Source organism: Dromaius novaehollandiae, chromosome 25, assembly GCF_036370855.1.
Source record: "Dromaius novaehollandiae isolate bDroNov1 chromosome 25, bDroNov1.hap1, whole genome shotgun sequence".
NCBI classification, from domain to species: Eukaryota; Metazoa; Chordata; class Aves; order Casuariiformes; family Dromaiidae; genus Dromaius; species Dromaius novaehollandiae.
Window position 1 is genome coordinate 5,815,220 of NC_088122.1, and position 224,291 is coordinate 6,039,510.

A 224,291-nucleotide genomic window follows, 5' to 3' on the forward strand; every position below is an offset into this window, starting at 1 on the left:
ATTTCCTTAGGAAACAAGACAAAACGTGGAAGAGGTAGGAAAAGAACGCTGAGGACAAGAAGTCACAGATATGCCTGGAATACATCCCTGAGAACTATCTTTGGCTACTGTTTCATAAAGCAAATGAATCACGAGGCTCATCTGCCTTGTAGATGTGGCACATCCTGCAGAATTCAGCACTAAGGTACAGCAGCGGGTGTGCAGGGAGAAAGCAAGGTCAAGAAACTGGGGGCACGCATGAGCCCAGTGGTCAGTACTGGAAACTTGAACATGAATTTTACACTTTCCTAGTTTACACTTTCTCCCTCTGCCTCCACACAGCACCATGTGTACCCTGGAGCTAGGCGTTCGACAGCTCTTTGAGCGCTCAAAATCCAGACCTAGATCCTGAGTCCTTGGAGTGAGCCCAGGTCAGAGTGCAGAGAGCAGACACTGTGTGGCTCGTAAAGTGAGGAGGCTGAGGAACGGAGTAAAGTAGGTCTTAATGTCCTTAAAGAAGCTACCGCTCATTGAGCCTAAGCTAGTTTTAAGCTCAATGTAGCTATAGCAGCAGAACCTGCTCAAGATGCCGGGCTGCCCTGCACTGAGCTTTGTGCTACGTTGCTGGCAGTCCCAGGGCGGCTGGGTTAAAGTACTTCAGCTATATCTAACCTACTCCACACTCACTGCCACTGCTGCAGTGCAGACTTTCCTGAAGGCTAAGCAGTAGGAAGGAAGGATGGACAAGGAAAGTGGCCATGCAGGTACCCTGAGGAATACATACACTATTTGCAGTATGTGCACAAGTAAAACGGGAACAAAATGCTTTAAAAGCCTTTAGGGGCTGAGCCAGAAGGTATGAGATAATATTAAACAAACAAAATTCTGGCACATCCCTGTGACCTGGAATAGTTAAACCTAATGTTGACACAGTGCTAGAAATATCTCGGTGTGGATGCTCCTTGAATGCCTGGAGAAGGGGTAGGATATCCTGCAGGAAGCACCATACAGAAGGAGAACACCACCTTGCCCAACCTAAGAGCAGGCTTCCAAAAAAAGACTAGAGGCAACTAGTTTGCAGATGCTTCCTAATGCATCTCACTGTACAACTTTTTGGTGAGGGAGCAATTCCCACAGCCCAGCAGACACATTTGAAGCCTGAGGGAGGTGAGCGAGCTGGAAGAGTTATCCTTGCTGTGTGCACTTCCAAAGGCCAGCTGCGATTGCTAAGCAGCTCCCCAGACTGGAGAGCCATCCTGCTCCAGCAGGAGCTTCAGCGCAAGCGACGCAGATGTCAGAGCCTGTTCAGACAGCACAGCACCGAGTGAATTATGTTAAGTAATGACCAAAGCAAGTAGCTCTGTCTTTGGTACATGAGGGGCATCAGGATGCTTCTGGGTTTGTGCACAACAGTATAAAGTATCAACAAACATGACTCTGAATCCCTGTCCCCAGGTATCGCTCACCTGCAAGCCCTCCCTGATATTTCCCCATAAAGGGAACCTGCCAGACAGAACATGTTATGTATCGCCCCTTGTGCCCTGGGTACTTTACACTTCTCAGTCTCCTGGCTCCTTCGTATACGGGTGGAGATCAGTTCCTCCATGTCCAGGAGATCTCTGAAGCAGCAATGTGGCTTTTACTGTTTTTTGGAAAGTCCAGTCCATTTTGCTCTGTATCTGCGGCTCATCAGTGATGCTACACACTCCGCATCAGCACGGATCCAAAAGGCCATAGTCCTTAGTAATATCTTCCTCTATTATTTGTGAATGCTGCAAATACGTCAGGCACTGAAACTCAAGTGAAACCATCAGTGCCAGCTCTTCAGTTCAGCCTCTTAGACCTGGAGAGTGTTGTCAATGAGTACATCCAACTGTGAGTCCAACACTGCCAGTCATGATTTACCTTGATTAATGTATGCAGCCATATGTTAACTAAGATGCTCACTTGCATTTTAAGCTGGCTAAATAATTTTAAAAATCATTAAAAAAAATCTAAAATGTTGAAATGCTTTCTATTCAGTTTATTGACAATTCTGGTAAAAATAATCTTTTTTATTTTAGAAATAATTCAAAATAAGGAAATGTATTGGTCAACTCAGCTAAGGGTGAGAGAATATTTTATAAAGGTAAATTCCAAATATCGAAAGCTCATTTCTGAAAAAATGCCTTATTTATTATGTCAGTGTAAATATATAGCCTTTTTATCACTTTACTGTTTCTCGCTCCAGACAGTCGGGGTAAGAAGGCCTATGAAGTTGTTTCCATCAATAGTTATAAATGTCAAACAAGACCCATTTAAGAGGATGAAGGTGGGGAAAAAAAAAAGAAACAAAAGAAGGAAAGGGAATTAAAATGATTGCCACACCAAGCAGCTGTAGTTGTAGTGTGGAGCCACTATTGTATTACATGGTGTGGCTACCATCACCACCATCTTAGCCTCTTCCTGCCTTTTGTCCTTTCACACTTCAGTTTGGTGTGTGAGCAGGGTGAAACTGGGACTTACTCACATAGTGACCACAGGACCTGGCAGGTCTCCTATGGCAAGTGCAGCATCATGGCCAACACAGGGTGTCAAATGCAACTGTGCTGTAGTGATGCAACCCAGTCCTATAAACCCCCTATCATTTACGCAAAACAGAGAAAATTACTTCCCGCTTTGAAGCATAAGACATTTCCCTCTCTCCCCCTCCCTCCTTCCAAACCCCTCATGTCTTTAAGGTCTTGCGTTGGCCTCCCAGAGCAGGCCAGTCTTCTGCGATGTCAGTGGGAGTCCAAGCTGCCCTCCTCCCAGCTGCTGAGGGCTTTGGTCTTAATCCGGAGTTTGTGAGGCAGAGCAGAATAGCTTCGGCCCTTTGGGCGATCTTCTGAAGGGCAGGGAAGGCTGTATAGGGGTAGGGGAGAAATTTTGGGCACTTGTTGCTCATCATCTTCATCTGAGACAGTTCTGGTGCTTTCTTTGCTCATCTCAGTGAGGCTGGGGGAAGCGGACAAAAAGCAGGTGCTGTCTGACAAGGGGAAGTGGTAGGCATATTTGCCTGGGCAGTGGTAATTGAGGAAAGGAGAGCAAACTGTGGATCTGAAGGCTGAATCAAGCCTCTTTGACTGGTGAAGGCTAAAGTCACACTGGGTGCCCACGAGAGCCTGCTGTGAGTCAGGGCTGAGGATATTTCTGGATGGGTCAAAGCTTTTGCATGAAAAGTCAGCTGGCTCCAGCACCTCTGGCACAAAGCTGTTTGTCCTGAAGAAGCAGGAATCCCTAGCAAAGGGCTCTGCCTCGGGAAATAGGGGGACAGCTTTGTGTCCTCTGAAATAAATTCCCAGCAAGTCCTGGACAGAGCAGCCCTGATGGGTGCTGGTGTCTGGGCTGATGAGCCCAAAACGCAATTTCAGGGACAGCAGCTCTGTCCTGAGGATGGCATTCTCCTCACTGAGAGCAGTCAGCTGGCTCTCCATGGCAAAATCATTGAGACGCCTCTTCTCCCGTGAGCGCTTGGCTGCCTCGTTGTTCTTGCGCCTCTTCTCCCAGTACATGTTGTCCTTCTTCTCATCTGGCATGAACTCCCGCTTGCGCCGGGAGGGCCCACGCACCTTGCTGTGGAGAAACTTCGCCTTGCTGTGCTGAAGCCCAAGCTCACTGATGGTGCTCAGTGGTGCCATGAAGTTTTCCATGGTCGCCAATGCACCCCGTGTTCTGCCAGTGGGAACCTTGGATGGTAGAATTAAAATACAGAACTATTACCACTAAAGGTCCTATTAATTAGTAACAACTAAAGGTCCTATTAATTAGTAACAATGAATAAATTAATACAGCCATATCATTGTTTTATCTGTGTTGCATTCACATTCAACACTAAGTCAAGTACTATACAAGCAAGTAATCTGAGGATGGCTTCCCTCAGTTATTTCTAGTGTTTTTAAGTCATAGTTTCAAAATACTGTCAGCATATCAGTGTACTTCCATCTCACCAGTGTCTGCAAAATGAGTCATGGGATGCCCCAAAAATGTGTATGATTGAGCAGGGAAAGGAAAGATACTTTTGCTGGATCAATAAAGAAACAAACACTTTGCCTAAGTGAATTCAATCGGGAAGACAAAAATTGCTCTTGCAAACTACTTAATCTCCACTGATCTCAAACTGCCTTACAAAGGAAATAATCCCTATATTACAGATAAGGCAGGCACAGGGAGGAGAACTGATTTACCTCAGTCACATGCCTTAGCAGCTGAAGCAGGAACACAGACCTACTGCATCCCTGCTCAGTCCCATTTTCTCTCAGAACCCCAGGTCTCAGTCTGGTAAGCTGGTTTATGACGACTATGATTTTGAGCAGATGAGGATGAACTCTATGAAAGTGCTGTCTAGAAGTTTGCAAGTAATTGCATGGTACGTGCATGGCATCTTTGTGGCACTAAGTACCAGCACACCTAGAACAGAACTATCCATCTGAAGATAATGACCATGGTACATTCCTGACTTTGGGGAAAACATAGCAGGGAAGACCAGTGAGACAGTCTAAGCTGTGAATTACATTAATATAGAGATCACAGGACTACTGCAAGCCGTTATCATGGCAGACATCCCTATATAAGCTATGAGTTTCTTGTAGCACTGGCATCTTCCAGGAAAACCAAATAAGGCTTCCGGCCTTCAGGCAGTCTGAGAGGGATTGCTCTGATTAAGCATCAATGTCTATAATGTAAGCACCTTGTCTGCTCAGCTCAGACCTGCTTTAAACCTCACTGAGACCTACTCGGAATTTAGTATGGAATATATCTCAACCTGAAGTAGCTACTTACATTTGGTCAGCTGAACTCTCTGGACTATTGTCTATTGACTGTAAGAGAGCCCAGAGAGACTAATTCTGCTTTAGACACATACCTTGAGGGCACCTGAGGTAAGGTAAGAAGAATCACATCTTTTGAGTCTAACTTAAGTTTTGGGAAACTACTTCGCAGAGTCAAGGGGAGGCAGTTTGTTACGACAGCTTTACAGGACGGGTAGGGAAGGAGCAGAGGAAGGATCCAATTCAGAAATGCTCCGTTTAGATACTGCTCAGAAGCTGGGGCCCTAGCCCAAAATAGCAAAGAAGAGCATGATTGTTTCACTTGGACTGGTAATTAATGCACTGAAGTTTGGGTATTTGCCACATTTCCATCCCCACAGCCCTTACACAAGGCTTTTCATTTTAGCCTCATGACTACGGGACTGTCGAGACCCACAGGACCAAAGCACAAATAATGTTTGAGGTGCCCTCCACACTGCCTTGTGGGTTGCAATACATTTCACTAGCCCTGCAATACACTCATGGCAGTGCTCTGCCAGGCCAAGTAGCTAGAATAATAATAGTACCTGTTTATAGAATTGCAAAGTGCTTTTCTGAGTCATGGGCAGAACATCAGCAAGGTTCCTGACAGAGGTGGTCAGAGCGCTGTGGGGAAGAAGGCTGGTTGACATTTTCAGCTGAAAGCATCCCCCTTTTCCCAAGAAAAAAATTTCTGTCTGAAAATTGCCAAAACTCGTGGAGGAAAAAAATCAACACAACACTCAAAAGCCTAGCCTTTTTCAGTTTTTAGCCAGAAACATTCAGTTTCGGCATTTTGGACTTTCAAACAAAGACCTAGTTAGGAATCAAATTAAATGGCCATATTCAGAGCCTCAGGTGAAGTGAGAAGTCCAATTACTTTAGAAACTCTGGACAGCCTTTCTGAAAATCAACACAGCTAATGATCAGCACAACTAATAGCCCACATTCTTGCTAAATCAATTAATTATGAGTTACATGATTTGCTCTTTTCTTGCTGACTGATAACCAGCTACAAGGAAATGGCAATACATAATTCAAAGCCATTCATCTCTCAAAGCCTGATATCTCTTTAGGCAGGCACTGTACATCCTCCTGCACACAGAAGGGCACAAGTTCAATGAAGGACCTACAGTAATAGAAATGATAGATAGCAGTGTTTGGGCACTCCACTTGCTTTTCGCAAGCATTCACACCAACACTAGTGAAAAGAGCTCACACATCTATGGAAAACATAATTCCTAAACATTGTCTGGCTGTGATTTATTTCTGTATATTTTTTTTGAAAATTTCTGGTGTTTTTCCCTTTTCCATTTTTCATGTAGAAGACCACATTTGAACAGTCTGGTTTTCCAGGAGTGATTAGTCATTTCTCAGGAATCCAACTTCAGAAATCATACAAAAGACAAAATTTTGAAAGCAAAGCACTCTCTTCACTTTCTTGCATAGTGCTTTATGAAAATCATACCACTTTTTACAGTATCTCAAGCTGGCACCCAACAAAGGAGGCATTAAAAATCACCAGTGGATTCCGAAAAATCAGGTAAGGCACAAAGCCTTTCCTATTTGATTAAATATTGTGTTGCCTGCAGGCAAAGTATCTGCTGTTTATTTTTACAGATTTGGAGACCTTCAGTATTAGGAGGTTGTTATCAGTGGTGATTTTTGCACAGTGCAAACCTGCAAAATAGACAAAGCCACATCTCCTTGCTATCAGAATTTGCTCAGAATGACCAGAATTCTGTTCTAATTTAAATCAGGACAAGTACTGTGAAAGTGTTCTCTGTCCAAATTACTGTGATTTTGTAATTAATTACATTTACAATGTATTTATTTTAATTTAACCAGAACTCCTTGAGCTCTTTAGCAGTGTGCAAAGGTTCTGAGGGTAACTAAAGACCAAAACAAAAGAATCTCCTTTAGCATTAATATGTTTGGGGTAATTCTGCAGTTTTCGATCAAAATTACTTCTGATCTCAAAGCATCAAAGGGAGAATATCACTGAGGATGCCTGTGGTTTCTGACAGCGTCAAGATGCAGAAATATGCTATTGTTTCAGAGTTTAATCACTTACCAGGAATTTTTCAGGTTAGTTTTTGACGTGACTTCTTTGTTGAATGAGTCAAAGATCAACAGGTGGCTCTTTCACTGTGTAAACTCATCATTCGCACTGGGGAAAGTAGTTTGTTTTCTCCTTGTCCTTCTCTTGCTCCGGTGCCTGTCATAAGGGGATCCTATAAGAGGAAGCTTAAGGTTACTGTAACCAACACTCATCATCCAAAATATCTGTGAAACATTGGAAATAAAATGGACCCAGAGTAAGTATTTGTGAGACAAGACATAAAAAATCGCAACCAACCTGGACTCTTCCTTCCAGCATACTCCCCAAGGTGGGAGTATCCTTAGGACCCCGCATCAGGAGTGCCAGGATTGAAGCAGACGGGATGTGAAATCATGCGAAGGGAGAGCTGATGCCAGGGAAGAGGTAGGAGTCAGACCAGACAGAGGGCACAGTAACACTTATTTGGAGGTGAGAAAGATCTGGGGTAGGTGGTGGGAGAAGTAGGAGGCAGGGGAAGTACTAATCGGAGGCAGGATCTGGCCTTTTAAGGGCAAGGGATGAAGTTTTAGCTAGCAAAATCATTGTTTGAAGCCACAGAGCCTAAACTGTACCTGTTATTTATATCTGCAGCCACAAAGTCTCAAATATACCCACATGACATTCGTCTTGGGAGGCTCTCCATGAGTGCAGACTATAGCAATTCAAGAGCACAAGTGGAAACATTAATATTAGTAAATACAGTAGAACTATTTTGGTCAAGTGCATTATGCAACAAACATTTCCTAAGGTGTCTTGGTACTTGCTGTTTCTGCTGCTATAAATGTGGAAGACAATCACTAGTGAGATTCTGCCATGTATAAGTCTTGCCAGAACATCAGCCATTCACTGTTTTATCTGCATCCTGACTGGAAGGGAAGGCATCAAAAATGTTGTAAAATAATGATAGCCCTTCATTTTCCACCTCTGATTTGCACTGCTGCTGTTAGTTCTGTTCACACACAGCATCTTTCTCTAGCCATGCCTATCTGGAGATGGAGCTTTTCCACCCTCTTTCTGTCTGCTCAGACAGATAGGAAAGCTGTGTTTTTACATAACCACTGCACTGTCTTACCATTAAGTACACAAAAACATGAATAAAACAGTATCCTTACTACTTCTACAATACATCTAATTAGTTATGCCACTGTCCAAGGATAGAAAAGTTGATGAACCCAGCAAAGATTTAACTCCAGGCTTAAATATCTCAATTATCCCTTCAGTCTGTATGGGACCTTTTGGTCCACTGCGCGGGACACTCATGGTTGTGAAGGACTGACTATGCGACGTCTCAGTTTAATGCGTACGCTAAAGCATTTACACCTCTGTGAAAATGAGGGTGTATTTTATTGAGGTTTTCCTACATATACTCTACTTGGTCATAAGATCCTCATTTCCGATAAAACTGCCTTCCTTCCACTAATAGAAGGCCACATTAGGGCTCAGGCTTTAGAGGTGTGGTTCAGACCCATGTCCCCTTCTTCCTCTTATCTCCTCGCTGAGCAGCAGATCAGAGCAAACTCCGATTAATTTTACTTTCCAGCAGATTGTACAAGGCTCTCCAGCAAAAACTTACATCTAACAGGAACTGACTCACTGCAGATCTACAAGATGATATACGCTTTTTAAAAACAAAGTATACTGCCTCATAAAACAGCTGGTGAATCTCACTTTTCTGTGATCAAAAGTCAAGACCTTACCTCTCAAATTACTTCATTCTTTTTCCCAAAGCTGTAATAAAATTAGAATAGGTCCAGTGAAGGGCAACGCAGAAGAGTCATAGATATAAAACTACTTCTGTACAAAGAAATGATCACTCAATATTTCTCAAGAACAAAGAACATGCACTGGAATTCTCTGTATTTCACAGTAACAAAAGGAAGAACATCTTCACACGACATATAATTAAAATCTGTAATTTGTTGCCTCAGGATACTGTAATCACCAAAAGTAAAAGTGGGATCACAAAAGGATTACACAAATTAATGGCACACAGGTTGACCAACGACTATTAAACAAGATGAACAAGATGTAATTGCAGATTGCCATAAACAGAAAAGAATTATTTCATAGACACCCTGTCTCTTACAAACCGCTGCTGACTGTCCTACTGGAGGCTATTGTCATAGAAAAAAAATATCAGTCCAGGTAGAAGTTTGAGCTGACTCAATATGACAGTTCTTATATCCTAAAATACTGGTTGAATTTGGGTATTAAATAAATTTCCAGTGAGTGGGTTATAGAGGCTGTAGAACTGAACCACAGTTGTGGTCTCATCTTTTCTTTGAATTAGAACAGAGGATGAACAGAATTACATACAAGGTTCAATCATTTTAATATAATGAATACTTTATTTTATTCTTTTCAATCTACTAATTTTTAATGTATGAATCTAGATTTTACTACTACTCAGTATGACTTCACTTTGCATAAGTTGCAAACTTTTTCTTAAATCTTCGCATTTCCGTTTATTTCCCCCTACTTATATCACAAATTCATATCTGCAACCACTGATAACATTTCTATGCTTGAAATCTCCATTAAAAAAAAAGGAGCTGAGAGGGGTGTTCTTAGTCAAGAACAAGAATCAAAAGCCAAGCATAAATCTACATATATCTACATTAAATAGGAAGAATCAATGTAATTTAGAAGTCCCTCATTGCATATAGTGACTTAGTAAATCTTCTCCATGTTAGAGATTTCCTTTCTATATCCTGAAGTGTAAATCTACTTTTTACAAAAAAGAAACCTAGCACAGGGTAGTCTAAAATGATTTGATTTGTTGTAATATTGACGTCCTTTCCCATGACATGCACACATTTAAGCACATAGTGTATACTTGATTTTAAGTATACCTTTATACAAACAACTTCACTTTAGTGAAACTGGGAACAGAATTTGGGATTTAAAAGTTCAAATAGGCACAAACTTTGCCCAAGCTACTCTTGCCTTATGTCGGTATAAATCAGATGATAGTTGTCTATTTTTTCACTTTATACCAGCTGCGATTAAATCAGAACTGAGTTGTTAATCTCAAGTCACTCTGGTACATCAGTATCTAACCCACAGGAGTTATTCAGAATTTGCACTGATAAAATGAGATAACAGGCCCCAGGGAGCATGGCATGATTTACAAGAGAAACCGCTGAAAACTTCTGCCAGGAACACCATGCTGTACACACACTGCATTGTAAGTATGACATTAGTAAATACTGTTTCATGCTTCTCTGCTGCTTGTTAACTTTAGTAATAAGAAAAAAACGGTCTGTGGTTAGGTAGTATCTCACAATACTCTCTAAATACGCTGCCCATATAAGATGAAAGGATACCATTCTAATTACTCATGTTCCTGAATATTTCACATTCATACTAACGCAGCAGTTAATAGGTGCTATTGAGGAATAAGTATTATTCAATTTTCATGTTTCAGTGGGAGATAGCATGGTCTATTGAGTAAAGCAGACAGAAAAGGGGAAAACAGATCACAGCCTCATTATGTGCATTCCTGACCTCCAAGACAACTATTTGTATGGTTGCTACTAATGGAAGAATCGTTCTTGTTGGCAAAGCTTAAAACTCAGATTCAAAGCAAAATTGACTCAGAAACAACTAGAATATGCCAAAAAGTCACAAAATTGCTGTGCATCTATTTCGCAAACACACAAACGATTGTTGGCTCACAACACCAAATGTTGCTGCAAGTCTGTCAATGTATTGCAATGCCTTTACAGACAGATTTTCAAAACTGAGCACTTTCACCATCAGGCCAGGTTTTTTTTAAAATCTAGCTCCACTGAAGGTTTGCACTCAATTAACCATTTGTTTGAAAATCTGACTCTAGTAAGGATTCTCTGGTGTGGGCAGCTTTTGAAACCCGGCCCCAGCCACAGATGCTAAACTCCTGAAAATCAAACTCTTCTCTATAGATTTGGAGTCCAAACAATATTTCGAACTTTTGGGGATACTAAAATTCTAGGCTCACAGAGATTAAATCATTGCTTCTGGAGCTTAATTTCAAAAGGTTGCTTTACAGGAGCTTGGTAGAATTATAATTTTGTATTTTGGTCTTGAGGTGTGAGCCTTCGACCCATACAAACCTATCCAAACCTACTGAACTACCTGCCACAGAACTGTTTGCAGCTTAAGCTTTCTCAGTTCCTCAGTACTTGTGGCCAAAGGCTGTACCACTAAAGCTGCATTGCTTATTGTAACTAGCCTCAAAACTAGCTCGGGTATGACTCTGCTTGGAACAACCAGACCTCTAAATTTTGCTGTGGATCTACAAAGAACCACAAGACTGGAGGTGTACTAAAAAACTCTTAAAACCTCAAAAATTACAGATGATTCTTTCTTTGCAAACTAGAGTTTTGCAGCTCATGGTCTGCAAATCCCCACGTGCTGATGCAGAATAATCAGTACTTCATAGCATTTGCTCCATGCAACTTACCCCTGTGCCCAAGAAACCTGCCCCTTTCAGAACAAAGGCTCAACATAAGACAGCCCACAAATGCACTTTTTTGTCTCTAGGAAAGGATTTTAATGAAAGTCCTTTTTCCCCCCTGCTTTATTCCATACTTTGAGTGGAAAATATTGATTTTTCAGTAGATCATACTTGGCTGGGATAGCTTAGTTGAATTCTGAAATACTGGGTCCTGAAACTCAAATGTTTCAGCAGAAAACACAAAGCAATGAAATTTTTAGATATTTGTTGGCTCATTTTTACTGATTTTTTTAATGATTACTGAAATTTTCCTTGGAAAGCAGACTGCTTGAAAAATGGGCTGGAGACAACTCTATGAGTATGGTTTTAGATATTTTTTACCTGGATATTTTTAATCGTGTTGTTCTTCCAATTTCAGCACCTACAAGGTGGCCCCTGCTCTGGGAACAAACAAAGCTCGAATAACTGAACTGTGCCCTTTTAAAGTCCCTTCTCTCTTGCCATTTCTGTGCTGTACAATGCAGTGTAGTGCAGAGATACCTGAGCTACTTCACTTAGACACAAAATTGCTGAGACAGACTGGAATTCCCCCAAGCTAATTCATGACACCCTCGACAAGCTCAATTAGGCTACTGCTTCTACCAACACAGCTACTTTACCGAGAGCATGCTCCAGCACTATCGTAGCACAGAGCACTGTGTTTCGTAAAGCTGTAACACTAAGCACAAGATAAACAGGCTGGAGTTAAAAGGATTTAGGACAAGAAGGCAAACTTGCAACTGTGTTTTGAATATTTATGGATTGTGAGAGCATATCAGCACTCGAGGCTGCTCCACTCCCCATCTGAGGAAGCAAAACTATGCCTGCAAATAAGGGCAACCTAAGGATTTGCAGGACCAGACTTCAAACTGTATCAGATTTTTGTCACGTGGTTTATAGAAAAACCATAAATAACACACAAAAATATTATTGTACGCAGCACCATAGATGAGAGATATGAACCTGCTAACTCTTGTGTGTGCATTCACGTACTATAAGTGTCCACATTTGGCCTTCTGTGCTAACAGGAACTGGCAAAGTGTGGCTGTATTTGCCATGGTGTAATTCAGGAGCAAGTCCATGCACATCATTAGCCCTTCACTCACACGATTAATGGGAGAACAGAATTAGCCCAGAAGCTAATACGGTTGGCTACTGTCAAACAAGCAAACGCCCGCTCGTCGTGTGCCACTCTGGGTAGATGCAGACCTGAAGATACCGTCCGCCTCTCTCTGCCTACCCAGAAGGATGGAAAATTCCATCTGCTTCATACTGAAGCTGACAAAAACTGCTGTCACAATAGTTTCTTTAAAAGTGAAGATCAATTCACGGAGATAAGCTCATAATTACCTGAAGGTTATCCCAGATGTTACAGTGACGCCTCATTGTGAGGAAGAAATGAGACGCTGTCGCCACCCAAAAGTAAGCTCCTTCCTCGTCATAGAGCAAGAATGTCATTGCAGCTGTGACGTCCATGAGGCTTAGGTACATGTTTAAAATTAAGCAGAAGGGAAGAGCTTTTTCTGAGGTGAGACCAGCAATGCTGACTTCAGCAGGGCTGTCTCTGATTGTAGCAAGTTGGTGGCTTTCAGTCTTGGAGATCGGAAGTCAAGAACCAACAGGAAGGAATTTGACGTATTTCTAATCTTTCCTAGACGCAATCACTGGCAATTACTAAGTCTCAGGGAGACATGAAATTGCTATTTTAAAAACCGAGTGGAATCATTTGCAAATGAGAGAATCCCCCACTCTCTACAAGCTGCAAAGATCCCATTGTCAGAGAATCAGTTTAAGAGGAAAAGCAGAACAAAGCCTGCTAAAAACAAGGACTCCCCCACACCTTTTCTAAACTACATTCTCCACCAAACTCCAGCCAATAGGAAAGAAACCTTCTCCCACAGCTGATCTTCCTAATTCCTGTCTTCATCTTTTCTAGTACCTGTTTCAAAACGCGCAATCCAGATATCAAGACCTGCCTGATCCCTGATACTCCTGCTCCTTGTGCAATTACACCAACAGTTATAAAATACTCCTGATTTAGAAAACCATGTAAGGCCCTCTGTCTGCTGCTGACCCACAGAGACACAGGCAGCCAGTAGAGCTCCATGGAGTTTTGCTAACCCAGAAGTGCTGCCATGCAGATTCCAACCATAAAAAGTGATTTTGCTTTAAGTGGGCAAACCAAAGGCGAACTCTCCCAGTCCTTCCCTGCTCCTAGCTGCAGCACAAGCACTGCCAGCATGCAGGATTGATCACAGCATCCTGTTGTTGAACTTACTGCAAATCCTAAATGAAACTCTTCTCATTGTTTGCCCTTATGTTTCCAAGAGAGAAACCAATGCTTATAAAATAGAAGCCATTTTCCCTAAGATATATAGAACTAAGTAGCGGATCAGGAGTGGAGCATATCCATGAGCACAAATTTCTGTGCATGGTGCCTTTCTCATTATTTTCTGGCAGGAGTGCTCCCATCCTTGTGTTCTTTTGCAGGAGTCTTGTCAAAGCAACTGATGCTCTCTGAAAGCTTTTTTTTCTCTTTTTAAAGGAAATAAGCCATCCGTAATGGCTCATCTTGAAGCCTCCTGGGCCTCCTCCCCTCATAAGTGCGTGTAAAGGGCAGCCACTACAGAGCATGATCACATCTATCATTCATTAATTGTTAATATCAAGATTTTCTTTCGGCGGTTTCCCTTTCACTCCGTTATCACAGGAAATAAATGAAACTTTTGAAGATTTTGCAAGGCAGAGTCATGCATTGGCCTCTTTCTGCCTAAGTTTCTATAATACACAGAATGGGTGACAAACCCACTTGTACTAAAGATGAAACTCCTCATTTTGGTCCCAAATCATTGAGTTTCTCTGGCTCCAAAGCAACTGAGTGCTTATCAGTGCTTTATCAGATTCATAATACATACTTCTGGGTGACCGAAGTGAAAATGTTCGTGTAAACTCACATAGTCCAATCCTAGAAATAATTTTCCCAGCCTAAAACCGGTTGCTGCCGTTTCTTTTTAAATCATTGGAAGAGAAAACAAGGGTCTAAATTAGGACTTGGGTTTTAACTGAAACCACAGTGGAGTCAAATCTGTCATCTCCACTAACGCTGCACGATTTATTCCAGATTTCTGCCAGAGCTGCCGAAATCAGAAGACAGTCTATAATGATTTTTACAGAAATCAGCACTAGAAAGTGAACAATCTCCTCCATCCCTTGGGTTATTCCTTGCAATATTAATACACATGGTACAATTTCACTAGATATAAGCAGTGGGAATTTTACTTTAAATTGCTTGACCGCACAAGAAAAGAGAGAAAGATCTCCCTCCTTCTCAAAACGCAAAGCCAAATTCAGCTCAGACTTACTGCACAAGCTGGAAAAAGGAGGGAGCTGTGGCCTTTGCCCAGATTTCAGCCAGACACACTTCAGTTTACTCACCACAGCCTTTTCTTCTTGCCAGGAGCTCTTTCTTTCTCAAAGATCTCCAGGAGTATGGGAGCAGTCACTCCCCCAACACTGACATTTGGGGAACGCTTCACCCCCCACAGTCACCTCAGCCACATTAACGGTGGAACATGGTGGCTCAGTAACAACCCACGTCAGAAAAATCACCTAGCCAGGAAGTGGAGAAGACTACCGCAGCCAGGGGAAACTGTGAGAGAAAATCCAAGGAGAAAGGGTAAACAGCACAAACTGGATTGTGCTCTGAAGGCTTGTATTTCAGTGCAAAAATCAGGCCAGGAACCACAATGAGGAGGCCAGGTCCTCGGGTCCTTCCTTGCGGATGGACTGATGTTTATGGTCATTCACATGAAAAATGCTGAAAGTTGCTGATTAATATGACTTTTATAACATTTGGTGTTTTCTTGAAAGCCACTGCAAGATGAAGTAATTTCATTAGGTAGGAATCTCAGCTTTCAGTTACAGGAAAACGTGTTTAACTCTTGGAGGTGCAGACAAAGGACTAAAATTGTAACACCCTAAAGTCTCAAAAACACGGAGACTCATAGAAAGCTTTCCTTCAATAAAAAATAACAAAGACAAAACCTCTTCACATTCTGATTTTACCTCTCAATATCACTTGATTTTAGGCAATGAATTCTGAAGTTCCTAAAAACGTGTTGCAAAAAAGGCATGCTTTTAAGTTAGAGCTGGAATGTTTTCTTAGAACAGCTCATGATTTGGAGTCTCTTTATTACGGGACGGCTCTCCAGACACACCTCAAAGGATGCATGAGTTTAAAAAGTGGTCTTTTTAAATGAGGCCTGTTAAGTTTGTCAGCGAGAAATGTCAGCACTTAGATGCATTAGTCTTTTCTGAAATACTGCCCAGTCTCTGCAAATTATTCCACTAACACAGGCGCGGAAGTCTTCCTACTGCTAATTATTGTAATATTTTTTCTGATAAGCAGGCACGGTAGACTTGTGATAACTGGCATGTAATAACTGTCTTCCTTACACAACTTTTGAGTATACTCATCGCCTGCCTTCAGTACACTATAAACAGTCTAGACTACTGAGATAGATCTACCCTATAATATAATGGGCAGAAAAGAGCAATTTCTGCCTACTCAGTTATTTACTGTCACATTCCCTTTAAACCTTGAACAATCAAAAGCAATGCTGGCTACTAATCAGTTTTGATATTATCTGTTAAACATATTTAAAAATAATCCTGTTTAAAATGTCCACACCTCATATATGGAGTGGTTTTGAACTGTGGATACTTGAAAGTTTCAGCTACAATTACATAAAAAGACCAGTATCCTTCATTCAAAGCTTCCTTTCCCCCCCACCTCCCCAGCCCAACCAGAAAGAATGCAACAAGCTGAAAATTTGCACTTTATACAGCTTCATCCTATATACTCAATAATACACTCATTTTTGCATGGTACATTAGCAAACATGGTAGGGAAAATTTTTGAGATAAAGGCCACATAGACTTGGGGTGCAAAATATGCTCTCAGCCATTACCATTACCTTTCAGTACGGGATGCAAGCTTGCTTCCCAGGTCTGACCTTTATAGGTGTCAGCATACAGAGCAAAAGAAACCATTTTGCTGGGAATGCTATAAGTACACAAAATTGTGTTCTTCAGACTGAAGTCGCAGTGTTGATCTCACTACACTGTCTACACGACTATTGTCCCTCTCTCTAGTTACTTATATACCTGAATTCCCTCTTCAAATGCAAGACTGCAGCTCATATTGAAAGGTCCCACAACAGAGCTGCATGCGGAGCTCTTTCCATGGCTGAACTGAACACCTGAAAACCTGTTTCTATGGGGTGAAGAGGAAGCATTTTGTTTTCATCTGATATGAAATGTTTCAAGATGACCAATTGCTTTTCGCTCTTAAAGAAATGATGAATTTCAACATGAACACACCATCTTGAAGTGAAAACTCACAACATTTTGTTTTGGTAAATTCAAAGTAGAACTCGTTTAGAAGGTTTTTGAGTTTTCCTAAAAACAGCTCCCATTTCTTTAGTGAAATTATTTTCTAGTGAAACAGAACAGTTTGAGAATCATTAATATGCCATTGTTTTTTCAAATGTAGATTGTTTCAAAGAATTCACCCAGTTGTAATTTGTGAGGTCTAAAAATATCCAAGGGCAGATTTTCTCTCCTGCCTTTGTAATTATTATTACATTGTCAAACAATAAGGATGCACATTGTCGTATAGAATATGTTAATTTAAATTTGCAAAAATAAGGAGTTACATCTGCAGAACCAGTGGCTTCTGCTAGGCCAGTCTGCTTCCTAATATCTGTAATGACAAAAAATATAACTTGCAAGAGCAATTAAAGCATTTTTACTCCCTTTTTCAGAAATGACCTATGAAATGCAGGAGCTAAATTTTCAATGAGAGGAAAAGGGACATAGGACTGTAGTGGTAACAATCTCAGTTTACAACCTATTTTTTAAAATTATTTAGAGGTACAGGCATCTAAATCTCACAGGAAATTAATGAGCCTTCTGAACTGGGTGAACTGGGAGGGTGAATTGTGATATGGTTCAAGAAATCCCAGAGCCAAGTAGAAATGGAGGTGAGCCCAGTCTGTGCAGACTTTGCTGGAGTACAAGGTGCAAGAATCGGCAGGAGAAAGGGATAGACGTTATCAAAAGTATAAGAGGCAACAGCATGAATTATAAAAGAAAAGAAGAAAACATTAGAACCAGTGCTTTTAAATCCCTTCGTAAATCTAGTCAAAGTGCCCTGTTGAACTCTTAAACCCAAGGAGATTTTGGAAATGGGACTTTTAGGGAAGAAAAGCATCTTTTCACTTTTTGGCTAAGTAAGTACATGCCAGTGTCAGCAAAAGTCAGTAAATGGGAGAGGAGACATAGTTCTTCCCCCAGTTTTTCATTTATTTATTTCATGACAGAAGTTTTCAGAAAAGAAATTCACTATAAAACTTGGAAAAGAGTTTATAGCGTGCATTTGATAGTAATTTATTATTACTGTGTGCCTGCTAGCAATAGCGAGATTCTGTAGCTTGAACTGCATTTTCTGTTGCTTATATAAATAACCAAGCAATTACAAACAGCAGATTGAGATTTGGCAGATTTGCAACATACAGATAGATATGCATCTCTGTCATATATGCGTGTCACCAGTTTTTTTCAACAAATATACACTGTTTCATTAAGTTGCATTTTAAATCTACAATCTTACCGCTTATGTAAAAGGGGAAATTTGGTTAATTCCACAGAATTCAGAACAGCAGTTTCGTTTTCTTTTGCGTATCAGCTTTTCTCTCTGGAGTTTTCTCTACTATATATTACTTATGACGACTGTAAACCATACCAAGAATATTTGTTCTAACATTAGGCAAATAGCAAAGAAAGGTCTATTGCTATCAAAACTAACTGAAAGATATTACGGGTCTGAGTCTGCCGTGACTTTTTTGTGATAAGGGATATACAAGGTGCCCCAGTGTTGGCACCCAGCAGAGGGATGGGATGGCTGAATCAACTGCTCTAAGATAGTAGGACATTTCTTCAGGAGTACTTCTAAAGGCCTATTGACAATATGTTCCCAATCCTCTTGCCGTTTAGTTAATGGTAAACAAAGATAACAAGAAGCTCTGGGGACACTTTTGCCTGCAGGAGAGGAACTGTAGTGTTTTGCAGTTCACTGAGAGCCAGTAGGAATAGTGGTTTCAAGGTACAACCTTTGGCTTTATACTTACAGACATAAGACAGCAAGCATTCAAGCCCTGGATGAAGATTCCTGAGTGATTTTGAAGTGCTTCTAACCCCAAAGGCTGCCGCTGGAGGTTTCTGAACAGTCTATGTTCATGACTACGATAGGTATCATGCCCTGTAATTAATCTAATTAAAATATTTTATGTTTTACTTTCTTCACTGTGAAATTCATTGTTTTGCTGCAGCAATAAAGAGAGAGCATGGATCCTGGGCAGAAGAAGATGGATTAAATAATCCTGTTGTCCCATGAAAATTTCATGACAGTTGTCAGCCTTAGATCTCAAAAGCAAAACTGCCTCACCACGAGCTTCAGAAATAACACACAATTTACACCTCCCTCCAAGTAGAATAAATGTATATTACCTGACACCTGCCTTTATATAAATCCCCTGAGTGCCTTCACAATAATGTTCTTTCTTTCTCTCTCAAATTTGTTTCAGAGGGGGAAGTCTGAGGGAGAGGGGAAAATGACAGCAACTCCTCCCCTGTCTTTGAAATGAGATGCAAAGGCTTTTTCAAAGCAAGAGAGGAAAAGACTTGTCCCCAGAAGCTTTGTGAACTGAAGAAACACATTATACGCTCAGCAACGACAGAAAGAAACAAACAGTGCTACATGGTGCTGGCAATTTGTGACAAGCTTGCAATGCCTGGATCATTTAAAATTTGTATCCCCCGTATCAATGTTTCTAATGTCATAAGGGACATGGTGAAGGACATCTACATCAGCATCTGCCCCGTACAGAGTAAGCAAAGAGAAATACAACTTTCAAGTGTTCTGTTTTCATGTTGTCTTTGAAATAAAGGATGAGGTTTTCAGAATAGGGTTTGCAGCTGGGGCCTCAAGCATTTTGAAAAACTGGCCAGAAGTGTCATAGGAGGATTTTAGACGGAGGAGAAGAGGATGAGGAGAGAGGGAGAGGGAAGCAAAAGGTTTTAAGCACATACAAACCAGCTAGAAAAAAAAAGGGTTGTGCTTTCAGTGCAGGATCTCTAGCATAGGAAATTCACAGCAGAATTTGTCCCGGTTATATCACAGAGTGGAGCAAATGCTGTTATCATACAGGGACCTCTGTGACAGGAGCTTTTGCTTGGCCTAGACAAACATTCACGCTGTAATAACCACTGGTGTAACGGAGGCTGCCTGCCTATCCCTGCCTCGCAGTCTCAGCAAGCCAGGCTTAAACAGGGGCACGCAAACAGCTCCCTCAGCCCAGAGCTGGGTCCGTCTGCGAGGGTAAGAGCCGCTGGCAGGAAGCCCCCCATGAGGAAGCCACATTTCTATGAGGCTGCTCTGCGGAGATACGGCAGGCTCCTCTCTTTGGAGCTGCAAATCCAGCACCTTAAAATCGTTCCATTATTATCATGCTCTGCTGCTGTGCTGGCTGCTCCCAGAGAGATGCCAGGTGATGCTCTAGCAACAACAGAAACCATGCCTGCTGCAGGAAATAAATTCTTCCTTAGTCCCACAGCCAGCCGCGCGTGAGCACATGAATGATGGCGCTGCCGGCACGAGGAGGAGAGTGAGCCACAACCAGCAAAGTAGGGCAAGAGCAGGCACTGAGAAAGTCCCACTGCTACAAACACAGCAGAAACATGCAGCAAAATCAAAAAACGCAGCCACCTCCATCCATCCGCACTACGGGTGGGAAGACAAATTAAGGGGGTGAGACAGGAGGCAGTGCAAGATGGTGAGGGTGTGCGCACACACGTATGTGCACAGGCAGGTGTCTGTGTGCCGGGAGGTGTGGCGGGGAGCAGGGCTAGATGTCAGGAATTTAGGGAAAGAGGTAAATCCAGGGACAGACAGAAGTGGGAAGCATAATGTCCATAGAGAGATTACATATCAGAGAGTGAGGAAGGAAGGAGAAAAAGAAAGAAAGAATGGAAGGGAAAACGCAGAAGAAAAAAATAACAGGAATTTTTGCTTCGAAACTCTCCCACGTTCCAGGAAAGCTGGTAGGGGCAAGGGATGAGCACAGAAACAGTTTCCTGGCAGTGCTTTTGCTGCTGCTGAGCCCCACAACCCCCCCCCCCCCAAAAAAAAAGCCCCTATGCCATTAATTCCCTGACACCAAGCTGGCAGAGACTTACCTTTGGGGACTGACCCAAGCCCCGGGAGTCAGCAGGTATCAGCTCCTTGCCCCAGAGCCACCGGGCAAGGGCCAGCAGGGGAAGGTGAGCTCCTCTTCTGCCCGACACTGCCACTCCGCCGGCTCCGTCCCGCCCTGAGAAACATGTCAGTGGGTCAGTGAGGACTTTTTCTTGGTCGCTTTTTTAAAATTTTTTTCTTGACACCCCCCCCCCCGCCTTTTCTTTTTTCTTTTTTTGCATAACCAGATCTTAGGAAAGCAGGAGTCATGCTGTGATTACGTAAGAGCCGGTGACAGGGCAGGCAGCGTTGCTAGAGGGTCAGGTGGGTCGCACCGGCGACGCTGCTGCTTTCTAGCTTTCTCAGAGCTTCCCGTTAGCGTTTACCCTGAAAACAGCCGGCAGCCGAGGCGGCGGGGGGTGGGCGGCCTCCCTGTCGAGCCTCAAGTTTAAAAACCTGGTGTCGGTTTTGAGTCACTCAGAAACCAAAGCGATGCGTGCCTTATATAAATACGGCGGGAGGGAGAAAGAGAAACAGCAAGAGGTGTAAACGATATGGCAGAAGGAGAGCTGAATGAGGGTGGTCGGCAACAGAGGAGATATATATATATAGGGGGAAGGCAAGCATAGCAATGTTCCTGGTAGATGCAGTGACATAAATCACAAATAGGTCCAGAGAGCCCAAATGAATTAAGTTTCCCACTGCGTGGAGGCACCTCCGGGCCATTCCCAGCGGAGCTCCAGCTCTGCCGCCTCCCTGCCAGCCACCTCACATCTCCTCACCTTTATCTGCCTTCTCACAGCTCCAGTGATTTGTCACCCACCCCTGTGGTGATCACTGCTGGCCTGGGGTGCCAGATGATGGAGAAAGGGCTCGGGCCCTCCTCCTCGCCTGCCTGCCACAGCGCTCCCATGGCAGCCATCTTAGGCCTCAGGGCTCTCTGGGTGTAGCGAAACTCCTGTGGCGGCCATCTTAGGCCTCGGGGCTCTCCAGGTGTCCGGGCTTAGTGGAGGCCTCAGCGAAATGCTTGCCCCCCCGGGGCAGGCCTGCTTGCTGCCCCACCACTGCCGTGCTGGATGTGGAGACCTGTGCCTGACTGCCAGCCGCCTCCATCGGTCGCTGCTGCACGTGGAGGCCCAGCCCAGCAGGCTGCATGGGCCCATCCTGCTGCTCTTTGGGAGCAGCCGGGGGGGGAGGATTTGCCCCTAAATCCCCAGTCTACATAAAACCGGCTGCCCGGAGGCTCTCTCTGCATGTCACACAGACATTGTACCTGGTGCTGTCTCCTGCCCCATCTACCTGCAAGATAACATGCTCCCTTGCAGCTGTTTTTGGCAGAAATACTCTCTTCAGCTCCTGGCCGTTTCTCATGCAGAAGTAGCTGTGCTCATGAGGTATGTGAAAGGTCTTAATACACTTTTTTTTTTTTTTTTTTTTTTAAGCAGACTGGAATATCTATGGCTTTCTTCCTTCACATAGGAGCAAACTCTTGGCGTTTACTTTCCTATTAAAATAGCATCTCACTGGCCTGTTGTAGGAAGTTGCTGTGGAGCCACCTCCCGCAAAAGCCGCGTAGCACGTGGTTTGCTTATGGCCCGGCGACAGGCTAAAATCCCCATCTCCTGAGCCCCTGAACCAGTGCCTTTACTGTGAACTGGTGCTGCCTGTTGTACACCCAGAGATGTGCTGGAGGTCAGCATGGCAGTGGGATTTTGTTCTAGTCCTGGATTTCACATCTAGGCAGAGCTTCAGCAAGTCACTTTGTTTCTCCGTGCCTCGGTTTCCCTGTTAAACATGAATGTTAATGATGGAAAGGAGGAATCGTTATCTGTGAGGCTTATCTGTGTTTCTGGTTCCTCATCTGTAAAGTGGAAGACGACAATGCTTTGGTTCATTTTAAATTCCTCTAAGGCCTGTTCTATGAGACCTAGGAACCATTCCCTCTCTAATTGCTGGAACAAGTTACTAAGTTTCTTTCAGGAACTCTGGAGAAAACATGCAAAAACAGTTATCTAGGGGCAGTAGCGCTTCTAATACACCTGCAAGTCAGGGTAATGTTAGAGATTTGCTCTTTCCCAGGAGATGTGGTGTTGACTTCTTAACTCCTTCCATGGCTCTCTTTCACGTCATTGTTTTGGATATGTTTCATCCTTGTTGAGTGAAGTATTAACACACAGTAAAATGCTGTGCTAAAGCCACAGTTAATCAGTTCATTCTAATCAATTAGGTTCTCCCTCTGAATTCTTGAACATAGCTGGTTAGAGCATCCTTCAGTGATGGTTCTGCTCCTGTTTTAGGCAGCTGCTGTATCTCCATGCTCTAAATCCTTACAGCCTGCAGGAGATTTGCTCATAGGTTATAATGTAGAATGAATGAGCCTCTCCCCTTGATGAGGAAGTCCAGGAACAAAACAGATGAGAGTTTCCCATAGGATCCAGGCTCAGAAGAGCAGATAGACATGAGCTGTTTTGCAGCAATTGGCTTTGGATGAGGGCTTGCCCTGTAATGCATATCACAATGATACTGAAGACGATGATGTAGGTCTGAGACTTCAGCCAAGTCAATGGTATTGCTCTATAGATTTAAATTCCTAAACACCTAAGTGAGGATAAACGTTATTCTGATGGCAAATTTTATAGTACAGATAATTTCTGTTGCTACACTCTGTCTGCCGTGGCAGTGATGAGATCTTATATGTGTTTCTGCAGTCTGTTGTAATACAGTGATGAAACTCCATTGATACAACTAAGCATCACTTAGCTAGACATGCTTAAAACTTGTAGTGTGTACCCCGAGGACAGAAAAACAAAGGAATAGCTCTGCTGAGTAGTTGGTGATGTCCAGAAAGCCAGACATCACCTTTCTGGTGCATTGAGCCCTTACCTGTTTGTAAACCTGTCTGGACCCTGTGCCACCTGGTGGACACCAAAGATGAAACACCAAGCTGTGCTGGAGTGAAATACTTATTTGCTAAACAGCACAAGTTACTGCCCTGGGTCCCAGATGTTCAAACCACACAGTTCTGATCCTTTGAGAGACAGTGTAAGTGCAGTTAGCTGGCTGAACCTCCTGGCTGGATGGGTACAAATGGGATTGAAGACATGCTGGTATGATCTTCTAAAAGTAACATAGGGTGGAGAAGAAGGTAGAATGCCATCATTGTGAGTGATCTGCAAGTAGGTCCAAAAATTCACCAGAGTATAGCTTGTTTGTCTTTTTTTAATTGATATGAAGTAAAACTTGCAAAAGCATTGCAGTAACTTAGGGGCCCAGGTCTTAGTCTTCTGGGTAAGATACTTCAAAATCTCCCTGGGTGTTTACCTGTATTTTATTTTTTAACTGAATTTCCTTGAGACTTCAGTAGTAAAGTTTCAGCCCCAGGGACACAGTCACTTGTAAATTTTATCTCTAAAGTGGCCATTAAAGTGTGCTTGGTAAAGATGACTTAAATCCTTTTTTTTGTTTGTTTGTTTGTTTGTTTTTTGTTCCCCCCCCTGGTTTTGACAAGATTAGTGTGAACAAGGGAGAGAATGAATCCTGCTCCCAGGCTGGCCCTGGAAATGGGCTGAGCTGCAGGGGTCACTCCTCTCCCTCGCTGCTAAAGTATCCCCTTGCTCTCAGTGGAACCAGGGTACTACTGAACTTGTTTGACTTTGTATATGCATAAAGGGAAGGTTTCTACATACCAACTTATCCTCTAGATTTCCTTTATAGACAGTGGAGAGAAACAGGCTTTGTTAGGGTGTGAGTCATCTGATCTATTTTATCTTGAGAAGAAAAGAAAACATGTCTTAGTGTCTTTTTCTCCACTGGGCATAAACAGAGTCTAAGATGATGAGTCCAGTTGATAGCTACAGTGTAGTCATCCCAGTTTAAGAGGGAGAATACCTGCTGTAAGCCTAGGGCTAGGAGCACCAGCCAGAAACAGCATATCTTTTCTTAGCAGGCTGTTGTGGAGACAGAGACCCTCATAGGCAATAAACATTAGGGGAGCTACCCTAGGGACATTTTACAAAGTCAGTTTTCAAAATCGCTTTCAAGCACCTGCTGTCACCCCTAGCTCTCCTGGGTAAAGGGACTGGTAACATCATAAAGTGGATCATGTAGTGCTCAGCTACAGCTCAGTTGCAGGACTTAGAGGGCTGTTTCGATATGTATTGAAAATATCCCCATGAATTCTGTGAATTCTCTATGCTATTTAGCTAGAACATGACATTGTAATCTCTACCCAGTGTCTCAGCAGATTTCCCTGGAACAGGAAATTAAACCCAGAAGTTGTGGCATTCGTGAAGAACTAAGCTGCAGGGTCTGAAGGTGTAGACTTCATTCATTGTCATTCTGTTATCATTCACAAAACTCTTTTTGCCCAAATCCTTTAAATGAAAGTGATCAGCCTTCACAGGTTTTTTTTCAACACCATCTTAGCATGTCTTCAGAAGTGTGTATTCTTCTGAAAAAAACATGAACATGAGGTGTGATCACAGGAGATAAGTGATCATCTCCAATTAGTTTTTTGCATTTCAGCAATGCACCAACGCTGCCTTAAATCGGTGGCAGTATCTGCTGCATGCTTTCAGCTCAGATGTGAACTAGCGTTGGTGCTGAATGCTTCCTCATGCACAGCTGTATATGTAACCTATATCATGTTGCTTCTATTGAACGTAGCAATTGCAGATGGACATTACTGTGCTTTTCCCAAGGCAATATCCCATTCATAAGTGGGTTTTCATGAAATATCCTGAGGAACTTCTGTCATGAGAAATTGGTGCCCTCTCATTTTCATTGTCCTCTGTGGGCTGGGTCCTCTGGGCAGGCTTCATTCTTCGTTGTGCAATGTGATGTGGTGGTGGTGGTTCAACGAGAAAACACCACAGGAACTGTAAACCTGCCAGGGAACTATGCCAAAAGGAGAACAAGAGCATGAAGCATCGGAACCAGAACTTGTTAATGAGCAATGACCATTGAATGTGGCTTCAGCTTAAAGCAGAGTGGAACTGAAAATTAATACTTCAGTCTGGCTTGGCACACCAAAATATATTAATTTTAACCATGTCCAGAAACATTTTGGTTCATTTTTTCCACTGGGAAATAATGCTATGGGACTTTTTGTCTGGCAAGATAGAAATTTTCCATCAGAAAACACTTGTTTATCTCTGAAGAAGAAGATTCTAACATAAAGATCCTTATAGTCTCTAGAAGGGTGTGAATCAAAATGACACGTGTTGTAAGTAGATTATCAATTATAAAAAGAGACATGAATAAAAAACATTTTTTAAGGAAATGCATGATGGACAATGATTAGCCCATCACATCTGGTTATAGGAGCGGGGAACATTTCTCCAGCTGATTGCCTACATTTCAAATTTTCTTGCATAACAGAGAACAGATAATTTCATCCTATGGCTCTTGTGTCAGTCTGTTGTGCACTGTGAGCATGAAAAGAACTGTGTGGAGTGTTTTGTTCAAACCATTTTTTTTGTTCAGACTATTTTTTTTTACAGAAATATGGATTTTCATCAAGTAGGAGGTTCCATAGCAAATATCAATTTTCATAATAGAATCTTGGAAACTTCTCATTTCTTCTGCCTCTCCCCACAGTTTTTCAGCATGGACAATCAAGACATTTCAGTCAAAAAATATCCTCAAGTAATTTTTAATTTTCAGATGTGCAGTTTTAGGAATGCCTCCAAAGGCTGAGAAGAGAAACTTCTCAAAAAAAGCCCAAGCCTTCTTCTGTTGTCAAAATCATTGCCAGGAACAGAAAATTTATGAAGAGCTCTAAATATAATCATGGGCCCACCAGACTTCTCGCTGCAAGGATGGCATCTTCCCAGCCTCCTTGGGAGCTCTTTTCTGGCTCCCAGACATGCAATTCCACTCTGTGTCCCTTATTATCTCAAGGTAGAGCTGAACACGCCTAGTGCTGCTACCAGAATAGCAGGAAACCGGCAAATGTCATGTTAAGTCTCACCTTTCCTGGTGAGATGCTGTATCTGAACCTCATCTTCAAAACCTCACCTCACCCTTGTACCCACATGAGCAACCACAGAGTGTTCCTCCTTTGCTCTCAAAGACTGTGGGCTTCCCTCCCTTTTGGCTTCTTTACACTCTTCCCCTGAACCCCAGCAAACAAATCACTGTGCTCTACTATCATCTTTATTCCAGCTGAGCTGGGCTTTATACATCCTTTTACTGACTTAAAGAGGAATTGCTTGTATGCTGGCAGCAGGGAGGGAGAGGGAGTAGAAAATCCCTCAGTGGCATTTTTGGAGGGATAGCTGCCTTTGGCTGTCATTCATCCCAGCTACCAAGGAGAAGAATAGACCCTATCTGCAGTTCTTGATACTGTTTTGCCACTTACTGCAAGGGCTTGATAACAAAACACTACATGGTTTAGTCTAAACAAAGCAAAAACCTTCATATTGAAGTAAGATGTGGAACCTGCTGCCACGTTAGAAAAAGAAACTCAGCCAGAACTGGAGAGGGACCATTGGTGATCTGGATTTGGACTGCAAGGATAACATTTATTCTCTATTCTGATCTTGGAGGTATTTGGCATTGGGGTGGACTTTGCTTCCATCTCTGCACATTTGAGCAAAGATTTTGGCAGGCCTCTTCCCTGGGAAGCAGTTGGCTTCAGGGGCTGGAGAGCTCTCTCCAGTCCCCTCTGTCTTGCTTAAGCCATTGTCTAAGAACTGGCAACAGTCGGCTGGCATTAAAATACATTGACATCTGTAGTGTCAGGGCTGTCACTTGGGCCAGGATGTGTCACTGTTTAACCAGTATTTCATTGTTGCATTAAGGGATAATGCTATTCAAACAGCACATGATAAAATGGTGGCAGTACAACAGGCATGTGGTTTCCTGACTATAGAGCAGGCAACTCTCGGAGTGAGGCAGAGCAGAGGGAGGATTTTTCACTGGATTATTCACTGGATTATTCATATCCACAGGAGACCCAAAGGCCTCTTTGCTATTTCCCAGAAGAGAGGATTTTGTAGGCTTGGTGACATGAGAATGAAGGTGCCCAGAAAGGGACTGCTGGGAGAGGAGCTGAAACTAATTCATGTGGGAGCTATGTGTTAAACTCCAGCATAACCAGGAAGCCCTCTTCCTCTTCCTCTTCTCTTATCAAATTCTTCTTCTATCTTCCCCTTACCTGTCCCCACCTTCTTGGCTTCCACAGAGAGAAACTATGTTTTCTGCTCAGCAGAGCAGAATTACGCCATATTCCAGTAATGACCTAAGGCTGAACAGAGAATCCACTCCTTTTGTGATGGGGCTGTACAGATACCTACTGAGAGAAAGTCCCATTCTCAAACAGTTTATTTAAGAGGAGATATTTAAATGTGCGTTTCAGATTCAGTTGTCTTGGGAGCCTGGGCCTGAAGTTTCCTTTATGGTTCTGGAATTCTCCCCACTGGAGTCAAAGCACGAAGTTAAGAGCATCCCATGTAAATAAGTTTGCACTTCTCTGCTAGCATGCTCCATTACCAAGGTTTATGCATGTGTGTGCTCAGGCTGACAAGGAATATGAAATTCATTGCCTGCTTTATGCACTGACTGCCCAGTGAAATGGGAACCATCAAAACGGTTGCATGGAGAATGGTGAAAGAGTCTAAGCATGAGATTTTGATGATAAACATCCAAACGTCATCGTAATTGGCACTTCTTAATAAGGACAGATGAAGGCAGATGTTCTTTGCACTGTCTTTATATGTGTAGGGTCACAGCACCTCAGAACTGCAGGAATCAGCCCAAACAAGAACAAGGCAGGAAAAAGAAACTCAGACAGAGGAGGCAGTTATGCAGGGTCACATACTGGGACTGAGAAAGCTGGGAAATAAACCAGTCTTTGACTCCAATCCTCTCTGATATCAAAGGCTAGATTTTTAAAGGAAACCAACTGCCAAAATGAAAATCATAAACTTTTTGTTTATAACAAACAAAACTTGTGAGCAGGAGTGCAGAGCTGTTCTGCGAACCTTTTTCCTCTGATACCAGTTGAGAGCCTTGCTGTTTTGAAAATTGGCCCTATCTGTATAGGACGTAGCATATAAAAAGCTGGCCCTGAACTCTTCCAAAAAGACAGCTATATGGGAGAAAGGATGTTCAGGTACAAAGCTGGCATGTAATAAGTTCTGTTTGCACCACAGATATATTACATGATCTAAATCAACTTAGTCTCTATTTGACTTAGTTTCCCTTCTTATTATTGTTTGTTCTATCTCGTTTCCCAGAATTGCTATGTTTTGTCATACTGATAGAAAAAACAATACAAATAAAAACAATAAGTTAATAAACAATAAGTCTGATTGTTCTATTCCTTGAGAAATATCATTCTCTTAGACATATGTTTGAGCACATACACAATGCAGTACTGAAGTCTGTAAAAGAATCTGGGTGAATAGAAGGAATTTTTAATGGTTATTTGTGGATTTTAAAATGAAAATAGAATAAAAACCGTTTCCAATCAGTGATATATGATAGTTCACCTAAAACTTTCCTGCACTTCTCTTTTGTATAGACTATAGTAATTCTTTCTTATTTTTCTACACTGCTGGGATGGTAGTGATACAATATAGAGGCCAAACTCTCCTGTTTGCAGCATAAAAGAATTAAGAATTATCTTGCATTTGGATCAAAGCTACTCATTTCTCACAATGTGAGTCAAAAAAGGATACTTTATTCAAACAGCATTTAAACAAAAGAATTATTGTTTTGTATATTATGTGGATCAGGTTCAGTTTCAGTTTAGGTTGTTTCTGTAAGTGTCTTGTTACATATTTAAAGCTACTTAATATTATTTTAGCAACTTTGTGTGATAGATGTCAAAACCTTTTACTAGTACTAAATTAAGCCTTAGTAGCTCTGTGCATGGTCTGTCAAATCACTGTGCATAAAACTACTTTTTCCATTACGTTGTTTCTTGTAATAAGTAACAGCCCCAAATACTTTTTCCTCTTTACACAGTGTAGATCAGTATTGTGCTATAGTCCGAAAGGCCTGGGAAGATGTCTGGGAGGGACATGAGGGGGCATGAGTGGTTATCCACCCCATCCTTCTGCTTTATGGCAGGATGAACTCTGCTTTATGGCAGGATGAACTCTAGCTTAAGTGTTCCCAGTAGATACATGTCTAATCTCATCTTCAGGATCTCCGATGAGGGAGATTCCACTGTCTACGCAATCAACCTATTCCACTGCTTCACTATGCTCACTATTAAAAAGTTTTTCTAGTATCTAGCCTGAATCTTCCTTGCAGCATTTTAAGCCTACTGCTTCTCACCCACTGGATACAGAGTCTGTAATTGCAGTAAGGCATGTGATCCCTTTGACCAATGTGTCACTTAAGGAGGAAGAGAGGCCCTGTTGCTTCTCCGTTTATCTCCCTTCAGGCAGCATCTGTGTTAGGAGAGATGCTGAGGACAGTCCCCAGAATGAGAAGCCTCTATGCAGCCCCCCCTGCATGCTGTTTCCAGCCTCAGGTCTTAGGATAGAGGTAAGATCAGTTTCTGCGGCACAGTCACTCTTAGCTTTTCTATTCACACTTTGAAAATGTCTGCTAATTGCGGTGCCAAGTGAACAGCGATGTTGGAGGAGGAGGGCCTGAAAGAGAACTGCCATTTCCTTCCATATGGACCACTGAACAGACTTTCTCAGCCTTGGTGATTGCAGTGGGTGGCAACCCTTATGGCATCCTCCTAAGCTATTTGCAAATTTTCTTTAAAAACATCGGTAAAGCATTGTGTTCTGAGCTCCGTGAATCTAGAGTTTCCTGCGCAAGCCCACCAGGCTGGGAGCACAGCCACCACTCTTAGCCCTGTCTGAGATTACATTGTCCCAGGCTCTTAATATTCTGTCACAAAAAGCCTGCCTTGCCATACGCTTTCTGTACCTGAGCCCATGTAATTCTTTTCTGCTCCAGTTTACTAATTTCTCTGACCCTTTTTCCATCTTTGCTCCTTTTCTGCAGCTCCTCACAGGGTAAGTCTATATGTTAATTTTTTGAATATGCCATTTGCTTTCCCTTCCTTAACAGCACTCGAAACATTAAAAAAGGCTGTTCTAAAAACCAAGTCTTAGGCCCCTGCACAGTCTCCTCCTTCTGATTCTTTGCTCCATAACATTTGGGAAAATGGATGCTCGACTAAACAAACTACTGTCCTTATTCACTATCTATCTTCCTGTGTCTATTTTTTAATCAGTTTTCAGTCCACATAACACTTTTTCCATCCTCGATTCTCTTCCTATCAGTTGAAGTACAAACACATGAAACATCCTGCTTTCCCCTTTTCCACTGATTGTATGATATGGTTTATCTTTTTTTAATCATTGTGATTTTTTTCCATATCATTAGTTTTATTATGCTTTGTTTAGGCATTTGAATATCTACTAGTTAAATCTTATATTAAGGTGGCTGTAGCAAGTAAGTATATTTTGTGATTCCCTTATTTATTGCCCCCAAGATATTGAGTTCTTTTTTGAAGTTATACCTTGCATGAGCACAAAAAAAAAAAAAAAATCACTTTATCTTTCTTATCACAGCATCAGTGAAATATAAGCACCTTCCTAGAAGTGGGCCTGAGATGCAGTGGTTAACCTTTACACAGAATGCTTGTATACATGTCAGAAAGCAGGTTGGTGTAAATTATAATCTAATTGAACAGTTGTGGTGGTATGAATACTACACTTACCTCTGGCCTCAGATTTCATCATGGACTGATTTTGTAATCTTTGTTTTAAACTAGAAGTTAAGCCACTTTGCTTATTATTCTTTCCCCTTAGAGGAGAAAGCAACAATGCAGCTTTCCAGTCCTGAATTTAGAGCCCATCCTTGCCAAGATTTCCTACATATGTACTTCCTCGCTGTGCTTCTTATTTGCAAATAAAACCATTACTTTCAGTGAGTGTCCTTATGGTAGAATATGTTATGTTAAAACTTCGAGTGAGTATGGCATTGCCATGTAGCAGTGAGGCAAATTCAGGAAGGTTTAGGTTAAGCGTGTGTATTGCTGGAAAGTATAGCTTTGGAGAACAAAAAAAGGCGAAGAGCCTGAAAGGCAGAGAGAGAGATGTCCACATACTTCTCCATGCCTAGACAGTATTTCCTACTGACTTTAGGTCCAGGGTTCTTGGACCGTTTGTCATTTCTGCCTGTTTCCCAAAATTCACTGATATGTGGCCAAAGTCAAATTCTTGTTTCTCCAAGATGATGCTGTAGATCTGGCGTGGGAAGGGAGCTGGTTCTCCCTTGCCTGTTACACCACATCCCCATTTACACCATGCCAAAGGATGTGGCAACCACTACAACTCTGACAAGACTGTGCTTTACACCCACAGTATACTCACTTGCCCAGGGAGTAAATGAATTGATTTGGATGGAAATTTTCCTACAGAAGAGTTTTCCATCTGAAAATGATGATTAGACTGAATTGAAATGTTCCGTGGAAAGGTTTTGATTTTGTCGAAGCTTTCAGTGGAAACAAAGCAAGCACTGGCCAGGGTGTCTGACTGGTGAGTCTGCCTCAATTCCTGCCAGCTCATCCATCTGCCTACATGTCCCTGGACTTTCTGGCTCTGTGGCTACAAGATTTCCCAGCTGATGGAGTCTCAAAGGCCAATATACCAGTGAGGTACCCAACTTTCAAGGACTCTGACCTCTCATGGCACTGCGGGGGCAGCTCTGGGACTGCACACTGTCTGTCTGCCAGAGTTGGACATTTTATTTTGAAAACCTCTTCTGATTCCATCCTTATGATTTTTTCACATTTTTCATCCCACTGAAAATGCCCATGTTTTCTTTTGCCTTTCAATTCAGAATTATTATTATTATTATTATTGTCAGTAGCACATGTTTTTTTTACTAGAAGATGGTGTCCATTCAGCTTTATTGGTCATATGACTTCCAGCTCCAGAATCAAGCTCTGAAAAAAGAGGGGATGCTTTGTTCCCCATTTCACCCTGCCTGCTGACAGCTGCCTCCTACAATATGTCCCCTAATGCTTTGCCTAGTTGCAATTATTCTGAGTGAGCATCAGTGCATTTCTTTCCCAAACAGATCTCACCATTCTTAAGTAATCCCTCAATTCAGCCTTAATCTGTTTTCTCAGTCACTGGCTGTTACATATCACATGCAGGTAATTTTTCATGTGTCTGCAAGGTCTTGTCGCAGCTACTCCCATTCTTCCTTGCCACATATCGCCACATATAACATTAACATTTTTGTGGGCAGTTATGAGCCTTTTGCCACCTGTTAAGTTACATAGACACAAAATTGGTTTGAAAGCTGTCATGCTTTCAACAGAAGACAGACGCTATGAGAACAGTAGTACTCTATAGCATCTCTCGTCAGAAGTATATTAGAAACACATTTTATTTTCCTTACTGTTTAGGTGGCTATTATTATGCTCAAGGAATCAAAGAGAACTGACTTCTGCGGAGATACAGGAGTGAATGGCAGACTTGAGAAGAAAACTCAAAGACTCCAGCTCTGTTATATCTCTGACTGACGTAAAAATAGAAATTAACATTAAATGTTAACATTGAGCTGTGGTGCAATGTAGATTCATCAGCCCTTAACAGTGGGGATCAACCTTCAAGATGCTACAGCTACCTGTCTACATCTATGACTACCCCATGCTTTTAAATCAGGGTCTTAACCAGCATGTGCGTGGTGCCAAATGTGTGGTGTTCAGCACTTCGAAGCATCAGAATCCCAACATGTATATGAGCTGGGATGCAGAAGGCAGGGTCTGCTAGCAAACAGCAAAATGACAAATGAGAATACTTTATGTAGCAATCTGGGCAAATAAATTAAAGCTTCATTTAAATCCCATATGTGAGAATGAGCCGAAGAGAAATCAAGAAGTTGTAAAGTGAAACGGACTGTTTTCTTTACCTTTCACCCCAGGAAAGGTTTTTCAGCCTGTTAGTATTAGGCTGAAATGAACAAGCATGCATATTTTTAATTATTATTTTTAAATAACTCACCTGCTGTCCAAAGTGAGGTGAAAAGAGCAGCACAGCCAATGAGAAGGGATTGCTGAGAAGAGAGTGTAGCTTCTGTGGTTTGCGTTTCAGAAATATTTCATGTTTCCTTGTGATTTGCAAAATGATACTTTTTTTAATAACGTGGGTGATAAGAATAGCATGTGGCTCTATCTAAAATGCAAATCCAATCTTTTAAATAGTTTCCCCTTAAGGAAATAAACATTATTCTGTCCTGGCCAACTGTCGTAGGTATTGCTATATAGAATATATGGTTGGTCTGTTACCTTTGCTATATATGTGTATTGCTGTAGTAATTAGAAATGCATTGTGCTAGAAAGAGAGCAGGAACTGGGAGACAGACCATGGCCAGAAAAGCTTAGAGTTTAAATAGACATGACAGACAACAGTGAGTAAGAACCCAAAAGTGGAAGTGACTTGCCCAAGGATACTCAGCAGATCAGTGGCCAAGTTGAACCTGAATTCAGGTCTTCTACCTACCTCCTGGGCCACTGGCTCAGCTCATATTTTCCCTTCAGGGTGATCATGGCTGCTGACCTCTATGCTTTGGTCACTTCTGTCCCTCCTGCCTAACCAGCTCTGTGCTTCTGCTGCTGTTGTGAGTGGAAGTTATGACATGCACAAGGATGTTGATTCTCATCCTTGTGGGAAGAAATATTCCCATCTCACCACAGTGCTGAGAAGTCTTCCCAACACAGGAGCCCTCTTTTGCTCCCCTCTGCCGTGTGCCATCTACCAGCTTCTTCCTGCAGGTCGCAGGTCCTGAGCAGACCAGAGCAGAGAAGAGCAGCCATGCCTGGCTCTGGTCTCACGTTGAGAGGTGACAACCAGCAGCCCCTCTGCTGAGCCAAAGCCACACTGCTCCTCTCCACTTCTGCAGGATTGTAAGCACTGGACTTAGCTCAGAGAGGTGCTGGTAGCTGCTTTACAGATGGGAACCCTTGTGCACCTGGACTCCAATCTAAGCTAGGAAGCTGCACCCAGCACTTGAGAGAGAGGTTATGAGTAACTTTGTCACTTGCCACTTTGTCCATTCTGCACGTCAGAGGTACTGCAGCTGCTGCAGCAAGCTAGCTAGCTCTCCCCTGTCCAAAATGGATCTAGCACCCAAGCTTACAGCTTTAACAGTGAGGGCAACAACCACAAGCCAAGTACTACATTGCTGTAGCCTTGGCTTTCCCTCCTGAGCCACACCAAGCTCACCATTATTTCTGAATCTGCAAATGATATATTTCTTTTTTGATGCAAGACATGGTTGGGTTCCCAGCAACAAAAATCCACAGCCTTCAGACAGAGTATGTGAGACCACCTGCTGCCTTCTGTCTGGGACAGTTTGAATTAAAATAGCTCTGCAGACAAGCGCATGCGTGTACAAGCTCTAGGAAGAGCACAGCCCTGCTCTGAATGATGGGAGTATTTGGGACAAAACAACAACTTTGATTAGTTTATTAGAAGAAAGCTGTGAGTAATAGCAGTAGTTCAGCTGCTGGGCCCGCAATGGGTGGTTTCGTTCTGGAGAAGCAGCTGCTGCGCAGCCCTGCACGAGATGCAGTCCCTTGCGTGGCGAGGTGCTCAAGCACTCTGCCGGAGGGCAAGACCTTGCAGGGAATGTGCTTAGGCTTTGATGTGAAACAGAAATCAAATATAGAGAACGCTGCAGCCCGTTCAGGCCAGAACGCAAGGTTGCTTCAGTCACAGCAGGGCTCGCAGCAGCTCTGCCAGTGGGAGGAAACTGCTTGAGTTTATCAGCCAGTGCCATCTCCTTTCCCAGAGACTGTTGATGTGACTGGCCTTTGCACAGCAGGCATGGGCTTCAGCCGCTCTCTGAGCTGAGCTGGATTGAAGGCTTGGCCCACATGGTGCTCCCACAAGTTGGGGAAGGGGAGAGCTAAAAGGAGGGGGGAGCATGTGATGAAGATGGAGGCAGACAGAGAAAGATGAGAGCAGTGTATCCACTTTGGTAACATCCTCCACTTTGGCACTGCGATATGGACCTACAAAGAGTGTCCATATGAGCCTGTATTTTACCCTCTTTCAAAATTTCTGACAATATCCAATTAAGAAAAAAAGACTGAAATGAATCAAATGCCATTTTAGTTTTTAGTGTTTCTTTCTGGAGCTGTATGTTCTCTTGTTGCCCAGACAATGTAGCTGACAGCCCACTACCCCAGCCATGCTACTGAAGAAGAAAAAGTCCTTTTTCAACAACAGCAACAACAAATTATTTGGTTACTTAATAGACTAATTTAATAGTAAAATTTATTTACCAGATAAGTTGCTTGCTTAACCTTTCAGCAGCTTATTACTTGGGACTGAAATTTCTCTGCTTGGTGAGAGGCTATTTCGCCCCGTCGCAGAGCACTAGTCTACAAGTGGAAGCACTAGGTGGAGATCACAGATGAGGAAATAGGGAGGATGGGACTTCAGTGGACCTCAGATCAACAGTCACATTTCTTGGTACCATCAAGTCCTCAAGGCTTTGGGACAGGCTCCTGAAACTACCTTCTTACCAGAGCAGAAGCCTTGAAGAAGCTGTGTGAGCTGCAGTGGAAACATCAGCCACGTGTAGCCTTGTTTGCCTGTGAAAGTTGAATAGAGCTACACCTTACATTGACCAAAGCTGATTGTTTAAGGCCACAAAAAACTGCATAGAGAATTAGTTGTCGAAACCACCTGTCACTGCATGCTCTGTTTGCTGGCAGCTAGGGACAAAAATAGCCTCTCTTCATGACATGGTGTGTGTATGAGAGCAGATGACTCTCTCTGCGCTTACTTTCTCGCCGCACAGCCTGAATCTGTGCGTGCTTCAGCTGGTCAGGCAGGCAGAGCCTCAGCGCCTATCTTCAGCACCCCTGCTGTGTGTTTGGGCCAGCCACTTCTTGGTCTTCCTCAGTTACATCTTTTAGGGAATTTTAATTACCCTTATAATGTGCTTTTTCAGTCAGTGGCTGTTAATTGCTGTACAAATAAAATGCTTTGACAGATTTCAATATAGCTTTCATGCAGGCTGTAAGTAGTCCTGGGCTCCAAATCCTAGCTGAGCTCTTTGCCCCCCCTCACCTAGCTCACCTAGCCTGTTCCTTACTCAGCCCAATAAGCTGAATGGGCTCTTGCTGTTGTTTGAGTTTGCCAGGTAATGAATGGCCAGGACAAGACATAAGTTACCTTCAAATGCTGACATGAAGGAAGGGACTCAGGGGCTAATGTGAAAGCAGAACTGATGTCCAAATTCTGTGCCTATTATGTTTCACACCATATGCATGCTCCTATCCTCAGATGGGATCTCATGCAGTTAGAAGAGATGAGCAGTGCTAAATTTCCTACCACTTGCCAATGGTCTTTCAGCCAATACCAGCACCTGCCTTGCTCTCCAAGATTCCTGTTACTGATCAAAAAACTACTTGTGAAGATACACACACACTTTGCTCTGCCAGCACCCAGTTTCTATCTGAGGGGCAAAACCAAGGTGATATTTAAAAAATTAGAGAAAAAAAGACAGAAAAGCCCTTTTGGCTCACTTCAAGTCTCACCTGCCCTAGCAGATTTCTTGGTGGCAAAATAAGTAATTTCTTCCTGCTGTGAGAAGACAGATTCTTTTCCTTAGGACTTGGATGCTCATTGTTAGTACTAAAATAGACAGGCAGCCTGATCAGTTGCATTCCTCTTGCCAGTGAAAAGCATCTAGATTTGCATCTTTCTGTGCCTTCTTGCATGCCCTTTTTTTCTTCATGAGCAACTGGTAAAAGCCACTACAATGAGACATTGCTGAGTGAGTATATCGATGTATGTAATGGCATTCTTTGTGCTGGAGGCTGGGGCATCATTTGGCTTGTTCAGCTTCTCTGAACCATTAAAATCCTTTGAACCTTCGGAAAAGGCATCATCTAGAGATCAAAGTGTGACAACAGACAAAGGTGGACAGGGCTTTGCCTCCAGGCCTCTGTTTAAACACTGATGAGTCATATCCTTTCCCTTGTCTCACTTCCCTCTGCTGTAATTAGAAACAAACCCATCTTGCCCTCATGTCAGGGAAGGAAAGAAAGGGACAGTGTGGGGAGCACTATTTCACCTGATTTTTATGAAGAAATCGGACTTTGATATGGATTTTGTTAAGGCAGAACCAAAGTCATTCTGTAACTTCACAGTTGCCAGACATTTCCTAACAAAAAGGGTTATGAAGAGAGGGTCTGTACAAAATAAGCCTGTACCCTGCCCTTGCCGTGTCTCCAAGTTGTCAACAGCTGGAACCATCCAGCAGGATCTTGAAAATGCAAAAATGCCGTTTCCCTTGACCCTAACTGCTGCTTCTGAGCGACTCAGGCACTGGAGCAGGTCTGAGTGCTGTAATAGCTAATCTCTTTCGTGGTCCCATCCTCAGCAAGGGCTGCACAGGGACAGCTACCCATGGAGCTTTCCAGTGTTCTTCCCTCTCCTCACCTGCCCAGTGCTCCTAGTTCTGCTTTTTGTGCTGCTTAGAAATACGTAAGGCTGCTTTGTGAGGGCTGTGGAAGACCTAGAAAGCAGCCCAAAGAGAATAGTTTAACTGCTGGGCAGGCTGGTGGGTCAGAGAACAGCCCAGCTGCAAAGCAGGGGCTCCTATGGCAGCGTTGAGCTTTGCCCTGGGGAAATTCATCCCTCATTGTGTGGGACACAGTGCACCACCGGGGCACGAGCAGCACTTCTTGGAAGGGGAAAATATCCAGTGCTGGTGTTGAAAATATGCTTTTGTGTTTGTTCAGTATATTACTTGCAGATATGATACAAAGGTCAATGAGCACAGAGCTGGGTTAGTCACGTAGTTAACGTGCTGCTGAACGAAGTGAGAATGCCTAGATAGCTGGAAGAGATAGAAAGGTGAGTATGTGCTTGTGATATGACAGCGCAATTGCATGTACTGGTGATAAGGTAGACTTATTGGTGATAAGATAGGTTGGAATGTGATAGATCTGCATTGGTGATATGATAGATTGTTACATAGTGTTGATCAGACATGATCACTGATACTTTATCATATCTCACAGTATCGCTGTAGCTACTTAGTTAAAAGATGTAGTTCATCCTTGCCCTTGCACTGGATGGAGAATGCAAGAATTGTAAGCGCTTTAAAGATTCAGGTAGAAAAAGGGAAAAGAGGGGAGGGAAGAAGAGAGGGAGAGGGGCATCAAAAAAGAAAGAGAGAATGTGAGGGAGTTTATGGGAGGGCAGAATCAGCCACATAACACTGAACTCTGAGTCCGTGCTGACTGCAGCTTGTGCCTTTCTCTTATCAGTGACACAGCTCTTGTTCAAACAGCCAGTGGCTCTGTCATCAGTCGGCGAAAAGACTGAGAGGTACAGAAGAGTGTTTCTGGACCTGCTGGCAGGGGGTGAGGAGGGAAGACAGAGACAGATACACCCATGTCATAGATGGGAAGAAGAGAGGCCGTCCCAGACTGTGGGACCTGGAGATGCATCTTACTGGGTAGGCTGAGCCCCTTCTGACCCATAGCGAGTGCAGGTTGGGGATGCCCAGGAGGGAGGCAGTGCCTGAAGTCAAAGGAGATTCCCTTTGAGAGTGACTGTCAGGCCCTTTACGTACCAAAGGCATCCCGGCAAAAACACGAGTCGCAAAGTCCTCTGACTTCAGGTCTTGCTTGTCTCACTCATTTTGTGATGCTGCAAGTCCTGACATTTTGTGATGCTCTTGGAGTAGCCAGAAAAACATCCACACTCCAGATGGCTCTCCAGAGGAGCAGCCTCTGCTCTCCACTCGTCTGGTGAGATCTTGAGGGATTTACATCCTATCTGTCGCCTCACTGACTGTGTGCACACATGCTCGCTCGTTATTGTTTCCAGCAACTAAATCAGAAGCTCCTCCATGGACACAAGTTCTCTGATGTATTCCCTGTGTCCTCTCCCACATTTGAAAAAATACCACCAACCAGTTAGCTGAAAATTTAATATCATTTCACGCCAGAAGATGGGTTTGTTTAGAAAAAAAGTGAAAACAAAATGTTTTGGCTGTGCTTTTCAAACAAAAAGTGCATAGAACCACCTCTTTTCCAGCAAAATAAGCTGTTTTTCTCCGTGAGGAAAACATGACATGGAGATAATTTTTTCCTCTTTCTGCTGTTAACTCACTGCACAAACATGAACAAGCGACTTTCTCCTTTGATGCGTCTGTTTTCCCATCTATCGGTAGGGGCAATATGTCCATAGTTCTCAAGCATGCTGGATCGGCTAATGGGCTTGCGAGAGAAAATGCTTTGGTGTGTAAATACTTGCTGTCACCGGAGGCCGCAGTCTAAGCAAGGAGAGAGGAACGCTTACTTACGTTTTCCATTGGGCCTAGATTCTCTGACTGCTTAAACAGGGCACTTGTTTGTGTACCCGAGAGGGTAATTCAGGCCTCATGCCTGAATGTCTCCCAGGAACTGTTACGTTCAGATCAAACCCACCTCCCATTAAGGTTTTAGATAAGGGCTGTGGCCTTGCTTGGTCTGTAGCTGTTTATTTTACCTCCAGGACAAGGTACACTGTGTGAGCTACTGTGTGGCTTTCAGATGCCGGAAGATGGTGAGAGATAAGTTTCCCTTTTCACTGTATCTAGGGGCTCTGATCTTTTGCTTCCTCTACTTCCCCAGCCTTCACACCCACTCTCTGCAACAGTGCAGACCACAGTTGTCCTCCCACCCCACGGGTAGTCCACTGCACCCGGGGCAGGGGAGGGCTTGCAGTTTCTGAGTCTCTTCTGGGAGAAGGTGGAGGGAGGTTTTTGGAGGGCAGCTTTGCTCTTACTGACCAGAAATTACTTTGACTGCAGTTGTGTCCCAAGAGAGGGGCTTGTTCTGCAGTGTTACGAGCAACTCAGGAAGGACAATTCCCACCATAAACCCTCTACTCTCTCTATATTGTTCATCCAAGGTGCTCAAAAACATTTGCGCATGCTGATGGGACAAAGTCTGCAGAGCACACACTGAGTTCCAATGGGGAATCAGTATTGTGGTCCTCCTCCGGTGATGGGGTAACTGGGGCACAGATCAAATGGCCCTGCTAAATAGTGACAGCGCTAGTAAAACATCCCTAGGTGCCATAATATGACTCTTGGACACTGGTGGCACTTGCTCTGCCTCTCTGCCTGTGTCCCCACACTACCATGCTGTCCACTCCCAAAGGGGGATGCCGCCACAGTACCAGCGAGGTTACTAGTAGAGTTTGGTGTATAGCTACAGTGTCTGAAAAAGGGGCTGTGGTTACACAGCATTTCTCACCCTGCTAGACTAGTCACCCCAGTTAGGGTGAGGGGGCAGGAAGTGTCAATTTTGCTACGTACAGTGCTAGAATGAAATGAAAAGGGAGGCACTTTTTTTTTTTCCTGTTTTCGTTGCTTCCATGCAAGGCTTCAAGGATTAACTGCTCCATTACACCCTGAAGCATCCTCAAAGGGTCTCATTTTTGCAACATGCTGATGGCCATCCTTTCAGAAATCAAAGTTCTTTGAAGGGAACTTAAGGTGGGTAGCCCAAAACATTAGCTGCTCTTGTAGTAAAAGCCTCCATAGGTAGGTTTCCACAGTGGACTCAGCTGAGCTGCTTTACCCCCATCCTAGGCAGCAGTGTTTGCCATTAGCTGCAGGAGAGCTCCAGTTCCAGAGGGAGGTCAGTCCAAGGGTGACTTGGTGACTCCGGAGGGGTGTGGAAACCATCAAGGAGGGAAACCCTAGCTTAAGAGGGGGGGAACTACAATAATTTCTATTCAGTTTAAAGCAGTTGCAAACATCTGTGGTCATTCAATAGTCTAAGCCACATGTATGATAAAAAAAGAATAGAATAGTTTATTTATAGGGTGGTTGATTTTCAGGCTTTGAAAGCAAAATGCTCATTTGAATAGTACAGAGGGGCCAGTGGGGATCCAGGACATGAGCAATGAATGGTTCCTGGCCCAAAGGTTTCGTTGTTTCAGAAGCCATAACCAGCCTGGAGGGCAGTGGCAGTGCAGGGGTGATGTACACTGTGCCCTGTGCTGCACAGGCACACATGTAGTGCCCGGGGTGCAAGTGCTGCAGCTGGCAGAATGGGAGAAGGACAAAGCGGTGGCATGCTGAAGCTCTTCCCCAGCATTCCTCCCCATCTCTGCTGGCAGCGAGCAACATGCCAGCTCCTTTCTGCCCTAGAGTGGAGGGGAAGGGGATGTGGTGGCTCCTTCTCCTGTGTCCCACCATGTGCAAACCTCACCCGAAACGTGTAGTTGGTAGTTTCCTGGGAAATAATTGTTTTTTAAGGGATCTGGAGAAATCCAGATTTGCTGGAGCTGACACAGTTCATCCTTGGCAAGCCTGGTAGGCATTAAGCACTGAGGTCCTGGGATGAGGTTTTGGAGGTGGGTAAGAAGGAACTACAATGCTGTTCTGCAGTGTCCCATGCGTGGGTCAGGCTAGGGATGTAAATCAGTGCTGACTCTTTGTATGTGGAGACATGAGTTATGGCTGAGTTCCCGTGTCCGTTGTGGCAGACTCAAGTTCTTATTTCTGGGACTACTTGAGCAACAAAACTGGCATAAGAGATTAAAGCAGAAATTTGCAAAGAGTCTTTCCAGGTCCCATTCAAGAAGTCCAGCGGAGTACATGTTGAGGGGCAGTGAAGAAAGCTCAGTTAAGAGCTGCTTTTGACTTGTCCTCTGTCTCTGACCCATTTTCTGTCTTGGCAGAAATACTGTAGTAGTAGGAGCGGATTGTGTTTTCCACAGAAAGAAACCCTGGACGTTCTTCCCATCTGCAAGGAAAAAAAGGAACAAATAGAGGCAGCAGAAAGGACAAAAGTGGGCTGGGACCTGAGGGAGAAGATACCAAGCACAGATGAGCCTAGGAGAAAACAGCTGCTGAGTTGTATCAGGGCTCAAATGAGGAGCTGAGACTTTTTCTGGGATGGAGAGGGGCAAAGGTAGAGAGGCTCTGACATCTCCCAGGGTTGCTGCAGGCAAAAGGAGGGGAATGATATTAAAGAAATAAGTGTGTCATTCATCAGGACTGGTGAATGAGACCAGGGCAGGAAATACCATTAGCTATATATTGCAACCCAATGGACCTGCCGCTCAGCAGGAAGATGAGCTGGGGAAAGCCCTACCTGTAGATCCAGCACTGCTGCATGAGGGCGTACATCTCTGCTGGGCAGTCCATGGGGCAGTCCATGCGCTTGCCTTGCTCTATGAAACTGATGACCTCAGGACCTTTCATTTTCTAGGGGAGGATCAAGGGGGAAAACGTTTTAGTGGACATTGGAGTGGCAAGAGGGTCAGAGGAGGCAGATTATACTGGCCTTCTAAGAGATATTGAGCTGGGCATAGGGTAGTGCTTTGCGGTTGTGCGCAGCACACCCTGTACAGGCATACTGTGTTTTTAACCCAGACACCAAGCAGTGGTGTCTCACATTGTGGCCAGCTCAGCCCACCACCCCCTCCCAAGCCTGAGCAGAGCAGTGGCTGAGTGACAGACTTTTCAGCTCAGCAAGTAGAAGGATCGAATAAAAGATCTGCTTTGATTCATACCCATATGAATTTTGCTTTTTGTTTGTTTTTTTTCTGTTTCTTCTCCCTGAAATGAACACAAAGCCACAGCATCCAAGCAGTCTAATTAGCTCCTTTCATAAAACAGAAGTGAGCTGGTTTCCTTTCACCTCTGTCCAACAGTGGTCAGAGGACCCACTCAAGGAGCAAGAAATAGCAGTTTCAATGCCTGTCAGCCCATTTGAGAGTGGGAGTCTGCAGTATGGCATCCATCTGTGGTGGATTGCTCTAACTCCTGAGCCATGGGCCAAAGTGAAACTGGTTTTCCTCACTCTGCTCCGCTGCTCTTCTTCTCCACACAAACTGTGACAGATCTACTGAGGCAGTGAGCATGAGGATGACTCCAAGGCCGCTGACCACTAAATGTCAATATGGCATTTCCCAAATATCTGTTAGGCTGGTGGCTGTGCTGAGCAGGGGCAGCTGAATTCCTTCAGATGCAGGAAGACTGGGTAAATGTCACAAGCAACCAGTTGCTGGGCAGAGGCAGAGACTTTGGTTCTCCTTGCTGCTCTTATGGATCTACAAGCGTGTTTTTTCCTCAGACTATGCCAGAAATTCAGCCTGAGTTCACTATCAGTAAGATGAAAAACTCAGTAAGCTACTCCCCATCCCAGTCTGTATTGCTAGTTGCTGACCACCTTGTTTTCGCTCTGAATAAATATACTTCCTAGGGTTCATGGCCCAGATACTGTTTGTATTGCTCCATCTGCCAGTGACCCCACTAGACTGACACATGTCAAGGCACTATGGGGCCATGGGCTGTGTTTTCGCCGCACATAAGAGACAGGCACCAAGTTGGGCAGGGTGATTAACTTGCAGAAGGCTGTTGCACAGCTTAGATCTCACATCCAGTTGTGCCTTACCTTATACGGTTTCTGCCCATAACTGAAGGCCTCCCACATGGTCACACCGTAACTCCATACGTCACTCTTGCTGGAGAACTTGTGATAGAGGATGCACTCCGGGGCATACCATTTCAAGGGCCACTTTCCCGCTGTCCTGGCCTGTTTGCAAAGCAAGGAAGAATGTTTTTATCCTGAGACAGATGGTGACACAACAGTGTGCTCTGTTAAGATCTGCTTTGCTAAATGCTTGAATCAAATGCGATCACTTGGTACCGAGTGAGAATAACAGGCGAAAATCAATACAAAGGACTAATAACCAGAGCCTTATAATGAAATAACTTGCGTGTCAGACAGGGGCTGGGTCTCAGTCCAACCTGAGCTGTTGTATTTCTTCTAAAGGACTGAACACTAAATCTGGACTGTTTGAATCTGGACCTGAATCCAGACTGGGCATTACATATGTCACAATTTCAAAGCTGAGATACTAGGTAAGGGCCCTGCCTGTAACTCGCTGTAAGGAAGTGGATCTCCAGGTGAATATGGTGGGGGGATAAAATCCTCTCTGGTATCAGAGAGAAGGGGATCTGCATGTCTGTTGGAATGGATGAGAACAGAAGTACCCTAAATGAATTTCTACGCGTGTCCCAGATGAAGCATCCTTTTCTCCAACTGCCAGTGAACATTTCTGGGATGCTGGGACACATTTTGTGGCTCTTGGCTTCAGAACTTGATCCAAATGGCAGCCTTCCCCCATAAGTGCAGGGCCGTATTTAGCTGGAGCCCCTCCTGCCCTCAGTGTGCAGCTCAGGGCCAGCAGAGCAGCCGGCAGAGCCACTGCAGCGCTGACCTGCCTCCTGCACAGCTGCTTTGAGGCATTCCTGGCTCCTGGGCATTGCAGCTTCAGCCCACTGAAGTTAGAAACAGGCCTGCATGCATTACAGGTGAGCACTGAGAACAGGAGCTCTTCTGGGAGCAGAGCTGGCTGGAGCTCTGCCAGCAGGAAAACCCCCTGCCCAGAGCCCAGAGCATGCTGTCTTACGCAGCTCCAGCTTGGCAATCCCTGGGTGAAGGGTGCCCTCCTGTGGTACCCACACCTCTCCTCCAGCACCCAGAGTCCCGCCCAGGGAGCAGCCCGGTCCTGCATAATGTGCACACTACCAGTAGGATCAACCCTGACTCATTCAGAATTGCCTTTTCTTCTCAGCTCTCTGCTCTCACTCCTCTCTGGTCAACTCTCCCATGTCATTCCGGTGCATTGCACCCCCCTCACTGCCTCTGTGGCTGTTTTAATTTCCGCCTTGCCTCCTTGTTCTGCTGAAGTTTTGCAAAGCCCCTTTTAATGTCAGAACAATGAGGATGGCGAGAGTATGATGCAGTCATGCAGAGGGGCTCCTGGGAATAGCCCAGACCCCCTATCCCTGGGGGTCTCAGCCCCAAGCCAGCAGGGCTCCCTCTCTTGGATCCTTTGCTGTGCTTACACTTACCTTGTAATAGCTGTCATCAGCACCAAGAGCCTTGGAGAGTCCAAAATCACTGATCTTGGCATAATGCTGGTTGACCAACAGGACATTTCTGGCTGCCAGGTCCCTGTGGACAAAGTTTTTTTCCTCCAAGTACTTCATGCCCATGGATACTTGATGCATCAGCTCCACAACATTGCTGACTGCAGTCTCATCTCTGGGGAGGACAGAAGGACAATGCAGTAATAAAACTGTTGGCAGCAAGGACCTGTCATTACTCTACACACCACGGTCCCCTCTGAGCTTTCTCGCTGCAAGAGAGAATGAATAGCAGAAGCAACAGTCTGTGTTACCTCACATGAAAAGAAATCTCCTTTTGCTGTTATTAGCCTCCCCTCACCTACAAAGCCAGGCTCCCTCGACAGCAGAGAATATGATGAGAAGTGCAAAGAATCAGCCAGTCACATTTTTTTCAGTACTCACTTCTTGGAAGCCAAAAACTTGTTGAGCGGCCCTCCAGAAGCCATCTCCATCACAAGCATCAGAGACTCTGCCTCGCAGACCCCAATCATGCGGACAATATAGGGGTTGTCCAGCTGGTGCATGATCTGGGCTTCCTTCATCATTTCATCCTTCACTGTTTTCTCATTGTTGCTCTTCAGCACCTTGATGGCCACATCGATCTGCTTCCTGCACAGGGGGCAAGAGGAACACACATGGGATGAATTGAGCAGCACGTATCACAGCCTGGAATGGAAACTGCCTCTCTGTGATACTGTTTGATCTCTCAGCTGCAATCTCATTAGTCTGTGTTGGTGGAGACATGCACCTACCAGTTATCCCAGACCTACTAGAAGACTAAAGAAAAGAAGGAACACCCAGATAAATAAGGAAATCATATCTCCTCACCCTTATTGGTGTAGGCTAGTATTTGCCATCTGTAGATATCAAGGCAGGTCACACACTAAGATCAGCATCATGCTTGCCATTTTACAAGGGGGAAACTGAAGTACAAAGTGGAGAAAGGCCATCCTTGTGGTCTCACAGAAAGCTACTGATAGAGCCAAGTATCACACATCTCAGTCTTTCTCCTTTGCCTAATGTGGATCAAGATGACCTCAGAAGCATGGACTTGCTCTTCTGAGCCCAGCAAATGCCTCCAGACATGGCAGTCTGATGCCATGAAACATGCAGTGCAGGTTACACCCTGAATGCCCTGAGGTTGTCACTGAAAGTCAGTGGAAAGCCACTGTTGACTTTCCAATGTCTCTTTTATGCATCTGCCCCATTATCACTCTGGAGTCTGTCTAGCTAGGAACAGGATGTCTGGGGACACCTCTAAGTTCAGCCTGAAACACCCTCTTCCTCTGCATCCTTCAGGGCAGCACTCACTTTCTCATTTTGTAAACTCCTTTCTTGACGCAGCCAAAGTTTCCTGCCCCCAGTTCCACTTCATCGATCATCAGGTGGTCCCTCTTCAGGAAGAGTTTCTTATCCTTCAGTTCCTCAGGGTCACTATAGGGGCTCTCATAAACGCTGGTGTCCATTGGTAGCAGGCGTGACTTTCCTACACCTTCTCAAAAGATAGAGTTATTTATAGCTGTAAGTGATATACCCTTCCCCATCCCTCTCCCTCTCACTAATTGAGAAGGTCTTCTCCAGTCTCTTGACCTATTCTCATTCATGCTCCAGCATTCAAGCCTCCCTCCTGGGCATCTCCCTTCCTTTTGCAGCCTGTGGCCTCTCCTATTTACAGCTGGGGGATTCAGAATGGAGAGAGTGTATGAGCACTCCCGCTCCACATGTCCTGGCCCTGCAGGAGCGGAGCACGTGCATGACTTCACTCCACTGAAATGTGGTTGAACACACTGTGTACTTAATTGGGTTTGTAGGCAGGATGAAAGGTGGGGAATGGGACAGGGCTCGATTTACATTGTGCTGGGTGCCTCCAAACAGTCTAGCAATATTCCTGCCTCAGCATCCTGGGAAACAAATGGGATGCTCCTGGGTGCCTTTGTAGGAAAAAAAGCTTTGTCACACAGCTCTTTGGGCAGAAGGTGATATGAATGTCAATCAGTCCCCACAGCGTCTGCGGCATCCCCATGTCCTGCCTTACAGCTTGGCTGATGGTGCCCACCCCTAACCTGTACTGTTAGAAGGCTTTCAGAGATGCTCACCTATAGGCTCTGGTGTGTATCCATCTGCATTGAGAGTCCCAAGCTGTCTCTGGAAAAGAAAGGAGGATTAAATGTGTAGTGCAGCCAATGCAATACAAGGGAAATGACTGTTTCAGCTTGCAATGGGGAAGCAAAGGGACTGGGACCCTCTGTAGCCAAACATAGTCCCAGCTGGTGACTTCCTTTAATTGCCTTTGCGAACCCTGAGGCAGGCATAAGACATCAGGGTGGTACTGAGCTGATTTTTCCCTTCTAGGCCTGGCTGGCATATACCCACACTGCAGCTCCATAGCAAGGATCTGACCTGGGAGGGATTCACTGCTGTGAACTGAGTACACCATCGGCGTTCTGTAACTTGGTCTACAGACAGTGCAGAGTGAAGTGGTGAGTGGTGTGTATTTAGCCAGGCATTGAGGGCATGCACACATGTCTGCATTTGCTCTGTTCCCCCTCTGCTTTCCCCATCCCAAAGTCTCCTGCAGCAGCTGGGGTCATCCTGGGCCAAGTTTCTGCAGCTCATTTTGAGATCGTGAACAAAGGGAAGCCAGGGGACAACTCAGCTTGCAGATGGCACACCTGCCTGCCCATCCACAGTTGGTACAGATTCATCCAGCACAGCTTTGAACTTCAGTGCTGCTTGCAGCAGAGTTGCCACAACATGGGAGCCCATCACAGACCGTGAAAGCTCTCTGAGAAGATGGGTAAATGCTCAGGGCTTGATTTAGCCTTTGCTCTGCTCTGGGATGGGCTGCTTGTTGAGCCCAAACTAGCTAGTTTCAACACTGCTTTGCACTCAAGAGTGGTGACTGTGTGCAGACATACCCAGAGGCTAGAGACACAGAGGGAGCACAAAGACCCAGCTGGCAGCCAGTGGCCAGCAGCAAGGCTGAGAGTTCCCAGAATCCAACCAAGTCTTCCTAGCTTCTGCCTGGCAAGGAGGGCAGGGAGGAGAGGGGTCCCTGAGGACAGGCCTACATGTTGCAAGGAGCACAATATGAATGGAAACCATTTTCAGCTCTGGTGGTAGCTGTGCCCAGCTATTCCTCATCCCCATCCAAGCTGGAAAGAGGACAACGTTGCAGCTGTCCTTAATATATTCCACTCAAGTTATTGCCTTTTAGAGAAGGGCAGAATTTGGTCAGCAAGCTTGAAATGTAATAACATTAAACCACTGAGATACCAGTAAAAAGAACCCTCCCCAAAACTTACACTCACGGAGGGGTGGGTTGGTGGAACTGGTGCTGCAGAAGCTGTGAATCAGGAGAGAGACATTGTTGTTAGCTGTTTGCCTATGCCCCAAGTAGAATCAGAGCATTAGTCCTTGAAAGACTATGTGGACACTGGGGTCTGATTCTCAACCACAAAAACGCCCTTTTTCACCACTTTAGCCATAAAAGGTGTGGAATTGTGCATGGATATGGACATTATTCCCAGACTGGCCTTCAGCAGAGGTGCAGGCATACTGGAGGGCCCTGTATTCTCTGATGGTCGAAAAGCAGGGGCTGGCTGAGGCCTTGGGGTCCCATACGCAGTCTCTGAAGGGAGATCTGTGACACTTGGGCGAGGACCAAAGTAACGCATGGTTTTGGGTGTTTAGCTTGAGAGACCCAGCAGGAGCCAGACTTGTGGGAATCTTTGGTTCCTGCTGTCCAAGATGCGGCTCATTTTTAGAAGCCATGTGTCTACAGCATTGATTCCCAGCTCTTCTGCTGTGTTTTGGCCATCCTAAGCCAGGTCTCGAGAGTGGCCATTTTCAAAAGTCACCATTAAGTGATGATTTGCCCAGGCTGTCAGAAGAACAGAGACCCCACCATGCCTGCTGATTGTGGAGCCTTCACTGTCAGATTTGAGCAAGAAGATCAGACACAGTGAAGGAAATTTGTGTTGCTGCAGCTCAAATTGACCTCACTCAGGCATTAAACCAAGGTCACGGATGTCGCTCACAAATGTCAACTCACCTGGCATATTGGGGTTGGAGCAGCTTTCCCTCAGGTAGAATATCAGTCCATCTGGTTTGAGTTTTAAGTACTCCACCAGCTGGAAAAGGAATCACAGGAAAAGGAGATTACTGAAAGGAGAAAACCATCTCTTTTTTGCAAGCAACATTTGTGGCTTATGGCAATGTTTTCTATCAGCTTTATGGCAGACAGGACCTCAAATATTCCCTTCTCTCCTCTCCTATCTGTTCGCACAGAGCTCTGCTAGAACAAGTGTTTACATGCCTCGATATCTGCCAGAGCTGGGAAGAACTTGGGATGTTAGATAAAAACCGAAGAAGGACAAAAGAAAAATCCCCAATAGTAGAGCTAGTTAGGATATTTTCAGTGCAATTTCATTGTTGATGCATACAGAAAGGTTTTAAAGACATGTTGTGTTCAATAAACCCTGAGAGAGAAGCCTTTTACTTTCCTGGAGGAATCCCAGGGCTAGCTCTGTGGATCCAGGGCAGTTTTTCATTGCAGCTCCCTCTGATTCAAGCACAGCAGGGACTTGACTCTGGCTGGAGACTACCACACCAGCCCCTAGGCACCAGACTGCAGTCTTTTTCTTCCCCTCCCATGTGCTCTCAGATTTCATATGAAATTGGATGCCTGGTGCTGTTCCATTATCAAAAACATGCCCCAAAGTCTGTTTTCATTCAAATTCAGAGTGAAAAGAGTCCTGGGAGTTTACAAAATTCAGCAGAACAGAGTTATCACCCTCTAGACAGCCCTGCCCAGGAGGACACGCTGGTGCACATTCTCCGTAACAGCTCCAAGAGAGAAAGGACCGTGGTGCGTGCCACAGGGGAGACTCCAGCTGTGGAGAGCAGGTCTGGAGGGGCACGTGATTCATAAACTGTTCCAGGAGCTGCTGGACCATGTGTACTGGCTGTAGGGCTCTGCTTGTACAAGGGCTTTGAACCCTTGGCTGTGGGAGTCAGCTGGGGTTGCTGAGGCTGACACTGCCAAATCACATTCCCCAAAAACCCTGCCTCATCACTTCCTGGGGTGTTGAGACTGCTGGGGAATTACAGCCATCTTCTGCCTCTTCCCCGAAGCCCCTGACCCTCTGGAATGACAGGATGTGTCTTATGGGACTTGGATCTTCAGTCTTGTAAAGATTTTGGCAGTTGGCTCAAGACTTTTGGCCTCCCCTTGGTCTATGCACAGAGGTCAGTCACTTGAAAAATGAAGTTGCAATCCACAGACAACAGTTTTGCAGATCCAGAAGCCGTGTGGGGGATGCACGAGGGACAGATTGGGATAAACAATTTCATCAAGACTTGCTGCAGGCAGAAGTCCAAGGTTACATGGGACCATGCTGCAGCTGCATGTGTGATATATGCTGATGGGCTGCAGGTGTAATCATTATGACCATCTCAAGTATCCTGGCTTAAAGCTAGGAATGGAGAGCATTGATCCTCTTGTTTCCTTGGAAAGACACCAGGCTAGTGTTAGGCCTGAAGGCAGTGGTAAGATTAGCGCTATTTCGGAGCAGCTATGATATGCTAGACGTAGATCTACATAGCTAGGAGTGCATGTTGTTGCACAGAAATGCATGCAATGAGGTGAACTGATATATAGCCAGATCCAGGGGATATAAGGGTTTTCTAGAAGGAGCTAAACTGTACATGTATGTTCTTAAAGTCTTTAAAGCTTCAGATAGCCTTTCCTGTCCCCCAAGGCATGGGCAGCTGTATTGAAGGAAAAATGCCTTCGCCTTATTAGGACACCAGTGGGGTCACCATCCCACAGTACGTTACCTGCCAGAGTGTGTCAAACTTGGTTCCCTCAGGGATGGAGTATTTGCCGGACTTGTCCTGGTCTATACGATAGTGATACACGGTTTTGCCATAGACAAGGGAGAGAGCATAGGTGCCGTTTTCCTTCCTTTCTCTCAGCCTGGTAGGAAGGAGAATTATTAAAAGCAATTCTAGCATTTTCCTCCAAGTTACTGTGGCTGCAGAGTGGCAAGTCACTGGGTGGGCACTTGCTAAGGTGTCCCTGGACCTCACTGTTAGAATTGCCACCTTCCTGATGCTCCTCTGCCTAGATTGAGGATGAACACCATTCACCTACATACTCTTGCCCCCTCCCTCATCCTCTCCAGCTAATTCTTTCTTTCCCTAACTCGTTCAAGAGATAATTAAATTAAGGGCTGTCTCACCTCTTCAAAGATACATGCATAGAGTCCCTACTCTAGCAGAGAAAATGCTTTCTCCTGTGTTTGCCTGGCCATACAGTCTCCCCATTTCAGTGTGAAATGTCTTCTTCCACTGAACACTATATTTCCTATCAACCTGTGCATTAACAAGCATACTTAATACAAACATCTAAACATGAGAAACATATAAAGCTCAAGACTGGCTCTTCTGGGAGGCCAGACACTCTTTGTTGATAATAGGTTTGGGGTGTTGGACCCTCTCTTTGAAAGATGTGTAACCACAATCCGACAATATCCAGCTAAGCCTCTTCTCAAGAACTGTCACGTGAAAGAAAACTAGAGGGCAGTGGAGGTGAGGACATGGTAGCGAGCACAGGGATCATGGAATCTCCCAAGGTTTTGCATACTCACAGGAATTTCCCATCAGGTTGTGCTCCAGAGTAAAGCCTCCGTTCAGCTTCATCCCGGGTGATGTTACCATGATACCAGGGCATCCTCTCATGGGCAGTGGTGGCGATGAGTTTCTCCACCTGCGGAGCCTGACTTATAATGGCCTGTTCGAGTGCATCCCCCTGGAAGAAGGTGAGAAATGGGACCCTCTGCAGCTCTGCTGTGATTGTTGCATGGCTTCAATATGATTTATTTTGCATCCTCTTTGACAGATGTCACAGGAAACTTAGGAGATCTCGTAATTGAACTGCCTGTGACTTTAATCATGCCGATAGCAATAGTGCCTTGAATTCTATTCTGCTGAAAAACAGAATTACTCGCTTAGCTAAACTGATCTCATCTCTTGAATGCATCTGCAGACCATCGACTTGCCAGTGAGGGAAGAGAAAAATCATCATATTCATATGGGGGATCTCAACATCATGATCGAGGGGCGTCTTTCAGTCTTGCATTTGTGGGAGAGGAGGACCCCATTCTGATGCCTCTGCCCTCCTGGCTGCTCTCTGTCCTCATACACTAGAACCTGTCAAGAGCAGTGCAATCTGGAAATCACGTGGGATACCCAAAATTAATTTTACTAGCCCCATACATCTTATAAACAGTTGCATTTTTTCGTCTGCCAGTAGATGGCAATGTCCCTTACATTATCTACCAGTGTTCACAAATCTGCTTCCACGGAGACAACCTATAGAAGATCTCATCTTGTCAACAACCTTTGGTCTAAAATAGGTCAAATTTAGAGATCTTTCCCAGAGAGGATCCATAAGGAGCCTGCATGAGCCATCTTTCTGAAAGGGACACAGACATGACTGAGTAGTAGCTACTGTTGAGGTGACAGTCGCTAGAAGGAAATTAACTATGTGGCTGCCAATGTGACTATTTACAGAGTTTGTCTGTATCATCATATATTACAGTGTACAACCAAGTATGGGAATTTCTGTAGCTATTTTTAAATCTAAATGTCAGGGCTGATCCAGTACCTCAGTCTCATAGTCAAAACCTCCACTGACTTCAGACAGTAAGGAAAACCTGAGCAAGAGTTTGAACCTGTTTTCTTGGTACCTCCAACACGACATTACAGAGGCACAGACGCCTTATGTGGAGAACAGTCGTCTAACTACAGCGCGTGTCCAGTGAGCTGCAGAGGAGCAAGTGGCACAAGGGGAAATGCCCTTGCAAAGTCTGCCGTGAACTCTAATGCCCTGCGGAGCAGACACAGCACTAATTGTTAAGAGAAAGAATCTGAAGGCTTAGGAGGATGTTTAGACCTGTTTCTGAAGGCAAAACTGAAAAAAATGAGAGATTTAAGACTTCTCTAAATGTCAGCAGCCTCTGGGAAGAAGGACCTTGCTCTAGCAATAAAAAGACCATGATTTAGTATAAGAGGAGGAAAACAGAGAGAGGAGATCAGAGTGGCAAGCTGCAGTAAGCTCCCAGGGAGTACTCCTTGCACAGTCCCACAGCAGCATTGGCAATGGCCAGTACCTCTAGTTTCCATGTCTGCCGGACATATTCGCGCACCATATTGTCCCTCATGCTGTCAAAGACACCAGGCTGGGGCTCGATACCGCTGGGACGATTGCAAGGCTTGCGGAGGGTACAGCAGAGCCCGTCGGCATCCTTCGAGTAGAACTCGCAGAGCTCCTCCGGCCCACAGTGCGCCTTGCCCCCTGCGATGGCGTAGGTACCATTCATCTGGCGCTCGATGGAGTAGTGATAAAACTGCAGGTTGCAGACCATAGAGAGGACGTACCCCCCTAGACTGCGCAGGCACTGTCGCAGCAGGAACAGGCCATCCGACATGCCGGCCAGCTTGAGGTATTCCTCAGCTTCTGACCTGGCAATGCTGCCGTAGTAAAAGGGCAGGTGAGCTGCAGCATCGGGCATCTCTGCACGCTTACTGGGACTGTTTGGGTCAGCTCACACGCTGCGGGTGCTGGACCTGGGAGAGAGAAGCAAAGTTTTTCCCTGAAAGGTACTATTGCAGAGACATTCAAATGAACGTTTCTGGAATTCAAATATTTGCGTTCAAATATCACACAGAGGGACGCAAAGGGTGCATGCATATTCTTGGCCAGAGAATCCCGCATAGAGATTCCTGTATCAGGCCCTGAACTGAGCCAGAAAGCATATTCAGAAAGCCACCTGACATTGATTTAAAGATTTCAAGCAATAAGGAATCCACCAAGCCTCACAGTGAATTGTTCCAATGGTTAATTACCTTCACTATTAAAAATGTGCTTCTTACATCTATTCTGAAGTTCTTTAGCTTCGATTTCCTACCATTTTCTCTCTAGCCGTGCTCACAATAAAAGGAAATTCTTTTCTCCTCTGAATAATTAGTTTTGCCATGATAGCCTACTAAGGCCAAATCTTAGATGGATTAAGATTAGGATGTTAGGCAGACATTAAATGTCTGAAAAACATTTAAATACACAATTGCACCAAACACAACAGGAGTTAAAGGATAAACCCAATTGCTTCTAGGCAGACATTAACCACTACCTGACAGGAATAAGGAAAAACCTTCCTCTAATTGTCTCTTGATAAATTTTATGGATTTTCTTCCACAATACCTGACTCTGTCTGGTTTATGAGTTTCGCCAATACTCTCATCCCATTTATGAGTTTGGCCAGTGCTCTCATTCCTATTTGTACGTCCCACATATATTCCGGAGAAAGCCGGAGCTCAATCGGCCATCAGTCATTGCAAAGTGAGTTACATCCCGCTATCTCTGCCAAGCTGAAATGTGTAAATGTTACTGGAGTCCCTAGATTCACAACAGCCTGAAAACAGAAAGGAACCTACCACCTTGCTGCTGCAGCGCCAGTTCTCAGTAGGAATCCAATGAGAGATGACACTGTTGACTGAGTCATTGCAGAGTCCCTTCTGCCAAAGAGCTATAGGTTTTGTATCAAATCATCTAAAATCCCACCCACAAACTGAAGCTAATTTCCGGTGATTAATGGAAACATTACCAGATTTGGAGGGTCTCATTTGTTTTCTGGAGCCTGATCTTTGATTATATCATTGCGCAGATGTTGATCCCAATAAGAGCTGAGTATTTGTCTCCTTTTGCATTTCCCGCAAACGCGTCAGCCACATTCAAAGTAAAGAAAATCCAGATCTGTGGCCAGTTCTCTGTGTATTTGCCCTGATTCTTCCCAATGTAACCTTCATTTCTGAGCACAGTGGAAAAAGCCGCTGCCCAATCGACTGGTCTCGCTGCACTATTTCAGAACTGGCCTGTTCTCTCGGGATACAGGCTGGACCTGTCACTTGGCTGAGAGTCAGGACTGCTTTGTGTTATAAGCCAGCTTGCCTTAGTCTGCTAAGTAGCATTAAAAATAGGGCTACCGCCTGTTAGCCTCTGGGCCCACTGGCGTTAGGAAAAGGTTGACTGGATACGTGCTGGGTATCGGTAGAGAGGGGATAGGGTTTAAGAGGAAATTGCTCAGGAGAAACCATCCAGCTGCACATACTCTGCTCTGCCTAGAGTACAGCAGCGAAGACCTGTGAGGAGCTGGACTTAAAGCAATCATGCTCTTTTCTACCTATTTCTTTGTTGTCTTCATTAAGCCCAGAAATGGCCTTGTGATGAGAACAGGAAGGGAAAGCAGACTCAGTGGAGGAGACATTTTACTAAAGCAGGAAACCACAACAGGAAGCCGTCAGTGGTGTTTGCAACTTGGGTACAGGACTAGAGTGAACTGTTTCAGGTGCGGTACAAATAACCCTGAATTGTGAAGCCCCTTAAATCAAATTCATGAGGCATCAAATGAGGCAGAGTGGGGGCTTGGCAGACCTGCCAGGCTGGAACACAGACGGCAAATGAGAACACCCTGTGTCTCAGACACTGGCTGGAGCTGTGGTTGGAACCAAAGCCAGCATCTTAACAATATCCTCTGTGCTCCTTTCGTAATGCTCCAGGCATCAAAAAAAACAGACTTTGGGCAGATGCATCCCTCAGGTTCAGCTTTTGAGACGGGAGGACTGTCAGGTCTAGCAGGCCTCAGCCCAATCCCTGGTCCCTGGACGGGGCACATCCCAGGGAAGTGGGTTGAAGGACGTAAAGGGCGAAGATTTCAGCTCCTGATTTTGAGTGCAGAGTCAGGCTCATGAGTCAAGCTCCCAAGCAAAGGAAGAGGAAGTGCTGAGTGGGCACTGAAGGGTGGAAGGCTTTCTGCCTCCTTATATGCTACTAATTTCCACTAGCTACCTGGGTGAAACAGTGTTTAGGTGTAAGGACAGTGTACCCAAATGCATTGTTTCCCTTTTCTGGAAAGCCCAGGACGAAAACACCACAACAAATGGAACATGTCTGAAAAACCATGCAGTCAGGTGAAAATAAGATGGCAGAAAGACATTGGCCATCACTGAGAGCTTCCACAAAGTTTCCGGTTGCTTGACAGGTGGTTATGTTTCAAACAGACTGGTTGTCTTCTCCAAGAACAGTGAGGAAACCCTCATAGAGGTAAGAGACTGAACCCAGGGATCAGAAGGTTGGCTCAGGTCATGCCACCAATTTCATGCAAAGCCTCAGTGCCACAAATGAACCCTATTCGCTGCTCGTGAAGAAATTTCTGAAGTTCCCTGCCACGAGGGAAAGTCATCTCCTGAAGCCTGAGAGCAGGTCTGTGCCCTAGAACGTGATGATTTATAGCACTTTTAATGCTCTAACTTAAAAAAAAAATAGTCTGTCCTATTGCAACTGTGGCTGTTTATGTTGCCAATATCCCAGCCCAGGGTCTTCTGGGCATAGCTAAGCTCTTACTCCAAACTATAACTTGTGGAATTAAATTCTGTTCCTGTTCTGTGTGGACCTGAACAACCCTGATACAAGCTGAACAGACTCACACACACACACCTCATACAACTTTGTTTTTCCTCACTGTAAAATGTAGACAAGAGTGAGAACTGACCTCATGGATGGCTTTTATGAACATAAGCTAGAGTCTGTAAGAAGCTGTTCAAGGGGCCCTCTGCTACCATTAATTTCAAATAGATCTGATTTTTCCAGCACCTGCTAAATCTCTGTCCCTTGGTCTGCAGCAACAAGAATAGCCTGAGCCTGCAAAATCAGGGCATCTGCGATAGTGGCCACATTTGCGAGTTGGTGTTACGATGCACTGAAGAAAAGCGATGCCCATGTAAAAAGCACAGTTGGAACCACACACCATGACACATAGGAAAGCCAGGCAGGAAGCTATTGAGATGTCAGTCAATTAGAACTATATATAGCTGGCCACTTGCTTTTATTTAGATCAGACAAGAACTGTCAGGAACTGGTGTGATTTTGTAATTTTTCCTACAGCAAATCCACTTTGTGCTGCACCCGTGGCAACCCCTGAGAGCCAGCAGGCTGCACCAATGAAGCAGGAGGAAGCACTGGCAAATTTTAGCATCCTCCTAATACTCTTATTTTCTGTATCATTTGCATGGTAGCCACAAGCCCTCCTTGTGCCGCCCTGGCTGCCTGGACTGTCCCTTTAAGGTAGCTGGGGGCCAGCCTGCCCCGCTGGAAGAGTAACTGCTTCCCTGGGGGAGAGAAGTAAATGCAGCAGGGGAGGGCTGGAAGCTGGGAATCCTGGGATGGGAAACTGCAGTGGATAAAAGGGGCCCTGAAGGGTGCATAGGTGTTGGAGGAGGTGGTGGAAGGAGCTGCTGGCTGAGGTTTGTGCTGGCAGTGTAGGAGCAGTTCTTCACAAGGGTGGGGGGGATGCAAGTGGAGCTGGCGAAGGTAAAATCTGTTGTGTGCTGATAGCATTGCTGAAAGGGCAGGTTGGGCTGTGCTGTGGGAGCTGGGTGTGCTGACCTCCCCTGGGAGTTGTTCCTGCTGTGCCTCCAGGTGTGGGGGGCTGTGGCTGCCTGCCTGGATGGTGCCCCCGGGGGTGTGGGGGGGGCTGCCTGGGTGGTGGTGGTGGGGCTGGGGGCTTTAGGGCTGCAGGTGGATCCCCTGGCTATGGCAGAAGTAGTTTGGGGTTAGTGCAGGGCAGTGAGCACTGGGAAGGTTGGATAAGGCCCTGGGGGGCTGGTGCCCAGGCTGGTGCCTGTGTGGGTGCTGCCAGCTCAGTGCTTGGCTGCAGGAGGGTGACCCCCCCCTCCCCCAGGGCCTGGCCTGGGGGTGCTGGTGGTGGGCATGGGAGCAGCTTAGGGGTCTGGGGTGCCTGGTGGACAGGCAGTGCTGCTTGGGTGATGGTGGTAGCCTTGCAGGAAGGAAAGACACCTTTGAGTGCTTCATGCCTGGCCTGCTGCCTAGCCCCATTGCAGCAGCTGGGGGAAGAATAAATGTGTCTAACTGTGCTGTGTACAGCTCTGTCCCTTCAGAGCTTTGGTAAAGCATCTTGCCCAAGGTTATCTCAAACTCTTGTTACTTGCTGGACTCTCTAGGCACAGGCTGTTAGGGTTCTCCAGGTGCCTGTGGAGGGGCAGCTGGCTTGAGAGGAGGCTGAGTTGGAAGAGGGAAAAGTGGTGGGAAAGGGGGGTGCAGACAGGGTTTTGAAGTGGGGACAATGGTGGGTGCAGGCAGGGATGGCAGAAAACAGCAGATAGAACTGCAGTGAGACAAAGCTGGGGCAGTGGAGGCAGCTACTGATTGAGGCTTGTTCCCTTGGTCCTGGTGGAGACACAGTGGTAATGGGCATAAGCCAGGCTGCTGCCAGGGATCTTTCAGCTTACGTGGGGTTGCAGAGTAGAAGTTATCCCCCAAGCCCTCCCTAACTGCAGCTTGGTCAGTCCCCAAGCCACAGCCTCTGTGGTCTGGTGTCCACAACCGCAGTGGACATGTCCCACAAGGCCTCGCTTGCTACCCCTGGTGCCGAGGCTAACTGCTGACATCCTTAGCTCTCAGGCTGTTTGGTTGAGGGTATCAGTCAGGTATGCTGTGGCTCAAGTTTGTGCTGGGGCCTGTAAGTGTCTGCTGCGACTTCTCCTTCCAGAGTCACAACTCCTGGATTCCCTTCTGATGTTTGTGGCTTGGTCTGAGAACTCAACTCAGAGCGGAGAGCCTGGCTGAAAGTGTGAAGGGCTGAAAGATGTCTAAAGTGCAGAATGATTTCCCTTGCTAGGAGAAGCTGGCAACGGGCAGGAGGGTGAACTGTGAAGGGCCGATTCCTGGAGCTTCGGCCACAGGCAATCCAGCATTACAGGTGTCTGACAAAACTTCTGCCTCTGGTGTTGCTGTGATCAGCGTGGTGGACACCACAATACCAAAGCTGAGAGATTTGGTCTTTGTGGTATAGGTGTCCCTTTCCCCAGGGCACAGTTTGGGGATGAGATTTTACTGTTTAGAAATCTGCAAAGTAATTTCAGGCTATTCAAAAGGAGGGGAGGATGTGGTCCAAATGAACCTGAGTGCTTGTTGTGGATGAATTACTTTAGGGGTGCATTCATTTTTTTTTTTTTAAGGCTCATAACAAAAGGCTTTATGTGATTTTGATCGAAATAATTATTTTAAAGAAAAAATTAAAAAGCTTACTTTGGATTGGCTTGATCACACTCCAATTGCTCTTGGTTAGTGCTTGATTTCTATTTCAGCAGTCCACAGCAGCTATTCCCAAGGCTTCCTCATGAGCCCATACCTACTTACGTTCCTGGCTACAGCTGCTTTCTTAACCTCCCTGCTGACTGCTTATTAAAACCTCAACTACCCAACCACTTATTAACACTAGCTATGTGCGAGTGGGAGTTTATGAAAGTGTGAGCCCATTTAAGTTTGTTTGTACCCATAAGCAGTGTGCCTTCTGTTTGTATTTGAGAATAATGATCTTTTGTGCTTGTCGGTGAGTATTACTGACTCAGTTTTACCTGAAATGGTTGTGTTTACAGAAACCTCACAGGAAAAACACCCCACTTCTGCTAGACTCCTGTGCTCTGATTTCCACTAAGGACCTTGTCTGTTTCTACTGTGATTGAAGCAAGCAGGTAAGTCCAAGCTGCCCATGGATCTCTGGCCATGTGCAAAGATCTTACACATACCTCTTCCCCTTTAGAGTGGCACATGAGATCAATTTGGTCCCCATAATAATCGATAGCATTTTCCTTCAAAAAGGACTAAATTTAACAGTAGTGTTTCCTGGTCCCAGAAAGGGGCCTGGTGTGTGTACTCCTGTGATGCACTCAGTGCAATGGTGCCTAGCAATAATAGGACTGTCCTGAGCATAGAGGCTTTGAAAAGGGCTGGTACTATGGAGATCAGTAACTTTCTTCTATCCCCTTTCAAATCTCTGGCCAAGACCTGGTGCCAGCTAAGTCATAGTGTTCCTGGAGATGGAAATAGGGGATGGTTCTGCTCAAATGCTTGTAGCTTTGGTCTTAAGGAACCAGTATGATAGAAGCAGTTAATGCTGCCTCAGTGATGTAACTAATGGCTCGGTGGCTTCCTGTGCCTCCTCTCACCCTGGATCTGGGCTAGCCAGGCTGCCTTAAGTCCCCTCAGCTCTTTAATTTGCTTGTTCCCAAGGGCCAGTGTTCTCAGTGCTCTTGCTTGCATTTGGTGTCTGTGAAGTCTGTGTAGGAGCATGTTGCTCACATCTCTTCCCACAGAGCCAGCCTGACATGTCCATCTGCTCCCAGAGGCTCAGGAATTGCTGTCTGCCACCTCTGCTCATATCTTGCAGCTCTCAGCTCATTCCTTCTCTCAGCTCTGCTTTGACTTGGCCCCTCCAAACCTGCCCAAAGGGTGAGGTTGCTCATCGTTCTCAGAAGGGGAGAAATTGTGCATAGAGCATGGAAAATTGATGACACGCTTGTTTGGTGCAGTCAGATGGCAATAAAGGCCTGAGCTCATTCATATCCTGCTGGGGACTTGTTTTCCTTCTGTGGTTATTTGTCAAATGCTAATGAGCGGAAGCAATTTACTCCTATAGCTTTGAACGCAGGAGACCAGGAGGGGGCTGGGGAGGGAGAAGGCCACCTGCATGGGGGCCTTGTGGGTATAACTATCTGCCTGTCTCATTCAAGCTGTTGCTGTAACAGCCAGGACTGCCTTGTTCCCGGAAAGCAGTTTCCTGGTGTTACCCTGCTATTTCTGAGCTCTTTACTGATGGTTGAGAATCTACGATGCAGCCACCTTGGGGACAGCATGAGGCAGGGCTTGGTGCTTCCCAGCAGGAGACTAGGGCAGATACTGCTGCATGACATAGTGGGGGCTGGGGGGAGAAATCAGACAGGTAGACTGCAATCCCCTGAGCCAAAACATTGCAGTAGAAAGTACTGATGGGTCTCTAGTGGACCCATGCAGACAGTGCTTCTGCATTAACGTGGATGACTTCTTGCACATGTGAACTTTTTCCTGTTCTACATGTGGTCATGCCATCCATGCATCATGTGTCCTTTCTAGCAGAGTACACCTGTCTGAGTAAAACCTTGTTATCTAGTTGTGCTCTGCTCAGGGAGTGGGGATGGAAAGACAGGAGTGCATGCAGACCTCAGTGCCCTCCTTGGTGTCTCGGGAGCACAGCATAGAGCAATGCAGGTGGCTAGTCTTAGCAGTCTAATTTGCACTGGGCAATGACTGGCCACAGAGCTGACTCTAAATGCTTTTCCAATTAGTTCTTAACCAAAGGAAGTTTTGGCTAAATACTTGGCTCTTTCTCTAAAGGAAAATATACTGGTTCTTTAAATAGTGCTCCTTTTCCATGAAAAGATCCCTAAGCAAGAGTGTATCCTAGAGAGGAGCCTGGCAGCCCCTGATAGATTGGAATGTAAAGAATCATATTCATCCTAAAAATGATGCATGCAATGAGGGGCACAGAAGGCTCTAACTGAATGCAGTGCTTTGTTTAAACTCAATCTGACATTTAATATTTCAGAAACACCCAGTGATCTGGATGGGCCCTGACTCACGAGTCCTGGAGTGACAGAGCTTTGCCCTCAGCTTCCCAGAGGCTGAGTTAGAGCAGGATTTGAAACCCGAGTTTGAGTCCTCATTGATTTAGTGAACTCCTGCTGCTGATTTAGTTGCAGCCTCTCCCCTGCCAAATGTCCCTGGCTAGCAGCTTCCCTTTTGGGGTGACTTTGGAATAGATGGAGTGCTGGGGTCTATGGGCAGGAGTGATGCTGCCTTGTAGTGAAGTGAGAAAGCCATTGTGTTGCCCCAGCATGAGAGGTCCTGAGGTAGCTTGTGCTCAGCTGTAGCATGTTGATTTGATTTGCAAAGCTGATGGCTAAACTTCTACAGAAACACCCTGCTGATCCCTTGTACAGCCACTGAAAACACTTCCGGCTCTGGACCTGTTGGTCTGGAACAGCTTTTAATTAGGGCTCTAATTCTGGTGCACAGAAAGCTTCCTGCTTGGTATCCACGAGTGCTCTTGAGGTCTGCTAAATCTGCTATGGGTCACTGCCTCTAAAGAGATGATGCCAAGATGCATATTCTAGGGACAAGTGGGCACAAAACCAGGTGCCTGCATTTACCTGCCACCCAAGCAGAGCTTGGAGTTGACTGTTAACCAAAGAGTTGGTGCTTCAGCAGGATCACGTGTCTTGCAGCATAGAAGGTGGATTCATAGGGCCCATGAAAGAAGACTGCAGTCAGGTGTGTATACATCAGGGGAGAAGAGCTCTGTTGCTTTCTGCTACCAGGCCTCCCTTGATTTCCTTGTAAAGGGCTTTTGCTGAAATAAGAGCCTAGCACCCAGCATCGTGGTCCCTGAGACTAACTACTTCCAGCGTGGAGCACTTGGAGAGCAGCAGGCTGAAGAAAGTCTAAGTGAGACAGATGGGTGATGCAGTGCCCACAGGGCTAGCCTAGAGTTAGAACTCAATCCTACTCCTAGTAGCTCAGCCCTACCTCACTCACCAGGCTGCAGTGGTGGTGACACAGAAGGCTTTTGAGCCACATCCGTATGTGAATGCAGGGCCATGATAGAACTAACTGTAAATAAGTCTTTCATGTTCTGCACTGGCTTGAGTCTTTCTGGTGGTGCTCAGCAGGTGCCTTGCTCAGCAGATTTCAGTTCTGCTAAGGAGATTAGATGCTGTTTTGAACAAAGACTTTCTCACCTCTGCCACTCTTGCTGCTCTGGGCGGTGGAGTGGTTGACAGAACTGTATTTCCGACCACAAAATGACCCAGTCCAGAAGCTTGTGGTGTTTCTACATGATAGAAACATCTGTATTTTTTTAGCATTTGTCATTTAAAAATAAATGTAATAGCTGAGCTTAGGGCTTAACAGCATTTGTCTTTAATACCTAGAGACTCCCTAGAAGAGCACAGCCATCTTGTGTGCTGCACATGAGTGCAATCTTTGTCCTGAAAAGCTTGAGTAGAAAAGGCAGGGTAAGAAGAATAGAGAGGGGCAAACTGAGGAGAGGAGGGTTGTTGAATCCATAGTTGCAGCCAGATCAGATCAGCTGTACAACTCAAAAGAAGACTTGTTCCTTGGCTCCTGGGGTACTGGGCTCTGCAGCCACTGTGTTAGAATGCCTTTCTAAAGGGGGAGTTGATTTTTGTACTGAAGTGCAAAAAAATCCTCTGTAAATATATAAATGGCACTGGGGCTTGGCAGTCCACTCTCACTTCACAAAATGCTTTTAGCTGAACCACATGTCTACTAGTGCAGCAAGCTTCAGTGTTCAAAGGGATGGTGTTTAAAAAAAAAAAAAAAAAGTGGTGCTTTTCACACCTGTGGGCCATCCTTGTAAAGGAAAGAACTGATCTGGGCATCTGGTACCCTGCTTGGTATGGTGTTGGGTTATTGGGTATGCTGGGAGAGGCAGGGAGGGAGGGTGAACTGTCTGGAGATAACATGGGTGGGCTCATGCATCTGCTGGCTGACCTTTAAGTCAAGAGTTGCTCTCAAATGCTTCAAATCAGTTAAAACCTGCTGATTTCAGTGGAAATGGATTGCATCTGACATGCTGGTTTCAGTCCTTTAATCATGCTGCCTTAATTCAGTTTCAAGCGGAAACAGTGTGTCTCGATCCACATTCTCTGCCCTCTGAGCATGTCTTCTCCTCTGGTCATATGCTTTGGTCATTGGGCTGTTTCACATGGTAGATGCTGTCAGATACCAGCAAGCCGTTAGTCTTCTGTATTCTGCAATACAGCCTGGCTTCTTGTGGCTACTACTATATTAGGTGCATTTTTTAAGTATTCTTAGTTTGGATAATATCTCTACTCAGATGTGACACTTCATACTCTTATTCTGTTCTATAGTTTGAGACTATTTCACAGAGTAAGAGTCCTGGGAGGATGGCTGCTGGGAATATAGGGAAGAAAGCAATCGCCACCATGAGCTGGTACCAAGCTAGGTCTTATCACTGCTGCCTCAGTACTGTGTGTGTGTTTGTCTGAATTTCAGCCCAGTCAGAGGCTTCCACCTGCTCTGAACTCACCCCCAAGCAGAAATCTCTCTCCAGTGGCTATGTTCAATTATGGAGAAGTCAAGTCAAGTGTATGTAACACTTCATATGCATGGATCCAGTTTTGCTCTCAGAGCATCACAGAAGCAAACTTTAGACGTGGTTCAGCCTCATCTTCCATCATAGCTACCCCTGGTATGAGACACTGCTGCTGCTGTGCTCCACAGTGCTGACAGTAGTGCCCTAAAGGAGACTACCTTCTCTAAGCACTGCCAGGGGGGATTTAGGTGGGCAAAGTATAAATATCCAACTCAGAATTTAGCTAGAATACAAAAGCCAACTTCTGTGCTTGTAATAAGTGCTGCAGGCTTTCTAATGGCCATGAATCATCAGGGTTTCTCAATCTCATTTTGAAAGTCCAGGTAAAGTGGGCTAGCAGCAGATCCAGACATGACAAAATGAATGTTTTGGGCATCTGGTGTTTGCCACTGACCTTGCAGCTATAGCCTTTGCTTTTATGAACACCTATTGCTGTAAGTGGAGTGAGTGAAAGATGTTGCCAGGTGGGGAAAAGGCCACCAGAGCAGTGGGTGCACTCATTGCTCTTCAAATATATAAAGATGAGCTGTGTTTACATGTGACAGATCAAAACAAAATTGCTCTAGCCTTCAAAAAAATATATCACCCGTGTGGTGTGGTTCCAATGACAAACAGTGCCAGTGATCCCAGCACCTTGATACTTTTGAGGTTACTTATTTCAGTTAGCATTTTGATACCGTAGAAGAGCCATAAACCCAGCACAAATTCAGGATAGAGCAATAAAAGTGATGAAGTGCCTGATGGGACTGATTAATGAGTATGCTTAGGAACTGAGGTTGCCCCTGGTATGTTCCCCAAGCATGACTGGCAGGGGGGGAAGTGTGAGAGCAATCTACAAGTATCTGAAGAGTGTGATCATCTTTCAGAGAGGAAAAGCTATCCTGCGTGCTCTGCTAAGATGGGAGGATAAAAGGAGATATTAATTTGTGGAAAGTAAGTCTGGTTATCAAGAAACATTTCCTAATAACAAGATACATCAACATGTGGAACAGTGTCTCCAGGGGAAGTAGTGGAAGTCATTGCTAGTCATTTAAGACTGCATCAGAAAGTGTGCTGTAGGGAACAATCCCCTATTGGCAGGAAGAAGCTGGGATGAGTAATAAGACTTTCCCATATCTAATTTCTGCAATTCTATGAGTTCCATTTAAGGAAAATAATACTTTTAATTTCTCTCTGGCCAATGTAATTTCCAGTTCAGTCAGTGCTCCATGGAAAACTGAAAAACACTGAATGTAGAAACATTTTGCTTCCAGCGTTGACACCTTTGGTGGTCTTTTGCTGGACATCAGTTTGAAATGAGAATGAAGTTCTCTACTTGCACACAGCCTGGGAGTTGCAAGGAGAGCAGCAAATACTCTCTTGTACTACTTTCTTGTAACATGGCTCAGCTGTCATCTGTGTGACTGACAAAGGTGGGAAAAATAGCTCATTCTCCATGATGTGGCAAGCTGTTAGCTTTTGTCCTTTCTACACTGTCAATGGGAGGTGGCATTAATCAATGTCTGCCCATGCTCAGTCACTTCTGCCCATGTTACCATGAGAAAAATGTGCCATTGCCATCTCTTCAGGTTTGCTGGGTACGAAAATTACTTTGAACTAAGCTTGCAGCTGAACATCTAGTTGCAAGCACCCATCCCCTTTCTCTGTTGGACACAAGATACTGAAACGAACAGCAAAGAGTTAATGCTGTCATCCAGAAAATCCTCTGGTCACTGCTAGCTTCTGCTTTACTCTCCTGCAGTTTCCCCTTGTCAGCTAAACATGCTGACTGCTTCTATTGTGGGATGCCAATAACCCATCAGAACAAATTCTCCAAGGAAGGACATCACGGTCCAAGGAAAAGGGCTTTGTGCTACAAAGCCCTCTAGGTTGCTGGATTGCATCCAGCCATAGTGGGGACGGGTTGGATGTTCCTGTCTGGCAGTCGTTTGGGCACTGTTAGTAGAACTGTTGTTCTCTCAGCCTGCTTCATAGGTGGGGTGGGTCTCTGCGGCAACATTTAGTTGCAAATAGGCTTTTTTTTCGGCAGTCTCAGCAAACAGTGAGTGGAAATGCTTTCAGGTCCTGGGGAAGCCTGTTCACTGGCAGCTGTGCAGGGCATGTCCTGCCCTGCGTGGGCCCGGACTTCACAGCTGAATTCTCAGAAGTGCCCTATGCTGTTTAACCCTGCCCTCATAATGTGATTTCAGAGAGCCGCAGGCAGCGTTGAATGCCCCTGAAAACTCTGCTGTTCCTCTGGCATCTACTGCTGCAGTTGTTCTCTGTTGTGGAGGAGCTAACAGGCAGCTTGATAGAGCTGCTGGAAAGTCCCTGAAGGGCCGTGAACGATGAGAAAAGAGGATGAAGGGTGTTTGTGCAGGGTGAAAATGGGGAAGTAAAAAGCAGAGAAAGACAAAGTCAGCGTCTTACTAATCCAGACAATGTGCCGCGTGTCCCTGTAGCTTAACCCAGTTATAGACTAGAGCTAGACATGTGAACAATGATCTTTAGCGAATCACGAGTAAGAAAGATTACGTATGAAAAATCTGTACGGGTATAAGTATATGTGTAAAACCTCAATAAAGGGTCTTCTGATTCACCCGCATCAGGAGTCCATGCCTTAACTCTCCATCACTCTGTGACTATAACGCCTTTCTCTAGACTCGTCTGCTCCTGCATCGAAATTATATTCCTCTGGGCAGTATCTGCTGGATCTTTTCACTGCTCAGTACCAGTACAAAGCTAGTGTTTTGGCTGGCGACCTGTCTTGCCATTTTTTGGACTGTGGCAGGACCTGTTGTGACATCCCTCTATCCTGTATAGCTCTTCATGATGAACGCGACAGGACCTAGAACTCCTGATGTAAGATTTGAGGAGGGAGCTTCATCCACTGCTTTAAAGAAATGTATATAGTCTGACATCTTTCCCTAGGACTGTATTTAATGAAGTAAGGCTCTGGTTGTGAAACAAGTAATGGTTATGATGGATGCACCTACCTCTGCCATCTAGCTCTGTGTGTGGAAGATTATAATCTCTTCAGATAAGAAATGAGGGGCAAGCCATATGTGTATGCTTATACCCTTAATCTTCAGGATCTTGGTTTCCCTGCACAAATATGAGTGTAAGAAGGTCATGATATATATATATATATATTTTAAAACTTGCTATTTTTCCACTCACCCTGCAGATCTCAAACAACTTTTTTTAGATTCCAGTGTGACCTCCTGGAGAGCTGCACAATGGGAGTCTTTTAAGGCGATGAAGAAGATGCAGGTAGGAACAGGACAGCAGATGGGCAAAGAAAGTGATTAATCTGTTCTTTAATTGACCTGACCTATCATTCATAACTTTGTTTACTTAATCTCTCAGCAGAAGGCTATTTAGAAGCTTTTGGAAGCCCAAATTCATTGTTTCCTTTTTAAAGACTTGAAGTGATCGCAATATTCACCTGGCTTCACTGTTCTGCTTTTATTGGCCAAAAAAATCAAAGGAGATGGAACCTCGGCAAAAAACAATTGTATTAGACATCTCAGATACAGAAAGACTGTCTCTGGAGTTTGAGCTCGAGATTTGAGCCAATGACTGATAGGTGAAGAGCCTATCGTGCTCCAGCCTTGTCTGTATAATCTGCTTTTCTATTAAATTAATTGTTGACAGGCAGCAACAGTTCTAGGTGCTTGGGGAGAGATATTTTTTAATCAAGTAATAGCTTAGACAAATCCTCATAAAATATTAAGATTTTGAGTTGATGTTCACTAATACTGCCAGCTGCTTGAACACTTGTACTTAGTAGGTAACGTAACCCCACAAATGGAAGCTCAGTTTTACTGCTCAGTTGCTTTTGCTCTGCAGCTTTGTAGCTTTGCTCATCCCAAATGCTGCCTGACTTGGGACTGTTCCAGCAGCCCCTGGAAGAAGCCAGCACGTCCCATTGAATTCATCGCGCTGCAGTGCTCGTGGAATTCTCTGAGCAGCCCTGCCAAGACTCGCTGCGGATGAACTGGAAGGCACAATGTTCTGCTTTGGGCTTTTTAACTCTTGCAATAGAGGATTTTTCTCAGTGTGTTTGGGAAGGCTTTAAAATTATGCTTGTCAGCTTTAACCTTTCAATGCTCTCAGCTGGAAAACCTGGAAGGTATTGAAGAGCTTCCCTTGAGAGCTAAGATCTTTTCCTGTCCATTCACAGGTTTCACCCTAGGTTTTGCCCAGGGCAATGAGAACTTCAAGTCTCGAAAATGTGCCTTTGTTGGATGCTGAATGTGCTTTGCATTGGTGTACCAGTGTTCAGTTCTTCTATTTTTCTAAGCGGCTGAGGGATGAAATTTATGATCTCTCCCCAACAGATGGGAAACTGAGGCAGGCAGAGAGGGGTTCTCATGCCACAGTAACGCAGTGGGCTGGAGTTCTCCCAAGTCACACTCTAACTGTCACATTATGCTGCCTATCACTGCAAGTACAGTGCACGTCTAGATGAACTAGGATAGACCGTGGAAGAATGTCATTCATTTATGCATGCTTTATTGGGGCCAATGAAGCTCAGAACTGAAACATTTTGTGTTGTTTTAAGATCCCATAGAATTTTTTGAAAAATACCACATCATCTGAAGCCTCTTACCCCATTTACTGTGCCAGACCCCCTAAATCTGTATTTGAGTTCTTTACTTCAATAGCTGTGTCTTGTCCCCCCACAGAGCGTAGTGGTTACTTTCTGAAGCACTTTAGGATCCTTCACAATAAAGAGCTATGTAGATATTCCAAGGTACAAGTGACAGGTCCTGCCTGAAGATTCAAATTGTATAGCATTCATACTGTGTGACTTCTGTGCAACTATCCCTGCTAAATTAATTCTGTCGTCAGCTGGGAAAAATCATAAATCCTTCTTGCATCTCTTCAGGTCCAAACTAGCTACACAGTTCCTAATAGCTTCAGTCCCATGAGGGTATTTTTATGCACACTCGGGAATAATGTCAAAGCACCACATTGCTGTAAAGGATTCCTGTGTTCTGATGCACCAGTCCTGAAGTAGGTACAGTGTGAATCGACTACTGAGCTTGTGCAGGATCCAACTAATAGTGGACACAGAAAAGTGTTTAGCAGTTCTGATTGCCTTTAACACCTACTACCCCAAAGGGGGTGAGAGAAGTCTGCATGCTCACAGCTCTGTTAGGAAGGATGTGTTTGTATTGCACAGGGTAGCAATCTTTGAAGAAGCTTGGTTACTAGAAATGTTATTAACTGCATTAGCATTGCACTGTGTGTAACCGCAGATGTTTCCAGTTCCCCAAGTTAGCTCAGGTATCTCTGTGCTGTTCTATGAACGCACCATAGCACAGAGGCAGTCGATCAACAGCACTCAATAAATCGGGCACCCCAATCCTCTTGGATGTCCAAAGGCTGTTACACAGGCTGCTTGAAGAGCTTTTGGTCCCACGTGACTTATGAAACTAGGTCTCTGGCTAAGTATCCCTGCTATAAATTGGGACAGGATGGCAATTAGGTACTCAGTTCTTCTCAACGGTTAGTGTAAGTTTGTCATGCTTCTCTAGGCTCTTTTGAAATGCTCCGTTAGGTGCTGAATTTAAGGCCCCTACACTTACTCTTTGGTGCTTGGTACTTGCTAAAGTAGCCATAGGGAAGCAGAGGATGATTCTTATGTTGCCAAAGGCATGTTTAACATACCAGGACACATCTTCCTAGAGTTGTAGAAAAGGGCCTGAGCATCAATAAATAATACTTGCTGTCTGATTTGAGCTGTGGTCAGCTAAGGAGTGATGATGATGAGCATTGCTCTGGAAAAGACCTGACAGCTCCTGGCTCTATTAAGGCTATAAACTTGGCAAATGAAGTAGAAAAAGAGCACAGAACCTAACAGTCATCTGTGACTTGACAGCAAAGGTTGAGCATCAGTTGTTCTCTTTGGAGTCTTAAAAGTCAAAAGATGAATGAGCTTGAAACCTAACCTGTAACCAAGAGAAGAATTCTGCAAGATCAGCTAATCTAAAAACACAGGGAGCAGCAGGTTTAAAATATTGTCCTGATAATAAGTAAGGCAGGGTTTAGGCCTTGATTTATCTTCATCAAGGTGGGAGTTCAAATTTTGCTTTATCACTTATTACTGTTGCTCAGGATTCCTTTGACCATCATCTCCAAACAGAATCAGATTAATTCTTTACCTTAAGACCTCACAAAATATGCTAGTAAACTTCAGACCGCACAGGATTAAGAAATAGTTGCGAGAAATTTCTGTTTTGAAGAGGAAAACTAATACTATTGGGGGCAGGGGAAACGGAGGACGTGGGCTTCACCAGCTCAGATGTTTTTGCAAAGGCTTATTGGCTCTGCACTGTGAGTATGCATTTGCATGTGACCAGCATGCATTTGGGCAGAGCATGTGACTTGTAAGTGGTAATGGAAGTTTACATTCACAATCTGTCATTTCCTATGTGAAAAAGTCATCTTTGAGTGTTGAAATGTGCCACTAACAAGCAGCTTGCTACCTCTGTTTATCAAGTAGAAAACTGATGCACAGAGAAATAGTGGGCAGATTTGCACAGGCCATTGCTGTTATCTTTAATAATGGTAAAGGCTTTTTGATGTTCCATTGACTTAAATAAGAATTTGAGAATTGGTGTTCCTAAGATCTTAGCTCATGCTTTATCCTTCCTGCCTTCCCCAGAGTTGCCACAGCTTTCTTTCCTGGCTCCGTATGTGGTCTATAGAAAGCACCCCATGTTCCCGCTAGCTCCCATTACCCGTTTTGCCTTCTGGGCTTTTTCCAGCTTGGCCCACCCATCTCTGCTGTGTCCATTCAAATCCAAACCCTTCAGGGCCCTCACTGGAGCCTCTGGGGATTATTATGAGATTAAGTTAGCATAAGTCTGTGATCAAAACTATGTTTAAAAATGCATATTGCTGCACTGGTGAAGGAGAGAATGAACAAGTATTATACGTTGAAATTCCTAACCTAGTCTGTGAGATACAATCCATCTAATGTTGTCATGTGGCTTAGCAATGATTGCTGGGAAAGCAGGTGCTAGACAAAGTATGTGGAGCTTTACATTACTTGATAGCAGTCATGTATATATATATATTTCCAACTCTCCAGATTCATTTTCTGCCTTGCCCTTTGATAGTGCCTGCCCTATTAACAACCACTTCATGCATCTTTTTCTGTTCCTGGTGAAGTTGCTCAACTTGGATCCACAAAACCATTAGAGGTGAAAAATAGGTCTATCTTGGTGGCCTCCTTTACCCTTGGTATCTGTGCTTTTGTGCTGCTGGTCCCACCTGCTCAGGGTTATGTAAGTCAAAGCTTGTCTTAACTAACGTATAGTTGCCTTTTCTGACCGCATCTGCTTTCTCAGATTTTCACTGCTTAAGCAGAGTTTTACACAGCAGATTCAGTGGGCTTAGATCACATGATCGCCTGATGTTTCAGAGGTTTTCTGTTCCTTGCAAAAGCCAGTTGCCTTATACGCAGTACGGACTGCAGCATAATGCTTGTTATTTAAGGGTTAAAATTCTCCTTGGGAAGCCCTCTTTCTGGTTTAGGTCTCAGTGGGAAACAACTTTTACAAAGAAGCCATTAAATGCATATGCATTTCCATGCGGATGCTAAACACTACTGTGGCATAAGCTGTGCTTAGGAAATTGTTTTCTCAGAAGCATCAACAAGTGTTACAGGAACTTGGGCCCCTCCTCTGCTCAAGAGGAAAAAGGATGATGAATGGTTCAAGACACAAAAATCATAAATAGACCAGAAGTATAACCTCTTAGAGCAGTTTGTTCATCTCCCTGCCAGTGAAGGAGCCTTCTGCCTGATCCCTTCTCCAGTTCCTTCTCCAGTTCTGCCCATGTGATGGGGTTTCCCCCGCATCCCTGCCACGTTTATTCCACAGTCTAACAGATATGACCATTAGGAAATGTTTTCTGAGGCTTAATCTCAACTTTCCTTTGTTCCAGTTTATTCCATAACACCATGGACTGTGTTGAATTGATGGGACTTGGAACTGTGCCTGTTTTCACAGAAAAATGCAGAGCAATAACAGATGAGATGACAAAGAAATTAAGAGAAGTGAGTGGGAATTTGCCGAAGGCCTGTTTTTCAGTATAGTTGCTGTTGTATTTATCAGTATGGAATCTCTAAAGCCCCTCTCCTCACTTATTTGGTGCCTTATTCAATAGATGCCAGGGATCCTAAGCACACAAGTCTTCCCAGATTGCCACCTAGGCATTTAGGTAGTGCTCAGTTGAATTTAAAGGGAAGCTTCTAAGGGAGACCATTTTTAACATGGTGTCCAGATGTAAAGGAAAGAGAATGGCTGGCTCTGACTACTGGACTACTGGCTATTGATTCAGTTTCTTCCAACTTGTGCAACTCCTCACAAATCAGAAAAGAAAGCATGATCCCTCTGTTACTATACTTTTTTTTTTCTTCTCCTGAAATGATGGAGTAGTTGGTAGAAGAGCTAGAGCAGTTGCACGGTGAATTAAATTGGGCCTATTAATGCTGACGTTTCACAGGTTTCCCCCACTACTGCCAGTAAAATCTCGATGCTGCCAGAGCGTACAGAAAGATATGAGACAAGGAACAAAGCAGCCATGTCGCGTAACAGCTACTGAATATACTGACAGCCAAAGAAGTGTCTTACCTGGCTTTGCAGATGTGGGCAATGTCTTGTTAGAGCTTCGTTACATCAGTTGTGAAGAAAGGAAGGATCGAAGGAAGGGAAGAATGTCCTTCAGCAAACAAGAAAACGTGTTGATTTCGGAAGACAGGAGGGGAACAGGCCACACCATCCAGTGAGCTGTCTGGCATTCGGTAACCTCCGCTTACTGGTTCTTTGAAATGTGACCTGTTTCCTTCTTGCACAGGAAAGGAAAGAAGAGAAAATAAAAGCTGTGTAGCTCTGAAGAGTGAGAGAGTTCTGACAACCTTCTCAATGCCAGGGCATAACAGTCTCTTATGGGAGTAAACAAACTCGATGGAGGAAGTGAAGAGCTGTCATTATTTAAACAAATGTTGTACTGGGGAAAGATGTTGCTTGGAGAGCAGTGAAGATCTCATCTTGCCTGTGGAACAGATGTCCATGGGGAAGTGAGTGCTTTTGCAGAAGTAAATGTCTACCATGCCATAGTGTGCCCCTTGGAAGTCGCAAGGGGATAAGGAGTCTCTTTGCATTTTCAGCATCCAATTTAGAGGCTACAAGAGAAAGGCCCTTGGTCTGGGGCTTCTTTGTGACAGCTCGTGATGGTCAGGACTTAAACTCAGTAACCCAAGAAGCCTCTTCTAGTGTTTTTTGTTTGGTTGGTTGGCTTTTTTTTGTTTTGTTTTTTTCTTCTATTCTGCTCTCTAGCTCTTAGTGCAGAAGTGGCCTTACTAAGAGCTGGGCCATGAATTGCCCAGCTCCAAAATGACACTGCTTGGGATTGGAATGCTTTCAGCTATTCCTCAAGGACAGATCTCCCTTTTCCAGAAGGAAGAAGTGTGCATTTCCTAACTAGCCATGGTAAACCTCTCATTACCATTTGTCAGCTCATTAGCTTTGAAGAGATGGGTAACGGGTCAGTGTTCAGTGCCAGCTCTCAGTGACTGAGAAGAAAGGCTACAGCATCATGAGCATCCTACATACTGCAAAGTGCCAGACAAAGACTGTCCCAGCAAGATGGATGGGGAATCCCAATGTGTCTGTCCCATGCGGAAGATTCTTTGCAGCAGAAGACTCTGCCATATGGGAAGTTAGGACCAGGGCTGTGATGATGGCAAGTTGAGTTTGCTGATAATCCAGATTTTTATGGAGTAAAAAATGCTGTAGTAGAGTTACATATGCAAAATATGGGCTATCCTTGAATATTACTCAACTGTAAGGCATTTTATTGCTGAATCCTCTTTGGAGTCCTGTGTTTATGCTTTGTACATGTGGCAGTACAAGATATTTATGAAGAAATGTTTCAAACAAAGCAAGATTCTGATATAGAAGATATGAGTCACCTAGGCAGTTTACAAGTGTGAAAAACGAAGCAACCTGAGCCAGCTAACCTCACAGGGTGAGCAGAGAACTCTTCTTGGTGAGCCTGCAGCAAGGCTCACCTGCACTTTTGGCCTTTGTCCAGAGTCCCCACTAAGTTTAAGGCAAAATACGGTGATCTTGGCAATTGTTCTTTTCTGGCTGTGCTCTCAAAGCTACCGGCAGCTCTTTCAAGCTGGAGATACAAGTTTGGGAGACACCAAACTCATTTTATCTAACACCTGGGACTAATTAAAAATCTGTTTCTTAATGTTGAGCAATTAGTTTGCATGTCTCTCCACTAGTGGAAAATCAAAAACATTTGTTTACAGCTGGTTTCCCTCACAGGTTCTCAGCAGCCTGCAATATCTGGGCTACAAACAGAGCAGTTTGTTACAGTGGTAGCTAAAAGGCCAAAGGGAGTGTTGTTGTGTTAGGTATTGTACAAACAAAAAGGATTAGTCCATGGTGAAGTAGTTAGTCCCAACATGGACTTGGGGCCGGGCTGTGCTGTACAGCTGGAACTGGGAAGTTTGCCCAAGCCTTGCAGTTTAGACATACCAACAGCCTTTTTATTTTATGTACAAAATGATTATACAAAATGACTCCTTCAGGCCTCAACACCATTCCTTCTGTGCTTTAATGGCACCAAAGGTTCTGCAATCTTACAAGCCTTGAAATGAGCCCTGGCCTCTGTGTGTCCTGCAAACTGCTGTTGCGTGCTGCTCCTGGGCATCCTGAGTGCATTTGGGCATTTACGAGCATGGCCAAGAAGCGAAGGCTGTCATGTTTGCCTGGAAGCATTGCTCTTTGCTGTATTTACTCAAGGCCCGATGAGGTTCAGCGCGGCATCCCTGTAGGGGTTTCGGCAGCCGGGTGCTGCAGCCTGGATTTTGCAGATGCTGTGCGCTGGGGAGCCGAGTGTGCAGCCTCTGCTCCAAGCAGCCACATGAGGGTGCAGTGTCACCAGACTGCTGAGCCTGCGCTGGCCTTGGGGACTTGGGGCTCCCGCTCCAGCACCCCACGTGAGTGAGGAGGCAGGGGAGCTAGAGAGAGGATTTCAAGGCTCTCCTGTAAATGCGTCCTCCTCTCCTTATCCCAGAAGGAGAGGGAGCGAGAGTGGCTCTAGTTGGCACTTCTCTGATCTTGGAGAGAGAGAGGCCCAGACTGGACTAAGACCTTATTTCTGAGCTAAGGAATTTGCTTGGCCTGGTACTATGATGGGAGAGGCCTTAGAGCAAAGCTGTGCTCTGGTACAGGGTTAGGGAGGCTTCAGCACCAGGCATATGTACAAGGACACAAAATCTGATCCTGTTTGTCAAGAGTCTGTAGCAGTATATTTGCCATCCAGGATAGATCGCAGCATCTGGTGCGAGGAGACTCTGCTACAGGAAAGAGCAAGTAGCCCTGGGGAGGGAGAGAGAGAGCCCATGGCTGCTCACTTCTGAGCAGGAAACATGGTATTGCAACCTTGCTCCCTTTTAATTGCATGCAGTGTCTTTGAGGGCAAGCTTCTGCAGAAAAAACTCAGTTGAAAGCCCCTCATCTGGCACTGGGCCACACTTTGGGCAATTAGTTTTTGCACGGCCAGAAGCGGCACTGCTCAATTAAAGCCCAAATATGTTGTTTAGTTGCTCTTTTATGTACGCTTTGAGGGCTTGGACAATGGCTAACACAGCCTGAAGAGGAAGGAAACCACTCTTTCCAACCAGACAGGGAACCAGCCAAAAATCTAGCCCAGTCTCCTTGAACTCCATTTTCAAAAAGAGATGTAGGCCATGCCCATGATGAAGAGCAGTCCTGGCCTGATGTTTACTCTTCTTGCATTTTCTGTCCACCTTGGGATAGGAGCTTTCAGGGCGCGTGGCATCGGGATGCCCTAGCTGCGGACTGGTGCTGCACCAGGATTGAGCCCAGGGCTGGGCACATGTGCAGTCAGGCCTCTCTTTCCGGGATTAAAGGATGTTTCCCTTTGCTGTTGCTGTCTTGAGGCTGTTAGGACCGGTGCACCAGCTACTAGGCAATACCAAATACTCAGAATCCAATATTCAGAATTTGGCAGTACCAAATACTCAAATACTGGAGGCTCAGGGAATCCCGGAGCTGCAGAGCACTGGCAGGTGGGACATTGTCTTCCTCCTCCTCAGGCATCTTGGCCACTGTCAAAGGTAGTAGGACTCTGGGCTAGTTGGACTCTTGGTTTCAGTCACTGCAGCTGCGCTTATGTTCTTGTGGGTAAAGGCAGGCGCTGGAATATGACTCCTTTCTCAGGCATCTCCTGCTCAGATCATGCTCTGCCCCATCAGAGAAGTGGAGCTCAGAGGGGTTCAGTAAGTAAGTGTTTGTGCGAATTAATGAAAGGAAATCCATTATGTGAAACGATACAGCCTTTGGTTCAGAGTTAGTCTTGCACTTCGTTTATTGTTAGCCAGGAGGATATACTGTGAAAAGAACCACAGGTTCCTTGTCTTCTTAATCCTGTTCCTTAGGCATCCCATGGCCAGCATCCGCCTAGGACGTAGGGCTGGCCAGACCTTCGATTCCTCCCGTGGCCTGTCCTGTGTTCCGTTCCCATCCAACAGCCAAATGGCTGTGAAGACCTGTACTGGATGGTGCCAGGGCCATCCAGAAGAGCCTTGGCAGCACAGGTCTGTCCTTTAGGGCCAGATCCTGTGGATTTGGCACTGCACATACCTAGAATGGGCCACAGAGCAGGGCATGCAGAGGGGTCTCGTATTCAGGGAGTTTGGTCTACGACTTAGCTTACCTCTTCCTGTGCTGCATTGCACTGCTTACCCTTCAGTCGATTCTTCTTATGCTAAAAGGGTCCTTGGGGGCAGTTTTGGGGCTCCCCTGTTGGCAGAGATGGGCTCAGAGTGGAGTTCTGGTGCCTGAAACCGCACTTCTTTAATGCGTCTGTCCAATGTGGCCTTCCCCAGGGCCACCTCTATATCCACAGGGAATCAGCTCAGTGCATGGCAGCTTGGAAGGGGCCTTTTCTATAATATTTGCAGCATTACCATGTAATTCTCTCATCACCAAGGTTTACATATTCAGCTTTCTAATCTCAAAGACGACTCAGACGGAAGAAGGAAATGAGCTCCTGCCCTTTATTGTTGCATATTGTTTTATGTGTCCTGAGAGAGAGCTTTGTTTTTAAACATGAAGTATTTTATTATTTGCGATGTTTATTCTTTACTTTGGAAATGTATTGTCCTCTGTGGGACACTCCATGGTGGCAGCAGAACAAGAGGAATTATCGTGTCCTGGGAGCCAACAGGGATAAAATGATGTAATTGGGAAGGGAAGGAACTTTTTCAAACGTTAGCAAACTCTTGAAGGCTTTTTTAAATTCAATGCCAAAGCCTAACACTCCTATAGAGTAAAATTGTCCTTGTTAAGGTCATTTCATCAGGCTTGCACTGGCTTTTTTAAAGGATTTTCAAAGCTGCAGTTACAGTGAAGGATGGGAATTTTGTTTGTTTTGAAAAAAAACAGAAGTCCTGGCTTGCTTTCTCAGTTCTGTCTCCTGTGTGCCACCGTCAGCTGGATCTTTTTTGCTTTATCACTTTTATTGGGATATTTTATTGGCCAAGGAACAGGCCTCCAGCCATTGCGCTTGGTGCTCTGCGAACACGGCCCAAGCAGACAGGGCCAGCCGGGGAAGGATATTGCCCGTTTCTTTGCAGAACGTCTTAGCTGATTAGTTTTATACTGTTGCAGGAAAGACCTGCCTTCTGCACTGATGTCAGCAGTCAGGGCGGGACTTTTACAGCCCTGTGGGTTTGGGATTTTTTCTTTTTTTTTTTTGGATAATCCTGGCAAAATTCCTTAGCAAAGGTTCTTTTTTTTTTTTTTTTTTTTTTTTTTTTTGAGCAGCCCCTATACATGCTGCCTCCGAGCCGCTCTCTTATTACTGCTCACTTCCTGAAGGGAGACTTTTTAGCAGAGCCTCTAACTCTAGCACTGCCTGAGTCTGACAGAAGAAGGTTATTGAAGAAGGCGACATAAACCCTCAGCCTGGAAACTTTCTGACACAAGCAAGACTGAGAAGGAGAGAGAAGCTTTTGGCTGCTGTTGGGAAGAAAAAAAAAAGAAAAAAAGGAAAGAAGCTCAAAGAATTAAAAGGGGAAAAAGAAGAAAGAGGGGAAAACGCTAGAAAAGGTAAAACACTCTTTAAAATAATTTTTCCAGAGAAAAGCTCTTTGAGGTTGGAATGGGGTGGTCTGGGGTGGAGGTTATGTGAATGTTCTTTGAAATCAGAACCGTCTCACTGGAGAAGGAATGAGCCTGAAGAATATTGCACGCTGGAAAAACATTTATGAGAATGAAAACCATGTTCACCCTTCTCCAACATTCAGAGTTTCCATAAAAACTCCGGGTTGTGTTTCAAAGTGTCTGCAGACAGCAGGAGTCAGGCATCTGCACTCGCGCGCTCTCCGTCTCTCTCGCCTCCCCCTTTCCCTGCACCACTCTACTTTTTTTATTGCATTAAGCCATCTGATCGCATGTTTGCTGCTCTAAAGGAGGGTTCTCTCGTGCAGACCTGCTGTGGGTGAAACGCTTAATTACAGAAAGCAAAAGCTATAATCCCTGTTGGGGAATTATACGTTCCTTGCTGTCCTCATTCCTGAGAATAAACACATATTGCATTCCCTCTCCCGCTTTCGCTGTCTCTCTCCATCTCCAGGAGCTGCCAATGCCTCTTTCCCTCCCGTACGATGTGGTCAGAGGATTATAAACTGTCTGCCCTGAAAAAGCTGCAATGTCATTAACTTCATCTGCCTCACCAGGCATTTGGCCCCGTTGCACTAGCCATATATTTTGCTGCTTTGATTATATTTTAAAGGGTTTTTGTTTTTGTTTTTTTTTAAATCCCTCAGAACATGTTATTTTAAACATCAAAGTAAATATTAGTGATGGTGAAATGCCAGAAGATTATCTCATTAGAGCTGAAGGAGCTGTACTATAAATAGAAAGGAGTTTATAAAATAACCTTGGCAAATATCTTCCAGAGGGGAAGAATCAAATCAAGAGGGAAGTACAAAGCCGCACTGGTCTGAGCTGCACTTCGGGGCAGGTACCTTGCTTTGGCGCCAGCCACGGCTGTGCGGTAAAATTTAAATTTTCAAACTGGGGCGAGCTTTCGGAGGCTTTTCTCGTCAAGCGTAGACATGGATGGAAATCTCCAGGGGCTCTTTCTTTTCCCTATTTCAGTCCATGCCAATGCCCCTATCAGCTGGAGATGGCTAAGCCACTTCAGAGAGATCTGTTTCCTATTCTGTTTATTAGTGTTGTTAGCAGAGCTCGCACGGTGACAGCGCGCGATCGCATGCGCGATGGGTGGTAGCAGGACGATTCTTGCCGTTTGGTTTTGGTCTCCTTTCCACCAGATGGTAGAAGGGGAAATGCCTTGTTGGGCGGCCTGGGTGCTTCCCCAGCCCCCGTCGGAGTGCTCCCTTTGCTCACCAGAGCTGTGCCTGGACTAGTTTTAAATGCTGCAGTCAGTGAGGCCTTCTCCATCTCTTGGGAGCTTGCTCCACTGTTGCGAAGTTTCTCCATATATGGAACGTGCCATGTGGGTTGCTCCATCCTTCCCTTCCCATTGTTCTTGGTTAGACCCATGGGCAGCACCCTCTCGTTTCCTTCTCCTGCTTTGACGCTTAAAACCTCCAGCACTCATAGGTGCTTCTCCGGTTGTACCCCCGAGCAGCTGCTTGGTTGGTAGACGGTGGAATGACAAAGGTGGTGCAATCTCATCTTGTAAATCCTGCTTTTCGCTGATAAGACAGTGGGGCAGAACTGTTTCATTTGGCAGAGGAACACCCCGGTAAGCTGTGAATGATTGATAAGTTGAAGTGTGACACTAAGGGAAGATATTGCCTGCTTCGACATGAACAGTTTCCGCTACTCATGTGAGGGACCTCTCCTTTTAAGTACAACCTGCAAATCTGCAACACGAGAGTCTCTGTTATTGCTGGTGATTCAGGACCACCTAGAGACTGTTTCTGAGAGGAATAGGTGTGCTTATAACATGTAGCCCTGGTGCAGAGACAGTATGTGCTGCTACCTAGATGAGCAGCCCTATGGAGGGCTTTCCGGTGACTTCAGCATATGCTGCACCAGGCCCATGCAGGGGAGGATTCTCTCCAAGCACTTATCAAAAGCTTATCAGAAACCCCCAACTCCGAAAACCACTTTTCTTGCCAAGTTTCCAGCAATTAGTTCATTCTAAAACAGAAACACTGCAGGATGTATTTGTCACGTCCTGTCCTGCCCTAGATCTAGAGTTAACACAAGTGAACTTAGAACAAACAGAATTTGAAACAAATTTCTTGAGTTTTTAAAAAAACAGTTCACTAGTGTTTTGGATGATGTGTCAGCTCAGATATGCTGAAGATACGTAAGTCAAAAAAATGTTGCCTTGACCCCACAACCATAGGAAATGTTTGCAGGGCAAGTAATTGCAAATGTTTCCTGGGAATTTCTAAGTCAGTCAGATCTGAGGTGAAGCTATTATGGAGTGCGAAACATGGAAAACCACCAGCCTGTATATAGACTCATTTTGCAGCACTGAAAGATTATTTTAAAGGGATGCCATCAAGGCAAATATTCCCTTCTTGCTTACTCTAAGTGCCTTACATTGTCTACAACCAGTTCAAGAATCAGGAGATTCTCCCATGAGATAACACGGCCAAAATATTTTAGATCCATATGACTTCAGGGAAACTATGTCAGTGGCACATGTTAAGGGCAGGGTCTACATCCAGCTTACTCCATTGCTGCTACTCTCTTACCTTCTGGATCCACCCACCCTGGGAAAAAAGATGTTTGTGATATGCCGTGCCTGTGTATTCAGCATCTTTGATCTTTCAGCATCATTTATGATCCCAGCCCAGCAATTATCATTGTTGTGTTTCCACTCTTCCATTTGAGCTCCATTTTTAAAGAGAAGGTGATTTCAAACAAATCTATTCCTATGCAATTCTGCAAGTGCTGAACTCGGACAATCATAAATCTTGGTTCTAGCCTTAGCTGAACTTATGAGTGAAATACTGGTCTCCCGCTGTGGGAGTTTTGCCACTGACTTCAACAGGACCAAGATTTTACCCAGAAGTGGCTTGCTTCAGTCAAAACCACAGTGAAAATAACTAGCTCAGTCCTATCTGGATTAGCAGCTCTTTATTCCTCAGCCATGAACTAAGGCAGCTCCTCTGTGGCTGAGCACGGATAAATGTACTTGGTGGCCTTTTGGTTGCAGCTTCCTCATTAGGAAGCCGCACATGCTTGTGAGAGGCAGAGTATTTTCTCTTGCACCCTGCCGTACCCGTCAAATCCAAACCATCTGGGCCATATGTTTCCTTGGATAGAGAACCTGCAGGGAAGGGAAAAGGCCCCCTGAACTCTCAGCACAGCCAGTCTCTTGGAGCTCACTTAAGGGAGCCAGGGACTGGAGAGGATCTGCCGATCATCCACATCTCTGAGGGCTGGAGAGAATCCATAGCCTGATAGTTCAGTCCCAGTGGCATCTGCAAGAAGTGTGTTCCTCTGTGGAAATGTGTCTTGGGGTGCATGGGAGCTCTCTGTCACATGGCCTTGCATGAAGGGGGCCCCAGAATGATCGCATGGTGCAGGGGCATCCATGCTCTTGCACAGACTTTCTGCTTAAGTATAGTCAAATCACTCATTCTCCCTTTGCCTTGGTTTTCTCTGCTGTAGAATGAAGCTAGTAGTATTTACCGATGCACAGGAACACTTTGAGAAGACAGGGAAGGTTGAGATTTGCTGGGATGTGAGGACAACAGCAGCTATTGAGTTCCTGGAGATAAGCTAGGCTGTATGTTTGCATTATTGTATGCTTTAGCGACCTATAAGACTGGGTGCTGTATGTACATTTGTAGTCTTTGTCCTATGGCACTGAAAACACATAGGCCAAGTAGGCAGCAAGACAGGTAGAGCAGATCAGTAAAAGCTACGTCTCCGGCCAGCTGGTGCTCCTCGCACTACGTTCCCTTTCTCTGTGTCTCCATGATGCAATAGCTTCTCTGAAAGAACATATTTCTTCTGCTTTTCTGGAAGGATACCTTGGTCCAGACTCATTTTACTGCTTCAGGGCCCCACTCCACAGTTAACTGCATTTACTCCAAGCCACATCTGCATGTGATCCTGTGAGATAGCCTGAGTTTTGGAATCTAAACCAGATCTAATGTCAAAGTTAACCCTGTTCTGAAAAAGGGAATTGGACCAGAGATCTGAAGATCCTTCCAACCTCAATTATTCTTTGATTCAATATGGCAAGACTAAATGGGGTGCAGGAGACAGGCGATGCTGTAGCTTGCACTCCTTCCACTGTCCAGCACTGTGCTATTGCTGCACGCAGCGTTAGATGCTGCTGTGCCGTGGGGGTGCTATGGCCTGGTGGTTCACTGCAGGTCCCGTGGTGCCTCTCACAGCTGCTCCAGGTGACAGGAGTTGCCTGTAACGCTCTTTTCCCTGGGGGGGCTGCACACTGCTGGAGGTGCTCCTTGGGGAGCTTGGTAGAGCTCACTTTTTTCTCTAGCTTCAGCAAATAAGCCCGTGCTGTACCATGGATGTACGTGGTGCGGCAGGTGATGGGACAGGCTGCAGTGAGGTCTCTGCCCTCTAGCAGAGAAGATTTACGAGGGTGGAAAGCTCTCACACAAACATGGAGATGACAGATATAAAAGCAACATTTGTGCGTGGAGCATCCAGATGTATCGATGGTACATGATAGCATGCAGGTAACGCATGCAGAGGGCATGTGGGTAACACATGCAGACATGCCTGCAGGTAGCGTGTATCCTCGTACGGAGGTAGCATCTGCCCACGTGGATTGCACAGCCAAGCACACAGAGCTGCAGGCCTGGTCAACATGCATGTGGACAGCATGTGCGTACTTACATGTGTGGCACATGGGGGTAGTTGATGGGAGCACAGTGCCGTAGGTGAGATGCACTTTCTTTCACTGACTGGTTAGTTGTCTTTTTAATTCTGCTGTTTTGTCCATGGCTGAAGCCAGCAAGGAGAGCGGTGGCAGGGGGCCAGCAAGTCTGGGTCACATGGAACTGCTCCAAACCATTGCATAAGTCCTGTCTGACAGTGGACCTGCATGAGAACTGGTGGAGTCATCTCCTTAAAGCAAAAGAAGTCCTAGGCTAGGAGCTTTCTGTGTTGCTCTGTAGCCTTCTCACCTCTAGCTGAAGTTGCCTGGTTGAACAGGTAGGCATGGGTGCAGCCCTGGGGCTTGCACTGCTCTTCGCCCCCTCTCGATCACCCCTCCCCAATAGTGGCATGACTTGGCCCTTCTCAAACACTTTCCTGTCAAGGACCTCTGAGCTTTTTACCACACCTGGGGAAATGAAATGACCCCAGCTTTACAGATAGGGCCAAATCCTTATGTAACAGAGAGATAGTATTTCCAGGAAGCAAAGCAGCCAGTTTCAGAAAGGAATCAGTGCTCCCAGCTCCCCACTGTCATACCCTTGCTTTCTAATGGGTCCATTTTGCTCCTTTGCTGGTGAAAGTAAAGATCCCACTGGATTTTGGAGAGAGCAAGTGGGTAATTCCTCACTAAGCTTGCACTGTATAAAATTGAGTGTAAAACAATTCTCATGTTTAAAAAAAAAAAATATATACTCCCGCACAGTCCTGGAGTGAGCCCAAAACCCTCTGAAGCTTGTACAAAGGGATCGAGGGTGTGCCCAGCCAGAGCACTGGAGGGCCCCGCATGGAGCTCAGCAGCGAGACCCAACCAAGGCAGCGGGCTAGTACAAAGGCAGAGGGTGTTCCCTGGCTCACCCAGAGCTGGGTACCAGGGCGCTAGCAGGGAGACATGACACCCGCGCTCAAATCCCTCTTTTCTCAGATTCAGACTGGTAGCTCCAGTCTGGATTTCCCACGTTGCTGGTGAGCGCCTTTGTACTGGATTTTAACACTGCTAAACCAGTATCTCCAGAGATGGGTGTCTCCAGAGGTCCTTTCATCTGCCCTTAGGAGGTTTTTCATCCCATCCTACAAGTCAGGTAGGCTGAAGTGAAGTGAGGTGGGTCCCTTCTTAGCCTGGTGGACATCCAGCTAGAAAGGGGAAGACAAAAGCTCTTGTCCTTCCTCCAGGGTGGAACTGATACCAGGAAAAAATGGGTAAATGGCGAGGGGGTCCTAAATGACTGCTGTAGAGCAGTGTAAGAAGTGAAACAGGGTAAGAAGTTCTCATGGCTGGAAGTTGCTGCTGTCTGGTGAATTGTGGTAACTAACTGCATCTTTGTTTCTAATTGCTTGTCATGCCCCAAAAGACGCCTGGCCCAGAGCATCAAGGCTCACTACGATTCAAGTTCTTGTTTTCAGTCCCGCAGATCTGAGACGTTAACCTATTTTTCCCATTTCTCAGCTGATGCTCCTCACAGCGAGCTGCTGGTTAGCTAGTGCTGATTTTTGTTTTTAACCCATAACTCCATTCTAGAGCTGAGAAATGACCTCCCAGTGGAAGTCCTGTCCTAGCTGGCAAACAGACTGCAAAAAACCTCCTGTCATCTGCAAACGAGCATGTTTTCAACTTAACAGTCTCTCCACATATTTTGCAGGGAGTGTCGGGACTCTCTCTTGCTCTAAGCCAGGCGAGCTGCTGGGGTCACAACGCTCGCCGCCTGCCTGGCCTCTCACCCACTGCTGGAGGCCACGTTGCACGGCGGAGGGGGAGTATTGCTGTTTACTGTGTCCTGGGGAACGTGAAGGGACCTGCAGAGAGCTGAGGTGATGACTCCACATGCACGAAACGCCCACCGCCCAAGGGGAACATAATGGGCCAACGGCCCCCGGCCTGGGAGCAAACACACAGCTGTATTTGCAATCCAGCACCGAGAGGGAGGAACCTGACTGTTTTGATAGTTCTGGGTGTGAGGAGTCTAAGGAGATAAAAAACAAGAGGGGCGGAAATGGTGAGAGATGATTTGGGAGAAGTTTAAAGGGAAAGGAGGAAGGTTTGTCTTCAGCGGCTTTCCCTCATCCAGCTCTTTCCTCTTGCTCCTCGTGACCCCGCTATAGTGGGAAGGAGACCTGCTGGTTTGTTACATGGCCCTTCCTCCTCTTCAGCTCCTCTCACCCTATTTCTCTTCCCTTCCTGGCCACTTGTGGTGAGGAGAGGCCAGGAAAATGCAGCGGAGCAGAACTAGTTGGTATCAGAGCAGCTCGACAGAGCAGAGGGAGAAGAAGGTGACGTTCTCTTTGACCGTGAAGTGTAAGCAGGTCTCAGCCATGCCTAGCTGAAAGGACTGAGGCTCTGATTTTTTGCTGCAGTAGTGGTTGCCAGAAACGTTGCCCTTTCCTCTCAGCCATACCAAGAAGCTTGCTAAACTAGGCATGCAAATACACTGTGGTGAAAGTTAACATTTGATGGGCTTAGTTGAAAGTGCAAGAAAGAGGTTAATTTTCCTTGAAGACACTGTGTTTCAGTATGTGTTTTTTCTATATCTGGACAGAGCTATTTGGCCATGTGTTTTCTTATGCCAGAAAGGTTGATCCGGGTCAGCTGGGCTGGGTTTCTCTTAGCTGCTGTCAGATATGTGGAGGAGACATCTGTGTCTGCACTAACTGCCCATGCTCTGCTCGCCGGGGTGGACACAGGGCCCCCGTGGCAGGTTCAGCTCATGCCAAAGCAGACCTCTAAAATATGCCATTGAATTGTCCCCTTGAATCACCTGTTTCTTTCCAACGTGCATAAAGGGAACCAGATGACTGGGTTGCATGTGTGTCCACTTGTGGCTGCGTGCAGTCACAGGAGGGGGATCCTGATCATCCTTGTGAAGGGCCATCCCGGACCACAGTGTCTGAAATGGCCAAGGCGATCAGCTGTCCTCCCTCATGTGCTGCCTCCAGGCTTTGGGCTTCTCCTTTAGACACATGTGGAGCGGAGGGAGGCTGCTTGCTAGGCAGAAATCAAAGACCTTCGCCACAGGACAGGGGAGACAAAGTTAAAGTAATAATCCCAATACAGGGTTTTGCCAATGGGAGAGGGACCTTGAGGGCAGGTTCCTCACTGTGATATGGTTTTCTCCAGTAGATTAGGATTGCTGTGAAATTGGCGGTGAGCGGTGGATAAAAGGCTTTCTCTGGAGACACAGGCAGGGCTTCCTTCAGCCGCTGCCTAGCAAAGCTCACAAGAGCTTTTGCTTTCAAGACTTTCCAGTCCCCAATTAAACAATTTCCTCAGCCTTCGCACTTTATCTGAGCAACCTCTGTCCACATTTGCTCTTGCGAGAATGTGGAAATCAGACAGACAGTCCAGGTGCTCCTGTTTCTCTGTCCCAGAGCATGTTCAGCCCTGCAGACTGGGTAGCAGACAGTTGCATGGTAATTTGCGGTTGTTGAGTTTAAACTGTGTCCTTTGAGCAGAATGGCTGAAGTAGGCTGAAACTGGGACAGATGGAGAGACCTTAGAGACCACGCGGAGTTATCCTTCTGCCTTGCTGCAGTATTTGTGCCTGCATCTGAGAAGCAGGTTTCAGCCAAGGGTTTCCAGCCAAAACTCTTAGGCCTCCATGAACAACAGCACTAGCAGGTGAAAAAATGGTGGGTATTCTTCAGAAAACATGGTGATTTTAGGCTCAGCCTCTGTGAGCTACAGGCACTGCAAGTTTTGCTGTGTGGCCATGTCCTTAATACACAGCTGTGATAACGGAGGTAATAACTGTGCATTTTGAGCAGAGCAATGAGTCCATGTGAGTCGTGGGTAAGCCTGAGAAATCTTCGTGTGAAGAATCTCTGCTGCTGCAAAGTGCTTCACTGTGGTACTGTCATAGCCAGTGTAGTGTGTATCCAAGCGTCTTACCGTCTTCAACGTATTTAGCCTGGTCCCCTAAACAAGGCCTGTAGAACAAGTATGTTTGCAGTTATCCCCCCCCCCCCCAATAACTTTTGAATTTGTTGGCTGATTTCAGATTGCATTGGACAGAAATCCTTACGATGCAGAGATTGTACATGCTGTGTGCCGTGACTGTGTAGTTGCCCTTACTGCAGGAGGTCTCCAGTGGAGCTCAGCTGTGTTATTGGAGGCAGGCAGGAGGTCATTAGGGATGAAGGCTGGCCAAGCTGCAGGACGTGGGCACTGCGTGTTCCTATGGAGAGTCCCATGCAGTTAGGAAGTGCCATCAGCCCCATCTTGCAGGAGGCCAGAAGAAAGGCTAGATCCACAACAGCACTGGATTTCGGGGGGCTGTAGGTGCCTAGGGATCTGTGCAGCTTGAGCTCAACCAACTTGCCCAAGGAGATGCAAGATGTAGATAGCCGGAGCAAGGTCTCATAAATCCCAGGCCAGTTCCTGACCCAGTAGACCATCCTTCCTCTTAATGCTGTGCCCCTGTTGTCATTGCAACAACCATGATGACAGTGTAGGAGCAGGCCAGTTATTTTCATTCATTCATTAACCAGTTTGCTGATAGAAGCAGCCAGCAATGCTCTTCTCCGTGGAAGTGCTGCTGCCGGCACTTTCTGCTCCCGGCACTTTCTGCTCCCACTGTTCGCAGTGGCTGACGCTGCACATTGGGAAGCTCTGTCAGTGGAAGGGCTGGGGGCTGGGAGGGGGGTGGATCACAAGTATTTCCTCCCACCAGGGCATGCTGGAAGCAGCAGTCTGTGTTTGTATTTATTTCTCTCTCAAAAAGGGAAAAGGACACCTGAGCTCATAATTTGCAAAAGTTGGATGAGAAACCTGGAACCCGCAAGGCCCTGCATCTTTAAAAGCATTTAAGTTCCTCTTCTCTGCACTAGGAGGCACCTTGAACCTTCCTCTTGGCCCCGATTGGGGCCCATCTGCTTCCTATTACCTTCCCATAAAGCTGCCTCACCAGCCAAAAAGCCAGGCTTTCAGGGAATTCTGTCTGCAGACCCGATGTTGAAATTAGTAACAGTTGTCATCTGTTTTTTTCTTCTTTTCTTTTCTTTTCTTTTCTTTTCTTTTCTTTTCTTTTCTTTTCTTTTCTTTTCTTTTCTTTTCTTTTCTTTTCTTTTCTTTTCTTTTCTTCATTCCTGCGCGAGCATCAGAACGCCCCTACTTGAGCCTTTCTGAGGTTGGAAAAGGTGACCTCAAATCCAGCCGCAGGTTCTAGCTCGCCCCTTCCCCACGGCTCTCCAGGAGTCGGGATCGCTGCTGCCTCGGTTGCTCCTGCAGAGCGGGGGATCCAGAGAGCCTCCTTGTCCTGCTGCTCAGCCCACGAGTTCACACAGTGAAAGCCACCTTGGCACGCGGAGCAGGGAGTGTTAGCAGCTCGCGGGCGGCGCCTGCCAAGTACAATGAATTCCTAGGAAAGCAGCAAATCGGAACCGGCCCAAGTGAGGCAGGCACGAGACCTGGAGAGGTCACCCCGTACCCTGGGCCTCCTCACTGCCGGAGACCGCCCGCCTTCCAAGGTCCCAATGTCCCGCCAGCCCCCGCGTACGGGTCGTGGGGTCCTTGCGCTAGTGCGTGCCTGCGAATTCTTGCCGTTCCGCAAGCAGAATTTGAAAACTGAGGTTATGGAAAAGTTTATCCATATTCAAGAAACCGGGAAGCCCATGTTCTTCCAGCTTCCCTCCTCTCTCTTCCGCGTTGCGGGTCTCTCTGTTGCATGATAAGGGCTCGCTGGGTCTCAGAAGTTGGACGCTGTTGGAAAGGGGAGATATTTTCGTTGCCATGTACAGGGAGGAATCAAAGCCGGGGCCCTTCCCCCTGCGCAGTTTACGGGAACTTTGCAGCTGTAATTCCTACCATGTGGTGCTGCAAACATACCTCCTTCCCCCAGGGCCAGGGGCTGTGGGCTCCCCGTGCCTGCAGCTCCCCGCTGGCGCTCGGTGCCTCTGGATGCCCAGGAGCCGGGGCCAAAAGGTGAGGGGCAAGAGCAGGCGGAGGGGAGAAGAAGCCACGAGTCGTGGCTGCTGCAGCTCGGGGTCGTGGAGACGCGGAGGAATGGCAGGAAATAGCATCTTTGAGGAAGCTGGTTCAACAGCTGAAAAACAAGAAAAATTAGTCGTGTAGAGCCCAGGAGAAAAAAATCCTTCAGCTGAGCGGCTTTCTGTCCACAAGCCTTGGAGCCGTGACAGCGTTTAAAAGCTGGAATCTCGAGCTTTAATAGATTCCGAAAAATGCTGACTTAGGAGAGCGTTGCAGCACGCCGGGCTTTTGTTTCGCCTGCTCCCTTTTCCAGTTTGCTTCGCGCAGCCCTGAAGGGGCGGCGATGGAGCAGCTCGCGGCTCCCGCTGCCGTTTGGCTGTGCCGCGCCGCTGCCCTAGCTGCGCTCTCCCTGCACCGCGGCCCCGGGGGCGATTCAGCCAAGGAGAAGCGTCACTAAGCACCTGGGGCCTTTGGGTCCCGGGCTGCTGAGCTCGGTATCCTCGCACTGCGGCAGAGCAGGGCAGGAGGAGTCCCGCTGACGCTTTTGCCTCCTTCAGTTTATCTGTGGTTGGGGAGCGGAGTGGCCAAGGTGAGGTTTGGATGGTTCTTCTCCAGGGAGGCGCTGGGTTCTCCCAGCTGCTGGTCGCCTGCGCTTAACCTTTAAAATACAGCACTTTGAATCGTGAGCTAAAGACACACAGTTAATCCTCCTGGTGTTTCTGTGCAGTAGGGGAACATCATTAACTTGTTTAGATTAATTAATTACTTGGGTAGAAAACATCTTCCTGGTCTCTGATTGTACCTCACCTACAAGACATGCAGTCCGGCCTGTGATAAGCGTTCCTCCATGCCCCCACCACAAAAATAACTCTAACTGCAGAGTAAAGATGGGAAAATAGAAGTAGAAATATATTATGGCCTACTCTGAGGTCATGAGGGGAATGGGCCCGTGGCAGAACTGAGGAGGAATAAGCTCTCCTGCCCTGCAATCTAGCGATTAGTTAGTCTGCTTTTTGAAACACACACAAGAAGAGCGAAGCAATGGTCAATAACATTATTCCAAACGTTTTGTTACTGGGTTGAGGCCACACATGGTCTATTGCTGATGACACCTTTGCAGAGATCACTGGCGTCTCATTCCCACGTGACTCTCCCAGTGAGCTCTGAAGCATCCCCTTATCGTGTCCCCTGCAGTGCTCAGACTCAGAGTGCTCTCTGCATGCAGCAGAGCTGTGCAAGCACTAGCTGTGTCACTGGTTTGAAATCAAACTTTAATACGAATGCGTCTGTGACCGTTCTACACTGCCTTTGAGGGCATGTTTGCATTTCGTTGCGGGGATGCTCTTGAGCAGAACATCACTGTCGAGATAGTTGGAATTCTCCATGCGGTGGTTAGATATGTGCCGTATTAGTTGTGTACATCATCTAATTGCTGGATAGACACAAAAACCACAGGCTTTATGCAATTTTCCAGTACTATGTGAATTTTGTATAATTGCTTCAGACTGAGTGGAAATCATCTGCAAGCCAAAAATCTTTCACTGAAGCAATTAGGGAATCATTTTAAATAACAAATGCAATTGGAATCCCACGATCTATTGGTAGATAGAGCTGTGGGTAAGGGTAAGTCCATTGAATGGGTCCTTTGTTTTGAATCACTTTTTTAGGTTTGGCCAATCCACTTGGAGAGAAAGTGCCTTCTCTCGCCATAGTGATAACCATGAAAGTCTATGTGAAAGCTGAGGAAACTGGAATACAGAGGAATTTCAGACTGCCCCTCACTACCACTCTGTTAACGCTTTTATTTCTTATTCTTCTTTCTAAGAGATCAGGTAACTGTTTGGTCTGGCCCTCCTCGTGGGCATTGTCAGCAGGACAAAGGGTTCCCATTTACTCTGAGCCTCCTTTCCTGCAGCAGTGTAAGTTATAGAGCAGCCTTTGAAGGCACTTCACACCGGCGGAGCGGTGCAGGGGCTGTGCTGCAAGCAGAATTTGTGCCCGGGAGAGCACTGCTGGTGTCCGAGATCTCTCTAGCACAGTAGCACTCTCTTCTCAGGGCCTGGGCACAGCACGATGCTAATGTGGCTTTCAGGTGCTGCAGCTTGACTTGATTAATTGCATTTGCACTTCCTTCTGTCCTTCCTTCCCCTTCCAATTGATTACTTCCCATCTCTCTTATGCTCACTCTTCCTTTCTTTAGCTTCTGGCTTTCCTTGCTCTTTCCCCCTCATTTTTATCCTTTGCACCTTCTATTCCACCATTTTTGTTTCCCCTCTCTACTGCTCACTTGTCCCCCACCCTCTCTTCCACAGGGGTGATGCCACCAAGAGCCGTTGATTCGAATTAGCCCATGTTGACATTATTAGGCCAGCCCAGGCACAGCGCGTTACCCGGACACCATCGGCCTCACTGCTTGGGGGAGAGCACGGAGCGGCTGAGGATGCCTGCGAAGCAACCGAGGACTCCCGTCTCTACATAAGCGGTGGCTGAAAGAGAGACATGTTGGGACAGCGCCTTTTCAGCTGGTACAATACTCCCTGCACTGAGACAAGCGTCGCTAACTATGGCAATAGCTTGGAGACTTCTCACGTGGACTGTCATCTTCACCACGGCTGTGCGCAGCTTCCCTGGTTACACCTTCCAGTCTCAAGGTAGGGACTGCCGTGGGGAGGGGAGGAGAGCTGGCACCATCGGCCTCTGCTGGCAGAATCCCAATGCTGGCCCCGGGGGAAGTATTAGGGTGAGACTGCGTTTGGGCCGTAGGTGGAGATACCCTGAACTCTGCTGTGCTCAGAACTGCAGCAGAAGTCCCGCTGCTGATTTTGCAGGTGTGACACACGCCCCTTGGCCTGCGATGTGTTGTGCTCTGAGATGTTATGTTCATTCGCTTCTTGCAGGACTTAGGATTCAAAGCTGCAGGGTCTGGATAACGTGAGAGTCACATAACAGGCTTAGGGAACAGAAGGAGGTGTGACAGCAACAGGGGAAGCTCCCCTTCCACTTGGGTGGAGTGGAGCATCCTTGCATGAATAGAGGCTTTGTTGCGGAGAGGGATGTGTATGTGCAGCAAGCTGGTGTGCTTGCGAGCAGCTCTCTGTGCATGCAGGGATGGAGGTCTCTGCTGGAGCATACAAACATCCAGGTACAGCTATGAGCAGACGTGCTGCTGGAGAAGCAGTGTGTGTGCACGCATTTCTGTAAGTGCTGCTATTAATATGTGTTGAAATCTCTTTGGGCATAAGTGTTTTGTACCTGTTTATGTGTGTGTGTTTCTGTTGTGCATGTGTTTAAATACAGAACTACACATGCATTATCACAATGAGAGCAGGAATGGGGGTCTCATGCACATTAGCAGCTTTGTACATGATTTTATTCCATGGAGTGACTGGAAAGTGAGATGGGCTGACTCAGCCAGCCTAGAGTGAAAATTCAACATTGACAGGTAATACAGAATGGTTAAATTGCTTAATACTCATTTGTTTCTGTGACCATTTCTTAAGAGGCAATATGAATGCTAGCATTAGGCACCAAAGGTAGGAGAGGTAAAAAGGAAGAGCTCCTAAGTTAGATGCTTATCTGTAAATGGCGTTAATACCTCAGCAGTGTACTTACACAAACATAATGCTGAAATACCTTATGTGCCTGGGTTGATTGCAGCAGGGCCAAAGTCAATGGTGTACTCAGCCCGCTGCATAGCACATCATCATCAGGCTGTTGTTATGTTGGCTGCGGGTGGTCTTGTCAGGTAGAATTGAAAAGAGGGACAAAGGCAGTCCCACGCTACATGCTGTCCTGGGTCTGAGCACCATATCATTGCTAAATTTGGAATATCATTGCATTGCAGCTTGTGCAGGGTGAAAGAAGAGGCAATCAAATTACAGAGCTGTGTGCTATGCATGCACGGTGCAGCATGCAACATTACACAGGCAGATTAAAGAAAATCTGAAACAAACACAGTTTCTGGCCCTTTTAGCCAATGACTCTGGCAATTCCTGTTGTGAATGTTCTGGGCCTCCTGCGTCTGTCACCTCACACCTCCCTCCATCTGCACCACCGCACTCACAGCGCTAGCGCCACGCTAATGAGAGCTTCACTGCCAAATCACCTCCGTCCGGACTCTCAGTGGCTAAACCCCCCCTTCGCTCCCAAGTCCCTGCTCTGTGTGCTAATACAGCTCAGTTTAAACCCACGGGCTCATTGTGAGTGTAGTTGGTATAGCCTCATTTGCACTTCCCTGAGCAGAGCAATGGGCAAGGGTCAGCTTGTGATGCTGGCGGGAGCACGGCGCCGTGGGCGAGCGCAGGCAGTAGCCAAGCCAGGAATAGAAGCTTATCCCCTCTCCAGTCCCAGCCCCGTGCCCAGTGCCTTGGATCAGGCTGCCCCATGGGCCCCTCTTACTGTCAGAGCCCTTTTTTAGGCTCCTGAACGGTTGGCTCCATGCTATTAATAACGCTCAACACTTTGCTTCGCCACGTTGCTGAGATAATAAGTACATAATCCTCACAACGCCCTTTCAAGAGGGTGAAATACTGTTATCTCCACTTATCAGTTGGAGGCATGAAGAAATAAAGGCCAGTGTTTTCAACAAGCCACTGATTTCAGTGGAAGGGACTTGCCCAGGTGGTCCAGTGAGTTAGCAATGGAGCAGGATTCATGTGCCCCATGTGCAGAACTCCAAATCAGTGTATTTATTTTATGGAGGAAAAAAATTAATGCATGTTACTCATAAGCTGTAGGTATCCATATGGCTGACAGCAGCCCGAAGTTGAAGGCCTCTACGAGTCAGCAAAGCTGTAACAAGCTTCAGAGGCCAAATAACACGTGTCAACTATGCAGTTTTTAACAGTGCATGTAATTACAGATGAAACAATTAATCAAGGACTCAGTAACCATCTTCCCTTGTTGAATGCTTTTTAATCAACAGGAAATTTTCTTCTAGTGCTTTAGTTTAACCACAGTGATAGAGCGTATGTTTCATGATATACTGAGCATTAAATGAGGATAACCTCACTGGTCCCCTCTCACCTGTAACTCTATGGAAGAAGCACTGAGGCTGCCACAAGGCCAGGGCAGCCTGAAGCCGGGGATCCCATAGCATTTTCCCCAGACGTCCCCTGTGGGTTGTGTGTCTGTGCTGCAGCTGAGGCTCCTCTCCGCTCTGGTGATAAGACCAGAGCAAATCTCTGCTTCCTTTTCATCCTTTAATCAGCTCTGTAATGACCAAGGTGACGAGGAGAGCACACAAGGTGAGGAAACAAAAACCTCCCCCTTCCCTCTCTGGCTTTCACCTTCCTTCTCTTCTTCTCTGTGCTCCTGCTCTGTCTTGTGCCTGCTCTGCCCTTTTCCTTCCTGTGCCTCCTGTGCTATTCCTTCCCCTGCTGATGTGTTTGCCCTGCTGATGTGTTTGCCCTTTACACGAGAAGGTTAGAGGACGAGCTACATCACTCCTCACACCCTGTCCTTCCTGCATTCCCAGCTTTCTCCAGTCTCCTCTCCCAGGAAGATCTGCTGCTCGCTGGATGCCCAGCAGACCACACAGCCATGGGCAGCTCCGTTTTCCTACCAAAGGGCTTTTTATAGCATCTCATTGAAGCAGTTTGACAGCTCTCTGGAAACACTAGGCTTCTTATCACTGGTGCAAACCCTTCTGATACAGCGAAAGCAATATTGCATATTTTAAGCCAGGGTCTATTAATATAGCAAGTGGCTGAGAGGACAGAGGGAACATGATGGATTTTCAGGAAGGAAGGAAGGGCCAAATAGTGCCATTCTTGATGCTGGGTGCTCCTGGTGTACTCTGTAATATGGGGAGCAGGACCGAGGCAAGGATGAGGAGCTGAGAGAGAAGGGAACATCTCTAATGCTGTTGGGTGGACGTGAAGTGAGAGCAGGCCATGTGAGTACACAGGGTCAGGGAGCAAAAGAGATGTCTGTACCCTAGTGCTAGAGGAGAGGAAGGAGCCAGCTGTAATGCTAGAAGAGGACACTGGGTTCTTCCTTGGGTTGAAAGTCTCTCTCCATTGTTTTTTTCTATTTGTGATGTCTCCATAGCGAAGCATCCCTTCTTAAGACATTCATGCAATGCTGGGCACTGTTCTTATCTTTTTCCTCCTATGCCTCAGTTTCCTGAGTGACATCCCTAAGGTTGCGGAGGGAGCCTGCACTACAGCAAAAGCTAGTTCTCACACACAATCTGAACCCCAGACCCCAGACACTTTCTCTTCCACTGAAAGTACATTGCAGGTCAGGACTAGAGACAGCAGTACAGCGTCCCAGGCACTTCTTTAGCCACTGGGTGCATAAACCTGCTTCCTAGTCACTATTTTGTAAGCTCGCATGGACTGCAGAAAGAGAAAAAGAAAAACAAAAAACTTCCGATGGCAAGTTTTTCCAAGCCTGAGGTCATTGCTTAAGTGCAAATAGTCACGCTTGTTTGCCCGTCTGCATCACACAAGAGGCAGTGTGATGTGGGAGAAGCTAAAGCACAGGAAGTTTTTTTTTAAAAAAAACTAATAATTACTTCTGGCTCATCGAGCCAAGGGATAGGTGCCAGAGGTGCTTATGGTTTGGAAGGTTGGGAGCTAATCCCTAAACCCAGCTGGTGGGAAGGACTGTCCCATTAGTGGTGGCCAAGGAAACCACTCTGTCAGGATCCCACACTGGAAAACACACTAGAGGAAAAGGAAACTTTCCAGTGCTGCCATGTGGTAAGAGTGTAATTTGGAGTCCAAATTTATGATGGCTGGGAAGGCTTTGAAGATGGGTGCTGTGGAGCCAGGCAAAATGCAGCCACCCCAGAGCAGCCTGGCCTCTCCCTGCTTGCTTAGGAAACAACAAGAAATAGGATGCAGAAACACAGTAAGACCCCTCCAGCATGAAAAGAAGGCGGATCCTCTCCCACTCCATAAGCAGACCTCCAGCCATCAGGGGAGAAGAAGAAAACTCTTTGATGGGGGGGTGGGGAGGGCTATCCTGTCTAATGCATGATTTTTTACATCTTCTGCTAAAGCCTTCATTACTGAAGGCTGTCTGAATCAACCTGACCTCAGATCAGATCCAGTCTGGCAATCCCTGTGACATTTGTTTAGAAAATGGGAAATTTCTGTAGAGGTTGCAGAGAGCCAATTTCTTTGACAGCTGTAGGTGTTGTGTTACCAGGCAAGTGCAGTCAGACATTTTGGACGGTGACGTTGTCAGAGCACATTTCCTAAGTGGTACGAGATGGGCTCAAAAGCTCAAGTGTCTCAAGAGGAGGTGCTAAGCCAAGTTGATATGTTAAAGAGCACCAGGCTGGGGAGCTGGAAAGGCAGAATGGTCTAGCGGATAGAGACCTGGCTGGGGAATCAGGATGCCTGACTTCTTTTCTTGCTGTCTTTTTGGGCACAGCTGGGGAATTCTGGTTTCCCCCTTTGTCTCTTTTATGTTGATTGCAAGATTGTCGTAGCAAGGATATTGTCGTGGTTTATCTTTGAGGGATGACTGGTGCCTAATGCATTAATGCAGCTGTGATCTGGGAGGCTCGTACGGTACTGTTACTATGTGAATTATCAAAAGGCCGTGAATTAGCAGGTCCACCTGGCAATCACCTGCAGTGGAAGAAGAGATTAGCCTCCATAGGCCAAAGGCCTTCATGAATACCCCAAGAGGCTTGCTCAGTGTCACGCAGCCTGGACAGAGCAGGGAGTCCAGGCATCGTGTCCCTTTTGTGCCATAATTTCAGGGGCCTCCATCCTTCTGCCCATCTTTTTTTATTAGGAGATGTCTGTTGTAAGCAGGCACAAGTGCACTCAGTCTGTTCTTCAAGCTGGAGGGAAACCACACAGCTGCTCTGGTGTGACACAGAACAGGTAAGTCCTACAAGGTGACAAGGGGATAAGCTGAGAGCTGATGCCCTGTTAATGCAGTTAAATGTGCTTTCATGTGGAGCGTCAATGACATGAATGTGTCTGCCCACAGTATGGCCACTGAATTAAAGAATTCCCCTTGTGTCAGAACAGTGTTCATCCGCCTTGCACTAGCTGTGACCTTAGGTAACATTCAGATGCAGCCAGCTCTGCGTGAGGTTATTGGGTATTTTGCTCTGACTCTCTTTGCAGAACATCATTTTTCCTGTGTTTGCTTTTCTTCCCCAGAGGAGTTCCTCTCCAGCCTCGATCACTATGAAATTGCGTTCCCCATCCAAGTGGACCAAAACGGCGACTTCCTCACCTTTGACATGAGAAGCCAGCTGAAGCAACGCCCTCGGCGCAGTCTGGGCTCCCTGCCCTATGAGCCATCCGAGCAACAGGTCTTCTACAAGGTCTCTGCTCATCGAACACAGTTCCTCCTCAACTTGACACTGCACTCCAACCTGCTGGCTGAGCACTTCACTGTCGAATACTGGAAACGAGATGGTGTGGACTGGCAACATGATTTCCATGAAGACTGCCACTATGCAGGCCACTTGCAAGATCAGTACCGGAACTCAAAGGTCGCCATCAGCAACTGCAATGGACTGGTGAGGCTCCATATTTTGCCCAGCTGAGGGCAATACTGACAACTAGAGCTGCCCGTAGAACAGAGCAGATTGCAGCTTATTCTACCCTCGCTAGAGAAATGTAACCTAATCTGGGTCCCAGCAGGCAGTCTTCCAGGGTGATGGGATAGGCATGGGGTTGGTGTCAAGCTAGAGTATTGCGCACTGATATCAAAAGTCACCTGAGCGTGACGATGGCCATATCCCTTCATTACATCTGTAGGGGTTCCTGATTCATGTTTGGATTGCAGTCCAGTTCCTGCTGAAGTCAGTGGGCATCTTTCCACTGGTTTTACCCAGAATGGGAAGAGCAAGGCAGTAGACCACATTTGGATTATTCTGGCTCTCAGAACTCTCCAGTCTGTTTCCAACAGCAACAGCAAGCAATACGTATTGCATGTATTAGTGAGGAAGAAGTGCAGAAGGGCAGGAATTTTGCAGCACAACTGAGACTGTCAAAAGTGCATTCAAATCCTAATTGCAGATACATTCCTGGGGTTCCCATTTACTTGTATTCAGATTTTGGGAGCTGAAAACATGACATCTGGTGAAAGACTGAAATAATCAGTGTTCTTCAATGTAAAAAAGAGAACACCAAGAGGGGACAAGGTGGCATTCCTCACATACAGCAAGACTGCTGTAAAAAGGGAGGGAATAATCTGTTTTACCTGCTCTTAACAACTAGGATAAGATATCATGGTCTTAATTATCAGCAAGAAAGCTTGATGGTAGACATCAACGGTAAGGATAACTAAGCTCTGGACTAGATAGTGTGCAGAGTGCTTGGCCCCTCCATAACTGAAGATCTTTAAGAACAGGCCAGACAAATGCCTGTCAAGACTACTCCAGGTATGATTCATTAGCTCTTTCAGCACTGGGAGTAGACTAAGGACTTCCATCCATGTTTTTCTATGATATTTTGATATTGCCAACTCATAAAGCAGCTTTCATGACCTGCCAGATGGAGGATGGAGCAAACATACCTTTTCAGTGAATCCCAGGGATGGCAGCTCCCTTGGAAGGGTAACATGTAGAAGAAAACTCTATAGGCCAGATTTATATTTATGCTAAGGCTCCACCTCTTAACAGTATTCTGGCAGTGTAGAAGAGCTTCCAAATGGGAATGAGCTCACATTTGATTTATTGCTAAATTACATTGCCAGAACAGTGCTGTGGGTTATTAACAGAAATGAGAATCTCACTCATTATATTGGAGATTCTTGTGTTTGTGTCTCACAGCTAGACATTGGAGGCTGTGTAAACCCTTGGTTCCCTAGTCAGCCCTTTGTTTAGATGTGGGAACTCTGCTGAAGTCTTGGAAAAATTACTGATGTTCACAAAAGAAGAACTGAAGGGTGAGTTGGATGTTGCTGGCTCAGAAAGGATCTGACATTAGCCTACCTCCCCACTTCACAGTGGGCAGCAAATCCAGGGCAAGCGATGGCCAGGCAGCACTTGCACTGGGATAATTTAGTCCACAGACTGTGTTTAGTGCTGGAGAGATACCAGGGGTTGTCTGGGGGGAAAATGCAGCCAGGCTCAAAGAGGTACAGAAGGTTGTGCAACAACCTCTCCTTTTCCTGACCTTCATCCTTCTGCCCTGGAGAGCTACAGGCATCATCAGCAGGGGGGATCTTCTGGGTTAAGGAGGAAGACAGGGTCAGGAACTTGCCACAGCACACTCTCCTCCAGGTAGGCATGAAGTCTGCTTAGGGGGGACAAGTAGGGGCAGAAGAGGGCCTCCGGTCCCTGCGGTCTTAGAGGATGTGAGGTACAGGTGGATGCTGACAAGTGCCAATAGGGCGCTGCACGTGCTGACCCATGTTTGCCAGAGCTAAGCTCACTGATGGTGCAAAGGGACTTGCGTGTTATGTGTTGTGAAATGGCCACAAGCAGGTATCAGGTGCTGTTTATGGGGGATTGCTGTGCACTGAGGAGGAGGAGAAGGGAAGAATGTGTCTGCAAAAGCATCCGACGCAAGGTGTGAAAATGGGTAACAAAACCCAAACCATCCTCCCTTTCTTGAACTTCCCCACATCCCTATACATCTTCTGCAAGGCATAACTGTAATCCCTTTTGCTTTCAAGCACTTGCAACATGTAATTCACACCTTACGGCACCCTGGTTTTAGACTGCTGATATCTGGGCACATTCCCATTGACTCATCTTTCTGGCCATATGCACACCGTCATATGCACATATGCATATACGCACATCACACGCTTGCTGTGCCCTCCACGTGCTCCTGCACAGCCACCCCAGCATGCAGGCATCCAAATCTGAGTGCGGATGGGCAGACAGTGTACGTCAACGCACACATCTCCCTGTGGCAGAGGGCTTCCCCGCACAAGCCACACGGTGCTACACTTCAGTTCGAACAGGATAAAAGTCGCTGAGGCTTAAGTTGTCGGAAGCAAAGGGCAAAATGGTCCATGTTCCAAAACACGCAGAGCCGTGAGCTGCCAGCAAGGCAAGGCCGCCAGCAGGGCTGAACACAAAGCAGCTGGAGCCTGCAGGAAGCAGCCCTAGGAGCTCTGCCTCGGCCTTACAGGGAACTGAAAATCCTGTATTAAACAAAGCCAGGTTTCAGCCCACCGGCTGTATGAGATTCCAAAGACTGGTGTTCTACCATCAGAAAATTTGCAATTAGGGGAAAACAACTTTGGGAAAAAAATGTCACTCTTTTCCCTCTTGAGTCAGAGCTCATAAAATGATAGTTTGAAGGCCAGGTTTACAACCCTGTTTGTCCGTGCTGAAATGTTGCTTTCATCTGAATTGCCCTCCTGAAATCATCGGAACATTAAATGCTCAGAGCTAGGCAGATGGCCCTGCTGCTGATGCTAATATCAAGCTGTTTGTGTGTGTTTAAGAGGAGGTAGAAGAGCTGAGTTGCAGTATGTGGCCATGCTTTCCTAAGTGTGGTTATAAGCTAATAGGATAAGCCATCCTTGCTCTGCAGATGACCTGAGTGAATCATAGACAGGATATCCAGTTTAGCTCCCCCACAAACCACAGAGATGTCTCCAAGGGCTTCTTGCCGCCCCCTTTCAACAGGCATGTGTCATGTCCATGACCCAGACCTCTATGCTCAGGTCTTTGGGGTAAGTGATGAGGGAGTTTTTAGACTCCTGCGATGGCAGGTCTTCACTACCAAAGGTTGTTGGGCAGATGGTGGAGTCTCCTGCTTCTAACGTGCTGTTCAGGGACTCCACGTATAAGTTTTTGGGCAGTTAAGAATAGTTTTTCTCTTGCAGTACATGGTTTTCAGGCAGGACATGCTCTCCTCTCCTGTTACTCTGCCCTAAGCCGGCGGTGACCTCCTTCTCCCCGTCCCACAAAGCCGGCAGCCAGCTGGCTTCACCGGCCGACACTCGGCTTTCCGTCGAAGTCCTCGCCAGGCTAACCTCACAGTACCTCACTTGTGTTTGAAAAGGTGGAGCAGAGCCAAGAGCAACAGAGCTTGGTGCAGAAGGAAATCCCCCGGCACTCTGTGGAGATGGGGACTTCGCTGTGCACACACTGCCCTGATTCAGCTTTCACAGCGGTGAAGGGAGAGACGGAGAGACCTATTGCAGAGGCAGCCTCCACCCAAAGAAGGGTCTCCCCCACTTGCCTGGCAATAATACTGTTACATAGTTGGGCCTTTCCTTGCAAGGACCTCGAGATGCCTTACAGAGACCTGCTTCCCCCCAGCCCCTACCTGACAGATCGGGGCTCCTATCCCTATTGCATAGAGGGGAACTGGTGAAGTGTTATGATATCCAAAGGATAAGCGATGGCAGAGCTCATGACAGGACCTAGATGTCTTTACACCCAGAACTACGCGTGAGCACGGAGAGTGGAAGGACAGGCTGGCAACATGGGTCTTGAATCTGGGACACTTCCTGGTCTGCCTGAGAGATGTCAGGCATGTTTCTGTGCCCTGGTTGCTCATTGATGAAGTTCAGGCAGTAGCACGCCCCTGTTTCTTGGAGTTACGTGAGACCAAATACAATAAGAGAGTTGTTAGAGCAATGGAGCTTCTGCTTATGTACCGTTGAGTTGGAAGAAGCTTTTTAGGTTGCCAGTTCTAGGCCCAGAGCTGAGATTTGTTCAGTCAAAGAATAAAACTAGGGAAAACAAAAAAGCTTACTAGCTAAATCGACTGCTAATGGATCAGAAACGTAAAAAGGGGCAATGTTGCCTATTGGGCACAACACTGGCTTCAGGCTATAGTGAAAGATTTTGGCCCCTGTTGGCTGCTTCATTGCAAATCAGACTTCAGAATTTGAAGATTCAGTGTGATTCTCAGAAGCCTCTGAATATCTGTACTGCTCTGCATCTCTGTGCCTCAGTTTCCCAGCTGGTGGTAATGGTCCTGAGGTCCTTTAAATGTTCTTTGGTGAGGCTGAAGAGCATAGGAAGTAGACCTCACTGTTGGGTAGTGCTGATGTTTGAAGGCATGATATTTAAGATCTCAAAGACAACTCAGTTAGATTGATGTGTGTGTGGAATAGGAAAAAAACTCATAATTTTGCAAGGAGAGACTGTGATTTTCAAAGGACTTCAATGAACACAGCTGCCCCAAGAGCAGCTGGCTCAGTTTGGTCTGGTCCATGGGTTCATGTGATGCAGTGTTTGTGCATAGATGAAGGATTTCTGCATGTTCTCAGAAAGTATTTGTCGGTCCCCAGAAGTTCAGCGGTTAATCATCAGACAGTCCGTTATGGGAAGCCACCACTATGTCACCCATTTCTCTCCCTTCCTTTTTTTCCCCCTTCCACCTCTTTCCTTTCACAGCATGGGGTGATAGTCGCAGATGAGGAAGAATATTTCATTGAACCGCTGAGCCCAGGAGCCAACGTCAGCACAGGGAATGAGGGCAAGGGCAGCCCCCACGTCGTGTACAAGCGATCATCTCTCCAGTACCCACACATGGATGCAGCCTGCGGCGTGCTAGGTATCTGCACCTACCAACACAACCTCAATCCATCCCAGTGCAGGGTGGGAAAGTCCCTATAGACCAGCCTTTGGAGCTCCACGCTGCCCTCTATGGCAAGAAACCAAATTTTTCTCCTGCACTTAAGAAAGTTTTATTTATGTATTTCCTTTTACGCACATTAAGCATTTATGGTAGCCTGGTCTGTGGGAATCTCTTGTACTCTGCTTCACAGCAGGGCCTTTAGATTTTTCAGTAGAGGGTGGAATAGAAGAGAAAAAAAATGCGTCTCATTGTTCTTAAGAAAATCCTCCCAGATTTGGCCAGTTTACAAGATACTGAGAAACTGTGGTTCACATATGCTCAACAGAGCGTTGTGTTTGGGTTTCAGTCTCCAAACTTCTATCCACATTGAGCATACTTCTGCTGCTGCAAGAGACCCAAGTGGAAGGATGTCTCATAGGATGGGCTGTGGGATCCAGTTAGTCATAGTGGGCTAAATGGGAGACATTTATACAGGGTGATGACTGTGCATCTACCCTCACCTCTACACCTCTGACTTCCTAAAGGATTCAAACAGGTCTGCCCTTGTTCTTTTCCCACATAAGCCTGTGCTCTTCTCCTCCTTGCTAGCAGTCAGTCCGTGTCCCAGAGCACGGGGGAGATCCCTGGCCTTCGGGAATATATGAAGTTTCTCCATCCACCCAAAATGTTGCGCATATGCAGGACACTGTTTCCTCTCTTCAGAGGCTCCTCTTGGTTCTCTAAAGAAAGATGAAGGGAGATGCTGTTCCCGCAGAGGGGCCAGCTGGCCTTTTATGGATTAGAGTCAGAGGATGCAGAAGGAAGGCTGCTCCCTGTTGCTCCCAGCAGGTTTGTGTGTCACTTCAGGATATTAATCCGTTGTCCCTGTGGTGACACTTGACCAGATGAGGACTCACTGCCAGAAGGGACAGAGCCTCTGGAAACATCAGGGCACGGCCCACATGGTGTGAGGGGACCAGTGTCTCTCAGAGCCTGCCCGTGCATCAGGACACAACCTGCATTTCCCTGGCCCTGCTCCTCCCATCACAGCTCCCAAAGTCACGTTACATGAGGCTGCCAGCAGACTCCCCTTCTGCTGACTCTCTGCCACATTCCCCGGCTTCCAGACGAAAGTTAGCCTGTTCCCAATTGTTTCTTGGAAAGCAAAGACCATGGAGTAGGAGCCACAGGCCAAATACAGTTCAGAACAACCACAGCGCAACTGGCCTCAGCAAAGACACCCCCTCCCATCGCCCCACAGTCTTAACCTGTCCTGACCTGCCCAAGGCAGCCTGGCCTCTGAGCACCCAACACTGAGCTCCCTCTGATCAGCCCGAGGGGCCAGTGCCAAATCTAGCAGGTAGGCTGCAGGGACATCTATATTCAGCCCATCGCCCTCACTAGGTATCTGATGATCCCTGCATCAGAGCAGAGGAGAAAGATTCAAGCTGCTCTCTCAACAGGACAGTATCAGCGGTTGTGACTCCCCAGACAGCTCTCCTTCCCTGGGGTAGTCTCCAGGCAGTCTCTGCAGGATTACAAGTCGGGATGGAGGCTTTGATGCCCGAGCTGATGGCCCCACTGGATGCATCTCTACAGTCGGGTCGGTAGCACATGAAGCCTGGAGCAAAGTCCTACAAACCCGCTGCTGCTGCTTTGGAGGCTGCAGCCATTACTGCGGAGGAAAAGCCAAGTCCTAAATTCAGGTCCTGGCAGGAAAAGGAAAGAGGAAATGATCTGCAATGGCTTTATTTTCAGATTATGTCTGTGTAGTTTCTAAACCTACGCAGCTATTCCCTGTGACAGAGACGAGGGCAAGGCTTTGTAGCACAGAAGCAAACGCACAGTGAAGGTGGCTCCAGGCTGAGGCAGCAGGATGGATGTGCTCCTCCGTGCTCAAGTGTCTAGGGAAGAGGCCAGGCTGGATAGGGATGGGCAGGAGTTTGGAGAGCAGAGGTCTCACCATGGGAGATGGCGCTGGGAGCTGGACAAGCAGGGGAGCTGTGGGGCAGCTGGGATGGCAGGTTGGCTCTGGGAGGGGGTAGAGCCATGTGGGGGAAGCTCAAGGACTGGGATGGGGGTGGGGGGCGTGACAGGACCAAGGAGGTTTTAACTGAGTGAAGCTGGCACTAAGAGCAGGCCCATGACAGTGGGCACATTTGCTAGGTCCGTGTGTGGTGCATAGAGACTTGCAATAGCCTTTCCTTCTCTGTGCTGAAACCAAGCTAATATTGTCAACCTCTCACCTCCATGTACTGCTGAAATGCTGCTGGAGGGCAACACAAAAATCTCTTTTCATCCCCAGATGAGAAGCCCTGGAAGGGAAGACACTGGTGGCTGCGAACGCTGAAGCCCTCCCCTCTGAAGCCATCAGGCAACCACAGCCAGCGAGGCCAGCTGCCCCTGAAGAGATCTGTCAGCACTGAGCGCTACGTGGAGACCCTGGTGGTAGCCGACAAAATGATGGTGGGGTACCATGGGCGACGGGACATAGAGCAGTACATCCTGGCCATCATGAATATTGTAAGTGTTATAACCATATCACAAACCTTTGGGGGACCTCAGGGCTCACACGCCTAGCAGCAGAGAGGAAACAGGAATAAATCCTATTCTTAACCCTAGATGTCAGAGTTTGGCATAGGCTGCTACGTGCTTTTCCTGCAAGAAAAGTGAGATGGAAGGGACACAGTGGGGAAGTCATATCTGTTCCAGGATTGCCATGGCTTCTCCCTGTCCCTAGAGCAAGTTGTCTGGGGCAACAACCTGACATGCTGCCGCTGTTTAGGAGCAGTCATATTCTGCGGAGCCCACAGGGACTCTCTCATGTGTAGGAGGGGGCACCTATTTAGGAAAGTTAAACTCTGCGCATCTGACCATGCTGCAGGCCAGATCTGGACTGGGAGAACAAAGCCCTTTCTTTGAACAGCATCTCTCATCTCAAATTAGCATTGCAAATAGGGCCAGCCAAACTGAGAAGCACATGGGAAAACACAAGGGCAGTGAGCTCTCACACACTGGAGCTGATCAGCTGGAGGGATGGGAAGGAATATCCCCCATTCTTCCCTGCAGTGCTGCCTAGTTCTCCGAGTTACTGCAGAGGAACCTCCTCTGCAGCATCAGGTTTGGGTCATTGCTGGAGGCAGGATACCAGGCTAGATGCATTTAACAGCCTGAGCTGGCCGTGCTAAATCCTCCTGTGAGGTGAGACAGGCTTGGAAGTTGTCCATCAAACCTATGAAAGCCCCTCTGTGATGGTTCTTTGTCCTGTCCTCTGCAGGATCTCTTTTCATGGCTTGCTCTGTTTGCATTTCTAAAGCAGATGCCAGCTTTTTAAAACAATACAGGTTTTAACCATTTCATCTGATGTAAAATGCCCATCCTGTGGCAGTAGATTTCTGAGAGACATTGTGTCATTCCCTGCTGATAGGCAGTCAGGAAAGCTTTGTCCCCTTGGCTGTGTAATGCCAGAACCACAGGGCTTCCTCACCAGAGCTCCAGGCAAGGAGCAGGTGCTGCAGCGTTTGGGCTTCACTACTAGAATCACTCCAGAAGGAGACACCAAGGTTTGAACAATGTTTAGGAGGTTCTGCAGTCCGGTGTGGAGTCCTATACCCATTTCTGCTTCCTGACCAGCTTGTGTTCCGACCCCACAACCCACACTGATGAAGCAGGCCTGTTTCCATCTGGCGGGCTGCCTGACACGTGCCTGCTCACCGGCCGATTGCACCATCACCCAGCCAGCGAGCTCATTTTTAAGACTCGTCTTTTCTTGTTTCTTGGAGGTCAGGTTGCCAAACTTTTCCAGGACTCGAGTCTGGGCAATATTGTCAATATCCTAGTGACCCGACTGATTCTTCTCACCGAGGATCAGGTAAGGCGGGCTTTGCCAAGCCAGCTTCCATCACAGTGCTGCCCTTCCTTTGTGGAACTGTGTGCTCCTCCTGGATGTGACCTGGGGAGGTCCCTCCAGTGCAGGCCATTGCAATCTGCTGGGCATACCACACATTCTCAAAGGGGGCTGGTCACGGTAGTTTCAGGACCTCTGGGAGTATGAGGAGTGTTTCTAAGAGATCTATGATAGGGTGGCTCTAGGGAATTTTAAGTAGCTTTAGTCCTCCCAAAGTCTTGCTTCCCACTGCCTCCATGCAATGTGAGGGGCATCTGAATGTGTCAGTGCCCGGCTAGTCTGGGAAGGGACAGTGCCTTCATATCAGAGCTTCTTTGGGAACATGTTGTTATATTGCTTCCATTCCAGCCCACCCTGGAGATTAACCATCATGCTGGGAAATCCCTGGACAGTTTCTGCAAGTGGCAGAAATCCATCGTGAACAGGAATGGCAATGGGAACGCTATCCCCGAGAACGGCATAGCCAACCATGACACTGCTGTACTGATCACTAGGTAAGGCTGAACCCTGGTTCAGCATTGTCCTCCCAGGGGGTGTCCTCACTACAGCTACACCGCCACCTCTACCCCAACAGTACATCCACGGCTTACCTGCACTTTCCCATGCGCTCCCTCGTGAACTGGCCTGGCAGCAGCTGTCACTCAGGCTGGCCATATGCCAGTTACCTTGCAGTGATGCAGATCATTGCAGTTCAAATAGTGATTGTCCTCTGGTGTCCTCCCTCCATCTTTGCTGGGCTCTCAAGACTGACAAGGAGCTTATTTGCAGCTGCAGCTATTTGTGTCCTGCTGAAAGGCAGAGCCATGTCTGCCCCCTCTGTGAAAGATGGGGAAGAGGGTAGAAGTGTGATCCGTGCATCATGACAGTGACATAGTGCCTTGAGCCAGCATGGGATTTGGCTCGCCTCCTCTTAGGTGCCTACGTGTAGGGCTGAGCTCTCTCTTTGGGTAGCTGGTGGAAATTGCTTCATCCCATCTCCCTTAGGACGAGGAGAACTGTACCCTGTACCTCTCTCCATTCCCGTAATAACAGTCTAGGTCAGTAGCTGAAACTAGATGATGAATTAGACATGCAGAGTTGGGTGAAGGGGCCTGAACCTTGGCACGTAGGACAAATAACCCTTATGAGAATAGATGGATGCTTGAGCCTGGAATGACAGAGAGCAGAAGGGAACAGCTGGAAGAACAGAAGGATGGTCAGAAGGACAGGGAATACAAAAGGGACAGCTGGGACAGTGGAAGGATCAAAGGGATGGCTGGAAGGATAGGGGATACGGAAGGGATAGCTGAAAGGATGGAGGATGCGGAAGGGGTGGCTGGAAGGACAGAAGGTGCTGAAAGGCAGCTCTGGGAGGTGCTGCCCCAGCTGCACCCTGCCTCTCTCCGATCAGCACGGGCCCTCTGGCACCTGCACAAACACAGCTTCGGCAGGGGCAAAGAGGCACAAGAAGTCGTCAGTGGCAAAAGCAAGCTTTGTCTGTGCCTTTTTTTTCCTCTGGAGGGATGGAAGAAAGTCATAAAATGAAAGCGAGAGAGAGGGGAGCCTCCAAGCGGGAGCCGATTTCTTTGGCTTCCCCGCGCGCTGCGCTCCCGCTCCAGTTCCCTGCAGCCGCAGGAGCCGCACGCAGCCTGGCTCATGTCAGGGAGCTTGTGAAATTTTTACAGTGCTGGAGGAGGAGCGAGCAAAAGGCCCTCTCGGCCCCGGCTTCACCCTTCCAGGATTGCAGCGTCTGCTTTTCCTCCCCTTGCTCCGCACGTGTGGGACACGGACGCTGACTCCGAATTCTTCGGCCTCCCACCAGATGTTTGAACTAACCCTAAGCGACTCGCTGGTCCTGCCTTGCTGAGGCCAAGTCCCGCGCCAGCCCTTGGACAGGCCAAGTGTATCCGGCCCTGTCTCTAATAAATTCCCCGTCTCCTGATAACATCTTGCTGAGCTGTGGGCTTTTTTCTCTTGCGGAGACGTGTCAAATCAGAACCTCAGAAGGGTTTAACGGAATCCGCTCGAAACAAAGCAACAAATGTTTTTCACTCGCTCGGTTTCCTGTCGGGGGTGAGAGGTTTGGACACTTCCAGCGAGCAGGAGAGGCCAAAGGGACAGGAGCCATTACCAGGAACATTTTACACTTAACCCATCGTGTGCTATCAGCTTGTTTGCTCTCTGGTTTTGCACCTGTGGGGCCAACGGGACGAGCAGCATCAGACGGGGCGACTCGCAGCGCAGGTGGCCTTGCTGGCGTCCGCAACAGCCGGCATCCTTGGGGCTGAGCCCCGTTCCCGCACAGGTTGAAAGCGCACTTTGCAGCCCAGCTTCAGCACCCGCAACAGCTCTGAGATGCCCCAGGCCCACTTACAACTGACCCCCCCTCCTGCAGATGCCATGTGGATTCAAGTATTAACCTTGCCCCTTTCAGCCGGGGGTTCCCACCTCGGTTGCAAGACCCAAATGTTTGGTACGGGCTATGAACTGGGCAGGACCTGGAGAAGATAAGTAAATGGAGGCAGGGAGGGCACATGGCTATTATCATCTCCACAGTTAAAATACAATATTCACTCTCTGGCCCAAACCAGTCTCCAGCACTGTTCTGGAGCTGCTGCTGCATCCCGTGGCATGGTGCTGCGTTTCAGTTTGGATGAGATTTGCTTTGTTGTCGTCATTAAGCTTCAACTTGTACACAGCTATAGATGTGCAAATGATTGGTTCCTTGATGCAGAGGTTGAAAGTTGAGGCAAGGAAGGGGGGGATGCAGAGGTTGAAAGTTGAGGCAAGGAAGGGGGGGAAATGCCATTTTGAATCAACTTATATTGAATTTGTTTGGAAAATTCTCAGTGAAGAAACTGAAAAAAAAAATTGTAGAAAATCAATTTAGCATTTTAATACAACCAGAGTGAATTTGGACATGAAACATACTTTCAAACCAAAATGGTTTGTTTCCTTTTTTTTAAATTTTTTTCCAAATTACTTTTTTGGTAGATATAATTTGCTGCAATGGACCTGAATTTACAGATGTCTTTAGCCAGCCTCTATGCCTGTGTCTCCCTGTGCTCCCCTACCTGTAACGTGGGCCTAGCAGTGGTTTGGGCCTCAGGTTCATGGTGCTGTGCGCTTGCACAGAGCCTGGCCCTGTCCTCATCAACACTGAGTTGCTGGGGCAGATCCCCTAGTCCCAACATCTCCCAGTAGAGCAGTGGATGGCTCATGGGAGTGAGCCTGACTCTAGTGAGCAGAACAGGACTGTCTACCGAATGGCTTCAAGGCTGGAATAGCATTGTCCCTTCCCCTGCTGACTTACTGCATTTCATCAAAATCAAACCTCTGATCCCTTCCAGCATTGGTTTGTGGTTAAGGACCTAATATGCAGGAATAGTTGTCAAAAATCCGCAGTGAATCTCAACCTGGGGAAAGTGAATGTCCTAAAACATGTGTCAGAAACTTATCTTACCTTTTAGAGGCCTTTACTTTTCATTCCAGAAATGTCACATGAAGCATGTATGCTGTTTGAAGTGTTTTGTATATGGTCATGTCGGTAACGTTGAGATGAATTTGTGAAAGGTTTTGGAGTCACCAAAATTGTAAGCATTGTTCCTAATACTGCCTCCTGCCTCTCTTCACTTGCAGATACGATATTTGCATCTACAAGAATAAACCATGTGGCACCCTAGGTAAGTAGAATTTTGCTCCAAGAATCTGTTGCAATGACAAAAGCTGTCTCTTAGGTAGCACGTCTCACCAGCACATCTTCAGGAGCTTGGCAAAGAAGGGTTGCACCATCCTCATTTCCTAACGAGCAGACTGAGGGGAAGCGGCTTGCCTAATGCTACCGAGAACACCAGCAGCAGAGCCAGAAACAGGCCCTGAGTTTCCAGCCCGCTAGACTGTATAGCCTCCTTACTTCTGTAAACACTAAAAGCAGCAATCCAGAGGACGGATGGACTTTGGAACACTTCGCTGTTATATCCCTGGGTCAGATCCAGCGTGATGATTAAGAACCATTCGCATTTAAGGCTGGTCCATAGCCTAGTGGAGTATTCCTGGCTTAGTGGAGAGAAATAAGACTTTTTTGTGATGACTGTAAAGGGAGTTCTTTATTTAAACTGCTAGACACAGACAGACCCTGCAGCTCTCTCTGGCTGTAGCTCCCAATTTGTCTTGCCCTGGTCTAGACTAAGCAGTCAGGAAGGGATTATTGCTGTGAATCACTTCAGTTAAAAAGAAGAAGTTGGTGGATCTCTGACCTGATGAGGCTGCAGATGAGGTGCCTGGGAGGGAGGCTGAGGCTGGATGGGTCGTAGCAGATGGATTCCTTCTTTTAATGGAGACTGTTCGCTTCCCTGACACTGTGGAGCAGAGCACAGCCAGCCCACATCTGTGTTAGTGGGACACTATATGTGCAGAGGGTCTGGGGAACCAGCTGCCATGATCCAAGGGTATTTCTGTGTTCTTCAACCCTCCAGATGGAGTCGGGTTGGATTCCAGACTGTGGTGGCTGCATGTCAGCCAGGACCAAATGCAGTCAGGTTGGATCCCGGATTGTTTAGTTACCAGGCTGCTCTGGCAAGTTTTAGACGCCCAAGCCCTTGCATTAGCCGATCCCAAGTCCCAGCCAAAACAGACCCCTGGCTGCCCCTCAAGCAGTGCCAGTGTGGTTACAAGGCCTACCCCACACCTGCATACACAGTCTGGAGTTTGGATGTGAAATTTGTTTGATTTTGACCTGTCCTTAGCATTTCCAGGCTTGTCATGTTGCAAAGTCAGTTGATTTGCAGTATTGAGAGATCATGTGCCCACTGCCCATAAACCCCAAGGTCCATCCCAAAGCCCAGTGCAGCCAGTGGGAAGAAAGATGTCGTTAACAGCAGGCTGTGCTCAGTGCTGGTGAAGCGTGAAGCACATTGTTTAGTCCCCAAATGCAACCCGTGTCCCCTACAGATGCTCTGTGCTGGCCCTATGTGACAGCTCTATCTGGCTTCCCTAGGCCTGGCCCCAGTGGGCGGGATGTGCGAACGAGAACGAAGCTGCAGCATCAACGAGGACATTGGCCTGGCTACGGCCTTCACCATTGCCCATGAGATTGGCCACACGTGAGTACTATACCTGAAGAGTTCCCGTGGGTGGCCACCACAAGGGACGGGCTCCTCTAGGTTTGTTTGTGCTAGCAGTAGCTATAAAATTCTTCTTACAGATGAATCCTCCTGCTCAAGAGATTTAGAAATTTCATCTGTGGTCCATCCAGCCAAGTCAGCCCACAGCAACATCCCTTAAGAACCCAGATCTTTACCATGCCAGATCACACCCACATGGCTCGAAAGTCCCTTTCTGACATGCTGGGTGTTGACATGTTGACATACTGTTGGACCACCCTGCCCTTTGTCCTGCCCCTAGTACTACCCAGTACTCAGCACCACCAGAAGGGACTTTTTCCCCAGAGACACTTGGGTCTGCCTCTGCAGACTTAGTGAGGATCAGTTCTCAGGAGCTCAGGAAGACTTGTTTGTCCCGATGGGGTCCGTCCTTCTGAGGTGCCTAGATCTGATGTTCTCCTTATGTCAGCACACAGTGTCCTTGCACGTCAGGCCCTTAGGTGTCATAATTTAGAGATGTGCCCTGACTGGACTCCTTGCCAGGCCTCTTCCTTTCATCCAGACTGCACCCAGTCTGCAGTAGTTTCTACTTCTCTGTGAATGCACTAGTCCCCTCCATCAGATTTGCACCTCCTTCTAGTTTGCTAGGCTTTCTCTGGGAGGCTGTCCAGTCACCAGGATCCTGTTTTCTGGCTTTTCAGCTCATCCACGCCAGTGCAAAAGGTAGGTCAAAAATGCAGCAGTTGACCATGTTTCTATTACCATGGTAATGTTTTCTAGGTTTGGCATGAATCATGATGGGGTCGGCAACAGCTGTGGCTCCCGTGGGCAAGAAACAGCCAAGCTCATGGCTGCTCACATCACCATGAAGACTAACCCATTTGTATGGTCCACATGCAGCAGGGATTATATCACCAGCTTCCTCGAGTAAGGAATCCTTCTCGCCTTGCCCTTCCTTCTATCTCACAAACAGTACACATCTCCAACCTCTCACAGTCACTTCTGAGAAGTGGGTAAAGCCAAAGAAAAGCCCCAAAGCACAGCCCATGCACCTTCTGTCTTGCCTCCCAGCACTTCATCCTGTCCCGACCAGGCATATGCTTTCCTTCCTCCCTCTAGACTTTCCTGTGGTTTGCTTGTCTGCCTAAAGATACTTACTCTACCTACCCTGCAGCTATGAGACCTTTATTTAGGTTCATCTCTTCCAGAAACTTCACAAATAAATAAATAGCTTCTGAAGGCATTTGGACATTTCTGAAGTTTTGCCAGGAATCACAGGGAAGGGTTGATATGGTAGGGAAGGAGGATCTGGAGACAAGACTCTGGATCTGCATGGTGTAGGCAGCTTCCCCACATTCTGAGGAGGAGAGTTTTCAGGTGTGAAAAAGCAACTTAGGAGAGTTTTTTTTCCAAATATATATTTAGGATTTGGGAGAACAGATTTAGGGTTCTAAGCCCCAGAGTTTTGACATCGTCACCTTACCTGGGTCACACCTCTGCAGCCCAAGAGAGCTCCTTGTCCAGAGTTCAAGCAGTCCGCAAGGTTTCTATTGAAAAAACAAGCAGTCAGGATCAATTTTAGTGAGGCTTTTGGTAGGACACAGCACTACCTAACAGAAAGACTGGATAGATCTTGGATAAGAATTGGAAAAAAGCAAGTGTGTAAGGTCATTATGGCAGGAGCAGTCTCAGGAAGGTCTGAGTAGCAGAACTTAACTGACAAGGATCAAAACTGAGACACTGCTGTTGTAACGTGAAAGCAAACGTTTCTGATGGGCTCTGGAATATCCCTCCACCTCAGAAAGTTTGGTTGGAACAACGTGGCTTATCGTGAAATTCCAGATCTAGCAGCTCATGTTTGGCCACAGCAAAATCTGTCCCTCTCGGCCTTTGACCCCTGGACTCACAACACAGCAAAGCACATTCCATGTACAACGCCGGAAAAATGCAGCAGCAGAGGCTCTCTTGTCCTCAGGTAACCCTGAGAGGTCTCAGCTGGGCTGGCGGAGGATGGCGAGTTTATGTCAGTCTGCTCTGTAATTTGTTCTCACCACCCCCACATGAGAACATGGGCCTAAGAGCTTCCTCCATGCCAGTGCTGTGATGTGTGCAAGACCTTGGGACATGGGGCCAGGGGAGCGGTGACAGGGGCATTAATTTAAGGAGAACTTATAGCAGCGAGGAAAGGGGAGGGAAAGATGTATTTCTTCCAAAATTTGGATGTTCCTACAAAGGTCTGGCAGGCAGAAGGACAGTGCGTGGAGAGCGGGGGGCCCTCCACACTCAGCACCTCCGGCCGCTCTCAATCATAACTCTGCGGCCGTATGGTGTGCGGGCAGCCGCCCCACCTACTCGTGGCCTGTGCTAGCAGTGCAGGGGTCCTGGGTTCAGGCCTGCCTGCGTGCTGCCACGCACTGTCTGCTGGACCTGGGACCCTGTAAGGAGAGCCAGGGATTGGCAACAGCCTGCAAAACCTTCAGATTAAAACTTCTAGAATTACCTAGGAATGAGCATGTGCTTAAAGTGTTTCCCAGGATCCATCCCTGAGGACATTAAAGCTCTGAGGACATAGATTGAAAGAATTTAGAGCATTTTCTCAGCACTGATTATGCCTAGAAATATACTTACCAAAGAGGCTGATAGAATTATCTCCAAAAGCAGCCCACCTTGTGAGAGCTTAGCCCCAGGCTGAGACCAGTTTGCTTGCTGCTGTTTCTCAACCATCACATTTCCCTACAAACCTTTCCCAGCTCTGATTCTCATCTCTTGCTCCCTGCTCCAGCTCCGGGATGGGATTATGCCTGAACAATGCTCCTCCCAAGCAAGACTTTGTCTACCCAACAGTGGCTCCAGGACAGGCCTACGATGCAGATGAGCAGTGCCGCTTCCAGTACGGAGTTAAATCTCGCCAGTGTAAATACGGGGTAGAGAGCCTTCCTGCTTTACTATCGGTTTCAAGGGGGTGGAGTACTGGGGCTGTACAGGGCAAAGGGCCGTGGGGCCATTCCTCTGCTGCCCACATTGCTTTGCTGTCCTGCTTGAAAAGAAGGGCACTTGCGCATTCCCTGTGAGCTTTGCCTTGCTTCCCTGTGTGAGGACAGAGGAGGTCATCTCATATCTGCAAAGGCTGACCTCAGCTCAGTTTCTGTCACATTAGTCCGATGGGAAGAGTTCTCTTGCCTCACCTGATACTTTAGCTGCTGCTGGACAACAAGGGTTGTAGCTGAAAGCCAAGCTGCAGTCCCCTCATAGAGACTCCTGTGTCAGTAGAGGTTAGTTCACAGAATATTTTTCATAATCCTTACTAGAAGTTATTGTACAAATCACTGCACGCATAAAATTAGAAAGAGAACCTTCTCAGTGAGAAGTCTTCCCAGGTGAGGCAGGCAGATGTATTGTGGATGTGTCTTGGCTGAGGCTGCCCACCTAAGGTGCCCCTACCGTCACGTGCTGACATCCCCTGATACTTGAATCCTGGAAACCACTGAAAGGAAAGGCTGTTTCAGGAGAAAAGAGTCTTCCTGGACCTCAGCCCGACCTTTTGGTGTGTTTAACATACTGAACGTTGCCAACTATAGGAGCAAAACAGTGAGTGGGAAGTGTGTGCACTTGAGGGCTAACTACGTAAAGCATCTACTTTCCCAAGAGAAAGCAGAAAATCCAGCAATGAGATACACTGGCATCTGTGTTGTCTGACAGACACACGTGTGTGTATATCCACCCTAGTCCAAGCCCTGGAAAGCTGTGGAAGAAGGAAACGCATCAGGTCAGGTTTTGGTTTCTGTTGCAGCCATGTAAATCCAAGCCCACCAGTGGCATTGAAGTGATCTGATATTAATCAGTTTATCACCGTGCATCTTCATCTAGTTAGTTTGGCTAAGAAATAGAAAATGAGATTTTTTTTTTCCTCCTCTTGGTCTCACGAGCTCATCGGTGATCAAACAGGAAAGCTTGGCTCTCCCAGGTCCAGTGCTGTCTTATGACATGGACCCAGGGCCCCAGATACTAGGCCCCACTTTGAAAAGTGCCCCAGAGCCGGCTGGGATTAGGGCAGATGCAGTCTCACGTTGTGCCTAGAACAGCAGCAGCAGCAGGAAAGATCTGAGTCAGAATGAAGTGGTTGTGTTATCTGATGTCATATACTACCGACCTTGCGGTTAGTGTCTCTCCTAATCTGAACCAGAGGCAGTGGAATGGAAACTTTCCACGTTTACATGCCTGTTTCCCAGCTAATTTTTAACTTAGGCAGACACTTCCCACATACATACAAGGATCACAGGAGTACAAGATGTCCTTGTGATGACCCTTCTAGCCCAGCCTGTCTTGCGTGTAGTTTGGGAGAGCCACGAAGGGCATAAGGGCTCGTGTTTTGTGCATGTAAACTTCTGTGAATGTGCACATCCATCCATTCATCCTCTGCCCATATAAACAAACTCCAGGGCAATGGCACAAACATGGGAACTTCCTTTTCTTTTCTGGTCTCTTCCATTTCCATGCCAACACAGAGCAGATTATGAACAGATATGATGAAGGCAGAATGAACAGATGTAACAGGTTGAAGCTGGGAAGTCCTTTTTCTGGTAAACACCAGCTCATGCTTACCAATAGTCAAATTGGCTCTATAAGAGCAGAATGGAGGGATAGGTGCCTTTTTTAAGTTGGGAGAGACTTTATGCTTTCACTGGTTAAAACCAGTTTTAGCTGGGCTTTGGAGAAGGAGTTGGGAACCTAAATGCCTTTGCATCTTGGAGGAGGCCAGTTGCAGAGCAGAGGCGCTTGGTGCCAACTCTGCAGCATTTCCCTGAAGCGGAGTCAGCCAGTGGCACGCTGCTGTTGCAGTCCAGGAGCGGAGGGGAGCACGCAGGTCCTGAGCTCGTGTTTTCGCCCCTCTTGGTACCTGCAGAGAGGATTCCCAGTCGTTGAGTCAGTTCGTCTTGCCTGGGTATCGGTTACTGTTTAGAGCACGGCCGTTGGCGGGGCTGAGGAATTCCTTACTGAAAGGCTAAAACAAGTCTGGAAGGAATGATGAACAGGCTGTTACCTGACTGAAGGCAGGCGGCCCGTGGGAGCTGTGTGTTGTCAGGTCCTGCTGCCTTAGGGGCAGGCCGGAAGCCAGGAGGTTGCTGCCTTGGCCGGTGTCGGCACTCGAGCATGCCAGGTCCTTCAGGCCGTGTCACGGCATCAGCGTGCACCACCAGCACATTGATGGCCCTGGCGTGCTGGAGGTGTGTTAGAAGTGGCTGTGGCTATTTGGACTCCCATCTTGCGTCTCAGTTTCCTCCACTGACAATACGAACCTGTTTCTTTTTAATACTTTCAAATATAATTTAAGTCATGGCAAGTCATTTTCTGAGAAACAGGAAGTTTTTCATAAGCTCGTTTCAGTAACTAGAGGAGCGTGATGATGACCTGGCAAGAAACAGCTCTGCTTTTTAGCTGTTGCTTTGCAGTTTGCAGGTGTTGAGATCTGGACTGGCTGATGCAGTAGCAGAGCAGGTTCCAAGGGTCAGGGCTTTCTGATTTAGCAGCTGTGATGAATTTGCAGAGTCTCTGTCATGGAGCTAACTTTTGGGTGGGCTTTAAATTGACTGGTAGAGGAGATGAAACAGCTGAGGGACACTTTTGTTTGCAGGAGCTGTGAGAGATTGGGATGGATTGGAGCTCAGGGTCTGCAGCTCAGACAGCTTCCTGGAAAGGCTGGAGTCCACAGTCCGGTTTCGTTCACTGGGTCAAACTGCACCCAGGAGCCAGTACAGGCAGAGGGCAAAAGTGCCCACCTCTGGAGCTGCTTAAGGGCTAGTTCAGTTTTTGGCATTATTTAGATTATACTAAAAGCAGCTCTATAACTACCAGCAGGACTGTGCCCTTCAGGACTGTTATGCTGGCAGAAGGTTACCGAAACACAAGCTAGCCTAACCATGACCTGCAGTGTGTTCCTGTAATAGGAGATGGCAAATCTGACATTAACCATTTATGCCATATTTATACTCCAAGGGAGTGCCAGCTTTTCTCAGAGACCAGACGGATCTGGACTCAAGTGGCATAGACATGTTAATGGTAGGCATTGGGGACTGGCCCTTGTGTTCAGCCTCCACAGCTAAGACCCAAAAAAGGAAACATTCCTCAGCCTGTAACCCTGGGAAGAAGGGTCGGAGCAGAGCACAGCAGGATTAACTTGGGACTTACTGGGATGTCCGAGGAGATGAGCTGTGTGTGACGCAAACACTAAGTTTAGATGCATGGGGTAGCTGGGGAGCCAATTCTGGCACCTTTGCTTGTTGACACTTGGAAATCTCGGAAAACCCTGTCCCCAGGAAACATGCTTGGGCTAAGTCTGGAGAGTGGGTGCTCTGTCATGGCCTTGGGGTGATTGCTGCTGGGAACACCTTGCAAGATTTCTTCTCCTTTTTTTTTTTTTTTCCCCTACGCTGATAACACTTCTGTTATAGTGTTTCAACCCAGCTGGTGCTTTTCAAGCACACCAGTGTGCTGCTACCCCAGTCCTAGCAGCCCCTAGCATGAGTGAATCCTAATCTTGGCTCCTTTTCTTTGTCTCTTTTTTCTTCCCTCCCCCTCTCTCCCCCAACATCTCTCTCTTTGCAGGAAGTCTGCAGTGAGTTATGGTGTCTGAGTAAAAGCAACCGCTGCATAACCAACAGCATCCCTGCTGCTGAGGGGACCATATGCCAAACCAATACCATTGAAAAGGGGGTAAGGAAGCCCAGGGAACCATAATGTGTTGACAATGGGGGCTGAATCCCTCTTCCAGTGATAACCAAGATTATTGTTCATGCTGGGGAGGGTGGAGTAGATTTAAGAGCACTAGCCACCCCATCCTCCTCCCTGCCTCCTGGATCTCGGTGCTGGGAGGAGCTGGGACCAGCTCAGAGAGGGAGGCTGGGACTCACTAAGGAGCCCAAGGGCCCCACGTTGTATTGAATTATAGTCCCTGCTCCAGTGAGCTTCTTGGTCTCACTTAGGAGGTCTAGTAATACAATGCCAAGCAATGGCTAATGCACTAGACAAGCATTTTGTCCTTAGGTCTGCTGAAGTCCTTTCGGTGTCCTGAGAAAACGGGTTTGACGTTTTGCTGGTTTCCCCAGAAACTGTGTTTTGCCAGTTTCCCCAGGAGGGAAAATGTTTTTGTAACATACTTTCAGATCTACTTATGAAAAACTGCCTAGAAAAGTTAGGTGTTACAAAACATTAATTTTTCATGCTCACCTGAAACAGGAAGGTAGGATTTTTCATGACCATGACTCATTTTGAAAGTGAATTTTGACTTGACAGTTGCTCACATCTCTGCGTTTGCCACACCTTCTACAGCTATTTGCACCAACACAAAGCAAGTGTGAAACACTTAAAACCAAGTGACTCATACTCCCTTTGCAAGCTGTGAATAATAATCGGGACAGTGGAGAATCAGGGCTGGGACATTCAGCATAAAATGGACATGTGTTTTTCCACTAGAGGAAAAATAATTCCCAAGAGGTTCAAGAGTAAATTCAAATCCTTAAGAAGCTGGGAAAGCTCATGTGCAGGAAAGAGGGTGGCTTTGACAAATGCATTATTTTTTGCAGTCATCTTAGCTCTGCTGGAAGTTAGACTGAAAAGGATTAAACAGCTCCTGGGACTGAACTTCCCTGCTGCTTGGGAATCGCCATATACAGTGGGATTTTTTCTACTGGTGATCTTTCCTCCTGGCTGTTCCCACTTTTAAATGTCTGTTTTCCTCCCACTTACTAGTTGTCCTTTGAACTAGGAGTCTTCAAATATCAAAAGAAAAGTGAAGTGACAGTAGTCACAGCCCCCAAGGCTCATTAGAGCTATTCCTAGTTAAGATGTTACCTCATTTTGAATCCCCAGTTACTTTTCTGTGCCTCAATATATCCTTTGGCATTAATTAAGGCCTCAGAAGGGGTTTGATATCCTTGATTGATATCCTTGGGTGAAAGAACATGCACCTTTGTATTAAGTTTCTGGATCTTCACCAGCTAGAGTTCGTGGTTGGTGGTCTGTAGGATATATGCTCTCTGCGCTCAGCTGCCAGGTGAGTCCTCAGACTTCAGCAGTTTGCTAGAGCTGCTCTTTGAGGTCTGCCCTGGCTTTCCCCTTTTCAGCTGGGGAAAGCAGTGGGAGGGGTTAGGTCATAGAAACTATTTGAGCTATGCAAGATTAGAGGAGAGATAGGATGAGTTTCTGTGCTCTGCCATGCGACCTGGAGAGCAGCGAGCAGGGAGAGAGAAGACTGAGCTGAGCTCTCTTGGTTGGAGGCTGTTGACCACATCCCAGACCCTCTGGTCATTTTTCTCTCCCAAATTCTCCTGTTTTTTTTTTTCTTTTTCGGCTGTTCCCCTGACGCCATTATGGCTTCACCTGTGTTACTCCAACAAGCCACAGTGGCTGACTTCAAGAGCCAGCTCTGGGGGTAGTTTCTCTTGTCCTTGGGGTGCCCCACGCCAGCCCAGCTGCTCAGACAGCAGGTTCATGGTCTTGCTGGTTCCTTCCCTGCCAAGTGTGTGTTTTGTCTTGTTTTTCTTTTCTCTCTTTCTTTCTGTTTTTTTTTTTTTTCCATTATCAAGCGCTTGTTACACAGGCTTGTTACACAGTCGGCACAGTGACTGTGTGGATGGCCTTTGGTTACTCATCCTCTGCCTCCTCACGTGCCCTTGAGTCATATCTGATGAGGCAGCTGACGCGCATGTTCACGCTGTCTGCAGGGGAGCAATCCTGGGTCTGCTCTGGCTCCTGCAACTCCTGGCAGCCAGAGCGCAATGGCAGCTCTGATTCTGGATGCTCTTAGGAGCCCCACGTGTGTGGCGGGGGGTTGCAGATGCTGGGCAGACTCCCGGGTCCTGCCTGCAGAAGCAGCAGTGTCAGTCCATTGGGTCTGGAGCTGCTGGAAGCTGGGACACCAGAAGGGCCATTCTTCCCTGCGTGGGATCCCACCTTTTGAAACCTCCTGGTACACAAGGTGGTTGTTAGCTAAGTATCTTGGAGGTTCGTGGTACATCTTCCCCTGCCAGCTGTGCTGTCCACAGAAAGCCTGGCTCAAAAGGAGCCAGGAGAAGCCATGCCAGCAGCTCCGGGGTGGGTGATCAGCTCCTGAAAGGAGCACACAGTGGTTCCTTCCTTCCTGGGATTATCTGAACCCCCAGGGCACGATGTCTGGCACTGTGCCCAGAGGAACTGCAGAGGGTCTGGCAGTGTCCTGCTCCTTGCAACGTTTGTGACTCCAGGGGGTGCAGGACACTTTTCAGGTCCCAAGGAAATATTTCATAGACACATTTGCATGAGCCTCCCTGGTAACCCTGAGTGCGCAGCATGTACAAATGGTGATGACTGTGATTCAGAAGAGGGGATACCAGGGGAGCAGGTGAATGCCCTCCACGATGGGGAACTTTGCTCCAAGGCTAGTGCAGCTTAGATTTTAGACTTCGCAGCCAGAGCCCAGCCATGCACCTCCATCTTCAGTCCCTGGGGAAACATGGAGCTGCTCAGCAGCTCAGCCTGGTCTCTGGTGGCCACAACCACCTCCACCTGGGTCAGGTAGTGACCCAGCAACCGCTCACTACCTGGTGGATCCTGACAGGATCAAGTCAGCTCCCAGTCCTGAACTTTTTCCCATGTCTGACCCAGGCCAGGGAGCTCCCTGAGAGCAGGAGATCATGTACTCAGGGTCTTTGAAGCTCTGTCTTTCCCCAGTGGTGCTACAAGAGGGAATGTGTGCCTTTTGGCACCCGACCGGAGGGTGTGGACGGTGCCTGGGGAGCCTGGTCGTCATGGGGAGAGTGCAGCAGGACATGCGGAGGAGGTGTATCGTCATCCATTCGCCACTGCGACAGCCCGCGGTAGGTGTATGTGCACACAGCCACCTCGTTGTGGCACTGTCCTGTCCTGGCTGCGTGGCATCGCTGTTCAGATCGGTGGTGAAGGTGTCAGACAGCTGCTTCAGCAACACTGCGGTCACTCCCTGGAGGGATCTGGGGAGAGCTGAGTTCACTGGGTCTCAGCTTCTGCATTCACATCACAAGTCTCCCCATGTGCTTTTTTCAAAGCCAACTTGGCACCGTTACATTTGGTGCAGGCGCTGCAGTGAACATGGACAGACCCAAAGCCTCTTGGACGGTCCCACCATACGCAGTTTGTAGTCGAGTGCATGAGGTCTCCTATGAGGCTGCACTTGTGAACTAAGCCCCTCCAGGCAGGATCTGTCCTTGCAGCAGAGCAGGGCTGGGAAAAGTCACTGTGTTCCTGTGGGTTTGGGGCAGCTGCCAGCAACAAGTGTGGTTCAGAGCCCTGAGCTGTTTCTTCCATCTCGTTCCCGATTAAACAGGCCCACGATCGGAGGGAAGTACTGCCTGGGAGAGCGGAAGCGCTACCGATCCTGTAACACCGATGTAAGTACCACCAGCTGCAGGGTGTTGCATGGGGCTCCCAGGACAGTGCTGGGGGCTGGGTGCAGGCAAGTCACGCTGTGCCGGGAGCAATCCCGCAGTGAGGGGAGCCGAGCAGGACTGCACACGCTTGCACTGGCTGCGAGCTGGGTTGGAGAGCGGGTGGGTGGTATGTACCTGCGGGGCTTCAACATCAAGAAGGGGCCCACAAAGATAACAAGGAGAGATCAGAGGCTTCCAGCACTGCCACAACAGCGACTGCATCTTGCATGCCGCGAGGACAGGCCCGGTCAGGTGAGGGAGGCTCACTGCAAATGCTGCTCTAGCACCCACTTCCCAAGGCTGCGGGTTAGGCCTCATGGGGAGCCTACAACTACACTTCAGTGAAGCTATGCTCAGAGCGTGGAGAACAACTAAGCTTTGGCCCTAGAAAATGATATTGTTAATGTCCGCAGGCTGGTAGTGAAGAAAATAGATGCCTTCCTCTTGCTTCCCCTGGGCTTCGTGCCTGGCTTTTCATGTTCCTTGCTTACACAATTGCTTGCAAGAACAAGCGTTGCATCTGTAGACAGACCGACTGGGCCCCAGTGGCTCCTGCCGTTGGTCTTCAAATAGTGTTAAGCTTTGCAAGAATGCTCCAGCTGTCAGAGATGAAGTCCATGTCCTTGAAGGGCTGGTTTTGGTCGCAGTTGAGAGCCCTGTAGCAACTGCTGCCCTCTTAGCAGATAAGCCAGACTCTCTGCTGCTCACTGACCTCCTCGCTCTGTCCCTGCAGGACTGCCCTCCTGGTTCCCAGGACTTCCGAGAGCTGCAGTGTGCCGAATTCGATAATGTCCCCTTCCGAGGGAAGTACTACACCTGGAAGACATACCGGGGAGGTGAGTGATGCAGGATGGTTTGGTGCTCCTCAGAGCATCTCTTGGCTTCAAGTACTCAAGCAGGCAGAGCTGGAGCAGTCTTAGGGCTTTGGTTGCCCCCACTGTGCAGGGGCCGCTCTCGTGGTTCTTACCAGCCTTATGTCTACACGCTCTGGCGAGCTCTTAGTCACCATCTCAGGCCTTGCAGACTGGCCACTCTGTACTGCAGCACCCGAGTCCCTGTGCCACGCTGCCTCACCTTTGCATGACTGTGGATAAGGGCTCCCTCCACAGACAGCCATCTCCCAGCACTGAGACACGACTGGCCTGTCATGCCCTTGTCCTGGGTCACGTAACTGTACAATTGCTCTTTAACTCCTTTGCTCTGCCAAAACCAATTCCAGCAACATTGGTGCTGTTTAGATTCTTTCCTTGAGTCTGATTGTTTCCTTAATTATACAGTGAACAAACACGAAGGCAGACAAGAAAAAGGAGTTGTGAAAGCAATGCAAACTACCACTCTGTTTCATCCAGCACTCTGTCCTTGCCAGGGTCCTGTATCTGATGCGGCAGAAAGAAAGGGCAGCTCTCCCTGCCCGGGCGGGTTAAGATTTCAGCTCCTGCACAAGCGGGAAGGGATCTGAACTACTGGATCTTGCAAAAAGCAGTGCCCCTCTCTTCCCTGAGGTCAGTCCTAGCGTGTCCTGCAGAAGTGTCTAGCTAAGCAGAGGGGGCGGGAGGAGGTCTCCATGGCAGAAATCTCTTAATAATGAGAAAGAACAGTGCGTCTCCTTCATGTAGTTAATGAACTTGACTGGGGAAATCCTTCGCAGCTGTGTAAATAAGCACACCTCCCAGCGGGGCTCCTGCAGCCAGAGCAGATGTGCTGAGGCTGCAGGGGATGGATCAATAAAAACGTAATAAAATCACAAAGCAATAAGTCACACAAAGACCCCAATGGATTCCGAGGTGGAAAATAGCCCCACAAGTGGGATCTGCCCTAGCTCAGACCTCTCCCTTTTCCCCACTGAGAGACGGGCATGGCCCCATGCTCCAAGTGCAGGCCTGAGCCCAGTGAACGGCTGGCCAGTTACACATGGGTCCCTGTGTTTCAGTCTGGCCTTGACACTGATTTTTGCTTTGACTCTCAAAAGAGTCCTTTCCTCTCTTTCTGCTTCTGCTTCCTCTTCCATGAAATTAGGTGACAAAACTTGTCTTCCTCCCAGAAGGCTGTGTGCTGTGGTATATTCATGTTTTGAAGGGATCAGGGCATTCTCTGTCTCAGAAGCTCTCCAGGTTGGCTTTGGATAATGGTGGTGTTATTTAGCAGTTATACCTTTTTTATACAGAGTCAAAGGGTATCATAGTATTCCTCTGTAGTGATACAGGTAAGAAAACTGAGGCGTAAGCAGGGAAGTGATTTGTCCATGTTGACAAAAACAGAGGTGAGCTGGAACCTGCATCTCCTCAGCCTGGTCTGGAAGCCAAACTAGGAGAACTCCTGTCTCCCACCTTTCAAAAAACTGTGTGCTGAAACCCGCCTGTCTACGACCCATCAACTAGTGACTCCTGCCAGGTTTAGCAGCAGCCTCTCTTCAGGGCCTGGACCGTCCCAGCTGGACTCTCAGATCAGTTGGGACCATGGTGGCATTAGGGTATCATCACTGTTTTCCGCTCTATGAATTTCTTTGCCCAGGTCTGACCAATCTGGCAGGACCTTGGCACCACGGGTACTCGCCTCTTTAGTTGCCAGTGGGATTCTGTGAATTCGGTATCATCTAGGTGTCAGAGGCACATCTGGGGAGGCAGCAGTGATCGTCCCTTGCACGTCCACCTCTGCCATGCTGTAGACCAGATGTTCCTGGGGAATGGCCGTTCCCTCGTGGCTCTCTGAGCATCTTTCTTCTCTTGTCTTCCATTCACTGCAGGTGGTTTTCTCTCGGGACCCATGTTCTTCCTCTCCAGACCTTGTGCTAGCAGGCATGCCAGCCTCAGCAGCCATTAGTCCTGTCCCCCTAATCCCAAGTGTCAGTGAAGCAATGAGGGCTGCAGTTGTCTCCCTCACTTGCTCCTGGCTGCTTGTGTGAGTCTCCTCCCTTGGTCACCAGAGAGCTGCTGGGGCAGCAGGCATCCGTTCCTTCCTTCCCTCCAGTACAAGCAGCCTCCCAGGATCCAGATGTATTGGCAGCCTTATCCCCAGGCAGTCTTCCTTCTAGCTGGTAGTGACTCTGCTCTTCAGGTTGCTTTTGGACATGTGTCTCCCCTCCAGGACAGGTTTGCCATCGTGGCTCTCAGCACTTCCAGCCGAGGATGAGCTGCTCTTCCTCCTTCCCCCTCACCCTGTAGCTTGGCAATAGCCTTTAGAAGAGCTTCTGTGTCAGCCGTGAGCCTCTTTCTCTGCTGAGCTCAGCCGTTGCGTTTGTCATTGCACTGTCAAGCCACACCCTTGCCGAAAGGCATGCTGGTGTGAGTGACGGGGAGCCTGCACTCTTCACCCATCAGACACTACCCCGCAGCCACTACACGTGCTGGACAGGGCGATGCCCATGTCACAAAGCTCCCATGCGCTGAAGACAGCAAGGATCCCTGTGGCTTGGATGGGGAAGGGCACAGATCCCACGGAGAATTTGGGAAGGGAAGGAGCAATCCACTGAAAGCCTGGCCCCAGCCGCCGGGTCACTGGCAAGTGGAGGTTGGGTTTTGCATGGGGCCGGTACGGCGTGTTTTCCTGGCACTGATTTATAACGGTCCTGGAGCCCAGACCCCAGGAGCGCAAGATACACAGCCCTGGCGAGAAGCGCTGAGCTCAGCCTTTCAGAGTTTAACAGTCAGCAGATACCTCGTGGAATGCGGCTTTAATTGTTTGTTTATTTTGTTTTATTCGCTTAGTTATTCATTTTGCTCTTGGCGGATGCAAGAGCCAAGGGAGAGTGGAATGGCTCACGGGGCTGAGAGCGCGATGGGGAGGAGCAGGGGCTCGCAGAAAACAGGAGATTGCTCATCATAAATTGTAATGCGTTTTAATTCCTCTATGGGCCAGGGCAGGCAGGAGGAACAAAATCCGTTCTCTGAGGCATGGTGGAGTGGGTGAATGCAGTACCCGCAGCAGACCTTGCTGTTATTGACTTTGGACTGGCCAGCCCAAAGCAAAAGAACACACGTTTCTCGGTGAGCGTGATAAATGGCCTGTGGATTCACCTCTTTGGGGGCATGGCTTTAGGATTTGCAGTGTTTGTGGCAGACCCTGTGTTGCTCAGGGCTTTGTGCTGCTTCTCTGCTGCTCGTTTTCCAGCTGCCTGGGGACGGGTAATGCTCACTGGGAAGTAGGCAGACTGAGAGGGTCCCACTCGGTTGGTGGAAGCAGCTGCTTCTCCTGTGGCAGACTCACCTTTGCACATGTGAAAACATGTGCTGCAGAGCCTGTCCTGCCCATCCGTTGCCAAACGCATGGCTAGGCTTGAGCTGAGCATCCCGTTCACGCTGTACAGACGTTGGTAATGCTGGTCTGCAGGCAGCAATGAGCAGGCGTGGGAGGATGCAGAGCACTGCTGCTGTCCCAAAGGCACAGCTCCCACCAAAGTGTTCACACTCTGCTTCTCTGGGAGAAGAGACTGTTGGTCCCTGGCTGCTTATGAAGATCTGGTCCTCAATTTCCATATGCAGGAAGCTCGAAGCATTTTGTGACATTCCAAAGGATCTTTCAAGGCTCCTCACAGTCACCTTCTTCTTGTTGCTGTGGTCATGAGAAACCACCAAGTATTACCTCTCATGGAAATAAGCAGTTTTCACTGGTCTAGGCACCGATACAGGATGAGTCAGTGAGTTGTCTTTAGAAAGATGCCACTTTAAGAAATAACTTTGCAACAGACCTCATGGGTGAAGCTCAGTGCTGAGGTTGAGTTTTGCAGTGAGGGCCCTGCTGCCTGCGGTTGACCCTTTTTCTCTTCTCCGAGGAGTCGTTAGGAATAAGTTTGAGAAATGAGTCGCTTGCCCTTGCCACCCCCAGCCTCTCTCCCAAGGCAGCCTGGGAGCCTTCCTGAGCTGGTGCTGCACTGTCCAGCGCCAACACATGAAGAAACCATGGTTCTTACTTGAAACCACTGTGAAATGAGAAGTTGTGGCCTCTTGGGTTTCCCACGTCCCCAGCAATACCTGCCTTCATGCTTTCCATGGGAAAAGGCACCCAAAAGCTCCCCCTTGACACCTCTAGCAGGACTGGTGGGACACGACAGTGCTTTTCTACTGTGGCATTTCCCAGAGTTACCCTCTGTTACTAAGATCCCTGTTATTTTAGTTTATGGAAAAGTTGCCAAGGATTTCAGCCTTCCACAGCTTGATTATATACCTATTTCTGTATCTATAGCCATAATGAGGAAGCGGACATCAGTGTAGGGTTATCCCTCGCTCACTCTCTTTCTCCCCTCACTCTCTCCTCTTCCTCCTTCACTCTCCCTCCTTTAGTCTTAAACCTTTTCTTTTAAGGGCAAAAATCTTTCCCACCTGCAAGCCTTTCTTAAATCCCTTCCCAAACAGCTGGCCAAGGACAAGTCCAGTAAACGGCCTTCAGCTTGCTGAGAAGTTTCTCAGGCCTGGGCTGTCATGGGCTTTGGATGGGAGCAGGTTGCAGGGATAGGAACATCCCTGGGGATGTCCAGTGAGGTCTGGGATTTGCAGGGAGCAACTGCTGCATGACGAGCAGTGATGGTGATGGGCACTGAATTTCCCTGGGGTTCTTCACCACCACTCGTCTTCAAAGAGGGTTAAATTGTTGTGGATTTAAGCGTGCGTGTGCACACGCACACACAGCTCCTTCTGAGCTCCAGCATGATGAGGAAGTCACTGCGAACATCCCCTGCTCAGTGATGCAGCAAGTGCTTCCACTCAGCACCATTTTTGCAGCACTGTAGCAAAATCAGGGCACTTAAGGCAAAGGAAGGAATTTAGCCTCATGCCGCCAATCCCTGATCTTTTCTTTTTTTTCTTTCTTTTTTTTTTTTTTCTCCTGCTTGTTATGTTTTTCATTCCAGTTTTCCCTGCTGGCTCCTCTTGCGAGGCCGTAACGATTACACTCTGGGCTGCTTGCTGCTGGAGGAGGCTGGGCTGGCAGCCGGCTGGGCACGGGGCAGCAGCAGTGGGGAGCAATAATAGAAAAGAGGATCCTGCAGCAAATTAGGAGCTGCTAAAATGGAGACGGGACTGTATGAGGGGTTAGCTGCTTCCTGGGGAACTGGAACAAGGTGTCTGCCGCGCCTGTCTCAGCTCTCCTGTAGGGCAGCAGGAGACAGGGAAGGGGACTAGGGAGTGTTTGCGTAACAGCTTAAAGAAACATTTGAGAGTCCTAAAATGAAAGCCCAAGTTTCTGGCTGTTTCTCAGCTCTGCTTTTGTTGCATAATCTGCCCTGCACGCAAACGATGGCAGGAAAGAGAGCGCTGCCTTTGAGAAGAGCTGAACAGAGAGGGAGAGTCAGGGGCCAGGCTGGGGCCAGAGGATCCCGTGTGACGGATGGAGCGTGGGGTTGGGAAGGGATGGCTTGGGAAGGGGCAGCACGAGCCGCTCTCCGAGCAGGAATGGCGGTCATGTTTGCGGTGTATGCGGTTGCCAAGGGACCCGGTGGCACGGTCTGCGAGCTGCAAGGTCCTGCAGCTTTGACGTAAAACTTCCCAGTGTCGCAATCCCCTAAGGTGACTCCTATTTTCTTGCCTTCTTGTTGACGGTTTCCATCCAAGGTCATCCTGGGCAGCATGGGGGCCAGGTTGCCATCCTCCAGGCTCGGGTGTGTCGTGGCAGACAGCTCCGAGGTTTCGGTGTCCCACCTGAGATGTACCTGACCCATGTCCCTTTGTGGTCCTGGTGGCCCCCATCAGGCAGGATGGGAACCCAGAGCGAAAGGATCCGGGCGGTCACTGAACCTGCTGCAGGGAGGCAGTTGGCTCTCAAGAAGGAGCATTGATTAACCTCCTTCTCCAGGAGCTTGCCCAGGCCTCCTGCTCGACAGCATGCCTCCAAGCAGCTGAATTCCCCTTGTGGGTCTCCTCCTGTTCCTCCCTCCCCCAGCTTTGCTCTTCCTTCCCCTAGCTGCAGTCGGGGGCTTCCAGGCACAGCTGGCCACCGCTCCCCTCCAGCTGCCCCTTTGATGTGCTCTAACGACTTGCAGCTTTGGCAGATTTCGGTTGCTGGCAGCCCACAGGCTGCTAGGTGCTTCCCAGCGCTGGCAGGCGGCTCACCACTGTTGCTGGTGCCTGCAGGAATGAACCGCCGCACCTTGGGGATGTTTCTCTGCCAGGGACCCGCAGGCTGTTGGGCCTCCTTGGGATACTCAGCAAATACAGTGAGTGCTGCGATATGGACCAGCACTTGATAAAGTCTGATGGCAGGAGAGAGGAAACTACTCTGCCCAAATCTTCCATAACAGGTCCAACCTTTGGGGTTACCTTGGACAAGTCACTTAATAGCTTGCTGCCTCAGTTTCCCTGTCTGTAAATGAGGGTATTGACTGCCTTTGCAGAGTGCTGAGTGATCCAGGAGTGACCAACACCAGATGTTGTTTCCTTCCTTCATCACGTGATGCCCGTGTTTTCTGGCTGTGCAGCAGGGACAGTGTCTCACATGTTTGGCATCGTGTCTGGTTCCTGGGTCTCTGTCTCGGTGCCCATCACTAGGGACAGTGTCTGGGCACCTCCATGGATCCCTTTGCTCGGTGGGGGCAACCTCGTTGGCACCTGGAGCCGCCCAGCTGGGTCAGGCCTGGGAGAGAAGCCTTGGGAGGCTGAGGGGAAGGCAGCCGTTATCAAGGTTGAGCTGGCTGCATCCTTCTCCTCTCTCCTTGGTCACTTCACTTAAACCTCTGCTTCTTTCCTAGGGGGTGTGAAAGCCTGTTCCCTCAATTGCTTGGCCGAGGGCTTCAACTTTTACACGGAGAGAGCTGCAGCTGTGGTGGACGGGACGCCGTGCCGGCAGGACTCCAATGACATCTGCGTCAACGGGGAGTGCAAGGTACTGCCGGCTGCCGGGGAGCCAGGACAGGCTCAGGGCCGGGAGGTGAGGGCAACCTCTGGCTCCAGGGTAGGGGAATGCTGCCTGCCACGTGGCCGTGGGCATCCCTCTCCCGCAGCCTCAGCTCTCCCCGGGCACCCAGGTCACCTGCGGGAGCGTGTGTCCACGCTGGGGCTCGTGCCCGTCCACTCCAGGCGCCAAGCCCTGCGCTGGCCTGCATTAAGCAATGGGTCTCTGCCTTTACAGCCCACGCACTTCCAGGCACTTGATATTTCCTTCTCCCAGACCCTTTGAAATGGGATCTGGAGGGCTGTAAAAGTTTAATTATAACAGAGAAGAGCTGTGGGAACGGCGAATTTCCCCAGCAGGCAGGCTCCCTCTCCGGCTTTGTCTGTCTGCCTTCCTGTGTCTCTGGGATCTCTTTGTGCATCTCTGTGGGTCTGAATATCCAGGGAAACAAAGAGGCGATTGCAACATAGGTGGGCACCGCTGCTTAGCCTTCCCCCAGCTAACATGCTGCAATAGCAGCGGGGCAGAGTGCCAGAGGCTTCGTACGGGCTCGCAACCAGGGCACGGGCCCTCGGGACACCCAGCTCTTCTTGGGCAGCTGCAACTCCATCAGCTCAGCACAGGCGGCAGGAAGGCTTCGGCCTGCACTGTCTTCGGTGCCACCTCACTGGGTCCGTCCAGTAGTGAGGCAATAGCACTGTGCGACATCGAGTGCTGTCCCAGGGCCTGTCTGGAGCGTGGCCAGGACTCAAAGCACTGCTGGTGTCCAAGCGGGGAGAGTTTTGGCCCTGCTAATAACCAGCACTGGATGCAACCTCCCTCCACTGTCACCGTCTTCCTTGTCCTGCAGTCTCTGGGTTTCTGCTTGTGCCTCACAGGCTTGGTGGCCTTGGTGAGACCTCCAAGAGCCTGTTTTTGAACAGGGATGGCAGAAAGCTGGGGCTGGGAGGAGGTGCCCTTGCTGAGCCCTCCCTGCTATAAGGTGCAATAGAGAAGGAGGGAAATGGAGCCCGAAGAAGTCTTCTGTTCCTCAGAACATTGCCGGTCAAGTGGGTGGAGGACAAGGCACCCCACCAAGATGGCTAATTCCCTCCTGCTCCTTCCTCTAGCACGTGGGCTGTGACCGTGTCCTGGGCTCTGACTCGAAGGAGGACAAGTGTCGCGTGTGCGGGGGAGATGGCAGCACCTGTGAGACCATTGAGGGCATCTTCAACCAGTCCCTGCCAGAGGGAGGTATGGAGTGGCCGGCTCAGCAGTCATTCCTCACCCTCAGGTCCCCCTTGCCTGGCCCTGCTGGGCCCTGGGGCACCTCAGGGATTCAGCCTGCTCCTGGGGACACGGCACATGGGACAAATAGGGAAGTATCCCAGAGGAACATCACAAAGGGTCAGATCAGGCTGGAAGGAGGGAGTAAATCACTCCTGTCCTCTGCCCACGTCCCCAACACTGAGCGCTGAGCTCCATCCCATGTCCCCAGCTCGTGCTCCCCTCGAGCTGCACTTTGGCTCACGCCTTGCAGTCCCACACCAGGTCCCTGCCGCTCTGGGACCTGCAGCCAGGCACAATGCCGGGCTGGGGGCCCCGGGGCAGTGCCTAGCCCAGGGGCGCTCCGTGGGGCTGCGGAGGTGCCTCCAGAACTCCAGGCTCTGCAACACCCTCCCCGCACAGCCAGTCCCGTTGCATGAGCCGGCACTCTGAGGCCAAGCCTGCGTGCAAACCTGTCCTGACACCAGCTGCCCCCTCACCTGAATGGGCGGCACAAGTGTGTAGGCTGTAACATTTTTCCCATTTAACTGCAGTAAATCTCTAAACCACCATTTCTGCAGGGCTCATGCCTCGTTTAGTGTTTCAACACTTGTGTAAGGTGGTGGCACACACCCCCGCTTGGGACTCGGAGGCTGAGCATCTCTGCTCACCTTCCCTCTGGGTTTCGCAGGGTACGAAGAGGTGATCCAGATTCCCAAGGGCTCTGTCCACATCGACATCCAGGAGCTGAACCTCTCTGTCAACTATCTAGGTGAGGAGGGGCTGGGTGGCACTGAAATCCCAGCCAGAAACCTGTTGGCCTGCCAAAGCCCTTTTTATTGCAGTAGCAGGGTGTGGGGAAAGCCCAGCATGGAAAATCTCTCGCTGCAGCAGAGGATGGGGCTGGTGGTCCAGGCAGGGGAAGGTTGCAGCAGATTAAAAAAAGACCTGCTCACATTTTGCTTGGGCTCAATTAGCCAGCCAGGCTCTAGCTCATTGTTTTTCTAATGGCCTTTCCCCCCCACTCTTGTCTTTTCTTTCTGTCCTCCAAGCCCTTGGCAGTGATCGGATGGGTGGGGAGGGGAGCTCCTTGCCAGTCCGCTGCCGGCTGCCTCCGTGGCAGCTCCCCGGGAGCAGGAGCCCACCTGGATGCCAGAGCTGGTGGGAGGTCACGATGGGGCTCTTCCCATAGTGTCCCTCCAGGCCAGCTCCCTTTACAGGGTTCAGGGATGCTTGCATCCCTCCCTGCCTGGCTTAGGTAAATTGGGGACTCCCTGTGCTCATCCGAGCTGAATTTGTGTGCACTGCAGACACAGCCCAAGCTCTTATCTCTATCCACTGCCAGCACCAGTCCCCCAAGATGTGTCCCTCCACCCCAGGTGGGAGGCAAGGGAGCGTCCTCCATCCTCATCAATACGAAACGTCCTCCCCACCCCAAAGCATCAGGTCAGTGAGGTTGTCAGGAGAAGCGAGTGCAACAAGTGATGTGTATCTCAGCAGAAGGGTCTGTGGGAGAGAGCCGGGAGAGCGTGGGAATGTGAGCCCGAGCGAGCGAGCCGATCTCCCTCTAGCGACTCACTTCGGCAACCACAGCAGCCAGCACAGGCTCCTGGGCACCAGCATCTTTCCTCAGCCTCAGCAGCCAAGAGCTGGTTTGTACGGCTGGATTTGACCCTGGCTTTGTGGCTACAGCTGGTCACATTGCCAGACGTGCCCGTCACCATGCCGGGGAGCTGGCACAGCTGGCAAGCTCTCCCTGCACCGTCATTCGTCCGCAGTGCAGGGACTGAGAGCCTGAGACCAAGGAGACAGGCACATTAGTCCCATCTCTGCTAAAGACTTTCTGTGTGGCCTTGACACAGGCATTTATTTTTATTTGCCCCACCTCTTCCCTCCCTGTAAAATGAGGCTGATGGTATTTACCCTCTGTTGTGACAATGCTCTGAGACTGATAGATGAAAAGTGCTGGGCCAAAGCTAGATATAGGCACGCTTAGCCTTTCTGCTAACCACTTTTTCCCTTGTCCCTCCAGCACTGAAGGGGGAGAACGGTGAATATTACATCAATGGGAAACTCTCCATCGACCCTCCGAGGCGCTTCGATATTGCGGGCACGACATTTCACTACAGGAGATCCCCAGATGAGCCTGAATCGCTGGAGGCTTTGGGGCCCACCAACATCACACTCATTGTCATGGTTGGTAACAGCACTTTCCCTTGTACCCCTACCAGGCCTTGTCCAGGCTAAAGAGACTTTGCAGCAACCACTTGGGAATTACTGCTAATCTGCCTCTGTTGTTGCTGTCTAAGGTAAAAGGGACATAGCAATCAGAGTTAAATTTGGCTAAGTTCTCAGATCTCCCTCCCTAGATCTGCCAGGCTTTGGAATAAGATTGATCTGTAAGTGCATAGGATCTTGTTGTCTGATTACGTCTCTGTTGTCTTTGTGGCTGCACCATGGTCACCACTGGTGGTTGCCATGTCAAGCTGGAAGGGCTCCGACACCATCCGGGTAGTCACAACTGTCCTGGACTTTGATGACATTGATGCATTAGTTGTGCCTTTCTCCACAGGTCCTTGTGCGGACAGAGCTACAGGGGATTCGGTACAAGTTCAACGCACCCATCAGCAGGGATGCCTCGAACCAGTACTCCTGGCACTACACGCCGTGGACCAAATGCTCAGCGCTATGTGCAGGGGGTAAGTGGTTTAATCACGTGTCGGCTGGGAGAGGACACATCTATGTGCAGCTCTGTGACTCCCAAGCACAATGTCTGGGCCATAAAAGACAGCACACAGCCACTGGCACCTGCTTTGCTCTTGGGTCTCTATATATTCCCACCCTACATTCAGCCACTGGCAACCTGGTGTCAGTCAGTCTGGTCTTGTGGACTGTGTCTTAATAAACAAACTGGATGCTGTTCTTTGGCTAGACTGCAGGCACAAGTGGTAAAGATGACGAAGGGTGGCACGGTATGCTTGAAATTCATTGACTTGGGTGATGCAGGGCAGATTAGCTGATCATAACAGCCCCTCTGGCCTTCAGATCTGCATGTCTGTGAATTGAAGCACCTTAGATGTTTCCCTGAGTCCCTTGGGCTAGTTCCTGAGGGGACAGAAGCAAGATTTTGTGTGCCATGTCTGATGTCTCTGGAAATCCTGGCTGCAAGTGGCTGAACAAGTATACAGAAGACAGAGGCAATTTCCAGAGCAAGGTGTAATAATGTTTCCTACTTAAACCTGGGGACCCCAATTTGACCTTGTGCGCTAGGCCTCAGCAAAGGGAGTGCCAGAGAATGATGTTTTCATCTCTTCTTCCAGCTGTGGCCCCCAGCTTTGTCCAGAAAGTGTCACAAGGCAAAGATTAGAACAGATTTATTCCAGGGTGACATCCCAGCAATCCTTTGATCCCACCCCCCTCTACAAACCCTGCAGGGTCCTGCCCTGGCTAACCAGCTTTCATCCCATCCAGCCAACTCTGGAGATGTTAGAGGCAGAGTAAGCTTTGGTTATGAATAGAAATGCTTGGCAGTGTGCAGTGACAAGTGGCTGCTCTGTTACGTTGCCCATGCGAGAGCGGAGCCATGGGATGGCACACCTGCAGCCTGGCTCGGCGCTAGCCTCAGGCTTGCTCTCTCTCTCTCTCTCCTTGCCTCTTTTTCTCGGCAGGCAGCCAAATCCAGTCTGTCATATGCAAGAAACTCTCCGACAGCTCAACTGTCTTCAACCATTTCTGTAGCCCTGAAACCAAAATGCCAGAGCGGCAGAGGCCATGCAACACCGAACCATGCCCCCCAGCGTGAGTACCATGGCTTGGAGGAGGCAGAGGGAGGGCTGGTGGAAAAGCCAGTATGCAAGAGGATGATGGGAATAATATTTGACACAAATCCTGGAGATGAGTGAAGTTTTCCCATCTTTTTCCCCTTCCCAAGTCAGAGTCCTCTGCCACAGTCCCCAGGGTGGGGTGACACTAACTGTCTGGGACAGCTCTGCAGAGATGTGCAGAGCACAGGAGTGTGTCAGCCAAGGAACATCTCTGCAGGGTGACATCTTCCCTGTCATTGTGTTCCTTGTAGAAAGGAGCCCACCACATTTGGCCCTTCTGGTCCTGAGCTGATACTCAGCACTGTCCTTTAGAAACTCTCCCTGCTCCTCCCTTGATTGGTCAGTGGTCCAAGTAGAGCTGCCTGGGAGGCTGTGGCCAGGTCAGGAATAGGGCTGCGTGCCCTCAGGGGCAACCACGGACCAGCCTGCACATTGCAAGCTTTGTTGTTCTCCCTGTCCCCAGCTGGGTGATCGGGAACTGGTCTGAATGCAGCCGAAGCTGCAATGAGGGTGTCCGCACGCGGAGTGTCTTCTGCAAGCGTAAGATCTCTACCACCGAGGAGAAGACCTTGGATGACGCCTCCTGCCCCCAGCCACGGCCCAAGATGCTTGAGCCTTGCAACAACCAGACGTGCCCCCCGGAGTGGGTCGCCCTGGACTGGTCAGAGGTGAGCGCTCATCTCTGTCCTTGGCTCTCTGATGACATCTCTGATGCCATCTCTGATGGCTCCCTTAGGAGCACAGAGCGCTTGTGGTGGGTGCTGCCCGTGGAGAGCATAACTTGGGCAATTATCCTCTTGTAGGTAAGGAGATGGGCTAGATGGGACCACTGATGGGGCGAGCCCGTGATGCCTGTCTCTGTTCTTCGCTGCGCATCCTGACCGAGCGTCTCCTCTCTTTGCAGTGCACCCCCAGCTGTGGGCCAGGTTTCCGCCACCGCATTGTGCTCTGCAAGAGTGGTGACCACAGCACGACGCTGCCCACCTCCCAGTGCCCCGAAGGCTCCAAGCCCCCGACCAGCATGAGGTGCAACCTGCGGCGCTGTCCACCCCCGCGCTGGGTGGCCGGCGAGTGGGGAGAGGTACTCTCTCTTCTTTCTGTGGGGTTATTGCGGGAGAGGAATACCTCCCACCCCCAAAATCCCAGCGCACCTGAGCCTTTTACCTGTAAGCTGCCTGGCCCTTGGCAGCATGGTCATCACTCTGCCAGTGTGACACAGGGCTGTCCCTACAGCTCCCTGCCCTGGCAGCTGTCAGCCTGCTGGAGGGATGCCCAGACCTGCATTTGCAGCATGGTGCCGTAAATATCTGATAATACCCTGCTGGCGATAAGCTCACTGCTCCTGCCATGTGCCCAGGAGAAGCTAAGCTCTCCAGCCAGCTCCATGCTGCCAGGCACCCTCTGCTCTGCTCTGCATATGCAAAAGGCAAAAACAGGGTCAAAAAAAAGAGCATCCGAGCGTGGCTGATAGAATCCATGGGGGTAAAGGGGCCAGGTGTCTTCTCCGCATGGTATTTAGGTCTTTACTTCCTCTCTGTAAGCCTCCCTGGCATCTCCATGCTCATTCTGGACCAGTTCCCTTAGATCTGTGTCTTCAGACCTCTCTGATAGCTGGCAAGGAGGGTTGTCCTGCCAGGGGGATGCATCTGGATGGGGTCTCGACCCTCTCAGTCACAGCCTGGTGACCGTACAACCTGCCAGCAGAGATGGATGGAGGCAAACGCAGCCCTGGGGAGGGCCATGCAGCAGCTCAGATCCTGGGGCATGGGCAGCCCTTGCTGGGTGGGCAAGCAGAGCAGGCACATGTTTGCCTTCAGCAGACTGAGCCCTTAGGGTGCCGGTTCCTGAGCCTATGGGCTCTGCAATAGGTCGGCTGGTGGGGCAGGGGTGCCATCTCAGGACAGCAGGTCGGAGGGGGACAGTGGGGACATGGTGGTAGAGAAGGAGGCGGCTGGCCACAGTCCGTGCGCACACAGTGTGCAGCCATAAGGACACCTGGCAGTCACCGCGAGCTTGGCCATCCCTGCCTGGCCTCCCCATGCCAGCGGCTGTGCCGGTGCGTGATGCTGCTCATACCAGTGCTGCTCACGCCAACCGTCAGCGCTGCTCCGGTCAGCTCTGCTCGGCGGTGGGCTGGCTGCAAGTGGGGCCATCCCAGCGCTGGCAGCCGTGCATCCCGGCCCCCAGAGCTGCACAGAGGCTCTGGTCCTCCCGCCGCGGCCCAACACGGTGTCCGCAGCAGGGCAGGAGGGACAATCACATCAAGCACGCTTTGCACCTCCTAAGGGCTGCCCATGCCCTGCTCCCCGCGGGTTGTTAAAGGTTTAGCAGTCGTTACAGCCCCGTGTTGTGCTGTCCCCCGGCAGTGCTCCGCGCAGTGCGGCCTCGGCCAGCAAAGACGATCCGTCCAGTGCCTGGCTCACACCGGGCAGCCGTCCAGCGACTGCGTGGAGACCCTGCAGCCATCCGGCATGCAGCAGTGCGAGACCAAGTGTGAATCAGGACCTACGGACAACCCTGAAGGTGAGGGATTGTGGCAAACAGTCTCCAGGAACTGGGCACCGGGGAGAAAAACTTGAGTTTGCAGAGAGCTGAGCTGAGGCGACTCCCTCCCCTGGGTGCTCAGAGAGGCTCCGCACCCCAGACAAGGTGCGGCAGGGCACTAACCTGGCAGGGCTCTAACCCTGTTTCCCTCTGTCACCTGTGCAGAGTGCAAGGATGTGAACAAGGTGGCCTACTGCCCGCTCGTCCTGAAGTTCAAGTTCTGCAGCCGGACCTACTTCCGACAGATGTGCTGTAAAACATGCCAGGGGCACTAGGAACAGAGCGAAGTGACCCCCGTGGGAAAACTGGAAGGCAAAAGCTACGCCGGAGGGCAGCCGAGCCGTGCCCTTCCTCTCCGCCCCTGGGAATCTCCCCTGGATCCAACACAGACATTGGTCGTGCTTCCGGTGGGAGCCGGCGTCACCCCACCCTGTCCCCCAAGGACACGCACCCTTCCCTCCCGAGCACCCCAATGGCAGGATCCCAGTTAAACCACTGCCGGCCGCTCCAGAGACCGCCACGGCCAAGCACGAGAGGAGCCGGTCACCACGGCGGGAGAGGGAGAAGCTGGGCAGAGCGCGGCAACAAGGACATTACTTGAAATTCTGACATTGTTATTTATTTAGTAGCGGACCTAGGTCCTGCAGGTGCCAGCCGACGGCCACCGAGACGGTACCATTAGCCCCGCTCCTGCCTCGCCCTGCTTGGTGCCCACATCCCGAAGGCATCGCGGGGCATTGCAGGCCATCGTGGGGTGTCTCCAAGGAGGCTGAGCGTGCTGCCTGCCGCTGCATTTCCCTGGGGGACATCCCGGGGGACACAGGGAGGATCTCGGCCGCGGCAGGTGACGAGCGTGGCTTGGTGCTGTCAGCTTCTGTGTGATGGACGGAGAAGAGCCAGCGGGGGAGCGGGGTGGGAGCAGGAATCTTGTTTTCTGCATTTGCATCCTGCCGCCTTGGGACCTGCAGCAGGTGATGGAGAACAGGCCACGCGGTGAGCAGAGCGGCAACACCAGTTTCACCGGGAGAGGGGGCTAGTCAAACTCTGAATTTACTTTGATTTGAGTTTTCCCCAATTTTTCCTATGATCATTTTTGTTACAGAGCCATCTCAAAGCGTGAGCTGAGGTCAGGGCCAGGGCACGTAGGGGTTGTATGGTCACTTAGTGGGAGTTGGAGATGTTCCAGTCTGCAGGAAACAAAGCAAGGGAGGATGCAAGACGAGAACCATCTGGGTCACAGCGTCCCCATTGCCCAGCCATGAACTAGGACCCAGGTCCCTGCAGGGCCCTCCCCAGGGAGCAAGATGGCCCCCAAAGGTGCTTTGCCCCCAGGGGCAGCCTCGCTGCGGGCTGCTGTGGCCTCGGGGTGCCAGTCCGGGTGCCACCCCGCTCCTCTGCCCCTAGGAGACTCCAGTGATGGGAAAAGAGCAGGCTTGAAATTCCTCCAGGTCACCTCCCTTCAGGCAAAATCTGGGCTATCGCGTGAATCCCTCCACGTGGCCCATGGGAGCAAAGGGACCTGAGTTTTCAATGTACAAAGCATGTGCTTTTTATTATTATTATTATTATTATTGTTATTATTATTTTCAGGCCTTTCTGCATCACAAAGATGGAAAAGCTCATCCGAGCCCCCCAGTTCTGTTCCCCTCGCGGGTCATCCTTAGGGTGAAGGGATGAGGTTGGCCCTCTTTCCCCGAGCAAACCCCTCTGCCCTGCTGGCCCCCATGTCTTAACTACCCGGGTGCATTTTTCCCTGCTCATCAGTCAATCGCCGCTTCTCTGGTGCTCAACAAATCCTGACTGGCTGACGAGCGGGAGTTAATTTGTCTTCCTTCTCGGTGCAATGCTCCGTTCTGGCATTTTGGGGAGGGGGGGATGTTTTCACCTTTTTATATAGATATATATAATGAAAAATGTTTAAAGTACTAACTCTGAGGAGGAGCAACGTAACGGCATGATTTATAATAAAGGAGTAGCTACGATCCCGGGCGCATGTTCTGGTCCCAGTGTCGTTTCTCCCTGGCAGCTGGTCCCTGACATTGGTCATGCACCCATGCTCCAAGGACCAGCACGTCGTGGCCATCAGCCCCAGCCCACGCCAAGATGCTCCTTGTGCTCACCTTGAAAGAGGGGTTTGGGCAGCTGGGGAGGGCTTTCCCTCTGCCCCCAGGGACTGGAATGGGTTGGAGACATCTCCTGCCAGGGGTGCAAGGCAGGACACCGAGTTGTGGAGAGGGTGATGAGCCATCTCACAGCTTGTTTGAGGCAGAAACTCACAAAGTTGGCGTTGCCTGCTGAAAGACCAGCTTCTTCCAAAAAGTGCCCCTCCCTGTTGTACTTCTATTTCCTGAGCCTTTGGTTTGCCTTTTTTCACTTTCAACCGCCCAAACGAGAAGCTTTTATTTTAAACAAGAAACAAGAGGGTCTGAAAGCGCCATGGCACAAGGAGCATGAGTGTTGCCAGCACCACCTTCGCCTCCATGGGGCTGCGAGACTCCGTTGTCGGGTAGTGGGAGCCACTGCGTCCACACCAAGCATCACCCCGAGGCGAGAGGCCAGCGTTGGTGGCGTATGGGCGATTGCTCTCCTCCAGATAGCCTTGCATCCCATCCACCGGTGGGTCACCATTGCTCCTGCACCACCGGTTTTTCCTGAATTCATACGGCTTGGAAATTTCCCCTGCGCTGACCCAGCTGTCCGAGCAGAGGAGGAGAAGTTGGGAAGACTTCTCCAAAAGCTGAGCTTTGGGGGCTCAGGGCAAGCACGGGTTCAACATTGGTGCTGTGCAGGTAAATCCAGCCACAGCATCAGATCCGTCCGAAGCCTTTCGTTCCCCACTCTCCCAGGGAGGCCTCGGCACCCCATCCAAACTAAGCAGCTGATTTTGCCGAACACCTGGAGGATTTGCAGGTGTTCAGCATCTCCAGTCAAGACGTCCAAAACTCCTGGCTCGGACACTGCGCAATCACAAGCTTCGTTCTAAAGAGAACAAGTAGGATTCTCAAAAAACTTCTTGGCGTTTTGTTCCGGTAATATATTTTGGAGGCTTTTAATTCTATCGTGTCCTTGGGTTCTGCTCACATCCAATTTCAGTCTTTTTCCACCCCAATTGCGAGGCTGAAATGTTGCTTCTTAGAAAGAAAGAGCAACCTGGAGGCCTTTCTGAAGTCTCTTCAGTCCAGGAATTGGGGCACTGCGAGATGCACTGAGCAGCCTGATAATATCTCATGAGCAGTAACGCTTTTCTTTGCTTACCGCCCGCATTCAGATTGTGGCGCATCGCCCCAGGTAGAATATTTTCTCAGCCAAGTGCTTGCACGCCGCACTATGCTTTCCGCCTTTGGCGTTGCAAAATGGTTCGATAGAAACGCTCGTGAGCGCTTTTTCCACCCAGCTCCCAGCCCACGGCTCGGTAACCCTTTGCCACTCATATTGCAAACGCTCCCCGAGTTGCCACCCGTTGAGCTGAAATGGCTCCAGCTGAGTTGGTTTAGCAAGCGTGGCCCCGGCTGCAGCATGTGCCCAGGCACGGGGCGCCCGCATGCTTCCCCACACCAAGGGCCAGGCTGGCGTAAAGACACTGGAAAAGAGTTGGAAAAAGCAGCGACCGATAAAGCATCTTGCTCCTAAAAGCAAAGCCTCCCCCCAGCACCCATCTGCCACCCCGAGAAACATCAAGCTGGCACCCTGGGGTGGGGGAAAGGGTTTTGCAGAGGCTTGGAGCATCCCTTCCCGACAAAACCAAAGAGCCCCAGTGCTACCTGCGTCCGCAGGATGGTAACCTCGGAGCCTGTGGCACCCGTCTGCGGCCGAGGTGGGGAACGCAGGGCAGGGCCACCCCGAAAGCTCCCCCCGACAGAGGAAAGCAGCCCTCGATCTCCCCACCCCCCCGCCAGAGCAGCTCAGTGCTAAATGAGGAAGTGGGAGGAGGAAAAAAAAAATTAGTTGCAATTTGTAGTTGCAGCAGAAACACAAAGCGAAGTGCCCGGGGATGGACCCGGGCCCCTGGTGACAGGAGCCCCCCGGTCCCAGGGCAGGACGCGCGGGACGGCCCGGCTTCGGCGACACCATGGTGAGTGCAGCAGGGCACAGCCGGGTCCCCCTGCGCCCCGGGGTGGCTGCGTGCCCGGGGGCTGCCACCCGGTTTTCTCTGCAACCCTGGGACGCTGTCTGCCCCGGCCCCGCTCTTGCAGCCCACATTGGCTCCGGCCACCCTGTCCCTGCCGCGGTCCCCGTGCCGCCGCCAGCGCCTGCAGGTGCAAGGAGCAGGCGAGAGCCACCGGGGCTGCCGGGGTAGCCGGCTCGTCCCGACGACGGCAAGGTGCCGGCAGCGCTGCTCCCGCTCCAGGCAGCAGGCGCCTTGCAGGGTCGGGCTGGGGCTGAGCGAGGCGTTGGGGTAGGGCCATGGGGAGCAGCTGGGGCTGGGGGCTGGGTGCTGCCCGCGGGGTGGCCCGGCTGCATCGGCTGCATCGGCTGCATCAGCTGCATCGGCCGCCGGGAGCCCGTTTGTACCGTGCGCGGGGTCCGAGTGGGGCCGGGGCTGCCTGCGGCAGGGCCTGGGGGCTCAGGGCGACGAGGCTGGTGGGAAGGTGCTCTTGCTTTCGCCATCAATGCGGTCCCCAGCGAGGGAGAACCCATTTGTTCCTGCCAACTCAACTTCCCGAGAAACACTTTTGGTTTCAGCACTTCCCGGCCGTGGTGGGAGCGGGGAGTCGGCCGGGTCCAGCCGGCGGCGATGCCTTCCCGGCAGTCGCCCCTTGCCGAACAGCTTTGCCGCAGCATGCGGGGAGGTGACAGCAGCCAGGTGCCAGTTTCCATCCTCAAACTGGGCTCATGGCAGGACCCGTGACCCAGCAAGGGCTGAGCAGGGACCGCAGCCCGCTCCGGGCGCAGGGGATGGGGCTGCTGCAAGGGCAGCGGCACTGTCCGGAGCTGGAAGTGGCTCTGGAGGAAGGAGAAGAGGAAGATGAAGACTCTTGAAATGGGCTGGCTACAGGCTAACAGGGGTGGAAGAAGCTAGGGCCGAGCCGGGGAGGCTGGAAAGGCCCAAGGGGCACCGCGGGCAGGGTGGAGCGGGAGTCCCCGCGGGCACTGGGACACTCTGGGACGGGCAGGGGGGAGAGGAAGGACCAGAGGTGAAAGAGAAATAGTTAAGGGGAAAAAATGGGGCTTTTGTTTTCCCCTCCCGCGATGGAGAACCAAGGGATCCTGGCAGCACGGTGGGGAGATGCTCAGGCTGGAAGTGAGATGGGTGCACAGGGCGGCCGCATCCCCAGCTCACGGCTCTGCTCCGGCTGCATTTGCAGCCCTCATCTTCCCACCCAGCAGGGAAGGGGGACCCCGACGAGGGGGAACCGGAGCCACCGGCCCCTCCCCGCCGCTGCGTCAGGGCCAGCCGCGTTGCCGCCCCGGGGGAGGATGCGCCAGCGCAGCCACCCCGCCGCAGCACCGTCTCTCTCCCCGCTGCGAGACACGAACGCCTTCCTCTTCCCGCTGTCATCCGAGGCCTGAAGACACTTTGCAGCTTCCCCCAAGGGACCGTACGAGCCCGTCCGCTGCCTTGCAGCAACCCCCCTGCACCCCTCGGGGCTCCTCTTGCCGGGCTTATCCCGTTTCTCCCGGGAAAGCAGCCAGATTCCCGAATCCCTGCTGGGGTTTGGCTCCAGGGCAGCTCTTTCCATCCCCGTGAGTGCTGCTCGGCTCTGCGACCTCGTGGGTTTGCTGAGAGCATTGCAATATCCTGTGCTGCTCTTCTAGGTATTTCCGGTGGTTTCGTAGGGTGTTGGCTGCGCTGGGGTTTGCCCTTTATTGAAAAAAAAAGGTGCCAACTTCGGCTGCCTTTGCTCCGCAGCTTTTCTCGGTGGCGGGCACCCAAGCTTCAGAGAAAAAAAAAAAAAAACAGATGCTGTTTTGCAACGAAAGTTTTGCAATGATGTTTCGCTGCCCCGGCCGGGGAGACAGGGCCCGTCGGCACAGCCAGGAGCGGGTCTCCGCTGCGCCCAGTGCAGCAGCAGTGGAGAAAGGACCTTTTTTGCAGCGCGGCTGCAGATTTTGCCGCCAAGGCAGCTCCCGGGGCTTGCGAGAGCCACTGCCCGTGCGCGGCGGCAGAGAGCCGGCCGATGGCGTTGGGTCGGGGCTGTGCAGCCCCCCTGCTCCGGCAGGCCCCTGTGGCGGTCCCGCTGCAGACGAGGCTGCCGAGCCCCTGCGACGCTTGGCCTGTCGCTGCGGGATTTCAGCCCCAGAGCAGGTTTCCCGCTGCCCCAGGACCAACAAAAATCACCCGCATGTTCTTCACCCAAACTTCAGCCTGGATGAAGCACCTGCAGCTATTGCACAGGGCCAAGGGGTCCCCTGGGGCTGGGGGCCCTCAGCCGTGCGTTGGGGCATGTATTTCCAAACCCAGGTTTTCAGAACTGTGTCTCAAGGCAGAGCCAGTGCCGCCCCCGGCCCCCTCCCGCGGGAGCCCTTTGCACGCAGCCGAACGGTGCAGAAACACGTGGCCCGGCTGAAATCGGGCACAAACGCCCTCATCGAAGTGATGCCCGAGTTTGCCCTGCAGCCGTGCTTTATCGGGGAACATCATCGCGGCCGGAAAACCGCCTCCGTCGCGCGCAGTGCGGCCGGGGAGCGTGCCCGGGAGGCGGCGGGATGCGGGCAGGGGCTGCGGGCAGGGGCTGTGTCCGGCAACTGCTTGCACGAGAAAGAAATACGAGTGTCAGCTCAAAAGTGCCGAGGTTGCAACACCAGAAACGTGGCTACTTGCCTGAATTCGGTGCCGCCACGGGCGATACCAGCGCAGGGTGCCCGTGCCCGAGGGCGCCGGGATGGGGAGAGGCCAGTGGGGAGCCCACGGCATCCAGCTCCATTGCTTTCAGGGCTTTGAGTTGCATTTGGGAATTTTTCTTTCTTTTCTTTTTTTTTGTTTTAGCGGGGGGAGCACCATATTTTAGGTTGCAGCTATAAGGCCGCTATTAAATCCCGGTGCCTGGCAAGGGCAGAGCTGGTGGGGGAGCAGGGAGCATCCTCGGGGCACGAGGCCGGGAAGCAGGGGCTGCCAGGCAAAATCAGGGAGCAAAGGCAGAGGGATGCGGAGGCTCTTCCCAACCCGGCCAGGCAAGAACACAGAAGCGCCTGAAAGCCCAAAGCCTGGCAGATAAAATGAAGCAGAAGGGGAAGAGCCAAAAAGGGGAAATGGAAGGAGTAAGATGCTGGGGCAAGGCCAGGGGGAAGAGAAGTGAAATCGGTGCTTGGAGCGCTTTGGGCAAAAAGAGGAAACGCAGGGGCGGGCAGCAGTGAGCCGACACGCAGAGGAGCAGAGACGGCTCCGGGCAGACATGTCCCCTCCCGGGATGCCCTGCGGTCGACCGGGGCCCCCTGATGCCGGGGCAGCGTGCAGGGCCCAGGGGCTCCCTGCCAGCCCCGAGCACAGCCCCGGCTGGGTGCTGGCACGGCCCTCGCCGGCACTGCGTGCCCGGGCGGGCACCTCGCTGCAGCTTTGCACGGAGCAGCAAGTGCAGCAAGTTTCCTTTGTAACAGTGAGGATGAGAGGCCTCGGGGGGTGGAGGGGGGGCTGCTATTATTTGCAAGGTGAAATCATCCCGTCCCATCCCCAGGAAGGGCCTTGTCTAGCCCCCCAATGGCTTAAATTGCAGCTCATAACGTTTTCCTTCCGCCCCGTTGTCACGAGAGGATGAAGCCAGGCCACTTTCGGGGCTTTTTTCTCTGCGGTCGGAAAGCAGGTAGTTACATTCGCCCGGGCAGGGAGGAAACGGTGCCCGAGGACCATTTACACCTGTGGCCTGGGCTGCTCCCTTTGCCCAGCAGCTGCACCGAGAGCAAACGGAAATGCAGCAGGGAGGCAGCAAGCCGAGGGTGCACCAGGTCGGGCAAACACCAATGGGCTGCCCTCAGATTTTTGCCTTTCTCCTTGGGTTATTTTTGCAGGCAGAGCCTAGGCAGCGATTGCTTTTTCCCTGCTCGGGGCTGCTGTGGCAATTTATTCACTCCTTAACCCATTAACGAGCAGGATGATCTTGCAAACGGGCTGTTGGTGCCCAGTTTGCTCCTTTCTGTTATGCTCAGCCTGCAAGACCGGCGCAGGGAGGCAGGATTCAGCCAGAGGAGGGGCTCCCAGCTGGGCAAACCATGGCCCACCTGCGGGGCTTTGCTTCTTCCTCAGCCACCGCTTCCCCAGAGCAGCTTTTTAGGAGCTTTGCAGACCCTACGCCAGCTGCACCACGCACGGTGCTGGTCGCGCCCCGGTGCAGCGGCTCTCGCCGTCTCCCTGCAGGGCAGCAAGGAGCGCTTCCACTGGCAGAGCCACAATGTCAAGCAGAGCGGCGTGGACGACATGGTGCTGCTCTCCAAGATCACCGAGGAGGCCATCGTGGAGAACCTCAAGAAGCGCTTTATGGACGATTACATCTTTGTATCCTTCCCAGGGCCACGCTCGGGAGCTTTGTGGGGGAGCAGGTCGACCCAGGGCACCCTGGTCCCAAGATGGGGTTGGGATTAGCCTGGGGGAATAGGGGTGGCTGTTGCAAAGGTTCTTCACCCCTTTATATGCTGCAGCCCTGCGCAGCCCGAGTGGTTCAGCATTAACTGGGGAAAGGGCCTGTCTCTGCAGCATGGTCCCACCGGCTTGCAGCTCCCTCCTTAGCCTGCCGGGGCTGCGCAGCAGGACGTCGCACCAGGGCACGGACGGACTCTGCTCCCCTGGTCCAGATGGGCAGCACAAGTGTGGGCGCCTGCACAAGCCCCCGCCCCGGAGGTGCCCGCCACCGCGGTGCACCCGGAGACCTCGGCCGGCCCCAGCACGCAGCCCACGGCGGGTGCAATGAGACGGCAGGACGGCGGGTGACCCCAGTGCCGGCTCACGCAAAACAACCCCTTTTACGAGCTGCTCTGCGGAGATACTCCAACTGCCACGGTCCATTCCCTGGGCCGCCATGCCCTGAGATGCCACTTGGATCCCTCCTTTCCAGCCTCGAGGCATCAAGGATTGCAAAGCAAGCCATAACCAAGATCCTCATCCGACTTCTTCCGCAATTCCTGCAGCCCTGTGAAATCCCCGCTGGGAGCCGGATCCTAACGGCCACATTTGCATCACCTCCTGCGGTTCCCCAGGCTGACGGCCCTCCAAGCTGCCATCTCCCCTTGGGCTGAGACGTCCCCCCGTGGTGCCGTGTCCTCCCTCCCCAGCCACAGCTGCAGGGTCAGGGTCTCCATGCCACCCCCGGGGATGCTCGCAGCTGCACCCCGGGGAGCCACATCTTTTTGCCGTGGGATGGAGCCTCCCAGTGACGCCGCGATGTCACCTCCGCCCTGCCGGAGACCTCCAGCGATGGCAAATCCAAGCAGAAAAACTCTGCAGTGGTCCTTGGGGCAGATCAGGAGCAATCTCGTAGACCTGGAAGGGGGAAGCCGCCTTTTAGCTAGGTCTTTGCTTTCTGCTGCTCTCAGGCTGGTTCAGACACTGCCAGGCGAGCACAGGGCGCTGCTAAAACCCTCCGTCCTGCCCAACGTTGCCCCGTGCCATCATCCAGACCGGCTTTCGCATGAGCGCTGCCGGCTCCCCGTACCGAAGTGCTACTGCTCAGCACCATGCCTTATGCTCTGCGGCTCTCGCGCTTCACTCGCCCCAGCCAAGCGAGGCAGGACAGATGGGGCCGGCGTCCCACTGCGGCAGGAATTCACAGCAGGGCTTTGAGACCTGCCCGCGTTGCCACAGAGGGATGCTCTCACTCCTCGCTCGCCCCCAGCAAGGATCGTGACAGCTCAGCATCCCTGCAGCATCCATCCACTCGCCCCCCAGCAAGGATCGTGACAGCTCAGCATCCCTGCAGCGTCCATCCACTCGCCCCCCCAGCAAGGACCGCAGCGGCTCGGCATCCCTGCGGCATCCATCCGCTCCCCACTGCTCCCAATCCTGGCAGCTGCCAGGTCGGGCTAGGAAAGGGGAAAAAAAATCATTAAATTGCAGGGCAGGGCAACGTGGTGGCTTGGGGCAGCTGCTCGGCCAGGGGAGAGGCTGGCGTGTGCAGCGGCAGTGGTCTCACCGCTGAAAGTAGCTGTGGTTTCCCTGAAGATGAAGCGCTGGCCTTACAAGGCGATGCGCCGTCCAGGGCAGGCGGTGACGCAGTGCTCATCCTTGCTCTTACAGCAGCTGTGGGGCTTTAAATGCATTTGGGGGTTGGGTTTGGGGCTTGGGTTTTTTTTTTTTCCTTTTGCAAGAAAAGGGAAAAAAGAAAAAACACAACCTCTACCTTCCTTTTTTCTCACCGTGCTGTGCAGAGCCTGCTGCCGTGACTCAACACCCCACACTTCTGCATTTCCCGCAAAAGCTCTGCTCTTCCTGCCCTTTGGCTCCTCTTCCTCTGCCTTTCCCACCCTCAGCGTGGGCTGAAAACAGGACAGCCGACCGTCCCTGCCCTCGCCAAGGGCTCACCCCGCCGGGGTCGTCCCTCTCCGTAGCATCCGCCCAGGCACCGGCGCCTGCTTGGGGTGCTGGGGACTCATCCCCGTCCTCCCACTGCATCCATCTCTGTTGCCATCATTTGCAGGCTCAGTTCCCTGCTTTTCTGTCCCTTGGCCGTTCTCTTCCCCCTCCCTTAACATTTATGCTCCCCTCCACCCTGAGGGAGATTTTGGGGTGCTCCAGGCCGGGCTGCGGTGGCCGGTGGTGGAAGAAAGCAGAGGGAGGTGCTGAGCAAAGGCAGGAGCTGGTGGTTTCTCCCGTGAGGTCCCCCTGCTCTGTGCCTCAGTTTCCCTGTTGAATGGGGACGTTCTCTGCTCCCATTGCAAAAAGCATGGCTGGATGACGCTGAGCATTAACAGCAAGGAGCTCGGAGCATGGCAGGAATGCCAACGGCAACCAGCACATCCGCTGCTGGCCCCGGGATAAAAATCCTGGTGGTATCACGGTGCCATTGCTAGGAGCAGGCAGGGAGCCCCCAAATACGCTTCTGCCGTTACTCCCCGGCCTGGCTGTGCCATCGAGCCCTCTTGCACCGATGTCGCCCTGAGGCTGTGTGCAGGAGGCGAGCGGGGCAGGGATGGGGGGACACGGGAGACCACCGGACAGACCTTAACCTGCCGCTCAGACCTACATCGGGCCGGTGCTCATCTCCGTTAACCCCTTCAAGCAGATGCCCTACTTCACCGACCGGGAGATCGAGCTCTACCAAGGGGCGGTGAGGACGCTGCACGCGGGCTTTGGGGGTCGGGGAAGGGAGGGGACATTGAGCTGAATGGGGTTCGTTAGCTGCCTTCTGTGCTGCATCTGCCTGCAAGTGCCTGGGGGCTCTCCCACGACCGGCCCCATCCTCCCTTTGGGTGCTGCGGGAATCGGCATTCCCAAACCAGACTGGTGCTCCCGTTTAGGGTCAGCAACGAGACTCGGGAGCAAATCTGCAGGCCTGGGAAATTCAGCTAATAAATACAGGCAAAAGCAACCCAAACGTGATACAATACAACCCCAAATGACATTAATTCTGCCACAGAGGGACTCCACCAAAGAGCTGAGAAAACACAAAATGCCTCCAGCAAGCTCACTTTTTTTGTGCCAAGAGGATATGCCCCATCCCTGCTCCATGCGTGTTCCCTCAGGCAGTGCGTGGGCAGAGTTAAGGTGATTTGGAGCTGGCGCCTGTCCGCAGAGGCGGGGAGGCTGCTCCGCGCTCAGCGCCGCTCTCCGTATCCCCTCTCTAGGCTCAGTATGAAAATCCCCCCCACATCTACGCCCTGACTGACAACATGTACCGGAACATGCTGATCGACGGGGAGAACCAGTGCGTCATCATCAGGTACGGGGCCGGCGGAGGGCGAGAGCTGGGCCTTGGTGCCACCGCGCCATCAGGACCCCCAGACCCAGCACACAGTCCGTCTCCCTCTCCGTTAAGTGAGACCAAGGCTGTGTTGTGCAGGGTGTTGTACAGGCAAGAAAACAGGCGCTTCTCGCCCCTGGGGTACCTGAAGCCCAGCGCAGAGGGATGCTTGGAAGGATCCCAGCATCCAGGCCGTGGCCCTGCGGCTGCAACGGGCTGTCGTTCCCTGCAGGAACTGAGCCTTGCACAACGCAGTTTTCCGGTCGTGTGTTGCAAGGGAACAGGCCAGGATGTGGGGCAAGTCCCGAGACTTCCCCTTTAGTCTCCATAGTCCTGTGTTCCCCCCCCAAATCCATCAACAAAAAGTCCAAAATCTCTTCCCAGAGTAGCCAGCCTTGCTCCAGCCGGGGCGATCCAGCCCGGTTTCTGTCCCAGGACATCCCCAAAGCAGCAGCAGCCCCCACCCCCTGCCACGTGCACAGGCTCCCGGGCAGATCACCCAGCCCCGGGACCCCAGGGCTCCCTGCACCACTCCAGCACCCTACGAGCCCCCCTGCTGCAGCGTGGGGCTTATTCAGGGCTGGACCCTCGGCCGGTGCCGTTCATCTCCCCTGACCCAGACCGAGGGCCTGAGCTGGGGATGGGGGGACCTGGCTCTGCTGCCTGGACCGGGCATTTCTGCGCCCTTCACTTCTCTGCCTGGGTGTTTCCGCAGCGGAGAAAGCGGGGCTGGGAAAACAGTGGCAGCGAAATACATCATGGGCTACATCTCCAAAGTGTCCGGAGGCGGAGAGAAAGTGCAGGTACCATTCCCGTGCTCAGCCGGGTGTTTGCTTCACCTCCATCCATCCCCTCCCTGTCCCTCTGCCTCCCCCCAGCCCCGCTTTCTCCTCCATCTGCAGCATCTCCCTGGGGCAGGGAGACCTCGGGGATGCCGCCAGCTCCGAGCTGGGGTGCTCCCAGGTGGGACCCCACAGGGAGGCCCGGCATCCCCCTGCTCAGCCTTGTCCCCTCCTCTTGTCCCCAGCATGTGAAGGACATCATCCTGCAGTCCAACCCTTTGCTGGAAGCGTTCGGGAATGCCAAAACCGTCAGGAATAACAACTCCAGCCGCTTCGTAAGTCCTTGGGGCAGGATGCTGCGAGCCTGGGTCATGCTGAGAGCCAGCACCTGCCCCAGCATCCCGGCCTGAATCCGTCCCGGTGATGCCAAGATCCGGGAAGCTGGAGCACTGATGCCGTCAGTGTGCGGATGGGGGAGAGGATAACAGGGCTGAAGGCAGGGGGTTTCCATCGGACCTCGGAGGAGGCAACACAGCCCCGTGCCTGCAGGCTCTGAGCAGCAACATGTCCCATTGGCAGGGGAAGTACTTCGAAATCCAGTTCAGCCGGGGCGGCGAGCCTGATGGAGGGAAGATCTCCAACTTTCTGCTGGAGAAGTCCCGGGTGGTGAGCCAGAACGAGAACGAGAGGAACTTCCACATCTACTACCAGGTACGGGCACGCCAGCACCTGCCCCGCGGCACCCGCGGGCGCTGCTCCTGGTAACTGCAGCCCCTGTTCGCTCTCCCCGCGCCCGGCAGCTCATCGAAGGGGCGTCCCAAGAGCAGCGGCAGAACCTGGGCATCATGACACCCGATTATTACTACTACTTGAACCAGTCGGACACCTACCAAGTGGACGGCACCGATGACCGCAGTGACTTCCATGAGACCATGGTGAGTGCCTGCGGGGGCTCCCCGAGCCCGGGCACCACTGTCTGTGGCCGGGCGCAGGCTGATGGGCTCCTTGCGCCCCCCCAGAACGCCATGCAGGTCATTGGCATCTGTGGAGAGGACCAGCAACTGGTGCTGCAGATCGTGGCAGGGATCCTCCACCTTGGGAACATCAGCTTCCGGGAAGAGGGCAACTACGCCCAGGTGGAAAATGCTGATGGTGAGTACAGCGGCACCCCTTGTTCAGCAGCACAAGCGGAGATGTTCATGGAGATCCTTTGCACTTGAACACAAACTTCTCATAGCACATATCCCTTGGCAGAGGAAAGAGGTGGCATCAGCATCTTCCCCACTTCAGAGATGGGAAAACTGAGGCAGTAAGCAAGAAAATGACACAGCCATAGTTAGAAAATCACTGGCAGGGGATAGATGGCAGGAGTCCTGTTTGGCAGTCCCTTGCAGTGATTTAGTAGAGGGAGGACACCATCACACGTCTAGTTGCTAGACCGCAGTTGTCCCTTCCTCTTTTGGGCTTGGCCAGTGTAGGAGGGTCTGGCAGCCCTGGTGGCTGTGGGCAGCATCCCTGAGACATACGTCCATCCTGACCACCCTCTCTTTGCCCAGTGCTGGCCTTTCCTGCCTACCTGCTGGGGATCAACCAGGAGCGGCTCAACGACAAGGTCACCAGCAGGAAAATGGACAGCAAGTGGGGCGGCCGCTCGGAGTCCATCAACGTCACCCTCAATGTGGAGCAGGCAGCCTACACTCGGGATGCCCTGGCCAAGGGCCTCTATGCGAGGGTCTTCGACTTTCTCGTGGAGGTGCGTGCCCCCTCACAGCCCCACCGCGGATGGGGATGCTCCAGCCAGGTAGTGCGTGCCCCTTCTTTGCAGGAGGTAACTCCTAGCCCCGTCCTCTGCCAAGGCACAAAGAGCTTTTGCTTGGTGCTTGGGTCATGAGCGCAGCAGATGAGATGGGAAGAGCTGGCCACATCCTTGAGATGACCTCAGAAATGGGGCATGAGGTGGTGACATAGGTGAAGTGTCTCAGGACACCAGCCCCGCAGAGAAGGGGTATGAGTGGGGGCCATCTGCTCCAGTGTACAGTCCACTGAGCTGGCAGGAGCTCTCGATGAAGGAGCTTTGGGCCATCTCTCCCTGCAGTCTATTAACCGGGCCATGCGGAAGCCACACGAGGAATACAGCATTGGGGTGCTCGACATCTACGGCTTTGAAATATTCCAGGTACTGGTGGCTTTTCTGTAGAAGCCCGGCTGGGGACTATCCGTCCTCCCTCTCCTCTGGTGACATGAAAGGGGCAGAAGCCAACTCAGCCCTATCTTATTTTTCCTCTTCCATTCTCTTCTGCAATTTTGCAGAAAAACGGCTTTGAACAATTCTGCATTAACTTTGTGAATGAGAAGCTGCAGCAGATCTTCATCGAGCTGACCCTCAAGGCAGAGCAGGTACAGGGGACTGGGCACGGTGCGGTGGGGGGAGCTGAAAGTTGCCCAAAGTCCTGATTCCTGCACCCCAACACCTCCCCAACCCCGGGCAGATCCCAGCAACACAGAGAGCAGCCAGGCGTTGGCAAATCCCAGAAATCAGGTCTCTGGTCTGACAGAGAAGGTGACCCAATTCCATTTTTGTAGGTATGGCTCAAAAACCCCAAGCACAAGGACTTTGCAGATTGTAGGTGACCACTATTCATGAGCGGAGGACAGGAGAGGAAAGGCTGCCTGTGTCTGTCCATCTGCACGCAGCTGCCCTCACCCGCCTCTCTCCGCTCTTCCCTAGGAGGAATACGTGCAGGAGGGCATCAAGTGGACCCAGATCCAGTACTTCAATAACAAGGTGGTGTGCGACCTGATCGAGAACAAGCTGGTGAGTGGGGTCCCCTCCTCAAGGGGAGGCTTAAGACACCCCGGAAAGACAGACGGACAGGGTGCTGTTCATGGCGGGTGGCCAAAGCCAGTCCTGCCGGGGAGCATCCCTGGGCAAGCAGCAGCACCAGGGAGGTGCTCTACATCCTTAACTCAAGCAGCAATTCAAAGGAAAGCAGCTTCGAGCAGCGCAGGGCACTTAAAGCCAGATACGGGACTGGGGCCTGCCCAAATCCCCCAGGGCTTCGCTGAGGGCACACAGGTCATCCCAGGCTTGGCTGCCTCCCCCAGAACCCACCCGGGATCATGAGCGTCCTGGATGACGTCTGCGCCACCATGCACGCGACTGGCGAAGGGGCCGACCAGACCCTGCTGCAGAAGCTGCAGGCAGCCGTGGGGACGCACGAGCACTTCAACAGCTGGAACTCGGGCTTCGTCATCCACCACTATGCAGGCAAGGTACACGGCACGCGCCCTGAGCACGGGTGCCCCTCGCATGCATGGCGCCGGGGGGATTTGCCTGGCCCAGGCGGGCTGAGCTCCCTCCTCTCACGGCCCCTCCAGGTCTCCTACGACGTGACGGGCTTCTGCGAGCGCAATCGCGACGTGCTCTTCACCGACCTGATTGAGCTCATGCAGAGCAGCGAATAGTGAGTCTGGGGAGTGCCTCAGTCCCCCACAGCATCCCTTGAGGGCTCAGTCTGGGTGCAGCATCCTCAAAGCCAGAGAGGAAAACTTGTGTCTTGGACCATCTCGCACTCCTGCCCCGGCCAGTGCCTAGCATCCTGCATCGCCCCTTGGGGACTGGTGGCATCTCCCCGTCAGGTGCAGCAGCAGCAGGATTCGAGAGATGCTGGTCTGGATGAAGGGGGAAATTTGGAGGGGTCTGGCTCAACCTTGGTGCAGACTGATGCCTAACATCCGTGTTTCACAGCAGCAGAAACTGGGGCTGGAGCTGGTTCCTGTGATGGGCTAGCACTTGCTGAGCCTCCCAGAGTCCCTCAGCTCTCACCCACTCACTGTTATCTGCCTTTCAGTGGTTTCATCCGGATGCTTTTCCCAGAAAAGCTGGATTCTGACAAAAAGGGCCGACCAACCACAGCGGGCTCCAAAATCAAGGTATGTCCTGGAGGCTGCAGGACAGCAGCTGCCTTTCCCTCGGGCAGCAACAGGGTGCTGGGCTCCTGGCAAAGCCTCCGAACACTGCCAAGGTTCATCTTCGCAACAGAAACAAGCTAACGACCTGGTGAACACGCTAATGAAGTGCACGCCACACTACATCCGCTGCATCAAACCCAACGAGACCAAGAAACCCAGAGACTGGGAGGAGAGCAGGTAAAGGAGGCCTCTGCATCACGGCGCCTGTGAAGCCTGGGGGCCGGTGCATGGTGGGGTCCGGCTTTCCCACAAGGATCGAGCTGCCAAGCGGATCCCTGGACCTGTTCCTCTCCATGGGAGCTGCAGTGCAGGGTCTCGTCCCACCCTGAGCACTTCCCTCGCCGCTCTTGGCTCCACAGGGTGAAGCACCAAGTCGAGTACCTGGGGCTGAAGGAGAACATCCGGGTCCGCCGGGCGGGTTTCGCCTACCGCCGCATCTTCCACAAGTTCCTGCAACGGTGAGCGATCGTTGGGGCCAGCCCCAGACGGAGGGCAGCGAGTCCGGGGCGTGCACTCATGGCCCCTCTGCCGGCAGGTACGCCATCCTCACCCCGGAGACGTGGCCCTCCTGGCGAGGGGACGAACGCCAGGGCGTGCAGCACTTGCTGCGGTCCGTTAACATGGACCCAGACCAGTATCAGATGGGCCGGAGCAAGGTGTTCGTCAAGAATCCCGAATCGGTAGGTGGCCCAGCTCTGCCCGTCACCTTGCAGCTCTGCATGGGTCTGGAGAGGCACCTGGTGAGCAGCACCCATCCAGCCTCCAGAAGGGACATCCCTGTGTCCAGCTGGGCATCAATTTGGGCCATGCTGGGGTGGTTTTGGGAAGAGGATGCTAATACCTGGGAGAAGGGAGGGAGACCCTGGCCAGGTGGCCCCGTTCCCAGCCAGGCTCAGCACCCCATGTCCACTCGTGCAGCTCTTCCTCCTCGAAGAGATGCGGGAGCGGAAGTTTGACGGTTTTGCCCGGGTGATCCAGAAGGCCTGGCGGAGACACATCGCCATCCGGAAGTACGAGCAGATGCGAGAAGAGGGTAAGACCGTGGGGCCAGAGCCACAGCAGCCAGGCCAGGAGCTGGGCAGTGATGGCAGTTTCAGGTCGGGAGCAGCACCCCGCAAGGATGCTCTCAGCCGGAGTCAGCCACGTCGCTGCCTACTGGCCCGGCCACCAAAGGAGCAGGAGACCAGCAGCCCAGCTCCTAATTGCAGTGATAATAAGGATGGGATGATGGGGGGGCTGGAGAGCAGGGTGCCTGGGGTCTTCACTGGGATTTTAAAGGAGGGAATGGACTTCTTGCTACTATTTCCAGCCCTGACAGGGGCCATAGGACAGAAATTAGAGCCCGTCTCTGTCTCCCTCTCTCCATTTCATTGCCTCCAAAAGGGATGGACATGAGTAGGAGACTCAGTTTTGAGATGGATCCTGCTCTGCTGCAGGGTACCCAATGCTCAGTGCAGAGGGATGGGAAAGGCCAGTGGTTCACCACCCAGCTCCCATTGCAGGCGTTTCCCAATGTCTCCAAATGTACAGTGAAAAATCAAGAGGAAAACCCCACAGCCTGGGATGGTGTCTCTTTCCCACAATGCAAGGTTTTGAGAGCAATTAATGTGATTAAAAGCCAGCAAGGTTCAAACAGCTCGGATGCCTTCTATGGCATGCAGTGGGCCTCACGTCCTGCTGCCACGGCTTGTGGGATGTCTCACGTGGCTCTAGCAGCCAGATTTATAAGGCCAGGAGATGCTTGGCCCCGCAGGCTCCTGGTGCCGAGCTCCAGTGGTCCAAGCAACAGGCTTAGCTGCCCAGCTGGCAGGGCCCCGGCCTGACCAGCATCACTTTGGGGTCCCCGCACAGCTTCCAACATCCTCTACAACTTCAAAGAGAGGAGGAGGAACAGCATCAACAGGAATTTTGTGGGTGATTACCTGGGCATGGAGGAACGGCCAGAGCTGCGCCAGTTCATGGCCAAGAGGGAGCGGATAGACTTCGCTGACTCCATCACCAAGTACGACCGGAGATTTAAGGTAAACGGACCCAGCTGGGGCTCAGGGGAAAGTCCAAGCCATGTCACGTTCTCATGACTCATCGTGGATGTGCTTGGATGGACCCATGTAGGCCTCGTGTCCCCCAGTGAACATACACTTCACGTACCCGTGTCCCTCACCCCCTGCTCCTGCCCATCCCCAGCCCATCAAGCGAGACTTCATCCTCACCCCCAAGTACTTCTACCTGATTGGCCGGGAGAAGGTGAAGAAAGGTCCCGAGAAGGGGCAGATCAAGGAAGTGCTCAAGAAGAAGGTGGAGATCCAGGCTGTGAGCGGCGTCTCGCTGAGGTGCGTCCCCTAGCACGGGGCTGGGACCACACGTGGCTCCACAAGACTCTTTGCAGGGGGACCATGAGGTCTTCAGCAGCCCCATGGGTCAGACAGGCTGGCGTGCTGGCCCGTCCTGGGTCTCCCAGGCTTTCTCCATCCTCTGATCTCCAACCTATTGTTGGAGATGAAGGTGTCAGAGCACCACACCATGGTGGGGAGGGAAGAGATAGGGGACTCATGAGTCTGGGGTCCCTGCAGGGTTGGCTGCGTCCTTGCTTTGGAGGCCTGGGAGGTTTCCCACTAGCTCAGCCTCCAAATTTGTTGGCTTGGGTGGACCAGACTCCAGACTGAGTGGGGTCTCCTGGTTCCCAACCAGCGCTGGTTGGGATCAGCATTGCCTGTGCCCAGTGTCTAACACTTCCCCTCTTGGGGGTTTCTCCGAGCAGCACCAGGCAGGATGACTTCTTCATCCTCCATGAGAATGAAGCCGACAATTTCTTGGAGTCGATCTTTAAGACGGAGCTCATCAGCTTGCTGTGCAAACGCTATGAGGAGCTCACCCGCAGCAAGCTGCACCTCACCTTCAAAGACGCGTAAGGACTGGGGCAGCACTACTGGCTGGGCTTGACTCTTTCCTCTCATGGCCCAAATTTTCAAGGCCAATCACATGTGCCATGGAGGGCTGGCTCTGTAACCCCACAGCGGGGTGGGTGTCCCAAACCTTGGCCTCACGGCCTGCCTCTCTCCGCCAGACTACAGTTCCGGGTGAAGAAGGAGGGCTGGGGCGGCGGCGGCACCCGCAACGTTACCTTCGCGAGAGGCCAGGGCGACGTGGCCGCCCTCAAAGCAGGAGGCAAAACCCTTACGGTCAGCATCGGGGACGGGCTCCCCAAGAACTCCAGTGAGTGCCGGCGCCAGGGCATCCCGCTGGGGAGAGGCAGCGGGAGGGCCGGCAGCACCGCGGTGGCTGGGCTACAGCAGCGAGGGGCTGGTGCGGTGAGCCACCATGGGCCTGGGCACAGGTCCTCGGGCACACACGCTTGCCTTTCACCAGCAGCATGGTCACGCTGCTGCTCATGGGATGGGGGGACCAGGCACGTCGGGGAAAGAGGCAGCCAACCCATTGCCGACTCCCCAGACGTCTCTGAGGACCTCATGACGCTTATGGGTACCATCACCTAACGGGGGTCTTTCGTCCCCCCAGAGCCCACGAGGAAGGGGGTGACGCAGAGCAGAGGTTGCCACAGGCCACCAGCAGCCTCCCGAAGTGCCCCAACAGCACCAAGAGGTGAGGGCAGTGCCAAAGGGGTCGGCACCGGGGAGCCAGTCCCTGAGGGCAGACCCCAGCCTGGCCCAGCGGCCTCTGCCGCCATAACATGCCATCTCTGGGGGGGTCTCCAGGCACCTGCAGGAACGGGGCACCCCAGTTCCCCCGCAGCAACAGCCGGGCGCGGCAGGACACCTACACGGCGCACCAGAAGCAGGCGCGGGGGCCACCAGTCACGGCACTGCCCATGCAAAGCAGCCGCAAGGCAAAGACGCGGCCGCCATCCGAGCAGAACATGGAGTTCCTCAACGTGCCTGACCAGGGGGTGGCTGGGTAGGTCACGGTACCGTCCCCCAGTGTGCCCAGCCCGGCCCTGACCTCTGCCTCTAGTTGCTGCTGCCCCAGACACTGGCTTTTCCCTCCACGGCCAGCTCACCCTCCTGGCCTCATCCAGCTGGACCTGCTCCGGGTGGTCTGGCCGTGCTGGCAGGTCTCCTTGGGTCTTCTCCACACCAGTTCTCCCAGTGCCTGCACTAGGAGGACCTTCCCTTTGCAGTGCTGAGCTGGGGGCACAGAGCAGCACTTTGGTGGGGGAGATCAAGGCTGGAAGGGGGATGTAGCCCTGGGCTTGGTTCAGCATGCCACACTGTCCCGGGTACAGCGTGATGTCCTGCCGTATCCTACGCTCACCTCTTTTAATGTCATTTGTCCTTGACCCTGCAGCATGCAACGGCGGCGAAGCGTGAGCCAGCGGCCCCCTCCGGCCGGGCGCCCCAAGCCCCAGCCCAAGGCAGCCGTCCCACGCTGCCAGGCGCTGTACCAGTACGTGGGGCAAGACGTGGACGAGCTCAGCTTCAATGTGGGGGACATCATCGACATCCTCTTGGAAGGTACCCATTGGGCACTGCTGCCCCAGCACCTCTGGGCAAGCCCCCTGCACTCAGGCTTGCAGCACATCAGCACTGTGTAGGTGGTTTTGATGTTGAACTGTTGCTTCTCCCCTTCTCCAGATATCTCTGGTTGGTGGAAAGGTCGGCTCCATGGCAAGGAAGGCCTTTTCCCTGGGAACTACGTGCAGAAGATCTGAGCTCCATCCAGTGGTTGCACGGCCAGGTGTGATGGGAGGCCGCCAGCAGCTTCCTCCCACCTCACCTCCGATGAAGACATGCAGCCCGAGCAAGACCCATGTCCCTGCCTGGAGCAGGCTGGTGGTGGGCAACGGGCAGCTCTCTGCAGCCAGCTGTGGCGTGGAGGCCACTGCACATCCCCAAAGATGGGCTTTGCCAAAATCATTTCAGAGTCCAGCATGAGGAGAGGGCTGACCAGCTCCTTTCTGCAGATGCTGGTGTTAAATAACCGCTTCCCTTCTGGGCTCCCTATTCCCTTCGCTGGCTGCCCAGCCCGTTCCCTACCTCCACGCTGCCCATATCCACTAACCAGGGTTTTAACGGTGGAAATCACTGATTTCCGTGGCTACTTGAAATCACAGCCCTGGAGCAAGGGCTCTCCCTGCTCCTACAGCACGCCACGTCGCAGGAGTGGAACTGCTGAAGGTGGTTCTCGGGTATAAATAGGATTATTGTTAATAAGTGTAGTTATAAAGTTATCCTGTCTGCCAGTGGTGGCTTTGGTCCTCTGACTTTGATGCTGGAGAGTTCATGTATTGCAAGCACAGCAAATCCGAGTCTGACGCAAAAACAGAGCCAAGAATAAGTATTTCACCCCCGGGTCCCTGCGTGGTGACAAGCGCAAATGCATGCAGGAGGCAGCCCGGTTCCCTCCGCTTCGCGTGCTGCGAGAAGATGCCTCCGGGCATGGAAACGAGCTTCCCCCACGCACCCGGCTCAGGTGCCTGCACGACCCAGCGTGACGCTGGACTGCACAGCAGGGCCGGCTGGGACTGCAGAACCTCTTCCTCCCCCGCCAAAGGAATATGGGATGAAAACGCTGGGAAACAGGGCACAACGAGACCTGGGCATTGCTGCTGCACCCCGATTTCCTGGGAAAAGAGCTGCAAGGACTGTTTGGCCAAAGCTCAAAGAGCCTTTTCGGGGCAGAGGTCTGCGGGCTGCACGCGGCCGGGTCGGGCTGGGCTGCCCTGGGCCTGCTCCAAGGGGCCAAAACCCGATGGCTCAGCGGATGTAGCAATTTGTCATGATTAATAAAGAGCTGGGACCTTCCCCAAGAAGCAGGGTGCTGGGGGCTCCTCTCGCGGGCATCCCGGGTGCTGCGCTGCTCGTCCGAGCCGCAATCACAGCATCGCTCAGGGATGAGGGATGTCGAGGGGACTGAGCCCACCCGGGGGCCGGGGGGGGCTTTGGGAGGGGGGGTGGCATCAGGGACATGACCGAACAGTGCCGATGCAGCAGGATTTGTCCCTGTCTGCCCTTCCCTCCCTTGCGGAGGCCCCGTGTCGCTGGGAAGGGCCCCGGCGTCCCCGCAGGCACACGCAGCCCGGGGGGGCTGGGGGCAGAGGGGTGCCCCAAAGGATGCTTTCGCTGCAGGGCTCTGTGACCCCCCCCCCCGTGTTTTTTTTTATATCCCTTTCTTTATCGCCCAGGCACGCTCCTGCGCCGCAGGGCGGAAGTGACGGCAGCCCCCGCTCCCCGCTGGCCCCAGTCCTCTTCCTCTTCCTCTTCCTCCCTCACTGCCACCCCCCCGTGCCCCCGCCTGGCACCCACCCCCTGCCCCGGGCAAGCAAAACCCTTCCTCAGGCCCTAGAGATGGGGGGCAGATGGGGCGGGGGGGGGAAGGGGTTAGGGGAGCCCATTTCCTCCAGGGTGGGGGCGGCACAAGGCGAAAGGCTGCCGGGAAATGGAGTCCGTCCGTCCAGCCCCCCCGCTGCAAACGGCGCATCCGGCAAACGCCCGGCTTGGAGAGGCCTTTCGCCGCAGAGCATCGCGGGGAGGCAGCGCCTCGGCTCTTTTTTCATGAGAAAAAATTAGCTTTGGATACTCCGGAGATTTAGGAACCACCTTCCAGCCCCTATTTGGGGCCACAAGGTGCCCAGCACCCTGGGCCCGCGTCGAGCCGGGGCCGACCACCGGCAGCCACTGCTGGGCAAGCGGCACAGGTCCTGCAGCAGGCACGGAGAGCCCTGGTAGCCCCGGGAGAGGGACCTGCTCCAGGTGCCCCAGGGTCCCGGGTGCTCTGAGGGGCTCACGATGGTCTGAGAGCCCCGGGATGCTCAGAAGGGCCCTGGGATGCTCCAAAGGGTTCAGAGTGCTCCAAGGGGACCAAGGTGCTCTTAGGGGCTTGGGGTGCTCCAAGAGCGCTGGGATGCTCCAAGGGGCTCACGGTGCTCCTAGAGGCTCCGGGTGGTCTGAGGGGCTCCGGGTGGTCTGAGGGGCTCAGGATGCTCCGAGGGGCTTGGGGTGCTTTTAGGGGATCAGGGTGCTCCAAGGGCCTCGGGGTGCTCCAAGGGGTTCGGGCTGCTCTTAGGGGCCTCTGATGCTCTGAGGGACTCAGGAAGCTCCGAGGGGTTCAGGGTGCTCCAAGGGGCTCAGGAAGCTCCGAGGGGTTCAGGGTGCTCCGAGGGGTTCAGGGTGTTCCAGGGGGCTCAGGGTGCTCCGAGGGGTTCAGGGTGCTCCAAGGGGCTCAGGTTGCTCTTTGGGGCTCAGGGTGCTCCAAGGGGCTCAGGGTGCTTTTTGGGGCTCAGGGTGCTTTTCAGCGATCGGGGTGCTCCAAGGGCCCTGGGGGTGCTCCAAGGGGTTTGGGCTGCTCTTAGGGGCCTCTGATGGTCTGAGGGACTCAGGAAGCTCTGAGGGGTTCAGGGTGCTCCAAGGGGCTCAGGAAGCTCCGAGGAGTTCAGGGTGCTCCAAGGGGCTCAGGAAGCTCCGAGGGGTTCAGGGTGCTCCAAGGGGCTCAGGAAGCTCCGAGGGGTTCAGGGTGCTCCAAAGGGCTCAGGGTGCTCCGAGGGGTTCAGGGTGCTCCAAGGGGCTCAGGGTGCTCCAAGGGGCTTGGAGTGCTCCAAGAGGATCAGGATGCTCCAAGAGGCCTGGGGGTGCTCCGAGGGCCCCAGGCAGCTCCTTGGGGCTCAGGGTGCTCCGAGGGGCTCAGGGTGCTTTTCAGGGATTGGGGTGCTCCGAGGGGCTCGGGGTGCTCCGGGAGCCCTGGGATGCCGCAGCCGCACATGCGCTCTGGGGTGCAAAGTGCAACTCGCTGCAGGGCGCACGCAGCCCCCCCCCCCCCCCCCCAACACACGTGTGTTGTGTGTGTTGTGTGTGTGTGTTGTGTGTGTGTGTTGTGTGCGTGTGCGAAAACACCCGGGGAAGCACTGCTGGGCTGGGGGCACCAGAACACGGCCAGGCCTGAGCTCCCCCCCCCTCCGCCCCCCGCCTTCTGCTTCCTCCCCTCCCTCCTCCTCCTCCTCCTCCTCTCGCTCTCGCGACAGCTGCGCGCAGAAAATGGCCCCCCGGCCCCGCCGCCGCTGATGCCGCTGCGGGCGGCGCCGGCCCCGCCGCGACCCCCCCGCTGCCGCCGCCGCCGCCGCCGCGCCGGTAGGTGGGAGCCGGCCCGGGGGGGGGGTCGCGCCCGCCCCGCGCGGGGGGGGAACCGGGGGGGCCCGGAGCTCCGTCGGCCGGAGGAGGGAGGGAGGGGGGGGCCTGGGCTGCGGGAGCCTCCGGGGGCTCCTGGCCGCGGGGGGGGGACGAGTTGGGGGCGCCACCACGGCGGCTCCCAGCCCCGGGGTGCTGCCAGCCCGTGGGGGGCTGCTGGCTGGGCGCTCCCCCCCCCCGGGGGGGCTGTTAGCCGGGGGTGTGTTGCCTTTAGGGGGCCACCAGCCGCGGGGGCCGCTGGCCATGGGGAGCTGTTGGTTTGGGGAGTTCCCCCAGTACAGGGGATGCCGTCTGCTGGGAGCTACTGGCTGGGGGTGCTCCCTATGGGGGGGCTGCTAGCCATGGGGGCCACCGGCCGTGGGGGCTACTGGCCACGGGTGTATTGGCCATGGGGGCCACTGGCCGTGGGGGCTACTGGCCATGGGTGTATTGGCCATGGGGGGCTACTGGCCATGGGTGTATTGGCCATGGGGGGCCACTGGCCATGGGGGCTACTGGCCACGGGTGTATTGGCCATGGGGGGCTACTGGCCATGGGTGTATTGGCCATGGGGGGCTACTGGCCGTGGGGGCTACTGGCCACGGGTGTATTGGCCATGGGGGGCCACTGGCCGTGGGGGCTACTGGCCATGGGTGTATTGGCCATGGAGGGCCACCAGCTACGGGGGCTTCTAGCCATGGGTGTATTGGCCATGGGGGGCCACCAGCTACAGGGGCTACTGGCCATGGGTGTATTAGCCATGGGGGGCCACCGGCCACTGGGGCTACTGCCACGGGTGTATTAGTCATGGGGGGCCACCAGCCGTGGGGGCTACTGGCCATGGGTGTATGGGCCATGGGGGGCCACCAGCCGTGGGGGCTACTGGCCATGGGTGTATTGACCATGGGGGGCCACCAGCCACTGGGGCTACTGGCCATGGGCGTATTGACCATGGGGGGCCACCAGGCGCCAGGGCTACTGGCCATGGGTGTATTAGCTGTGGGGGGCCACCAGCCACTGGGGCTACTAGCCATGGGGGTGCTGCTAGCCATGGGGGGCCACCAGCCACGGGGGCTACTAGCCCTGGGTGTATTAGCCATGGGGGGGGCCACCAGCCATGAGGGCTACTGACCATGGGGGGGCCACCGGACACGGGGGCTACTGGCCATGGGTGTATTGGCCGTGGGGGCCACCAGTCATGGGGGCTGCTAGCCATGGATGTATTACTCTTGGGGGGCCACCAGCCACGGGGGTTGCTCCCCATGGGGGGCTATTAGCTGGCAGGGGTGTCACCTATGGGAGGCCACCAGCCATGGGGGTACTGGCCGTGGGTGTGTTACCCTTGGGGGGCTACGAGCCACAGGAGCTGCCGGCTGAGGGTGGGGTGTGTTATCCATGGGGGGGCTGCTTGCCATGGGGGGGGCTGCTGGCCACGGGGGCTATTAGCCCTGGGGACTTCCTAGCCACGGGCGCATGGGGACCTGGCAGCGCCGTGACCTGCCGCCGCTCGGCCGGGCCGGAGCCTCCCGGTTCTCCCATGGGAGCATCCCACCGCCTTGCTGCCGTGGGGGGGGGGGCACGGGGACCGGACCCCCGCGATGCCGCCGCTCGCCTGCCCAGCACAAACTTTCCCGGGGCCGAAGCCGGGGCAGACGACGGCACCCGGTCCTTCCCCGCCGGGGCTCCGCCGGGAGAGAGGCCGCCGAGCAGCTCGAGGCCCGACCCGGCCGACGCGGTGCCGAGGGGAGGCTCGGAGGGGCGAAGCGGGGGGCCGGGTGTCCCGGATCTCGGCGCGTCTCGTGCTCTGCGGCGAGCGATCACATGAGCCGCCCGCTCGCAGCCTTTGTCTGGCGCCTCGCACCCCCCGGGCCGCCTTTCGGGAGCGCTTCCCCGACCTCCGCCCGCGCATCCCGGTCGAGAGCCCCAAACGGGATTATTCGCCCCGTTTATCCTTCCCGGGGTGGATTTGCAGACGTCTTCGGCGCTTGCTGATATACATAAACCCCCCCAGTTTGCATGGGGGAGATGAGCCGGGTTAATGATTAACCGAATCGGCACCGGAGGCTGCTCTGCTCGCCTGGGAATTGCAAATCCTTTCGGTACCCCCCCCCCCACCCCCAGAAATGATTTTTTGGGGGGCGCTTGCGCATTGCAGGCGCTGGAGCGAGCGAGTTGGGCACCGGCGGGTTTTCGCAGAGGCTGAACCTTTTGCAGGAAAAAACGGTGCAAAATGACTTGGCGGTCGCTCCGGGGGTCCCGGTTGCCGGCGCGGGGTTTTGCAGCCGGCTTGGGGCCGGGGGGATCAGCAGCCTCATCGCACATCCCCAGCTGAAACCGGCACATTTTGCATTGCCAGCGAGCGGGTCGGGGCCACTCATGGCCGAGCTCAGCTTGCTGATGCCTGTGCAGCATGCACGCAGCGTGATTATTATTATTATTATTTCTTTTCTGCTTGGAGAAAGCGGGCTGGATGGCTGTTACTGTGGCAACCAGCCGTGCTGCTCCCGCATCGCAGCCGAGCGGGTGATAAATTAAAAGTGTGTGTGCTGGGGGGGGGATTATTCCTGCCAGCCGCCCCCGGCTCGGTGCGCCGGGCCTGCGGCTTTGTTTTGTTTTTGCATTCAGGCTTGGATTATTATTATTTTTTTTTTCTTAAACTCGCCGTCATCCCTCCTGGCGCTGGCAGGGTGCAAGCGGCACGGTGGCAATGGCCCCGCGAGCCGGAGGGGGACCTGCGTGCCGAGCAAGGGGGTCTTCGGGGTCCTTTTCGGGAGGCGTCCACAAATTCAGCCCTGGCCGAGAGGATTTGGTTCGCTCGGTCGGTGCAGAGCGGCGTGGCTGTGCGAGACGAGGTTGGCGCAGAAAGTTTGCAGTGATTTGGATGGAGCATTTTTTCTTTCTTTTTTTTTTTTTGCATCAGGAGGGGGATGCAAAATGCAGTTTTGCTGGAAGAAAAGGTCTCAGGAATCTCCTTTTTGGGGAGAAGGAGCATTAAAAGGATGGAGGCAGAGCTGCTGCTTCTTGCTTAGCCCTTATGCTGCATCCATATGGCACCTAGACGTTTCAGTGGCAGGAACTGGAACAACAAAGCTTTGATGCTCCTGGTGTATTTTCTGATAGTGCAAAGCCTTGAAATTGTAGCAAAACATTGAATTTCTAGTGCTCCTTCCTCCCTCGAGTCTGTGTTTCCCTGGCTGGGAAAACTGACTCCAGATCAGTCCTAGATGTCACTGTCTGTTCCCGGATCCGGTGCCAAGTTGTCTCCGATGGCCTCTGGATGTGACCGGAAGGAGTAGGATGCCCTGGCTAGCGGCACAAAAGGCTCAGCTGGAGCACAGGCACTTTTGTAAAGTAAATTTTTTCAATAAACTAGGAGTTTTTTTTTTTTTTAAGCATTGCATCAAGGCTGGCTCTTGACGCTCTCGGGGCAGAAGCCCGCCTGCTGCACGGGGAGCCTCTGGAGTCCGCCGGGTGTTGAAACGCGTTGCTGCGTTTTCTGGATGTTGCAGCTTGCTCTGCAATCTCCCTCCGGTCCCTTTTAGATGCACTTTTTGATCCAGCCTTCAATTACGTGGTTGCAGGCAGTTCCCCAACAAGACAGTTTAAGGCGATTTTCTGAAAAGCTGGAAAGATGCCTCTTGAGGAGATACTAATGGGCATGGCCAGCTGAGACCAGAATGGGTGGACATGGGTGTGCTTGGTCTGCTCCGCATGTTTTTCCTCTCCCCTTTCTACCGTCGTACCCGTTTCTTGCATCCAGCCCGTCTCCTCGATGCGTGGGCTCTCGTTGCACCGAGCACAGCTGATTTCCAGGGAGATTCGCTTCGGGAGCCGTTCAGCTCTTGAGAAACTTTGAGCCTCTAACCAGCTGCAGATGTGCATGCTGCAGTCCAGCCGCAGCCTCAGCACGGCTCTATTTATTTATTTTTCTAAACTGAGCAGCGCTTGCAGCAGCTTTGATGTTAAAATGCGGTTGAGAAGTCTCCCAAAGTGACAGAGGTTTCAGATGCTCTTCGCTGGGGGTTATTGTTTGTGTCTGTCTTGTGCATCAAAGCCTTGCGCTGAGGGTCCTGGTGGCCAAGCCAGTCTAATTTGGGGGAGCATCTGATGTCAGCTCACTGGTGGGGAGGGATCATCCCATCCTGGTGCTCTGCATCGCCTTTTCAGCAGACGCAGATGCCTCCAGTGGCCGGGATCCAGGGGGAGAGGAATTGCTGCGGTTGGGTCAGGTTTAAAACTGCAGAGCGTCAAGGGTGCAAGAGGTCCTGGTGAATCCCATATCACGTGTCCCGAGATTTGCAGCATGCCCAGAGCTGGTGGGATCGCAGACTGTATGTGCCCCACTTACCTGCGCAGGCTGAGCTGGGGCGAGGCGTTTGCTAGGCCCTGGGGTTGCCAGGCCGAGGGAAGGTCCCGAAACGCCCAACACTGCGGGGTCGGTCCCTGCTGCTGATCCTCATGGTCCTGCAGCGGGACCTGCTGTTCCTAGAGCATCCTCTGGGCCCCGGGACAGGACTTGGCATCGCCCCGCCTGCGCTTTGCAGCCTGCTGCCCTCCTCGCAGTGCAATAAACCCCGTAGAAACTGCGTTAGACCCACTGATGGCGTGCGGGAGGTGGGACTGTGCCCAGCAAGACCTCAGGCCTCACTAGGAGCAAGAGGTTGGAAAAGCTCCTCCAATACTGCTTTGCTACCACCAATGCCAGTGAGCTTTCATGGGCTTTTAGGGGATTGATGGATGATCTGAAACCACCCATGGAGTGAGAGAGGTGGGAAGGGACAGCAAAGTCTCTGGCTTCAAAGCTCGGGTTGATGCTCACCATGGAGGGGGACGTACACGAAGGCCCTCGGGGCAAACTGCCGCGTTTGCAGCACATCCTTAGAAACAGCAGCCGGGACCTCCTGTGGTACCGGCTCCGGCCTGCCGGATGGGTCCCACCATCGCTGCTCTGCGAGGAGGAGGAGGATGCTGTTGACGTTGCTCTGTGCCAGACTCACCTCTCGCCCTTGTGTTTGGTTTAGCAGCACCAGGAGAAGACCCCGTCGGCGGTGTCTGGCGTGCCGGCCCACTCCACCACCGCCCTGGCTTTCCCTGAGCTCTACCCCTCGCCCGGGCCCGTCAGGAGTGAGGCCATGAAGACGGAGAAGGACGAGGCTTTGCCTACCTTCTCCTTGGGCGGTAAATACACTGGAGAGGGGGCAGGTGAGTCCCTTGCAACATGCGGGGCAGCACAGGGCAGGGGAGAAACTTTTTGTCATGTTGCTGTGAAGTCCCTTTCGCCAAACCTCGTGCGGGGCGTTGATCTTGGCCGGGCTGTTTCTGCTCAAATCTGCCTTCAGATGGGCTTCACGGACTCATGCTTCTCACCCAGTGCCCCTGCTTGGCTTTGGGTGGACTGGATCTAGCTAGAAGCACCCCGAGTGCGTGTGTGCATGTGTGTGTGCACCGGGCATCATCCAGCATCTACAAGATGCCAGCAAGCTTTGCCTCCAGACCAGCACCTCTTTCTAGAGTAAAGATCCTCACGTTTCTAACCGCTCTCAAGTGATCCTACCCGTCTGACCCCGTCCAACCCAGACCCAACAGACCCCAGAATTGCCAGGGCTGTTTAAGATCTCCATTCGTAACGGGTAGAAATGAGGCCAGAACAGTGAATTGGGACAATATTTGCAAAACAGAAACCTTGGCTCAACTTGAAAGAGAAGTTGGCATTTGAGCATGTAGTTGTGGCCTCAAGCTTTGCCCTGCTCAAAGTTTGGACCCTGGGAGAGCCTCCTGTATCCGGGCTGGCCAGCCAGCCTCCCGGCTCTGGAGGGCACTGGCAGAAAAGGTCCAACCTTGGCCCATCCGAACCTGCAGCTGGTGTCCTTGAGGGCTGTGCCAATCCCCAGGCCTGGGCAGCACACGTAAATCTGTCCTGTGTGGCATCTCCTGGTGCTACAAGCACCTGGAGTTTAAACAAAACGAAGGATGCAACAGGAGGGGAAACTGAGGCATGGGAGTAGCGTAGCAGGTCAGGGCAGCGTGAGCTGCAGGCATCTTTATTTCCAGCCTAGTGTCTTACCTGCTGCGTTCCTGGTACCATCTGAGTGGCTTCCTCAGGTTAACGGTGACGGTAGCTGGGCTCTGGGCTTGCTAAACTGCCTGCACAGGAGTAAGGAAGCCAGGGTAGGTGGGAGGAGAGGGCAGAATTAATGCCATTTTCAGGCATTCCTGGGTTTCTACATTGGCGGTTACTCTTAAGCTTAGCAGTGACTCTCCGGTGTGATGTCCTTGGGCTGGTGCCTTCACCCCCAAGCTGGGTGGTGCCCAAATGGGTGATCGGCTGCATCTCCAGCAGATTTTTAACCTGGAAGAACTCTCTCCACCAGGTTGCAGCGACCCAGCTCTGTCCGGCAGCCAGATGCCGGTGGTGGGGAGCGGAGGTGGAGGAGCGCAAGTGCAGGATCTGCGGCTGCTGAAACGCCGGCCTGTCCCCGGTGAGCTCTGCGTGGGGCTCCCAGGGCCTCCCTGGAGCAGGGATGGGGTACTGCATCCACCGTGGGGGAAGGTGGTGGCTCTGGGGTGGGTTTTGTCCCTGCAAGGGTGGGGTGGCCTGTCCCATCTAGGTCCAGGAGCCCCCTTTGTATGGAGGGGCGGCTCGTAGTCCCCAGCTGGAGCTGCCGCCTGGTTGCTAGCACAGCTTGAAGGGGTTTGAGGGGGGGGCTCATCTTGGCCTGCATGTGCTGGGCAGGACGAAGGGGTGATGACTGGGACAGTGGTGGGAGCATGGGCCTGTCCCGGGGCCAACGGCTGTTGTCTCCTTCCAGGGAAGCACTACCAGTGCTCAAGCTATGGCTGCAAACTGGCCTTCCACAGCATGCAGGAGCTGATGGATCACTTGAAAGTCCACTACAGACCCACGCAGTCCCTCGAGGGTAAGGCCAGGCTTTCACATGCCCTCCTGGGGGAGGGGGGTGTCACGGGACAGACCATGGAAAGAAGCCCACATCGCTCCAGGGTGTCCTTTTTTTTGGATGGATGGAAGGGAGGTGGAGAAGTGGGGCTTGAAATTTGGCTTGCTGGTTAGAAGCCCACATCGCTCCAGGGTGTCCTTTTTTTGGATGGATGGATGGGAGGTGGAGAAGTGGGGCTTGAAATTTGGCTTGCTGGTTAGACCGTGCTCCTTCCCTCTTCCAAAGATGCCCATACCCCTGGGAGATGCTGTGTGGGCACACAACAAGGAGCTGGGAGAGCATCAGAAGGTGACAGAGATGCTTGCTAGCCCATGGCTGGTACCGGGGTGGTGGATTAGCCCCCAAACCCATCCAGGAAGACTCTCGGGGAGCTGGTCGTGCAGCCAGGGTGTTGCTGACTCTCTTCCCCTCTTCTTACAGGCAAAACCTTTCACTGCCCCACTCTGGGCTGCACTGAGAAGTTCCCCAGCATGCAGGACCTCATGACCCACATGAAGGTGCACTACAAGCCAAACCGCTACTTCAAGTGAGTCCTGCTCTGCCGCCCGCGTTGGGTCCTGTCCCGCCCCATGCAGCCCTGCCATCCCGCTGCGGCACGACCTCGGGAGAACAGGGAGCTCCCCCAGGCCGGGCTGCCGAGATCCCGGCCCCGCGCCAGCCCTGGCCCCGCGGCGTGGTACCGGGTCGCGGCGGGGGCCGGCCGGTTGGGGGGACGCTGGGTCTCGGCGGGAGCCGGTGGCACGGGGCGGGCGGGAGCAAGCGCCCGGCGCTCACGCCGCCTCTCCGGCTCCGCAGGTGCGAGAACTGCCTGCTGCGCTTCCGGACGCACCGCTCCCTCTTCAAGCACCTGCACGTCTGCTCCGACAGCTCCAGCAGCTCCGGGCCGGCCCCCAAAGCCGAGAAGCCCGTCCTACCTGCTACCTCGGCCCTGGAGAAGGAGCCCCCGGCCAAGCCGCTGGAAGGGCTGCCCAAGCTCCAGAGCGTCATCCGGCACATGGAGAAAGAAGCCATCCTCCCCAGCATGGACACGGTGTCTGCCGCGGCGCCGGCCGCCCTCCCCGCCGGCCTCCCCGACCTCCGCGGCTCCCTGGAGGCCGTGCCGCTCGTCTCGCCGGCCCCCCACCCCTTCCCGCTGCTGGAGCCCAACCTTTTCGGGCCGTCGTCCTTGACTCGGTTCTCGGGGCCTCCCCATTCCTCGGGGCCGGGGCCTTTCCTGTCGTATATGCACCCCTCGCCCTACAGCTTACCTCAGACCTCGGTCCAGCACCGCCTCAGGCCCTACCTGCCCAGCCAAGGCCTCCCCGTCTCCAACGCCGTGTGGAAGAAAAGCCAAGGTGAGAAAATGGGGCCGCTTTAGGGCAAAGCTTCCTCTGCTTCCCGCCTTGACCAGCAGCTCCCGGACGAGGACCCGCCGGAGACCCTGCCAGCCAAGGACCCTCCTCGCTGCCCCCCATCCCGAGAGCCGCCCGGAGCCCCATGGCCATCTCCGCCCCCCCCCACCCATCCCGCCTTTCCCCTCCGGCTCCCTCCCCAACTAACAAGATGCTTGATTGGAAAACAAACCAAACCAAACCGAAACAAACCCACCCATGTGGCCCAAAAGCCTCCAAATGGCCAGGCCCCGCTGCTCCCCGGCGTGCTGGGGTGCGAGGCGGGGGGCCGAGGGGCGCCCGCGCCAGGCCTGCTCTCCCCCCCCCCGTCCCCCGCCGCGGGCGGGGAAGGCCTAATGCTTGTCTCGCCCCTCGATTCCCTCCGCAGGTGTGAGTGTCAGCCCACTCCTCCCATGCTTTGGCTCAGGAGTGACTCCAGGTTAGTTTGGCACCTACTGGGTGGGGGCTGCTTTCTGCTTAAGGGGGGGGGGAAGGCTGGGAGGGCGGCAGGGGCTGGGAGAGACCCTGCCGGGTGCCCCCGGAGCGGGCGGGCGGGCTCCCTCCGGTGGGGAGCCGCGCGGAAAGGGGAGGCCGTGCAGGTGAGGCTCGGAGAGGGGGGGGCGATGCCGGCTGCCCCCCCCCCCGCCGCTGGGAAGCACCGAGGCCGGAGCCCGGCAGCAGGGGAAGCGGCAGCGCCCGGCTCCCGGCGGGCAGGCGCTATCCTGGCCCGCGGCCCCGGAGCGGCAGCTTCCCGGGAGGGAGCGCCGGATGCAGCGGCCGCTTGGACTCGGGCCCTCGTTCGGCCCCCCCGGTCCCCTCCAGGGCCGGTGGGGGGGTTTGGCCGCGCTGCCGGGGTGGAAACGGCCTCCCTCCGCTCTGCGGGCTGCAGCGAGGCGCCAGACGGAGGGAGTTTGGGGACAGGCCTGGCCGCCCGGGACACGTGGCTGGACGTCCCTGCTCAGCGAGTGTCCAGGCTGAGGCAGGTGCAGGCAGTGCCTGGGGGGGGGCCCAGGCATCCGGGGCTCCGCCATCGCATCCTCCGCCTTCCCGCGCTGCCTGGGCTCAGCGGCAGCGGCGCAGGGCTCCCGCCGGCGGCGGCAGTGGCGGGGGGACGGCGAGTGAGCGCTGTGCTTCCCTTCCTCGCCCGTCCTTGCAGGGCACTCGTCCAACAGCCGCATCGTGTGGGAGCACACGCGGGGCCGCTACACCTGCATGCAGTGCCCCTACTCCACCGCCTCGCGGGACGAGATGACGCTGCACATCGAGGACCACCGCAAGAACCCCCCGCCGCCCGGCCGCCTCGAGGGAGACGTGGGTACGTGGCCCAGCCCAGCTGCGTGGGGACTCGCGGGGAACGGGCTCGAATCGCCCCGCGGAGGGGGCCTTGCACCGCACGTGCCCTGCTCGGTGCAGCCCTGGAGGTGGGCAAATGGGTGCTGTGCACCACCAATGCAGCAGCAGCAGAATTAGGCTCCTGATGGTCCTGGTGTGGGGGAGAAGGTTCTACCTGGGCCTAATCCTGCCATTACCCTTGATTTGCTGCAGGAGCTGCTGCAGCAAGGATGGGGGGAGCCCCTGGCTTTAATATGGGGGGGAGTGATGCTATGGAGGGGCTCTGCACCCTCCCCATGTCCATCCATCCCCTGGCTTGTGCCCCAAAGCAGCCTTGCAGCACCAGCCAGGGCCTGGAGAACCTCAACTCATGGCATGGGGACGAGCCGTGGTGCTCCAGCCCCCTGACGGCTCCCTTCCCTCTCCCTCTAGATTTCGGCGTGGGTCTCGCCTCCTTCCACTCGAAGCTGCCGCCGGAGATGGAGAACTCCCTGTACTCGCAGCTCTGATGCCCCTGGCTCCTGCTGGGCCAACTCTTCATTATTTTTTTTTTCTCCTTCCTCCCCTTCTCCTTCTCCCCTCCCCAGCTGGGCAGGCAGGGAGGCAGCACCCAGCCCTGTGCAGCCCCACGCTGGGGCAGGGACCCCTGCCCAGGTCCCGTGAACGGCCCCCACCACCCCACAGCCGACCAAGGCGAGTGCTGCAGTGCGGTGGCTTGGGGGAGGAGGTGACTTTTTGTTTTCTTGACTTTTCCCTCCTCCTTTTTTTTATTTTTTGAAAACTCCAAGCCCTGGAAACTCATGCATCTCTCCCTTCCCCTAATGGTTTTATTGCTTCAGATCCAAGGGTTCTCGCTGGAGCCTGGTAGGTTGCTCAGGAGTTAGCGGACTTCTCGTGAACGAGGTCTCTAAATAATAAATGGGAATTGTACAGGAGCGGCGGCTGGGCCAGCGTCTGTCCGTCCCCGCTCGGCTCCCCGGCGCAGGGCTGGAGCCGCGGTGTCTGGAGGGCGATAAGGGGAAAGGGGGGTGGGGGGGGGAGCACCAGCACCTATAGAGCTGGGAGAGGGCACTGCATGAGGCAGGGACCCAGTGGCACCAGCCTCAAGGAGCCCCCCACCCCCACCCAAAGGTGGGTGCTGCCAGCTCTGGGTGCAGGGTCTCCCCCCAGCTCACCCCAGGGCTGGCCCCTGCATCAGGGAAGGGATGAAAGGGGATGGTTTTAGGGGGGGGTGCAAAGGGGTGCTCCCTGCACCCACTTCTGGGTCCCAGACCACAAGGTGCTCTAGAAAGGCAGAGCTTGAAGCTCTGCCAGCATCATCCCAGCACCCCAGGCCTGAGCTAGGGCACCCAAGGGACCTGACTCCCCTGCTCCAGGGTGCTGGGGGCCTTCCCCCCCCCCCCAACCAGCTACAAGGCAGCAGTGCTGGGAGCCAGCTCAGCACCAGGCAGCAAGGGCAGAATAGGGCCCTTCTCTGCTCCTGGCCCAGAGCCTGGGGTGCTGCAGCTCCAGAGCCAGCAGCACTGGATCACAGCCCCTGCCCGTGGGGGGAATTAGCATCATCCCACCCCCCAGCACTGTTGGGGGGGGGGGGTCACAGCCCCCCATTCGCACCCTGGCACTGCCACAGCTTTGCCTGCAAGGTCAAAAGCTCCCCCAGCCTCCAGCTGCCGGGGAGGGGACTTGGCCGCCCGCCGCGCTCCAAACTGGTCGGAGACGTGCCGCTGCACGACAGCGCTCGCGGGGCCCCGCTCGCGTGCCAGCCCCGCTGGCCCTGCTCCAGCCTCACCAGCGGAAGGGAGGCCGGCGCATGCTCGCTGCACCCCCGGGCGCGTGTGGATCCGGGTTACGGCTCCGTGCTCCAGCCCTGCTGCGCTCTGCACCCGGAGCAGGCAGTGTCGTGCGTGAGCACCGCTTCCAGGCCCCTTCCCTGGGGGATCAGCAGCCACGAGGGGAAGGAAAACCAGCACCAGGACTTGAGGATTTTTAGGAGTTTATGAAGCACTTAGCTCCTATGTGAGCTGGATCAAGTCCATCCTGTGTTTTCCCATTTATTGGGAATAATGCTCTTTACTGGGAAAGGTGCTGAGCCCTGCCCCAGGCACCCTGCCCCAGCACCCCAGCTGCAGCACCCCTGGTGAGCCCATGCCAGTGGCCAAACCCTGCTCAGCTCCATCTGAGCTGGCTGTAGGCCAAAACCCCAGCCTGTCCCCAGCCTCCTGCTCCAGCAGCACCCCACTACCAACCCCAGAGGCCATGTCCACCCTGGGCAGATGGGAGAGCAGCTAGGGGCCTCGAGCCCTGGCAGGCTGAGAGGAAGGAAAGGAGAAAAAGCAGCCCTGCAGTGTGACTCAGCCCGAGGATGGGTGCTGAGAGCAGCCGTGGAGGCCAGGGCAGGTGGCTGCAGCTCAGCCACCACACTGAGGACTGCACCAGGATCAGCACGGGGGAAATCCAGCTCCTGGGCCAGTTTGCACACACCATGGTGGAAGCACCTTCTCCACCCAGCTCCTCCGAGTGCCTCCACGCAGCCTGGCAGCTCTGCGGCCAGCCCAGCTCACCTGCTGCCAGGAAGGACCAAGCACCACACAGTGACCGCAGGGAGCAGCCAGCAGCTCCAGGGACCCCCCCCGCCCCCAGCTCTCTCCCTCACCCACAGGGTCCAGGGCACTTCAACAAGCTGGTTTTGCCACAAGCAGCATCTAAAGCCTGCTTGCTGCTGCTGCACAACCACAGCGGAGGACAGCGGTGGCTCCCCACCACCCACTGCAGCAGCTGGAGCATGCACAGCCCTGGGGACATTGCCCCTGCTGTCCCAAAAGCCTGGGGCTCCTGGGGGTCTCCAGCACAACCAGGACCAAGCTGCCCCTTTCATAGGCACGTTCACCCCAAACACCCCTGGGACCCAGCTTCTCCCTGCCCCAGCAGGCCACACATACAGACCCCCTGCCCTGGAGATACCTGGACCAGTGGGGCACCCACAAGCACCCGAGTTTCCATGGGTCTGCCCCACAGTCCCAGGTTTAGGAAGGGGCAGAAGGCAGGGGGGCCAGGACACAAGTCCCCTCCATTCCTCTGCAACCTCCACACACAGAGGAGCAGCATCTCAGAGCACCATGAATTAATCCCCCCCCCACACACACACCCCCTTCCCAAGCCAGCTACACCCATGGGTGCAGGCAGCCCTGCCCCAAACTCCTCTTTGGGGACTAGGGGACTACGCCCCAGGTGAGTCAGCCAGCAAGAGCCTGCACAGGCACCTTTCAGCTCCAACACAGGGGAACAGCCTGGGCTGAGGATGGCTAGGAAGGAGAGAAAACGGGGAAAGCACAAAGCCAGCCGGCTGGACGGACACGGCGCTGGTGCATCTGCCTCCGCAAGCGCAGGGAAGGCGTGCAAGCAGCACGAGCCGGTGGGGGGGCTCACAGCTGGCAGCAGGAGCAGCCTCAGCGGTTACAAGTCTGGGGTGGGGAGATAAGGGGTGGGGGAGAAGGGCTGAGTGGGCGGCAGATGGAGGAGGCTCCTGCCAGCAGGGCTAGGAGACCATCTCTGGGAAAGCACACAAGCCCCTCGAGCCAGCAGCAGGGCTGGGAGCCAGCACGCTTGGCTGCACTGCTGCCGTGCCTCCCTCTCTCGTGTCCATTTAGGTCCTCAGGCTGGCCCCAGGACAACACACTGGGGCCCCCCCTTTCAACCCAAGCTCTGAGCAGGCAAGAGAGAAGCAAAAAGCCCAAGCTAAAGCCCATGACTGCAGAGAACTGGCTGAGAAGCAACTCATCACAGAGCCAGACCAGGCTAAGGCAGCCCCAGTAAGGAAAAGGATGTCTCCAGCCCCTGCCAGGAGATAGAAGAACTAACCTGGATCGCTGGGATCGGGCACAGCTCGCAGCTCAGCCTTCCCAGCCCCGGCAGGCACAGGCAGCGGTGTTGAATCCTCCAGCCCAGCCCACTGCTGGGTTCCTCCCCAGCTTGTGCTCAAACCCCAATACCCTGTTTCCTTCTCCAGGGCACAGGAGCCTCAGATCCAGCACTTACTGCTCTCTAACCTCTTCCTGACCCTGTGCCACCCCAAAATGCGTAAGTCCTGTGATCTCAGTGAGGAGTTTCCAGCAGAACAAAAGTGGTCTATTTTAAGTAATTTCTCAGTGTTTAGCTAGAGACTTTTTATATAGACCAGAAAGGCATATGCATGCACTGACCAAGCTCCTGGCTCACCAGAAACAGCCACTGCAGCTACCAGTGAACCTGGTTGCCCAGCTGAGGCCGTTTCCAAAAGCAGAGACAGCAGCACAACATAGCAGAGGGCTGCAGCACCCCTATATAGGTCCTGCAGACACATTCTTTGCAGGAACTCCTTAGTGCTGCCTCAGCATGGTCTTTATCGCTCCTCTGCTGAGCTTTCCCAGAGCAGAGCCCCCAGCTCCATCCCCATCCTCCCCTCCACCCAGATAAACAGCCCTGCAGAGCTTCTCCACATGCATCCCCACAGTGACCACAGCTCAGAGGCCTCCCTTCCCACCAGACTGCAGCAGGGATTTAAAAAACAGCAAGCTGCACTTACCAGGAATCTGCTCAGCTGGGGCTCAGAGCAAAAAAAGGCCATGCCTGGGATGAACAGGACAGTCACTACTCCCAGAAGAGATTCCAGCTGCTCAAGAAAAACTGCCCCAAAACTTCAACCCAGTGGTTCTGCAGGTTGGTTGCAGCTCTGAAGGTCCTAGAGCAGAGGCAGTGAAGACAGCATTCATTGCAATGGATTTTTAAAAACTGAAGTCTTTATTAAAAGTTTTATCCAAATTTTTGTAACAAAAGATACAAAAGGGCTGGAGATCCTTATTTCTGGGACTAGTCTGACCAATCAAAACCTGACAGTTACTAGGCTAATATAAAATCCATACAATCTGCTAAAAATGCAGGGAAAAAAATTAGAAGTAACCGCTGCTCTGAAATTTCTCTTTTTAAATTCCTTTAACATTTTATAAGTTACTCAGTTTGCATTTTACAGGAGTAGTTCTTCTCTGAATGGTTATAGCTACTGTACAATGCAAGAGACAACAGCAAGAACAGAACAAAGCAACAGAAACTTAGATGTGCTGCAACACACAACACTCCTCTGAAGGAACTGCTGTGAAGCTCACCTTCAAGTGCTGGGTGCTAAAAGATTGCCCAGAGCAACCAGGAACTCCACAAAGTGCCAGTGCATCTGCACCAGTGGAGAGCCTCAACACTGCATCTAACACACCCAGGTGGAACTGGAGTTATTCCTGCCTGAGCATGCATCTTCGGCACCCAACACTGAACAGTTACTATCCCTGGATGCCACAGGGCCAGAGTTCTCTCCAGAAGCTAACACATGTGCCGTCCAAACACCTCAAGGCAGAGGAAGGAAGAGCTAGAGGTCAGAAACCCTATGGTGGAGAGCTACAACCTGGCTGGATTCTCCCCCCTCCCTGTTCTGGAAACCACGGACCAGAGGGACACATGCTCCACAGCACTGTCTGCATTCCTGTAGTGCATAAATAGTACGAATGGGAAAGAGCTGGATTTCTGATCAATGCACTTCTCTTCATGCTGAAAAGGAAAAAGGAGGAGAATGCATACACCAGGCTAGCACTGAGGCAACTGTCCAGAGCTGTTACTGGCTAGCAGAAGGACCCTGAGAATATATAGGCTAACACGGTCTCCCGGGGAATGCCGAGTTAGGTGCATCACAGTGATACTGGTTGAATGTGTTCTGTACAGTGCGAAATGGAGTTTGACAGAAGTGCAGTATCCCTTAACCTGCTATTTCCTATCTCTTCCTAAAGACAGACTGCTACAAGGTGAGGAGAAACCTCATCACAGCAAGACACTCACAGCCACAAAGCAGACTTACTTGGACATCCAAGTCAAAGTTATTCAGTGGCCAACAGGAAAAATATTCCAGTTTATAAAAAAAATAGGAAAGCAAGTGCAGGGCTACTGCAAGGTGCATCAGAGGTACCAGGTCTTGCAAGCAGCCAACCGCCCCCCCAGTAAACCCAGGCACCCCACATCCCCAGCACTAAAGTATCTTCAAGCATCTCCAGAGATCACATCACCATTATTTCTGATCAGAGAGACCTCAGTAATCATTTACTTTGAGTCCATTTAGATGAACCAGATTTGCACCCACTGCAAGATGGCTCAAACGTCTTCAGAAAGCTGGTCTGAGGGCATGCGGATAGCAAACACGCCTTCTCGGTTGTCAAGCAGGGTGGCGAGCTGGAGCTCTGGGTCCAGTGTGTGGCAAGGCTGATTTCAGACACGAAAGATACCCTAGGAGGAAATTTTTTTTTTTTTTTTTTTTTTTTTTTTTTTTTTGCAAACTGCTGCACAAACCACAGAACGGAGAAAGCCTTTGGTCATGAGAAACTTGTGAGAAAGTGAGCCTTGTATGGAAGATTCCCCTGAATGCCTACAGTATTCTACATCTTAAAAAAATATATTGTGGACGCTGCAGCCATACAAAGGGGGGAGGACTGGGAGACAGGGATTTACAGTCTCACATAGACACAACGGGGAGGTTAAGACAAGCACAGTCATAGTCTGTAAAACTGATTGGCTCGCTGGAATCAGTCATCCTCATCATCCTCTTCGTCTTCTGGATCTTCCTCCCCTTCATCCTCTAGATTTCGTTTTCTCTTTTCTCCTCGCGGAAGGTCTGCAAAAAGAGGTGAAGCGTGAAGCTCTGTTCAGTCTTGCGGAACAGCATTTGAACTGTGGCTTCAAGCCATGTCAGCCACAGCTTGCTTGTGGACAAGCACAGACTAGACTCATGCCATTGTGGAATGGAGATCCACCAGGCTGTTTCTCATGGCACCCCAGAGAAGCCTGGACTAGCATAAGACATTAACTATTTTCTATGCCCTCCCTGCATCCCACATGTCAGCAGGCACTCAAAAACATGTTTTTACTAAGTACCCCCAAGACTGCAACATCTGTAGAATTCACTCAGTTTAATCAAGCTCATACAAGATCATTTAAAGTCCTGCCAGCTTCTATATTCTGTCAACATTCATGTGTTTATAGTCTGCTCTAGCCAGAGCAGCCTAGACTCAAGTCAAGCAGATCAGTCCTCCCCTCCCTACAGCTGAAAGTCCAGAGGAAGCTGTAGCTCTAAGAACATTTCCTCAGAAAGACTGCTAGCAAGAGTTCCGGTGACAGAAGTCCAGCTCCTGCAAGGAATATCTGCTCAAGCTACTTCGAACCGGTCTGCCAGGCAATTTACCTTTTTTAATATTTAGCAGACTTAGTCAGCTCGGTTAGTATTAACAGGCACTAAATGCTGTTTCCTGTATGACCCCTTGGTTTTAATGACCATCAATAGTCAGACAGACATAAGCAGTTTCAGCAGTGCCCAGAGGTAAGAACACTGCACTCTTCATCAGGGAAAAGCTGAAGACAAGGGTATAGCACTAAAGCTGGAGAAGTCCTAAGATCACGGCAAACGTGCAAGACTCTTGATACAGCTCTGCAACTACTCAGTTTGTTTGAATTCAACTTACCATCATCAGCTTCGTCCTCTTCATCCTCCTCACCATCTTCCTCCTCATCTTCCTCCTTAAGTCAAAATACCATACTTTGTTACAAGGACCACAACCCCACAAGTAAGGTGCAAGTCTGCAGCATCATCTTCCTTCACTTCTGCTCCCACCCTCCCCTAGTCTTAGGGACAGCTCCACACCAAGAGCAGGAAAAAAGGCACTATTGTCTCCTACATAGCGTCTTCAGTCCCTACAAAGGGAGTTTTATGGCTTTATCACTTGAAGCTACAGGAAGTACCATGCCGAGCAATGGATAAATACCAAATTCACAAACTCCACAGACAGGGAGTCAAGAGGTACCTGTACGGAAAAAGCCAGAGGCTTTTCTGCACCCCTCAGATCTGCCCACAAGCAGGCATCTGTGACATCCATCTGGTCAGATGGGTCACAAGGGAATTAGGGGACAAATGCACTATACTTATGTCAGAAAGCCTCACCTCATCATCTACTCCATCCTCCTCTTCTTCACCTTCCAGATCATCATCTTCATCTTCTTCATCATCGATGACTTCTTCATCCAAATCATCCTCTTCATCATCATCATCCTCTTCCTCGCCTTCTAGCAAAAGAGGAAGATGCATGTTATGGTTCCCAAAGACTTGCTATCCCCAGAGTATGCTCACACCTCTGACCCCCAGTGCTACACAAGCAATAGGCAGGAGAAGGATGCACAAGGAATGCCAGCAACAAGCCCAGTCAGCTTAGAGCAAGTTTCATTTCTCATGCAGCCTGAGAAAGGGATGGGGTTTATCCAGACAGCCCCTACTTTAGCGACAAGTTATAATCAGCACTTATTCAGCAACATGATTCTGCAGAAGGGGGCAAGGGGTGGTTTCCCAAGAAAACCAAGTAAAGCCTTACCTTCCCCATTCTCATATTCATCTTCCAGTCCATCCCCATCTGCTTCAGGGTCTGAATCAGGGGCTTCCTGGTCATCAGCATCAAACCCATCTAGGTAGGTGAGCTGAGGCAGGAGGGTGAACACGCTCTCCCGGTAGTTGATCAGCATTGTCACCTCACAGTTGAAGAGGTCCAGACTGTGCAGGTTCGGCAACTTTTTCTGCAAGGATCAATTAGACCACTTACCAGATGACACTATTTCAAGATCAGGCAGCCATTAAAAGACCCTCTAAACACCTGGTTTGCTACCCAGATCTACTACAGAAGTGTCTTCACATGCATTATTTGCACCATGCGCTCCTCAGAGATACACTATCACTTGTGCTAAATGTCCGTGGCAAAGATACCTTTTCAGCTCCTCTGCCCTATAGTCTCCCTTCCTTGGGGCCAGCTCCCTTTGAAACCATTTGCAAATCCTGTTCCCTTTTGGAGGCAGTGGGCAACAAGCACAGAATGCCCAGCTCCCCCAGCAGGAAGGATCACTGAGCCAGATTCATCCTGCCCGAGAAACCAGACAAAATACTTGGGAGAGCAACACAGGCAGACCAAACTACACTGCCTGCAGGCTGCACATCACATGCTTTTCAGCACAGCCACAGCAGCTCTCCCAGTCAGGCTACCGCACTGTATACTGGGCTAAGCAAGAGAGTACAACAAGGTTTTAAGCTCTTTCTTTTTGGACAGGATGGAAGGACTGCCCCAAAGGCAACAGCTAATGAGGCAAATGCTCTAGATCAGACATTTCAGCTACAGAGTCAGGATCACAAGGGTGATCACCCAGGGTGAGAGGGTCACAGCCCAGCAGGACAGTGCCTTTGGACTAGTGTGATGGACAACTTCACTGGTGTCCAAGCAACTCATCTCCATGACACCCCAGGTGCCACCTACCTCAAACTGCATCCGAACCATTAACAGTCCTTTCTCAGATGGACACTGAGCACTGCATCCACAGTTTTACTCATCCAGCCCAATTTCATGCTTCTTTTAGCAACTGGCTGCTGGTTTTGCAGATAGAGGAGCCATTAACTATTAGCCCAGCCTCAAACTGGACCCACTCATCTGTTCCCATCAGAACCACGAAGTGCTGTTGGAACAGTTACCAAGATGTTGGACTTCTGCTGCACATACATGCTCCCCAAAGGAAAAAATGTCATCCCTTAGATGCCAGCACAGCCTTTCACTCACCAAGGGCTCCAGGGTATTGATGTCTTTGATCTTGTTGCCACTTAGATTCAAGTGTGTCAGGTTAGGAGTTCTCTCTGCTAGAACTTCAAGGCCACCAGAAATCCTGTTATCACTCAACTCCAGCTGCCAGGAAGAAATATCATATAGTCACAAGGTGTACAACTTATGGCATAAGGAATAAAAATCCCTAAGAACTGGCCTAAAACAGGCATCCAAATTCCAGACCCTGTTCATTAAACCATGCCATGGAATAGCAATTCAAGTTTTCACTTGAGACCCTTTTGCCAAGGTAACATAGCCCCAGCCACCTTTGTACTGCAGGACACAGCAGGTACTTATCCTTTTAGCTATATAACCTCACAATCCAAAATACTCACTTTGCTACTGAAGCTTCTGACAGTAGTACAACAGCAAAAGCAAGAGTAAAAGCACACTATGAAAAGGAATGAGCTCAAAAACATTTGTTTTATACTAGAAAACAATCTCTCTCACTTGCTCAGGTTGCATAGGTCCACTCGCAGAAACAGCACAACCAAACCCCCCTTTCCGGGCTACTGGAGGAATGAAACCAACTCTCAACGAGGACAGGGCGGCAGAAGTCTAAGAGTGCAGCCAGAAATGGGACCACAGGTCTGACTCACCTTGCGGAGTTTGTTAAGCTTGGGGAGATTGGAGACAGACAGCAAGTTGATGTTGATCATGCTGAGGAACTCCAGGTTCTCAAAATCTGAAGAGAGCCCAACGATCTTCCCATCATCCGAACGGCAGTTATCAAGAACCAGCTCCTTCACCTAGCAACAGAGACACTCAGAAGCTGTCATCACAAACCCAGCTGAGTCTCACCTCAAGTCAAGCTGCATTAACCTGCTGAGCTGACATCAGGCTGAGTGACTGACACTTCAAAGCAGCAGGCATGTCTGAAGGTCTCCTTACCTCTTGAGGGACATGAAAGATTTTAAAGCCAAATGCTTGGAGGGCCCAGACTCCATAAAGGACGCAGTCCTAACCACAGTTAAGTACAGGCTATGCAATGTGTTACCACTACTACATCACATCATATGACTGCAGTTAAGGTCCACCTTCTCCACTAAGAAACATTAACGGGTTGAACCATGAGGTTGCATCAAAATGTTTTGTTTGCAAGGCCTCAAAAAACTTTCAAAGAGCCCCTTTAAGCTTTATTGAACAAAAGGCCAAAGTCACCCAGTTTTATCCCCTTCAGGTCTCTCACCAGTACTAAATCTTCCTTAGATGCTGAAAAACCTGCCTTCAAAGGACTCATCCGTTCCCAGTAATAGTCTCCACACAAAAAATGGTGACTCATCTGCCTAGAGGCCTCCAAGCAGAGGAGCTCAATCCTAGGACCTGAGAGCAGGGCCACTGATGACATCTAACATTTGACCAGATGCAGACTACACACAGCAGTCACCTTTACCTGATAATTCAGGAGAAACGATCCCTTGTGACACTGGGCCCAGGAAGCACCAGCACAGAACCACTCCCCACCGAATATCTGAAGGGTAAACAGACCTGGCAAACCCATCTCCCCCTAAAGTAGTACTGCTGAATGCTCAAGCTCCAGCCCTCACAGCCTGTTTCTAAAACATGCTTTTACCCCACACATTCTTCACAGCGGGATGCAAAATTATAGTCTTGGCTAGAAAGCTGTCAATGCTCTCCAAATTCCTCCTTTGCAGCTGCCCAGTTTTACCTCTCCTGCTCGTATCAGCCAACTATTAGGAAGTCATTTTTAAGATCCCTTTGCCTCAGTGCAGCCAGACTAACTCTCAGGGCTGCCATGCCAACTCCACAACAAGCACAAGCTCTGGATGAACTGGCATGTGAATTCACAAAGTGATACTGCTGGTCAGGGCTCACAGTCAAGCAGCAAACACGCATCCAGCATTTTGTAGTTGAGCTCATTTTGCTTCTAACACCTAAGTACCCAATTAAGACTGGTTTGCCATGCATAAAGTTGGCTTAAGCCAGCACTCAAGTTCTCTCTTCATTGGTGCAGCCACAGAGGCAATCATGAAAGCTATCGGGTTAAAAACTAACTTGGCCAAGAAGAGACTAGCTCTAACCCGGGTCAGATCCTTGCCCTAGATCACAGAACAAACGCTTCGGGCTGGCAGGGCAACTGCAGGAACAGGAACAAGCAGCTAGGACTGCCTCTTTCAGTAGTAAGACTGGCTTATACCAGCTTTGGTTGTAGAGCATACATGCTCCGAATCTGTTCAGTTCTGCAGTATGCCAACCATTCAAACGCCTGGTGTCAAACAAGAGGAAACCTGCACTTGGCAGGCTGAGGGAATATTTACATGTCCCCAAATAGTTCCTGTTCGGCAAATTCCTTTGCCATCCACAAAGGATCTTCTCTAACCTCCGTTTCTCCAAAGAGCTTCATTTACAGCCCATTTTCTTTATGCTCCCAGCTTAATTTTAGGTTGACCACGCCAGCATGCTATGGAGACACAGCAGTTTGTCACAAGAGTGGAGGAATGGCATTCACCAGCTATCTCACTAAAAAAGGCCAGCAGGACTGGCAAGGCTGGCCCGAGATAAGGGGCTGCCTTGTTACCGAAGCAAAGCCTGGCGCACACAGCAGCAGCAAGCCATGAATACAGGCTTGAAGGACAAAAATACTTTTAAAGGCTGCAAAAATCCAAGCCTCAAGCCTTGGCTGACTTGCTGTGTACAGTGCGATCTAATCACTCCAGCAGCAACGCAGTTCAACTGGCCCCACCAGAAGAGGCAGCATTCCTCTGCCTGGCTACGGAGGTACCAGCCACAGACAGGCACTGGGAAGCAAGAAGTTCAGCAAAGCAGGTACAGGAAAAGGATAGCAAAGAAAACTGAGCAACAGAAAAGTGACTTAAGACAGCCCCGATATCACCTTATTCCTTTTTTCAGGCCGAAGGGCTGTGTCACAGCGTTCTCCTTCAGCTCTGAAGCTTTGTTTACACCCTGGCAACAAGCTTCCTCCCCTCCCAAAGGTTTAACCTGAACAGAAAACCCTCAGGTGAGACAGGAAACCCCACTAATAAATGGAGATAACTCAAGTACAAGAATTTCACTTCTGATGTCAACAGCCACGCTTTATCTACCAGGACTACCGGTGCAAAAGCCTCCCAATGAGCCCAAACAGTACTTCTGACTACATTCGTGGAGGAGCTTGCAACGTTCTTCCCTTTCTCCATGAATCACCAGCAGCAGAGAGAGAACAGTTTGTGCTGCTGTTCCTCTTGACAACATGACTCCTTCACATCCTGGAAGCACTATTTCAGGCATCCCAGCTCCAGATGGGGCGGGGGCACATGGATTGGAATAGTCTTGAATCCCTCGCCCAAGCAAGTCCCAGGAAGTCAATACTGACCTACGTGCTGGCAGAGAGAGGCCTTTTCATATTCCTCCACCCTGCAGTGGGAGAAACTGCTCATTTGCACTACAGAAAAAGACCCCTGGGGATTCAGGGTGGAGGCTCAACAGCAGCTCCACTTGCTCCTACTGCAAGTTATCTTCAGGCCCTCCAACTTTGCCAGCTGCAACGCAACTTAGAGCCACGCTGCAAACACCTCTCACCAAAAAGAGAAGATTTTTAAGAAGGGGAAGGACACGAGGGAACTGGGCGTGGATGCCCGTTGACACATAGCACAGAAGCCGCTCGCAAACCCGCTACTGAAGAAGAGCGCAGCAGGCTGACCGAGCGCACGGAGGAAGCGATGATCCCTATGGCCTCACAGGTGAAACCTGAGCAAACACCATCTCAGTCAGAGGTTTACCACCACCACCTCTGGTGTTTTTATTTCCACGCTGGTCGCACTGATTAACCTCTTCTGACCAGGACAGCAACCAAGCAGCTCTTCTGCCGTAGCCCCTCTCAGCCTGGGCCAGCTAGGACTCAAGAGGAGCCTCTTCTCTGAGAAGCTGGGCTCTGTCACACCTATCTCGCTACCCAGCAACATTTCAACATCTTCCCATCAAAGGGAAGCCCTTTTTACAGAACTTATGGGGAACAATTTGTCAGCGTTCCCAGTCTTCCCAGCGTGCTCCCTCCATCGCGCAGGCCCTGACCGCAAGGCCCGCGATGGAGTCGCCCAGCAGCCATGCCAGCTCGTGACAGCGCGCTCGTGACGCCACACGGCAACGCCAAGGGCCAGCGACAACGCTTCTCCTGCCCGGAAAAAAAAACCTCGCCCTCCATCCCGTCCTCCTGGGCTCGCTTTTCCTCAAGCCCTGAGGAGGGCTTGGAAAACACCGCTGCGAGGCCTCTGCCAGCAAAACTTCGGAGAGGGACGGGCGGCTCCACCTCGCCTCCCCAGCGATCCCGCTGCCGGGCCTCGGCTCCCCACCGCGGCGGGCAGCATGGAGCCCGCTCCCCCCGCCGCCGCCGCTGCGCAGGCCCCGGCCCGCCGCCCCCCCCCCCCCTCCCCGCTCCCCGGGCAGAGCCTCACGCCGGGCCCGGAGGGCGCTGGGGAAACCCCGGCGCCGAGGCAGCGCCCCCCCCCCCCCACGCGGGGCCCGGGCTGTTGCCCCCCCCCGGGCCGAGCCCCCCCCGGCCATTACGGCGGGCAGGGCAGGGCCGGGCCCAGCGCGGCGGCGGCCCCGGGGCCTCCTAACATGGCCGAGCCGCGTGTGCCGCGGCCGGCCCCGCTCCGGCCATGTTAGGCGGCCCCGCGCGCGGCGGGAGCCATCTCAGCCCGGCCGCCTCCCGCCCCGCACCATCTTGTGCGCGTATATATATTATATACATAAATATATATATATATATATATAATGTGCGCGTGTCGATATGCGCGTGTCGCCGCTCCGGCCGCACACGTGCGCGCCGCCCCGCAGCCGCGGCGCTGAGGGCAGGAGGCCACCGCGGCGGGGCGCAGAGGGGCGAACCCCCCCCCCGCCATGCTGCTCCGCGCCCCCCTTCCTTCCCCCCACCTCCAGCCGAGGGGGGGAGCCCCCCCCCCCCGGGGGGCCCGGCGCGCCGCACCCCTCGCAGCGGGACCAGCCGCTGCGGGTAGCGCCGGGGGCAGCGCTGCCGCGACGGGACGGGACGGGACGGCACCGGGCGCCCCCCCTCCCCCCGCCGCGCACAACACGTGTCGGGCGAGCGCGGCCCGCCACGCCGCCGCCTCCCCCCCCCCGCCCCCGCACCTCTCCCGGCTTCTTGTTCCGCAGCTCCAGCGTGAGCCGCTTCTTCATCTCCATCCTCCCGCCCGCTCTGCGAAACCGCCGCCGCGTCCCGCCGGAGCCCGCGCCAGCACCGCGCCGCCGCCGCCCGCGCCGCTTATGTAGAGGAAGGCGCCAAAGGCAACAAAGGGGCCCCGGCGCGGCGCCCCCTGCCGGCCGCCTCCGCCCCGCCGCGCCGCGCCGCCTCAGCGCCGCCGCGCGGCAGCGCCGCCTGCCGGCCCCCGCCCGCGCCCCGCCCCGCCCCGCCATGGCGCCGCCGCCGCCGGGCCCCGGCTCGGGGCGTGGGTCGGGGGCTGCTTTTTTCGGTTAAAAACGCGCCTTTTGGCACGAGGCTGAGGGAGGAACAGCGCGGCGCTGCCGCAGCGCCCGGCTGAGCGGGGCCGCGGCGTTTGCGGCCTCCTTTTTAACCAAGCGCCGCTCCCCCACCCCGCCATGATGGCGGCTCCCCCATTTTGCCTCCCTTTCCCCCCGCTTTGGAGCAGAGGGAGAGCAGAGAAAAGGCCGTTTCCCCTCGGAGGCACCTCCGGGGGCCATGAGGAGGGCTGGTTCCCCCCCGATCCCGCCGGGGAAGGCCGGCGGCTGCGGGACGCCTCACGGCCCGCACGTGGGGAGCCGCGGGCCCGGTGGAGGCCGGCAGCCCCTCAGATGGCGAGGGCCCTTCCGGCACCTTCTCGGGGCAAGAAGATGAGGTTCAGGCCTAAGCGTGGCAGCCGGGCCGACGGTGGGGGGAGCGGGAGCATCTTCCCTGCGCCGTCTGTGGCTGCCGGCGAGGACTTCGGGGGGGTCTGGGGTGGCCTTGGGGGTCTGCGGGCTCCTCGCATGGAGGGAAGGTGCCACAGGGCGAGTGCCAGGCTGCCGAAGCAGCCGGCTCCCGCTCGTGTGCCGAATAGCTCCGTGGGTCCGGGGTTAAGTGACCAGCCTGGGGTAGCCAAAGTGCCTCAGTCACCGGCCGCTCTCCATCTTGCCTGCCCGGAGGGTCACCCGGGCTTTGACACCATGTGCGAGCAGCTCGGAGAGGAAATCGGAGGGGAACCTCCGCTCCCGTGCCCACTGCATCCCGCCGAGCCTGCTGGTGTGGTGCAGCCTGCGCAAATCAGCCCGCGTCCTTTTTGGCTGCGTTTATCCTCGGAAACAGCGACACCGAACAATTAATCCGCTTCTAAAAACTAACACTGTTTGGGCAACCTCAGTTTCAGGGTACAAAAATGTGTGGCAGCAGTTCTGGCCTGAGTTATTTCCTCTTCCCCATCCCGTTGCTCCCCTCCCATCCCTCTGCCGCAGCCAGCTGCTCTTTTCCTCTGTCCCAACACAGCCACTTGTAGAAACAGATCCTAAAATACCCAGGCATCTTCTTAGCTTCTGCAGCGAGCGATTTGTCCTGTGCTGCAGGGGAGGACGTCACTCCTCGGGCGTCGCTTTTCCTTTCCTGCCCTGGGCCGTGTCTTTCAGCAGCCGTTGGGGTTATGCCGCTCCGCGGCGTCACAGCCAAGGATGCTGATAAAGCCAGGGAGTTGGTCAGGTTTACTGTTAAATCAGGAAGGACGAGATCATTGCGGCAACTCCCTCGTTATTATTAGGGTTACGATGCTGATTTTCCCGTGTAAAGATCTGATGGGCAACTCGCAGAGGATTGCAGTTCTCCCTGGCCGGGGCTGCTGTCCTACGAGCACTGAGCACCAGGAGTTGGGCAGGCTTGAATCCTGCGATCCTGAGACTGGGAGAGAGGGAGAAGGAGGGAAGGTTGCTGGTGCCATTGCATCCCCTGAGGTTCACGCCGCAGGGAGTGCCTGTGCCCGGCAATGCCGGCGGTGTCACCCAGCTGCTCTTCCAAATGGTAGAGTGGTGCTGGCACGACCCGCTGGGGCTTGGGAAGGTCTCGCCGTGATACAATGCCGTCGTTCCCAGAGACCCCTGGTGAAGGAGAAATGGTCCTTTACAGGGCGGCGTGTCCGGATGCGGGAGGAACAGGATGCTCGGCAAGGAAAATGATGCTGCCCTCCGTGCACGGCACGCAAAGAAAAGGAGAAGCCCAAGCTGGAAACGCGGCCGCTGCCTCTCTCCCCTAGGCGAGGTATGAGAAGGAATCCTCCCGGATGTGGGCACCGCTGCTGCTGGCTTCATTAGAAAATATCTTTAAAAATATCCAAATAAATCTCTCTGACCAACTACCAAGGCTGCAAGTAAACAGGAACACAAGGGCTTGCAGGACTAGTCTTCTCGTCTCTTATTGTCCCCTTTGGCGGCAGGCCACTGGCTTTCGTTGTATGTGAGGAAATGGCTTTCTGGTACATTACTGTTCATTTTTGCCAGTTGGCTCTAACGTCAACCTTATTTTATTAGGAGTAGCAAAATAAAGTGGCTGTGTTCAGAACAGGGGTTTAGCTTCTGAAGGGCCCAAAACCAGGCTATTTTTAAGAGCAGGCAAGGGGCATTTTGGTGAAGGAAAAACTATGCATTTAAGGATGGTGCATTTTTGCATCTCTGTGATCTCCCCCTGCTCCCTCCCCGACCGCGTCTCCGTTGCTCCAGCCCTGCTGCGTATCAAAGAGCTCCTGGCTCTCTGCAGATGGGGTGAGCGGCCCACGGGGAGCTGCATCAAAGGGGCTCTGGTCTCCTCCTTGATGTGCCTCTAAGCTCCGCCTGCTTCCCACAAGGTGCCCAGCGCTGAGGCTGCAGGGAGGTGGGCAGAGAGGACAAGAAATGCCCATGTACCTGAGCTTGTGGGGCGGGGAACTAAATGACGAGGGAGGAACTGGAATAGGCCTTGCAGCAAAGACAAGAGCATCGTCTTATTGCCCTGTCCCAGGACACAAGCGTTAGCCGGGCTCTGTTAATCACCTCCCCACATATGAAGAAGAGGGTGATGCCCTCCCTTGCCAAGTGCGTTGAGATCTGAGGCTGAAGGCTGCTGGGCGAATGCAGGCTCGCCTGCTCCTTTTTGGGCTTCGTGCTCCTTTTCGGGTTTCGTGGAGCGAGATCTGTTCCAGGAGGACGCAGCATCCTTGTCCCTCTCCTCCCGGATCGCCATTTGCTGAAGCTACGGCTTGTGTAGCCTGCTCCTGGGCAGAGCAGCTGGGAGATGAGCAGCGAGGGCCCCCCCCCTTGCTGATCTGCATTTGTTTTAAGGTCTCTTTCATGTCCTCTTTGAGGCTCATTTCCTGTTCTTTGTAGAAAACAATGTGTCCCTCCCCTTGCTCCCCCCTCGCCCCAGCCCAGGGTGGCTTTATCTCCCCTCCCTTGGGATTTGCTGCACAGGGCTCCCTCGGAAGCCGAGTTTTACGTTTGGCTCTCAGAGTACAAAACCCTGCTCTGATTTAACTGAATTGATTTTAAAGCTGTGTCTGGTCCTTAATGTCTGCTAGATGCATTTAAACTGATCTGGACTCTCTCTGTCTGGGCAGATTGTCGTGGAGCTGGTAATTTGCTGTGCGAGTGACAGCAATTGGAAGGCTGGGCCCTAACTGCTGACATGGGGTGCAGTTCGGGTCTGGAGCTATTCAGGCAAGCTGGAGCACAGATGCTCAGCATACAATATTATCTATTATGCAACACGATATTAGCTGTCTGTGTTTTGCCCTGCTTTAGCTACTTCGTTTCTAGCCTAATGCCTCCAAAGATTGAATCGTACACAAACGGGTCATCAGTGCTGTCTCTGCAGCACCAGGACCTTCTCAGCACACAACACTTCCTTGTCCCCAAAACGGGGACAAGATCCCCCAGATCTCCTGGCTTCTGTAGATCCCCAGCAGCCTGTCCTGCTGGGTTGTACTAGGAGCCAGCAACAGGAGGGCTGTCAGGGCAGCAAATGGGTGCCTGCGCCCCTAACCAGCCCTCCATCCTATTCTCATGTCCACCCTGACGTGATCCTGCTGTTCCCTCCCTGCTAGTGGTCTTGCATTTTCCCCATAGCTGTCTTTTTCTGTCTTTTCTCCTGTCTTTTTCTTCATGTGAGCATCCAGCGTTGGACATACCGTCTCAGCAGACTATGTAGCTCATGTTTGCCCTGGGTGGGAGTTATTGCTGCAACAGCTTCTCCTGTGGGACGCTGCACACAGCCAGAGCGGAGAAACGGTCCCTGCATGAATGAGCATAGAGCATTTCACCAGGGCGACTGGCTCCAGAGACCTTCTGGGGAGTTTGGGGGCATCCAGAGACCCACAGCTGGAGGATGCGCTTAGGTGATTTGATTGAAGAGTTACAGACAAATAACGCATCACTTGGAGACCAAGCAAGCAGAGCCCACGTGCACCCTGACAGCTCACTGAGGAGGAGGCAGATAAAGTTAACCCAGCCCCTAGCAGTCTTTAGGAGAAACTCCTAAAGTTGATTTTTTTGTTGGTTTGTGCTCTGCCGTCTTCTGCCGCTGGAAGTCAGGGCTCTGCACCTTGCGGCGCCTGATGCGCTGCGCCCTTCCCCGGCCCAGCGGGAAGGTCTCCGTCCCGGGGGCACCTCGCTGCCCTCTCCCCCCGGGCCGTGCACGCCCTGCCTCGGCGCTCCCCGCTGCAGCGGTGCTCCGGGGCCGCCAGAGGGAAGCATCCCCTCGGCAGTGCCCCGGCAGCCGGCCCCGGCCCGGCCCGCGGGCTCCTGGGGCTGCCCGGGCTGGAGCCGCCGCTGGGGAAGCGGGAGTCGGAGCAAACATGCGAAGTGGCCCTGCTCCGGGGTGGAAGGCAGTGCTGGTGCCTCCAGCCCGGGCTCTGCAACCCTCGTCTGCAGGGCGAGCGACCAGCAGGCAGCTCTTCGTTTTTTCGGGCAAGACGGAGGCACTCTGAGGGTTTAGATGCCTCCTGCTCCCTCCAGGCAATTGGCGGAAGTGCCTGAAGCAGGATTTGTTGTCTGGGGGCTCCCAAAACATAGATGGGGCGAAGGAGGCCCATCCAGCAAGAGGTTCAGCCCCGATATTGCCTCCGACCCAAACGCTATTGGAGATAGGTCCTCGAGCAGAGGTAGATGTGTGGGGCTGGGACACCATCCTGCGCCCAGCATTTCCCTGGCGTGGGGAAAAGTCACGAGTCCTTCATCTTTCAGTGCTCCTCCTTTATGGGTGATTCTGCTAACGGTGCAGCTGAGATACCAGGCTGTCTACTGTGGGCTCTCTGCATGGCCAGGCCATCGCAAGCAGTGCAGTTTGCACCTTAATGTCTTATCAGCTGGTCCATTCTTGAAAAATAAAATCAGACTGTTCTCTCTGAAAAGAATCTGTCCCGTTGCATCACTCACAAACTGCCTGTATGTGTCTGAGACACCCACATGCCAGACAGTCACCTACTGGTCCCTTTGGACTGAGTATAGGGTTTATATCTGTCTACGGGTTCCTGAGTCCGGGGAGGTTCGTTCTCGCCTCCCTGCAGTAATTAGCTTTGCCCTGCAGTAATTAGCTGCGGACGCTGGCATCTTTATGCCAGTATAACCCTAAAACACCCAGCTCCGATCTCAAAGCAGATCTGGAGGCCCCTTACAGATCGTTATTCCAACTTTCCGAGAGGGAAGTCGAGCCCCGTGGCGGGGAAACCATTTATCCAAAGTCACCCTGGAGAGAGCCATTTCCTTTTGGACCAACTGCCCCCAGCAAATGCAGCTCAGCATCACTTCCATCGCGTCAGTGTGTGGAAATACAGGATGGGAATGTGTTCAGCTACAGCCCCAGGGCAGGATCGAGGGTGGCAGCAGGGAAGGGTCTGAGGTGGGATTGGGGCGACAGGGCTGCTTTCTGCCATGCTCCAGCCGGGCGAGCAGCATCCCCACCTCACCGCGCACCCAGAGTGCTCACCTGCAAGTTGTCCCTGACTCCCCCACCAGGCTCTTGGCAATCCTTGGCAAAAAGGAAGGACGGTGGTGGATAATTATTGTTTTCACCAACTCCGTAATGTGTCCAGCTCAGCTGGACCAAATAATAACAACGCTGGGAACTATCATTACGGCTGTCATTGCTCTGTGCTACCACAAAATTTTGAATCTCCTGTAAGGAGTCAACACCCAGGGAGATCTTGGAGAAAACCTGCCCCAAAGAGCTTGTAAAAGGTGAGAAACGCAATTGGGAAATAAAGTTGGGGAGCCTCGGGCCCCAAGGCACACCAGTAACATTAGGATTAAAATAGGGATGGACACCTCCAAGGGATGCCCGTGAAACATCCCTCGTCCTTCCAAGGGCAGTGACGGACACACTGAAGGTCCCAGGCTGGTGCTGCCCCTTGGATTGGGACCTGGAGCCGCTCTGGGCTACAGAGAAGCTCCAGAAGGTCTCAAAAATACACTGTCAAAATATCATTGTCCTCTTTCAAAACATCACTAACGCACTCCGCATCCATATCCCTGCACCATTTTCCTATCACCTGGCATACACTCAAACTGCATCGGGTCTCGGGCAGCTCATGACACCTCTGTGCAGCGGGAGAGGATCGAGGGCTGAACTGTGGGGTCTTTCCAGCACCAGCCTCCTTCCCTGGTCTGGGCTTACCTGGCTCGCTGCATCCCGTCTCTGCGTCGCTGCAGAGCCTCCTGCTCCCGGGCTTAAAAATTCCTTCTGCCGCCTCCATCCATGTGTCTTGCTTGGAGAATTTCAGGCCTCTCTGGACAGGTGGGAAAAGTCAGGCTCTCTCCTAGCATACCCACGGCTCAGTCAAACCTAATTTGCAGAGTTTGTGCTAATATTCTTGTTATTGGTGCAAGTAACATCACAAGAGCATCCCCGGACGGATCGGAGTTTATCCTTATCACCTCCACGAGAGCCAGTGCATGAGAGCTGTGCTCTGCTCTTTGGCTGTGGGGACATTTTGGGACATGAGAAGAGGACTTGGAAAACTGTGCTCATTGGGATACAGTCCCGCAGAGGCCACAGGGAGAGGCGGGTTGCTGGCGGGACGGCGTCGGATGCCAATTCCTATTGCGACGCCAACCCTCCCCCGGGGGCAGCGGCCCTTGGGAAAGAGCAGCGGAGGGGTCGAAGACTCTCGCCTTCGCATCAGCTCCCGCCTCGGGCAGCCCGGCTGCAGCGGGGCGGCTGCACAGCACCTGCCCCCGGCCGCCCGCGGGTGCAGGTCACGGGGAGATGGGTGCAGCCACGCTCCGAGCTGGCCGGGCGCCTCCGCACCCATCCGCGCGGCCCAGCACGGCCGTCTCGCTGCCCCTCGGCACGGGGCCGGTTTGACACCTCGGAGCTGCTCCAGAGGCAAGCTCAGCCCTGCTGCAAGCAGCGAGAAAATTGCACTGATCTGAGTTATTTGGGGCCTTTTAAGATTTACCACTTCATTTATCCGCTGAATTGCCTGCAGACTTTAAAACTCTGTGGACTAGTTGGTTTTATTACTTAGAGATAGTTTTTAGTCCCTCTGTGTTGCTGGGAAAAAGCAGGAAATTAAAAAAGCAAACAAAACGCTCAAGAAATGGGGAGTTATTAAAAGAATAAAGGAAACGTCTATGCCGGTGAGGGTTGGCCTGGGAAGAGATGGATGTTCACCAGAAAGCACGTTCCCAGCTGGCTCTTCCAAAGAGTTTGGCCCAAAGGTTGCCCAGGTTTGGTGACTTCCAGCGGCGCGGTGCCTTCGGCTCTGCATTAAGGCTGCCGGGAGCGGGGTCTGCAAGAGAGCATCACGGTCTCACCACGAGCGTGCGTGGAACCACCACATGGCCACGTGCACCCACACGCAGAGGCCGTTAAATAGCTCGCCGAAGGACGCAGGCATCGCTTGTTAGCCGTCGGAGCTGGGTTTGAACGGGGGCTGCACAAGGGAGGCTTTCTGCCGTTCGGGGAGCCCATCTGCTTTGGAAAATAGGAGAGAAGTCTGTGCCAGGCTGTGGTTGCGGGAGGGTGGAGAGGGTCTTCCTCCTGGTCTCAGACGCCAGGCGCCGAACGGTGAGTTCGGAGAGCTGGACACGGCCCCGGCGTTCGATCTTGGCTCGTCTGCTCTGTGGCCACTGATGGCATTTCAGCATTTTGGTGCCGTCCTCAGGTTTTGCTACTTTTAGGTGACAAACTCTTCGGAGAGGTTTCTCTCGGCGACACTGTGCCCTCGTTATAACACCCCTCTTGCCTGCCCGTGGGGCACCTGTGCTGAACTTCTGTTTTCAAAATAATGCACACAGACCGAGCGTGGGAAATATTAAAGTCTCCTTTCATTTTTGGAAACACACGGAGGTTTGAAAGCATCAGGAATGGAAAGTGCTTCTTCAAACCCGGATGGAGGGCACCCAGCGCTGCAAGCAGGCAGCAGGTTTAAAACAGAGGAAGGGAGGTACTTCTTCACCCAGCGCATAGTGAAACTTGAACTCATTGCCGCAGGGTAAAGGCCTCAAAAATGGCCTTTTGAGATAAATGTATGGAGGATTGGTCTCTGCAGACCAAACGTGATGGTCCAGGACCTCCAGCTCAAGGAGCATTAAGTCACTGAGCACCAGAAGACGGGGCAGGATTATTTCCTACTTCCTTCCTATATTCCTCCCAAAAGATCCACTGCTGCCACTGACAGGGTCAGAGGCGAATTTTTTATCTGACCTAGAACAGCTTTCTTATGTGTTTACATGTTACATCTCATGTCTTATGTGAGTTTTAAACTATTTATTCCATTAGCTTTACCCTGTCCTTCCCCATGAACCGAGGTTATTGGATGTTGGGGGGCCCTGGTGACTTCTCTCTTCCCAAAGCAGATACAGAAACCACTGCTTTTGGCCCATCTGGGGAGCAGAGGGGAAAGAGGGGCCAGTGGGTCTCTCCTTACGCAGAGATGATGCTGGAGAAAGACATTTCTGGCTCCCAGAAACATTTCTGGCCTATTGCAGACTCTGCTATTGAGCCCCTAGGAGAGCTTGCACAAGCCACCGCTGCCTCCCCCTGCCAAGGCTTTGCGCCACTTTGGGAAAGGATTGCAGCATTAGATAAACGCAACTACCTGGGTGTAAAGCGCTGTCAGGCGGCTGCCAGCGATGAGGGAAAGCTGCAGGCTCAGCCCAAGCGACAAGGAGCTTTTTCGATTCATCTTCCCGCATTTCCACATCTCTTTAGAGCTGAGATTCCCCCAGGTGAGAAAGGATGGAAGGTTACTACATGCAGCGGTTTGCTCCGGCAAGAGGCATGTCCCTGCGCTTTGCCTGCTAAACTCGAAATTTTGCAGGACTCAAGGCAGCCATCCTGCACCTGAGCGGGGAGAGCCCTGGGTGTGCTGTTATAGCACTGCTGGGTATAAGGGGATTCATCTCCCTCCCAATTTTGATAGCTCATATTTTCCTCCATAGGGTAGGGAGAGAGAGAAATGTTTCTGCTCAGCCCCCTGCACATCCAGCAGCCCTTGGTGCGTTAAATAAGCCGAAGTCCCTGCAGCGCGTACACGGCTGCGCTGAAAACTGCACGTGGCAGATGACAGAGCACTGCGAGAACTTCCTTTAATTACTGCTCTGATTGCTGTTACTATCAGTAATTAAAGCGTGTGTTTTAAACCTACCTGTACTTCAAAACGCACGCGGGCTCAGATTAGCAAAGACTTTTGAGCTAGCAGGTATGGTATGGTATGGCATCCTGCCGGGAAGATAACCGACCACCTGGGCGATTGCTCAATGATCGTGGATTGGGGAATTCCTCTTGGACCCCAGCAGCAACGCTCCGGGGCCTGACAAGGCTTGTGGCTGCTCCTCCGGAGCCCGGCTTGCATAAGTACCGGCGCCCTGGTGTTGCCAAAAGCAGGTATCCCAGACATTTGAGCCTTCAAAGCCACACCTTGCGTGGGGGTGAGATCTGTCTCTGCTGTCTCTGCTGATGCTTTTTGGTTGCCTGGAACCCCTGCCCTACCTGGTGAAGAAATACAGATATTTACAGCTTTGCGGGAGTGAGTAAGAGCGGGTACATTGCCCCGGTAGGCCGTAGAGCAGGAATGGAGATGAATGATTTCATTTAACTGTGTAAAGCACTTCCAAGTTTAGCGTGTCTCCTGCTGCTGTTATTATTTCTTCCAGACCATGACTCGCTCAGCAGCTTCCAAAGCAAGCAGAGGTGTGATTCCTGCCCTGAGGAGCCCTGGATGACAGGGATTATCCAACTGCGCGCTGTTAGCAAGGCTCCCAGGTCACCTGCACATGTTTTTATACGTGCAAGCATGAAATTGCAGCCCTGCAGCTAAAGCCACATCCCGAAAGCAGAGGAGCCAGCAGCAGGATGGAGCTGGTGCTGCTTCAGGGCCGCTCCTGGACACAGGCGGGGAGATGGAGCAGGGCACAGGGAAGCGGAAACGTTGTCCTCCCTTCCCAACTCACCACTGCCTTGCCGTGAGAATCCAGCAAAGTCGTTTCATCTCCTTCCCCCCGAGGGCTGCGACTCAGGTGGGCCGAGCGAACGGCGGCGAGGCTGCGGGGTGCCAACGCTCCCACTGCTCGCTGCCCCTCTGCCAGCCGTCGCGGCCCCGCGGCAGCCGAGGCCATGAATGAGACACGTGGGCTTGAGCCTCCACTCCTCCAAGTGGGCTTTCTCTCAGCTGGCTCAGCTCCGCTGCCCATCCGAGGAGTGACCGACGGGCAGGGCCAAGGCTCCCCAGATTAAAGAAAGTCCCATATTATAAAGCGGGCAAGGGTGGAAGTGGTTTCTGCAAGTTCAGCCGTAATGAAGCAGTGATGAAAAGGGATTAGCCAAGCTGCCTGGGACGTGGTGTCTTGCAGGACGGCGCTGGTCGCAGGCAGCGGGGAGGGAACGGCTGATGGGCTGCACAGATGAAATTGAGGGTGGGACGAGGAGCAAACCTTATCCATGAGGTTTTTCTGTAGATTCTGGTGTGGAAGCGACATATCTGAGTGAGATGAGATGTCACACGTTAGAAAAAAGCTAGAGGGAAAGAAGAAAGTCTTAGCAAGGAGGTAAGGACTTAGGGGAAAGCTTTGAAAGAAAGAAGTCTCAAATACAGGCCCAGGGGACTCTCCATGTAACTCTCATATGAGGCCTAGAAAGCTTCATGCCACGCTCCCTGGCACTGCCCCAGCTCCCCTGCCCAGTGTCCAGGCACCCAGGGCCCTTATGGCCACTGGCCGGAAGGATGCAACAATTAGGAGGCACTGGGAAAGAGGACTCACCCGAAAATCAGCCACTCTCTTTATGACCTGGATGCTACTTACAGATGAATCAGGGAAGATGCAGATTCATGACATTCCCCTGGGTCGTTTCTTCATCCTGTGGCACAGGATACATCAGTGATGCTTGGGTGCTTTGCTCATGCCAAGGATACCAGAGGCTTTGGGGTGGGAAAACTTGTTCCTTTCAAAGATGTTCGTATGGGCCAGGCATCATCCCTCCTGCCCGCTTCCCAGGCAAACCCTTGCTCACCCGCCTTACTTCAGAGGGTCATGGCCCAGCCACCACTTGCTACACACTGAGATGCCCCTGGGTGCAGGGTACCATCTTTTGGCTCGCCAGCTCAACCTCCTGAGCACACTGGGGTAGGTCCTCACTGGAGTGATAAGCGAATGTGCAGCAAATTCACCCCTGACTTTTGCAGCCCGGACATCCCAGTGCAGCTCCATGCAGAGGGGTGAGAGCTCCCGCTTTGAGCCGCAGCATCTGGCCTGGAAGGACACCTAACCAGGACTTTGCTGCCTGTAACAGAAGCGCCACCATGTTGTAAGATAAGATGCTTTAAGTAGTTAATTACCCTCTCATTTCAAAATGCATGAGGATTTGCAAGGCTTTTGTAAACCCTGGAAGGTGCTGCACTTCGACGCACAGCTCAGGTCTCCCCAGTGAGGTCCTTTCTATGGACGTATCAAATAAATGGTTAAGGTTTCCAAAGAGCCAGTCCCCAGGGCGAAGCTGGCGGAGGGTGTCTGGAAGTGTCACAGCAAAAGCTCCTCTTTGAGCCCTACCCATCAAGGCACATGTGGACAAGGACAGGGACAAGGACTTGGCCCCGTGGGGCACCTCGGATCCTGCTCCAACGCCGTCCTGTGATGCTGAACATGGCATCTCCCTGCTCCAACAGCAAGAACTGACCACATAATAGCTTTTAGGCTTAAGAAAACAATATATTTCTTTTTCTTCTCCCAACTCTACACGGAGGAATTGGAGAAAAAAGGGTTGATTTTTGGTGAAAGCTTCATCACTACCAATTTTCTTGACCTCCTGAATGGGATTCAGAGGGAAAACGTTTACAAAACAGTCACCCAAAAGTGCCCCATGCAGCCAATTCTTTGAGTAAATAACAAAATAAATTAGATAGAAGTGGTGTGATTTATTTCTGGTAATAAAATACCCACTAGCAGTTGGGAAAAATCTGAAAAATAGCTCAAATTTAACCCCTGAATATGAGGTAGCATCGGCTTTTTGAGAGTTTTTTGGTGAAAATTGTTCTTTAACCAGCTCTGCAAGGGAGGCTATATGGATCAATCCACCCCCTGAGAAAAACAGGGTTAGGATTGGGGTGTGTGCGTGTGTGTAGGTAACCTGCCTAGGGGCACGCTGATGATTTCAGCCTGCATTTCTATCCGCTCTTCCACCCTTCCAGCTCACGCTTTTCTGCCCTCCCCCTCTGCCCCTGCCCACCTGGCTGCACTGATATAAACCCTCCAGCCAATATGTTTCCTTTGGTGCCCGGGAAGGTTCACCTGGAAGGTGCTCATCGCTCCTGTCTCATCTCCAAGTTTTCCCCGGAGACGGAGAGAGGATATTTCCTGGCGGCTGCTGCCAGTGAGCTCACACCGTGGGCACTCCTGCAGAGCTAGAGTGGCAGGGCAGGTTACGGCTCCAGCTTTGCTAGACACCTTGGAGATCCTGACGTTTCGCCTCTGCGCGTGGAAGCAGTGCTGGTCCGTCTCAAGGGACACACAGGTAAGCGGGACGGGGATGGGAGGCAAGCAACAGGCGAGCAGCCACGGGGCGCTCTGGCTGCTGCTTCGATTTTTCCATTCCCTTTTGCTTCTTCTGGCTCGTGTCTTCTCCATCCCTTGCTGACCTCTTGACTGAGGTACGTTCTGCAGGGAGATGGGATTCACCGCCTTGGGTCCGATTCTTTTTTTTCTCTATGCAATCGCTTGTATCACTGTAAAAGCATAATGCAGAACGCCATGGATGAGGAGGATTCATTTGGTGCAATTGAAACCTAGGATGAAGATGCATCAGATCTCAAACCAATCTACCTGCCATCTATTTTACGTTTCTTCTGTAGCTGCAGTCTCACCTGCTCTGGGGAACCAGGCAGCCTGGACTGAAAAGAGGGCATCGTTAACTTGTAATTAAAATAAAGTGATAGAGATTTACCCACAAGTCAGTTTTTCTGGTAAAAGCAGGAGGTTATAGAAGAGCTTGTTTGTGTTAGTGTTACACTCCTGGGTTTTCTCCCTTTGAACGTCTTCTTGGGAAGAGAAGCAGAGGAAACTGTGGTTGCTTCACACCACTGCACACCTACAGCAACTGCTTAACTCAGCTGACAGCCGTGTAAACAGCGACTTGACTGTTTCTCCACAAGAACACGATCAGCCGATGCATGATCTTAAGATAAACTTCCCTTCCCTCTGTTAGACTCAAAGCTGAAAGAGTTCTCAAAAAAGAAACGTTTCCCACCCCTTTCTGCCAGTGCCTCAGGAGCTCAGAGATGCTATTGAAGTGCTTGGTGTCATCCGTGCGACTCTCCATTTTTGGGGAGCTAGAGGAGTGCAGCCATACTGGTTGGTTTAACACTGTGCCCAGGGACTTAACTGCTCAGCTTCAGGGATTTTCTGTGGCTCTTGAGTACCAAGTATCCAACTGCTAGGGGCTGAATGGCATTTTTAAAAACTGGATCCATCTCATTAGCTGTCTGTCAGCCTCTAAGATAGCTCCACAGTTTTGTGGATTTGAGACAAAATATGCCAACTAAGGGACTTGGTAGTAATTCTTACTTTTTGAAAGTAATGAAAGAGCTATGAAATGATGTTCAAGTTGAGGAGAGCGGAGTCTTTCGCATTGGGAAGAAAAACAGAGAGAAAAGGTTACATTCTTTTCATATCCCACTTGTAAATGCAGCTTCTGCCACCATCAGATGCCAGGTCAGGGGATCTGGTGGTGAAGATCCCACTCCAGATGTGAAGCTTTCGCTGGGACGCTAGCACAGGGTTTGCCCGGGAGGTGCATTAGCGGTGACATCCCTGCCAGCGGAGAGCCACATCCCCAGGGCTCTGCTCCATTGCTCCAGGCCTCCAGGAACACCCAGTTTCCACACCGATGCTCCAGGGCCGAGGATATGGCAAGCACCAGCCTTCAGGAGGATGCTAAGAAAAGACTAACAAGAATAGAGCCAATGAGCAATAAACCCAGAGCAACTGTCCACTCCCAGAAGGCAGCTCACGGCCCTCAGTGCACCGGGAAGTTCCTTCTGCAGAAGGATCTGAGTCATAAAGAAAGGGAAGGGAAGAAACACGGCGATAGGGACAGGGTTGAAATGGGGAAGCATCTTATGGCAGCGATGACCCCCAAAGAGGGACATTAATGCCCTGGACTGGGCTGTGGCAACTGTTCCCAGTCTCAGAGTTCAAGAACGTTCCCTGGGGTGATTTGTCACTCCTGATTCATGGAGGAGTGAGGAAGAAATATTCTGCAATACGATGAGCTGTGGGAAGAGGACGAGCCTTTCATAGGGGGGTAAGGATGTTGCACTGGAACAAGCTGGTGCAACACGAGCGCGCGTGTGTGTGCACAGGGCAGGAAGGCCGGCAGACCGCGTTTCCCTGGGGTGTGCAGCACGCGCCTCCCCTGGGTGCACAACTAACCCATTTCTCTCCCTTTTGCAAAGGCAGCCCAACGATGCCGAGCATATTTTCCTACCTGAGTGCAGAAGTCGACTGGTGCGAAGGCAACTTCGAGCACTCGGCGATCATCGCAGAGTACTACAACACTGTGAGTGCAGGCGCATCCGAAGGGCAGGCTGGGGCCCCAAGGCAGCCGGCTCCTGGCACCCAGGAGCTGCTTTGGGAGACGAGAGATGGGACAACCTTGTTTTCTCTCTTCCTGCTCAGTCCTTTGAACTTCCTGGTGCTGGAGGGTGTTTGCATGGGGAACGTTTTCCGAATTTCAGGTAAATCGTGGGACTTCTATTGCTTACAGCAGCCAGTTGCTCACAAAACTAGCTGGAGTCAAGGGTACTTTTGGCACGTGTGGGGCTAAGTTCCCACTAAGAAAACCCTGGCAGTGCTCCTTAACCCAGATTTGTGAGATCCTGTTATACCAGTCCTGCAGCTCTCCTGCCAACTGAGTAAGTCCCACGCAGGGCTCCTATATTCCAATTAAACATACAGGAGTGGCAAAACTAGAGACAACACTTGCATCAACTGTCCGGCGGGTTGGGAATCCGGAACTCAGAAAAGAGGAAAGTTGACGCATGAACTAATTTCATCTCGTACAATCCACTTTGCAAGTCAAACTCCATCCAGCTCCAGTCCCTTGAAAGCAGTCTCCTGGCTCAAGCATGGCCAGAGCCATCTGCATCTGTCTGCAGAGGACTTGGCAGATAGCCTGTCTCTGTAAGCACGTACTTCTACCTTTGTGCCATTAAGGGTTGGCAAAGTCATGAGGCATGTGGATTTACAACCATTCCAAAGGTCTTGTTTATGACTTTTAGCAACACTGGAAGTTCTTGTTTCTCATGGAAATGTCTCTTCCGCTTTTTTTTTTTTTTAACCTGCTTTTAATAAATTGCTCATAGTAACAATAACTCCCTCACCCAAGTCCTGCAGCTCGCTGGCTTTAATCACCCTGCCAGAGTCTTGGAGGAGGGATGCTTGGGCTGTATTTAGTTAATTGAGAAAGGCGTTTGGCCAAAATTAGCTGTCCCGCTCAGCAGAGGATGTGTGCTCCTGATGCCAGATATCCATGCGCGAGAGCAGCATGGCTGATGCCGGTCCGGACGAAATCCTGCTTTCCTCTGGCATTCAACCAAACCTGTTGTGCTGTTGCCCATTTACTGGCTGTGTCTCCCTGCTGGATGGGTTCAGAGCCCCAGAGCAAGGCAGAACTGGCAAGGAGGTCCTGAAATCACTTCTGCGTGGATCAGCATCTCAAATGCAGCTGGAGAGGTCAAATGCCTCTGTGGTTTGGAGTCTCATTGGCAACAGTGCAGAGGGGCTGATTTCCACAATGCACAGGAAGTCTGAAAGTTACTCTCTTTACTCAGAATGTATTCTGGGTATATATTTGCCTAATCTCCTATTTTGGTACATAGTCAGCATTTTTCCTTGGAGCTGAGGCCCCATTTTCACCAGGATCCTGATTTACACGCAGACTCTCAGAGGGGTTAGCATCCTTAACACACCAAGAAGTGTCTTAGGAGCTTTCCAAAAGCTCTAACGCATCTAACTTGGATGTGTCATGCTGCTAGACACCAGTTGGCATGGCCAGATGCTTAACTACCTCCCCTAGGACCCAAAGGCCTCTAATTTCTGTAAAACATTGACTCTTCGCTGACTAGGTGACTTTGTGGCACAGGTTTCTAAACTGCAGATCTGGACTGGCCTCAGGACAGTATTTCAGATGCGATCCCAACACTTCTGGTCTTCTCTTCTCTCCTCCATTTGTTACTCATATTCAGATTACCTCCTCTCTGTGGCAAACTTCCTGAGTCCTATCTTGCTGGCCTGCCTGGGATTATTATATCAATATTGGCTTCAGCACCAGTTTGCCAAAGTTTTAGACTAGCTGGGAATCCAGCCAGCTCATCCCCAGGCTCCTGCACCACTAAGTCAGCAGGGCTTCCTAATGGAGCATCCTCTTCAGTGTCTTCCTCCCAGCACTGCCTGAGGCTGGAGTCGAGTAGTTTTGTGCCAGCAGTAGCAATGTGCTCTGTGCCAGCTGCACTTGCTCTCAGCCTGGCTTGGGATGGATGCTTTTTATTAGAAATGAACAGCAAGGGTGTGAGCAGAGAATATAAACAATATCCTTAACTACCTAACAATTAATACATGGTGGTTCATGGTGGTGCAGTTCAGCAGCAAAGCGATAACTATTTATAGTGACTCAGTGACCCAGAAATGTATTGTCTTCCGGCTGTTCGTAGAACAGTATCGTGCTACAGGGTCATCAGTCATGGGCCTGTCGTTCTGCCCTCATTTCTTTCCTGAAATGAGTGATCAGGATGCTGGTAATGACATCTAGATCCTCAGCAGTCTCTCTGGCAAAGCACTAGTAGCTCTGACGATGCTGTCTATCCAGAACTCTCCAGCACGTCCATCGATTGGTGGAGATAAGCTCAACTGCAGGCACAGACTAGCCAGATCTGCCCACACAAGCACTCACTTTCACACTGCATTGGAGTCACAGCGCATGTCCCGGCCTTCTGCATGGGCTCAGGAACCGCGCTGCACCGCAGGCGCATTGCTCGCTCATGGGCCCAGAAATTCCCACATGGGAACAGGGCAGATCCTTGTCCGGCACTTCGCAAACTCTACGCAAACAGCTGTTTCCTGCCCCAAAGCACTGGCACGGTGCTGCAATGTCATGATGTGCAACCTCGTCTTCTGCTACGCGGGTCTGGCCATTAGGAACTTGCTATACAGGTTGAGATAGCTTCTGAGATATTCACTTCTGTCTTTGGCTCTGGGGCTCTTGTGTCAGCCAAATCTGGTTCGTTGGCCTTCAAGTGAATGAAAACGCTCCAGGCCAATGAGGCTTTTAGAAATCTCCTTTAGCTGGAGAAAATATTTCTATTGAGTAAGAACCCGCATTGTGCCTGGGCTGCTATTGCGCCATCATTGTGCTCACGCATCCAGGTAGAGCTCTGTAAACCAGCATCTCCTGTCCAAATCCATATCAGAGGCCTGTTCTCACCTTGTCATGGATGGACAGGTTCTCTGCAGGTGTCTCTTTCCATCTTAGCCTGCAAAGTGCTGAGTTGCACAAGCCCTGGGGCCTTTCCCATGCTCCTGCTAATGCACCAGGATTAGAGCCGTGTCTTGCTTTTCTCCTAGCGAAAGAAGCAAATGCTGGGATAGGTGGGCTTGGTTAGGGGACCTAGAACAATATGTCACACTTGTTAGAAGTGAGACATTGTCATGAGCTCACATGGTGGGAAACCACAGGGCCGAGTTGCTCCCACAGGTCAGTTCATACCTCAGCTTCATCACTGCTCTCTCATCTCCCGGAAATCCTGGGCAGAGGGAGCTGGTGTCTCCTGGTCAGCATGGCCCAGGCAGGTATAACCAGAAGCTGGAGGGCTAAGACCACGCAGAGATTCTGCAGAGCTTCCTAATGGGTGTACTGGGAGCAAAGCCTTCCCAACCACATTTGAGATGGAGCTTGCCACGTGCCAAAGGGATGATTTAACACAGCACTTGCAAAATCAGGGCTTGGATCCAGAGTGGTGAAGTCCCCTCATAGATGTGGTTTTGCAGCGGCTCAGGCCTTAAGCTCTGTGTTTGGCTGCTCTGCGTGGATTCATTCTGCAATCTCTGTTGGTGCTGTTCCCATGATTATCCCTCTCCTCTGATATCTGATCTTGCATTTCTCATACTGAATTAATGAAGCGATACCCTTGCTATCATGTATTAATGGTACTGTTGCAATGCCAGGTGCAGCAGGTATTCAGACCTCTCTGTATGCAATCTCGAACTCCTGCATTTCCTCACTTCTGGCATGCAAGCTGGCACTTGCATGCTGTTGCCTTTCCTGCGAGCACTTCTCCTCTTCTTGAGATCCCTCCTTGTTTTCCAAAAACCTCTTTTAACTATTTTACAGGAAAAGAAATGTTTGCAACAAAGTTACTACTTTAATACATGGTTTGTTTTCTCATTTGTTTCAATTGTTCCTGAATTGTTGGACCCTGAGTGCTTGAGCAGGACCAGCACTTCCCTTTCCATAGGTGGAAAAGAAATATGCCTGGATATGGCTCTAAGCACCTATAGAAAACCAATACACTTGACCTGAGAATTGCTGTTAATATGAGCATCAAGTTGTTTCATGGAAACCTTGGTGAAGTTCAAGATTAATCTCTGGGTATTAAAGGAAACAGAGGTATTACATTAAGCATGACTTGTGTTTCCCTCTGGAATACGAGAGGGTGTGTTTCATATCTATGGCAATATCCCTGTGATTTGCAGCCCTGTTACCGTAGGCTTAGATCCCATGGGACCTCACAAGCCAAGCTTTGATTTTGCAATCAGCTCATGTATGGAAAGGTCTGCTGAGGGGGTGAGACTCCAGCTGCGGAGGTCAGATCCCAGGCTTGGGCCCTCAGTTAGTACCTAGCTGGAATAGGAAAGGATTGTCAGCGGGAGGTAAAAGTCAGCCTAGTATTTTGCCAAGTGGCTTTTCAGCAGGTCATTCTGCGCTGCCCAAACAAAGCCCTAGAGAAATGTCTGGCAGCAGCGACTGCGCCCAGGCAGCAGTGACAGGCCGAGCTCCAGTACGATCCCCTCCTCACCCCGGACAAACCAAAGTCTGTCAATGAAGCAGCTCTGTCAAGCTGGAAAACAGGGCAGAATAATTTCGCTGCATTCATTTGCAAACTATGCTTAAAAGACATTTATGACTTCATGTAATTACTAGTGTCCAGAGTATCTGTCCTTCCAGGCCAGATGGCTTTGCATGTGACACTACAGGACGTCACCTCCGTCCAGTCCCCACCTATGACTGTCCTACTTGTCTTGCTGCTCTCCACTGCACCCGCTCCCAGTTAATGATGGTTTGACTGTGGTTTGCTGTGGTTGCCTTGCTCCTTTTGCCCACCCAGCCCCTCGTGGCAGAAGTCAGTCTGGGAGTTTCTGGCAGGCCTGGCATGACAGGAGAGGAAGATGGCTGCAAACAGAAGAGCTTTGGTGATTTGCTTAGGCACAAAAGCCAAAGATAGACCATCACCTGAAGAGGGCACGCTGTCTTACCTTGGACTTGCTGGCCTGAGAGACTGCTCGCATGGAGAGCGCAGCTCCCTGCAGCCCTTGCTGCCACAGCAATAGCTGTCCTTCCAGTTCCAGCCTTGAGAAACGCCTCTGCTCTTCCTCTTGTGCCAAGAATAATACCTGCCTCCATGTGAGGCTTTCCACTAGAGATCAGTATCCTTTTTTGCAGAGAGATACTGAGGCACGAGGTGGAATGGGACTTGCCCAAGGTCCTGCAATAAGCTGAATGTGTCTCTTGTTTTTCAGATCAGCAATGCAGGCTTCTTTATCCTTCCTCCTGCCCTGCTCTACCTGAACCGGCAGTACTGCCAGCAGTGTCCCTTGCCCATGTACTTCACCTCTGCCCTGCTCTTCTGTGTAGGTGGGTGCCAAAGTTGTGAGAAGACCAAACTGGTTGCCAGAGTACCCAACTGTTCGTCTGCAATACCTTTGCCTCTGGACACTGGTTCTTAGTGGCCAAAGCACAGAGACAAGCTGGGGTGGGAACCAGGACACCATGTCCGTACGAAGCCCTGCAGCTCATGATTCCCACTGGCTGTGGCTGCACAGCTCCCAGCCCGGTAAATCTCTGTGGTGCTCTGTGGACTGACTCACTCAACTCTCAATTAACTCCAGGGTCTGTGCCCTGCCCTTGAGGAACGGCATGTCCTCAGAAATCACTCCCAAGAACTTCCCGGGCAAGATAGGCTTGGGCTATGACAGAAGTTTGCTGACACAACCTGCCTTGCTCCTTGCAGGTATCTTCTCAACATACTTTCACATGACCCTGAGCTACGTGGGACAGCTCCTGGATGAACTCTCCATCCTCTGGACATTGGCTGTGGCATATTCCTTTTGGTATCCACAGGTTTACTTCCCCAGGTGCATCAAGAACAGGTATGACTCAGAGAGACACGTGGTTGCAGGCAGCAAGGGGAGGGATGGGACCTTGACATTGATGCATGTGACCCACGGAGTTCCCCCCTAACCCAGCCAGCTGCCCTGCAGGGGGTCAGCCATGAGGTTACTGCATTTTGCTCTGGGGCCAAACCCCCCATCACTCAGCGCTAGACATGCTGACGGAGGAGGAGTATGAACTCTCCCTCTGGAGAGGGCCCTGCTGAGCTCCTGTCAGCTGGAGCTGCCTGTCTTTGCAAAGCTTATTAAGAAATTTGGCACGGAGAATTTCAAAGCCAGAGATTCAGGCACATTGTTTCTCGCAGGTGGTGTGGCTGGAGTGGATAAGCCTGGGGTTCGCCATGTCAGGAACATGCGGACTGCTCCTGCAGAGGGGCCAGAAGTCCTGCTAGCCCTTAGGAAGAGCACAGAACCATCTGGGGAAGTGCGGGACCAGGGAGTTTCACACAGAGTAGGAAATTAAATGTTCCTGAGCACCGACATTCGATTACCTGTGCTGTGAAATTGTCACAGCATCCCCTGCCATCCATAGGGAGCTTTCCCTGAAGGCTGATGGGGTTGTCCCTAGGACAAACTGGCCCAGCTTAACTCTCCCACGTTGCAAAGGTTGTTTGCAGGGGGGCTGTCTGGGCTAGAGGAGCTCAGCACAAAAGATGGGGAGACTGGGTGAGCACAAAGCAGCAGAAACGGCAGCCCAGCAGGGCTTTGCCCAGAGGATGCTCACACCCTGGCAGGCTTGCCAGACCCCTCCGAGCCAGCCCAGCTAGGAGCCTTGCGAAGGCCTGCTCCAAGTCTGCTCTTCCCATGCCAAAGAGGAGGTCACCAGGAGTTCACTGTGGAGACATGGTAGGGGGAGGCAGGGAGTGGGGAAGGGACCTGGGAAGGGATTTGCATGTGAAAGGCCTCTTTAAGCCCTATTGTTGTTCAGTCAGCCCAAATCTGCATGTTTGCGCTGCTGGGGCTCGTGCTTTGCAATCCTTCCTTGTGCAAAGCTCCCACTGCCATGCCGTTCTCTGGCATCACCACGGAAGTGCCCAGCTCTGCCGTGGACTCACTGGGAGGCCTTCAGGAAAGCACTTTCCTGCTCAGTGCTTGAGAAAAAGGGAACAACTACCCCTGCCTTCCAGCCAGGACTACCGCAGAGGCTGAGGTCAACCGTGTGGAAACAAACGGGAAGTACTGGAGATGGCTTAGCTTTTCCAAGCAATGAACAGGACATCTCCCATCCCTGCCCTGCACTACTGTGAATCCCTGGGGCACTGATACTCACTGCCAACTCCGTCTTCCCTTTAGGAAGCATTTCCTCTGGTTGAGTGGTGTCATCACCGTGGTCAGTACCTTCATGTCCTTCATCAAACCAGCCCTCAATGCCTACATGCTCAACTGCATCGCCTTCCACTTTCTTTACCTAACACGGAAAGAGCTGAAAAAGTAAGGAGGGGTCTGGGAAGGGTTATCTGCAGATCCCGGCATGCTCGCAACATGGCAGTGAGTCTGTACACAACACTGAATGGAGCCCAGCACTTCATCAGCCACATGTTGGGCCATCAGCTCTGCAAAGAGTTCAGGTAGCCTAGGAGGGATCTGGGAATCAGCACAGGCAAGACTATGGGCAGTGGGATATGAGAAGGCTACCTGGCCCAGGTGTCTTTCAGCACTGGGACAATCTATGGGACAAGTGCATCTTCTCCCCAGCTGCCATCTCTGCAGCTCCTTCCCCTCATGTGGGCTTTGGGGACCAATGTGGGGTTGAGAGGAACCCACCATGATTTGGGGAGAAAGGCAGGATGAGCCTCAGCATCTCTTAACATCATCCTGGCCCAGGGAAAGAGCCAGGAGCCCCTGCCACACAGCCACTCTTCTTCAATCTTTGTGGTCCTGTGAATCCTCTGCAGTAGAAACTCACTGGGTTTTGCCCTGTTGCACTGCATTAGCAGACGGGAACTCACCGGCCCTCTTGAAAACTCACTTTCCTTCTAACACAATACCCCGCTCCCTCTCCACTCATGTCTTCCAGATGCAACAACAAGCGGGTTCACCAGATAGCCAAAGCCATGGTCATGTGGTGGGGACTGGCCATCACCAGCTGGATAGGTGACAAGTGGCTCTGTGGCCTCTGGCAGATGATCAACTTCCCCTACTTCCACAGCTTCTGGTAAGGGCTGCAGCGGTGAGGCAGGAAGCCCTGCTCAGCTACTCGAGGAGTAGAAGGGCCACAGTTAAGGAGGGATGGCTGGAGAGCCATGGTGCTTGACAAGCGAGCAGCCACATCCTTGCCCAGCTCTCTCCCACTTTCCTCTGTGACCACAGATGCTGCTCCTCACCCTGACCCCAGCCCAAGGATTTGGACCTAATCACTGCTTAATATCCCTTACCTCCTCGGCACCAACCAAAGGGTGTTTTGCAAGCCAAATTGGTCTAAAATTGCTCCAGTTAAGCATCTTGCTTTCGAAAGGCTGCATCTGCTCCCAGGAAGTTGTGTCATGAGAGATGTGATTTGAGTTATTTTAACAACCAAACTGAAAGACAGTGATTTGCTTAAGCAAGACATTTCAGTGCCTGACCAACTGTTGCTCTAAGTGCTACACACAAAGCGCATCTCAAATTCATCCACACAAGTCACTGGGATGATTGGGTTGTGGTGTCAAGATACCCAAGGTCACTGGGTTAGGCCAGGCGAGGTAGAACAGGTGGGTTTGTTTGGGGTTTAAGTCTCCTATGTCGTACCATCCCCTCTGTGCATGGAATTGCCCCAGATACCCCTTGTGCTCACCGAGCTCTTCTAGGATCTCCCCATCATGCTCCCTGCAGCCCTCGTGCATCATGGGATTGGGATCTTTCCCTGTCACTGCCGTATCCCCCTGATCCATTCTTCCCTCTGCCCCATCATGCAACCTGATATAGGGGCCGAATGGAGGACCAGGGGGAACAGAGTCTCTTTGAACAGGGCTGGTGTCTTGAAAGCGGTAGATGATGTTGGCACAGTGTCTCAGCTGTGCACTGTGCATATTCATCCTGATGGCAAAGATGGCCTGGCCTACGTCTAGTCTGGCTGAGCTCAACCCTGTACTGGTTCCAGCCTCATGGTGATGATGCCGGCCATGCACCGTGACAAAGTGCAGGACGGGTGGGTGGTGGAGGTACCCGTCTCACATGTCTTGTATTCTGTGCCAGGCACGTGCTGATAGCCACGTCCCTCTTCTACTTATTCCCTCTGGTCATCTACTTCAACGTCATCTATGAGATGCCATCGTTTAAGCCAAAGCTGGAATATTGGCCCAGTGACTCCTGGCCCGTCAGAGTGCCTTACGTTGCCCTGGAGCAATCCCACAAACAGTGCTAGAGCTGTCTACCCTCAAGCATCTCTCGGACACAGGGTGCACGATGCACACACATGCGTCTGCCTGGGGAACACCTCGGCTTGCTCCTCAAACAAGGGCAATCTGGCTAGCGAATGGGTCAGGGAGCAGCCGAGGCCTCATGATGCTGGGCATGAAGCAGGGTGGCAGCCCACGGGTGGCTGGACGACTGCCCAGACAGACGCTGGGGAACCAAAGATGTCCTCCTCCAGCAGATCCCCACCGAGAAAGGGAGGGAAATGGTGCTTCTTTTGTGTCTTCACTAGTCAAATTGCGGCACCCCTTGCTGACAAGAGCACAGCTGAGAAGACAGAAGCCAAACTGGTCACAGCTGGGTTTGTTGGGGCTGCTGCAATTATTATTATTAATTTTATTTATTGATGTATGTGGTCTTGCTCAGGAGAGCTGTGCATTAAAGCTATGGACACTAACTTGAACTGGGCCCCTTTCTTTCCCCTGACTGCACGATAACCCCTGTTATCTGCCAGCCACTCGAGCAGGGTGGCTAAAGCTCTCTCTGATCTTGGGAGGGCTATTTATAAAAATACATCCTCCTGTGCTCAGAGGACAGTGACAGCCAAAAAGAGACTCTGCTGGCCTGGGTCCTGGGGTGCTCTACCTGCCAACTGGGTTCACACCAAGCCGTGGAGCTGCTAAATCTGCAAAAGACAAAAGCACAACCCATGCTCTAGTTTCCTCTCTCCTCTCCTTCCCTTCCCTCTCTGCTGCACCTCATGTTTCCATGTCTCTTCACCCCCCTTCTTCAGCCCCCAGTGATCCATGTTCCTCCCAACTCTGATGGTCTCTGATGGCCACATATAACTTGGAGACTTCCCTGCTCACAGAAACGGCTGGCTGTCAGCAGAGAGTGAGAAAAGGAGCCAATACATTAGCTAAATGCTTGGGGAGCTTTGCTAAAACAGAGCAATAGGAGGTTTAAAGTCCCAGAGAAAGATCGGTGTCATGCCACAGCCACGGGGCAATGCTTTCCAGGTTCTCCTCCCAGCGTGACAACAACGAAGTTGCTCCCACAGCCACGGGACATGCTCCTGTTCTCAGAGCCTTGTTGCATTGCCATGATGAGCTGGACCATGCCAGGGGTCCGTGTCCTTCCACAACCAGCTGGGACGATCTCTGGAGAGCACCAGCAGGCTAGCAGAGCTGCTGAGGTTGGCTCCCTGCAACACAGCCAGGAGCGGGTAAGGCCATCCCAGGGAACTGCGGGCTCTTCGGGCCCCTGCAAGTAAAGCAAAAGCAGAAGCACTTTGGGCCTGGCCCCCGTGGGAGAGGGTGCTGCACAGCGTGCCATGCGGTGCCATGCAGTGACCATCCTGTGGCCACCGCTGCCTTGTGGGTCCCTCTGCAATGGTCCCCACAACCACTAGATGGCAAGTTTGGCTCATGAACCCCGAGCAATATTTCATCTTGGGAAAGGCTGCCTTGTGCAAGGGCTGGACCCCCAGGCCCAGTCCCCCTGCCCGCTCCATCCCCGCCCAGAGGACAGCCACCTCTCCATCTGCACAGCCACTGGTGAAACGTCTGCGCAAGACACAGGACAAGGGGGACTCAGTGCCCCGGCCTTTGTCTGCCCTTGTCTCCCCACGCCGGTGCCTGTCTCCTCTCTGTTCTCCTCTTTGTCTCTCCCGCATGCCATCACTCTTGCCTCTCCCTCTGTCACCCCGTCTCCCTTTCACTCATCCGCTCTGTTTCGCTCCCTCTTGCTCTCTCCCTCCCCGCGGCACCCCTTCCCCCGGCCCATCACATTCTTCTGCAGCCTATTAATAACTTCTGGGCAATTGCACCGGGTCCCCGCTGGGTCCAGCCCCTCCGTCGGCGCTGCCCCGCACAGCCACTGAGCGCGCCGGCAGCAAGTTCAAAAGTGCAGCAGGGCTTTCATATCCTTTCTCCCCTTCAGGGGGTGGAGGAGGCCGGCTAGCAAAGAAAGGCCTCGTTGCCAGGGAACCTGGCACAGGAAAAGGGGTCACCTTCACCTCCGCTGGGGCGGCCGGGGCCCTCCGGAGATGGACAGGTTCCAGCAGCCCTGAGAGCCGGGGATGCTGAGAGATGCCACGAACGGAAGGAGGCCGGGGCGAGGGCGAGGAGGGCTAATTGGCCGTCTCCAGCGAAGCAGCCGGTGTGATGCACTGCAGAGAAACCCAGAGGCAAAATTCCCTGTGTCTTATGGTAATAAGGGAGGTGTTCCAGGCGCCTCTGCGTTGAGAACAATGTTGCTGCAGTTGAGTGACTGTAACAGGCCCTGATGACAGCCAGGGCCGCGTTAAAAATGCCTATTCAAGCAGATCAAGACATTGAGAGGCCTCGTGGGGATCTGAAACCCTCAGGGATTTCTGGATGAAGCCAGAAGCTGAATCCCCAGCCCTGGGAACCTGGGGGGAAAAAAAAAGAGAAAAGAAAAGAAACCTACAAAGCAGCTTTACAAGAACGGCAGCGCCTGAGGCAGGGCCTCCTGCTCCAAGCAGGGCTGCAGCCTGCGTGAGTGAAGCAGCCCTGACACTGGTACGTGACTGTGGTCCGCGCACCCCCGGAGCTGCACAGGGTTAATTGAGGCTGGGTGGCACCTCCAAAAGGTCCCCGAGCTGCTGGGGATGCCCTGTCCTTCCTGCAAGCGAGTCACGGTTACAGCTTGCGGGGTGCAGATTGCACTGCAGGGCTGACGAAACACCCCATAAAAGCAAGTGGGGCGGTCAAGCAGATGAGCCAGGGCTTTCCTTGCCTTGTCCTGCAAGGATGGACCAGCACGCTGGGCTGGTAAAGCTGGGAGCCCTCAGAGGGCCAAAGACAACTGTGGCCCCTGTCTCAAACCCCCGAGACCATGGGGAGCTCTGATGGTACCTTCTGCATCGGGACCCTCCGACGTGCGTGCGCCTCTCCAGGCACAACCAGCCAGCTCGTTCAGCAAAGCAAGGAAAACAGGAAAGCAGGCAGGGCAGGCAGAGCTGCAAACCCGCGCGCTCAGGGATCCGAGTTAGAACTGATCAGAATGAATCCTTTCCTTTCCTTATTTTTGCCAGATGAGCTTTAACTCAGATCATCCCCCTGATCTGGTTCACCATGTGGCTGCCTAAACCACAAGAAAAGAGGCAAGAGAGGGAGCACGACTGAGGAAGAGTACAGAGAGGCTGCTTCTTTCAACTCATGCCAGATTAAAGAGGTTGTGAAACAACGGCATCAGTTGAGTCTATTTGGTGCTATTGCAACACAAATGAAATAATGTTGATAACACACCAGTCCTGCAGGATTCAGGATTAACACTTACCTGTTCTGCTGCACTGAGTTGCCTCCTGCTGTCACGGATTTACACTGCAGGATTTGGCCCGCAGACTGGAAACGTTTCAAGGCAGAGTGATTTATCTGTAAAATACATTGCACATTCATGAACCTGCATAAATAATGCAGGAGTAATTAATAATAACCCAGCCCCTGCTCTTAACAATGCCAAGAAAAGAAACTGTTTCACTGGAGAGTCTCTTATGCCTTTTGCAAAAGATGTGTATTTTTTAACTGTCTCAAAGAGCAAGGAAGATGATAGTTAGACAGGACGAATGCTGCTAAGTCTCAGGATTTCACTGCAAGCCTGGCAACCTTTATGATTGATTTAAAGAACCAATTTCTGGAATCATGTTAAAACAACATCAATTCAGCTTTGATTTTTTCAGTTTAAATCTCTCAGGCCTGCAGTGAACATCCTGAAACCATGAACACAAAGGGCTGAGAAACTCAGGAAGCGGAGAGATAAACTCCAAATGTCATTACCTTTAGAAGTCGTCCTTTCAATTCTCAGTGCTACTTTTGAGTTTTGACCCAGGATTTGCAACTCGGGGGCTGGCAAATCTGTTACAGCCACCTTGCAACTGCTAGGAAAGAAGAGGTTTAATTTTTGTTACTGTTTTACCTACATTCTTGTTATCCACATTTCATATAAGACAAAATTAGCTGTAGGGTCATAAAAACATGCCAGCGTTTTCCAGATGTTAATGATTGTTCTGGACAGATGACAGGTAGCAGGACCTTATTAGCTGGAAGCTGCATGTCAGCAAATACTCTGCCATCATGTTTGCAGTGGTCAGGGTCTTAATGTCCCCTGCCTACGCTTTTCTGTAGCTGCTCACATGGTGGCTGCACACATAATCAGGGATGGTTTTGACCAACAAGCATAGAGATGTGGGTAAAAGCTGCTTCTGAATAAGGAGAAGCATGGCTTCTATCTGGCCAAACGTACAAGTTGACAAAAATGATTTTTCATCAAAGACTTAAATGATCTTTTCAATCGTTCTTATAAACCCTTATGATTTGGTTTCACTTGAGAACACATTTTCACTGCTCTTTTTGGAAGAAAAACAAGCAGTTCACATTTGTCTGATAAAGTGGTTCAAATAACTTCAATTCTCTAGCAATGGCTTCTATCAAAATACCTAAAATTGATGGATTAATTTTTCTATGCCTTCACATTTCATTTCAGAACATCGTTTCAATTCTCTACCTTTCTAATACAGTTCCATGAACATTCAGTCACTTAGGTCCCAATTCATGAGGACACTTAACATGTTTTTCTAAAAGTGCGTTTAAGTGTTGAGCTGAATTGGGCTACTCTTCTGAGCTGGCACGTTTAGTTTCACTAGCACAAACATTTAACAAAAGGCAAAGATATCGCAAATGCTGAAGTATTCACCAAAAGCAACATTCAGTGGTGCACTGAGTTATAAAATTCGCAGCCTGCAATTGATGCTGCCTTGATTTAGATAGGTCTTCCATAAGAGACCAGATGTCTCTGTTCACTAAAATGGTTAAGCATATGTTTAATTTTAAGAATATGAATATTTCCACTGGTATCAATGGCACTTGCTTACACTTAAGAATATATTTGGCTGGGCTGGAGCCAGAAATAGTGTCATGTAATGCCAATAAAGTGCAAACTGTAATATTTCTCTAAGTGCTTTCTGGGACCAATCTAAAAATTAATCAATGAAGAACTGTAATGTGAAAATGCAAAAATTAATATACGTGAGATTTTGCTGTTTACTATTCTAGTACTGCCAAGAATTAACATCCACCAGAGCACTGCCAAGTGAAATCAAAAGCAAATCTGTGCAGAGCAAAAATGGCAACAAGTTGAATTTGTTATTCATTGTGAATCATCCTATCCCAGACTCCAAGATTTACTAATGTAACATTAAATAACATTTACCATCCTGACAGAAAGACATACATAGAGGTCAAGGACAGGATCTGATCCCACTGGTACCACTTCTCTTGACCAAGGGCAACATTTTATGATCAAAATACCGTAGTGCAAAGGGTCATAAAAAAAAAACAATTTTCCACTCCTGCTTACTGTGCTTTACCTTCAAAAAAGACCCCAGGGACTGCCCTCTTATGAGTCAGTGATAATTTCCAGGCACAATACACGCTAGCTATTTAAATTTTTTCTTATAACATCATTCAGCACCGGTCCAACAATACTGCTGTTGCCAGTGACCCACACGGACTTGGGACATACTCCTTTTTCCCCTATGATGGTATCATAACACAAGCAGCTATATATCCATATGCAAATGATTGCTGTTTTCAAGCTGTTCATGAGTGACCTAATACACTGCCCATACGGTACAGTAATATGTTTTCCACATATGTCAGATGTTTCGTGACACATTTCACGCATATATTTAAAATGGATTTCATAGCATATAAAAATACACAGGCAATGAAAGAAAATGCCCTGCATCTGCAATGTTTACATAATGCATTTCAAAACTGCATGAAATGTGTCCAAATTGATCGCATTCTTCATCCATCTAAAATACTGATGGCACAAAAAACGTTATGTATAACGGTTTCATTCATGAACATGTATTACATGCCTTACACTGACGCCTGAGTAACAAAGGGAAGGAATTTGTTAAAGCTCTGCCTAGAGAGAGGTTTTTCTGTGTCGCACTGTAGACGCTTCACAGTGCAGCTACAGAGATCCGCAAGTCAGTTCTCCCCGTGTGGGTTAAAATGGTATTTGCTGCATGTGCACGTTGCTTTATATTCCAACCTGTCTCCCTTGCAATCGCTGTGGCTGGGCCTTTCTGCAGCAAAGCTGAGCTCCGAGGCATTTGAGATGTGCCAGGATATGGCTTTGCTGCAATCAGACACACTATTGTCAAACAGGAAGCTACATCTTCAACAGCAATTAAATTGCAGTAGTATCAATTTCAGCATCTTACGCTAGCCCAAATCCCCGAGCCACTGGCAAGTCTGCGTAGCCCATACTGCAGCAGGAGGGATTAATTCAACTGCTGTTGTACCTGAGCTAGCCAGATTAAACCTGGTTTGCACACATTTACATATGTTGCAACCCCTCCTCCAGCTGCTGTGTAGACAGGTAAAAGCCACAAGGAAGCTCTAAGCTGTTCTGATGGAGTCTGTCCTGAGAGCAGCTGACCCAGAATCCACAAAAATCAGGAACTGCCATTAATTTGAATGTTACAGGTGCCGAAATGCTGCTCCTCCAGCTCTGGGATGCCTCGCCATCTCTGAGCGTAGAGAGGATCAGACCACGAGTCTGGGTATCTACTGGAGTCAGAAATGGCCAGTTGCTCTGAAAACCACCAAGTGGGACTATCAGGGCTGGAAATAGCAGAAACACCAGTCCCCGAAAGGAGAAGGCACCACACGACGTGAGCCAGGGCTCAGGACGCTCAGGAACACGACAAGTGTAAGTATATGGCGGCAGCACTGCTACGCACCAGAGCCCTGGGAAACTCCAGGCACTGGGAGTGCCTTGGCCACGGACAGGCTGTATCCCAGATGGTGTATTTGTCCGGGATAGTAATTTTTTGCACTCTCTTTTCATTCCAGAAAACAATTCAAAACAGGCTTTTTGGTGCTGGTCCGCTGCCCCTGCTGATCTCCTCCTATCATGCCCTATATTTTTGGAGCTATTTTTTCCTCCATCTGCTATTTTTGAGTGGCCTAAAGGTTATTCTGCCTAGGGGGACAGTCACCAGCCGAAGTGTGGCCTCTCTCTGAGCCTGCACGCGAGCACTTTTCAACGACTTTGGCATCAACCGAAAGAAGGCGCATTCAAAGCAGACGTGAATTTCGGCAGTGAATGTCCCTCCCTCCCATCGCATCGGGATGGTGTTAGCTTCGACGGGCACATAAGGAATCTGAATCCATCTTCTTCAGCCTGCACTTCTGCCAGCAGCTCGTGCTCAGCACTGGACAAACCCAGACTGTGAAATGCTCCTCGTGGCAGGTCCAGCCAGCTTGCGGGTTTGGCACGACCCAGACCGTTACATCACTTGGCCAAATCTGACCTCTGACTGTAGCGTACCAGAGAAAGGTGCTGTCATCTGACGGCTGCTCTGTAGCCTGGTGAGACGAATTGATAGGTGTCAATTCAGACCGCCATGGCCCAGCAGCTACATTGTAATGCCAACCTCACCTTTGGTGTTAATGAGGCCCCTTCATTAGCAGCCTCGAGCAGAGGGGTCAGGGACTGAATAGAGACAGGCTCCTTTCTCACCCAGAAAGCTGGTCCTCCTCATTCAGAATTGAAGCACGTTAGCGGGGCAGTTTGAAGACGCTTGTGCTGCCCATGTTGCATCTGCATGGGACATGACGTATTTGTGACTATTCATCTGGCGCCTTTCACCAGTGCTAAATACAGAGAAAGAATAAAATAAATTCTCATTGTGTTCCTGCTTACCAAGAAAATTTTCCTTCTTCCTTCTGGTGTGGAGGGGTATTGTACGTTAAAAGGCTTTTGCAGTTTTCAGTAGCTATAGTACACTATAATTTAGATTTTCCTCAGGCACAAAAGAACTTAGTCAAGCTAAACTGTATTACAGTGTTTTTTTTCTACTAAGTCCTTCATTAATAAGGCGACTAAAGAATTTCCAAGCTGTCTGTAATTTTTCCCAGATGCAGCTAGTAGTTGCTAGGAGTATCTTTTTGGCAATCAGAGTTTCTGGCTATTAACAATCTGGACTTTCACTGTACTATCCTGGTGTTAAATATGTGCTGTGAATACTGTAGTATGGAGCGTGAATTGGAGAAGGGGGGGGAGGGCAGAGAACAGGCAAAGCAAAATCATTTTTAGAAGAATAAATATTGCTAGGATTAACAGCTGATTCAAACAAACACACTCTCCTGCAGGGATCCCCGTGCCAATTAGCAAACCAGGAGCCCTGCGACATCAGAAGCCATCGCTGCAAAACTAATTCCTTCCAGCTCACAATCGTTTTCTCTCTTTTTCCCTACCTGTTCTGTTTTCTCCCCGGCAGCCAGCACAGACAAGCCCTACAGTGAGCCTGTAGCACGGAGTAAAGACGACGAAGGCCACAGGCAGTAACACACGAGCTGAAGCAGCATCTGGTTCCCCTCGGTGTGCTCAGGAATCCGGATCCTTTCTTGACTTCGGGTTCAGAGCGTTTTCTCAGGCTGAAAGCAAGGATGTGACACCATTATTGGCAAAGCCATGGTAAGTGCCAGGAGAAAGATCTCCAGTCCTCTTTACCTAAAATATCAGCAGTTCTTTGTTTCAACTGCACTTACACTCATCTTGGAAACACCACGGAGTATCTGGCTCATCAGATGTGCTTTAAAAAAGCAGTCAAGTAGCACTATAATCATTTTACAGATGGTAAGAGAGCAGCGGAGGGACTGATGCAAGTCCAGAAGAGTACACAGGGGTCTTTCCACTCGGTTTTGTTGCATATGGACACACAGCGGAGGAGCACAACATTTTCTGAGAATCTTTGCTCAAACCTAAGATCTGTGTCTTAATCTTGAAGTCCATGGGACCGGCTATTACAAAGATCACCGTTTGCTACGCTGTCGGACTCTCTAAGTGCTGGAGAGCTTCTGGCTGGCGGGAGTCCAGGCTACTCGAAGCACAGACTGACCACAGAACTTGCGGTCTTCAGTCCACAAAGGAAAATCTCTGTCTTTGTACCAGCTCACCAAACACACCAGGGAAGATACAGCTGAGGTAGTAATGAGAAAATAATGAGGAATGACAACAAACAGTGAAACAAGCTTGTTTCTCTGGGGATAGAAAGGACAGGATAGGGCTAGATAGCTGGCTGGATGTTGTGTTTATAACGTACACACAAAGGTACACGCACACACGTATACATTGACCAAGGTCTTAGAGGGGACGTGTCAGCCAACCCTCCCAACGGGTGATGCTAAGCCTATGGGGCTGCAAGACGAGAGGTGTTGTTTGGAGACTGCTGAGTGAGCAGCATGGGGGCCTTGGGTTACATGGTAGCTGGGAGTGTTTGGGGGGCTCAGTGGTGTGTTCTCGCAGAGAGGAGAGAGCCAAGGAGAAGGGAAGCAGCATGGGAGCGAGGAGGTAGAACTGATCTAGGATCAGTTCTGATGTTTCTTGCCTGCTGCCCTCCAGTCAGAGCCCTACAAAACCTGAAGTGGGATCTGCCCCACTTCAGTTCCTGCTGGCCAGTCTGTCCCCAGGAGGTGTCCTGTGGATGCCTGAGCGTGGGTTGTGCCGTCCCACTTGCACACGACGGGACTTTCCCCTCCAAAGCGCTTGGACTCACTTCCTTGCAGACACCCCAGTTGTCTCCTTCATGGATGCTCCCCATGAACAGTGAGGTTTGGCCTGTAAAGCGGTCATGGTGTGTGCTGGCAGGGATGAGGAAGGATGTGTTGGACCTTCCCAGGGCTGTGGATTCCCCTGTCCTGGGTGACACGACCCAGAAATCTTTGCCCCTGAGCCTCTGGGGACAGACCTGGTCTTTGGCATAGTTCTCCACTGTGGGCCAAGCTGGGTGAAACACAGACCTTTCAGCCCAAGACGAGGACCTCTGAGATAAGGCTCTGGAAGGAAAAATATAAAGCCCAAACAAAAATTAAGGAGAGCTGTCGTGCCTGATTTGCATGTTTGAATATGCAAATCAGATCTGTTTCTTATCCATTGGCACTGGACCTACTGTAGATGGCAGCAACACAGCAGATCTCTGCCAGAATACAGTGCCACAAAGAAAGACGCTAATTGGATTTGCAGACGCTTATTGCAAAACCCAGAAGTTGCTGGAACAGATATAAAGAAACAGGAGCTCAGCCCACGGCTGTCTTGGGTGCTAAGGCACTCAACTGACAGCTTGTTTGAGATGTCCCTGCAAAATCAGAAGTTTGGAGAAGCCTGAATGACTGCTGGCCGCACCTTCCCCAGCACTAACAGGCACCTGAAACTCCCAACACACTCCCATAGAGTCTGGCAAATTTTCTGCCTTTGGCTGTGATTATTTCTTTGGAGCTTTAGAAGAAAATCAGGGCTAAGTTTGGTCAGCGCTTGGGCTGGAAACCCTCCAAAACAGGGAAGCACTAGTAGAGCTGATGTTGGTAATAGGAATTTCTCTCCTAGAATATTTCCGCACTTCAGTGTAAAGATACCCCAGCAAAGTTTAATCCACTCCTGCTCCCTGTCCCAGCACGGAGCCTGGGTGTGTTGGTTGCTTTTGCCCCTTAAGGCAAGCATCAACATAATGATGTGCTTACTCTGAATGTGGTACCCCGACTTCTTCATTATAGCGTAGTTTAATAGCCAGGTTTTGGATTGCCCTTCTGAGATGCTTTTCTCTCTTGAGATAGAAAGCTGAGGTGCCTGACACCGGGTTTCCAACTCCTGACTTGCAAGTTCGCCTGACCCAAGGCCATAGAATAACGAAAAGCTGGAGGAGAGACTTGTGTCCAAACCAGCACACCTAGGAAAGGACGGGGAAACACGGTGTCTGTGCTGAAGTGGGAGGGTGGCCTGGGTACTGTGCTCTGGCTCTCCCGGTGTAGCAGTTTCGGGAGGGCGTGAAAGGAACCGTAAGGCAAGGCTGGGGAAAAATAAATGCATGCAGAAATTGTCACCAATAGAAACTCAAATACAGAGCAAATCCTACTGATGTTTCAGAAGAGTTAACAGACAATTTTGCAGGAAAGAGAGCTGAAAAGGTAGAAGTTCAGGGTCTTGCCTAAGCAACATTTCTTATGTCAGGAGCAAGTTCAAGACAGCAAGAGTGGAGTCATAAGCACTGGGAAGATGGAGATATTTCCAGGAAGGATTCAGTCTTGGGAGCATGTGAGCACCAAGGACTGTGAGGAGGCTATGAGTGAATAAGTAGGACTGGAATTAGGAGTTAGAAAATAAAAGATTTAGAGCTAAGAGTCACAGGCATGGGAATAATGTCCACAATTAAAGATATCAATGAGAACTCCCAGAGAAAGAGGCCCTATTTCTATGAAGAAGAAAAGAGACTGTCCAAGGAGATGTCTCTCGGGACTGCATCAGACAGAAACATGGCAAACTAAAACTCGAGCCAGTTAAAAGAAGAATCCAAAACAGGCTTTTTTTCTTTTTCTTTTCTTTCTTTTTTTCTTTTCTTTTTTTTCTTTCTTTTTTCTTTTTTTCTTTTTTTTTTGGTTGTTAACTGAAGCGATTAAGCATTTTGCTTTACTAAAATCTTCTATCGGGCTGATGAGGTAAACTGGCTGTTTAGAATGATTTGGGAACTGATTAATCCTTGCCTGTGGCTATCAGTTAGCAACACACACAGACAACGTTATTGGCTAACATGCATTTTTCTGCTGCCTCGCCGAGATCAACAAACTATTTCAAACAAGAAACCCGCACGAAGAAAAATCCTGCCTTCCTTCCAAAAGAAAACGCGCTCCGAAACAGTCACAAACCGCACTGCTAAGACGGTCCGGTGTTCATTCCCTCCCGGCTCACAAAATTGGGCGAAATAACTCGTCATTTAGAGCCCTAAGAAAATGTAAACAAAACCCACTTTTCAGATGCAAATGGCATGCTCCGAGTCAGCAGCAGCGCTGAGAAAACCCGCATTTGCAGGGCGGGCGGCTTTAATGATGCCTCCGCCGCAGCCAGCAACCCCTTTCTCAGCTAGGACAGTGACCTCGGGGTCCGGTCCCACAGCTGAGCCGGTGGTTGATAACCGCTGCTCACTGAAGGCATCCCTCGCCGCATTTGCCTTGCAAATGCGCCCCTCGTACACCAGCAAGCGAGATATTGTTTCCCCTGCCAATTTGCTCCTGCAGCAAACAGTCCTTTCGCCCGCGGTCTCCATCACGGCGCAGCCGCCGCGGGGGGAAAGATGCCGCTGGGCCTGGAGGCCGGAGCGCTGAGGCCGGCGGCGGCAGGAGCTTGGCCGCTGCAGCCCGGGCGGGAGCTCGGGGCGGGCGGCGAGGCGGGAGAAAGGGGAATTTGGGGAGATGGTGGGAGAGCGAGGGGGAACGGCAGAGGCTAAGGGAGAAGGAGGGAGAGCGGGGGGGAAGGAGGGAGAACGGAGGAAAAATGAGGCGGAGGGAGAACAAGGGAAAACGGGAGGAAATGAGGGAGGTTGAGGGAGAACGAAGGAGACCAAGGGAGATGGAGGGAGACTGAGGGAAAATAGGGAAAAATGAGGGAGAACGAGGGAGAACATGAGAAAATGGGGGGAAATGAGGGAGACTGAGGGAGAACGAAGAAGGCTGAGGGAGATCGAGGGAGACTGAGGGAAAATGAGGGAGAATGAGGTAAAAATGAAGGAGAATGAGGGGAAAATGAAGGAGACTGAGGGAGACTGAGGGAAAATGAGGGAGAATGAGGTAAAAATGAAGGAGAATGAGGGGAAAATGAAGGAGACTGAGGGAGACTGAGGGAAAATGAGGGAGAATGAGGTAAAAATGAAGGAGAATGAGGGGAAAATGAAGGAGACTGAGGGAGATGGAGGGAAAATGAGGGAGAATGAGGGAAAAATGAGGGAGAGTGAGGGAAAATGAAGGAGACTGAGGGAGATGGAAGGAGATGAAGGGAGAATGAGGGAAAAATGAGGGAGAATGAGGGAGAACAAGGGAAAAATGAGGGAGACTGAGGGAGAACAAGGGAAATGGGGGGAAATGAGGGAGGCTGAGGGAGAATGAAGGAGACCGAGGTAAAATGAGGGAGAACGAGGGAAAAATGAGTGAGGCTGAGGGAGAACAAGGGAAAATAGGGGGAAATGAGGGAGGCTGAGGGAGGACGAAGGAGACTGAGGGAGATGGAGGGCGACTGAGGGAAAATGAAGGAGAATGAGGGAAAAATGAGGGAGGCTGAGGGAAAACAAGGGAAAATGGGAGAAATGAGGGAG

General features: G+C 50.8%; 7 protein-coding genes across 18 annotated transcripts; 4 read left to right on the top strand and 3 right to left on the bottom strand.

The window, feature by feature from the left end:
- Positions 1-2,433: 2,433 nt before the first annotated feature.
- NFILZ (NFIL3 like basic leucine zipper) lies at positions 2,434-6,996 on the bottom strand. 2 transcript variants are annotated; one of them, XM_064497444.1, is made up of 2 exons: positions 6,859-6,996; positions 2,434-3,686 (listed from the first exon to the last, which is right to left on the bottom strand). In XM_064497444.1, exon 2 carries the CDS (start codon positions 3,648-3,650, stop codon positions 2,742-2,744), a length of 909 nt encoding a protein of 302 aa, XP_064353514.1. In that variant the 5' UTR covers positions 3,651-3,686; positions 6,859-6,996; the 3' UTR covers positions 2,434-2,741. The 2 variants fall into 2 exon arrangements, 1 of the variants encoding a protein (XP_064353514.1); XR_010385100.1 differs by lacking the exon at positions 2,434-3,686 and adding an exon at positions 5,331-5,411.
- Positions 6,997-41,455: 34,459 nt separating this feature from the next.
- On the bottom strand, positions 41,456-73,529 carry LOC112989597 (tyrosine-protein kinase ZAP-70). Of its 2 annotated transcripts, none has more exons than XM_026110861.2 (13): positions 73,324-73,529; positions 53,774-54,230; positions 52,250-52,410; positions 51,438-51,576; positions 49,651-49,729; positions 48,902-48,942; positions 47,693-47,741; positions 46,908-47,088; positions 45,999-46,205; positions 45,540-45,732; positions 44,074-44,214; positions 42,769-42,881; positions 41,456-42,417 (listed from the first exon to the last, which is right to left on the bottom strand). In XM_026110861.2, exons 2-13 carry the CDS (start codon positions 54,173-54,175, stop codon positions 42,294-42,296), a joined length of 1,830 nt encoding a protein of 609 aa, XP_025966646.2. In that variant the 5' UTR covers positions 54,176-54,230; positions 73,324-73,529; the 3' UTR covers positions 41,456-42,293. The 2 variants fall into 2 exon arrangements, with proteins under 2 accessions (XP_025966646.2, XP_025966647.2); XM_026110862.2 differs by lacking the exon at positions 73,324-73,529 and adding an exon at positions 55,098-55,166.
- ADAMTS10 (ADAM metallopeptidase with thrombospondin type 1 motif 10) lies at positions 60,160-139,868 on the top strand. Of its 3 annotated transcripts, none has more exons than XM_026110859.2 (25): positions 60,160-60,212; positions 91,873-92,211; positions 97,693-98,057; positions 102,855-103,014; positions 105,323-105,540; positions 106,805-106,888; positions 107,273-107,418; positions 110,543-110,586; positions 111,900-112,005; positions 112,786-112,932; positions 114,788-114,929; positions 118,609-118,716; positions 121,711-121,856; positions 122,342-122,405; positions 123,178-123,280; positions 130,120-130,253; positions 131,372-131,495; positions 132,199-132,279; positions 133,540-133,703; positions 134,080-134,206; positions 135,176-135,305; positions 135,795-135,999; positions 136,236-136,412; positions 137,698-137,854; positions 138,041-139,868. In XM_026110859.2, the coding sequence occupies exons 2-25, from the start codon at positions 92,124-92,126 to the stop codon at positions 138,148-138,150; spliced, it is 3,330 nt and encodes a 1,109-aa protein (XP_025966644.1). In that variant the 5' UTR covers positions 60,160-60,212; positions 91,873-92,123; the 3' UTR covers positions 138,151-139,868. The 3 variants fall into 3 exon arrangements, with proteins under 3 accessions (XP_025966644.1, XP_025966643.1, XP_025966645.1); XM_026110858.2 differs by lacking the exon at positions 60,160-60,212 and adding an exon at positions 78,548-78,843; XM_026110860.2 differs by lacking the exon at positions 60,160-60,212 and adding an exon at positions 89,453-89,554.
- A 1,971-nt stretch (positions 139,869-141,839) lies between these two features.
- On the top strand, positions 141,840-160,213 carry MYO1F (myosin IF). Of its 2 annotated transcripts, XM_026110842.2 has the most exons (28): positions 141,840-141,947; positions 146,166-146,303; positions 148,978-149,067; positions 149,585-149,679; positions 150,416-150,503; positions 150,728-150,817; positions 151,062-151,193; positions 151,283-151,417; positions 151,502-151,634; positions 152,039-152,235; positions 152,578-152,658; positions 152,793-152,879; positions 153,211-153,297; positions 153,588-153,755; positions 153,861-153,946; positions 154,334-154,415; positions 154,525-154,631; positions 154,814-154,912; positions 154,990-155,134; positions 155,373-155,487; positions 156,306-156,475; positions 156,639-156,784; positions 157,213-157,359; positions 157,519-157,667; positions 157,971-158,054; positions 158,168-158,366; positions 158,757-158,923; positions 159,044-160,213. In XM_026110842.2, exons 1-28 carry the CDS (start codon positions 141,945-141,947, stop codon positions 159,118-159,120), a joined length of 3,297 nt encoding a protein of 1,098 aa, XP_025966627.2. In that variant the 5' UTR covers positions 141,840-141,944; the 3' UTR covers positions 159,121-160,213. The 2 variants fall into 2 exon arrangements, 1 of the variants encoding a protein (XP_025966627.2); XR_010385076.1 differs by lacking the exons at positions 158,757-158,923; positions 159,044-160,213 and having other exon boundaries at positions 157,519-157,633; positions 158,168-158,304.
- A 2,170-nt stretch (positions 160,214-162,383) lies between these two features.
- On the top strand, positions 162,384-173,161 carry ZNF414 (zinc finger protein 414). 3 transcript variants are annotated; one of them, XM_064497307.1, is made up of 9 exons: positions 162,384-162,532; positions 167,590-167,770; positions 168,940-169,047; positions 169,378-169,485; positions 169,945-170,050; positions 170,320-170,858; positions 171,283-171,333; positions 172,051-172,209; positions 172,659-173,161. In XM_064497307.1, the coding sequence occupies exons 2-9, from the start codon at positions 167,701-167,703 to the stop codon at positions 172,733-172,735; spliced, it is 1,218 nt and encodes a 405-aa protein (XP_064353377.1). In that variant the 5' UTR covers positions 162,384-162,532; positions 167,590-167,700; the 3' UTR covers positions 172,736-173,161. The 3 variants fall into 3 exon arrangements, with proteins under 3 accessions (XP_064353377.1, XP_064353378.1, XP_064353379.1); XM_064497308.1 differs by having other exon boundaries at positions 167,593-167,770; XM_064497309.1 differs by lacking the exon at positions 171,283-171,333.
- Positions 173,162-176,981: 3,820 nt separating this feature from the next.
- Positions 176,982-187,213, bottom strand: LOC112989599 (acidic leucine-rich nuclear phosphoprotein 32 family member B). 2 transcript variants are annotated; one of them, XM_064497263.1, is made up of 7 exons: positions 187,028-187,213; positions 182,518-182,667; positions 181,877-181,999; positions 180,653-180,851; positions 180,229-180,347; positions 179,753-179,807; positions 176,982-178,908 (listed from the first exon to the last, which is right to left on the bottom strand). In XM_064497263.1, the coding sequence occupies exons 1-7, from the start codon at positions 187,079-187,081 to the stop codon at positions 178,820-178,822; spliced, it is 789 nt and encodes a 262-aa protein (XP_064353333.1). In that variant the 5' UTR covers positions 187,082-187,213; the 3' UTR covers positions 176,982-178,819. The 2 variants fall into 2 exon arrangements, with proteins under 2 accessions (XP_064353333.1, XP_064353332.1); XM_064497262.1 differs by having other exon boundaries at positions 180,229-180,350.
- Positions 187,214-199,717: 12,504 nt separating this feature from the next.
- Positions 199,718-211,586, top strand: ACER1 (alkaline ceramidase 1). Of its 4 annotated transcripts, none has more exons than XM_064497304.1 (7): positions 199,718-199,853; positions 201,793-201,896; positions 207,131-207,245; positions 207,622-207,760; positions 209,075-209,212; positions 209,799-209,936; positions 210,956-211,586. In XM_064497304.1, exons 2-7 carry the CDS (start codon positions 201,804-201,806, stop codon positions 211,122-211,124), a joined length of 792 nt encoding a protein of 263 aa, XP_064353374.1. In that variant the 5' UTR covers positions 199,718-199,853; positions 201,793-201,803; the 3' UTR covers positions 211,125-211,586. The 4 variants fall into 4 exon arrangements, with proteins under 4 accessions (XP_064353374.1, XP_064353375.1, XP_025966652.1 ...); XM_064497305.1 differs by having other exon boundaries at positions 199,726-199,853; positions 201,797-201,896; XM_026110867.2 differs by lacking the exon at positions 199,718-199,853 and adding an exon at positions 201,198-201,641 and having other exon boundaries at positions 201,797-201,896.
- The last annotated feature ends 12,705 nt before the right edge of the window (positions 211,587-224,291 follow it).

Coding starts and splice junctions, on each gene's coding strand:
- LOC112989597 (XM_026110861.2), bottom strand. CDS start 54,175: ATGCCCGATGCTGCAGCTCACCTGCCCTTTTACTACGGCAGCATTGCC. Junction 48,943..49,650: donor CTCCAACCCCAATATGCCAG/GTGAGTTGACAT, acceptor CCTGATTCACAG/CTTCTGCAGCACCAGTTCCA. Junction 47,742..48,901: donor CAACCCACCCCTCCGTGAGT/GTAAGTTTTGGG, acceptor TTTCTTTTCCAG/AGACAGCTTGGGACTCTCAA.
- ZNF414 (XM_064497307.1), top strand. CDS start 167,701: ATGAAGACGGAGAAGGACGAGGCTTTGCCTACCTTCTCCTTGGGCGGT. Junction 167,771..168,939: donor ATACACTGGAGAGGGGGCAG/GTGAGTCCCTTG, acceptor TCTCTCCACCAG/GTTGCAGCGACCCAGCTCTG. Junction 169,486..169,944: donor ACCCACGCAGTCCCTCGAGG/GTAAGGCCAGGC, acceptor CTCTTCTTACAG/GCAAAACCTTTCACTGCCCC.
- NFILZ (XM_064497444.1), bottom strand. CDS start 3,650: ATGGAAAACTTCATGGCACCACTGAGCACCATCAGTGAGCTTGGGCTT.
- LOC112989599 (XM_064497262.1), bottom strand. CDS start 187,081: ATGGAGATGAAGAAGCGGCTCACGCTGGAGCTGCGGAACAAGAAGCCG. Junction 182,000..182,517: donor AGCTTAACAAACTCCGCAAG/GTGAGTCAGACC, acceptor TCTTCCTGGCAG/CTGGAGTTGAGTGATAACAG. Junction 180,852..181,876: donor TCAATACCCTGGAGCCCTTG/GTGAGTGAAAGG, acceptor TGATCCTTGCAG/AAAAAGTTGCCGAACCTGCA.
- ADAMTS10 (XM_026110859.2), top strand. CDS start 92,124: ATGGCAATAGCTTGGAGACTTCTCACGTGGACTGTCATCTTCACCACG. Junction 107,419..110,542: donor ACTGCTGTACTGATCACTAG/GTAAGGCTGAAC, acceptor CTTCACTTGCAG/ATACGATATTTGCATCTACA. Junction 121,857..122,341: donor CGCCACTGCGACAGCCCGCG/GTAGGTGTATGT, acceptor CCGATTAAACAG/GCCCACGATCGGAGGGAAGT.
- MYO1F (XM_026110842.2), top strand. Junction 149,068..149,584: donor TCGAGCTCTACCAAGGGGCG/GTGAGGACGCTG, acceptor TCCCCTCTCTAG/GCTCAGTATGAAAATCCCCC. Junction 154,416..154,524: donor CAGCGGGCTCCAAAATCAAG/GTATGTCCTGGA, acceptor TCTTCGCAACAG/AAACAAGCTAACGACCTGGT.
- ACER1 (XM_064497304.1), top strand. CDS start 201,804: ATGCCGAGCATATTTTCCTACCTGAGTGCAGAAGTCGACTGGTGCGAA. Junction 207,246..207,621: donor TGCCCTGCTCTTCTGTGTAG/GTGGGTGCCAAA, acceptor TGCTCCTTGCAG/GTATCTTCTCAACATACTTT. Junction 209,937..210,955: donor CCCTACTTCCACAGCTTCTG/GTAAGGGCTGCA, acceptor ATTCTGTGCCAG/GCACGTGCTGATAGCCACGT.